The 244,553-nt window shown below is 39.2% G+C and overlaps 5 protein-coding genes across 11 annotated transcripts in view; 4 read left to right on the top strand and 1 right to left on the bottom strand.

Moving 5' to 3' along the window:
- The first annotated feature begins 28,110 nt into the window (after positions 1 to 28,110).
- LOC110153485 (G-protein coupled receptor-associated protein LMBRD2B-like) lies at positions 28,111 to 47,703 on the top strand. Of its 4 annotated transcripts, XM_055161569.1 has the most exons (19): positions 28,154 to 28,238; positions 29,224 to 29,423; positions 30,796 to 31,018; positions 32,673 to 32,713; positions 33,127 to 33,219; positions 33,792 to 33,959; positions 34,256 to 34,466; positions 35,150 to 35,224; positions 35,976 to 36,077; positions 37,699 to 37,882; positions 39,333 to 39,514; positions 39,599 to 39,732; positions 40,482 to 40,584; positions 40,875 to 40,972; positions 41,052 to 41,155; positions 41,857 to 41,900; positions 41,975 to 42,041; positions 44,189 to 44,276; positions 44,355 to 47,703. In XM_055161569.1, exons 3-19 carry the CDS (start codon positions 30,845 to 30,847, stop codon positions 44,416 to 44,418), a joined length of 1,932 nt encoding a protein of 643 aa, XP_055017544.1. In that variant the 5' UTR covers positions 28,154 to 28,238; positions 29,224 to 29,423; positions 30,796 to 30,844; the 3' UTR covers positions 44,419 to 47,703. The 4 variants fall into 4 exon arrangements, with proteins under 4 accessions (XP_055017542.1, XP_055017543.1, XP_055017541.1 ...); XM_055161568.1 differs by having other exon boundaries at positions 28,148 to 28,238; positions 29,263 to 29,423; positions 39,333 to 39,732; XM_055161566.1 differs by having other exon boundaries at positions 28,153 to 28,238; positions 39,333 to 39,732.
- Positions 47,704 to 49,409: 1,706 nt separating this feature from the next.
- On the top strand, positions 49,410 to 73,753 carry golm1 (golgi membrane protein 1). The gene is made up of 10 exons (XM_020917391.2): positions 49,410 to 49,472; positions 54,140 to 54,281; positions 55,473 to 55,652; positions 56,692 to 56,746; positions 58,010 to 58,112; positions 59,963 to 60,074; positions 61,055 to 61,199; positions 63,315 to 63,503; positions 65,271 to 65,414; positions 67,809 to 73,753. Exons 2-10 carry the CDS (start codon positions 54,153 to 54,155, stop codon positions 67,901 to 67,903), a joined length of 1,152 nt encoding a protein of 383 aa, XP_020773050.2. The 5' UTR covers positions 49,410 to 49,472; positions 54,140 to 54,152; the 3' UTR covers positions 67,904 to 73,753.
- Positions 73,754 to 74,695: 942 nt separating this feature from the next.
- Positions 74,696 to 99,380, bottom strand: naa35 (N-alpha-acetyltransferase 35, NatC auxiliary subunit). Of its 2 annotated transcripts, none has more exons than XM_020917385.2 (23): positions 99,246 to 99,380; positions 95,812 to 95,940; positions 94,540 to 94,573; positions 94,345 to 94,459; positions 94,191 to 94,265; positions 92,602 to 92,769; positions 91,788 to 91,854; positions 91,672 to 91,715; positions 91,538 to 91,588; positions 90,412 to 90,495; positions 90,218 to 90,332; positions 87,070 to 87,248; positions 86,904 to 86,963; positions 86,710 to 86,816; positions 84,043 to 84,109; positions 83,851 to 83,949; positions 82,217 to 82,395; positions 80,581 to 80,717; positions 80,073 to 80,140; positions 78,651 to 78,791; positions 76,987 to 77,109; positions 76,675 to 76,755; positions 74,696 to 75,029 (listed from the first exon to the last, which is right to left on the bottom strand). In XM_020917385.2, exons 2-23 carry the CDS (start codon positions 95,930 to 95,932, stop codon positions 74,970 to 74,972), a joined length of 2,175 nt encoding a protein of 724 aa, XP_020773044.1. In that variant the 5' UTR covers positions 95,933 to 95,940; positions 99,246 to 99,380; the 3' UTR covers positions 74,696 to 74,969. The 2 variants fall into 2 exon arrangements, with proteins under 2 accessions (XP_020773044.1, XP_055017692.1); XM_055161717.1 differs by lacking the exon at positions 99,246 to 99,380 and adding an exon at positions 98,966 to 99,182.
- A 103-nt stretch (positions 99,381 to 99,483) lies between these two features.
- agtpbp1 (ATP/GTP binding carboxypeptidase 1) lies at positions 99,484 to 224,504 on the top strand. 3 transcript variants are annotated; one of them, XM_055161332.1, is made up of 27 exons: positions 99,484 to 99,773; positions 103,591 to 103,644; positions 110,978 to 111,105; positions 124,333 to 124,400; positions 125,709 to 125,772; positions 128,760 to 128,906; positions 135,618 to 135,749; positions 135,837 to 135,930; positions 137,844 to 137,881; positions 138,779 to 138,987; positions 139,764 to 139,935; positions 140,136 to 140,228; positions 153,491 to 153,585; positions 155,672 to 155,788; positions 158,500 to 159,275; positions 161,620 to 161,703; positions 164,610 to 164,699; positions 167,224 to 167,372; positions 169,021 to 169,108; positions 171,328 to 171,472; positions 174,524 to 174,674; positions 176,269 to 176,449; positions 177,699 to 177,828; positions 182,249 to 182,380; positions 186,986 to 187,162; positions 195,161 to 195,312; positions 214,478 to 224,504. In XM_055161332.1, the coding sequence occupies exons 2-27, from the start codon at positions 103,613 to 103,615 to the stop codon at positions 214,650 to 214,652; spliced, it is 3,819 nt and encodes a 1,272-aa protein (XP_055017307.1). In that variant the 5' UTR covers positions 99,484 to 99,773; positions 103,591 to 103,612; the 3' UTR covers positions 214,653 to 224,504. The 3 variants fall into 3 exon arrangements, with proteins under 3 accessions (XP_055017307.1, XP_055017309.1, XP_055017308.1); XM_055161334.1 differs by lacking the exon at positions 140,136 to 140,228 and having other exon boundaries at positions 214,481 to 224,504; XM_055161333.1 differs by lacking the exon at positions 140,136 to 140,228.
- Positions 224,505 to 240,393: 15,889 nt separating this feature from the next.
- The window catches only part of ntrk2a (neurotrophic tyrosine kinase, receptor, type 2a), a 337,581-nt gene continuing 333,421 nt past the window's right edge, over positions 240,394 to 244,553 (top strand). The window contains exon 1 of the mRNA XM_055161959.1: positions 240,394 to 240,629. Coding sequence (XP_055017934.1) covers positions 240,394 to 240,629 — 236 coding nt within the window. The remainder of the gene's footprint in view (positions 240,630 to 244,553) is intronic.

Raw genomic sequence — 244,553 nt, 5'->3', positions numbered from 1 at the left:
ACTCATCACTCCACGCCGACGAGGAACGGAACGGAGGAACAAACCGAAAAAGTGAGTGCAACTTGCCACTTCTAGACACGACTGAACAACTGAGTCACTGCGAACACGCCGACAATCCAGCAATCCCAGACAGCACCCTCCTACTACACGCCACAACTGAACAAAGCCCAGAGTCACCGTGAACGCGCACAAACAAAGTCCCACTGACCCATCCAACTGTTGTGTTTTGTTTAAAGTCCGGTGAGGTTTATTTGTGAAAAAAATTTAAAAATTAGATTTATTTAATGACAGTGCGTCTTATAATCCAGAGCACATAATAGTGCAGAAAATACAGTAATTGAACTCTTTAAAGGATCCATAAGTCGCCTATTTGGACATTGAATGTAGCCCATTTCTTTGTCTTTTGAACATTGAAATTGAACCAGCAATATTGGACCAAAATAGTCAATAAAATAAGTACAGAAAGATTACAAATTATACAAAACATGTCTTAACATTTCAGCATTACTAATGAGATAGGTGGGCCTGTCTGTGTTCCAGTCCGAGGTGCAGGAGGACAGCACAACACACATATCAGGCGCATGTCAGGTGACCCAAGAAAAATCTCTTGTGACCCACCTGAGTGTCACAACCCAGTCTTTGCAAAACAATAAGACAGACTCAAGTAAAGTGTTACTCAAACATGTGTGAATGAAACAAAACACAACTCCAGGTCTGTTTAAGATGAGGAACAACATATTAAATTGGCTTAAAGTTCGTAAGAGTCAGTTTTGTGTAATATACAACCTTTAAAACCACAGTATGTAACTTTAGCTTAAAATGTAATGAAATAAAAACATTTGGTTCTTTTGGTTGCGTTTACTGCACTGAAAAATGTGTTCGTACTGTGAGCAGGCTTGCATCTCCACAAACCTGACACTTACTTGGAGATAGGGTTGTCGCAGTTAATGAATTTCTCTTTGGTTTTCACGCAGATATAGTGTGTGTAGCGTGGGAGAATTAACATTTGGCTTTGGAACAAGTGCTGCTGCATCTCTCCAGCTCACTGTGGCAGCTCCGGTCAGAGTCCTGCACCAAGTCGGGTCAGAGTCCTGCACCAGGTCGGGTCAGAGTCCTGCACCAGGTCGGGTCAGCGTCCTGCACCAGGTCGGGTCAGAGTCCTACACCAGGTCGGGTCAGAGTCCTGCACCAGGTCGGGTCAGAGTCCTGCACCAGGGTCAGAGTCCTGCACCAGGTCGGGTCAGAGTCCTGCACCAGGTCGGGTCAGAGTCCTGCACCAGGTCGGGTCAGAGTCCTACACCAGGTCGGGTCAGAGTCCTGCACCAGGTCGGGTCAGAGTCCTGCACCAAGTTGGGTCAGAGTCCTGCACCAGGTCGGGTCAGAGTCCTGCACCAGGTCGGGTCAGAGTCCTGCACCAGGTCGGGTCAGAGTCCTGCATCAGGTCGGTTACCCTCGGACATAAAGAGAAAAAAAAACCACAGCCTGTAGAGCAGGTGTCTGCGAAGCGAGATCTGGCGACGGCTGCACTTACCTCTGTGGGGCGCGGAGCTCTGCACCGGTCCTTTCGACTTCAGTTTCATGATTTTAATTCTTGAAGTTGCAACTTTTCAATTCATAATCTGATGGAATCTTCAGTTAGAATACTTTTAATTTGTATGTGATTTATCACAGGCACGGGAGGTAACTGGTGGAATGTTAACAGGTGGGTGTGGGCAGTACCCGTGCAGGACTCTGGGTCAGGTCACATTGCTCATGTGCGGGGATCGTGGTGAGTCAACATGCACCGCAGTGAGCCTGCGGTGTAAGTACTCAAAGTAAGTACCCAAAGTACTATTAGCTAAGTACAGTGACTAAAAATGTTTATTTATTGTGGGTGTTGTGGGTGTTGCTTTATGTTTTTGTGTTTATGTTGATTATTCTGTTGTCTGTAATAAAACAAAAAGTACTAGTACTAACAGTACTAACAGTTAATACGTCTGACTGACGCACGTCTGATCTCATGTCTTCAGTGTGTTACAATAAACTAAAGCAGCAAATACAAATATTGACCAAAGGTTATGTAACACTGTGAACTTCACTATTTTCCGACCAAATGACCCCAAAATGTACCAAGTTTAATCGCTACACTAATCATTAAAAAGATTGGAAAGTTCCACAGCAGTTCAAGTTGTGGTGGATGTTTTATACAGATTTATGTTGATAATATATCCCTCTGGTAATGAAAGAAAAACAACATTTTTTATAACTTGAAACTAAGAAAAGCAATAATAAATACAAATTTCCTGAAAAATAACCAATGAAAATCAGACACTGTTTTTGAATTGTTGTTCAACAGAATTATTGAAAAAAACAAACTAATGAAACTGGCCTAGACAAAAATGACGGTACCACTAGAAAAGATTGTAAGCAACTGAACAATAGGGGCATGTTAAACTTCAGTGTATCTCTAATCTGCATCACAGGTTCTTCAAACTTGTCCTCAGTCAGTCTGCCTGCTTAAAGGGACATGTGTCACTGTGCTGTTTGGAGACATGATGGAGACAACACTGTATATGGATCAGAGAAAGAGAAGAAGAGAACTGTGTCAGGAGACTAGAAAGAAAATGATGGACAAGCAGGTTAAAGATAAAGACAACAAGACCGTCTCCAAGCAGCTTGATGTTCCTGTGATTACAGTTGCACGTTCTTCAGAAGTTTAAGATCCACAGGACTGTAGCAAACCTCCCTGGACGCGGCTGCAAGAGGAAAATTGATGACAAATTGAAGAGATGGATCACACGATTGGAACCAAAGAGCAAAGAGCCAAGAACAACCTCCAAAACAAATTAAATGTAACTTGAAGGGCAAGGTACATGAATCTCAGATTGCACCATCCATCACTGTTTGAGCCAAAGTGGACTTCATGTGAGGACATCACTGTTGAAAGTAAATCATAAAAAAGTGAGACTGGAATTTGTCACAATGCATATGGACAAGCCACACAGTTTCTGGGAGAATGTCCTTTGAACAGATGAGACAAAACTGAAGCTCTTTGGCAAGGCACATCAGCTCTATGTTCACAGACGCAAAAATGAAGCAGACCAAGAAAAGAACACTGTCCCTACTGTGAAGCACGGAGGAGGTTTGGTTTTGTTCTGGGGCTGTTTTGCTGCATCTGGCACAGGGTGTCTTGAATCTGTGCAAGGTACAACGAAATCTCAAAACTACCAAGGTATTTTGGACCGAAATGTGTCACCTAGTGCCAGAAAGCTTGGTCTCGGTTGTAGGTCATGGGTCTTCAAACAGGATAATGACCCAAAACACACAGCTAAAACACACAAGAATGACTAAGAACAGAACATTGGACTGGAGTGTTCTTCTGTGAGCCAAGATCTCAATTCTACTGAACATCTGCGAAAGGAGCTGAAACATGCGTCTGGAGAAGGAACCCTTCAAACCCGAGACAACAAGACCAGTTTGCTCACAAGAACTGGGTCAAAATACCAGCTGATCAGTGCAGAAGTCTCATTGACAGTTACAGAAATCATTTGTTTGCAATGTTTGCCTCAGAAGGTTGTGTAACAAATTATAAAGTTAAGGGTACCATCATTTTTGTCCAGGCCAGTTTCATTATTTGTTTTTTTTTTCTAATTATTCTTTTGAACCACTGGTGAAAAGCAATGTTTGATTCTTGTAGGACAATTTTCAGTAAATTTTTATTTATTATTGCTTTGATCATTTTTCTTTCATTGCCAGAGGGGTATCAACAAAAGTATAATATAGGCCCTTTAAAATAATGTGTGCCACCGTAGTCTTAAACAAATCTATGGGAAACTTTGGATCAGATTAGGCTGAGTTTTCTGGTCCATTTGGTGTGAACAGGAATGTGTGAGTGTCTCTGCAGGGGGACAAACAGCTCCACTGCTCAATCTCAGCTTTGACACTTGTGTTTCTGTGCTTCTGTTCAACCCCACAGAGTCACTAGTCTGCAGTGTTTGGAGTAAGTACAAATGTGAGTAATGTGCGTCACAGTGCATTTTTAACCTGGATTGAAGTGGTGGGTTTTTCGTTTTTCTTCATACAAATTCACTAAAATCACAGTGATACCAGCAGAGGTGAAACGCCAAAGTTACGGTTCCACACGGAGCTAATCGCAGCTGACGCCCGATCACGCTTTGCAGACTCCAAGCTCCACGGGTTCAGGGTTTCAAGTACTAGTCCAATTTTAGTCCTGGTTTGGTCCTTGTTTAGTCCTGGTTCAGTCCTGATTCACCTCTGGTTTAGTCCTGGTTTAGACCTAGTTTAGACCTGGTTTAGTCCTGGTTCAGTCCTGGTTTAGTTACCTGGTTTTAGTCCTGGTTTAGTCCTGGTTTCGGTTTAGTTCTGGTTAGTTTAGTCCTGGTTCAGTCCTGGTTTATACCTGGTTTTAGTCCTGGTTTAATCCTGGTTTAGTCCTGGTTCAGTCCTGGTTTAGTCCTGGTCCAGTCCTGGTTTAGACCAGGCTTAGTTCTGGTTTAGACCTCATTTAGACCTAGCTTAGTCCTGGTTTATTCCTGATTTAGTCCTAGTTTAGTCCTGGTTTAGTCCTGGTTTTTAGTCCTGGTTTCAGTCCTGGTTTAGTCCTGGTTCAGTCCTGGTTTAGACCTGGTTTAGTCCTGGTTCAGTTCTGGTTTCAGTCCTGGTTCAGTCCTCGGGTTTAGTCCTGGTTTAGACCTGGTTTAGTCCTGGTTTAGTTCTGGTTCAGTCCTGGTTTAGAGCTGGTTTAGTCCTGGTTTTGGTTTAGACCTTGTTTATTCTTTGTTCAGTCCTGATTCACCTCTGGTTTAGTCCTGGTTTAGTCCTGGTTCAGTGCTGATTTAGTCCTGGTTTAGTTAAGTGAATGTTTAAAGATCATATTACTCTATTTTCTGATGAGTTATAATGTTGTTTCCTCATAATAATCCTAATAATCAAGGATGTTTTTTCATGAGGTAACAACATTCTAACATGACTCAACGTGTCGAGTCCATTTTGTGAAATATAGGACCTCTAAACTGCCAGAAAAACGCCTTTCTTACAAAAAGAGCGATTCAGTTTTAGAACTCAGCGCTACTTCCTGTCCTGCTACTTTAACTGATGCAAAACTATGATAAATACTGACCACAGGAACGATCCCACCAAACCAAGTCAGAATTAGAAAAGCATGAAAACCTGTTTATATGGTTTATTGAAACCCTGGAGTTTTTCAGTTGATCAAAAATTTGGTGAGAAAAAATTATTTGAATGAGAACCTTAGTTTCCCCGTTGATAGTTTTATTAAGTATGACGTTTGTTTCAAGCACAGACTGTAAAGAAGTGGACTAAGGGAGTGTGACGGCACTCATCATCAAATGAAGCTCATCAAGGCCTGCAGTTATAGGGGCGTATTTGAAGCCGAGTCCGATATTAGGGATAGGAATTGAATTACGGATAAAATAGAGAAATAAAAACACCAGGATCGTGTAGAGCGGGTTAATACGAACATTTTAAGACCAAAATGATGAGGCTCACTGCAGCATTTACAGAGACAGGGGTGACAGTTTTTTTCAATACAAGGTCAGTTGAAGCCAGAGTCAGTGGAGTCCGACACGCCCCCATGTTCACTTTGTGTTTGGAATGCGGCAGTTAACTACGTCCATTCATATGTTCATTCACAGTCTGTAAATATATTTGGCTGTAGACTCCTTCAGTTCTTCCGTTGGTTTCTCTGACTCGTCTGCTGTCATTGGACTTCACCTGGATTGGACACAGAGCTTTAAAAACAATGTTGTTTATGGTGTAACCCTCCTCATGTGACAGCACATGAGCGCAGATTTACGCACATTTGTCACAGCGAAGGACTGAAGTGCAAAATGAATTGATAATCTCAGTTAAATGTATGTTTGCAGACTGATGGATCGTTTTAGGATACATTGTTTATAGGGCTGAAAATTACATTCTGAATCACAGCAACTGACTCATTTATGTGTAACATATACATTTTCAAATGCTCTTCTAAAGCTGTGCACATGCTTCAGGTAACTAGCCAGGTTGATGCCACCTAGTGCCTCTGTTCTATTTCATTTCTCTCCAGCGACTAGGTCAGGAATCAGAATACACTAGACCAGGCATGTCCAAACTATGGCACGTGGGCCAAATGCGGCCCTCAGACTAATTTTTCTTGCCCCTCAGGCTTCCAGCTGAATTGGCCCAAATTACCTTGTATGAATTAAAAAAATGACATTTTTGCTGCAAGTTTTTTGAAAATCTATCTTAATAAATTTAATATTTAATATTTAGTGTGTGGCTTTAAAGATCTTAGCTTGAATAAAGACCGATGGCTCATTCTAACGTGTTTAAAATGCACATATTTCAGTTATTCACTGTACTGAGCTCCAGTCTACGGCCCTCGATCGGCCCTCTGCTTCATCTGTGTTTAGAGATGTGGCCCTTGATGAAAGAAGTTTGGACACCCCTGCACTAGACGGTTTGCAAGACGTTGTAGACCACACACCGGCCAATCAGTGAAGAGCTGTGAAACCATGATGTCAAACTCAAGCGCCTGTCTGGGTCCCTCTTGTCTTTACAACACAACAGTAAACAAAGAGGTTGAGATGGATGTAAACAAAGTCAGACATTCTGTGTTGCCAACGATTCCCGAGACTGAGGATTTAAAGCAGGAACAAAGAGAATGTTTGGTGAATTTTATCAAGAGGACAAACGTTATTGTCCTTCTTCCTACAGAATTTGGCTCATTACATACGTCATGACCAAATAGCAGCAATTGGTTAAATAAAAAAGTACTCACCTACCGTCGAGCGAACGAATCTTTAAGCTGCGAGGTCAGACGGTTTCCATGAAGTGAAACCGGCTGATGAGTCAGGTTAACAGGTAAGAGACAAGTACCATCAAAGCCCAGTACGATTTTACTTGAGTAAAATGTGTCTTGCCCCAGAACAGATGTATTGTATAAGAAGCTCTTGAGGTCAGAGTAAGTGCTGTGAACTGTCTGTGTCTAACAAAAATCTTTTTATTGTCGGATATTCAGGAAGTGTGTATTAGCATGCAAATGTTGTTAGTATTATTGTGATGAAATGTTCTTATAAACTCACCGTTGTGAATAATTAGGATGCTCTGAGTGCAGAAGGTAATTGGGGAGTAACTGGACCACTGCAAACTGTTTCAAATCAACTACAGTAGTTTTGTATTTCACGTTTTGAAGTCAGTGCTGCGTTATTCCTCACACACAGACGTTTTCAAATACAGTAATATCGTCTGAATTTCTTCACACAGACAGACCCTAACCTCAACTCATCTGGAACCCTTTAAACCATTACCCCATCCTCTCTCTGCCCTTTCTCTCCCTCTCTCTGTCTGTCTTTTTCTTTCTCCCCCTTTCTCTGTCTCTCTTTGTCTGTCTCCCTCTATCTCTTTCTCTCTCCTCCCTTTCTCTCCTCTCTCTGTCTGTCTCTTTCTCTCTCTCCCCCGTTTCTCTGTCTCTCGCTCTGTCTCTCTCTCCCCCCTTTCTCTGTCTCTCTCTTTCTCTCCTTCCCCTTTCTCTCCCTCTCTCTATCTCTCTCTGTCTGTCTCTTTCTCTCTCCCCCGTTTCTCTGTCTCTCGCTCTGTCTCTCTCTCCCCCCTTTCTCTGTCTCTCTCTTTCTCTCCTTCCCCTTTCTCTCCCTCTCTCTGTCTGTCTCTCTCCGCCATTCTATCTCTCTCTCTCTGTCTGTCTCTCTCTCTCTCTCCTCTCTCTCCCTTTCTCTCCCTCTCTCTGTCTGTCTCTTTCTCTCTCCCCCTTTCTCTCCCTCTCTCTGTTTTTCTCTGTCTGTTTCTCTTTCTCATTTCACTCTTGCCCTCCCTCTCTCCTTCTCCTCTCCTTTTCTCCCTCTCTCTCTCTCCCCTTTTTCTCCATGTATCCTCACTCTATCTCTGTCTGTCCCCCTCTCTCTCACCCACCCCCTCGCCCTCTTCTTTCCCTCTCTCTTACTCCTTTCTCTCCCTCTCTCTGTCTGTCTCTTTCTCTCTCTCCCCTTTCTCTCCCTCTCCCCCTTTTCTCTCCCTCTCTCTGTCTGTCTCTCTCCCTCTGTCTCTCTCTCTCTGTCTCTTTCTCTCTACCCCCTTTCTCATCCTCTCTCTGTCTCTCTCTCTCTCTGTCTCTCTCTCTCCCCTGTCTGTCTCTCTCCCTCCCCCCTTTCTCTCCCTCTCTATGTATCTCTCTCTCTTTCTATCCCTCTCTCTTTGTCTCATCTCTCTCACCCTCCCTCCCTCTCTCCCTTTTCTCCATGTATCCTCACTCTATCTCTGTCTCTACCTCTTTCTCTCTCCCTCTCCTCTCCCTTTTTCTCTCGCTCTCTCCTTTCTCTCCATCTCTCCTCTTTCTATCTCTATCCCCCCTTCCCTCTCTCTCTCTCTCTCCATCATTCTTGAGCGTCACCGCGGCGACCCCCATGGTCCCGCGCTCAGAGCCGTCTCCACAGCACCCGAAGGACAACAGCACCCAAAGGACAACAGACCCTTTGTGTCCGCGCGAGAATCATCCCCGTGGAGCGTCCAGTGACTGAGGGCGACAAACGAGTGTCAACTTCAGTGAAATAAAGACAAAAAAACAGCAAAAAGAGAGATTAAGAACAGAGAGTTAAGGCGCAGACATGACAGAAGGCCTGTAACGAAAGTCAATAAATCAATTAATCGTACGGTGACTTTCAACGAGCTCGATAACTTTTCCGGTCATGATCACTTTTATTTGCATGCTTGTTTGTTTTCCTTGTCTCTCTCTTTCTCTCTCTCTACCAAAGAGTCTGAGGCTACGTCCACAAGACAACACTCCTGGATTTTTTTTTACGGCTGAAAAAATTTGCATCCACACTCGTGTTGGATCAATAAATATTCACTTCTAGACGACAACGGAGCATGGAGTGAAAACGATGTAATAAATTTGCCACACCTGTATGTGGCGCTGTTAACAATGATAATAATATTTAACAATGCAAATCTCTGCATCTGATACATCTGTAGATGTATCCCAGAAATACAGTCATTTGTTTTGCAAAAGTTAAACATAAGTTTTTGTCTTTAGCCATAAGATTTGGATGAGAATTACTAGAATAACTTGGTCTCAAGATCCAACAGTTTAATTACTTGTGCGTAATCTTTGTTATTGATCCGTGTCTGTAAGCTGTGGTGCATGTTGTTACCATTTAACCACCTTTAGCAGCGTGTCTCGGTTGCTGGGCGACAGGAGCGGCTCTGTAGGTTACACCTGTCCCATTTCAGCAACACCCTTGCAGTCTACGGATGCGAGTTCGAGGGATGCAGCCTTCTCTGGATCCTGGCGATGACGGTGTCATGACGTCATCGTTTTCCAAAAGCTGCCGTTTGCTCGTCCACACAACAACGCAAAGCTGGTGTTCTCAGATTTCTCCACTTTGGAACCCATTCTCAAAAAACACAGTTTTCGCCCACATGAAACGCAGGCTCCGTGTGTACGAAAGGCCAAAACGAATACAAACTTCACAGTTTTGACCAAAAATTGCTGTCATCTGGACAGGACCTGAATATCAAAAGGCTTCTATTGCTCTTTGACTCCTCTCATTTCCTTAGTGTAATGATGCTTGAACCAATGTGCATAGACCATGGATTATTTGTATATCAACTCATTGGATGCGTGCACAGCCTGAGTGCAGAAAGCGCCGCAGTCTGTACGGTTTACATGAAGCCACAAAGCTAGTGCCGCTGTCAGAGCATCAGAACAGTTCATCGGTGCATGAAACACGTCATGATGCCAAATCAACACTAATGAGTGACAGTGATAAATGCAGGAGAGCGCGCAAACGATGAGAAGAAATGGCCCAAGCAGTCGACATACACCCATACCCGATCCACACAACTAGCCCATGAGACAGCCCGAGATCCGGCACGATACCAGACAGGACCTGGGCTGGGTATCATTAAGAATTTGCTGATATGATACATACCTCGATACATAGGCCATGATACGATACATATCTCAATGCAGTGCACTTTCGATTTGATATGATATATTTCAAATGAATTCAATACAGTTCAATAAAAAATAAAGGCTAAATCATGGCTGTGATACTAAAAGTCTTTGTTAAACCACAGTTTAATCATCAAAACAGTGAAAATTTCAAATGTGTCACAAAAATGAGTTTCCTTCCTCTGATCAAGCAACAAAAAAAATAATCTTGGTGATATATTGATACAGCAGCCCCCGATATCGACACTGAATCAGCACATTAAATAATACAATATATTGATATTTTAATATTTTTGCACACCCTAAATGAGGGTCATACCGTGACGATATCATAACTTGAGACTTGGATATCGTTACGCCCCTAATCTGTAGGTGTCAGTGGCCCCATTCTCAACCAATCAGAGTCCAAAAAACCCAATTAAAAAGTTACGCACTGTGGCTTTAAGAGCAAAACCGCCTACGACATGCCCAATAACTGTTACACATCTCTTACACAACGGTTAACTCTAATTGCAGTCTTCACATTTCTTTCATTTTTACAGTCTGTGGATACAAGTGAAAAGCATTTTAGGCTGCCTCCAATTTGGGGCCAAACACTGGGCACAGCGGGGGGCAGAGACAAAGCTAACGATGGGATAACAGTCAGTATGTGGCGTTTACGGACTGTTCGTAAATCAAAAGACTTTACAAATGGTAATGCAGATGATAAACCCGGGTTTCCATAGCGACTGTCTTGTTTAGTGGCATGTGGATAAAGGATTAAGTGAGTTCACAGATTGTGGCCTCACGGTGCTTTTTTTTATTAGAATGTTGTTCCCTCATCAAAAACATGCCTGAAGAGGTTTTAGATGTCCTTCATGGATGTTTGAGTAATTTAGTGATCTCTTCCGGGCCCATACAATACATAAGGTAAGTGAGGAATAACTTCGGATATGGAAGATAATTCGTTGCTTTAGATTTTGAATTTTAAATGCCACTGAATTTCTGTCTTTGAATGGTTTAACTCTGATGTTTGAATTATTTTTATTCTGCATTTTAGTTGCTGAATTTTTAAGTACCGTATTTTTCAGACTATAAAGCGCACCAGATTATAAGGCACAATATCAATAATGTTGAATTCTCTTGTCTATTTTCATACGTAAATCGCACCGGATTATAAGGTGCATTAAGCGAAACAAACGGACGACACTTGAGACTGATCTCTTAGCCCAGGCGTCCACGATCCATCGGCAAATCGTGGCGTAATTCACCCGGCGTTGCCTTCGTGATTGTGTATTATGAATGTGAATGTGGAGGGATAAGTTAAGTTTGTTTTTTTATTTATACATTTATTTATACATTGAGGAATAATGTGTTTAATGCAGCTTTGCGCACATTTGTTTACGTTTTACAGAAGCGAAAGTTAAAACCACATGGCTAATTTACATAAACTATAAGCTCTGAAAAATGAAAATGATCTGAAGGTTGGGTGTTCGATTTGCAGCTCTCAACATAAACATCACAGGTTGAGCGGTCAGATCCACTGACCCACAGGTTGGCTGGTGTGATTCCAGCTCCCACTGATGAATGCTGTCGTTGTGTCCTTGAGCAAGACACTTAACCCACCTTGCCCACACTGTCTGTGTGACTGGGTGAGTGGTTCCCTGTTGTAAAGCGCTTTGAGTGCCTTGAAGGTGGAAAAGCGCTATAGAAAAATGTGACAGTTTTACAGAAGCGAAAGTTAAAACCACATGGCTCATTTACATAAATTATAAGCTCTGAAAATGCAGCAGTTTTTTTAGATTTTCGAGCGCCGTGTATCACACAAAATCGGTTCGAGGTCAGTAAGCACAAACAGAATTAATGCATAAGGTGCACCAGATTATAAGGCGCACTGTTGATTTTTCAGAAAATTAAAGGATTTTAAGTGCGCCTTATAGTCCGAAAAATACGGTATACTTTTTCAATATGTTTCAAATAAAAAATTAAAATGTCACCTTTTAAATATTCAGCACATATTTTCAAGCCCTCAAATTCAGGAGTCAAAATTCAAAGTGTAAAAATCGCTGTGAAAAATGTCACAGCAAAGATCAAGGATGCCAAGGCAGAAGCAATCGATCATGTGACTGGGTTTTGGCATTTTCTAATCGTTAGTGGTGCATTACATACATCACGACCAAATAGCAACAATTGGTTACATTTTTTAAAAAGTACCTGCCTACTGCTGAGCGAACAAATCCTACGAGCTATAACATCTCCATGAAGTAAAGGAGGTGGACCCCTAACAGTAAAGTTACATAACCCACCATAAATAATAACATTTTCTGAAGAGAGTTCAATATTATAACCTGGTGAAAGGCTTAAATCAGCCTTTTGGCAAAATGTAGTTTTTGTTAAACCACAGAAGCAGGTTTTGCGTTGACTTTTCCTTGTGGGAACTGGAAATGACAAAACCGTGAATGTGAATGAAACTTAATACACCAGGTCTGCAGTTGGAAACGATAAAAACAAGATTATAAAAGCCAGGTTTAATAATACATGAAAACAGAATAACCCGATACCCCGATGACTCACCCTTATGTAACAGATAATACTCCCTACAACAGTACAACAACGCATCCTTATGTATCCGATAATACTCCCTACAACTGCACAACAACACACCCTTATGTAACAGATAATACTCCCTACAACTGTACAACGACTCACCATTATGTAACAGATAATACTCCCTACAACTGCGCAACGACTTACCCTTATGTAACAGATAATACTCCCTACAACTGTACAACACTTACCCTTATGTAACAGTTAATACTCCCTACAACTGTACAAAAATTCACCCTTATGTAACAGATAATATTCCCTACAACTGTACAATAATTCACCCTTATGTAACAGATAATACTCCCTACAACTATACAATAATTCACCCTTATGTAACAGTTAATACTCCCTACAACTGTACAAAAATTCACCCTTATGTAACAGATAATACTCCCTACAACTATACAATAATTCACCCTTATGTAACAGATAATACTCCCTACAACTGTACAACAACTCAACGTTATATAACAGATAATACTCCCTACAACTGGTCAACAACACACCCTTATGTAACAGATAATACTCCCTACAACTGGTCAACAACACACCCTTATGTAACAGATAATACTCCCTACAACTGGTCAACAACACACCCTTATGTAGCAGATAATACTCCCTACAACTGGTCAACAACACACCCTTATGTACATATACTTTTATATAATTATGCCTTATTTGACACCAGTTTGTTGCTATTTTTGGCACGTATTTTGAATTTAATATTCCATTTATATTTTTCATCTTTGTTATTATATTATATTGTGATGTTTGAACCTCTGTGTCCAAATAATTTCCCTTTTAGATCAATAAAGTTTGTTTAAGTCTACGTATGAACTGGTCTCTCTCATCGCTCACAGCCAGTGCATGTCTGACTTCAATTCTGTAAAAAAGATTACAGAAGGAATGCAGAACGAAGAGGTTTAAGTTTTTTTATCCAAACGTTGTGTTCAAAGACACCATGTGCTTTTAATAGTCCCGCGGTCACATGATGCGTTCAGAGTTACTGTAAAAACCACAGTCTACAGCCAAATGTGCAAATACAAACAAACCAAAATATGAACAGACTGCCAGTGTAAAATACCGAGATTTTCTGCTGGAGGGTCCACTCTCTGCTTGTGACTTTGCCTGTGATGTTTCAAAATATTAAAGTTTATCTATCTCCAGGGAAACAAGCCGTGTTACAGGTCAGATCTGTGAAGAGGCGATCCCACTTACGGTAAGAACAGCTTTATTCAAGGTTGCAGGGACATAATCAACATAACATTGAAAGGTTGGTTGAAAGTGTTGAGAAGAAGATCTCCAATGCCACTTTGAGGAACATAGTTGGAAGGGCAGTAGCCGGTCCACTCATTCACTATTCCTCAACAACAAATCATCAATTTAAAATTTTATACAGGCAGCACAGAACACCAGTTTTTTTAAGCAAGATAGACTCTAGTAGCAAGGCTGGCGCCACCTAGTGCCTTCACTCAATTTCATTTCTCTCCAGTGACTAGGTCAGGAATCGGAATACACTAGATGGTTTGCAAAATCCCCGGAACGCAACGATTCCCGAGATCAAGGATTTAACGCCGGAACAAAGAGAATGTTTGGTGAAATTTATCAAGGGGAAAGACGTTATTGCAGCAATTGGTTAAATTTTAAAAAGTACCCGCCTACAGTCAAGCGATCAAATTCTAACGCTGCGAGGTCAGATGGTTTCTAAGAAGTGAAACCAGCTGATGAATCAGGCTAAGACCCTAGTACAGACATGTCAAACCAAATTTGGCCCACAGTATAATTATATTTGGCCCGTGAGATCATATCAAATAGGTATTAGAGCTGCCCGCTGGCTACAGATAGACTATAGAGGCATTATTTTATTTATTTATTTACATTTATTTAAAATTTTGTTATTATTTTATATTCCGCTTGTTCTGGATTCAGTGTTTAAGCAAAACTATTATTAAACATTTACTTTAATAAGAATAGGTTTAACATTACATATCTCAAAAGAATGTTGTGTTGAATGTTGTGTTGATGTTGTTGAAATTTTTCAGTAAATATTTAGCTTGTCCCACGACTTAGTCCCAGTTTTTAATTTCGGCCCTCTGTGTATTTGAGTTTGACACTTCTGCCCTAGTACATCACCTTTGTGTCTTAAATGTAAGACAACAAATGGGACTTATTTACACTGTCTGGAGACGTGCCCAAAAACCTCCAAATTCTGGTCATGCATAACTAAAGAAATAAGCAGCATAGTGAAATTTAAACTAGTGAAAGGTCCGGGTTGGTTTCTGTCAGGGCTGCCACCTTTAAACAAAGTGGCAGACAAAAGCAAATTATAAAAGAATGAGAACTTCGCACATCAATCACTTGAGGCAGATGCGTTGGAGGAAAGGGAGTAGCCCAAGAGCATTGAGAAAAATCCCGCACACCGTCTTACTTGCAAAACATAAGATTTATTAGGATGAACCGTGCAACGTTTCGGCACTAGGCCTAGTTATTATGATTTTTTAGATAAAAAAGAAGAAAATATCCTGTTTTTTTGATAGAAAAATCTTGTTGTACCTGTAGTTTAGACTTCTACAAACATGTTCTGTAATGCATGGAATTGTTGTATTAGTTCTTCTCTCAAATTTTAATGATTCTATACAATGTGCACTCTGGACAGAAAATTTAAAATTCTAAAGTCAAAAGGCAAATAGTTTTTGTTTGCCTGATGAAGGCCTAGTGCCGAAACATTGCACAGTTTGTTCTAATAAATCTCACAATACGATGTGCGGGATTTTTCTCTATGTTCTTGGTCTACTCCCTCTCCTCCAACGCACCCGTCTAAAGTGATTGATGTGCGAAGTTCTCATCCTTTTATAATTTACTTTTGTCTGCCACTTTGTTTAAAGGTGGCAGCCCCGACAGAAACCAACCTGGATCCTTCACTAAGTTTAAATTTCACTATGCTGCTTATTTCTTTAGTTAAACATAACCATAACATAAACATAATTTTTCTCTATGTTCTTAGACAAAAGCAAGTTAAAATTGGTTGCTAAATTACTATTTCTGGCAAGGAAGTGTGTGCTGTTTAACTGGATACATGAGAAGCCACCGACTGTCACCCAGTGGTATAAAGACATTTTTAGAGACTTATCCATGGAAAAAGTCAGTGCAAAATTCAAAGGTAATGTCGATTTGTTTATGAGTTGTGGCGGCCTCTGCTTGACTACTTGCCCGGTGATGTCAGCGTCACTACACAGAGAAGTACAGGCTCGGTGTCTTGGCGGGTTGTTGGTTTGGATGTTTGACCCGGTCGGTGTGTCTCGCTTAATTGGGTAATATTTATGTAACGAGGAAAACTCAAACATGTGATCAGATGGCTTTGTGTGTTGTGTTAAAGTGTTGAAAACTTAATAAAATGTTTAAAAAAGAATGCATGTTTTCAAGGTGCTTATTGAAAACACCTGTAGTTGAATATATGTATAGGCATATATTTTTTACTTATAGCAATACTACCAGAACTTTCTCAAATAAGAGGATTTGAACTACTGGTACAGCGAGCAACCTAAAGCCCCCTCGTCCCGGTTTACGGATTAAAGAAGCAATCGAAATACGGAAACGTGCCCACAGGACTGTAAACGAGGGGGCTTTTTTACTCTCACACACCTGGGATACTGTCCTGAGGAAGTCGGACTGCAGATGGCACTGTCATCCTGCCTCCACCGGTAGGAAGACAGCGCCAAAACCTGTTTAAATCAGCTGACCAGACACGTCACAGCAACATCACGTGACTCTGAGGAAGACGCTAGTGAGCAGTCGAAACTGTCAGGTATGAAATAACACTCTAGGTCTGAAAAAAAAGAACCTAATAACATAGAATATCTGAAGAACAAATGAATCTCATTGGACTATAAGCGGAGAACCTCCTACTAGAAAAGTTCCATAGTGCCACTTTAATAATAATAATTTCCAAAAGACTGTATGTACATTTTTCATATTTTCTTACTCACCAAAGCGTCCCATTGAAATGAGTTTGCAGAGGACCAGTGGTTAGAATGTGACATCTTAAGAATCTGTAAAAGAAAAAGAAAAACTCAATAGCAACGATCAAGACACTGAAGACCTTTATAACACCATTATTCCATCATTTCCCACACTCAGAACGGGCTGCACAACAAAGTCCAATATTGCAATAAAATCTAAATTACATCTGAAGTTGCCCAATCATCGAATCACAAACAATTAAAAATTTTTTGAAGAAAGGAGAAAATATCCTGTTTTTGATAGAAAAATCTTGTTGTACCTGTAGTTTAGACTTCTACAAACATGTTCTGTAACGCACAGAATTTATGTATAAGTTCTTCTCTCAAGTTTTAACGATTCTATACAATGTGCACTCTGGACAGAAAAAAAAAAAACATTATTAAGTCCTTGGTTGTTTCTTCGATTAATCGGTCTATGGAATTTCTAACAACCAAAACATGTATATCAGGCTACGTTTTCTGATGACGGCCTGAACAGAAGACGCAAAAGTGGCATTGCGTCTTCACTTTTTATTCCGCATTTAGACAAGCATTTTTGGGAGGAAATCTGCATGCATACAGTGATGCAAAAGTGTATGGAATTCGATTGGGTATGTGTGTCAGGCAGCACGGTGGTGACACTTGGTGGTGATGTATGTGATGTAAACTTGTACGCGACGTGAGCAGATCTGACCAGAGTTTTGCGTCTTGGGCAGTGTAGACGGAAACGTTACAGAGGAGCGTTTTCAACTTTTACACTCTGGAGGGTGGTTTCACATTTTTGAGTTTTTAAGCCCCAAAAACGCCGTCACCGTCTAAATGAAGGCACGTCCAAGAAAATATTTTGTCATTTTTACCCGCAAGCGTTCTCGTGTAAACAGGCCCTTATGGTATAAAAAAGGTTTCAGAAGAAGCGCTTCCTGGACCTCCAAAGGATAATACACAGTAGATCCAACTCAGTAGTGCTCTTTGGGAAGGGAAGTCAGTAAAAAGATGCAAAAAAAACCCAAGGCACTCACTGGTTAAAATAAAACAAACTTACAACTTACAAAGTCCCGACGTGTTTCAGCCTACGGCTTTCCTCAGAGGACAAACAGAATTGAGAGCAAACCATGTAAATTTTTTGTATTTAATTCACATGGTTTGCTCTCAATTCTGTTTGTCCCCTGAGGCCATAGGCTGAAACACGTCGGGACTTTGTAAGTTGTCCATTAAGACATGCTGTAAATTAATAAGGGCATTTGATTTTAATCAGTGAGACCCTTATGGTATGTTTTAGTTTAATCTGACTTTTTTAAATAAACACAGTTTCCTAGATTTTTCTTTATAAATGTGTATTTTTACAATTAACTCTTGTGCAGTTTCAGTCAGACACATGTGAGTGAGTCAAGCTCTGCACCCGCTACAGATCCTCATCAGCTCATCCAACCGCACAGTGTCCTTCTTTTTGAGGCTTCTTCTCCAACAGACCACAGCGTTGAAGAGGAAACTGGAGATGACTGTCTGGTAGAACCTCATCAGCAGCAGCTTCTGGCAGATGTTAAAGGACTTCAGCCTTCAGAGAAAGTCCAGCCTGCTCTGTCCCTTTCTGTAGAGCAGGTCTGTGTTCTCAGACCAGTCTAGTCTGTGGTCGAGATGTAGGCCCAAAGATCTGGAGATGGGTCCCAGTGCTCCTGACAGGTTGCCCCAACATCACATCAGGATGGGTCAAACGCAAGCATAATAAAGTGTACCTCAGCACCCCCTTGTTAATTCACTAATCGATTAGCACAGCATGTTGACTTTTATTCTATAGTCAACTAAAGCCCTACTTCTCAGCTCAAAAGGTCATTACAATATTTTAGCTTTGGTGCATTATAAAATCTGACAAAACTTTACAAAACAACTTTTCGAGCAGCTCCACCAAGCCCTTAGCCTTTCGCCTTTGCCTCTACAACAGCGGCGTTTTCAGATGGGAGTGGTCCTCTCAGGGGGGTGATGTATCCAGGACAGGTTATCAGATCTGCAGTCTACGGTGGCCCTCCAGGGACACACAGAACTGGGAGCGCATTGTCCGACGGCGTCATTGTGCAGGAGGGTTTCCCATGGATCGGGTGTTACGGGCTTCAGACCCTGGTCTCTGCGCGCTCATAGCCGTTTGTGTGATGGGCGCACTGGGAGAGCAGCTTGGTTCACACACACAAGAGCTCAATGATTATGGAAAAATATCTCATTGCATTTTTTATTTTGCAAATAAAGGGCTGAGAGAGAGTTTTGAGAGCGGCTTTTTCAAAACCTCCAGCCGTTCCAAGAGCTGTAAGATTTGAGAGGAGACTGGAATATGAACTGATGAACTAATACAAGAATTTACTTACGATCTTCTGTATATTACTATATTTTTTACACTTAGACTTAGATTTAGACAAACTTTATTAATCCAAAAGTGAAATTATTTGGATACAGTAGCTCACACATGACAATAAATATGATAAGAAAGAGCAAAAATATAAATGGTAAATAATAAATTCTAAATAAGTAGCACAAATAGCTGGTGTCAAATAAGGCATCATTATATAAAATTATATGTACAAGTAAAAATAAAATACTGAAATAGTAAGTAATACAATGTTCTATATGATGTTATATGACACGCAAGATGTATTATTAATGCAAATAGTTTTTATGGTAAAATTTCATAGTTTAAACTGTTTTCAATGTGTATATAACAATACATTTCTCTGAATCTTTGGATCGAAAAAAAAAACATACAAACTTGATGGAGATTTTTTTTTTTCATATGTACTAAGTAACAAGTCTGAATGCACATTTTGCAAGCCAAATAAATACCTGTAATTGTAATAATAAACACAATTGGCTGCGCAACACTGTTGAATCCAAGCCTGATTCATCAACCGGTTTCACTTCGTGGAAACCGTCTGACCTCACAGCATTAGGATTTGTCCGCTCGACGGTAAACAGGTACTTTTTTTTATTAAACTAATCGCTCCTATTTGGTCATGACATATGTAAAGCGCCTCTAACGGGGATAACCGGTATATTAAACTTTTCCCAAGTCCCGTAGGAAGAAGCGCAATAACGTCTTTCCCCTTGATAAAATTCACCAAACATTCTCTTTGTTTCAGCTTTAAATCCTTGATCTCGGGAATCGTTGCCAACACAGAATGTCTGTCTTCGTCTACATCAGGGGTCTCCAACCTGTAGTTCGGGAGCCACTAGTATCTCTCCACCCCCTTACAAGTAGCTTGCCAAAGGATTTCTGAATTATACGTACTGTACTGAACAACTCAAATGTGATTAATTACCACCGTAATTATTGTAAATGTGTTATTTTGAACTTTGTGTTCTAATAAATAGATAATGGTTTTAGGTTTTATAGACATCCAGTGTTGGGGAGTAACAGATTACATGTACCAGAGTTACGTAAATGTTACTGTTTTAATGATTAGTAACTGGATTACAGTAACTATGTTGAAATAAATGGATTAGACGGCTTTATTTTTCTTTATTTTCCTTTTCACATTTCGGGCTACATCCCTTTTTTTTTTTTTTTTTTTTTTTTTTTTTAATTCCGGTAATTCCACTCATTGCCGGACACTAAACCAGGACTAAACCAGGACTAAACCAGGTCTAAACCAAGACTAAACCAGGACTAAAACCAGGACTAAACCAAGACTAAACCAAGTCCAAACCAGGTCTAAACCAGGACTAAAACCAGGTCTAAACCAGGACTAAACCAGGACTAAAACCAGGTCTACTAAACCAGGTCTAAAAGACTAAAACAGGACTAAAACCAGGACTAAACCAAGACTAAACCAAGTCCAAACCAGGTCTAAACAGGACTAAAAACCAGGTCTAAACCAGGACTAAACAGGACTAAAACCAGGTCTAAACCAGGACTAAACCAGGACTAAAACCAGGTCTAAACCAGGACTAAACCAGGTCAAAACCAGGTCCAAACCAGCTCTAAACCAGGACTAAACCAGGTCTAAACCAGGACTAAAACCAGGACTAAACTGGGACTAAACCAGGACTAAAACCAGGTCTAAAACAGGATTTAAGGACTAAACCATGCTGTGTGGCCCATGTACAGACTACATAATCTGTAGGGGAATACATTTTAAAACTTTCCCAACACTGTAGGTATCTGACTGCACTACACTAAGGCTTGCCCTCTTATATCGACTCAGTTTGTTGCGACCTCTAAAATGAGCGGCTCTCTGGCATTTTCATTTTGTAAAGGCAGCTCACCGGACACACAAGGCTGGAGATCCCTGGTCTACATCCATCTCGACCGCTACTGTTGTGCTGTACCACAAAAGGGACCCAGTCATGGCTTCAAAGCTCTTCGCTGACCTGCAATACAATTTCTAGGGTTTTTGCAAACCATTTAGTGTATTCCGATACCTGACCTTGTCTCTAGCGAGATGAAATTGAGCGTAAGCATGTATCACCCATTAAGAAAATATAACTGGAGAAGAAAATAAGTACAGAGCAGTGGGAGTGGACCAGTGGCAGTGAAAACAGAGTTCACTCGACAAAATGGCTTATTGAAAATAAACAAAACATGTACGAATCACTCCAAATACAACTTTGGGTGAGTAAATGGTGAGGGGAAACAACTACAACATGGTTTAAAACCTCAGAGAAAAGACTAAAATATGAACTGATGTCTAATAACACAGGCAAATCTGGCACCTACTCAGTTTCGATTAGATTACGAGATATTGTGCTGCCCTAATTTGAACAGAGAGGGGGTGGTTATGAGGAAGATGAAGATGATGATGAAGAAGACGCTGTACCAGACTGAATAACTCTGTACGAAACACAATGAGCCAGAACAGACGGAGGCTTCGGGGACAAGGAAGAGAAAGAGGAAGTCTCGTCTCTTGGAAGCTCAGACAGGAAAAAATGCGCTTCCCTTTAAACTCTCTTTCCTGTTTCAAAGACAGCGACACATCAAAAACGCTCTGCTAGGTATGCACAATGTCTGAAAATAGAACGGGATTCAAATTAAAGGCACACTGTGTAATTTTTCTGGTGCTTGTCTCCATGGAGCAACTGGCCCCACCAGGTCAAGTTACGAGTCTGATCAGTGGAGAGGCCGTCAGTTTTTCAAGTTTTTCAAGCCATGAATATACCTGTAATTGAATGAACGCAAGAAACTGTACAGCAATTCACTCTGATAATACTCCCTACAACTGCACAACAACTCACCCTTATGTAACAGATAATACTCCCTACAACTATACAACAACTCACCCTTATGTAATGGATAATACTCCCTACAACTGTACAACAACTCACACCTGTCCTGTTTATCATTATTTCATCTTTGTATTACTATATTTCTAGACATTTTTACTTGTATGTATACATTTACATAATTATTTTGCCATATTTGACCTCAGCCTCTTGTTATTTTGCTACTTATTTTGAATTTATTATAACTATTTATTATAATTTTGCTCTTTGTTATGTTGTATACTGTGAGCTAATTTACCTTGTGGATCAATAATGTTTGTGTAAGTTTAATTTGTTAAGGTAAAATACAGAAAACCGTGCTTGAAAATGAACATAAGGCAAAAAAATAAATAAAAATGCAGCAACAAAAAACCCTGTCATCAGCTGTACCTTTAATAAATGTAAAATAGATAAGTTAAATCACAATTTATTAAAAATTAGAAAGAAAAAAAAAAAATTTTAAATGTAAAATTCATTAGCGATGCAGTTTTGGAATTTGTGCCGAGGTTCTGCGAATGACACCAATTTTTAATCAAAGTAGGCTATTTATTTCAGAAACCTCTCTTTATTGCAGTTAATCGATTATGCTGTCCCTCTGTGCAATGGGAAAAAAAAAATCTGCATCCCCCTGTTTTTATAAATATAAGAAAATAAATACAAGAATGGACTAAACAAGGAGAGCAAAACTAAGCTAGCTACGAGTAAAACTTTTTTTTTAAAATTATTATTATTATTGTTTTCTCCATTATGCTCGATGCACTATTTTTTATTATTTTATCATTTATTTTGTTTTAAGAAGCTTTATTAATGTTTTATTTACCTTTTCCTAAACTTACCGCGCGCGTTCGTCCTCTCGTGATGTCCACGTGCGATGACGTGTTCACCGGCTCCATCTTGTGGACAAAACCGAGCAGTGCAATTGTGGTTTATTATTATTATTATTAGTTATAAAAATAAAAAAAAACGTTTAATTCATAATCTGTTTTACTTTATTTTCTGCTCTTAAATTCTTCAACTTCGAAGGTAATAATTCAATCTTTTGTGTCCCCTTCAACAAATACAGTACATACAATGAATCCTGTAATTAAAGTTGTACTACGTTTTTTTGTTTTTGTTTGTTTGTTTGTTTGTTTGTTTTTGCTTTGTTTGGAATGGCATTACATTCAACTTTCTTTCTCAAAAACACCTTGAAAAACATGCATTCTGGTCATGTGAGCTTGACTTGATAGATTTGACCTGTCATTGGTCTGGTGTAGTGACCTTGTGCTTATCTCCATCTTGTTATTTGTTTATTTTATTTTATTGTAAAAGTTAAACTAAAAAGGATTAAAAGAATAATAATTATTAAGACTTTTAATTGCCAGATTTTTTGCATTTTATCCCGTTTTAGGCTCTACCCCCTACGTGACTGTATCCTCTTTTTTTTTTTTTTTTTTTTTTTTTTTTATTCAATATATTTAAATACATAAAAGCACATAGACAACTAAGTATACTTAATCAATAAAGATTATATCAAAATGTAGAGGAGAGTGATATTGTTATAGTATTTCTTATAGATATTATATGTTTTAATAGCTTTGTTTTGGACCTGTTTTCCTGTTTGGAAGTATTGTTGTATTTCGTTATTATCATGATGACCATTTGGTTTATTTTGAGTCCATTTTGTTTTGTGTATATGATACTTTGCCAGCATGATGCGAGTGTGAATGAGGAAACAGAGATCTCTGAGGATGGACTGGTTGTTGAAGAAGAGCAGGACGTCAGTTTCCTGGAGCCCGACCACGTGTCTGGTTTTGGTTTGGATGAGTTGTTGTACGTCGGTCCAGATGTTTCTACTGTACGTACCAAAGTTCGTGACTTGGACTTGAGTCAGACTTGAGTAGGGATGTGCAAAAATATCGAAATATCAATATATTGTATCTTTAAATGTGATGATACAGTGTCAATATCATGGACTGCTGTATCGATATATCGCCAAGAGTATTTTTTTGTATAATTTACTAAATAATTTTCTTACATTTTCACTATTTTGGTGATTAAAATGTTTGTGTTTCATATTCACTTTGCACAAGAAGTGGTTTAACAAAGACTTAGTATCACAGCCATGATTTAGCTTTTATTTTTTATCGAACTGCATCGAATCGATTTGAAATATATTGTACTGAATCGAGCGCTCACTGTATGAAGATATGTATCGTATCGTGGCTTATGTATTGAGGTACATATCGTATCGGCAACTTCTTAATGATACCCAGCCCTGGACTTGAGTCACTATTTTTTAGGACTTGAGACTTGACTTGATAAAATGGACTAAGACTTGGGACTTGATTTGGACTTGAGGCCTGCGACTTGAGAAGACTTGCGAAGCACTTTTAAACCTGAATTCTTTCTATTCTGACTAATGATTCACACTAAGATCTTGTCGAAACATTTAAAAACTAAAAATGTACATTTCTACAACTCTTACATACTTGTATATTTTTAAGTACAATTTAATTTAATTCAAAATTCATATAAATTGCAAAAATCTAAGATATTAAGGTTTTGCGTCTACGTCACGAAACCACATGACCTGGTGTTTATGCCGCCATATTGGAGGTCAAACTATCCATCTGGACGAACATGTGGTATTTATGTGCGATAAAGTTTGAACTGAATAACAATGGTTTTGACCTGTTTTGCTGTTGGATGTTCTGGCCGGAGTCAATCTGCTAAAGAAGGAGGCCAAAGTATCTTTCTATCGGATCCTGGATGATAAAGATCGCAGACAGAGGTGGATAGTGGTGATAAAAAAAGAGGGATAGAGCCCACTGAGTACAGTCGTCAGTGCAGTCAACATATCATTTATGGTGAGGGACCATCTCCACACAAACGAAGAAGGGATTTACAGTAAATGAAATGATATATATCCACCCCCAAACACCCTCCACCCTCACTTTCACCGGCAAGGAATCCCCCCCCACCTCGGCCCTCTATTTCCACCATCCCGGGGCAGCTCCGGATCTGATTTTGACCCCCATTCTACTTCCCCTGGCTGTTATCAGGAACAGATGTGATGTTTGGTGATCAACAAAGATCTCACGCATCCCGCCACAAAATATTTATCTGCTATTTATCTGCTTCTAACCTCGTGTAGCTTTTTAGTTTTTGGTTGATGTAGGATGATGTCGAATGAATGAAGTAGTTGTAAATATCTGGATACTGAAGGTTGTGCACAGAGCGAGCCTTGATTAGACTGACAAAGCTCCATCGGAATTAGATCGGGATCTATTCCACAACCCAGGAGGACGACTTTAGCTTTATACTTTTCTAATGACGCTGATCTAACGAGCTGGTGATTTTATGTCATTTGCGCTGTTTAAAGTCGCCATGATTATATTGAAATAAACTAAATAATTCCAATCTTGACCTCCAGTATGGCCGCCAAAACATTAAATCACACTCCATATTTGGTATTTTGGTTTAAAGATTTGAAATGACTTGAAGCTCAAAGCAGACGACTTGGACTTAACTTGGACTTACGGGCCAGTGACTTGAGACTCGACTTGGACTTTCCTGTATTTGACTTGGGACTTGACTCGGACTTGAGGTCAAAGACTTGAGACTTGCAAAACAACGACTTGGTCCCACCTCTGGTAAGTACAATAGTAGAACAGGTGAGTGCTCCGTCTTTGTTTTGTCAGATTAAAGGTCCTACACTACACAAAATGGATTCTTGTGACAGATACAATGAATCCTATAATTAAAGTTGCACTACATTTTTTTGTTTGTTTGTTTTTGCTTTGTTTGGAATGGCATTACATTCAACTTTCTTTCTCAAAAATACCTTGAAAAACATGCATTCTTGCCATGTGAGCTTGACTGGTCTGGTGTAGTGACCTTGTTTGTTTGTTTTAGTTGTAAAAGTAAAAAGGAGTAAAAGGATAAGTATTATTAACGATTTTGCATTTTATCCCTCTTTAGGCTTTGATTATACAGGAGACAGAAGAAAGAAAACAAAACAAAACAATAAACCTGGTAAGTCCACAAACTAAGTATACTTAATCAAATAAAGAATTATATCAAAATGTACTGGACAGTGATATTTTCGAAGATTTGAAATGACTTGAAGCTCAAAGAAGATGACTTGGATTTAACTTGGACTTATGGGCCAGTGACTCGAGACTCAACTTGGACTTGCCTGTATTTGACTTGGGACTTGACTCGGACTTGAGGTCAAAGACTTGGACTTACTTGAGACTTGCAAAACAAAGACTTGGTCCCACCTCTGCTAAGTATAATAGTAGAACAGGTGAGTGATGTGCTGTCTTGTTTTGACAGAGGTCCTGTGTTACACAAAATGGATTGTTGTGACAGATAAAGTTAAGTAGCCTTTAACTGGGCCTGCTCTGACACTAATCTGAGAGAGGGAGGGGTCAGAAAACAGGCTGACAGATGGCTAAGCACCTGGAAACCTCCTGATATCTGCACTGCAAATGCTCCAACTTTACAAACAATCAGACCAGAGTTCGCTGAGATTTTAGGTTTCCACGCCAGATGGACGTTGTGGACGATCTCTTGGAGGACTGGCAGGAGTCGCTGGCGCTCTTCGGGTCGGTGTGGTCGGAGTCCCTGGGTGAGCGGAGGAGAGGGGTCCCGGGGTGGTCCATGTGGCTGGATTGCCTGGGCGAGCAGAGGAGGGTGGTCCCAGGGTGGTCCTTATGTCTGGAGGCGTTGGAGCATTTGCGTCTGGATTTAATGATTCATACGGAGCTGTTGTTGGAGCAGAGCGATGTCTGTCTGAATCTGCTGGCCCCACTGTGCACGGACGACCCAAATGTGTGGCTATTCCTGCAACACTAACAGAACTTTTATATTGTTTTTAAGTTTTATTAATGTAGCTAACGATATTTTTGATCTTATGTCTAAATGTTATTAAAGCATGTTACTGTTCACGTATGATGTTTTTTGTGAAACATAAGGGTAAAAAAGGTAGGAGAACCCTTATTTGTTCATTTACAGTGTTGCAATAGAAAAGTACAGAGATACATTCAAGATATACAACCAAACATAAGAAAATGAAAAAATATATTTTTTCTTCATTATTTGTCTCCAAAATCAAAATGAAAAAACAGAAAAACAGAGTTTTTTCAGTTTTCGATTTTATGTTTAAATGAATTTACAGTGCGACTGGGGATGTTGTTGGGTGGTGGAAAGAATACTTTTAGGATCTCCTCAATCCCACCGTCACGTCTTCCGAGGAGGAAGCTGAGACTGGGGACTCGGAGGCGGATTCATCCATCACCCTGGCCGAAGTCACTGAGGTGGTTGGCAAGCTCCTTGGTGGCTCCGGGGGTGAATGAGATCTGTCCTGAGTATCTTAAGTCTCTGGATATTGTGGGGCTGTCTTGGCTGACACGTCTCTTCAGCAGGTAAGGTCTATTCCAGGGTACTGGAGAGGAGAATCCGGCCGAAAGTCGAACATCGGATCCGGGAGGAGCAGTGTGGTTTTTGTACGAGTCCGAGTGTGAAGCAACTGGGATGAGGATCAGTTCTTCCAAGTCTGAGGCCACGGTTCTCGACCAGAAAAAGGTGTCTTCCCTCTCCAGGGTGGTGGAGAATTCCTGCCTCAAGTGGAGGAGTTCAAGTATCTTGGGGTCTTGTTCATGAGTGAGGGGAGGATGGAGCATGAGATTGACAGGTGGATCGGTGCAGCTTCGGCAGTGATGCGGTCGCTGTATCGGACCGATGTGGTGAAGAGGGAGCTGAGCCGAAAGGCAAAGCTCTTGATTTACCGCTTAATCTACGTTCCTTCCCTCACCTATGGTCATGAGCTCTGAGTAGTGACTGAAAGGACGAGATCGTGGATACAAGTGGTCGAAATGAGTTTTCTCCGCAGGGTGGCTGGGCGCTCCCTTAGAGATAGGGTGAGGAGCTCAGTCACACGGGAGGAGCTCGGAGTAGAGCCACTGCTCCTCCACGTCGAGAGGAGCCAGATGAGGTGGCTCGGGCATCTGTTCCAGATGTCTCCTGGGCGCCTTCCTCAGGAGGTGTTCTGGGCATATCCCACCGGGAGGAGGCCCTGGGGAAGACCCAGGACACGCTGGAGGGACTATGTCTCTCGGCTGCCCCGTATAAGTGGAAGAAAATGGATGGATGTTTAATTTTGTTAATATATTTTTGTGAATGTGTAAAAAATAATTCTCGAGTCTGTTTTTGTTGAATCTTTTACAAATAAACTAATAATTATACAGTAAACTACAAATCTACTGTCGGAACACTATGTGAACTACAATACCCACAATCCCGCGCGGCATAAAACAAACAAGGAGACACCATGGAAGACACGCTGGCATTACGTCATCACGTTTCAAAGGTTGTTGTGTACAGTTTTCTGTGAGCAGCATGGGAACACCGTGTAACCGTACACTCTCTTATGAAAGAAAATACCGAGAATAAAGGTATGACAATGCAAATTAATACAAGTTTTATTTTATTTTTTACATTTAACTGAGGATAATCTCATTCAGAACAAGAGTAGTGTTAAACCGATAGAAAGGGAGCAACGTGTTAGCCTGCAACGAAAAACAAACCCAAGTGACATTATCTTATCTGTCAAACTTTGAACATGTATTATAAGTAATCTAATATTTCTAAGTGATTTCAACAAAGTAAAACGTCTTTTGTTATTTCATTAAACCACAGCAAACGCGCTCTACCTTACCTATGTTTCATCATCGCATTCTTGGAGTAATAAACAGATGTTAGGAAATGTTAAGCAATGAATGAACCGCTTGTTTTTGATATATGACTTGTAGTAAGACATTTATGGTACAAATAGCAGCAATCAGCGCATAAAAAGACCGTAAAATGTGTTGTCAAGGCAGTGTACCCACGAAATCTTATGTATTATGTAATTTTAGCTGTTTTCGTTTCCCCATTTTCACAGTACATAAACTTCCAATTCTGCAGTAGTACTAAATGTACAATTCTGACAAAGAAGATTTAATTGTGGTCATGTACTGGTAGGCTGGTATTGACCGTGACAACAAAAACTTTTATTTAAAGGTTCTATATTACACAAAATGCACTCTTGTTAGCTTTAAGCCATGTTATAATGTTGTTACCTCCTCATAAAACATACCTGGAGTTGTGTTTTGTTACATTCACACATTTTGAGTAACCCTTTATTATTAGTTTGTCTGAATCTCCAAAGCTCAAAATGCTCTGTTCCACCTTGTGATGTCATGAAGTGGTAGTTTGTCAATATAACAGCTACCGTTTACTTTTAGTTCAATAGAAATTGTCTGTTTTCTGTTTGTGAGAAGAACTAAAGAACCTAAATATGCAGGGTTTCTGTGTTAAACATGTGTGAATAAAAGAAAACACAACTTCAGGCGTGTTTGTGATGAGGAAACAACATTTTAACTTCCATCCATTCATCAGTTTTCTTCTGCTTTATCTGGGGCCGGGTCACGGAGGCAGCAGTCTGAGCGGGGAGGCCCAGATTTCCCTCTCCACGCACACTCCCTCCCTCCAGCTCTTCCGGGGGTATCCCAAGACATCCCCAGAGACGTAGTCCTTCCAGCGTGTCCTGGGTCTTCCCCGGGACCTCCTAACATTTTAAGATAGATCAGAAAATAGTGGTAATATGGGCCCTTTTCCAATTTTACTTTTTATTGAGAAAGCAGATTACACCTTGCCATGTATAAATTGAAATCACACGTTCCTGCTTTTACATTTTTAGAAAACATACACAAACTCGGAACAGGTTGAGGAGCCAGGGAACCTCTTTCACAGTTTAACAGAATATTGCAGCTATGAAGTAGTTTTATATGACGCCTGATCTCACCGGCTTTACGTGCTCTGCCCATTTAGACCACATCTTGTAAAATAAGTCCAGCTGCACTTTCAATAAAAATAAAACCTTTTCCATCGTGTAGATCTCTTGCACAATGTCTGTCCAGTTCTGAATTGTCGGTCGTTCAGGTTTAAGCCACTTCCTTGTTATTGCCTTTTTACTTGCTGCCAATAGAATATAGAGTAATCTCTTGTTTGTGTTGTTAAGACCAGTATGTACGGAAGCCGAGAGGGGTCACAACAAACGCAAACGCCGCAACAAATACAAATGTGACAACACAACAAAAAGCCACAACAAACCAAAAAAAGCCACAACGGAAATGACCGCGGGACTCTATTTTAATGCAAACGCCACAACACAAACGCAAATGCACATTAAAAAGCCACAACACATTAAAATGCCACAACGGAAATGACCGCAGGACTCTATTTTCTGACGGACCGATCAAGCAGCAAGTGAAGAAGAAGAACTACAACGTGAAACAAATAATGATAAAACAATAAATTACTTTTACTTATGTTTCCAACTTCTCCGTTCCTTTACTTTTCACGTTGTAGTTCTTCTTCTTCACTTGCCGCTTGATCGGTCAGTCGGAAAATAGAGTCCCGCGGTCACTTCCGTTGTGGCTTTTTGATGTGTTGTGGCTTTTTAATGTGTTGCGGCATTTGCATTTGTGTTGTGGCGTTTGTATTTGTTGCGGCGTTTGCATTAAAATAGAGTCCCGCGGTCATTTCCTTTGTGGCTTTTTTTTGGTGTGTTGTGGCTTTTTGTTGTGTTGTCGCATTTGTATTTGTTGCGGCGTTTGCGTTTGTTGTGACCCCTCTCGGCTTCCGTAAATATGGGCCCTTTTAATCTCCTAAAACAATTTCCCTTTGAATAAGTCACCTTTTTAGCCCAGCGAATAATTAAGTGATTAATAAGTGTGTTACAAATTTATAATAAATGTTTGTAGTTTAAAAGATACACATTTCTGTATCAATACCTGTAATGCAAGAATTCTGTAAAGATTTATTGCAGATATTTTAAGTACAGCCCTCTTCTGCTGTTCTCTAATTGCTGTCATGTGATAATAGCTTTGTATTCAATTATACAAATCATTTTACCCATTCCGCTCATACTCTGGTAATTTTCTGTCTCTGTCTCTGTCTGTCGCCTAGGCCTCCTCTTCGTCATGAGACCTTAACATAGTTTCATTCATCGGGCGTTATGAGTGGTGCGGTGCTCGCGGTTGTGGTTGTTCTGGTTTTCTTCTTGGCCCTGTTCCTCCTGCACAGATATGGAGACCTGAAGAGGCAGCAGCGACTCGTGCTTTTGGGGACTCTGCTGGCCTGGTACCTCTGCTTCCTCATCGTATTCATCCTCCCCTTTGACGTCAGCACGGTACTTATTACACTTATTTATTTTATTTATTTTATTTGTATGCTGAGCAATCCAGTCAAGTTAGTTAGGTATAAGGAATTTTGTAACAGTACTACAATTTCAGACTTGATTTCAATACAGATTCTGATACCACAATGATAATAATTAAAAAAAACATTAAATAGTACTTTCTTTTCTATTCGCATGTGGTCTTATATATAGCTGTGTAATCCCTCAGTGGTCCATGGGCGTATACTAGTCTATGTGCTCTAATACTTGTTCTGATACAGCTCAAAATGATTCTAAAGCTATTCAGGAAAGGCTAATTTCTGTTTGTGAATGTGACTTTTTTTTTGCGTGCTCATATTACTTATTTCTTAATTATTTATTTGTAAAGGGACAGCACATATTAATGAACATAAAAATGTTAATATGTAAAGATTATAGCTAGTGTGGTTAATTTCCATCTTCAGTCCCTCGGCAGGTTGATGTAAAATCATCTACAGGTCAAGGAAAAGTACAACAACAATCACACAAAAGTACATAACGCCAGCACACTCACTATACGTACAACACACTCACTGTACATACAATTAATTTCAAACAGTTCATTTAAAGTTCAAAGTCAAGAGTTTAAGAGTTAAACCAAGAGTTAAACCAACCATCCCTCAAAATAAAAGAAAATGTAATTTGGTTAAACATGGCAACATATTTGACCATTGAACAACCACTGTTTTAAAGCTTTAGAAAATGCTGCCAGTGTTGAAAGTTCTCATATATATGCAGGCACTGTTTTCCATGTTTGATCTGCTCGATAAGCAAAAGAGAGCTGTCCAAAAGCACTTTTCCTAAACGGCACAGAGCAGTCTCCTCTAGAGTCTGCTCTGGTTTTGTGATTTGAATTGCTTTTCACAAACTTCTTCATTGGAGGTGCAGCAAGATTAATAAAACCTTTGTATACTAAAATTAAATCAGCATATTTAATTGTGTTGTCCCAATTTAGGAATTTGTATTTGTCAAGTATTTAGCAATTTTTATGGGCTTTTTATCTAATACCTTAAGTGTTTTTTTTAAAAAGACAGTTTCAGCTAATTTAAGAGTAGTTTTGCTTGTCAGAGTCCAACTAGTTATGCAATAATTTATGTGCAGCAAAATAACTGAATTCCAACACATATTTGCCAAGTTTGTTGTTAGATTATTTCTCATATGACGAAAATAACTAGACATGACTGTCTAGATTCAATACCAGTTTTAGTATGAAGTAGTCGATCAATACTTTTAACAACCCTAGGCTGTATTTACCTAAAGAAATTTGTGGTAGTATAAAGACTTGCTCTAGGCATTTGTCAACTTAAAGGAGGATATAAGCTATAAACTATGTAAACAGAGAAATATGAGTAACTAGAATGATGACAATGATGATATTACAACCTTTGGAACCTTATCAGTCAGTGATAATGATGAGTAATAACATGTTCTACTGTAAGCTCCCAAAATACATTTTAAATATGAAGGAGCTGCTATGGTTTCATAACACACACAAAAGTCTACAGCTCTGCTCAATATTTAGTTTGTACCTGTTTTTCCACTTTCATAGCATTTATTCCATTTAGTAGAAATACCTTTTTATTTTAAATTGTTGTTGGCTCATCTGCTGCTTATTTTGTTGTTTCAGACCATCTATAAACGATGCCTTGCCAACAGTGCCGCTGCAAGGTAAGACACTCTACTGACCCCATGTGGCAATCTTTAGAAATGCAATACTTGCCTCTTTTGAACGATGGATGAAAAATGATTAAAGGAAATAAGTGTAGCCTTACTTTTGTTTTTAAAAAGCTACAACAATCACATCTGAATCTGGGCTGCCAGTAAATTAACCTTCAGATAGAGGACAAAGTTTGCCTCATTCTCAGTGTATGGGCATGTCTCACGTGAAAGATCAGAACCTCCAGAATTCCCTCACTGAGCTGCAGAGGCTGCACTAGCACTGACTCATGACTGGCTGCAGGTGCTGGGCTTTAGGTAGTGAATGAGATTCAGATCAGAGACAGTTTTGCTCCATGCCCAGTTCATTCATAATAATGTGACCATGTTGTGTTTTAACGTGTTGTGTTTATGTAACTGTGCAGTGAAGAGTGTGAGCAGCCGTGGAGTTACATCCCTGAGGGGGTCCTGCCCGTGTTCTGGAGAGTCGTGTACTGGACCTCACAGTTTCTAACATGGTGGGCCCCTTTTACATACATGTTACTAAAAAACTTTTTTAAAACAATTTTTTATAATAAGTCAAATCAGAACAGCCCATATTTTTTTGCATCCCATCGGAAAGGTGCTTGGTTGAGGTTCAGCGATTGCACAAAATAGTATTTTATTGTAAAATTTAAACAATTGCAGAAATTACAATTTAAAACATTTTCTTTTATCTAATCAGGTGTTACAGTGGAGCACCAGTGGTTTTGCGTCACATTTCCTGGTATGAATGTGGTGTGGGCAGCTGTGACTGCAATAGTGTGTGTGTGTGGAGTGAATGAATAATCCACCATAAGTGCTTTGGGTTTCTTGAAAGGCACTATATAAATCCACTTATTAATTAATTAAATGATCAAAATTGTTCTCCTTTTTATATGTACCAGATATTTTAAATTACCATGATGTCCAAAACAATTTTTTTGATATAATGCCCACCTCTACTGCAAGACTTATTTTTGAGATTTTCTGAATGTTTTTATTAATGTGTGTTGTATATATGTATAGTGTATATTTAAATGTTTACTTTAAATATTGTGTTTTGGTTCAGGCTTTTGCTGCCCTTCATGCAGTCCTACGCTCAGTCAGGAGCTTTCTCCAGAATGGGGAAAATAAAAACAGCTCTAATCAAGAATGCAATCTACTACGGGACCTACCTCGTCATCTTTGTCTCTCTCCTCATATATGTGGTCATACATCTCAAGTGGAAATTCAAATTGTGAGTTTTTGGAAAGAGTTTAAATATATCTATGTGTCTTTAAAAACTGTAACTTTTCTTGTAGATTATCATCTATCTGTTGAGATGTTATTGCTTTGCCTAGAATATTCCATACTAGACATTAATCTGTTTCCATAGAGACATGAGTCATGTTAAGCCACCAGGCCAAATGAAAATTCCCCTTCATTTTACCCTATAGACCTTTTCAAAAACAAACTTTGAAAGCTTGCTTAGGGCTAATTAGGATGTTTAAACACATGATCCTAATGATCCTAAAGCTTTATTTGTGTTTTCAGTCGGGAGCTCCAGACGGTCTGTATCACGGCAGCCAACACGTGGGGTCTGTTCCTCCTGGTTCTGCTGTTGGGCTATGGGCTGGTCGAAATCCCACGCTCCTGTTGGCTCTCGTCAAACCCGACCTACCTCCTCAACAAGACCTATTTTAAAGTGGCTAAAATGGCGATAGAAAAGGCAGCTGCAGAGGAGGATCTCGCCGATGTTATGGAGGTGAGAGAGTGTCACCTGTTACCTGTAATTTAAAGGTTCTATATTACACAAAATTTACTCTTGTGAGCTTTAAACCATGTTGGTATGTCATCAGAACATACCTGGAGTCACGAAGGACTGATGCAGAGCTCCGCTCCCCACAGGGCTAAGAGCAGCCATTGCCCAATCACGCTTTGCAGACAACCTGTTTTGCAGGCTCAGGGTTCTCCCTCTCTCTCTCATGTCCAAGATTAGTCCTGGTTTAGACCTGGTTTAGTCCTGGTTTAGTTCTGGTTAAGTCTTGGTTTAAACCTGGTTTAGTCCTGGTTTAGTCTTCGTGTCCTACTGATGTTCAGTAATGTTAAAAGTCGCCTCAATTAGTCCTGCATGAAGTTGGACTTTATTTGCTGTTACAAAAATGGTTTATGAATGCACTTTAAAAAAAAAAAAAGAAAATGCAATCTTAAAAAATATAAGATGCATTTACTTCAAAGTCCTGTGTGGGGGAGGACAGGTGGAGGGGAGTTTGGGCGGGGGGGTGGGGGGTGGGGGCAGCTGTCTTTATGTACTCTAAGGGGAGGCTCACACACCCAATTTGAAAATGCCTGGTCTAATTGGATTTTGATTTATTGATTTGTTATATTAAATGAAAATCCTAGATACTATTTTTTGTAATTACATGATGTATTTTTCTTGTTTTCCAGGAGGTTGCTGCTGTGCATCAGTCTGTAAACAGCAACAATTCTTTAAGGAAACGTGTGGATACCATCATATCAAAGGTAAAAACAAGAGCTACTTCAGCTGTTCTTATTACAGTTTCAGTTTCAAATAATATCACAGGATCAGTCAGTAATGTTTAACTCAAATGTGAGCTGCTCAGATGAATTATGAGGTTCAACATTTGTGCCTTTACCTTTTTGAATTCTCATGGCAAAGTAGAATGTAATCAATAGAAACATTTGACCATTGTCCCCATCTTTTTCCAGTGTTCAGTGAGTAACAAATAACTTAACACGTTTTAATTAAGACTCAGCTGGTCTAGGGTGACCAGATTTTCAGAATTCTAAACTGGGACACACTGGGGTTAGGATGGTTGGTATGAATAAAATTGGGAAAAGAACGTGTAAGATTGTGCATTTTTGTGTCATTCTTGTGATCATTCGCCAACACAGATTTCTATATTTTGGCTAAATGACATTTTATGCTCCTCTTTACTGTTGGTGGGGATCAAATTAGACAAAAATTGTGATAGTCCTGTTTTAGACCTGTTATAGTCCTGGTTTAGTCTTAGTTTAGTCCTGGTTTAGATCAAATTGGTCAAAAATAGGGACACCTGGGACATTTCTTGTATAAAACTGAGACAAGTCACTGGTTTTGAATAACTCTACTGGGACGGGGGACACAGGGCTCATAACTGGGACTATCCCAGTTAAAAATTGACATCTGGTCAGCCTGAACTGGTCAGACGATGTCCTGCTCTCATTCTAAGATCCAGAGCAGTATTCATGTTTTTTTTTCATCTGATTCCAGTGTCCGGCTGTGTACCAGGAGGAAATGACCAGAGAAATAGACGGTTCACCTGTTTCACACGTTACTCCCAGCGTTGGAGGACTAGTTACACTCCACAAAAAGGTACTTGCAGTTTGGATTCTTTTAGTCAGACAACTTCATTCACACCTCTTTTGTTGAAAATCAAACACGTAAACCGGATGAACACTTGTATTGATCCCAGACTCTGGAAAATGCGTTGTTTAAATCCATCTTAAAACTTTTGTTGGCTTTGTTTGCTGTGTTTGTCCACTGTGGCCCCATAGCAACAGCTGAACATCCCTCCATAGACATACATGTAGAACACACTCACTACAAAGTACCAGTTGTGTTTCTTTGTTACGACCCAAAATAAACCAAAACATATGTAATAACGGACATGGAAAACAAAGTTAAGGATTAAATATTTTTTATTTTTTTTATTTTAAGAACCTTTAACTCGTGTCCAACAAAAAAACAACGTACCAAAGGAAAAGACCCAGGTGAGCTGGTCAACATAAAATAAGGACGGTGTGTTGGACAGGCCATCAGAGCTGCCAGTGCACACACAACGAAAACACAACCCCAAAAACTATCCCTATATAAACTACTATATAAACTAACAAACGAAAACAGGACGTCTGGACTCACCAGGGCAAACAAAAAAGGCGAGGCTAACAAAAACAACTAACAAATCGGCACTGGATCCAGCAGGAGGCAGCTCCCCAGTGCGAGGACGAGAGCGAGCACGCTGGACTTGTGCTATTTAAAGACTCCTAGGCAGAAATTAGGAGCAAACAAAAAAAACAGGGTTCCCACAGTCATGGCAATCCTGGAAAAGTCATGGAAACTGAAACTGTCATTTTCCAGGCCTGAAAAAGTCATGGAATTTTAGTATCTCTTTAACACAACTACAGTGTCCTGTTAAATTATCATTAGGCTGTTATGATTATTTCTGAGCATATGTACCTTTTGTTTAGCCTGATTCATCAGCCGGTTTCACTTCGTTTCACTTCATACAAACCGTCTGACCTCGCAGTGTTAGAATTCATTCGCTCGACAGTAGGTGGGTACTTGTATTATTTAACCAGTCGCTGCTATTTGGTTGTCACGTATGTAATGCGCAGCTACATGGGCTAACTGGTATATTAAGCTTTTCCCAAATCCCGTAAGAAGAAGGGCAATAACGTCTAATCGTTGACAACACAGAATGTCTGGCTCTTCGCTGATTGGCTGGTGCCCGAACTTGCACTTCCGGGGTTCTTGCAAACCGTCTAGTGTTTTCCGATTCCTGACCTAGTTGCTGGAGAAAACTGAAATTGAGCGGAGGCACTAGGTGGCGCCAGCCTGGCTACCTTTTGTTTAAAAGAGACGACAATAAAAGCACTGACAATATTTTGAATGTTAAAAAATTTTAATACCAAACCATTAGGTGAGTGGAACGGGTTAACATTTCATATTTAGTCCTAAAAGTCTGATCAATTCTACACATGTGATGCTGTAAAGTCATGGAAAATTCACTTTAGATCATGAAAAAGACATGGAAAAGTTTTGAAATTTGAATGAAAAAGAGCTGGAATCCTGAAAAAAAAAACTTTAAACGTTCAAAAATAGGAATAACTTGCAAAAAACAAAACTGTGAAAAATACTGCAAAAAATAGACAACAATAAAAATACAGGGGAAAACAGAAGGTGCCCAAACGTCACATTCTGACTTGCCTCGTAGGTGATCCTTTGTGTGCAGAGGAGCAACCGTGTCCTGGTGCAGTGGCCCCTCCTCTTAAACCAGGCGTTTCATTTAGAAGATGTGTCTAAGAGTAAGGCCTCTCCGGTCAGGTACTTCATGCACAGCTTCGACTCAGATCAACCTGCGGGATGGGTCCAAAAGTTCCTCTATACGCCCTCTGTTGGTGAGTTTTATACAGCAGACACATTGTTCACCTATACTGTGTTTTGGAAATGCAATTATGTAATTTTAGCTGAAAAGAAAATTATTAAAGGCCTTATACCAAATTTCTTTCCCATGTATATGAGAAAAATGTGTCTTGCCGCAGAACAGATAAATATTTTGTAAGTAATAAGTAATATACATTTCTTGTCCAGTAATTAGGAAAACTACTGTATTTTTCGGACTATAAGTCACACTTTTTTCATGGTTTGGGTGTTTCCTGCGACTTATACTCCAGTGCGATTTATATATTAAAATTTTCACACTGAAGTCGTGAGAGGCTCTAGTCTTGTGTGTCAGTATCTGCTGCTCCTGTTCCTCCTGTACCACTGTCACTTGGCTCTACTGCACATGTCTCCGGCAGAAAGAGCCTCTGTCCTGCTGCAAGTCGTGAAATATTCAGCCCGAAAACGGTAATCGAGCAGCAGAAAGAAAGTTTGGAGTGAGTGAGAAACTTGTGAGGGACTGGAGAAAGCGGGGATGGAGAACACAGCTACACGGTAACCAGGAGGATGCACCATGAAACTTTCCTGGAAGTCACTGGATGGACGGACAAAGCCTGGACTTCAGTGACACCGAAACCATCCTGTCAGGATTCAGAAAGGCCAGAATAATTCTAACTGGAACTGATGCTGAGTCTGAAGACAGCGACACAGAAGAGGAAGCGGCGCTCTGTTTACCTCCAGAGGTCGTGGAGTTGTTCAGAAGTGACACCGAGGATGAAGAATTGAATGGATTTAGTGATTTGGAGTGAGATGGAGAGTTTGTTAAACTTGTTCTGCTCTGTTGTTTATGTTATAATTTATCTGAAGAACTGTTCATATGTGACGTTAACAGTCTGTTGTTCTCTCTTCTATTGTTTTTACTAGAACTTGACTTTCAAGATGAAATATCGGTTCCTGGTCTCTGATGTTATAAAATAAATTTCCCCAAAAAAGTTCGACTTATATATGTTTTTTTTTCTTCTTCATTACACATTTTTTGGCTGGTGCGATACTCCGGAGCAACTTCTTAGTCCAAAAAATATAGCACCTTAAAAACGTGAAAAATACAACTAGTACATTTTAAAGGCTTTGTAGTCGTCCAAAGTTATTCCTCACGAGTTAATAAATGCTTTTCAGAACAGCCAGAAACCAGTTTTGTCGTCACATTGAAGCTAACAACGACTAGCAGGCTAACACGTACTTCCTGATTATCAATAAAAATTTGAAACGTTTTATAATTTGATGCAGACTTAGACTTATTTTGACCTCCAGAGCTGCTTATATAATATATCTGTACTGGGGCAAGACACATTTTGATCAAACGTGAAAAAAGTAAAGGTACAGGCCCTTGAATTGCTCAGCCGTAATTCATGCTGTTGTAATTTTAGTATTTATAGCTAAAAAATAATCATCTCGTGTCTTTCACAGAGTGGTACTGGGAGTGTGTTCTGAAGCAGGTGTTCTATAAGATGGTGGCCGTGCTCCTGTGCCTCCTCTCCGTCACCGTGGTCTGGTCCGAGTGCACGTTTTTCAGCACCAAGCCAGTGCTCTCCCTCTTCGCCGTCTTTGTACAAACGGCAGAAAAACATTACAACTACATCTGTATTGAGGCAGGTGCAGCGTTCAGCTTAAAAGATCCCGAAACAAACGTAGAGATTCGTGTGTATAATGTTTTTTTTTTTTGTTCTCTGCAGATGGTGTGCTTTGTTGGCATCCTCTTCCTCTGTGTCTGTGTTTACTCCACCGTCTTCAGCATCAGATTTTTTAACTACTATTACCTGGTCCCGCACCATCAGACCGACTCCTACAGCCTGCTGTTCAGTGGCATGTAAGTACCACTGTCGATTTCAATACAGTACAATATTTTATCTGAGACAAAAGGCAAAGCTCGTGATTTATGTTCCTGCTCTCGCCTATGGTCCCTGGTTCAGTCTGGTTCAGTCCTGGTTCAGTCCTGGTTCAGTCCTGGTTCAGTCCTGGTTTAGTCCTGGTTTAGTCCTGGTTCAGTCCTGGTTCAGTCCTGGTTTTATTCCTGGTTTAGTCCTGTTCACTTCTGGCTCAGTCCTGGTTTAGTCCTGGTTTAGTCCTGGTTCAGTCCTGGTTTTATTCCTGGTTTAGTCCTGTTCACTTCTGGCTCAGTCCTGGTTTAGTCCTGGTTTAGATTGCTGGTCCTTCTCTCACCTGTGGTCCCAGGTTCACTCCTGGTTCAGTGCTGGTTCAGTCCTGGTTCAGTCCTGGTCATGAGCTTTGGTTAAAGGCTGAAAGGACAGGAAGTCAGACACTTGCTGTTAACTGAGTTTCCTCCTCAGAGTGACTGTCTCCCTTAGAGACGGGGTGAGGAGCATAGTCACGCAGGAGGAGCTCGGAGTAGAGCCGCTGCACCTCCATGTCGAGAGGAGCAGCTGAGGTTGCTCTGGGGAGGACAGGACACACTGGAGGGACTGTCTCTCTTGGCTGGCCTGGGAACGACTCGAAGAGCCGGCGGAAGTGTCTGGGGTGGTGGAAGTCTGGGCATCTCTGCTCAGCCCCAGATAAATCAGACGAAGATGGATTTTAATCTAAATCTTGTTCTTTCAGGTTGTTTTGCCGTTTGACGCCTCCTTTGTGCCTTAACTTCCTCGGCCTTATTCACATGGATTCATCGGTTTCACAGCAGATCATTCCAACATCCTACACGTCTGTGAGTTACGCTGAAGAATTTAAGAAAGCTTTTTATTTACATTTTCTGTCAAATATTGAGCTCAAGATGTTTTAAAATTTGGATTCAGTTGAGATTTTAGACACGCCCAGACTCAAATATGAACTGCTAAACTAATACAAGAATCACAGGCATTTCTGAACATATTAGAGATTTAAATGACTGGATTATACAAACATGAACCAGGTCTTATTCAGTTTTTCAGGAGGACATTGTGTTATTTCAATAATCCAATAAGCATTACATTTTTAATTGTATTTATTTATCCCTAGGTCATGGGTTCGATGAGTCTGCTGTCCTTCATTTCTAACGGGTTCTACATTTACTACCCCATGCTCATTCTGTTACTCTGCTTTGCCACGTATTACAAGTAAGTCATTCATCTTTGAAAACCTCAGCGGCAACCAAGCAAAAACCACAAACACGATATCATGTTTCTATGTCTGTAGTTTCGGTTCTCGCTGTTTGAATCTCCTGGGCTTCCATCAGTACATTTCAGACGATGAAATTACGTCTGATCTTGTGGATGAAGGAAAAGACCTTATAAGAAGAGGTAAACACTTGATGATTATAGTTTAATAATTTAAAGGTCCCATATTACAATATTTTCTGATCTATGTTAAAATGCTTTAATACCTGGAGTTTAAATGTTTCATTCACACAAGTTTAACTCACAAATCCTGCACTTTTAGGCTGAATTCTTCTCTCAAACATCTTATGTTAACTTGAAAACTACCACTTCATGACATCACAAGGTGGAACAGAGCATTTTGAGCTTTGGAGATGTACACAGATTAAAACGTGTAATGTGCATGAAACAAACCACAACTCCACGTCTGTTTTTGAGGAGGCAACAGCATTATAACATGGCTTAAAACTCACAAGAATCAATTTTGTGTAATATAGGACCTTTAATTAATTTAATGACTGTAAATGGAAACAACTTTTTATTATTTTAATGTCTCTGTACAATGTCCCTTCACATAAAGACTAAACTAAAAATATTTTCTTTCAGTTGGGTGACGATTTCTGTCTATCTCGTGATATAGAATATACTTAATATTATTCACAAATAAGAGTTTGTTTCCTTTTTTTATTATGGTAATGCAGTTTTTTCTTGGTCAGTTTATATTAGTATTTAGTGCATATACAAGAAAACAAATCGTTTTTTATTAATCGAATATCCATGACCCAAACAGAGAGGGCACAAGTTCCTGATGTGACATGCAAACTTTTGAGTGTTTTCTTTTGCAGAGAGAAGAAAAAAACAGAAAATGGAGGGAGACAATCGTGGAGCGGTGAGACTTTTAACAAACTTTCTTTTACTGATGCTGAAAACATGTTACAAATGAGTTTTATTTCTGTGTTTTAGACGTGGAGGGAGCGTTACGCAGAGGACAGAAACGGAGCCACTACAGCTGGAAAGATTAAAAACTCTGGTATGGATTATAATGAAGATCACAATTTGTATTTGTTTCTGGTTGTACAAAAAAGAAAATAGCTGAAGTATTTTTTACATTTGAGCAGACATAGGTACAATAGCCAAGGATTTTCTTCAAGTTAGAGTACTGTTACTTTAAAATAATATTATTCAAGTACAATTACAAAGTAGTAGTCCAAGAAATTACTTAAATAAGAGTAAAAAACTTCATCTGATGTATAATTTGTATGAGTTAATGCAACTGGAAGAACAAAAAACATTAAATAATGAACAAAATCTTTTTTTTTTTTCAAAGTATGCGACAAACTAAATCAGGAGACATCAAACTAAGGCCACACCCCTTTGACCGGCCCGCAGCCCCTCGGCCCCCCACCAGTTGAATATATTGAACATACATATTTAAATTATTATATGATGTATTTACATTTGCTGCCAAATTTTCATCACCTGACAAACTCGAGATCAAACAGTGACAGTCAACGCACACGCAGAGTTCTGTAGTGCAGTTTAGGACAGCAAAATGGCGAGTGTTAAAAGTACGAAAACTTCACAGAGAGTGCCGAGTTTTCAAAGAACAGTGGACGACCAGTTATTTTTTTGTTGTGAGGAGTGTGCAGTTTGTCTGATATGTAATGTGGCCGCCGTTTTCAAAGAATATAATCTGCGCTGTCAGGGTCAAACAATTCTGTTATACCGCCGACCTGACTCCGTCCCTGATCACAGTCAGGAGCTATAAAGTTTGGTGACCCCTGAACAAAATCATGGCCTATTGGCATCACCTACTTGTCTTCACTTAGACAGTTCAGTTTAATGCCATATGGTGGGAGACATCAGGCAAAGTACCGTATTTTCCGCACTATTAGGCGCTCTGGATTATAAGACGCACTGTCATTAAATGGTCTATTTTCGAACTTTTTTCACAAATAAACCGCACCGGACTTTAAACGAAACACAACAGTTGGATGGGTCAGTGGGACTTTGTTTGTTGCTTTGTTCACGGTGGGACTCGGCGTGTTGCAGTGACTCAGTTGTTCAGTTGTGTCTAGAAGTGGCACATTGCACTCGCTTTTTCGCTTCGTTCCTCCGTTCCGTTCCTCGTTGGCGTGGAGTGATGAGTGTGTCTGTGGGTGTGTTTGGCTGTGCGGTCGCTGTCTGCTCCGTGTGTGTTTGCGTGCGCTGCGGGTGGTGCGGCTTTGTAGTTTACTGAAGTCGTGCTGGGACACCTGAATGGATTCGTGTATGGGGCGCTCTGGATTGCGAGGCGAGCGGTCGTTTTTTGATGGGCTTAGAGCAGGCATGTCCAAACTATGGCCCGGGGGCCAAATGTGGCCCTCAGACAATTTTTTCTTGGCCCTCAGACTTCCAGGTGAATTGGCCCAAATGAACTTGCATCAATTAAAAAATATTTTTTTACTTTTACTTAAAGTTTTTTGAAAATCTACCTTATATTTCATGTTTAGTGTGTGGTTTTAAGGATTTTAGCATGAATAAAGACTGATGGTTCATTCTAACGTGTTAAACATGCACATATTTCAATTATTCACTGTATTTAGCACCAGTCTACGGCCGTCGATCGGCCCTCTGCTTCGTCTGTGTTTAGATATGTGGCCCTTGATGAAAAAAGTTTGGACACCCCGGCTTAGAGGCTTAAGAGTGCGTCTAATAGCCTGGAAAATATGGTGGTAACATTTCCATGGAAACAGGATGGTTGCGGATCTTCCTCCAGAAAAGTTACACCATGCACCTTTAATCAGTTAGTTGTTTAGAGTGTGCAAGGCCCACGAATATGCTATTATTTTATTTATTTTTTTTACTAAATGTTACTCAGTGCTTTAGGACATCCTGGTAGAGTGTATTTACTTACAAAAGATTTTGCTTTTTAATGCCATACAGTGAAACATTCCAGACAACGTAGTAACATCACCATGGAGAAAAGCGTTTCACAGACCCTCCACCAGAAAAGTTACACAATGCGCAAAAATCAGATAATGAACAGATTTGAGTGCGTTTGTAAACACACCGATGGCTAAAATTTCTTTTTCAGCCAAACTTTTCAACTTTCTCACCTTCAGTATAATTTGGAACAGTTAAATATCCTCCATTCACACATATAACGTAACCTCTTCTTTGGTTTTCTATTTTCAGTTGTTCAGTTCACCAAGAGAGATCCTGTGTTAGAAGAGCAGTCTGTGGGTTTATTACAGGATTGCATTGAGGATTCACCAGACACAAGGTATGACGTTATAATTTTACAGCTAAATATTATAATGTCCATTCATTATTAAAAGCTTTTCTCTAATTGTCATTTCAGATCCTCACCAGGAAGTTACCGGTCCATTTCCCATTCCAGAGTAAACATCTTTGACGATATTTAACTGGATTTAAAGGGCCGTATTGTGCTGTTTTTAGTTCAGTGTCATAATGTTGTTTCCTTCTCCAAAACATACCTGACGTCAGAGTCCTGCACCGGGTCGGGTACTCACAGGTACGGGCAAATAGTCGCTGAAAAGGGCGGGTTTTAACGTTCTGGAATTTTTCGAGCGGGTAGGCGGGCGGGTAGTAATTACATACAGGCAGGTCAGGACTAAACCAGGACTACACCAGGACTAAACCAGGTCTAAACGAGGACTGAACCAGGTCTAAACCAGGATTAAATTAGGACTAAACCAGGACTAAACCAAGTCTAAACCAGGTCTAAACCAGCATTAAACTTGGAATAAACCAGGTCTAAACCAGGACTGAATGAGGTCTAAACCAGGATTAAACTAGGTCTAAACCAGGTCTAAACAAGGACTGAACCAGGTCTAAATCAGGATTAAACTAGGACAAAACCAGGACTAAACCAGGTCTAAACCAAAAATGGACCCGTGCAGGACAGAGTTACTCAAACATGTGAATGAAACAAAACACAACTCCCGGTGTGTTTTTGAGGAGAAAACAACATTATAACATGACTCAAAGCTCACAAGAGTCAGACCTTTAATGCTTTACCGCATGTTCTCTGGATATCATGACATTTCATCCAACCAGGAATTTCTTGGGACATTGTCAAAATATTTATAGTAGAATGTTTTTGTTTGTAATGTTTTTGAAAATGTTAAATTATGAATACACAAAAACAGACACGACAACTCCAACCGTTTACTCCAGTATCCTTAATCATTTCTTTAAGTTAATATGTTGTAGTTTTGTTAATCATCTGTACTGTAATGACTGTGATAGTGAATGTACTGGTAACCCCTTAATAATAACTACAACTTATTTTGCCTTAAAGCTGCACTGCGTAACATTCCGAGTGGAAGTTCCGCTGTCTGATGTCTCCATGGAGATGTTATTGTTTTGTCTAGAATGTTCAACAGCATAGATTATAGAAAAAACAAAAAGGTAGAATGTTCTCTTGGAAATTGGATCAAAACTTTGGACACAACGAAATCCAGGCGCTCCAGAAAAGTAAAAGTTGCATACGGAAAAGTATCGTTAAAAGGCTTTTATTTAAATGGCCAAAAAAAATAAACAGAGGCCTATTAACGATACTTTTCCTTGTGCGACTTTTACTTCTTTGGAGTGCTTGGTTTTCATTGTGTTTAAAGCAGGATTGTCCAAACTTTTTTCATCAAGAGCCACATATTTAAACACAGACGAAGCAGATGGCTGATCAAGGGCTGTAGACTGGTGCTCAATACATTGAATAATTTAAATATGTGCATGTTTAACACGTTAGAACATTATTCACGCTAGCATCCTTAAAACCTCACACTAAAAATTAAATATCGGCTTTATCCAGGTAGATTTTCAAAAATCTTGCAATAAAAATTACATTTTTCATTGATGCAAGGTAATTTGGGCCAATTCTCCTGGAAGCCTGAGGGCCAAAAAATTTGTCTAAAGGCCGCATTTGGCCCACGGGCCATAGTTTGGACATGCCTGGTCTAAAGCATAGATTACATGAAACAGAAAAAGCACACCAAAGTTCTTAGTTCTTAGAGGTGCAAATGCAATAGCCTGATTCATCAGCCGGTTTCACTTCGTAAAAACCGTGTGACCTCGCAGCGTTAGAATTTGTTTGCTTGACAGTAGGCGGGTACTTTTTTCTTTAACCAATTACTGCTATTTGGTCGTGACGTATGTAATGCACTGCTAACGGGGCTAACTGGTATATTAAGCTTTTCCCAAATCCCATAGGAAGAAGGGAAATAACGTTTTTCCCCAGCTCTCGACATAAACATCTCAGGTTGAGCGGTCAGATCCACTGACCCACAGGTTGGCTGGTGTGATTCCAGCTCCCACAGATGAATGCTGTCGTTGTGTCCTTGGGCAAGACACTTAACCCACCTTGCCCACAGTGTCTGTGTACACTGGTGTGTGAATGGGTGAGTGGTTCCTTGTTGTAAAGCGCTTTGAGTGCCTTGAAGGTGGAAAAGCGCTATAGAAAAATGTGACCATTTACCATAAAATTCACCAAACATTCTCTTTGTTCCGGCTTTAAATCCTCGATCTCGGGAATCTTTGCCAACACAAAATGTATGGCTCTTCACTGATTGGAACTCGTTCTTCCGGGTTTTTGCAAACCGTCTAGTGTATTCCGATTCCTGACCTAGTCGCTGGAGAGAAATAAAATTGAGCAAAGGCACTAGGTGGTGCCAGCCTGACTTCAAATGCAAGGAACAGCAAAATAAAAGTGAAAAAATGCATAGCACACAAAATGGTCACCAGGCCAGGTGCTCATATATGCTCTGTCTTATATGAGCACCTGCGCTGGGAACCATTTTATGTACTGTGATCCAAAGTAAGAATAAAAGCTTTTGGACATTGGCCATCTGAGTGTGCTATGCATTTTTCACTATTATAAAGCACAGATTACACCTCTGTATCACAAGGGATACAAGCAGGCTACAGCACTACACTACATTACAGGTCAGATCTGTGGAGAGTCGCCCCTGTTCACAGAAGGAATTATTATTATATTTTTGAGCAACAGAAACACTCGTAATAAATAAATGCTAGATGGAAATGTTTAAAGTCATACCATGTAACATTCCGGGCTAAGCCATAACATCTCCATGGTGACAAGTGGTTGCGGACTCTCCACCAGAAAAAAGTCCCACAGTGCATCTTTAATAAAGTACAAGACATATTTCATAATGTACAAATAGTTTAGGAATGATTCAGGCTTTATAACTTCTGGGTTAGGTTAGGAGTTACAGGATTCAGTAGTTGTTAAACTTGAGTCATATAATTAACTATTTGTTCTTTATTAAAGGTGCATTGTGTAACTTTTCTATGTCTTTTCATGGAGACCAACCCAGACCAAGATCTGTGCAGAGGCGACGCCGCTCACAGTCAGAATGTCTGTTTTTCGATGTATTTTCGAGCTGTAAAACAACCTGTAATTGAATAAAAGTAAGGTAGAACCGTTTAAAGTCACACTGTGGAACATTCCAGGCAGAGCAATGATTTCTCCAGCAGGTGAAATGTTATACAGTGCACCTTTAAGACTGTAAATAGTTATCGAAATGTTACCGATGCATTGAAATCGTGTGTAGTTTTTTTTTTCTCCACCTTCCAATTGTGCCTAAAATTCATAAATTGCAAACATTTTGACTCGTACTTTGTGAACATCTTTGTATGTAATTTATTATTAAAATGCAGGACAATTTCAAGCACTTGTTGTCATTTAATTACTGTGCATCATGTAATATTCTCCACTGTTAAAATCAAACTTCTGTATTTGCAATTTCATTATCAATATAAAATAATCAGTGGAACATTTAGCACTTCTTTTTACACTTGCATTCATCAAAAGTACATATTTTAGTCAATTAAAATGTATTAATTATCAGACTTACCGTGCGTAAAGTAACTCTAACTATTAATATCAAGCATCTATATTTGTATTTCTATTATAACATAATAATTATCAGTTTTTTTTACACTTGCACATGTAAAAAAGTTTAAGTTTCAAACATGTTTAGACCTTCATTTTGTTGAAATTGTGTTTAAAGTATCCAATAATGTGCTTATTTTGTGTAAATTGTAACTTTTGGGTAGAATTCTTCCCGGTGCATTTAGAACAGGGGTGGGAAATTATTTTTTCATTGAGGCCACATGAGAAACAGAAAATATTGTGGAGAGCCAAAATGTTTAACTCAGTTCTGCATAATATTAATTGTATTTATTTATTTAAAAAATAATAATAATGAATAAATATCATTGTTTTGACAAGCTTGTAAGAGTTTATGTTATGACTAAGCACTGAAAAAGTGAAGTTGTCTTACAAAAAATGTTATTTAAAAAACACCTGTAAAATAAAAGCCATGCATTTTTTGTCCATGCATGAGGTAAAATTATAAAATATGTTTATTTTGTAATTCCAAATGAGCTTAAACAGGACAGTCAGATTCAATCAAATGGCCCGGGAGCTGTCGAATGCCCAGGTCTGGTTTAGAACTCTACTGCCTGTAATTTTACGACATATTTTTTTACACTTTTCTTCGCAAACTCCTTCTTGATTTGTGTAAAACTATAATTTATAAAGTTAAATTAAAAAGAAAGTAAAGAGAAACATAGAGAAGCACACAAACCTTTCAATATATGTTCATTAATTTAACTCTTTACCATGGACTGTATAAAAAAGTACATACATATACATTCATACCATACTCCCTACAACTGTACAACAACTCACCCTTATGTAACAGATAAAACTCCCTACAACTGTACAACAACTCATCCTTATATAACAGATAATACTCCCTACAACTGTACAACAACTCACCCTTATGTAACAGATAATACTCCTTACAACAGTACAATAACTCACCCTTATGTAACAGATAATACTCCCTACAACTGTACAACAACTCACCCTTGTATAACAGATAATACTCCCTACAACTGTACAACAACTCACCCTTATGTAACAGATAATACTCCCTACAACAGTACAATAACTCACCCTTATGTAACGGATAATACTCCCTACAACTGTACAATAACTCACCCTTATGTAACGGATAACCCTATGTCCTGTCAATCATCATGTCATTGTTGCACTGTCTTCTTATGACCTCTTGTATAAATTATTATTATTATTATTATTGTTGTTGTTGTTGTAGTTGTTATTATTTCTTGCTACTTATTTAGAATCTATTATTATCATTTTATATTTTTACTTTTGTTATATTATATTGTGACGTGTGAACTACTGTTTCTAATCAATAAAGTTTGCCTAATAATGATACACACATAGATTATAATACAAAGACTGTATTTAAAAAAAAAATAATAATAATAATAAAAAATAAAATCATTACTGTCTACTCTCTTTACACGGTTTATCAATTGGAGTGTCTTTTTTCCTACCGCACGTAAAGGCAACACCCGTAGAAGAGAACTGCCACAACACAAGAGACCGCGGCTGCACCTCGGGGTAATAATCCATTTAAAACCTTTTATCACTCTCTTATATTTACTTTCAACGCTCTAAATACTACACCTTTTATTGTTAACCATGTGCACGACTTTTGCCCTGCTAGCCCACCGATTTGGTGCAAAACGTACGTAAAATATAACACGTAAAAGCCTCTTTTTGCTAACCATTAACATCTTAGCATTAGCTTCAAACGTAGCGTCGTTGTTAGCATATTGAACCAAAATGGACAATAACAAACTACCAAATGTGCTTGAGTAGTTTAAAAATCTTCGAGTTATACGTGTATATCCGTAGATTTTGTTGGATTAGTTTCAAGGCATTATTTACAGGATTAATTCATTGTTTTCTTGAGGTGATTTTCATTCAGTGCAAATCTACAAGGCAAAATACTAGAGTTAAATATAAAAAAAAATGTAACAATATGAGGGCTTTTCAGAGATTATAACACTTGAATGGGCTCTTGTATTTCCCAAAACCTTTTATTATGGTTGAGTGCGATAACGCAGTAGTCTGTGGTCAGTAGGGTTTGCGATGTGAGGCATGCAAATGTGTCAATATATAAATTTTGCGGTGAAACTGAGATTATACAAGACTGACAGGGTTTATACAGCATGATTTAAGACTGTAATTTATTAAAGACTAACAAATGTAATTACTATAGCATTACAATTTCAATAAGGTTGTCAAAAGCATGGGAAATCAGATGTTAATTAATACTTAAACTGGTTTCGAAACTGATATTGATTTGAGCAAATATAGTAAAAAAAAAAATCCAATGAACCTTTCCTGAAGAGTTTTAGAATGATCTTAACCTACCTGGATGAATTTTGGTATTGTGATTCATGACAAGAACACTATAGAAATGATCAGCTTCAACATTTGTGTATTTTTGGTTTTGGGACAATTCTTATGGAAATACTAATTAATCATTAAACTGTCCATGTGGTGCTGCTTTCTGATCGGTTATAATGTTGTGTCCTATTCAAAAACACACCTGGAGTTGTGTTTTGTATATTTAACCCATAAATTCTGGCTATAGGAGGTGCTTCACTGTGTTTTTAAACTCTATACACCTTCACTAGAATAATTTAGATAATTTCAGACCTGGAATTGCCAATCTCTAGTGAACAAAAGGTAGCAGGTAACTTGAAAACTACTTCTTCATTACATCACAAGGTGGAATGGAGCATTTTGAGCTTTGGAGATGTAGGTCACATTTATATGATGACTGTCTGAACAGAAGATGCAAAAGGGGCGTCTTCACTTTTTATTTCACGTTTAGACGAGTGTAAAATCTGCGTGCATACGGTGACGCAAAAGTGTGTGAAATTTGATTGGGTATGCATGCCATCTGACATGTTTGTTTCTGTGTACTGTATGTATGTGACGTAAATGTGTACTCGACCTGAGCAGATCTGACCAGAGTTTTGCATCTTGGGCAGTGTAAACGGAAATGTTACAGCGGAGCATTTTCAACTTTTCCACTCTGGAGGGTGGTTTCAGATTTTTGCATTTTTCAGCCTCAAAAACGCCGTCACCATTTAAGCGAATATTTGTTGTTTTTACCTGCAGGCGTTCTCATGTAAACAGGACTTTAGACAGACTAATAATAAAGTAATAAAGGATTACTCAAACATGTTAATGAAACAAAACTCCACTATATTTTTGAGGAGGTAACAACATTTTAAGGCAAGGCAAGGCAAGGCAAGTTTATTTGTATAGCACAATTCGTACACAAAGTAATTCAAAGTGCTTTACAGAATAAGAAATACATTAAAATCATAATAAAAACAAATCAAAACATAAATAATCATGAAGATTAAAATTTAAAAAGAGAGACATAAATTGGAGAGAAGAGTGCGGAATGAAAACCTTTCAGTTATATGCACAGTTAAACAGAAATGTTTTGAGCCTGGATTTAAACAGCGTCACAGAAGAGTCTGTCTCACATGTTCAGGAAGACTATTCCAGGTTTTAGCTGCATGAACCTGAAACACTGACTCCCCTTGTTTAGTCCTGACTCTGGGCACCAGCAGGAGGCCGGTCCCTGAGCTCCTCAGAGTGCGAGATGGTTCATATGACACTAACATGTCACAGATGTACTTTGGTGCTCGGCCATGGAGAGACTTGTACACAAGCAGAGCTGCTTTAAAGTCTATTCTCTGAGGCACAGGAAGCCAGTGCAGAGACCTGAGCACAGTACTTATGTGCTCGTACTTCCTAGTTCGAGTAAGGACCCGAGCTGCAGCATTCTGGATGTTCTGCAGCTGTCTCACAGCTCGTTTGGAGAGACCAGTGAGCAGACCATTACAGTAGTCTAACCTACTGGAGATAAACGCATGGATAAGTTTCTCCAAGTCTGATTTAGACAGTAAACCTTTGATTTTTGCTATGTTTTTTAGATGGTAAAAGGCTGCAGATGTTATTGATTTGATGTGGCTGTTAAAGTTCAAGTCTGATTCCATTATTACCCCTAGATTTCTTGCCTGATTTGAAGGTTTTAGAGAGAGAGACTGGAGGTGACTGCTGACACTGTCCCTTTGTTTCTGTGGACCAAAGACTATGACTTCAGTCTTGTCAGAGTTTAGCTGGAGAAAGTTGTTTTGCATCCACACACTGATCTGTTGGATGCAGTGACCAAGTGAGTCCACTGGTCCATAGTCTCCTGCTGCCAGAGAGACATAGATCTGAGTGTCATCTGCATAATTGTGGTAGGACACATTATTGCTGCTTATTAACTGGCCTAATGGCAGCATGTAGAGATTGAACAACAGGGGGCCCAGGATTGACCCCTGAGGCACCCCACAGGTCAGGGCCATGTGATCTGAGACACAGTTTCCAATTTCAACAAAATACTTCCTGTCTTCTAGATAGGACTTGAACCAGTTTAGTACAGTACCAGAGATGCCCACCCAGTCCTCTAGTCTCTGTAAGAGGATCCCATGATCGACAGTGTCAAAAGCAGCACTCAGATCTAACAGGATCAAGACTGAGACTTTGCCTGCATCAGTGTTCAGGCGGATGTCATTTGTCACCTTGATAAGAGCAGTCTCAGTGCTGTGGTGGGCTCTAAAACCTGACTGGAAAACATCAAAGGAGTTGTTCATTTGGAGAAAGTTCGTAAGCTGTTGGTAAACAGCTTTTTCAAGGACAACGGCAGATTTGAGATGGGTCGGAAATTGTTCAGTACTGTGGCATCAAGACTGCTCTTCTTTAGGAGAGGCTTAATGACCGCAGTTTTCAACGCGTTTGGGAATGTTCCAGATTGAAGTGACATGTTCACTTTGTGAATGAGTGGTGAAAGTAAACTGTTGAGGACGGACTTTAGAAATCTAGTGGGTAACATGTCCAGGCAGCAAGTAGATGAACTCAGACAGGTAACGATCTCTTAAACAGTTTTGTCAGTTACAGGTGCAAAGTGATTCAGCTCTAAGTGTCTCTGTGGCTGCAGCTTGTTATTTGTGTTGTGGAATTGATGGCATTTTTGATGCCCTGAACTTTGTCATTAAAGAAAACTGCAAACTCATTACATTTAGATGTGGAAATTAGTTCCATTAGTTGGCAGTGGAGCTGGAGGGTTTGTTAATCTGTTCACTGTTGCAAACAGGACACGAGAGTTGTTACTGCAATTACCAATAATGTCCGAAAAATACTTCTCTCTTGTTTTACTCAAAGTGTAGTTGTACGTATGCATTGTTCCTCTGTAAATCTCATAATGAACCTGGAGGTTTTAACCTTTATCGGGGTGATGGCATGCAGAACATTCAAAACACTCAAAGTCACAGAGTTCAACACATCATCAACATTAGAACATGAGGCAATTTCAAAAGGTTAAAATGGTTAAAGATAAGCAAAAAGCTCCGTGGAGGAATGATGAATGAGAAAAGGGAGTGCCGGAAGGCTGAGCGGAAATGGCGCAAGTCAAACCTCCAGGTTCATTATGAGATTTACAGAAGATTTATGTGTCTTCTTCGAACAACTGTAACATGTTTAACAGCTCACAAGAGTCAGTTTTTTAATATAGGACCTTTTAAAGAAAACTGACTGTATGTTCCCATCAGATAAGATTATGAATATTTGTCCCACAAAGGTAAATTGCAGTGTTTCAACAGTAGCCAAACAAGACAAGTGGTAAAATAAAATTAAAAATATGAGTAATACACGCTTTATGACTAAATAAAAATGTTTATAGACGATGGACTTTGAAATCAAACTTAATAAACTGTCATTGTTCCCTTATCACATTGTCATTTATGAGAACCACTTTGACTTTTTAAGACTGGATAAAGTATAAAAAGTGTACATGTTAAAACTCATATCGAAACTAGATACTCATTCAGAAAAGTTACATTGACAGGAAGGCTTGAGGCTTTCCTGAATAGATTTAGAATGATTTTGAGCTGTATCAGAGAAAGTATAAGAGCACATAGACAAGTATACGCACATGGACCACTGAGGGATTACACAGATATAATCTACACGGTAATACAAAAAAGTACTATTATTTAATGTAAAAAATCGCATTCTATTGTATAAAGAAAGGGTGTTTTGTTTTTTTTTGTAAACATTGTGGTATTGGTATCGAGTATTGTGTCTCTTCCTTAGTACTGAAATCAAGTTTGAAATTTTACGATCATGACGACAGCGCTGCTTTTTCGTTTCAGTTAGTGGAGAGCCATGGGAGGCCTTGGGAACGGTCGTCGTGGGGGCAGGTCCCCCCCTTTGTTGATCGCTGCTCTCATCGCCTGCATTTTGGTCTTGGGTTTTAACTACTGGGTCTCCAGCTCCCGGAACCTGGAGCTACAGGTCAGTAAATCCACACATGAAAACTACCATAACACTGGTTTAATGTGCTTGTTTATGGGCCCGGTCAAGCAGAAGTAAACAGCAAGGCCAAAAATTCAAGTTAATGCATCTGATATAAAAATGTATTGAACAGATACATATGTACTCTAGTTTATGAAACTGTTTACCTTTTTTCTGTACCATTTTTGGTTCTAAAGTTACATACGTTTTAAACAGACCATGTATGAACATGGAACAAAAATTATTTCCCAAATTTCAAAGACCTGCAAATCATGTAAATAAATGGATGTATTTCATCATATCTTGTGTTATTCGATCTTTGAACTGTTGATGAAGGTACAGGATTTAAAAAAAAAAATTATGTAAAATGATAAAAAAATTGCTTGGAAGGACTGACATATTTTATAGAAATAGTTTCCTTTCATTTTGAAGTAATATTAAAGTATTTGGAAGAAAAAAAGCTGACAAATTATGTAAAATCATGCACCTTCTACTTGCTTGCACAATTTTCCCTCTGTTACTTTTCCCTCCGTTACCATGACATTTCTTAATAAAAAAAATCTCATTACTCAAAAAGTAAGAGGTTTTTCAACCTAATCTTGTACCATATGGTAGAAAACTATATGAAGCAAATATTCAAACCAGTTTGTTAAGGATATGTAAGTGAGAACCAAGAGTTATCACTGTTTGTATTTATTGTCCAAAAAGTGCTGCATATTTCATTCCCTCCGTTACCGACATGAGTTTTAAAATTTTTGGTCAACAACTTGAAAGAATATCACAGGTTTAACTTTACCCTGTTGGAGTGTTAACTCTTTCCTACATTCTGATACATTACTTATTTCAATAGTCCCTCTAGTTTCTGAATAAGAGCTATTTGAGTATAAAAATCTGCCCGTTTCCCTCCATTACCGCTTGACCGGACCCTTATACCAACTTGAAACTTTTAATGCAGATTACTGATTAAATAAACAATTGAAAGTGTAAGATAGTGGGGGACGGACAGTATATTACTATTATTTACAATGCAATATTTTGGATTGGATTCTTGGTTCTTTTTGGTGACTTTTGTTGATCTTAATTAGAATCTAAGTACACAAAATATTACTGATTAAGATATACAGTAGTTTTGTTTACATTTTGTTGTATATTTTAAATCTTGACTGAGTCCCTTCACTTTGTGCTCACCAGACAAAGTTATACGAGCTGGAGGGGCAGGTGCGGCGTGGGGCAGCGGAGCGAGGAGTGGTGGAAATGAAGAAAACAGAATTCCAAGAAGAAATCCAACGACAGAAAGAGCAGATCAGTCACATCGAAAACCTGTACAAGAAACAGCTAGAAGGAGCCCAAAGCACCTGCAGCCGAGAGAAGGTACTTAAGGCTGTGTGCAGCTTTGTCCTGGTTTAGACCTGGTGTGGTTCTGCTGTGGTTCTGCTGTGGCCCCGGTGTGGTCCTGGTTTTACTGGGTGTAGACCCTAGTCTTTGTTTGGTTGTGGTGTAGGCCTGGTTTGTTCCTGGTTTGGTCGTGGTGTAGTCCTGGTGTACTTTTTGTATAGTTGTGATGTGGTCCTGGTGTGGTCATGGCTTTACTTGGTGTAATCTTGTTGTAGTCCTGGTTTAGTCCTGGAGTAGCCCTGGAGTAGCCCTGGAGTAGTCTTTGCTTCGTCGTGGTGTAGTCCTGCTGTAGTCCTGGACTAGTCTTTGCTTGGTTGTCGTGTAGTCCAGGAGTAGTTTGGGAGTAGTCCTGGTGTAGTCCTGATGTAGTCCTGATGTAGTCCTGGTGTAGTCTTGTTTGGTCTTGGTGTAGTCCGGGTGTAGTCCAGGAGTAGTTTGGGAGTAGTCCTGGTGTAGTCCTGATGTAGTCCTGGTGTAGTCTTGTTTGGTCTTGGTGTAGTCCGGGTGTAGTCCAGGAGTAGTTTGGGAGTAGTCCTGGTGTAGTCCTGATGTAGTCCTGGTGTAGTCTTGTTTGGTCTTGGTGTAGTCCGGGTGTAGTCCAGGAGTAGTTTGGGAGTACTTTGGGAGTAGTCCTGGAGTAGTCTTTGGTCCTGGTGTAGTCCTGGTGTAGTCTTTGTGGTCCGGGTGTAGTCCGGTGTAGTCCGGGTGTAGTCCGGGTGTAGTCTGGGTGTAGTCTTTGTTTGGTCCTCGTGTAGCCCTGGTGTAGCCCTGCTCTTACTTGGTTTAGACCTGATGTAGACCTGGTTTGGTCCTGGTTTAGTCCTGTTTTATCCCTGGTATGCACTCTGAAACAAAAGGACTATTCTGGATTGGGTTGCATATGAACTGAAGCCAACTGAAAAAAAGTACTTCCTTCTTTTTTCGTTGAAGTGCAGCTTGAATCTGCTCACACCAACAACACACAACAGTAAAGGCCACATATTGTTTTATAACTGAAAATATATTTTGTTTTCAGGTTGTACTGCAACAAAACATTTCATCCAGTACAAAAACGATACAAGAACTCAAAGGTAAGAATTTTATCTAGATTTTTCTCATTGAAAGATACAATATTAATCATTGTAGTAGCATAATAATAATAAAGCACCTTCACCAAAGTGTATTAATACTACATTATTTATTTATTTATTTATTAGGTTCTACCACTAATCTTATAAGTGATACTTTGCAGCTGAGGTTATCAACATTTCTCTGCTCTGTCTGAGGCTCTGTTACTCAAATTAGACTTTAATCTGAGCTTTGTTTGGATACAATCTGACCATAAAGAACTAATAAGCAACCTCTGACATTAAATTAAATTACAGTTACATTACAGAAGCTTTAACCAACAGTTTTTCAGGTGTTTACTCATTTAATCAGACTAAAACCATAAACTCTCGTACTGATCACAGGCCCCTGAAAGTGTGTTGTTTATAGGGATGTAAAAATAACCAAAATATCGTGATATCGTATCGTCAAAAGTCTCGCAATAACATCGTGGGCTGTCACAATATATCAAAATTACAAGTTCCTTCGGTTAAATACATGGTTTTATAGTAGCAACAACTTATAAACATCGGGAACTACATATCCCATGATTCATTTCACTGCAGAAAACATTAAGAAATATGTTTTTTACTTGAATTCTTGGGATTATGACGGAAATAATTCACACCAAAATCTTGTCAAAGTATTTTAAAAGCGAAAAAGTGTCCCATCTACAATTATATTAGCCTCTCCAAAATATCGCAATAAATATCGTACACTTAAGTAATAAAATGTAATGCTTTATTTCTAAAACATTATATTATATTTATTTTACAGTTATTTAAGAAATGACTGTAAAATAAATAAGTAACAGAATATAACATAAAAAAAAAAATACAACAATCAACATTTAACAATTAGATAGACAGATTATTTATTGTCATTGTATGAAATACAACGAAACTTCGACAGAGCAAATCTGTAGCAGTAAAAATGAATAAATATCGACACATCCTCACATCCATACCAATAAAAAAACATTACAATAATCAGCATAAAACAAAAGACAAAAACATAAAGTAACACCCACAATAAACACAAAAACAACAAAAAACAGAAACAAAAACAAAACAGTTAGTTTTTCACTTCAGATTTCAGTCTAATTTCTAATCTTCAGAAAATGAGCATTTGGATCTGAATACTGATTTGATTCGGAGTTACCTTTCAGAAATAAAACAAGCAGAACATTTTCCAATATTGTTATGCTCTTGCCCTGTTTTTGCTGTGAACTTTTCTGTGTATTTTAGGTCAGTTAAATCAGCTGAATGATAACGTGGGGCAGTTACAGAAGGAGCTGGAGAGCTGTCGGGGCACCATCCAAACTCTCAACAACAAACTCACCTACGACATGTAAGTTTCACTGTGGATAAGACTCAACTGCACACGAGAAGTTTTCATGTTTTTCTAAGTATTTTGATTTATGTATTTATTTTGGGCAAGTAAGAAATGTACATTGAAACACATAACCTTAATGAAATCATAGCAGAAATAACAACAACAACAAAATTCATAAAAATAAACAGTTGGCCCAAAAAGGAGTGGGAAGAAGAAAACTTATTTAATCACACCTCCCTCTTCTAATCTAACACAATGAGCTTTCTTTTGAATTTTTCAGACGTTTTACAGTAAACTACCGTATTTTCTGGGCTATTAGACGCGCTCTTAAGCCTCCAACCCCATCAAAAAACGACAGCCACAATTCAGAGCGCCCTATACACGAATGCACTCGGGTGTCTCAGCACGACATCGTTAAACTACAAAGCCGCAGCGCACACAAACACACACGGAGCAGACAGCGACCGCACAGCGAAAAACACCCACAGACACACTCATCACTCCACGCCGACGAGGAACGGAACGGAGGAACGGAACGGAGGAACGAAACGGAGGAACGAACCGAAAAAGCGAGTGCAATGTGCCGCTTCTAGACACAACTTAACAACTGAGTCACTGTGAACACGCCAACAATCCAGCGGTCCCAGACAGCACCCTCCCTACACGCCACAACTGAACAAAGCCCAGAGTCACTGTAAACGCCACAAACAAAGTCCCACTGACCCATCCAACTGTTGTGTTTCGTTTGAAGTCCGGTGCGGTTTATTTGTGAAAAAAGTTCGAAAATAGACCATTTAATGACAGTGCGCCTTATAATCCAGAGCGCCTAATAGCCCGGAAAATACGGTATATGAACTATTTACAAGTGCGGACAAAGAGTCACTGTTATAGCTTGCAATAATACATAAGAATACCAACAATGTTAAGGAAAATTAAGATACTAACAATGGTAACAGACAGTATTACTTGGTTTGGTGAGATAGAACTCTGTCTGTAATAAAGATGAATCATGGTTTTCCATTTACAAGTGGCAGTTGGTGGTGAAAATAAGTTGAGAAGTAAAGTTCAAAAAAAAGGAAGGAAGTAGCTGTGAGTCCTAAAACAGTATCAACACTGAAAATCCCATCCAAAATGCAGACAATTTATGCACAAAGAGGGCAATTTTGTCAGTTTAAAATGGCATTAATTGTATGTATCGATATATCGTATTGTTTAAGATTTTGAACAAAATTAAAAAAATAAACACAAACTCACTTATTAGGACCCAAGATAATATGAAAAAATGACCCAAAGATGTAAAATCGACCATGTTTTAATGTGATGATACAGTGTCGATATTGCGAGCTGCTGTATATCTCCAAGAGTATTTTTTGGTATATTTTACACAATTTTACTGAAGTATTTTGTTACAGAGCTACAGTTTTGTTGCTTGTTTGGAGAAAAAGAAACTCGTTTATGCGACACATTTGACGTTTTCACAGTTTTGATGCTTAAAATGTTTGTGTTTCATCTGAACTTTGCACAAGAAGTAGTTTAACAAAGGCTTTAATATCACAGCCATGATTTAGCCTTTATTTTTTATTGAACCGTATCGAATTGTTTTGAAATATATCGTATCAATTCGAAAGTGCACTGTATCGAGATATGTATCGTATCGGCAACTTCTTAATGGTACCCAGCCCGAATTGTGTGGCATAACTTTGTTGTGGAAAAAAATGTGGCCTGCTCTGCTGCCAATATCCAACCAGAAAGTAAAAGGGAAGATTTTTAATATAACCTTAAATATCTTGATGTTATTTATGCTTTTGTGAAATAACTAGTCTAACCGACTTTTACATGAGCTGTATTTTTTGTTTTGTTTATAGGACTCACTGTAATGCACAAGTCCTGTCTCAGAAGGAGCTGTGTGACGAAAGAGTGGCAGCCGCGAAACTCGAGGCTCAGAAGAAAATAGAGAAACTGATTGCTTCATCACAGGTGAAGAAATTGTGCATTTAAACGGAAGTAGGCACGGAAATGTCACATGAGAGCAACAGTGAGAGGGGCTTTTGGTTGTGGAAGTAGATTTTACTCATGTCCTGCAGTAAAAATAGACATTTCACTTATTTTCTTTTAATCAGAGACCCATAAGTGAGATGTATTTACCTTCACATGTTTGAGCTGCTAACTGTGCACCATTGTAGCTCAGTATTCAGCTAAAATGTTTCACTAAAATGTCATGAGTTCAGATAAACAGTTTAAAACAGCTGAGTTGAGCTCTCAGTGGTTTAAAAAGGGAACTACTATCATAATTAAAAATAATTAAATCCTCATTCTCAGTTCATGGACAGACCATGCCTCACGTGAAAGTTCAGAATTAAGGTCAAAAGTATTGAATATCAGATACATATTAATATTAAAACTAGCAGATACTCATTTGAGCAGGTATAGATACTAGGGATGTAACAATAACTGAAATATTGTGATGTCGTATCGTCAAAGTTCTCACAATAATATCATGGACCATCACAATATATTAAATTACAAGTCTCTTTTGGTTAAATTAAGAGTTATGGTGCAGCAATAGCTATAAAAAAGAGGGGGAACTACATAGACCATGATCCTTTGCTCCATTTCAGTGCAGACTACAAGAAGAAATGACAATTCTAAGCACTTTTAAGTTCTTTGGATTAAGATGAAAAAGTAGCATATTCATATTTTTAGCTGTTTTGCCTCCACAAAATATCACAGTAAATATCGTACCGTGAGATGTATATCGTGAAAATCAAGACTATTCCTTAGTATTGTGATATTGCTTAGACTCTCCAGAATTCCCTCCCTGAGCTGCAGAGGCTGCACTAGCACTCATTCATGACTGTGGAGGGTTTATGTTGTAAACACAGAGGAGCTATTTTACTTTGAGGAACACTTTTGAGCTTATATAATTAGCGCTGACTGTCTTTTTTTTTTTCCTGCAGGCTAATAATGTTGATGCGGTTAAAGTGTCAAATGAAACTACGAAGATGTCTCCCGTGGAGCACACGCCGAGTCCCTCACAGCCCAAAGACCAGCCCAAAGACCAGCCCTCCGAACTGCTCAGCAACAACATCCTGGAGACTAACGGTACAACGCTGAATGAGACGTCAACTCAACATCTGTATTATCAAATAACCCAAATATTAAATGATATTAAGCTTGTGTATGTAGAATTCCTCTAGCCAGGCCTCTAGCCTCTAGCCTCGTGATTCCGCTCAATTTCATTTCTCTCCAGCGATTAGGTCAGGAATCAGAATACACTGGACAGTTTGCAAGAACCCCCAAAGTGCAAGTTTGGGCACCAGCCAATCAGCGAAGAGCCATATATTTTGAGTTGTCAACGATTCCAGAGATCGAGGATTTAAAGACAGAATAAAGAGAATGTTTGGTGAATTTTATCAAGGGGAAAGACATTAATGCCCTTCTTCCTTCGGGATTTGGAAAAAGCTTAATATACCAGTTAGCCCCGTTAGCGGTGCATTACATACGTCCTGACCAAATAACAGCGATTGGTTAAATGATAAAAAGTACCCGCCTACCGTCGAGCGAATGAATCCTAATGCTGCGAGGTCAGAGGGTTTGTACGAAGTGAAATGAAGTAAAACCGACTGATGAATCAGGCTAGAATTTCTCAGTCGCCCATTTAGAATCTAGAAACTGTAAACAAGTAGATGTGTTAGTTTCAGAATAGTTTCAGTGTAATTAGCTCCTCCCTGCTGACAGATATTAAGGCAGCTAGGATGAGCTGCGAAATGTTTTCGACCCAAATTGTTCAGTTGACAAATTGAATTTCTCCTTTGCTATTAAGTCCGTGCATATAATTTCATGTGAAGTATCTGTACTTAAAACAATATTTTGACATTTCCTAAATCATTTTAGAATGGTCTTGATCTATCGAGGAGGACAGACTTCAGTAAGTATTTCAGAACAAGCAAAAAACCTCATGGTTTTAACACAACAATTATTGTCTGTCCAACATGACGTTCTATTGTATAAAACAGGAAGGAGACGGTCACTCCTTATGTCCTGTTTTATGTGATGTCTGAAGATAAACAGGTCTTGGCCTTAGTACTAAGATGGGAGACCACTGGGAATACACAGTGGGACGTCAGTGGTCCTGGTTGCTGTGTCCTTAGACATGACACTTCACCCACCTTGCCTACTATGAAAGTGGTGTGTGAGTGATGGCTCAGATTGGCAGCCTCACTTTCGTCCCAGGGCAGCTGTGGCTACTGTAGTATCTTATCAAACCTTTGAGCAGGGATGTAACAATAACTGAAATATTGGGATATCGTATTGTCAAAATTTGCACAGTGATACCCTGGGGCTTTACAATATATCGAATCACAAGTTCCTTTGATTAAATGCATGGTTTTACAGCTGCAGTACTTAATAAACATGGGGAACTACAGATCCCATGATTCATTTCAGCACAGACAACGTGAAGAAATATGTTTTTTACTTGAATTCTTGAGATTATGATGGTAATAATTCACACCAAAATCTTGTCGAGGTATTTTAAAAGCAAAAAAGCGTCCTATCTACAATTATATCAGCCTCTCCAAAATATCGCAATAAATATTGTATCGTGATAATATCGTAACGTGAGATTTGGATATCGTTACATCTCTACCTCTGAGTGTGGAGTGAATGAATAATACAGAAAAATGTAAAGCGATTTTGAGTATCTGGAAAACACTACATAAGACTCATACAGTATAGGACTTTTTTTCTGGTACTGAAATTGAGTTTAAAATGTTTTTATTATGACTACTACAGCTTTGCGTGCATGTGTCACTCTTGTATCTAATCTATCTGACCCTCTGTAACGTTAGCGGGACATTCCGATCTCTAACTGTACTTTATTATCGTGAGTGTGGCTATTGTTAAAACCTGACCTTGTTTCATGCCTCTTCTCAAACTCCTGATAAAAACAACCGGAGAGACAAGTTGTTTATCTGCTTTGAGATAACACTGTGATATCTGTCAAGTTTTTGTCAAGATTATCAGGTTGGAATTGCGTTTATTCAGGTCACGATAAACATAAGCAACAAAAAAAAAAAAAATGTAACAGTTTTAGAAGCAAAGATAAGTCATTTCAGTTTGATCTATACTAAAATAAAGTGTTTTTTATTTGATGTCTGTCCCTAATTTTCACTCAAATCACGCAATAATAACTGTTCTCTGTTTTCTGTCTTTTAGAAGTAGCAGCGGGTAACTCATCAGACCAGGGCCTGTCCAAACAAGACCCTCTCGCTGTTCCGACCTCTTTAGCAGTGAAGCAGGACCTTCTTCCACCACCAGGGGGCGCTGAGAACATTAAACAACTGAACACGACAGACGACAAAGACATGGAGCTCATGGATACTAAAGATGAGTCTCACACAGAAGGTAAGGCTTTAAAAACATGTGACTGATCTTTAAATTGTCTCCATGGAAATGTAATTAGAGAGATGTTACTGCATTTCCTATATTTAATTACAAGTATTTTTACTGATCAGGGGCCTCATTTATAAACAACTGCACAGGAATTCTCCTAAGATAGTGCATACTGCTTGTTGCCACCAGAGGCATGTGCCACGCAAACTCCACATTTAAAATACCCTCCATGTGCACTCAAATGCACAGTCCAGGCTTTGTAGATCCCACCTGCATCTAGAATCTGCACACATGAACCCTCGTCACATCACGCCCTCTCCACATCTCCACCTCACCATAAAAAGAGCAAAGTGACTTGTGAATGAGATTTCCCTAAACATGAGCCGATAATCAGTGGGTTTGACCGAGACACGCCGGACAGAGAGGGAGGGGGACGCTCCACGCAGCACCACGTGGTCACGTCAAAGACTTAAACAAGGTTTAACAAATAAATGCAAAACTAAAAGTGACAACAACGACTCATCTTTAATAATTTTTCATAATATTTAGGCAGCACATCTTTAGCCAGGCTGGTACTACCTAGTGCCACTGCTCTATTTCATTTCTCTCCTGCGGCTAGGTCATGAATAAGAATGCACTAGACAGTTCGCAAAAAACCCAGAAGTGCGAGTTTGGGCACCAGCCAATCAGCGAAGAGCCATACATTTTGTGTTGGCATTGATTCCCGAGATCGAGGATTTAAAGCCAGAACAAAGAGAATGTTTGGTGAATTTTATCAAGGGGAAAGACGTTATTGCTCTTCTTCCTACGGGATTTGGGAAAAGCTTAATATACCAGTCAACTCCGTTAGCGGCGCATTACATACATCACGACCAAATAGCAGCGATTGGTTAAATTAAAAAAAGTACCTGCCTACTGTCGAGCAAACGAATTTTAACTCTGCAAGGTCAGACCTCACTTTGTGGAAACCGGTTGATGAATCAGGCTAGCATACCTTTGCAGATAAAGCCGAATAGTTTTTTTTTTTCGCAGTTTTCTTGAGTTTTATCACTATATTTTTAAGTCTGCTTGTGTGTATGTGGGTACTGGCCCTGTTTATGCATTTATACTAATAGATATGTGCATGTGGGGGTCTGAATGGTCAAAGCAGGCGGCTATGAGCATGTGCGAAAGATTCTGAAGCCCTCTACGCGAAAGTGAAAGGAGTGAGGGAGGGATATGTAGTCCAGCGGCCAGGGGACAAGCGCTTCAGCAGAAAGAATACAGATTTGGCATGTAACACATCAGACACAGCTCAGGCGCTGTTATTCTGCCAATAAAAGTCCACCCGAAATATCCAAACTCTGCCTACCTCTGTGAGTGCGCGGGCCTGGGTCAGGACGGGCACAGATATTATGTTTTTATGTCATTATTACCACCTGATCAAACATTTCCTCGAACTCTCTCCACTTGTGCTCTTCTCCACAAGTGTCGCTTTTTCCCCATGTCTCCAGACTTTGCGCAGAGCTTACAGCAGACCCGTAGAGATAAACAAAGCATGGCACTTAGAAGGAGTTTCATAAATCCCGTGGTTGCCATAAAGAGCGCCTACGCAATGATTTTTTGCGTAAGCGAGCTTTATAAATGAGGCCCCAGAGCCTAAAAACCTGCTGACATCTTACAGTGAGCACGCTTGCCTCTCCACACATCTGATCTGTAACTTAGTGTGTTTGCGTCTCCATCCAGTAAATTACATATTGCGTCTTTAACCCTCGTGTCTGTGTATTGTTTCTGGTTTAGATCCCGGGATGGAGGACCTGATGTTGTCAGAGGGAAAAGCAGAAGAAGACGTCGCTCAGAAAGTCGACCTGCAGGACGAGTACGACACTGAAGACCAGGAGGTGGTGCCAGAGAAACCGAAAGCCGACAAACGGGAAAACCTAGGTACGAGTCTGAAGTTAGGCCTGTCACCATCACACATTTTGAAGTGAATATAGATGATAAATAACCATGAAGCAGATTTAAACCACTAAACCAAACTATTCTAAATCTACAATATTGTACAAAAATCATGAGCCACAAAAGGTAAATTTGCAGAATGAAACTCTTTACTTCTTAGTTTGCATCTGTAATGAGTCATACAAGTTATTAATCCAACTTTTTATGGCTCAAAACTCATGATATAGCCAAAAAATAAATATTGACCCCAAAAATATGATTCCGGCTTTGATATATTGAACGATAAGTCAATTAAGTATCGTTACTTTATTTAAGTAGATTTTAAAGTGGATTTTTTTTTAACTTTTATTACTCTACATTTGAGAGCAGGTATGTGTACTTTCTACTGCACTACATTTTTGAACAGGACTGAACAGTAAAAGTATTTTTTATTATTGTTTTGAGACCTGCTGATTTTTCACACACTGATTTTTGGAGCTTATTTTTCACACATTCATAGTTTAAGCAAAGAAAAATTAACAAATAAAAAGATCGATTCAGTTGTTTCTGTTGAACAAAATTCAGCACAAATCTTTATTAAAATCACTGCAATTGATTTGACCACAAAATCTGCACAAAATACTTGGACTTTTTGCTCTAAGTTTATTTTCAACTCTTTCCCCCATGAAGACGACATTTAACTACCCCTGTTGTATCCTTAATGACGTGTTTTGACACCTCCGCTGTATCACTAGAGACGTAATTTGACGACGATTAGAAACGGTTCCTGTTTTTCACATGTAAACAGAGGCTGCGACAGGTGGGGGCCACTACAACCCACACTAGGCTGACCAAGAGGATTCAAGGATACGTTTTTGCAGATTTTTTCCGAAGTGTGACTATTGTAGCTGCCGGAAAAAACACAACACGAAACACACGCATTGGAAAAATTGCGGCGCACAGTTTTAAAAATTATGAGGAGCGGGCGTATTTTATGGATAAGTTTAGAGAAAGTGACTTTTATAGATTTCAAAGTGATGATGAAGTTGATTATAAAGTGGAAAACAGCGATAGCCACGGAATTTCGGAGAGTGAAACTTACGAAGGTGAGAATGCCGGTGATGCGTCTCTAGGGAGTCCTGCGATATCTGTACAAACGTTCGGAGACTTTTTACTCCATTATGAACCAAAATTGCCCTGAAATCTGGATGTTTCTCAGGCGAGTCCTTTGAAATATTTCAGTCTTTTTTTTCCCGAGGTGAGATGTATGACGGAATTGCTACAGAAACAAACGCTTATGCAGAAAGAAAGTATTCTCTTTTTCAGTGAGCTGTTATAAACCTGTAAATGAGTTGAATCACATTTAAACATCCATAAATGAAGAGTTCAGAGTCTAAGGCACAGGTGTCAAACATAGATCCGGCCCTCCAAGACCTTTAATCTGGCCCTCAGCTAATTTTCTACTAAAATATTTTAATTCTATTTTTTATTAAAATATTGTTAATTTTCTGTGGTGTTTATCACAGCAGTGTCTCCAGTGTCTCTGTACGTGGCCCCTCCCACCAGAGCAGCACAAATGAAGACTTGTCTCTTTCCAAACGCTCTTAAAGGACGATCGTTTTGACTGTTGACCATGACGCCCTCATCAGAAAAATGTCCAAAAATGAGAAAAGTGCAGCCGAGTCCAGGATTTTACAACAAAAATTTACTTACTCCTATTTCTACAAGTTAATTTTAAACAAGTTCATGTTAAAACATTGTGTTGAAATTGTATTTTTCTTAAAGTTTCAGGTTGTTCATAATATTATAATATTTTGTAAAAGAAAGAGTTCATCAATTAAAAAAGATTTTTGTAATAGATTTGTGTTTCTCTGCACAAATATTTGAACTTATTGCAATTTTTGGGATTTATATGACATTAGATTTCTGATCTGGCCCCTTTGGGATCAAAGTCGGTTGGTAGATTCCAAATATGTCTGTGTTTCACTATGGTTCATGAGTGTGAAAATCATTTAAAATCACTCGTGGAAGTCCGTTTTCTTTTGTGCAGTTATGCTCTATGGGTAGTCCTAGTCATGTATGTATGGGTTGTTTCTAGTAGGCGTTAAAGGGGTACTCTAATACTTTTACATTAGTATTCTTTGCTTTTGTTGTACTTTTTATTTAAATAACAAAATTCATTGTTCTTCCACCACTGTACATATGTAGTTTGGAGCAAATGGAAGACAAAAATTGATAGTTTTTTGTGTCAAATGTCACTGAATCTGAATCTGTCTTGTTCAGGTTCATGAAATCAACACTGAAAACCTTTTTTTTTTTGTTTTTTTTGTTTTTGTATTTAGGTCGATAAATATCTGTGCTATAAATGGCTTTAATGTGTCTTTAATTTGTGTGCGCTAGACCAAGAGGAGGAGGACCTGGCCGACTACAACGGAGACGATGAAAACGAAGGAGAATTTGAGGCCGACAAACAGGCGGCGCTTGCTCAGATGTAAGGTCACAACAAAAAGGTTTCTGTGTACGGCCTGTGTGCCCTGAACCCAGAGGACTCCTATGACTTGACTTTAGGATTTCAACTCAATACGGCTTCTTCAAAACAATCACTAAAGATCAAAATTTCCGCGCTATTTATTTATAAACCAGTGCTTGTCTGCGATCAGTGGAGAATTACAATCTGTTCTTGCTTATTTACTCCATTCAATAATGTTTACATGTGGGTAGATGTGAGATTTTTTTCATCTGCTGTAAATTAAAAGGTCTATATTACACTGTACGCGATTTCTGATCCATGTTATAATGTCGTTTCCTCATCGTAAACAGACCTGGAGTTGTATTTTGTTTCATTCACACGTGTTTAAATGAGTTCTTCTCTCAAACAGTTCCACCTTGTGATGTCATGTGGTAATAAAAGAAGTGCTCCACCGTGTTTTAAACGAATTCATACACCTTCACTGGAAAGATCTGGATTATTTCAGTAGGAGTGCCGATCTTTGCTGAACTAAACGTAAAAGCAAACTATTCATGACATCACAAGGTGGAAGGGAGCATTTTTTTGAGCTTTGGAGATGTAGACAAATATGTGTGAATGAAACAAAACACAGGTCTAAGTTTGATGAGGTAACTAAATCCATGTTTCATTCGTTGATTTGTTTTTCGATATAAAATCAAAAATACGAAAACGAAAAAATGACTATTTTCTTCATTATTTGTCTCCAAAACCAAAATGAAGAAAATTGGAAACGATTAGTTTTTTCGGTTTTTGATTTTGTGTTTCCGTTATATTTCGTGACTTAAACTGCGATGCAAGACTGAACCAAGGCTGAACCAAGGCTGAACCAAGGACTGAACCAGGACTGAACCAGGACTGAACCAGGACTGAACCAGGACTGAACCAGGACTGAGCCAGGACTGAACTAAGAGTATCGGAACAGGCCTGGAGGTGCACCCGCGTAGACTGTCGGGTGATCGGGACTGAGACCGGGACCAGGACCAGGACTGAGCCCAGTTTAGTCCTGGTTTAGTCCTGATTTAGACCTGGTTTAGACCTGGTTTAGACCTGGTTTAGTCCTGTTTCAGTCCTGATTTAGTCCTGGTTTAGTCCTGGTTCACTCCGCCATCGCAGTTTAAGTCACGTAAACAGAAAACAGTTGTTATCCGTTTTTTCATTTTGGTTTTGGAGACAAATAATGAAGAAAATCTTTTTTTTTTTAAGTTTTCTTTTTTTTTTGGTTTTATTTTGAAAAACGAATGAACGAACGACACACGGATTTAACTACTTTATAACATGGATATAATAAATTTTGTGTAATACAGGACCTTTTTAAATGTTCATAATATAAAAAAATGACAAAGAAATTAACAAAAAAAAAAAAAAATCATGTTTTTTTTTTTTACTTGTAAAATGGGTAGTTTCTTGACATTTTATTTCATATCGATTCTTTTAAAGGCGCCCTGTGTAACTTTACTGGTCGAGGCTACGCCCACCTTGTTTTCTCCATGGAGACGTCACTGCTTTGCCTCGAATGTTCCACAGTATTAAACTTTTCTGTCTCCATGAAAACGAATTGAACTTACAGGTCAAATCTGTGCAACCTCACTCATGTTTTTAACCAGTAAAACGTGTAATTGAATATGTGAAAAATCGATATATTTCATGCCGTACTGTGCAACAATTCGGGCAAAGCAACAACGTCTCCATGGAAACAAACAGTTGGCCAACCCTTCACGAGAAATGTTACACAGTGCACTTTTTATTTAATTATTTTATTCAGCTAATTTCGAGCCAGTACAGTTTTTGGTCTGATGTTTTTTAAAAGATGCCTTATAGGTTACGTAGTCGTGTAGGGGTGGGCAAATTAATGTTTTTATTGTAATTTAAATTTTTGCTTCTGCAGAAAATTATCTAAAAAAGTGTTAAAATGTGCCTCTGAAGGTCTCGCCTTAGGTTCAAATCTTGCGCACTGACTGGACTGTGAAATTAAAACACAAAAACACTGAAAATATAACAAAAAAAATTACAGGTTTCAAGTACTACAAGTTTCTTTTCTTCAACTCATTTCGCATCGTTTTAAAGGTTCACTATGTCATTTTCTGATGGGTGTCGACCACCTGCTCGTCTCCGTGGAGATGTTAATGCTTCAGGGTTCCCACAGTCATGGAAATCCTGGAAAAGTCCTAAAATTTTGTAAATTCAATGAAAGTTTTGGAAAAGCCATGGAATTTTAGTATCCCTTTCACGCAACTACAAGTTCTCATGAGACTATTACGATTATTTCCGAACGTCTGCGCTTTTTGTTCTAAAAGAGACGACAATAAATGCACTGACAGGATTTTGAATGTTAAAAAACTATAACACCAAACCATAAGGTGAGTGGAAAGAGTTAACACTACATTTTCAGCTCTAAAAGTCTGATGCAGGTGCTGTAAAGTCATGGAAAATTCACTTTAGGTCATGAAAAAGTCATGGAAAAGTTTTGAAGTTTTGTCAGCGAAAAAGAGTGGGAACCCTGATGCTTTGCCTGGCGTTTTCCACAGTGTGGCATTTAACTTGCATTTATTCATGTACAGCTGGTTTTGGCGCTGTCTTCCTACCGAAGGAGGCAGGACAACAGCGCCATCTGCAGTCCGACTTCCTCAGGACAATATCAAAGGTGTGTGAGAATAAAAAAGCCCCCTCGTCCCGGTTTATAGTCCCGTGGGCATGTTTCCGTACTTCACACACCTGGGATACTGTCCTGAAGAAGTCGGACTGCGGGATGGCGCTGTCGTTCTGCTTCCTCCGGTAGGAAGACGGCACCAAAACCTGTTTAAATCAGCTGAGCGACACGTCACAGCAACATCATGTGACTCTGAGGAAGACGGCGAGTGAGCAGTCGAAATTGTCAGATACGAAAACAAACTCTTGGTCTGAAAAAATAACCTAATAACATAAATGATCGGAAGACCAAATGAACCTCATTAGACTATTGCCCTTATTAGTTTATCACCTACCGTGTTTTCCGCACTATTAGGCGCTCTGGATTATAAGACGCACTGTCATTAAATGGTCTATTTTCGAACTTTTTTCACAAATAAACCACACCGGACTTTGAAGGAAACACAACAGTTGGATGGGTGAGTTTGTGGCGTTCACGGTGACTCTGGGCTTTGTTCAGTTGTGGCGTGTAGGGAGGGTGCTGTCTGGGACCAACGGATTGTCGGCGTGTTCGCAGTGACTCAGTTGTTCAGCGCAATAACATCTCCATGGAGACGAGCAGACCCTCACCACAAAAGTCGCATAGTGCCCTTTTAATATTAGACGTTTTTCATTTTCCTGATCATCAAAACAACAATCTGAAGTGAACTTGCTGTCGATATTTTGCCCATCTCTGTAAGACTGTACAAAACTACACAAGAATAACTGTTTTATGCTTAAAAATGTCATGTTAATTTTAGGAGACAGGTGGCGATGTCTGCCCTGCTGTTTTGTAAAGATACAGTTTGCAGGGAACGTGGCTCTGAGCTGTTTTTATGCTGTAAAATTATGAAGGATCTTTCCTGAAACGTGCAATGGCGTCCTGAGGTTTGTGAACCGCTTCGGGAATATTTAAACTTGACTTAGGCCTGTCACGATAATCACAAAATCTACTTATTATTCTGGACACCGGTGGATAGTACTCAGTTATGTTTACCTGTGTAACTTTTTCACAGTACGTTTTAGAAGCATACTTTTACTCCTACTTGGGTAATATTTTTATTGAAGTAACGGTTCTCTTACTTGAGTAAAAGTTGTGGTTCCTCTTCTCACTGTGAGTAAGTCTAAAGCAGGGGTCTCCAACCTGTAGTTCAGGAGCTACCAGTGTAAATCTATTATTTTTAGTCTAATTATGTGCACCAATTGATGGATATAATGGTTTATTTTTTAAAGGAATTTAACTTTACTTCATCTAAGGCTTAACATGGCTCAAAATTTCTTGTATTGAGATGCCAACATTTGTGGCTCTATCTCAATTTTGTTTTGTAAATGTTGCTCACCGGTGGAAAAAAGTTGGAGACCCCGGTCTAAAATGACAAAAGCTTCACGTTGAGAATATGAAATCATCTGAACATTTGTGTTTCATGTGTAAAATCTCTCAATCGTCCAGGTAGAATTCATGGCAAAGGAGAAAATCAATTTGATTTAGTTTATTTTAATCTTCAATTCAATTTGGTTTAGTTTATTTAAATTTTCAATTCAATTTGGTTTAGTTTATTTTCATTTTCATTTCAATTTGGTTTAGTTTATTTTCATTTTCATTTCAATTTGGTTTAGTTTATTTTCATTTTCATTTCAATTTGGTTTTGTTAATTTTAATCTTCAATTCAATTTGGTTTAGTTCATTTTAATCTTCAATTCAATTTGGTTTAGTTAATTTTAATTTTCAATTCAATTTGGTTTAGTTTAGTTTATTAAGTTTATTTGGTGAATACGTTTCGCAGCTGCTTCTTCAGTTCGGATTCAAACCAAATAAACTTTTGTCCAGTTGCCAAGTTGAATTTCGGGCGGCGGCAGTAGCTCAGTCGCCCATTCGCCCACTGATCTGACGGTCGGCGGTTTGAATCCCGCTCTCGACATAAAGCGGGCAGATCCACCGACCCACAGGTTGGCGGCGCGATTCCAGCTCCCACAGATGAATGCTGTCGTTGTGTCCTTGAGCAAGACACTTAACCCCACCTCGCCCCCAGTGTCTGCGTACGCTGGTGGGTGAATGTGTGAGCGGTTCCTTGTTGTAAAGCGCTTCGAGAAAAAATTGGAAAAGTGCTATAGAAAAATATGACCATTCACCATTCTCCGTTTGCGTTTCTTGCACCGTTCTTTGAGATATGATTTAGTTTCTCGTTTCTGAGTTAAAAAATGTATTTAAACAACACATTTTTAGGAGCCTGTGATTGATGCGAGTGTTCAAATTCCAAAAAGGTGAAAGCACTGAACTGAAAAACTGTTCTCTAAAGCCTGTTTGTGACTATGTTATTTGAGATGGACTTGTTTAACGGCACAAATCCTCTCTCTTGTTGTAGCTCCAACGAAGTCAGTTTTTTCTTTTTGACCGTGTTAAAACAAAACTCAGATTAAATTCTAACTTGAGTAACAGAGCTTCAGACCCCACACCCCCGGGGGAACGTCGATGCCATCAGCTGCAAAAGGCTCATTTATCGCAATGTATCGTTCTTTAAAATGTGTTATCGTGACGGGCCTAAACTTGACTGAAGTGTTTGTGGCCGGTGAGGAGCGAGGTATCGGGATTTTCAGTTCAAATGCTGCATCTGCCTTTTGTTTAGGGTCGTTTTGTCCTGATACGAGCTTTCACTGGACGGTTTTTGTGTTGGGAAGTGCATATGACAGGTTAGACTAATAATCTCACCGCTTATTTTGTTCAGTATATTTAACATTTTACTAGTCGTTGCCTTTTTTGTGTGTGTGTGAAGTTTATAAACGCCTGGTTGGACATATCGAGAAACCATAATGTTAACAAGGACCAAGGTTTTTAAATTGCACAATAGTTAGAATTAGATTAGAACAACTACATTTCAACACCTCTGTTTTGTTAGATCAATGTTTTCCTTGGATGTAACTTGTCTCTGCATTTTTGGATAGATTTTTAATTTAATTTTTTGTTTTTAACTCTTAACTCTTTCAAAGTAATAATTAGAAAAACCTGTCATATGCACTTTAAGCTGCCTTTAAATGTCCTCGAATATAATCTAGCTAGCTATGTTTTTTTTTTCTGTACATTTTGATAATTTAACTTGATTTGAAATTGTGTTTTCATCATGAGTTTGGTCTACAAAGCGACGTCTGAAACTGCAGCTTGTCATGTTCTGTGTAAACTTTAAAAGATTTGCATTTTTATGGAGAAAATAAACTTTTAACAAGACTAAACCTGTAATTGTGCATTTGTGTCGCAGCCTCTTCTCACATCTGAAAACCTAAGATGAACCAGGTCTGATTAGTATTGGTTACAAGGTTCCCACGGTCCTGGAAATCCTGGAAAAGTTATGGAAATTTAGTATCTCTTTCACGCAACTTAAGCGTTCTGTTAAGTTATCATTAGACTGTTAGGATTATTTCTGAACATCTTGTTTAAAAGAGACTACAATAAATGCAGTGACAGTATTTTGAATGTGATAAAAAGCATTACAACTAAATATCTGTCTTTCAAGTCCCACGGTATTTACTATTTATTGAAATGACTTTTAAAATACTGAAAATTATTATTTTATTCCTCATGTTCGGCGGGCCGGATTAAAAAGTACAATTTAGTTAAAAATTCATATAAATTGTCAAAATCTAAGCTTTAGTTTAAGAACTTGAAATGACTTGAAGCTCAAAGCAGACGACTTGGACTTGACTTGGACTTATGGGCCAGTGACTTGAGACCTGACTTGGACTTGCCTGTATTTGACTTGGGACTTGACTCGGACTTGAGGTCAAAGACTTGAGACTTACTTGAGAATTGCAAAACAAAGACTTGGTGTGTGGAATGAATGAATAATGCACTAAATCGTAAAAACCTTTGGATGAGAACAAGCAATTTACACGCAATTAACGAACATTTTTATCTCATCAGATGTATGTTGTATGAAAACGTCATGGAAACAACTTCTGGTCACATTCCTTTTTTAGTTTTTTCTGTCATAGTGCAACATCAGAATGAAGGAAAGTAAGGAATTATATTTAGTAAGTCTGGTCCTTGAAGAATAAATACCCAACATATATATATACATACATAATACATTAAAACAAAACCAAAAACACCACATTGTTGTTTGTTTTTTTCCATATTTTATTGACTCCCACCGTTCGCATTACAGCATCCATCTTGATAGTTTTTTGCTCGGATCAGGTTCCTAAACGTGGTCAAATACAAAAGGCAGTAACTTTGAACAAGAACATTATGCTTTTGGTGTGGGGCTCGTCAAGGCTGCATCACAGAGCACCTCATCTGTGATACGTTGTCGAACAGAAGATTTGGACCGGATCAGGACCAGGACCGGGACCGGGACCATTTCTCTGAGGTTGTCTGGTTTTGTCTTCTCAAAGTATCAGATGATCTTGACCACAGGAAAGTACTTATGAGCCGAGAAGTCGAATTCTGGCATCACCTGGAAAACACAAACTTATTAGGATCAACTATCTCATATCACACAGCTTCTTGCGAAGTATTTAGTAACTTTTAAAGCCACGGTATGTAACTTTTTAATCAAAAAAAGGGTAAAAAGTTGTTCCTCCTCCTGCTTGTTTCTGTGTAAATGCCATTCTTCCTGCTAAAATCTGCTACAGTATGTCATAAAACTTACTTATCTCTATAAAGAATGTTCCAAAGTATGGTTTTAACTTTGTTTCCGTGGAATCTTGCAGGTGATGTGGGACCTCCAAAAAGTTACTGTATCTTTAAGTGTTTTGAAAGCAACATGTCTCAATATTTTGGCTTTAAAAAATCCCAGATACGAACAATGTAACTATGCAAATCTCACAGAATGATATTATTACAACCACATCAAAATCTGGTCTAAACTGGACTAAACTCAGAACTAAACCTTTGAACTAGACCAGGATTAGACCAAGACTAAATCAGAACTAGACCAGGACTAAACCAGGACTAAACCAGGACATAACCAGGACTAGAATGGGACTAAACCAAGTGTGATCAAACCCTTAAAGAGCCATTAAACACTAGGTTTTAAGCAGTTCCTTAGTTTAGCCTCCACAAAATATCGGGAAAATATCGTACAGAGACATTTGGATATTGTTACATCCCTAATCGTGAGCCTCCCCAGCATATGGTGAGCTTTCCCAAGATATCGCAATAAATATCGATCCTAAAGAGGCTGTTAAAGACACGGCTTTGGACACAAAAGTCAGTTTTTGCCAAAATAAGGCCAGGGATAGGTACCGTATTTTTCTAAGTATAAGTCGCACTTTTTTTTTCATGATTTAGGTGTTTCCTGCGACTTAAACTCCTGGTGCGACTTATATATTAAAATTTGACAGTCACGAGAGGCTCTAGGCTTGTGTGTCAGTATCTGCTGCTCCTATTACTCCTGCACCACTGTCACTTCTCTCTCTAAATAGTGAAATATTCAGCTAAAAACGGTAATCGAGCAGCAGAAAGAAAGTCTGGAGTGAGCGAGAAACTTGTGAGGGACTGGCGGAAAGCGGGGATGGAGAACACAGCTTCACGGTAACCAGGAGGATGCACCATGTAACTTTCTGGAAGTCACTGGATGGATCGACAAAGCCTGGACTTCACTGACACCGAAACCATCCTGTCGGGATTCAGAAAGGCCGGAATAATTCTAACTGGAACTGATGCTGAGTCTGACGAGAGCGACACAGAAGAGGAAGCGACGCTCTGTTTACCTCCAGAGGTCGCGTAGAAGTGACACCGAGAATGAAGAATTCGATGGATTTAGTGATTTGGAGTGAGATCGTTCATATATTACGTTAACATATTAAAGCCTATTCAGCCTGTTGTTCTTTATTCTGTTGTTGTTACTAAAACTTGTCTTTCAAGATGAAATGTCAGTTCCTGGTCTCTGATTTTATCAAATACATTTCCCCAAAAAGTGCGACTTATACTCCGGAGCGACTTATAATCTGGAAAACACAGTATACACTTTCTATTTTAGCCCCTTTTACACGGCTAATCAGAAGAAAAAATGTGATTTTGTTGTTTAGTGGCCCTTTAATCTCCCTTTGCAAGTCAGACATTTTCATATAAGCAGTAATAATGTATAGTTTATTTACCTTTGTCTCCTTCTTATGCCCTCCAGCCAGCAGTTTCATCACCACAATATTAGGTTTAGCTACCTTTAGAATGCGATTTACCTGCAACACAGAAAAAGAATTACTCATACAGCTTCATAATAAGACTCTACAAGGTGCACGGTGTAACTTTTTGGTTGGATTTATTCAGTTACAGGTGGTTTTATAGCTCAAAAATACAAAGAAAAACAGACATTCTGACTGTGAGTTGGTCTGGTTTAGTCTCCGTGAGGATAGAAAAGTTACACAATGCGCCTTTAACTAAACACGCAGGTTAAGCACAGGGTTTTTCACCTCAGGATCGGGACTAGGGACGTTCTCCAGGATCAGTTTGGCCTGTTGGAAGTGTTTACTGGCCGCCATGTACAGGTCTGCGGAGCCCGGGGGAGGATTGTACTTTTTAAGATCTGACATCTCCTACAGTCAAGAACAAAACAAAACACACAAGTTAAAAATAGTGATAACGAATAGTAAAAATAGAACAGTTGCTGCGAGGGGTCGACAATATTGACCGAGCTCTGGGACACACTGCTTCCCCCACGTCCGAACAGCCCCCTCTAGTGGAGAGTTTTAAGTCTCGTCTTAAGACCCACTTTGATTCTCGGGCTTTTCGGTTTCGTATATTTTTATTCATGAGCACACAGATATAAATATGTCATTTAAAAAACACAAGTACACACACTTTTAAAAAATTTTTTTACTGATAAAAAGTTAACTAACAAAAAAAAATAAAAAATCACTCAAGAAATACGAGTAGTGTCATGCAATATCATTTAATAATAATATAATAAATAAATAAATAAATGAATAAATACATTAAAAAAAATAATACGCTATTATTAAAAATCTAATAAAAATAATAGTAATATAATAATAAGACTAAAAATAAATAAATACAAATAAATAAATAAATAAATGGGAGGTGGGTGGTTGATTTAGACTGTGTTTCAAAAAAGTCAATAAATGGTTGCCACTTTCTAAAAAATTTGTGTTACTTTTCTTGGAGTACCTAATCTTTTCTACGTTCAAAAAGGACATAACTTTATTTTTATAAAAAGGACATAACTCATTAAACCACTGAGTGTTAGATGGGCTAATTCTCTTCAACTTTTACACTCTGGAGGGCGGTTTCAGATTTTTGTGTTTTTAAACCCCAAAAATGTCATCACCGTCTAAACGAAAGACACTTCTAATAAAATATTTTGTCATTTTTACCCGCAAGTGTTCTCGTGTAAACAGGCCCTTAATCATTCATCTCAAAACACAGAATTCAGAAATCCCTTGATCGAGCTACTTTGAAAGGAGTACAGAGCTACAGGCAGGAGATAAAGCAATAACATCTCCATAAAGACAAGCAGGTAGCGCACCCTACTCTAGAAAGTTACATACTACACCTTTTAGCCATGCTAAATACTGAAAAATGATTTGTACCTGTGAAAACGAGTGATTTCTGAGGCTCAGTGTGAGACGAAACAACTGTGAATATCGAGTTTGTCCTTCATCACACTGTTAAAAACTAATTTTGCATAAACATGAGTCCTAATTTTCTCGTGGCTTCAAAACAACACCAGTAGCTGCAAAAAAAGTCTCACCTTAAACTAGGGATGTAACAAATAACCAAAATATTGTGATATTGTATCGTCAAAAGTCTCTCAGTAATATCGTGGACCATCACAATATATCGAATCACAAGTTTCTTTGCATAAATTAAGAGTTATGATGCAACAATAGTTAAAAAAACAGAGGGAACTACATCGATCATGATCCTTTGCTCCGTTTTGGTGCAAACTACAAGAAGAAATAACAGTTCTAAGCACTTTTAAGTCTTAGTTCTTTGGATTAAGTCTTGTCAAGGCATTTTAAGAGGAAAAAGTATCATATTCACAAATTTGTTAAGCTTCCACAAAATATCTTAATAAATATCGTACCGTGAGATTTGCACATCGTTACATCCCTACCTTAAACTGTATGTAGTGCACAGGAGGGGGCGTGACCACACTGTTGAACGGAGCAAACCGGTGCTCGTAGCGAACCTGCTCACTGTCCAACTCAAACTGAGGCTTTCGCACTTTACCGTCCATGTCCAGAGCCACCATGGTCTGAAACACAAACAACACAGGAGAATATTAACTTTAATCAGTCATGTTCATAACTTATACAGAGGTTTTTAGAGACGCAAAGAAGCTGTATATGGAAAGAAAAGACAAACAAACAATACAATATGAAAGAAAGGCCCGTTTGAACAGGTGAGTTTTGAGCAGTGACTTAAAGGTTTTTAAATATTCCATCCAGTCCTTGTATTTGCAGAGGTCGCTGGTGCTAGACTAGTGCATGTCAATGGTCATATTTATCCTGCCACTAAAAACAGTCTTACCCACTCCACAAAACACCCGAAACAAATCTATTATTACACCAGACTGTCCATGTAAATGTCTGTGTCGATAGAATAATTTTAGAAGTAAAACCAACGTTGCATTTGAAGGATTTATGTCTGAGCAGCAGTGAGTTGTACTTCCTGATAAGAAAAGCTCGGCAGCGGCGGACTGATATATGAGAAAATCCGATCAGCTGATGCCAACCTGCTGTCTCCCCCCCGCCAGGACTAAACATAAGACCTGGGGGGACCGGGCCTTCTCCGCCGCTGCCCCCACCCTCTGGAACTCCCTGCCCAAACACATCAGAGACTCATCCACACTCCCCATGTTTAAAAAAAGCCCTGAAAACCCATCTCTTTAAAAAAAAACTTTCATTAACTGTCTTTTCTCTTGTCTGTCATTGTTTGTCTTCCCATGTAAAGCGTCTTTGAGTATCTTGAAAAGCGCTATACAAGTGTTATGTATTATTATTATTATTATTATAAAATAGTCCCTCAACATGCAACGATTCATGCAATGCAAGGTTAGTTTTATTTCAAACATTAATCTATCAACACAGACATTTACATCGACAGTCTGGCGAAATAACAGACTTACTTTGGGTGTTTTGTGGAGTGGGTAAGACCAGTCCATTGACATGCACTAGTCTAGCACCAACGACCTCTGCAAATAAAAGGACTGGATGGAATATTTTAAAAAGTGTCTCCACACGTCTCCAACACTCTGGCTCACTAGGAAATGAGGTCCTATGTCCAAAATACCGGACTGTCCCTTTAAAAGTTTACCAAATACACAAATTAAAGTTTTGTCTGTATCTAGTATTTAAGTATAACATTACTGAACCTTCAGAGGTAACAATTTTTAGAGGCTAGAGTTTTACAAGTGTTAGAATTACAGTAGATACAGACCGTACACGGCTGACTTATTTCAACCTTAAGAACTGCTTTTACAATATATCTGTACTAGGGCAAGATAAAGCAAACCTTTAAAGTAGGTGATTCTTACCTTGTACATGCCTGCACACATGTTCTGATAGGCCTGGCTCATTGTGATCTCTTTACTCAGAGGTCGAACTATAGGAAAAAAAACAAAACAAAACATTAGACATGCAATTAAATTATAGACGGCCTTTTGGTTAACTCTGACTGGCCCGTTTAAGCTCATTTGGAATTACAAAATAAACATATTTTATGATTTTAACTAATGCACGGACTAAAGCTGCATAGCTGTTATTTTAGAGACGTTTTTTTAAATGACATTTTTTGTAAGGCAACCTCACTTTTTCATTGCTTAGTCATAACATAAACTCTTACCAGTCTTACCAGCTCATCAAAACAATATTATTTACTGCTTTTTATAAAGAAATACAATTAATATTATGCAGAATTGAGTTGAGCATTTTGGCCTCCATAATATTTTGATGTGGCCCCAATGAAAAAATAATTGACCACCCCTGTTACAGACCATACATGAGAGTATTATGTATTATTTAATCAGAGTATAATTTCAGTACCTTTCTTTTTCTTCTTGCTCTTCTTGCTGCTGCGTCCTTTCAGCTGCTCCTCCAGGATTCGCTCTTCGGCCATTTGTGACGAGTCGGCTCTGCTCAGAGTCGACATGAGCCACGCGTACAGGAACTCAGACAGGTACCTACAAACAACAGTAGAAAGGTTATTTTATTTTACAGAATAGACTCCCCTCCTCTTCTCTTCCCTCTCTGCTCCCTTTCCCTTGCCTCTCTGTCAAAAAGAAAGCTAAAACCCTTTTGAGTGGCAGGCAAAAGTTCAATCTCTCTATAGACGAAGTGACTAAAAATATTGTGAAGTGCTGTTTGGTGTGTACAAAAACACCCAATATACACTGCAAATTTCTCTGATCTGGCCAAGATTTTAAAACTCAAGTTATTCATCTTGTTTTCACATTTATTATCTACTTACTAGTTCTGAGACTGCTTCATTCCAGGAGTAGGAGTGTGCAAAAATATTGAAATATCAATATATCGTGTTGTTTAATGTGATGATACAGTATCGGTATCGTTGGCTGAGTATTTTTTGGTATATTAAATGTTTAAATGTTACAGAGCTACAGTTTTGCTGCTTGTTCAGAGGGAGGAAACTCATTTATGCAACACATTTGACATTTTCACCGTTTTGATGAATAAAATGGGTGTTTTTCATATTCACTTTGCACAAGACGTGGTTTAACAAAGACTTTTAGTATCACAGCCATGATTTAGCCATTATTTTAATTTAACCATATCAAACCTTTTTGAAGTATATCATATCGACTTGAGAGCAAACTGTGGCCCCGTGCACACTAGTATTTGAATCGTTTTCGTTGTGGATGCAGTGTTCGTTCACACTAATTCGATGGAAAACGGCTCCAGAAACGGAACAATCTGATTCCGCCAGCTCCCACGAATTCATCTGAGTACAGATCTGATCCGGCACTGTGTGGACGCCTGAAAACACTGATACTCTGACGTAGGAGGTCTAGTTGTGTCCTTATTGGACCACGTCACTGTGACTTTCACCTGATTCGCTGGGTTCATGACATCGGTCATGTGACACTATTGCAGAAAACAGTTTAAACAAACCAGAGACAAATGGGAAACAGTGGAGCTGGAAATACTTGCAAGTAGAAAAGTTTTCAAGCTTGCCATTTTTCTCGAAATTGGCTGCTGCAACTTCAGACACGGTGTTCCACTTCCTTGTTTTTACCACCCACGAGACGTCGTGACGCCAGCCTAGTCATGTGACTAGTGTTTCAGGTGGTTTTGCTTTACTGTGTGGATCATGTCTGGATGCAAATCGTTTCTGATACAGTGATACAGTGATACAGTGATTTGTTTCAGTGTAAATGTAACCTGTATTGAGATATATATTGCATCACAGCCAATGTCTCGAGGTATGTATCAGCAACTTCTTAATGATACCAGCCCTAGTCTAGAGGTAGTTTATTTTAAGATAACTTGTCATGTAAAATTATCTTGCTGCATGGACAGATAATTTCAATACATTTAAGTCATTTTCTGATAGATTTAAGTGTTTATATCTTAAATTTTGGCCAAGCTTTTTTACAGTTTATATTGTATCGGATATTGTAAAATATTGGTGTCTCTCAAGTGTGTGTACAGGTGTGTGTCTCACCAGTAGACGTAGTAGTACTCGTGCATGCTGTACAGCTCCAGCTCAAAGCCGCTCAGCAGATACTGGATCATGATGCGCAGGTTGTGGTAAAGGATCCAGGTCCCTAAACAGGCCAAGTGCTGCCGCTGAGGCTCCAGCTTCATCAGGAGACTGTGCAGGGCCGCGTCCACCTTCTCTGCCTGAGCACAGAGGACAGAGGACAGAATATGAAACTAAATAATCGGGTTGTTCCATAGATTTTTATGTCTCTATCACAGACGGTATACATAAAACGACATATCTATTCCACTAGCTATGCATTCCAAATCAGAAGTGCGCATTTGTGTGCTTCTGATTGCATTGACTTCAAATCATCTTGTAACTGCTGCCACCAGGCTCATAATTTTGGCTTTAAAATGTTCATATTAACCCACTCTCCTGGTATTTTTATTTAGCTATTTTGTCTGTAAATAAATTTGTATTCCTAGTGTGGAATTTGGCACAAAATTTGCCCTATAACTATTAGTACCATGAGCTGCATTTGACTGAAGCCGAACATAAAACAGACTTAGACCAACTTTCTTGATCCACAAGGGAAATTATTTGGACACAGTAGCTCACACATCACAATACAATATTATAACAAAGAGTAAAAAACAGGTTTAGGCGGCTCGGGCATCTGTTCCGGATGCCTCCTGGGTGCCTCCCTCGGGAGGTGTTCCGGGCATGTCCCACCGGGAGGAGGCCCCGGGGAAAACCCAGGACAATGTCTCTGGAGGAACAATGTCTCTGGGCTGGCCTGGGAACGCCTTGAGGTCCCCCGGGAAGAGCTGGAGGACGTGTGTGGGGTGAAGTCTGGGAGGCCCTGCTTAGACTGCTGCCCCCGTGACCCGGCCCCGGATAAGCAGAAGAAAATGGATGGATGGAGAGTAAAAAACATAAATGGTAATAATAAACTAAATATGTATAAGTCAGAAGAGCTTTGAAGCCATGACGTCAAACTCAAGCGCCTGTCCGGGTCCCTTTTGTGGAACAGCACAACAGTAAACAAAGCGGTCGAGATGGATGTAGACGAAGACAGACATCCAGGATTTAAATCCGGAACAAAGAGAATGTTTGGTGAATTTTATCAAGGAGGAAGATGTTATTGCCCTTCTTCCTATAAGATTTGGGAAAACCAGTTAGCCCCGCTAGCCCTGACTGGTGAAATAAAAAAAGTTGAGTGAACGAATCCTAATGCTACGAGGTCAGACGGTTTCCTCGAAGTGGCTGATGAATCAGGCTAAGATATTCTTGCTTCGTCTAGAATATTCCACAGTACAGCATTACATCTGTCTCCATGAAGACGACTGGGTGGCCCAATCTGACCAAGTTTAAGGTCAGATTTGTGGAGAACAGTTTTTCAAGGTATTTTTGAGCAATAAAACCACTTAAGCATTTACCAAAAGCCAGACAAAGAGAATATTTAAGCAAAGCAATAAGCAGGAAAATGTAAACAGTTACATTTGTCCAATAGTTTATCATGGCCATCGAAGTTCAAGGTAGTGCATGAATTACTGTTTGCATTTCATAAACACTGGCTCTCTATGTCTCCAGATATTGCAAATACATATTGAAAAGACAGAATTTATTACATTTATTCATACAAATTTTACCTCATCTTGTAGTGTAGCAAACTCTTCCAGGATGTGTCCCAGTTTGTCCCTTTGCCGGGCTCTGTTATGCCCATGGATCTGAATCAGACTGCAGAACGGCTATAGGCAACACAAAATTACACAAAAAATTATAATAGCAATGTATTTTTAAAACTCCACTTTAAATAATGAAAACTAATTATAAAATCGTACCCTCGAACAATGTGTAACAAAGGAGTCGATGTAGTCCTTGGCTTGGTGATTATTGAACAGGCAGCATCTGTAAAAACACACATGGGTAAAGTTTAAAGATGCATTGTGTAACTTTTCTTGTGAATGGTCTGCCATCTTAATCTGCGTATCATTCGTTCATTCGTTTTTCAAAATAAAACCAAAAATAAGAAAAAAAACAAAACAATTTTCTTCATTATTTGTTTCTAAAACCAAAATGAAAAAACGGATAACGTAAGGTAAATAAGGTAAAAGGAGCTGTTAACTTGAAAACTACCGCTTCATAACATCATAAGGTGGAACAGAGCATTTGAGTTTTGAAGATGTGTGCAAAAATATAAAAATATCGATGTATCCTCTTGGGGCCCAAAGAAAAAAGTGTATTGCAATGTACAATTTTTGTAATTTTCATTCTGTTTGCAGGTAAATGAACTAGGGCTGGGTATCATTAAGGAGTTGCCGATACGATACATACCTCGATACACAGGCCACGATACGATACATATCTCGATACAGTGCACTTTCGATTCGATATGATATATTTCAAATCGATTGGATACGGTTCAATAAAAATAAAGGCTAAATCGTGACTGTGATACTAAAAGTCTTTGTTAAATTACTTGTTGTACAGAGTTCATATGAAACACAAACATTTTAATCCTTAAAACAGTAAAAATGTCAAATGTGTCGCATAAATGAGTTTCCTTTCACTCCACAAGCAACAAAACTGTAGCGCTGTAACAAAATAATTTAGTAAAACACACCTAAAAATACTCCTGGTGAAATATCGATACAGTAGCCCGCGATATCGATACTGTATCATCACATTAAACGATACGATATATCGATATTCCGATATTTTTGCCCACCCCTAAAATGAACACCTTAGCTTTTAGGTTTTGTTCATTTTATTTTTATTTATAATTTTGTAACCTGTCCTCAGTAATGAACGCCGGGGACACGTGAAGTTAACAACCAAACAAAACCAACTTTTTTGATGACCAACATCTCTGACAAGCTTCTACAGTCGCCTCAAAACGTTTTTAGACTCCCTTTTAACTTTAGAGTTTAAGTTTAGTTTTTAGACTCCTATTGATTTTATACATTTTTTATCCTTATTTTTTTATCCTGAACTATAATCTCCCAGCCCTATTTAGGCAGAGGAACCTAGTCCCCCCGTTAAGAGTCTATCTCAAAACACTTAAAAGATTGATTGAAGACAGGTATAAAGGACACAAGTCAATGGGCCGTGTCTCAGGAGGATATTACACTGTTTAATGTGATGATACAGTATCGATATCGTGGGCTGCTGTATCGATATATCGCCAAGAGTATTTTTTGGTATATTTTACTAAATTATTTTGTTACAGCTACAGTTTTGTTGCTTGTTTGGAGAAAGGAAATTTGTTTATTCAACACATTTGACATTTTCACTGTTTTGAGGATTAAAATGTTTGTGTTTCATATGAACTTTGCACAAGAAGTGGTTTAACAAAGACTTCTAGCATCACAGCCATGATTTAGCCTTTATTTTTTATTTAATCATATTAAATCAAATTAAAATATATTGTATCGGACCATATTGAATCGAAAGTGCACTGTATCGAGGTATGTATCGTATCGGCAACTTCTTAAAGATACCGAGTCCTAATGTAGACAGACTAATAAAAAAGGATTACTCAAACACGTGTGAATGAAACAAAACTCAACTCCAGGTCTGTTTTTGAGGAGGTAACAACATTATAACTAGGGGTGTGCAAAAATATTGAAATATCGATATATCGTATCGCTTAATGTGATGATACAGTATTGATATCATGGGCTGCTGTATCGATATATCGCCAAGAGTATTTTTAGGTATATTTTACTCAATTATTTTATTACAGCACGTTTTTGTTGTTTTTTTAGTGGAAGGAAACACATTTATGTAACACATTTGACATTTTCACAGTTTTGAGAGTTAAAATGGGCATGTTTCTTATTCACTTTGCACACCAATGATTTATTAAAGATTTTTAGTATCACAGCCACGATTTAGCCTTTATTTTTATTGAACCGTATCGAATCGATTTGAAATATATCGTATCAAATTGAAAGTGCACTGTATCGTGATATGTATCGTATCATGGTCTATGTATCGAGGTAGGTATCGTATCGGCAACTTCTGAATGATACCCAGCCCTAATTATAACATGACTTAAAGCCAGGTGTGGGGACCTACGAGTCATGATTTGGACTCGAGTCAGACTTGAGTCACTAGTTTTAGGACTTGAGACTTGACTTGATAAAATGGACTCAGACTTGGGACTCGTCTTGGACTTGAAGGTCAGTGACTTGGGACTTGACTTGGACTTGAGAAGACTTGATGCTTCTCCTAAAAAAATCTATGTTTTTAGAAAATTATTATATTATATTTGGTACTTTGGTTTAAAGACTAAATCACTTGAAGCTCAAAGCAGACAACTTGGACTTGGACTTATGGGCCAGTGACTCGAGACTTGACTTGGGGCTTGACTTGGACTTGAGGTCAAAGACTAGAGACTTACTTGAGACTCGCAAAACAATGACTGGGTCCCACCTCTGCTTAAAGCTCACGAGAGTCAATTTAGTGGAATATAAAACTTTTAAATAGAGACACATGGGACTTACTTGTATGAGAGAACTGGAGGACTGACAAAGTATCTGAGCGCGTCCTTTATCATGTCCTGCATCAGGTGAGTGCCAAACACCTTTTTATTATCTATCAAAAAGGTCGTCTGCAAATACACAAAGAAAATAATAAGTCAACAATTATTATGGTTGTAAAATATCTGATATAATTTCAAATGTAAGACACGAATCACCTGTAGTAAAGATCTAGACAGTACGCAAGGAGACTGTTCACTGAATTCGCAAAAGAAATCCTGTGAAAAATAGATAAAACAAGAAACCATTATCAGACATTGAAATATTTGACAGTAATACAACATAATTAACATAAACGGGACATAAACGTGACCGTGGCCTCACCAGGATGCCGTGGAGGTTGGTGGTGTTGATGACGTCGCACACGGTCTTGATGCGTTCGATGAGTTTGCTGAAGTAGGACACCATGTCGTCCCTTTTGATGATTTTAGCGTAACGGGGAAACGTCGGGGGCAGCAGTCTCTGATTCACTAAAGGCTCAAATCCCATCATTATCGGGTGGTCTGGAAAGATACAGGATAAGAAGATGCTGGTTCAAGTGGCATCTGAAAAGCCTAAAATGCCAAATCGTTCAAAACTGAGCTGAAGGGCAGGTCAGACTTCTGTGGTAGAATTTATATAGAACACTCTTACACCGAGAAGACAGCTACACTTTTTACAATTTTATGTTACAATTAAATGTTTTTACCCAAAGTTCCCACCTTACTTAAAAGAGTTTCTGATTCCATTTAGATCAGTATATCATTTACGTCACACTGAATAACAATTTTTTAATGTTCGTGCTATAAAAAAAAGAAATTGGTCACAGAGTATTTAACTCCGAAGCCCCAAATGAACGAAACAATTTGCCCTCCTCAACCCTTAATTACATCGATCCATCAGTTTAAGGCGTCAATCTTCCGATACTTACAAACTTCCTGCTCCTGTTTTCGTTTCGTTCTGTTGTACATCAAGTTGCTTTTTTCTTCAGTAATTTACAAATATAGGTGTGGGGATTATAAAATCAGAGAGATGTTTATTTTAGGATCCTGTATTGTATAGTGAATTGTTTCCCTAAGACTGGGTCGCAGCAGATTTTTTTTGGGTCGCCTTGTCACGATCTGCACGTGGGTCTGCGATATACAGTCCTGACACATGTTGAAATGTTAAGACATGTTGGTCCAATCGAATATTGAAAAGAACAAGAAATAGGCTACATGTCATGTCCAAATAGGCGACTTATGGACCTTTTATTGCTGCTTCATTTACTGTTTTTCATTGTTTAAACCTGAGTAATACTATTTGTTTAGAGACACGATCGCTCAGTTAACAATAAAATATCCTCAATAATGTTCAAATCCAATGATTTACAAATAATATCTATTGACTTGGGTCGCGAAGGTTTTGTGACTTTTAAAAATGTGGTGGCCAGAAAAAACGTTTGGGAAACACTGGTATAGTGTGAATGTTGTTTTTGTGTTGTGTTGCGTTTTGTTTTGATTTGTTCTTTCTTTCTTTTCTATAAATCCTATTTTTGTTAGTTTATTTAAGACACCCTCACACATGAGATGTTACATTTCACAGGGCTTCCGTTATAAATAAATAAATACATAAATAAATAGATTTGCTGTTAATTATCAAAATGCTTTTTTTTTTTTTTTTTTTTTAAAACCTCATTTATGGTTAAAAAAAAATCTCTATCTACATGAAAGAACAAGTGCCAGGAAGTTGAATATCAATTTGCCCTCCTCAACCCTTAATTACATCGATCCATCAGTTTAAGGCGTCAATCTTCCGATACTTACAAACTTCCTGCTCCTGTTTTCGTTTCGTTTCGTTCTGTTGTACATCAAGTTGCTTTTTTCTTCAGTAATTTACAAATATAGGTGTGGGGATTATAAAATCAGAGAGATGTTTATTTTAGGATCCTGTATTGTATAGTGAATTGTTTCCCTAAGACTGGGTCGCAGCAGATTTTTTTTGGGTCGCCTTGTCACGATCTGCACGTGGGTCTGCGATATACAGTCCTGACACATGTTGAAATGTTAAGACATGTTGGTCCAATCGAATATTGAAAAGAACAAGAAATAGGCTACATGTCATGTCCAAATAGGCGACTTATGGATCCTTTTATTGCTGCTTCATTTACTGTTTTTCATTGTTTAAACCTGAGTAATACTATTTGTTTAGAGAGACACGATCGCTCAGTTAACAATAAAATATCCTCAATAATGTTCAAATCCAATGATTTACAAATAATATCTATTGACTTGGGTCGCGAAGGTTTGTGACTTTTAAAAATGTGGTGGCCAGAAAAAACGTTTGGGAAACACTGGTATAGTGTGAATGTTGTTTTTGTGTTGTGTTGCGTTTTGTTTTGATTTGTTCTTTCTTTCTTTTCTATAAATCCTATTTTTGTTAGTTTATTTAAGACACCCTCACACATGAGATGTTACATTTCACAGGGCTTCCGTTATAAATAAATAAATACATAAATAAATAGATTTGCTGTTAATTATCAAAATGCTTTTTTTTTTTTTTTTTTTTTAAAACCTCATTTATGGTTAAAAAAAAATCTCTATCTACATGAAAGAACAAGTGCCAGGAAGTTGAATATCTTTTTCGCACTAGCTTCTCAAAGTCATTGCATTTAATTAAAAACATGATAATTATCATTTAAAATGAATTCAAACAATTGGAAATTTTCTATGTTGTATTATATTCACCCATAAAGTTATATAAGCTGCTGCCCTCCATCTAAAAGTATGATTGGCCTTAGTTGTTGCTTGCTTCTGCTTGGTGCAAGGGAGAAATTTAAAAGAATATGAACAAAGGTAGCCATTTCTGTAAGCTGCTCAAGAGACATTTTAAACACAGACATGATCAGAACAAATGTGAGGAGTGTGGACTTTGTGGATCATGGGGCTGCCTATCCAGAACTACTGAAACATGTGTAAATAAAACAAAGCACAACTCCAGGTATGTTTTTAAAGAAGATCTGACATTACAGCATGGCCAAAAGCTAAATCTGTACATCTGTGACATGTTAGTGTCATACGAACCATCTCGCACTCTGAGGAGCTCAGGGACCGGCCTCCTGCTGGTGCCCAGAGTCACGACTAAACAAGAGGAGTCAGCGTTTCAGGTTCATGCAGCTAAAACCTGGAACAGTCTGAACATGTGAGACAGACTCTTCTGTGACGCTGTTTAAATCCAGACTCAAAACATTTCTGTTTAACTGTGCAAATAACTGAAAGGTTTTCATTCCGCACTCTTCTCTCCAATTTATGTCTCTCTTTTTTAATTTTAATCTTCATGATTATTTATGTTTTAATTTGTTTTTATGATGATTTTAATGTATTTCTTATTCTGTAAAGCACTTTGAATTACTTTGTGTAACGAATTGTGCTATACAAATAAACTTGCCTTGCCTTAAATCGTTCAGTGTATAAGACCTATAACAATGTATTAAACCTTTATAACTGTGCATTACCTCCTTTAGTGGTGTCATTCTGTGACTGGATCCCGTGCTGTATACTGCAGTGGATGGGTGAGAGGAGGTCAGCTGCCTGAGCCACAAGCTTCTGCGCTTCACTCACTGAACTGGTCTGGAAAATAAGAAATCTCCACTTTAAAATCGAAATCATTTAATATAAGGTTTGACCTCTGGGATTATTTTGACACTACCTCTTTTTTAGTGAACGCGATGAGTGCTGTGAGTAGAAGTCTTGTGAATTTGATTCTGTTGAAAAGAGCCAGACACTGCTGATGCTGCAAAAAGAAAAAAAATAAAGAACTGAAACTAAACAAATGTGGAAATGAGATAGCTACTATGGTCAACTATAAAAACAAATCTATATAAACAAAATAATAAGTTTTGACTTCATTTATTACACCAGCTCTGTATTTTTATAGATAATATTTAAAAGGAGGTTTAGGAAAGGCTCAGATGAACATATAATTTTTTTTCTCATTTTATAATTTTTCATATTTTGTAATTATGAATTAGATTTTTTTATATGATCTGATTATTTTAAAAAATCAGATCATATTTTTGTGACCAATCAAATATACACCGAAACATGTCCGTAAATGTCTTGGGTAAATTAACAGGAATTTACACACAGAAAATTGCCCCTTTTTTATGTTATGAGGTTCTTTTTTCAGACCAACAGTTTGTTTTCATACCTGACAGTTTCGACTGTTCACTGTGGTCTTTCTCAGAGTCATGTGATGTTGCTCTGACGTGTCGTTCAGCTGATTTAAACCGGTTTTGGCGCTGTTTTCCTACCGTTAGAGGCAGGACGACAGCGCCATCTGCAGTCAGACTTTCTCAGGACAGTATCCCAGATGTGTGAGAGTAAAAAAGCCCCCTCGTCCCGGTTTATCATCCCGTGGGCATGTTTATTTCACGCATCTGGGATACTGTCCTGAGGAAGTCAGACTGCAGATGGCGCTGTCATCCTGCCTCCACCAGCAGGAAGACAGCGCCAAAACCTGTTTAAATCAGCTGAGCGACACGTCACAGCAACATCATGTGACTCTGAGGAAGAGCGTGAATGAGCAATCGAAACTGTCAGATATGAAAACAAACTCTTGGTCTGAAAAAATAACCTAATAACATAAATTATCAGAAGACCAAATGAATCTCAATGGACGATTGCCCTTTTTTGTTGATAACCTATTTACAATATTCCAATTATGAATTACTTCAAAACAATCCAATCCAATATTATCATGGACTATCTGTTGCCGGATTTCCATGTTTAATACTGTAAATGTAATGGCTAAAAACTATGGATTCCCTCCTTACCTCCAGCTCCACCTCTGGGTCCCGCTGCTCTCCCTGTCGACTCCTCGTGCTCTGAGAGAAAACAGCCACAAAATTCAAACTGATAAAACAACACTCTTTAAAATTTAAAGTTGTCACTATAGCACTAATGTTACCTTTACTTTTCTCTGTAATTCGTCTTCAACGTCCTTGAGCATACCTAGAACAACAACACACAAGACTTTTATCAAATATTTCACCAGTCATTAAAAATGAAACTAAATAAATGTACCTGTAACTCGCAGGTCTGTTACATTATTTGCCATTTTGAAGCCGTACGTCATTGCCTGAAAGTCCTCCTGCAAACAGAACGCAAACAATGTGTAAAACTGCAAGCATAGATGTCCTTCATTGCATTTGCTCGAGTAATTATTTGGAAAAAAAAGTATATTGAATAAACTTATATTTCTTGACACTTTAGTACTGTATACCTTACCATACCATATATTTCTATTTAAGCAAAAGTAGAGTAAAAACTATTAAACATGTCAATACATTGGTTTTGGCTAATACAACGTTAACAATAAAAGGTACCATGGTGATCTAAATATGTTATATACCTCTATCTCTATCTTTATCTCTCTATCTCTCTCTCTTTATATCTCTCTCTCTCTCTCTCTCTCTCTCTCTCTTCTCTCTCTCTCTCTCTCTATATATATATATATATATATATCATATGTATATATATATATATATATATATATATCATATGTATATATATATATATATATATACACACATATATATACATATGTGTATATATATATATATATACACACATATATATACATATGTGTATATATATTATATATATATATATATATATATACATATGTATATATATATATATATATATATTATATATATATATATATATATATATATATATATATATATATATATATATATATATATATATATATACACACATATGTATATATATGTGTTAGCAGTTAATACCCCAAAGAAGTAAAATACCGCCTTTTATAAGTAATGGTACAACTGTACTGCTACTCCGCTTCTGACTCTAACAACTGAAGACTCACCTCTTCAAATACAGCTGCTTTGTTGACTTTCTCTCTGGCGATGTCGCACACTTTCAGGATCCCCAAGGCAAAAGCTTTTAGTGACGGTTCCTCGATCAGGTCCGGATTATGAACGTATAAACAGGTGAACACGGTCTGGGCCAAAGAGTGTCCCTCCAGCCACGTGATCTGCACACACACACACAGCATATGGTTACATCATCCTAAAATTATGGGTTTTGAATAGTGAAAACTCCTAAAAATGGCAACTGTAACAAGAAACTGAAACTTGTGCCACCTAGGCCTGTAACGATAAACAATAAATCAATGAATCGCATGATCACTTTTGACGAGCTCGATAACTTTTAAGGCCATTTTATTTGTTTTTGGTTGTCTAGTTCTTTTAGAAAGTAATGTTTATTGATCTTAGAAAGAGTGTATTTGCATTTTTATTCCATTGTCATTATAGTAGTTGAAAATAATCTCGAAATGTTAATATCGTTTATCGCAATAATTTCTTGGTCAATTAATCGTCCATCAAAATCTGTTATCGTTACAGGCTTAGTGCCACCACAATGGTTTTATAAACATAACGCAACATTTTTATTCATATTACTTTTCTTTCTAATACCATTATATACTATACTAATCTTAAAGTTAAGGTGATTTGTTTTTCGTTTGTCTCTTGTTTAATGCCACTGGGGCAATCTGTCAGGAGCAGCCGGACCCATCTCCAGATCCTGAGCTAGTCTTGGTCAGAACTACCTCAGCTGGAGCATTTTACCTCTGATGCATGTTTTGGGTTGATGGAGGGAAACTAGAGTGACCAGAGAGATTACATTTCTACCTTTAATTCTTACAAAAACTATTATAACATCCATTTTAGGATTAAACCTGTTAATTTTCGCAGTTGATTTTAAGATTTTATTGTTTGTTTTTAAAGCTTTGAATGGACTGGCCCTCGGACCTCCTCCAGATTAACTCCCCCGCATGTTTCTGAGGTCCGAGGTCCAGCTCCAGCTCATGGGGCCTAAAATGAGACTTAAAACCAGGGAGGACAGGGCCTTCTCTGTGGCCGAAACCAAACACTGGAACGTTCTGCACCTCCACGTCCCAACAGCCCCCACAGTGGAGAGTTTTAACACCACGTGAGTTTTGTGGTCCTTTGTGTTTTTTTTATTTTTATTAATTAATACATTTATTTATTATGTATTTTTATTTATTTATGAATAGTTTTTATTTATTGTTTTTTTATTTTTAATTCATTTATTTATTTATTGTTTTTATTTATTTTTTTATCTATTCAAATTTTTTTAGTACTGCTTTTATGTATTGATTTTATTATTTTTATTAATTTATTTTATTATTATTATTGTATTCATTTATTCTATTAGTTTTCTCTTGATTAGAACATAATTCTGCAGATTTTTTTTTAAGTAAAATGTTTTATATTGCTATGTAAAGCACTTTGGGAACTGTCTTGTTTATAAAATGGGCTATACAAATAAAGTTGGATTGGATTGGATTAAAATGTGCCATTGCCTCCATAGTTTCACCAGAATTCTACGAGCAAACAAACATTGTTTTGGTACATTTTGGTTTAAACTCACCAAACAGCAAAAACAGGTATCTATAATCCCAATGAGCTCTGGGTAACTAAGGTCCTTCACTTTGATGACGCCCTCCTGAATACACAAAGATTATTTTTAAAGTTATTGCAGTGAGAATCAGCATTGTTTTTACAGTTTAGTGACATGACTTTACCTTAATCGCTTGTTCAAAATTGAGAACTTTCCTGTTGACCTGGTTGCCGATCATTCCTGCGTCCATTTTAGGATCCATCATCTCTATGGCCGACATGGCTTCGAACAGACCAAACCTTCAACCGCAAAACAGCAACGATTCATGATTTATAAGAGAAGGGGTTAACAAAAGCTTTATGTATGATTTTATACATACAGTTTGTCATGGAGCAACTCCCCCAGGTTCAATTCTGTGTTTAAAAAAGAGAAAAATAAAGAGTAGGTACATGGTAACTCAGACAAATTATAATGACAGGGATGCAACGATATCCAAATCTCATGGTATGATATTTTTACAATATACATCTCACGGTACAACATTTATTGCGATATTATGTGGAACAAAATTGTGAATACTCTGCTACTTTTTCTTCTTAAAATGCCTTGACAAGACTTAATCCAAAGAACTAAGACTTAAAAGTGCTTCGAACTGTTATTTCTTCATGTAGTTTGCACCAAAACAGAGCAAAGGATCATGGTCGATGTAGTTCCCTCTGTTTTTTAGCTATTGCTGCACTATAACAATGAATTTAAGCAAAGAAACTTGTGATTCGATATTGTGATGGCCACCGATATTACTGAGATACTTTTGACGATGCAATATTGTTATATTTTTGTTACTGTTTCACCCCTAATAGTGACTGCACAATATGAGAAAAATATGATGTTCAATAACAACACTGAACAGATTGTTGACATGTCATTTGAATTCATAGTGAGTTAAATTAAATTAAAATATAAATGTCTTAATTTAGCTGTCAAATTTACAAAGAGATAAGGGCTACAAAAGTAAATTCTGTCAGATGAAGGATGCTACTGCGACTGCGATCTACTAAGTCTGTTGCAATTGTGATAGAAATTTTGATTGTGGAAAGATTTTTTTCAGTCTGTCTCTGTGTAAATGAATGTGATTTCTACCTGAAACCCAGACCAGTCATTAACATGTGTAAAGGTTCATCAGACACAACCTCCTTCAGGAAGCCCTTTGATACTAAATTAACATATAGTTGAGGACAGGTAAGACAACAAAGTCACTCTGCTTTGATATGTACGTATGTAACTTGTGTTTCTGTATAAATACTTTCAGAGTCTCTCCCCAGTATCTGCCCCAGAGCATTTGAGCTCTGGGGCAGATACTGGGGAGAGAAGTAGGGACACACTGCTGGTGATGAGAGGTTCTTGGGCTGTGGCCAGGGCAGGACTAGGCCCTGTCCATATCTGCTGTAACAAGAATAAACCTTGGTCTATATTCCAAAAACTCATCGGGCTTTGCAAATGGATTCATTATTTATCTTCAAGAGATGTATAATTTTTTCCACAACACAATAACAATGATATCACTATTTCTACATTTCTTCATTAACTTGTCAGGTTCCAGATCCCTCACAACAGAGTGTATTTATATCTTACTACAGTCTACGGCCCTCACCTTTGCAGGCGCCCTTAAACTCGTGCGTGATGTCCACCCAGTTGGCGTTGTTTTTCATCTTATCGGGGATGCCCAGCCCCCAGCCGGCATCATCATCGTCCACCGTGGACTTCATCACCATGGTGACAGCTAAAGCAACAAGAAGAAAAACGGTTTCATACATTTGAAGTACCATAGCAGACCACAAAGTAACATGTCAAATTACAAGGATGTTACAATATCCAAATGTCATGGTACGATATTTATTGCGATATTTGGTAGATGGGAAACTTTTTTACTTTTAAAATACCTTCACAAGATTTTGGTGTGAATTATTTCCATCGTAATCCCAAGAATTCAAGTAAAAAACATATTTCTTCATGTTGTCTGCGCTGAAATGAATCATATGATATGTAGTTCCCTATTTTTATAAGCTGTTGCTACTATAAAACCACATATTTAAGTAAAGGAACTTGTGATTCGATATATTGTGACAGCCCACGATATTATTATGAGACTTTTGACGATACCATATCACGATATTTCGGTTATTGTTACATCCCTACAAATTACTGATCAAATATTTGTTTTTAAATTAACGATAGTACAATCGTAGTAGAGCAGATTATCAAGTGATGACTACTTTTCAAACTCTTCCTATCACGGGCCACTCCAGGAACGATTACATAACATTACACAACAGTTAGTTTGAAGATGTCGGTCGATACTTCTGTTGAAAAAGCTAAAATTAGAAAGCCAAATCAATACTTAAACATTTAAATACGACAGGATTGGAAAGACCGCTATTATTGTTGCAACAGAAGTACATAACGTTTTTCAGATAACATGTCATTGTGTCATCCCGGGGTAACATTAACTGAACTCAACGTCCTCAACAGACTCGGAGCAAATCTGATCGTTCACACAGATCTGGCATGAACTTAAAGCTATTGGCATCAACACAGAAGCACCTTTTGAAAACCGTATAGTTAAGTCAACATGTCTGTGCAGGTCTGCCCAGTAAAGCGTTTAGTGTAGTGTGCATTTTTTATTTTTTATTTTATTTTACCAGGTAAGTCAGTTGAGAACACTTTCTCATTTACATACTTCACAAAACTGCTGTAAGGATCATATTTGTAGCCTATATTTATTTTCAATTTGAAGGTTTCACGTAAATTATCATAACAAAGTGTTAAGTTTTGTTTTTTCAAAGAGAAACGCTGAACAAATACATCATGTGACTAAAAAAATAATTGTTTGAACAATCGTGATAATGACTTTTTTCCATAATCGAGCAGCTCTATTGTGATGTTTGAGCTATTGTGTCCAAATAATTCCCCTTGTGGATCAATAAAGTTTGTCTAAGTCTAAGTCTTAAGAGCTGCTTTTACAATATATCTGCACTGGGGCAAAAAACAAAAACAAAAAAGTAGGTATAGCCCATTTAAAGCAGGTGGTTCTTACGCTTAAACTAATACAACTGGCATAATTTCACTGAGGCCTGGGTCAAGTTACATTGAATTGACATTTGTATCCATGAAGCTTATCAAGGTTTATTTTGGGATATTTCTTAATATAAATAAGTATAATTATTTTATTTTTTAAACATAGAGATTGTAGAGCAGCTGGATATATAGTTGATTTTGGATACATTTAATAATAATAATGCATCAGTTTTATATAGCACTTTTTGGACACTCAAAGACACTTTACAAAGAATTATTCCTTCACTCCACACCCGGTGGTGATACATTTATTTATGTTTTTCTTCCTTATTTCATGTTCAAAGTTTATTTTATTCATTTTATGTTTTATACATCACAAAACTGCTCTAAGGGTCATATTTGTTGCCTATATTTTTGTATAATTTTGTGTAAATTATCAATAACAAAGTGTATTTTTGAGAGAGAAATGCTGACTAAAAGCATCATGTAACTAAAAAATTATCGTTTCAGTAACTGTAATTACAATAATGACCAAAATAACTGTGATAATGATTTTCTGTTGTGATGTGTGAGCTATTGTGTCCAAATAATTTCCCTTTTGGATCAATAAATTTTATCTAAGTCCAAGTCTTGAGAGCTGCTTTTACAATATATATGTACTGGGGCAAAACAAAAAAAAAACAAAAAAGTGGGTATAGCTCCTTTAAAGCATCTTAAACTAATACAATTGACATAATTTCAGTGGGGCCTGGGCCAAGTTACAGATAAGCAATGTTGGGGAGTAACAGATTACATGTAGTGGAGTTACGTGATCAGAGTACAAATTATGAGTAACTGTATTCAGTTACAGTTACTGTTTTAATGAGTGGGAATTGGATTACAGTTACTTTGTTGAAATAAATGGGTTACACAGAGGTATTTTCCTGTTTTCACATTTTGGGCTATATCACTTTCTTTTTTCTCTCTGTAATTCCACTTATTGCCAGAAACTAAACCAGGTGTAAACCATGTCTAAACCAGGCCTAAACCAGGTCTAAACCAGGTCTAAACCAGGACGAAAACCAGGACTAAAACAGGATTTCACAGGAATAAACCAGGTCTAAACCAGGACTAAACCATGTCTAAACCAGGTCTAAACCAGGTCTAAACCAGGTCTAAACCAGGTCTAAACCAGAACGAAAACCAGGACTAAAACAGGATTTCACAGGACTAAACCAGGTCTAAACCAGGACTAAACCAGGTCTAAACCAGGACTAAAACAGGATTTCACAGGACTAAACCAGGTCTAAACCAGGACTAAACCAGGATTTAACCAGGATTTAACAGGACTAATCCATGCTGCGCGGATGTGTCTCCTCCTCTTCTATCAATAATATTTTTTAATACGGTTAAGTAAAGTCTGGGTTTTTCATTTTCTTTTAGCAGATAAAACATCTTATGTGAAGATTTCCTCGTCTTTGCTTCTCTACAGCAAATCAAGTAATCCAAAGTATTCAGATTACATTACTCACCTTAAGTAACTTAATGGATTCTGTTACAAACTACATTTTGGGGTATGTAATCTGTAATCTGTAGGGGAATACATTTTAAAAGTAAACTTCCCAACACTGCAGATAAGACATGTATTGAATTGACATTTGTACCCATGAAGCAATACTAGGTCAACCTCATTGATATAGGATTTGGCAGACTGTCAAAAAGCTTACACAATATAAAATAATAGCACATACTGGCTCAAATGCTGCCGTTTTCCAACAAGTTACCCCACGTATCATTACATTTAACTTTCACGATTACTCATAATTCACGTTAGATGAAGTCAGAAGGTTCGCTGTCTCGCATCTGTGCAATAAATGGGGATGCATGCTAAAAGCTAACATGCTAAAACACCAAATTACACGCAATCGACGGGGACACGCGAGACGCAAACACAACCGCGCTCCGCAAAACGATAGACACGGACGCAAGGAGTCACCAAAACGCCAATTTATACACCACAACGGAAGATACCTTGAAATATTTCACCATCCAAATCCCTTCGACGTCCGTGCAGCGCGGCGCATACTTGTGACGTCACGGGTCAGTTTCGCTGCATAGGTTTACAGATGACGGATTTTAATTATAATTATTTAATATTATTTTAAGGCTATTTCGTATTAATATTATAATGTGTGTTTAAAAATATTTCGCCGTCAAAATATTTTCGATATCATTGCGGTGCGGCGCGTAATTGTGACGTCGTCGTGGGGACGTTTGGCTGGATATGTTTACAGATTGCGGATTTTAATTGCGTTATTTTAAATTAATTTACGACTATTTATTCATATTACAATCTGTGCATTTATATGCCTCGCACGAGTTTATTTGCGTGTATTTATTCCGGTTAAAACGTGTTCTCGCGTTGTTTACAGTGGGCCCAGCTGATAGTTGGGGGCTGACCACAACATCACCAGGGCGTTTTAGGCAACGCTCAAATACACTTAGTTTTTGTCCAGAAACGGGCCAACCTGCATGGGACAAGTGCTCCTCATCGCGCAGGTACGTGGAACAATATTTACACCGTTGCATCACCTCTAGAATTATCGCTTTGGATGTTTTAAAGGCGTTATTTCTGCGCGCATTGTTGTTAGCATATTAACTACAGAGTATTAGCGGTCGGAGGCGCAGACTGGCGACCCTTGAGTCACTACCAAAGCAGGTGCAGCCAAGGCTAGGCTAGCTTCTTTTCTTAGCATCCAGAAAAAAAAAGAAAAAAAAAACCGCTTTGCACAGGTTTTACTCTTTACACGAGCGGATCATCCATGCACAGTAAAATATTTATCATAACTAGGAGCGATCAGACTTTTATCTTTATCTCTGTTGCCTGGGGATGGGGCTGCCTTGTCTTAAAATGTAGGTTAAATTCCAGCAGCTAAAACATATCCCTAAAGCAATTACATTAAGGTGACTAGACATTTCTATTTACCCGGGACAGTCCCAGTGTTGAGTCCTGTGTCCCTTGTCCCAGCAGATTTATCCAAAACCATAGTTTTGTCCCAATTCTATACAAGAAATGTCTCAGGTTGTCCCTATTTTTGACAAATTTGATACCTTCCAACAGTAAAGACTGGCATAAATTGTCATTTGTGTAGCTAAAATACAGAAAAACTGCTTAAAACTGACCAAAACACAAAGAAAATGTCACTATACTGACTCACATGTTAGTCATGAATGGGCCAAGTGCAGAACAATTCTCTGTAATTCGGCACTCGTTTCACAATTTTATTATTACCAACCACCACAAACCAGGGGTGCCTCAGTTTATTTTGATAATCTAGTCTTAAAATGTAGGTTAAATTACAGCAGCTGCAACCTAACCCTAAAGCAATTACATCAGGGTGACCAGACATTTTTATTTACCTGGGACAGTTCCAGTTTTGAACCCTGTGTCCCCTGTCCCAGCAGAATTATCCAAAACCAATGCTTTGTTGCAGTATTGCACAAGAAATGTCTCAGGTGTCTCTGTTTTTGACCAATTTGATCCCTGTCAACAGTAAAGAGAGGCATAAATTGTCATTTGTGTAGCTAAAATACAGAAAAACTGCTTAAAACTGACCAAAACACAAAGAAAATGTCACTATACTGACTCACATGTTAGTCATGAATGGGCCAAGTGCAGAACAATTCTCTGTAATTCGGCACTCGTTTCACAATTTTATTATTACCAACCACCACAAACCAGGGGTGCCTCAGTTTATTTTGATAATCTAGTCTTAAAATGTAGGTTAAATTACAGCAGCTGCAACCTAACCCTAAAGCAATTACATCAGGGTGACCAGACATTTTTATTTACCTGGGACAGTTCCAGTTTTGAACCCTGTGTCCCCTGTCCCAGCAGAATTATCCAAAACCATTGCTTTGTTGCAGTATTGCACAAGAAATGTCTCAGGTGTCCCTGTTTTTGACCAATTTGATCCCTGTCAACAGTAATGAGAGGCATAAATTGTCATTTGTGTAGCTAAAATACAGAAAAACTGCTTAAAACTGACCAAAACACAAAGAAAATGTGACTACACTGACTCACATGTTAGTCATAAATGGGACAAGTGCAGAGCAATTCTCTCTAATTACGTACTCGTTTCACATTTTTATTATTACCAACCACCACAAACCAGGGTATCTCAGTTTGTTATTTTGATAATCTAAAATGTAGGTTAAATTCCAGACGTCCCTATTTACCGGGGACAGTCCCAGTGTTGAACCCTCTTTCCCCTGTCCCAGCAGATTTATCTAAAACCATTGCTTTGTTGCAGTATTGCACAAGAAATGTCTCAGGTGTCCCTGTTTTTGACCAATTTGATCCCTGTCAACAGTAAAGAGAGGCATAAATTGTCATTTGTGTAGCTAAAATACAGAAAAGCTGCTTAAAACTGACTGACAGATTGATAAAATGTAGGTTAAATTCCAGCAGCTAAAACATATCCCTAAAGTAATTACATTAAGGTGACCAGACGTTTCTATTTACCCGGGACAGTCCCAGTTTTGAACTTTGTGTCCCTTGTCCCAGCAGATTTATCCAAAACCATTGTTTTGTCCCAGTTTTATACAAGAAATGTCTCAGGTGTCCCAAATTTGCTCCCTGCCAACAGCAAAGAGAGACATAAATTGTCATTTGTTTAGCTAAAATCCAGAAAAGCTACTTAAAACCGACCAAAACACAAATAAAATGTGACTATACTGACTCACATGTTAGTCACGAATGGGCTACATGCAGAACAATTCTCCTTAGTTACGCACTCGTTTCACAATTTTATCATTACCAACCACCACAATTCAGGGGTGTCTCAGTTTGTTATTTTAAAAACCCTAGTCTTGTGTTAAAATGTAGGTTAAATTTCAGCAGCTACAACCTAAATCCTAAAGCAACTGCATAAGATGTATTTGCGCACATTTGTAGTTCATTATTGATTGTGTCTCTCATTTGTAGTTTGCAGAATTGCCTGATCTGAACTTGAAAATGTCTGGCTTACCTGATGCCAGCAGTTGTTGAATAATGGATGAGCATAGTGTACTGTTTATGACTGATCTTATCTCAACACAAGCTTCTGTATTTGATGTCCAGGCCATTCGACACCCTCGGTCATAATGTTTTGTGGTGTAGCGAGGTTAATTAGTTCAATAAACGCAGCTTTAAACGTAGAGTGAATGTAGGTCATCTTTATTTATTACAGTTAATATAGTTGAAGTGTAACATGTTTATGTGCTTTGTCTCAAAATAACTCAGAACATGGTGTCCCTGAATTATGACAGCCAATCATCTCATATTAATATTAGTACTTTGGCCTGGGAGATATGGAAAAAAATGTAAATAAAAATATTATTCTTCATATTTTTGGATCACTATTTCGGTTTTAAACTATTTTGGCTTTAAGAATAAACACATACAGCTTTCAATAATAAGGTCCGTGAACAAAAACAAACTAAAATCCCATGCCATTTATCAAAAAAAAAATCTAATTTATTCTTCCAAAACTTACTGGACATAAATTCCAAATGGGAAGTGAACATGGGGTTGCTCTTGGGTCCATCGACTCTGGTTCCAATTGACTTTACATTGAAAAATTGTCATCCCTCTCTTTGTAACTGCTGCAGTGAATCTTGTCATTTTTAGTCTTAAATTGTTTGTTTTAACCCGCTCTACGTGATCCTGGTGTTTTTATTGAGCTATTTCCTCCATCAATAAATGCCTTTTCCTAATATGGGTCTGGCTCGAAATTCGCCCCATAACTGCCAGCCTCATGAGCTTCATTTGACTGGAGCCGAACGCTGTGGGTGACGTCACACCCCATTAGTCCACTTCTTTATACAGACTCTGACATGTCAAACTCAGGCTCAGGGGCCAAATTTGGCCTGCGATATAATTATATTTGGTCCATGAGATCATATCAAATATGTATCAGAGCTGGCCCGCCGGCTGCAGATAGACCATAGAGACATTATTTATTTAATTAAAATGTTCTTATTATTTTATATTTTGCTTGTTTTGGATTCCATATTTAAGCAAAATTATTATTAAACATTTATTTTAATAAGAAAAGATTTAACATTACATATCTCGAAAGCCCATGCTGTTGAAAGTTTTCAATAAATGTCTAGTTTGGCCACACCAGTTTTTAATTTTGGCCCTCTGTGATCACAATTTAATTAAAAAGTTTAATTCCACACTAACTGAACAACCTTATTATTAAACATTGACTGTATTGTCACTTTTCATACAGCAGTGTGGTCCAAAGACTCAATAAGAAACAAAGAGTTGTGGTTTTGGTGGCTTGTTTGTTCTTATCTGTTGCATTAAACTCTGCTGTTTTGGTTGCAGATGAAATGTTGATGTGGGGAAAATGAACAGACCCAAAATGGCCTCAGAGAAAGGGTAAGTGGAGCATTTAAAATTTTACAGAACGCACACGGCTGAGTGAACACGACTGTCACAAACACCTGTGTCCTCTCACTGTCCTCAAGTGATTCTGTTTACTGTTTAAGCGAGAGATGCGCCGATCCAGCTTTTTCTGTTTTGATGTCAATATTTTGGATTTGAGTATCGACAAACACCCAACCAGCCAGACAATAGTATTTAAGACAGATGGGGTTACGACTAAAATAAATACAGTGAGTTCTTGGGTCTAGTCACTAATAGAAACAATCAGCTTCAACATTTCAGCATTTACCTTTTGAATATTTCATAACGAAGTACAATGTAATGTACAGGGAAATCTGGCTCTTGCCCCCCATCTCAGAGTATGATATCGTCACAATATGAACTGATACTAGAGCAGAGACTGAAAACATAATTTATTTCATTTAAACACAAACAGAGTTTGGTAAAAAATTATCCAGATGTGTTTTGTAACTGTTATTTATCACGCAAAGTAACTAGAACAACGCTGGGGGTCAAAATTTTTCAGCAAAATCGTCAAATTTATAGACCAAATTAGGATATCGACTGAACAGACGTCTTGGAATTGATATCCAACCCATCAAAATGTTCAGTATCTGCACCGATATTCCAGTCTTGTATCGACACATCCCTACTTTAAGTCTTGTTAGTGGACTAAGAATCAGGTCTGAGGTGCGTGTTTTTCTATTTGTAGCTTGATGACCTTTTAAACTTTACTTGGAAGCGAGTAAATATTGTTTTGTTTTTTGTTTTTTACATAATGTACAAGTACAAAGTACAAATACATCGTAAAGTACTTTATCTCCATGCGCAAGTACTTTATCGCCGTGTTTCACAAACTTTTTTTCTGGGGACCCATATTTTAAACCTTCGCGACACAAGTCAACAGACATTATTTGTAAATCACAAAATAAAGGTGGATTTGACAATTATTGAACATTAATGTTTAAGGATATTTTATTGTTGACTGAGTGATCGTGTCTCAGTTAGTATTACTCAAGTTTTAAACAATGAAAAACGATAATTGAACCAGCGATAAAAGGGATCCCCCATTTCTTTTTCTTTTTAACATTCAATTGAACCAGCAATGTTGGAAGAAATCAATAAAATAACTAGAAAAAGATACAAAACATGTCTTAACATTTCAATATTTCTAATGTGATAGGTGGGTCTGTCTGTGTTTTTGTGACACGTTTCCAGTCCAGGTGCAGGAGGAGAGCGAACACACAGATCAGGCGCAGCATTCAGTCTGTTTCTGTGCTTTGTCTTCATTTTTGTGAGCCCAGAAAATCCCAATTCACACATATATGTAGTAGTGAAAAGAATAACCATAGAAATACTGGCCCTACTGAGGACAGGATATTCTGACCAAATATTGATCCAGAATGATGATAAGGTCACAGATCCATGTCTACAACTGTATATCGCAGAACTACATGCAGATCGTGACAAGACGACCCCAAAAAAAATCTCTTGCGACTAGGGATGGGCATTCGATAAAATTTTCTTAGTCAATCGTCGAGAGAATTAATGATCAATTATCAATTAATCATTAACATTTTTATATTAAAAGGATCATCATTATTATTACTATCTGCACTACTAATCTGCATAAATAAATTCAACTTTATGACATATAAACCGTAACCACTTTAGAGCCACATCAGCCTGTTTGACATTATAATGTGTTTAATGCAGCTTTCCACAAGTCTCACAGAAACAAAACTTAAAACCGCATGGCTAATTTGCATAAACTAAGCGAAGAAAAAAAAAAACAGCTCTTGTGTGCTGATGTGACACTACTCAGTGGAATACAGGTTAGTGTGACCATATTTGCGTTTGTCAAAACCAGGACACCGTACGGGGGGTGGGGACTCGTCATCGACATTGCGCTACTCTCACCTGGTAAAACTTTTTCATATTTTCGGTGTCCTGATGAGCTTTTTCCCACTGGACACCAAAATATATGTGCTGCTTTGTACACTGTGCACATGGCCTCACACTTGTCCTGACCGGAACATAAAGCGTGGAATTTCTTGTACAAATCATCGTTAAATACGCATTTTCGCTTCGGGATGTTGCAGGCTGACCGACTGTGTCTGCTCGATCCTTCTGGGTGCAGAGAGCTACATGTACGGACCCGTTTGTCCCCGAACACGGACATTTGGTGACCCTACGCCACGCACAGCAACCGACGTTCGGTTTATCGATTAAAATGAACGTAATCGATGAAATTCTTAATGATCAACTATCGATTAATCAACTAATCATGCCCATCCCTAATAGAAATACTGGCCCTATTGAGAACTGAATATTCTGAAGAAATGCTGATCCAGAATGATAATAAGGTCACAGATCCATGTCTACAACTGTATATCGCAGAACTACATGCAAATCGTGACAAGGGCTACGTTCAGACTGCAGGGCTTAACGCTCAATTCCGATTTTTTTGTGAAATCTGATATTTTTGCGAGGTCGTTCACATTTTCAATTAAATGTGACTTCCCCTATGTGAACGTTAAACGGCCCGAAAGTGTCCCACATGTGCACTGGAGACACGACGACGTCAACCGCAGCGAGCGTGCTCTGTGTTTACGGAAGTTGTCCAAACATGGATGCGAGAACAACTTACTTGTTTTAAGGAGGAGATTGAGAAGGAGAAGGATGAGGTTTTTTTGGTCGTGGTGTTTTGTGGGGCAGCGGCAGCGACGTCCGATAAAAGGAACGTGTGGATGTGGAGATGTAGCAAAAAGTGGTGAGTGGTGATGTGCTTTGCTTCAGTGACAGGGAGTTTATTAACAATTTTCACCTACTTCAGCGCAGAATAGTGATGTTTGTGGCTTGTTGATAACGTGTAGGTGGATGAATGCGCTTTGGCCATTTAGACTGAAGTCACATGTCAAAAGATCAGATATGTATCGGTTTCAGGACCACATATCCAAGTGGCCTGGGGCGCATTTGAAAAAATTGGATCTGTGTCGTTCAGACTGTCATTAAAAGATTGGATACAGGTATAGTAGAGTATAGGGACTAATTTAAAAAAAAAAAATTCTAATTAAAAAAGGAAGAGAGACAAAAGGAACTTTATTTATGAATTGGCCGCAGTGTGTCGATGTTGGGAGCCTGGTGGTGTGTTTGTGTTGCACTATCACATTTATATTATTTTGACTTTGTGTTGGTGTGGGTGGTTGGGGGAAATGGGGGGGCTTTTTGTATTTGTTGGGGTGTTGTGGTTGTTGTTTTATGTTTTTGTTTTTGTTTTGTGTTGAATATTGTAATTGTTAAACGTTGATGTTTGTTTTATTTTTTTTAAATGTTATATTCTGTTGTCTTTAATAAAAAAAAAAATAATTAAAAAAAAAAAAAGATCGGATACAGGTCACATAGGGGCCAAAAAATCGGATTTGGGTCACTTCAGGCTGCAGTTTGAACGCAGCCAAGGTGACCCTAAAAAAATCTCTTGCGACCCACCTGACGGTCACAACTCCGTCTTTAGGAAACAATCTGACGCAAACCTGGAAGTAAGAGCCATAAGCAGGGCTAGGATTTGAGGATTTCACTGTCTGGAAATAAACCTGTTTTAAAGCCGTGCACTCTTGAAAATCCATGCATGTGATGACTAGCAATGTGCCTAAGGGTTTGTGAGAGCCAGGAATAAGTTAGATGGCTTTAAATACATTATTTTACCATTTAAATCACAAATGTCAACAGCAAAAGAAGCTTTTATTTAGGAATTATACTGTTAAGTGTTTACACAACTGTTGAATCACAAAATAATACTTGATACCCCTTTTGTTTATACCTCTACGTACATGTAATTCTTGTATTAGTTTAGTTCATATTTCTGTCTTCTCTCAAATATTAATCCTCCTGGACATGTTCAAAACCTGCGCTCACACTCCACTGAATCTTTGTTTTAGAACATTCAAGCGCAGCGTTACTTGTCAGAAAAATTGCAAGTAGGTATATTTTCCAAAATGGTCCGGCCCTCCCCCTCGCGCCCTTTCCCTGCGGGCGATTGACTCTGTTGGACGAGCATTCAGCTGTGAAATCTTGGCTCCGTATGAGACATTCAGTAATGAGATCAGCGCGGCAGACAACAGTCCACCATCATCACCAGACCAACCAGACACTCTTACTTTCCATTTCAGCACAGGAGGACCTGGGATAAGACTGGCGATGAAATGACAAAAATGTGTCGGAATTATTATTTTTTCCTTGTATTGATTGATCGGAATTCAAATAAAAATTGTTTCAGTATTAATTTCTTGAACGTAAACAAAACAAGCTTATAATCAGTGACATTTAAAGGTCCTAAATTAAACTAAATTAACTTTTGTGAGCTTTAAGTCACGTTATAATGTTGTTACCTCCTCAAAAACAGACCCGGAGTTGTGTTTTGTTTACTTAATTTGAGTAATCCTTTATTATTATTATCTGTCTATGTCTCTAAATCTCAAAATGCTCAGTTCCACCTTGTGATGTGAAGTTGACAGCTATCGTCAAAGTTCTCACAGTAATATCGTGGACCATCACAATATATCGAATTACAAGTCTCTTTGCTTAAATTAAGAGTTATGGTGCAGCAATAGCTTAAAAAAGACAGAGGGAACTACATAGACCATGATCCTTTGCTCCATTTCAGTGCAGACTACAAAAAGAAATAACAGTTTTAAGCACTTTGAAGTCTTAGTTCTTTGGATTAAGTCTTGTCAATGCATTTTAAGAGGAAAAAGAGTGTTGGAGACGTGTGGAGACACTTTTTTAAATATTCTATCCAGTCCTTGTATTTGCAGAGGTCGCTGGTGCTAGACTAGTGCATGTCAATGGCCATAGTTCTCCTGCCACTAAAAACAGTCTTACCCACTCCACAAAACACCCAAAACAAATCTATTATTACTCCAGACTGTTGATGTAAATGTCTGTGTTGATATAATAATGTTTGAAATAAAACTAACCTTGCATCGCATGAGCCGTCGCATGTTGAGGGACTATTTTCTCATATATCAGTCCGCCGCTGCTAAGCTTTCTATCAGGAAATACAACTCGCTGCTGCTGCTCAGACATAAATCCTTCAAATGCAAGGCTGGTTTTACTTCTAAAATTATTCTATCGACACAGACATTCACATAGACAGTCTGGTGTAATAATAGATTTTTTTCAGGTGTTTTGTGGAGTGGGTAAGACTGGATAACCATGACCATTGACATGCACTAGTCTAGAACCAGCGACCTCTGCAAATACAAGGACTGGATGAAATATTTAAAAAAGTGTCTCCACACGTCTCCAACACTCTGGCTCACGAGGAAATGAGGCCCTATGTCCAAAATTCCGAACTGTCCCTTTAACAGTTTTGTTAGCCTTCACAAAATATCGCAATAAATATCGTATTGTGAGATATATATCGGGAAAATATCCTACCGAGAGATTTGGATATTGTTACATCCCTAATCGTGAGCCTCCCCGCCATATCGTGAGCTTTCCCACGATATCGCAATAAATATCGTAACCTGAGGCTCATACCGTGACAATATCGTATCGTGAGACTTGGATGTAGGAGTTTAAAAACCTGCGGACTTGCTGTAGACGTCTTTGTTAAAAAGGCCAAAGCTGATCATTTACTAGAACAAAATGTGTGAGTAATGAGTTTAACGCGTCACTCACTGATTTCGCAGATGTCCACAGAATTTTCTCTATTATGTGTTATTTTTTTATTTTATTTTTTTCATATGTCGCCATGTTTGCATTTCTATTTATTCCACAGTAAAGTTTAATAAGTGGAATTTTTTCGATGTCTTTACAAAGGTGAGGGCTACTGGCAAAAACGAAGCTAAATATTTTTTCTGTTCAGATGATAGCGTGGAAATTCATCAGAAAAGTGCTGAAACGTGTAAATGTCTCGGCTGAAATTTAAAATGCAAACAGAGTAATTATAGTGCTTGACAGATTAGGAGGACCATACAAGAAAGGCTGTAAATAAATGAACCATAAAATTGCAGAAATGGCACATTATATCCTTATTTAATGGGTCACACTGCAAGATTTTATTTTTTTTTCTAATCAGCTATTTATTTGCAAACTTTTTTATATTGATTTTTTTTATAGATTATAGACTAGATTAAGGCTGTGCAATTAATTGAATTTTCATCACGATTTCGATTTGTGTGTCAAATGATCTCCAAACTTTTATAATCAAGCTTTTTTAGTTTATTTAAGTGTATTTTTTTTAATATTTTTAGTGTGTTTATACATTTTTTTCAATATATAGATTGTAAAACAGCTGGATATATAGTTTATTTTGGATATAATTATGTTTTTCTGTGCTTTATTTCATGTTGAAACTATATTTTATTAATTTTATACATTGCAAAACTGCTCTAAAGTTCATATTTGTAGCCAATATTTATTTTCAATTTAAAAGTTTTGCGTAAATTATCAGTAACAAAGTGTTTTTTTGAGGGAGAAATGCTGAGTAAATGCATCGTGCAACTAAAAAATAATCGTTTGAATAATTGTGATTTCAGTATTGACCAAAATAATCGTGATAATGATTTTTTTTTCCCCCATAATCGAGCAGCTCTAGACTAGATGTTAATATTTTTTATATCTCCAAAGCAGGAACATTAACTGTCAGTTTTTAGCGATGACTCACACCTATAATTTAAATCATTATTTGCCGTGATTAAACTGTTCAAACCTCAATTATCAACAGTTTCAGCATTTTCTTCTATACTGCAAAATGTGAAGCACCACAGTTTAACCTCACTCCTTCATCCCGGCTGTCTATTTCTGCTGTCCGAACTGCATTTGCACCGCGGGTCTCACAGTCTATATCTCTATATAAGGACACATGAGAGGCTGTATTCCACTGGGTATAATCTCAGAGTTTTGGCTCGTCCGTGTTGCCGTTGATGTAACAGTTGACCTTTTGACCCTGTATTTCCATCGGAGCAACTCTGGGCTCAGATTATCACAGGAGAAATAAGGGACGAATATACGGTGGATTTCCATTACAGGAATAGAACGAATGCTGTTCGGGAATGCAAAGGATGTCTTTTAACCATGTTGTTCTCCCTTCTTATTTTCCCTCTGGACTTGTATTTGTAATTCGTGCATGTCTGAGTAATTTTTATTCTCTTATATTCAAGTTACCACTGCTCTGATCTACCCCAGTTTTCATCTCTCCGATTTATTTTATTATCGTAATCTGTGATATATGAAGGATTCGTCAGAAAGTCTTTAGTCTATTACACTACCTAAATGTGACCCGTTGTCTTGTGTTTTTGTGTTTTTCTTGCGTTTGTTGCAGTGTTCCGAGTAACTCCAGGGTGATGATGCTGCTGGCTCAGCTGGAGAGGATGAACGGAGATCTGGGCAGACAGGCGGAGACGGCCCGGCAGCTCACAGCGAAGATCCTGCACCTCATACAGACACAAGGTGAGAGACTGGGCTCGTGTTAAGGCTCTTCAATTATCGTCTTTTTCGGACTATAAGTCTCACTTTTTTCATGGTTTGGGTGGTCCTGCAACTTATACTCCGGTGTGAATTATATATTAAAATTTTCAGACTGACAGCCATGAAAAGGCGCTCTAGACAGAAAAAGCTGCTGTCCTGCTGCAAGTAGTGAAATATTCAGCCAAAAAGGGTAATCGAGCAGCAGAAAGAAAGTTTGGAGTGAGAGAGAAACTTGTGAAGGACTGGCGGAAAGCGGGGACGAAGAACACAGCTTCACGATAACTGGGAGGATGCACCATGAAACTTTCCTGAAGGTCACTGGATGGATGGAGAAAGTCTGGACTTCAGTGACACTGAAACCATCTTGTCGGGATTCAGAAAGACCGGAATAATTCTAACTGGAACTGATGCTGAGTCTGACAACAGCGACACAGAAGAGGAAGCGGTGCTCTGTTTACCTCCGGAGGTCGTGGAGTTGTTCAGAAGTGACACCGAGGATGAAGAATTGAATGGATTTAGTGATTTGGAGTGAGATGGAGAGTTTGGTAAACTTGTTCTGTTATATGTTTGTCTGAAGTTATAGTTTATCTGAAGAACTGTTCATATGTGACGTTAACAGTCTGTCGTTAACGTCTATTGTTATTATTATAACTTGACTTTCAAGATGAAATGTCGGTTCTTGGTCTCTGATTTGATAAAATAAATTTCCCCCAAAAAGTGCGACTTATAGTCCAGTGCAACTTATATGTGTTTTTTTCTTCTTCATTACATTTTTTGGCTGGTTTGACTTATACTCCGGAGTGACAGTCCAAAAAATATGGTAATTGAATTTTGATTGCGACTTTGATTTGTGTGTCAAATTATCTCCAAACTCATATCATCAACTCTGTGGTGTGAGTGCAGAACATAGAATCTACAACATCGTACTTAAGCTCAGCGCACTTCTAAAGTCCTATTGTGAGTGTGCCCTAAATCTTAGCAAAGTTCATTTTGGGATTTTTTTAATAGAAATAAGTATATATATTTATATTATTTTTTTAAATATAGAAATTGTAGAACAGCTGGATATATAGTTTATTTTGGATACATTTATGTTTTTTATGCTTTATTTCATGTTCAAAGTATGTTTTATTAATTTTATGTTTTATACATGGCAAAACTGCTCATAGTTCATAGTTGTAGCCTATATTTATTTTATTTATTTGAAATTTTTGCATCAATTATCAAGTTTGTTTGTTTTTTTTTGAGAGAGAGAGAAATGCTGAAAAAAAAAAAGAATCATGTAACTAAAACCATTCATTTGAATAAGCTTGATTTCAATATTGACCAAAATAATCATGATGATGATTTTTTTCCATAATTGAGCAGCCCTAGCTTATGTTTACTAAGTCTAGAGCAGGACTGAACCAGGACCAAACCACGATCAAACCATGATCAAACCAGGGCAGAGGAGAAAACTGTATTATTATGTTAATCTCTCAGTCTCTCAAGGTGGTGCTTGAGCTCTGTTATGAGCCATGCCCCTTTGGTTCAGAATCACTGCTTTACGCAATCTGTATTTTTGTAGGCCTGGAAAAATGATGACGTATTAATGCATTTGACACTCTTCCTCTATCGATTTCATTTTCCCCCGTCAGCAAAACATGTATTGCATTAGATGTTAGATTCAGTCCTCCAGCTGAGATAGTCCAGCTCCAGATCCAACCTCAAGAGGTTATTTATCCTATTATTACTGTCACAGTTAATCAACATGCTGTTTCATATTCATTTGATTTCAATGGAGAATTTGGGAAGAGTTTTGCCGCTACATAATGACATAAAGTTGGTTAATTTGTGGGAAATGTTCAGTTTTCATGTGCAGCAACAAGTCAACACTGCGCTTATTCTCTGGAGGCTTTAAAAAATGGCTTTATAGTCTGGATTTAATTTGTTTGCTGTCAAGATCGGCCAAATAATACAACCCAAATGATGACAACAACATCAACTTCTCATTGTGACCCTGTGGACCTGATCGCTGCAGATGGGATGTCTTTATCTCTTAAGTGTGGGCCCATAACTCCTCTGAAGTTTAAATGCGTGTCACCGAAGCCGCTGTTGTGAGGCGACGGTGCATGTCCGACCGTGCGACGCGTAAAGAGAGATGACTCCGGCTTCGGTAGTTAACGTGTCACACTTTAATCCACGCCGGGGCCTCGCGCGCTTTCTTTGGTTACTCTGGTGAAAGGGAAGCACGAGCAGATACGAGCCCAGAGGAGCACGAAACAGGAGAGGGCCACGGTGTGCAGCCATGATTAAAGGTTTCCTCATCACCGGCTCGTATTTAAAACCTCCCTAATTGCTCCTTTAGTGCTGCGGCCGGGGCCTGTCACGATAGCAAAGTTTAACGTGTGATTGCTGAAGAAAATGTCGACGTTAAACGATAATATTAACTAAATTATGACATTGACACTGTGAATATGAAGCCGGATTATCCCAGAAAACTATTCTATGACTCATTATAGATACTGTACATTTAGATGTTATTTATTCAGCCTTTTACAGCTCAAATTGTATTGACAAAAAATACAGAAAAGGTCATTTATAGAACAATAAGATGATTTCAAACAATACCACAGCTTGAAGTAAAATCACTCACTCTGCAACAACATTAGAAATAAATGAACTATGACAAGCTATAACAGTGACTCTTTGTCCTCACTTGTAAATAGTTTGTGTAGTTTAATACAAAATGTCTGAAAAATGCAAAAAAGAAAGCTCATTGTGTTACATTAGAAGAGTGGGGTGGGATTAAATAAGTCTTCCTACTCCTTTTTGGGCAAAGTTTTTGTTGTGTTGTGGTTATTTTCATTTTTATTATGATTTCACTTATGTTATATTTTCCAAAGAATGTAAATCTCTTCTTGCTCAAAATAAATACATGAATACAAAAACAAATACAAAACTATTATGAGATGCATTCATTTACCAGCTCTTAAAGATGTAACTTTTTTTTTTTGTTTTTCTACTACCTGCTTGTGTCCGTTTAATGCCACCATGACCAGTGTTGGGAGTAATGCATTATAAAAGTAACAAGTTACTGTACTGTGTTGCTTTTTGCCGTAACGCAGTAATGTTCAGCATTACAGGGGAAAAAAATGTAATATTTTACTCGGTTCAAATGTCAGTAATGCGCGTTACAATGCATTTTTAACTTGGATTGAAATGGTGGGTTTTTCTTCATACAAATTCACTAAAATCACCGCGATAACAGCAGCGGCCCGCGTAGACCGTCAGGTGACCACGGGCGAAAGGACCGGCGCAGAACTCCGCGCTCCGCGGGGATAATCGCAGCTGACGCCCGATCGCGCATTGTGGAAACCCTGTCTGCAAAGCGCTTCCAAGTTCTAGTCCAAGATTAGTTCTAGTTTAGTCCTGGTTTAAACCTGGTTATAGACCTGGGTCAGTTCTGGTTTAGACCTGGTTTAGTCCTGGTTCAGTTCTGGTTTAGACGTGGTTTAGTCCTGGTTCAGTTCTGGTTTAGACCTGGTTTAGTCCTCGGTTCATCCTGGGTTAGACCTAGATTAGTCCTGGTTCAGCTCTGGTTTAGTCCTGGTTTAGATGTGGTTTAGTCCTGGTTCAGTTCTGGTTTAGACCTGGTTTAGTGATGGTTCAACTCTGGTTCAGTTCTGGTTTAGACCTGGTTTAGTCCTCAGTTCGTCCTGGTTTAGTCCTCGGTTCGTCCTGGTTTAGACGCGGTTTAGTCCTGGTTCAGTCCTGGTTTAATCCTGGTTCAGTCTATATACGGTGCAAAAGTTCAGCATCTTCGCAGTTATTTTGGTGAGAGTGACTTAAAGTAATGCAATAGTAATGTAATGCCTTACATTTTAAATGCAGTAATATTGTAATGTAACGAATTACTTTGAAGTGACAGTAATGAGTAATAATAAATAACGCATTACAGTTTTAAAGTAACTTGCCCAAGAGTGACCATGACAAGCAGGTGGTGGACCCTCCGCCAGACAAAAATGTTCCCTAGTGAAGCTTGGGTTAGTTTGTGTTGTTAGTCCATAGTTTAACTTCAGCTGACCAAAGTACTTCACATAACAAAACAAGACCTCCACTAAATACTAGTATATGAAACCTGGCTGGAACAACACATTCTGGGGCTCAGTATTTATCATGTACATATTTTCTTTGTAAAAGTTCTGAGATTTGTTGTGTTTTTGTTGTAATACTAATCAGATTTGGGTTGAAAAAGTAATTTTCATGGCTGATTACTGCATCATTCTACTATTTATTTGTTGCAGCTCAGGCCTTTTAATGATACTGTCTATTTAAAAACGATTTACACAGATTATCTTGTCTTGCTTTATTGTTATTGTGTCAGTGGCATAAAGTAGTTTGTGTATGAATTGTGCTATACAAATAAAGTCATTCAAAGTGCTTTACAGAATAAGAAAGACATTGAAATCACCAAGAAAGACATTAGAATCATTATAACTATTAATTTAAGCAAAGAGACTTGTAATTTTAGATATTGTGAGGGCCTCCAATGTTATTGTGAGACTTTTGACGATACGATTTCACCATATTTCAGTTATTGTTACATTCCCAAATGCAAGCACCAGTCGCTCCAGGCAAAAAATGCATAATGAAGAAGAAAAAACATATATAAGTCGTACCGGACTATAAGTTAGGAAATTTATTTTATAAAATCAGAGACCAGGAACCGACATTTCATCTTGAAAGTCAAGTTCTAGTAACAACAATAGAAGAGAGAACAACAGACTGTTAATGTCACATATGAACAGTTCTTCAGATAAACTATAACATAAACAACAGAATAGAACAAGTTTAACAAACTCTCCATCTCACTCCAAATCACTAAATCCATTCAATTCTTCATCCTCGGTGTCACTTCTGAGCAACTCCACGACCTCCGGAGGTAAACAGAGCGCCGCTTCCTCTTCTGTGTCGCTGTCGTCAGACTCAGCATCAGCTCCAGTTAGAATTATTCCGGCCTTTCTGAATCCCGACAGGATGGTTTCAGTGTCACTGAAGTCCAGGCTTTGTCCATCCACCCAGTGACTTCAGGAAAGTTTCATGGTGCACTGTCTCGGTGTCACAAGTTTCTCTCTCACTCCAATTTTTTTTTTCTGCTGCTCAATTACTGTTTTCTGCTGCAGATTTCACTACTTGCTTCTTGTAATCTGCAAAATATTATTTTCTTTCTGGGGGCATTTGTGTTCAGTCTTCTCAGTCGTCTTTATAAGTTTGTTTAAATTTTCAGTGGTTCAGAAGTAATGGTGCGATCGATTGACATGATACAGACAGGACAGAGGCTCTTTCTGCAGGAGACATGCACAGTAGAGCCAAGTGACAGTGGTACAGGAGGAACAGGAGCAGCAGATACTCACACACAAGACTAGAGCCTCTCACGGCTTCAGTGTGAAAATTTTAATATATAATTTGCACCCAAGTATAAGTCAGGAAACACCCAAACCATGAAAAAAGTGTGACTTAAAGTCCGAAAAATACAGTACATTCCACACAAAAACGAGATGCTCCGAATCACTCTGTGCTGTTAAAGGGACGTGTCTGCAGAGATGACGACATTTGGCCGTACAGGCTTTTTATATTTTTCATAGTTTTGCAGAATTTGCGCTATGTTTATGTCTTGATTCCGTTAGATAAGAATAGCGTGAGAAAAAGCTCTCAGTCTCCACCAGTCTTCATTATGACCATCAGCTGTTGGTCACTTTTCAGTTCTGCTTCCTCTGACGTCCCACGGAAACCACAGGGGCTTAAGTTTAAATGTGTATGACTCTGAGAAGACGAGAGGAGAGAGGTAGGAGGAGGAGGAGAGAGAAGGAGGAGAGGAAGAGGAGGAGAGAAGGAGTAGAGAAGAGGGAAGAGGAGGAGGGAGGAAAAGAGGAGGAGAAAAGAGGGAGGAGGGGGGAGTCAGGAGGAATAGAGGAGACAAGAGGAGGAAAGAGAGAACCAGACAAGGAGAAGCGAGAAAGGGTGATGAAGGGTGAAGGAGAGGAGGATATGGTAAGTGGAAGAGATGAGTTGAGGATAGATAAGAGGGGCAAAAGGAGAGGAGGAGAGCAGGGCAAAGGAGAGAGAGAGGGAGGGGAGAAAGAGAAGCAGGAGGAAAGGAAGAGAAATACGAGGAGATGGATGGGAGGAGAGAGAGATTAAGGGTGACAGAGGAGAAGAAGAAAAGTAGGGGAAGAGGGGAGTGTGGAGAGGAGGGACGGAGAGAGAGAAAGAGGAGGTAAGAATAAAAATGGATGACCAGTAGATGAGAGGAGGGGAGTGAGGGAGAAGAAGACGGAAAAGAAGGAGAAGAAGGAGGAGGAGAAGGAGAAGTAGAAGTAGGAAAAGAAGGGAAAGAAGGAGGAGAAGGAGAAGAATGAGGAGGAGTAGAAGGAGAACAAGAATGAGAATGAGAAGAGGAGGAGAAGGAGAAGAAGGAGGAGGAAAACGAGAAGAAGCAGAAAGAGAAAAGGAAGGAGGAGGAGGAGAAGGAGGAAAAGGAGGAGAAGGACGGAAGGAGGATTAGAAGGAGAAGGAGGAGAAGAGGGAGGATAAGGAGAACAAGGAGGAGAAGGAGGAGGATTAGACGAAGGAGGAGAAGAGGGAGAAGGAGGAGAAGAAGGAGAAGAAGAAGCGAGGAAATGAAAGGGTGATTAGAAAAGAACGGGGAGAAGGAAAGGCGTTTAGAGAAAAGACGGGCGACACGAGGAGGGGCGAGAGTGTGAAGAATGGAAAAAAAGCGAGTGGAAAAGCCGGGGGTAGGTGAGGTGAAGCGGGGGGAAGGAGGAAAGAAAGGAGAGTAGGTGAGAATAAAGATGGGCGACAGGTGGATGGGAAGAGAGGAGGGGGTGAGAGAGAAGCAGAAGAGCGACGAAGGAGGGAGGAGGAGGGAGGAGTGGAGTGAGTTGTCCAAAGTAACAGTACACCAGAGTGGGCTTTGCTGTGCTCTTGTCTCATGTTCAGAAGCGTATGATCTGTGGGCGCTCAACACATGCCAAAATACTGATAAAGTTTGTACATTTTGTGGTCAAGAGTCACGGTTAAGAGAAATTCGACTCTTCTGGGGGAAAAAAAATCGAATAGCCATTTTTTTGTGTATGTTTTGTGTACTTATTGTTCAAAATGAGCATTCAGGTCATCGTGTACACTTCAATCTAGTCCAAAAGCACAAACATTGGACAGAACATTGAAATACGAACTGTTAAACTAATACAAGAATCTCATGCATTCCAGAACATGTTTGCAGACGTCTAAATTACAGGCGTAGAAACTTTTATACAGAATAAGACCCCATGGAGACGCGGGGAGGGCATCTGACACACAGGGACATTTCAGAACATGTTTGCAGAGGTCTTAATTACAGGGTTAGAAGCTTTAAAACCACATTGGAAACATAGGGACATTTTTAGTTTTTGTAGAGCACATTATGTAACCTAAATATGCTCATTTTCTAATTGAGATCAGTCAGATTAAAGCTGCGCTGTTCATCACTGCGACATAGTGCACCAACTCCTATGATTAAGAATGCAAGTTTTTCAAGGTTATTTTCCTTGCAATAAAAGCTTTTTTTAACCGAATATATGCAAAATAGATCCTCACGCTACTGGAACAGAAAACTTTAAATGTCGTATATCGCACAAAATAGACTCCTGTGACCTTTAAACCATGTTAGAATGTTGTTACCTGCTCAAAAACAGACCTGGAGCTGTGTTTTGTTTTGTTTCATTCACACATGTTTGAGTAACTCTTTATTATCAGTCTGCCTACATCTCCAAAGCTCAGTGTTCTGTTTCACCTTGTGATATCATGAAGTGGTAGTTACTTTTACTGTTTGTTTAATATAGATTAGAAATCACAGGGCTGAAATTATCCAAATGATTCTAGTGAAGGTGTATGAAGTTTAAAAACACAGGTTTGTTTATTTTTTTAATGTGATAATATAGAGAACACATTTCATGACAGATAGGATGCCAGGGGGAGGCATGTATGGAAAAATAAAACTTAAACAGTGCCACTGTTACATTGTACAAAGATATTCATAGATGTACAACTTTCAAATGTCAATATGGCTTTTTTGTTTATACTTTCAGAACTAGTAGATAAGTAGAATTCTAATTGCTTAGTTAAAACAGGAAAAAACTAAGAGGTATAAGAAAATTGACTTTTGTACATTTACATTTATATTAAAATTTGCCAAATATAATAATTAAGTTAATTACCTTTTTTTAAATTTGAGTCTAAATTATTTTCATGTAAACCAAAAATAATATGTTCGAATTTTAATGAAAAGCTAGGTTCAATTAGCTAGGCTGGCGTTACCTAGTGCCTCCTCTCAGATTCATCCAGCGACTAGATCAGGAATCAGAAAACACTAGACGGTTTGCAAGACCCCCGGAAGTTGTAGACCACACACCGGCCAATCAGAGAAGAGCTGTGAAGCCTGCAACTACTTGGACACCACTGAGTGTTCCGGCACATTACATACGTCATGTCCAAAGCAGCGATTGGTTAAATAAAAAAGTACCTGCCTACCGTCGAGTGAACGAATCCTAATGCTGCGAGGTCAGACGGTTTCCACAAAGTGAAACCGGCTGATGAATCAGGCTAAGGGACAATATGATCTTTAATAAATTTTAATCAGTCTTTCCAAAAAGTTTTGCTAATAGTGCATTTCCCTAAAAGATGACTTATTGTTTTGGGATACTCTTTACAAAAAATGCAGTTGGGGTCAATTGTTTTAATATTTTTTAGCATAAATGTATTAATAGGGTAGTTTAAAAACACAGTAGCGCACTTCCTGTATTACCACATGACATCATTTAGGTTCAGCCTAAATATGGAGGATTTGTGTGTTAAACATGTGAATGAAACAAAACACAACTCCAGGTCTGTTTTTAATACAAACACAGATCAGAAAACAGCGTAATATGAGCCATTTAAGTTAAACGATATTTTAAAATCCATGGGTTTAAGAGTGATTAGAAATAGCTGTGTTGTCATAGAAAAATAATTATCAGTTCATATCTAAAATTTTAATCTTTTGAATGATGAAAAAACGTCCTCAAAATGTCACCTAGAACCAGGACGCTGAACCCCAAGAATAGCCCAGTCATGACCTTGCACTTCTACTGTAAATTAAGTTAAATTTGTCCCATGCATTTGCTAAAACCGATCTGTGCAGAGGTTACATTACAAACTATACGCTCCGGTCTCGTGCCCCCCGCTTGCTTTGGGGAAAAAAAAAACACAGCTAGCATGGGAAGTCGAAGTATCATATGTAGTTGTCATTTCCATAGGACCAGGTGCCGGCTTCAGTTTTCACGGGGAGGCACTGATAGCGCTTCATTCCACTTTGCCCTTAGTTCCACACATTGTACAGTAAGCCCTGGAAACACTCGCAAAGCTGTGCCGGACAGTCCCTTCAACCATTTTTTTTCTACAAGAGATTTTTGAATAAATATTACGCTTTTAATTGATTTGATAAGTGATTTTTGCGTAAATTTTTGGGTTAAACTTGGGATTTTTTGGTCATTTATTTATTTTTGGATAATTCTGAAGTTTCGCAAATGGTTTTAAGCGATGGATTATTACAGCAGAAAGCACCGGCGGTCTATGTTGTGCTTGGATGTGGAAGGTAGGCGCTGTGTTCACGTCTTAAATCTTTAATGTAATTTTACAAGACATCCAATAGGGGCCATAGATACAGCAGAAACCTATAAATACGTAATGGCCGTCATCTTTTATATTTTGTCTAAGTGACTGGTATGCATAGCTACTAACATTTAACTGGATAGCTAATTGAAACAGATGTCAAACTTCAGTCAATCAAACTTTATTTATAGAGCTTTCTACAGCACTCAAGGTGACGAAAGAGCTTAACACGAAAGTCAACACAAAATAAAACATGCAAAAACTCAACAGAATTCATTCATAACTAAAGTAGGATGGCAATGTAATGTTGAAACCTATAAAAATACCTATAAAATATATATATATAATGTTATATCTCTATTGGATCGAGTTTTAGCAGGTTTTAAATAAGATAACCCTGTAGTGTAGATCTCTACACACTTGTTCTGAAATGATTCTGTGTGTCAGATGCCCTCCCCGTACGAATTCTTATACAAGTTTAGCACATCGTATTTCAGTCTTCTCGCTTTTGTTAACGTTCCTTGGCGAGTGATGTGCGTTTTTATTCTCGATCCAAACCATTTTTATTCATTTCTCTGATTTGCATTTTCAGTTTTCAAATCTAAATAAAGTTCACAGCTCGCAATTTAAACACAGGAGCGTTAACATTGGAGAGAAGACTGAAATCTGAACCTGCTAAACTAACAGGAGGTTCGTAGAGGTCAAAACGACAGGGTTAGCAGCTTTTATACAGAATAAGAGCCCAGTGGAGATAAGATATATTTGCTGGCAGAGAATATTATGTTTGACCTAACTAAATCATGGCATACAATGTGATTTGCACTTTGGGACTTGTCAAATTTGAACATATCTTGCAGCCCGACTGTGCACATCGAATATTAAAGGTCCTATATTACTCAGAATGGACTCTTATGAGCTTTAAGCCATGTTATAATGTTGTTATCTCATCAAAAACAGACCTGGAGTTGTGCTTTGTTTCAGTCACACATGTTGGAGTCATTCTTTATTATTAGTCTGTCTACATCTCCAAAACCCAAAACATGCCACATAGATCTCCAAGAACAGTTGATAGTTAAGCCGATGATGTTCATTTTGTCGTCTTATATACTTTAACTTCTTGGGTTCTTTTTAAAGACAATGCAGTAAAGTGTATTTACCTTGTTGACATGTTTCGGCTGCTGCTGCTGTCATCTTCAGAACTGTCCCGGTGTTGGTGGTGACGTGTCGTATATCAGCTGTTGTTACTTCTTGTAGGTGTGGACAGCCTGATGGACCTGGTAGATCGCTCAGACTCAGTAATAACAGTTATTTCTTCACGTAATCTGCACTGAAACTGAGCAAAGGATCGTGTAGTTCCCTCTGTTTTTTAGTGATTGCTGCACTATAACAATTAATTTAAGCTCATCGACTTCTTATTTGATATATTGTGATGATATTATTGTGAGAACTTTGACGATACGATACCACGATATTTCACTTATTGTTACATCCTTATAGAGCACATTATGTAACCTAAATATGCTAATTTGATCACTGGGACCGAACAAATTAAAGCTGCCCTATGTTACTTTTCTGGTGAAAGGTCCTCCACCTGCTCAGATGAAGAATGCATGTTTTTCAAGCTATTTTCCTTGCAATAAAAACATTCATAACTGAGGTCCTGCTAGTATATTACACAGGATTGATTCTTCTGAGCATTACGTCATGTTAGAATGTTGCTCAAAACAGACCTGGAGTTGTGTTTTGTTTCATTCACACATGTTGGAGTAATCCTTTATTATTAGTCTGTCTACATCTTGTCTTGAACAGTAGAGAGAAGAAGAAATTCCAGGGCTAAAATTATCTAAATGATTCTTGTGAAGGTGTATGGAGGTTAAAACACAGTGGAGCACTTCCTGTATTAGTTTCTATATTATGTTACAGTGATTTAGAGTGTGGTGAAAAGACAGAGGACAGGAGCACACTGTTTCTGTCTCACTGACTATGACCTGTCTGTGTAACTACTGTGTGTTGTGGAAATATCAGAGCTCTCAAAATAAAACGGTTGACTCGTCCCTAGAATGATTTTTTTCTACATCTTATTTTTATATAAATATTGCACCTTTAATCATAAAGTTTTGGTGATTTTTGTCAAAATTTTGGGGTTAAACTTGAGATTTTTTTGTAATCTATTTATTACGGATGTAATGAATCTGTGTATCATTCATTCATTCAATATGAAACCAAAAATAAGAAAACGAAAAAAATGCACTTCTGCACCAGACTGAGACTGAGACCAGAACTGAGACCGGGACCAGACCGGGACCAGGCCGGAGGCTCGGAGTCAAAGCTCGGAGTCCGCTCTGGTCCCGCTCTGGTCCCGCTCTGGTCCCGGACCTGGATTAGTCCTGGTTCAGTCTGTATGTGGTGCAAAAGTCTTACATCACAGTCACGGAAGTCACGTACACAGGAAACGGCTGTTATTCGTTTTTTCCATTCTTCATTTAAACACAAAATCGAAAACTGAAAAAACTAATTGTTATCCATTTTTTTCATTTTGGTTTTGGAGACAAATAATGAAGAAAACAGTAGTTTTTTCATTTTTTTTCATTGGTTTTATATTGAAAAACGAATGAACGAATGATACATGGATTGTAATTATATGTAATTATATCCAAATCTCAGGATGCAATATAATCACGATATGCATCTCACGGTACGATACTTATTGGGATATTTTGAAGAGGCTGATATAATTGTAGATGGGACACTTTTTTGCTTTTAAAATACCTTGACAAGATTTTGGTGTGAATTATTTCCATCATAATCCCAAGAATTCAAGTAAAAACATCTCTCTTCATGTTGTTTGCACTGAAATGAATCATGGGATATGTAGTTTCCTATGTTCATAAGTTGTTGCGACTATAAAACCTGCATTTAAGCAAAGAAACTTGTGATTCAATATATTGTGACAGCCCACGATATTATTGTGAGACTTTGGACGATACGATATCACGACATTTCACTTATCGTTGCATCCCTACTATTTATTTTTGGATAATTTTGTAGTTTTGCAAATGTTTTTAAAAGATGAATTACTACAGCAGAAAGTACCGGCCGTCTGTGTTGTGCTTGGATGTGGAAGGTACGCCATGTGCTCTAGTCTTGAATCTTTAATGTAATTTTAAAAGACATCCAACAGGGGCCCTAGATCAAAATAAAATGGTTGACTTGTTCTCACTCAGTTAATCACTTAATATTGTTTTGAAGTAGAGGAGGCTGATGCTGTAATAAAAGTTGAATCGTGATCTTATTCCTATGACAACCTGGTCATATTTTGATCTCTATAGTGTATTAGTCGACTAAAATTTGCATTAATTTGACTTAATCCTTTTATTTAGATGAGAAGGATTTATATGAGACAACAGCGGAAAGGAGAAGTTTTGGTATTTTGTGGTACTTCTATATAAAATGTCAGATTAAAGAGGAAAGTTGCACAATGCACCTTTAATACCTCGTCTAGATGAAAACTATTTTGTTGTGTTTGTTGTGTTGCAGAGAAGAGCGGGAAGGAGGTGATGTCCAAAGGGTCGAGCGGCATGGAGGTGATCCTGGCGTCTCTGGAGGTCTGTTGTTAAATCTCCTTAAATAGCAGCTCATGTTTTTCCTCTCCTGACGCTCCCGAGTTATCCCGAGTTTGCAGCGAACATTTTGTATGTGGAGCGCCAACAAAGCAAAATCCCGATCCCTCGCTCAACCTTGGTTACGAATTTAAAAAATCAGCGCCAAAGCGAAAGGCACCAGCTGTTCACCAAGAAACACCTTCCACTGCAAAGAGACCAAGACGTGATGTTGCTGTAAAGCCAGAAGAACAAGAAAGTGCAGCTCAGTCTGTTTGTCTTTCTGCTCCTCTCGCTTAACAAACGGGATTTTGCTTTGTTGGCGCTCCACATACAAAATGTTCGCTGCAAGCTCGGGATGATTTCTTACCTTTTTTGGTCCTTCCTGTGGATCAATCCTGCCCATCGCCTTCACCTTTCACTATTTTTCAATTCCGTTGGGAACGGAAACATTTTGGAACAGAGGTTTGCAGTCACACAGCTCTGATTCCCTTTTGCATTTATGGAGTTTGCAAACAAATTTCTCAAGCCGTTTTCCACTGTTAGTACATCCAACAACCACACAATTAACGATGTCCGAATCCCAAAACTAAAATATGACAATATCAGAACCAGAAACAAAAATGATATGGTTCAAAAGACTAGAAAAGTTTCGGCTTTGACAATAGACCCATCTCCCTGGGAAATCAAACATGGCGATTTGATGCTCACTTTTTCGGAGGGCCTTACCCAGTATGCATTGCACAATGACCAGAAATCCGAAATTCAGGAAGCATGTATTAAACTTCCTATATTACACAAAACTGACTCTTGTGAGCTTTAAGCCATGTTTAAGTGTTGCTACCTCCTCAAAAACCTATCCGGAGTTTTGTTTTGCTTCATTCACATTACGTTTGCGTAACCTTTTATTATTCGTCTGTCTGTATCTCCAAAGCTCCAAATGCTCTGTTCCACATTTTGATGTCACGAAGCTGTAATTTTCAAGTTGACACCTACTTTTTTACCTTTAGTTCAGTCGAGATTGGCACTTCCAGAGCTGAAATCATCCAAATAATTTTAGTGAAAATGTGTGAAGTTTAAGAACACATGGGAGCTCTTCCTGTATTACAGCATGACATCACAAGGTGGAACAGAGTGTTTTCTGTCTGATAGAAGACCACAGCCTAAATATGCAGGTTTGTGTGTTAAACATGTATGAATGAAACAAAACACAACTCCAGGTCTGTTTATGAGCAAACAACATGATAACATAGATTAGAAAACAGCGTAATATGGGCCCTTTAAATGTGATTTTTTAATTTTTATTTTTAACAGAACACTCGTGATGTCCAGACCATCCTGAACATTCTGAGCATTCTCACCGAGCTGCTCACTCTTGGTAAGTTATGTGTGGCTATCTTTAAAGAGGACCTTGTGTCTGCTGTACAGTTATATACAGTTATAATCTATCACATGTGTTATAATTAGCACATTTTAAACTGCAACATGCATCTAAAACAACTTAATAAAAGAAACAAATCCACTGACCTCTGTGTTGGAAAGCTGCATTGCCCAACAGAAGCTGACGTCGCTGTAAACTTGATCACAACAAAGCGCCATAGAGTTGTCCGCTCCTCCGATGGATAGCTGCAGATCACACTAGCGAGTAGTGATTTTCTTTTTTTTTTTTCGCTTGTACCAAAATGACTACATGACACTGCCGAACCTTGTGTGTATCACTGATTAAGAAAATAAAAAAAGGGAAAGAGGGGCAGATAACATAAGATTTCTCTTCTTTCTGCTCCTTCTTTCTGCTCTTGTCAATGTCTTTTTGTACTTTATGAATGAAATAAATAAACAAATACAAAATACAAATACAAAATTGAAGAATGACAGTGGAAGTGGACAGGGAATAAGGTTTAATCGGCAATATGGCATCTTGAAAATAAGCGATTCAATCACACTAATTAAAGATTGCTCAAACATGGACAAATCACTCCAAATACAACTTTAAAAAAGCTCTAAAAAGTCAATTTTGGAGAATAAGTCTGCTTTTTTTTATTGCCATAAATCAGTTCACATCAACAGTGTCCTGAGACTGGGCCCTAACATAATTTATATATTTATTTATTTTTTTCTCTCTCAAAAGAAAAAATAAGGCATGTTAGGGCGTAAGTGTCTTGTTTGAAAAAGTCAGTAATTGTACCCCACCTCTTTTCAAAAGTTGGCACCTTAAGCTGTACTTGAGCTGTTAACAGTTAATTTGTATAAACATGTCTGATTTTTTTATATCCATATCGGTGTTTCAGGTTTCAGCCAGTAGATTGTGATAATTTTTCTTGCAGTCATTAAAAGAATATGCAACAGTAAACACTGATCATGAAACCATCAGGAAATGTATCAAGCAAAAAATATCTTTGAGTCCATCAGCAGGTCCAATATGTTTTGTAGAACATCTTTAACATCAGTCCAGAAACGTTGTATGTTGGGGCAGTCCCAAAGTATGCAGTGTTTGGGGAGTAACAGATTACATGTACCGGAGTTACGTAATCAGAGTACAAATTATGAGTAACTGTATTCAGTTACAGTTACTGTTTCAGTGAGTGGTAATTGGATTACAGTTACTTTGTTGAAATAAATGGATTACACTGTGGTATTTTCCAGTTTTTGCATTTGGGGCTATATCCCCCTTTTTTTTTTTTTTTTCTCGGTAATTCCACTCATTGCCGGACACTAAACCAGGTCTAAATAAGGACTAAACTAGGACTAAACCAGGACTAAAACCACAGGTCTAAACCCAGATCTAAACCAGGACTAAACTAGGACTAAAGCAGGACTAAAACCAGGTCTAAACCAGGTCTAAACCAGGTCTAAACCAGGTCTAAACCAGGTCTAAACCAGGTCTAAACCAGGTCTAAACCAGGTCTAAACCAGGTCTAAACCCAGGTCTAAACCCAGATCTAAACCAGGACTAAACTAGGATAAAAAACGGCCGCACGCCCCACAATCCAGAGCGCCCTATACACAAATCCACTCGGTGTCCCAGCACGACTTCAGTAAACTATAAAGCCGCACCACCACCACAGAACACACGAACACACACACGGAGCAGACAGCGACCGCACAGCCAAAACACACCACAGACACACTCATCACTCCACCACGCCGACGAGGAACGGAACGGAGGAACGAACCGAAAAAGCGAGTGCAATGTGCCACTCTGAGTCACAACTGAACAACTGAGTCACTGCGAACACGCCGACAATCCAGCGATCCCAGACAGCACCCTCCCTACACGCCACAACTGAACAAAGACCAAGAGTCACCGTGAACGAACAAACAAAGTCCCACTGACCCATCCAACTGTTGTGTTTCCTTTAAAGTCCAGTGCGGTTTATTTGTGAAAAAAAGTTCCAAAAAAAAAAACACATTTAATGACAGTTGGTCTTATAATCGAGAGCGCCTAATAGCCCAGAAAATTGTACCCACCTCTTTTCAAAAGTTGGCACCTTGAGCTGTAGTTGAGCGATTAACAGCTCCATTTGTATAAACATGTCTGATTTTTGATATCCACTGATCAATGGTCAGTGTCTCAGTTTTCAGCCAGTAGATTGTGATCATTTTTCTTGCAGTCATTAAAAGAATATGCAACAGAAAGCACTGATCATGAGAGACACCATCAGGAAATGTGTCAAGCAAAAAGATCAGTGGGTCCAACGAGAGGTCAACAGCCAATATATTCTGTAGAACATCTGTAACATCGCCTCACTTAGATTGGAAGGTCATAAATTAAAGAAAATTTGGAAAGGATGGTTACATTATATTAAACAACATAGATCTGACTTTGTGTAGAACCTGTATGAGTGTCTGGATAACAAAGACTGAACTTACAACCCGGTTTAAAGCTACAATGTTTTATTTTCTTTCTTTTAAATTACTTGTTCTTAAGAAAATTACATTACAGTTTGTGTAAGTAGGAATGAGAAATGTGGAAATGCTTAACTATGGACATTGGACATTCAGATTTGACTTAATATGGACAATCTGTAAATTACTTTGATTGTCCTAATTATCATGTAAATCCACATTGTGAAAAGACAATAAAATACAAATGAAACAAAAAGAACATCTGTAACATCAATCCAGAAACGTTGTATGTGGGGGCAGTCCCAAAATATGTGAGATTGGTCCCCCACAAGTCCACAATTCCTCCAACATTTGTCACTAAGACTACATATAAGTCTGCTTTAAAAGGTACCAGTACTAGAAGTTAACATACTACTATCCAAACATGTTTAAATGTAATAATATGATAGTGTGTTATCCTCTTTTGTTCATAATAAGCTTGTTAGCTGTGGTATTCTCAGTCTGTGTTTGTTTGTCCAGGCCGCGGTCGCAGAGTGGGGGTGTTTGTGTCTAAAGGAGGAACAGGAATACTGTTTCAGACTCTTCTCTCTGTGAGTAAAGAGATGCCCCCCAGTGAAGAGCTCATGCTGCAGCTGCACTCACTGCTGGCAAAGGTCGGCCCCAAAGGTAAGGCACACCACCACGTCCAATCGCTGGCAAAACAGTCAATACACCGAGGTTCAAATCTGTTATTTAGGTCAGTGGGTCCCAAAATGTGGTACCCTCAGAGGTAGTGAAGAGAAAATTGTCTTTATTGCATCATATATTTCATCATTTGGAGGTTTGCCCGAAATGTTTTTTGTTTGTTATAGACCTTTTATACCCCTTTTCCTCCAAGGTGCTGGTTCTGGGTGATTTGTTTTTCCACTAAATAAGAAGAGCTTTGTTTACCAGATAGCAGTTAGTGTTTCTCTTGTTGCTCACTGCTCCTTAGTTTTGCTGTAGTTCAGGTAAGAATGATTTTGTTTTGCCTTCTTCATTATTCACTTTTAGTAAGTGGATGCTTATGACATGTAACTTTATGGCTGCGTTCAGACTGCAGCCTGAAGTGACCCAAATCCGATTTTTTGGCTTCTATGTGACCTGTATCCGATCTTTTAATGACAGTCTGAACGGCACAGATCCGATTTTTTCAAATGCGACCCAGGACACTTGGATATGTGCTCCTGAAACCGATACATATCTGATCTTTTGACATGCGACTTCAGTGTGAACGGCCAAAGCGCATTCATCCAACCTACACGTTATCAACAAGACACAAACGTCACTATTCTGCGCTGAAGTAGGCGAAAGTTGTTAATGAACTCCAGTGTTGTGCATGAACGAGTTCAAAAGAACGCGTGAACAGATTTTTCAGTGAACTTTTCTTTTGTAAATTTCGTGAATTTGTTCAAATTATGTGTGATGAACGACGTACGTCACTGTTGGGGTTCAGTTAAACGTCGGAATTTTGTTTTCACCTGACGAGTGACGATCTGCTCGCACTTTACCCCGCGAAACCACAGCCGCGTGTCAACGCGAAGGCAGCTCCACCGGCAGCTTTAGCGGAACGTACGGGCTCTTGTGTCTCTCAATGGGAAGTCAGTCAAACTTGACTGGGCGCGTTTAGCTGCTTGTATTTACCTTCTGTACAGGCTGACCACGGCAAACGCAAGGATTTCAAAAGTAAATTTCAAAGCACTAATTAACAGTGTATGTGGATCTGGGCTCTTTCACATGATACACAACTGCCCAGGGAGCACAATGTGCTGATGGTAAATGCACAAATACTACAATAGATTCATGCTCTCTGTGTATTTTGACGGGGATACGCGCCTACGCTCGTGTAGAGCGTCAAAAAACAGAATGGATCCTATTTTCTGAAATCTACACGCACAGGACGTGCTGCTCCGCGCGCGTATTATTTTACTTGGTACATATTCAGTAACGCGCGTCACAATGCTTTTTTAACCTGGATTGAAATGGTGGGTTTTTCGTTTTTCTTCATACAAATTTGCTAAAATCACCGCGATATCAGCAGCGGTGAAACGCCGGAGGTGCGCCCGCGTAGACCGTGATCCTGAGCGAAAGGACCGACGCAGAAGTCCGCGCTCCACCGAGTTAAACGCAGCTGACGCCCGATCGCACTCGGGGTTCTCTCAGGGGCGGTCCTAGATTCCAAGTTCTAGTCCAGGATTAGTCCTGGTTTGGTCCTGGTTTAGTCTTGGTTTAGTCCTGGTTTAGTCCTGGTTCAGTTCTGGTTTAGACCTGGTTCAGTCCTGGTTCATCCTGTTTAGACCTGGTTCAATTCTGGTTCAGTCCTGTTTAGTCTTGTTTATTCCTGGTTTAGACCTGTTCAGTCCTGGGTCAGTCCTGGTTTAGACCTGGTTCAATTCTGGTTCAGTCCTGGTTTAGTCTTGGTTTTTCTGGTTTAACCTGGTTCAGTCCTGGTTCAGTTCTGGTTTAGTTCTGGTTTAGTCTTGGTTTAGACCTGGTTTAGACCTAGTTTAGTCCTGGTTTAGACCTGGTTCAGTTCTGGTTTAGTCCTGGTTTAGACCTGGTTCAGTTCTGGTTTAGTCTGGTTTAGACCTGGTTTAGTCCTGGTTTGGACCTGGTTCAGTTCTGGTTTAGTCCTGACCTGGTTTAGACCTAGTTTAGTCCTGGTTCAGTCCATATACGGCGCAAAAGTTCAGCATCTTAACAGTTCTTTTGGTGAGAGTAAATTAAAAGTGCTGCAATAGTCGTGTAATGTTTTACATTTTTAATACAGTAATACTGTAATGTAACAAATGACTTTGAAATGACAGTAACAAGTCATAAATAACACATTACAGTTTTAAAGTCACTTGTCCAACAGTGTATCTTGTAAAGCTTGTAAACTAGAAGTCAGTTTGAAAAAATAAATGCAGCTTTCATTTACAGATCTCATCTAATATAAAATGAACTGAACTTTCTGTTCAAAATTAAAATTGTGAACTGAACGTGAACTATTCACTTTGAGCAAGTGTGAACTGAACTTTGAACTAGTTCATGAAAAGTGTGAACTTGCACAACACTGATGAACTCCATGTCACTGAAGCGAATCACCACTCACCACTCTTGGCTACGTATCCGCCTCCACACGTTCCTTTCAACGGACGTCACTGCCGCTGTCCTACAAAACGCCACGACCAAAAAACCTCTTCCTTCTCCTTCTCAATCTCCTCCTTAAAACAAGTAAGTTGTTCATGTTCTGGCTCCGGTACGAGAGGAACTCAGGTGCTCAATGCTCGCGTCCATGTTTGGACAACTTCCGTAAACACAGAGCACGCTCACTGTGGTTGACGTCATCGTGTCTCCAGTGCACATGCGGGACACTTTCGGGCCGTTTACTGTTCACACTGAGGATCGAATACAAGTCGCATTTAATTGGAAATGTGAACGACCTCGCAAAAACATCGGATTTCACAAAAAAATTGGAATTGAGCGTTAAGCCCTGCAGTCTGAACGTAGCCTATGTTTACTACTTCACCGGAACTGGATCTCAGTTCTAGTCCAGCTCTTAACTGGTGCAGAGAGAGAGGGGTCTGAGTAAGAGAGAAACATGACAGTGTGAGTTTGTGATATTGTCATACTGTTTATTCTCTATGCAATTGTAGTTTTAGTGAACTGTTTAAAAGCCTCTCTGGGGACTGGTGTTTTGAAGTCTAGACTGTAATCACTGTGATACCTGCAGCAGATTACTGAATTTGTTGTATTTGTCTTTTATTTAAATATTTAAATAAACAATAAATAAACTTGGTCTCAGCACCAGGAGCATTTTCAGAATGAGTTGTTCTGAAATGGGAACTGCCCCAGAACTGGTAGCAGTTTGGTGGAAAAGGGGCGTTATAGACTTGGCTTAGACATGATTTAGACCTTGTTAGAGCTGATTCAGAACTGGTGTAGACCTGGTTTAGAGCAGATTTAGACCTGGTTTAGATCTGTTATAGAACTAGTTTAGACCTGGTTTAGACCTGGTTTAGAGCAGATTTAGACCTAGTTTAGACCTGGTTTAGACCTGGTTAAGACTTGGTTTAGACCTGGTTTAGACCTGGTTTAGATCTGGTTTAGAGCAGATTCAAACCTGATTTAGATCTGGTTTAGAGCAGATTTAGACCTGGTTTAGACCTGTTTTAGAGCTGATTTAGAACTGGTTTAGGCCTGGTGCAGACCTGGTGTAGACCTGGTTTAGAGCAGATTTAGACCTGGTTTAGAACTGGTTTACACCTGGTTGGTACTTGGAAACCTATTTTCTTGGTACTAGGTGTGAAAAGTTTGAGAGCTGCTGTGTAAATTAAAATGTGAAGGAAACAAAAAATGAAAGCCTTGTACAAAAGATCCATCAGGACGAACGAATCCCGACTGTATTCAGTATGAAATAGCTGGAAGAGAGGTTCTGTTTGACAGGCCTAATCAGCAGGCACCGTTCCGCTCACACAGTCCTGCGTTCCAAAATTGGCCATATTTTCGTATCAGAGTTTCCACAAACCCTCTGGCCTCTGTCCTCGCTGCAGTGAAATGCTCAGTGCCTTCCAAGAGTAACAGTCCCATGTTCTTTTAAAGCCCTGAACCCAATGGCCTTTAAAGGACACGTCTGGGACACTGCCACCGGCTATGGGCCTGACCACGATTAGGGACACACTGTACATCTGATTAGTTTTGACATTGCATTGTGTTAATGTACACTGCACTGCTTTTTCTGTGGAAGAAATTTGTCAGCGGAGTTAAACGTTTCCAAATAATAAGTTAAAAATCCAAGTTAATGGAACTGTACGTATGTCTTACAGTTTACAGTTCAACATACAGGTTTTTTCATTCTCTCTATATGGAGGCGGCACATACGACTACGGCAGAGGCACTGATTAATGACTGGCTGCAGGCGCTGGGGTTTAGGTGGTGATGATTCAGGTCAGAGAGGCATTTTAGGCTTAAACCAACTGGATTTCAGCCTTGAAACTGGCAACACCAAACTATGACACCAACTTGTCCATCATGTCCAGTGTTTTTGTAATTAAGTGTAAATCAGGAATAGAATTGTTATTAGTAAAAACTACATTTGATTTTAACCTCATACCAGGGGACACAGACAGTTTGTGTGCTTATGAAATTTAAAATAAATCTCACATACAGTTCCTTTTAATATACAAATCAAATCTAACTTTATTTAAAGAGCGCTTTTCATACAAAAACGCAGCTTATACTTATACTTATACTATACTGTACTATACTATACTTATACTTATACTTAACTATACTATACTTATACTGTACTATACTATACTATACTATACTTATACTTAAATATACTATACTTATACTTAAATATACTTATACTATACTATACTATACTATACTACACTACACTATACTTATACTATACTGTACTGTACTGTACTGTACTGTACTATACTGTACTATACTTATACTTAACTATACTATACTTAACTATACTATACTTATACTGTACTATACTATACTATACTTATAATTAATACTTAAATATACTATACTTATACTTAACTATACTTATACTATACTATACTATACTACGCTATACTTATACTATACTATACTGTACTATACTGTACTGTACTATACTGTACTATACTGTACTATACTGTACTATACTATACTATACTTATACTATACTTATACTATACTGTACTGTACTGTACTGTACTATACTGTACTATACTGTACTATACTTATACCTTTACTTAACTATGCTATACTTATATACTATACTATACTATACTTATTATTAATACTTAAATATACTATACTTATACTTAACTATACTTTATACTATACTATACTATACTATACTATACTATGCTATACTATGCTATACTACGCTATACTTATACTATAGTATACTGTACTATACTGTACTATACTATACTATACTTATAATTAATACTTAAATATACTATACTTATACTTAACTATACTTATACTATACTATACTATACTATACTATGCTATACTTATACTATACTATACTGTACTATACTGTACTATACTGTACTATACTATACTATACTGTACTATACTGTACTATACTATACTATACTATACTACACTGTACTATACTGTACTTGTACTTGTACTAGTACCAGTACCAGTACTTGTACCTGTACTTGTACCTGTACTTGTACCTGTACTTGTAACTGTACTTGTACTGTACTGTACTGTACTGTACTATACTGTACTGTACTGTACTGTACTGTACTATACTATACTATACTATACTATACTATACTATACTATACTATACTATACTATACTATACTATACTATTACTATTACTATTACTATTACTATTACTACTATACTATACTATACTATACTATACTATACTATACTATACTATACTATACTATACTATACTATACTATACTATACTATACTTTAAATAAAAAGGAAAATACCAGAATTGGCTTGAAATTACTAACAAAGCCAGACTAAGAAACCAAACACAATTAAATGTAAATAATATACAACAGAAGACTTTGTGAATTTAAGCAATTTTAACAGCAATATAGATCCCCAGGTAGGGCTGGGTATCATTAAGAAGTTGCCGATACGATACATACGTTGATACATAGGCCATGATATGATGCATATCTCGATACAGTGAGCTTTCAATGTGATACGATATATTTCAAATCGATTCAATATGGTTCAAATAAAAAATAAAGGTTAAATAATGGCTGTGATACTAAAAGTCTTTGTTAAACCACTTCTTGTGCAAAGTGAATATGAAACGCAAACATTTTAATCATCAAAACAGAGAGAAAAATCCAACACACTGTCTTACTTGCAAAATGTGAGATTTATTAGGACAAACTGTGCAACGTTTCGAAACATTGCACCTTTGTCCTAATAAATCTCACATTTTGCAAGTAAGACGGTGTGCTGGATTTTTCTCTATATTTCTGGGCTCCTCCCTCTCCTCCAATGCACCCGTCTCAAGTAATTGATGTGCAAAGTTCTCATTCTTTTAAATCTTCAGAACAGTGAAAATGTCAAATGTGTTGCATAAACGACTTTCCTTCCTCCGAACAAGCAACAAAACTGTAGCTCTGTAACAAAATAATTTAGTAAAATATCCCAAAAAATACTCTTAGTGATATATAAATACAGCAGCCCATGATATCGATACTGTATCATCACATTAAACAATAAGATATATCGATATTTTGGTGTTTTGGCACACTCCTATCCCCAGGGATGTTACAGGTTTTATTTATCTTCGGCAAAAGAATGAAGTTTCCTCAGACGTATAGATCTGATGTTATTGAGTTTTTAAGTAATGAGGTACAAATGTGTGTTCAGACAGGAAGTTCGGTGTGGCGGCGCGTCTCACCGGAGCTTTAAACGTCACCGTCAACTTGATCAAACAGAATCTGCAGAACCCCAAACTGCTGCTGCCCTGTCTCCAAGTGCTCAGGGTCTACTCCACCAACTGTGAGTAACTACAGCCTCTGCACCACCTTTTCCAGCTCTCTATATCGCTCAGAGTGCACTAAATGAATTCACGTTGGTCTATTCTAGCCGTCAATGCGATTTCAATGGGAAAGAATGGCGTGGTGGAGCTCATGTTCAAGATTCTGTCGCCCTACACTAAAAAAAACACCAGTCTGCTTAAGTAAGTGTTTGCAGTTTAAAGGTCTTATATTATACAAACTTATTCACTCTTTAAGCCATGTTATAATGTTGTTACCTCATCAAAACAGACCTGGAATTGTGTTTTGTTTCATTCACACATGCTTGAGTAACACTTTATTATTAGTCTGTCTATATCTCCAAAGCTTAAAATACTCGGTTCCACCTTGTGATGTCACGAAGCATTATTTTAAGCATTTGTTTTCAAGTTAACAGCTACGGTTTACCTTTTGCTCAGTAGAGATTGGCAATTCAAGGGCAGAAATCATCCACACTTGCGTCACAAACCAGGACGACGTTTGGAAACACGCGATGACAACTTCCGGTGTTGTTCCTGACACTGGGCTCGCTGACCGACTGTGATCGACTTGTTTTGAGCTGCCCGTACAGAACTAATATAATCTTAATGCACAATGCGTTGACCTGGCTGACTGTAAAATACAAACTCAAGTATCATTTATTAACTTTTATTAGAAATATAATTTTAACTAAAATCCCAGAAATAATTTATAACAAATTAGTGTTTTTCTCAGATACCCACAATTACGAAACTCGTCAAAGTCAAAATATAAGTGGTGTACTTCCTGTGTGCAGAACCAATCAAATGCAGCGGACTGTTGGTTATCGAGCCGTGGCTGCATGGAACGCACTGCCAGTATTTTTGTTGTTTGAAAATAACAAAAATAAATACATTTTATTTATTACTTTTCCTATACATTGAGCTTTCATGTCTTGTTATTGTGTGTGTGTGTGTGTGTGTGTCTGTCTGTGTCTATCTGTGTCTGTGTGTCTGTGTCTTTGTGTCTCTGTGTGTGAAGTTTATGTGTTGCATGCCAATTTCTATGTAATGAATTTGAGGAGACCCCAGGAAGAATAGCTACTGATGTTTCAGTAGTTAATGGGGATCTTAATAAACTAAACTAAACTAAACTAAACCCACTGAAGTAAACGTGATCAGCGGTAAAATGAAGACTGTGTGCGTATGTGCTGAATCATCTTGAATTCGGTGCCCTCATCTCTTCTAATCGCATGTACCCAGCGCGCTCTGAGTTGTGCGTCAGTGGGGGAAATGATGAATTATGATTAGCCGAACATAACTGGGCTCTGCAATGACATGGAGATGAACAAAACTGGGACATTTTCTAATTTTTCCTAGATTTTGTCAGACTTATTACCGTGAACAGAGCTCGCTGAAAGTTGTCATCGCGTGTCTTTCCAAGCGCCTTCCTGGTTTGTGACGTAAGCGTGAACAGAGCCTATTAAAGCTGGGTATCATTAAGAAGTTGTCGATACGATACATACCTCGATACAGTGAGCTTTCGATTCAGTACGATTCAAAATGATATATTTCAAAACGATTCATACGGTTCAATATAAAATAAAGGAAATATCATGACTGTGCTACTAAAAGTCTTTGTTAAACCACTTCTTGTGCCAAGTTAATATGAAAAACACCCATTTTACTCATCAGAATTGTGAAAATGTCAAATGTGTTGCATAAACGAGTTTCCTTCCACTGAACAAGCAACAAAACTGTAGCGCTGTAACAAAATAATTTAGTAAAATATACCAAAAAATACTAGCCCACGATATCAATACAGTATTATCACATTAAACAATACGATATACTGATATTTTGATATTTTTGCACACCTCTAGAGCCTATTGTTTGATGATTGTTTTCTGTTTGAGAAGAACTCAGACTTCATATGCAGGGTTTGTGTGTTAAACATTGTCTGAGTGAATCAAAACACAACTGCAGGTCTGTTTTTGATGAGGATACAACATTATAACTTAGATTAAAATTACCGTAATATAGATCTTTCGAGAAAGTAATTCAGTGATCGATCAAAGTTAAAGCTCATTACTGTGACTGTGTATGTGTGTTCTTAACAGGGTGGCGTTGGATGCACTGGGAGCCCTGCTGAAATCAAGTAAGTAATTTAAAGGTTCCCTCTATAATCTTTTTTTGACGCAGGCTATTACTAACCATTTGCAGTAAGATGGATTCTCACGATACTTCACAAACTCATGAGAATCTGCAGTATCTTGCCAGGCAGCCACTGTTTCTAGTGGTCGTGTGGGCAGGGCCATAACATTTAACTTTCTGAACAACCCTGAAAGATATTTCCTTTCACAGCAATATAATGCTTAATAATGTTTTTTATTATATTATATTATGATGTGTGAGCTACTGTGTCCAAGTCATTTCTCTTGTGGATTAATAATAAAGTTTAAGTTCTGAATTTAGTGGCTCAAATTATTAGGGATGTAACAATAACCATGGACCATCACAATATAACGAATTACAAGTCTCTTTGCTTAAATTAAGAGTTATGGTGCAGCAATAAACAGAGAACTACATAGACCATGATCCTTTGCTCCATTTCAGTGCAGCCCACAAGAAGAAATAACAGTTATAATCACTTTTAAGTGTTAGTTCTTTGGGTTAAGACTTGTTGAGGCATTGTAAGAAGAAAAAGTAGTATATTAAAGGTTTTAGCTGTTTAGCCCCCACATAATATCGCAATAAATATCGTACTGTGAGATGTATATCGTGAAAATATCGTAGCGAGAGATTTGGATATTGTTACATCCCTAATCGTGAACCTCCCCAGCATATCGTGAGCTTTCCCACGATATTGCAATAAATATCGTACAGTGAGGTTCATACCATGATGAAATTGTATCGTGAGACTTTGACATCGTTACACCCCTACAAATTATTAAAAATGTGTTTACTTATGCCACTATAGTCTCAATTAAATCTATGAAGTCATTACATGCAACAAAATCTGACAGTTTTTTTTTGGTTTTTTTTCATCTCTTAGAGACCAATGCCCGGCGTGCAGTGGACGGTGGGTACATGCCCATTTTGCTGGCGCTGTACGCGGACTGGCACCGTAACGACACCCGGCATCGCCACATGCTGATCCGAAAAGGGCTCCTGGTCTGCCTCAGAAACATCACCAACATAAAGCTCGGCAGGAAGGCGTTTATCGAGGCCGACGGGATGAGGGTCCTGTACAACACCTCCACAGTGAGTACAGACGGGTTTATGTATATATATTTATATCAGTTACAAGTCTAATATCTAATTGGGAAGTTCACATTTTAATCACATACAAAGGAATTAACAAAAAGACTTTAATATGAACTGACATATTAATGCAAATACCACATTTCCGAACATGCTTGTACAGATCTAAATTACACAGATAGCACGTTTTATCTCGAATAAGACAGGTTGTGTTGATTGTGGATAAAATTATGGTGCTTAATAATTACAGCCTTTAGAATTAGCTAATTCCATGCAAATGTTGATATAATTGCAGTTAGTATTGCAGCCCTACTTAAAATGTTTGAGTTTAAGTAGCGAGTAAATGACTGTGGAGGTTCATTATAATAATTTATCATTATTATAATTTTAAATGAGCTCGTTGAATCTCTCATAGAGTTATATTTATGGGCTTCTTGTTACATGCAACATTTTAAAAAATTTTAGCATTTAGTTTTAGATGATTTCCTTTAGCAAAGATCCTGATGTTTTGCAATTCTAAAACCCATGGCCTGTGCCCTCCATCTGAAATGAGAACAACAAATCCTAGAACATCGTGAACAGAACGTTCTCAACACTTTCCTGATAAGTCATTCAGAAATGGCATCATCCTTCACACTTGGGCTCTACATAATTCATTGGTAATACTTTGGTTTTCTATAGCAGTTTTCAGCTCAAAAACACTTCACAAAGTTTGAGACGACATCAAACAAAGACAAGTAAACTAACAAAGTCATGTATTGTGCTGTGTCTCTCAGGAGTGTCTCCCTGTTCGGACATTGGATCCTCTCATAAACACCTCCAGTCTCATCATGAGGAAGTGTTTCCCCAAGAACCGCCTCCCTCTCCCCACCATCCAATCAGCTTTCAGCTTCCAGCTGCCCCATGTCCCCGGGTCAGGACCAGGAGTGTACAGCCACGCCCCGGGCGGTGAGACCTTTACAATAAACATGCACTGTACCAGGGACTGTGTTGTGTTCACTACATTAACATACAAACAAAGAGGTTCATTTGGTCTTTTGATAAATTATGTTATTAGGCTCTTTTGTCAGACCAAGAGTTTATTTTCATACCTGACAGTTTCGACTGCTCAGAGTGATCGCGTGATGTTGCTTTGACGTGTCTCTCAGCTGATTTAAACAGGTTTTGGAGCTGTCTTCCTACCAGTGGAGGCAGGACGACAGCGCCATCTGCAGTTCGACTTCCTCAGGACAGAATCCCAGGTGTGTGAGAGTAAAAAAACCCCCTCGTCTAAGTTTATAGTCCTGTGGGCACGTTTCCATATTTCAACTGTCTCTTTAATCCTCTGTCCCAGTGATGTTTACGCCATCCCAGTCCATAATGTGGTTCTCCTTTTACAGTCGTCAGAAACGGACGATTTGAGTTGTTCTTGTTCTGCTTTGTGTTTTGTTGCTCGTGTTTCCTTCTCACATTCTGTCCTATGTTTCTTTTTTTCGTGTACTGAACACCCTCCCCGTTTCCCCGATGTATATTTTATTGCAGGACATGCAGGATATTTCGTATATGACATTACATTTATGCTCTGGTTCTATTTTATCTTTTGGGTGGACAGAGGAAAACAAACACTGTCTCTGGTTTAAAGAGGCCATCGAAATACAGAAACATGCCCGCGGGACTATAAATGGGGCTGAGGGGGCTTTTTTACTCTCACACACCTGGGATACTGTCCTGAGGAAGTCGGACTGCAGATGGCGCTGTCGTCCTGCCTCCTCCGGTAGGAAGACAGCACCAAAACCTGTTTAAATCAGCTGAGCAGACACGTGACCACTCTCAGGAAGACCACAGTGAGAATTTGAAACTGTCAGATATGATAATAAACTCTTGGGCTGAAAAAAGAACCTAATAACACTACATTAACAGTTGGAAAATGCTTAATAGTGGGTCAAACGAATAAACAAATCTTAAATTGGTCATTTTAAAGCAACACTGTGTGACTTCTGGAGATGGTACGTCTCCTGTGTGATTCCTAAGAATGTGAAACCATATTTTAGAACATTCCCCATGGAGATAAATACGTTTTATACCATACTTTAGAATAGCATTTCTGTAGGAACAAACAGGAGGAGACCAGAGCAGAAGTAAGAGTTAGGTTTGTGGAGATACGAGGCCGCTACAGTGAGGACACACAGTTTTCTATGATCCAAGAAGTTACGCAGTCGGGCTTTGGACAGGATTGAGGCAGAGTTGCACAAACCGTAGCACCAGGCTTCATTTTGTTTGGTTTGAATTAGGCAGATTGACCACTGACTTTCAGGCAAATTTCATGAGTGAAGAATCTGACTGGTCAGTAAACGGAAATGGTGGGACAAGATGCTGTGAATGAGTAACTCCCCAAACAAGACAGTGAATCTGGCTAAGCAGGCGAACATAGTACAGCTACCAAGAGATGTTCTAAATTTGAAAACACCAACATACAAAATTTGTGTTTATTTAGGTGTTTACCGTAAATTCCGGACTAGAAGCTGCTACTTTTTTAGCTTGCGATATTGTCAGCGCACTCAAATAGTTTATCTCCATGTAATAAAATAAATTATGATGCTAAATTAACATTAGTGAGGGGGATATGTCTTACCCGTATGTGTAAATGGCGAGAAGAACCGTCTCAAACTTCAGTAGCCAGACATACCTGACTGATAGAACTATCCCCGCCCCCGAGAGAGTCTGAAATCTTCTGAAATCCTCCAGTCGATGGTGAGACATTGGCGACGGAGCGTGACGAACTGAAAATTTCAGAGCTGATAAAAGCAGACGGCCTGAACGTGAAAACATTCTTAAAGACGTGGACACCTGCGACTTATATTCAGGTGCGGCCTATATATGCAGTTTTAAAATTTAGTTTCAGGTGCTCTCAATAGTCCAGAATGTATGGTAGTTTTCCATCAAATTTAAAATCACTAGTTGGAATTGGGGATATTAGATCTTAAGTTGAACACATATTTATTTTTCATACTTTTGTTTGTCAAAATACAATTTGAACTACTGCTAAAGATGCTTAAAAGTCTTATAATACGCCAAAAAAAACAGTACGTTATTTGACTCTGCAGTCTCGCTTATATTTACGATCACAGGGGTATTCGTGAACGCCCAGAAGATGTCGTGATATGATTCCGCCCATAACTCAATGTAATATGATTGGCTAAGACAACTGTCAAACTCAAACTCATCCCCACATTGACTTGTATTACGTGAGCCTTCTTTACAGCCATCGAAGGTCCTGCAGGTGTTTCTTTAGTTCAGTGCCTGCAGGGGGAGTCACTGATTTACCCAGATACTATTGGAAGAAGAATTGCAATTGGTCCATTTCCAATCCATTATATTAACCCTTTGTTTCCCAAGAAATATTAGTCAAAGTTTATAACAATGATCTACAAATTATTACTAGTGTAGTGTTTATTACTCACTGAATAAAAAATATTGAAAAAATATATTAGTAGTACAAAAACTGCCAATGATGCTTAAAAGTCTTATATTATGCAAAATTGACTCTTTAAGCCATGTTAGAATGTTGATACCTCCTCAAAACATATCCGGAGTTGTGTTTTGTTTCAGTCACACTTGTTTAAGTAATCCTGTGTTAGTCTGTCCACATCTCCAAAGCTCAAAATGCTCTGTTCCACCTTGTGATGTCACGAAGCAGTAGTTTTCAAGTTAACGGCTACCTCTTACCTTTAGGTTACGTTTACACTGAAACGAATCACCGTATCATCGTATCAGAAACGATTTGCGTCCAGACCCGTTGTTTCTGTGTCCGCAATCCTTCCCTAACCACACAGCTTTGAGCATATTTGTTTACGTTTTACAGAAACAAAACTTAAAACCACATGACTAATTTGCATAAACTGAGCGCTCAAAAAACAGCTCGCTCCTTGTGCTGATGCGGTTCAGCTTCTGTCGGACTAAAGGACACGACTCAATGGAATATGAGTGTTCTTTCTGTGACAGAGGGGTGTTCTGCTGATGGTGAGTCTGTTCTGTGTTTCTATCGCGTTGGAGATGGTTCATGTTAAACTTTTCAGAGATTATACATCTGCAGGTCGAAGACACAGATCGTATATATAAATGGACATATATTCTAGCCTCTTAGTGTTTTTGCGGTGAATTACTTTGCGGCGCATAGAACTACGTCAGTGTATCAGCGTTTTCAGGCGTCCACACGGTGCCGGATCAGATCTGTACTTAGATGAATTCGTGGGAACTGGCGGCACCAGATCGTTCCGTCTCTGGATTCGTTTTCAATCGGATTAGTGTGGACGAACACTGCATCCACAACGACAACGACTCGAATACGTACGAATACAGATAGTGTGGATGGGCCTTTGTTCAGTAGAAAATGGCAATTGCAAGGCGTGTGTTTTCTGTTTGAGAGAAACTAAATATGCAGGGTTTGTGAGTTAAACATGTGTGAATGAAACAAAACACAACTCCAGGTCTGTGATGAGGAAACAACATTATAACATAAATCAGAAAATAGTGTAATACAGGCCCTTTAACAGACTGCTGAATTTAAATTGGACTTCCATATGACAGTTGTTTGTGCTGGCAGCGACAGAGAGTTTTTGAAAGATAATTATCCTTATTCTCCAGCCCAAGCCCTTATCAGCAGCGCCACACACACTGTCACTGAACACAACTCAGTACACCCAGTTTGCCTAAAGACAGCTCTATTTTTCTCATCGCAAACCAAATGAAAATATTGTGCGTTGTTATTAGATCCGCTTGAAAATGATCACCCTTTATTCAAACCACTGCGCACAATGTTCCCCACAGGACGAACTGAGCCTCCCCGTTACAACCAAACCTCACAGACGGGTAAGACGTACGTAAAACCAGCCTCCTGTTCAACTCCGGACGCACTCATCACTGCTTTAAGGCACTTCACACTCACTTTAAAGGTCCTATATTACACAAACTTGCCTCTTGTGAGCTTTATGCCGTGTTATAATGTTGTTACCTCCTCAAACACAGACCTGGAGTTTTAGTCGAATGAGGTTCATTTGGTCTTCTGATATTTTATGTTGTTAGGTTCTTTTTTCAGACCAAGAGTTTTGTTTTCATACCTGACAGTTTCGACTGCTCACTCGCCGTCTTCCTCAGAGTCACGTGATGTTGCTGTGACATGTCCGGTCAGCTGATTTATACAGGTTTTGGCGCCGTCTTCCTACCGGTGAAGGCAGGACGACAGCACCGTTTGCAGTCCAACTTCCTCAGGACAGTATCCCAGGTGAAACCGTACAGAAAACTCAGGCAATTACTTGTCCACCCGAAAAACAAAATAGAGCCGGAGCATAAATGTAATGTCATAAATGAAATATCCTCCATGTCCCGCAATAAGATATACATCGGGGATACAGGGAGGGCGTTTAGGACACGAAAAAAGGAACATAGAGCAGAATGTGAGAAGGAAACCGCAAAGGCAAAACACGAGCAACAAAACATAAAGCAGAACAAGAACAACTTAAATCGGTCGTTTTTTGACACTGTAAAAGAGAGAACCACATTATGGACTGGGATGGAGCAAACATCACTGGGGACAGAGAAAAACAAACACCGTCACTGGATTAAAGAGGCAGTCGAAATATGGAAACATGCCTGTTATGGGGAAATTAGTTGTGTGGCTTATAATTGTTGTGACCACCAGGGGGCATCGGTAAGAATGGACGATGAGAGATGATGAAGTTTATGACTTTTACTAAAAACGTTGAACTTGTGTGTGTGGGTGTGTATGTGTGTGTGTGTGTGTGTGTGTGTGGTCCTGAAACAAACAAACAGAAGAAAAAGATATATTATAATATACTCTATAAAATAGCTAAACAAACACGTTGGAAACAAGCAGTAATAGCTCTGTAATGGCGGGCCGGTAGTTAGCACTTAGAATCTAGCACTTAGCATTTTCTTGAAACATATAATTGGCCCTTGAACACACATTTTCTACAATCTTCTACTGCTAAAAACTTCAAAACACTCTGTAATCAGCTTGATGTATATGTGCCTTTCTTTAGACCACAGGTGTCAAACATACGGCCCGGGGGCCAGATCCGGCCCTCCATGACCTTTAATCTGGCCCTCAGCTGACTTTCTACTAAAATATTGTAATTATATTTTCTATTAAAATATTGTTAATTTTCTGTGGTGTTTATCACAGCAGCGTCTCCAGCGTCTCTGTACGTGGCCCCTCCCACCAGAGCAGCACAAATGAAGACTTGTCTCTTTCCAAACGCTCTTAAAGGACGATCGTTTTGACTGTTGAATGTGACACCCTCATCAACAAAATGTCACAAATGAGAAAAGTGGAGACGAGTGCAGGATTTTACAAGAAAAATTGACTTATTCCTGTTTACATACAAGTTGATGTTAAAACTTTGTGTTTTTCTTAAAGTTTCAGTTTGTCCATAATATTATAATATTTTGTAAAAGAGTTCATCAATTAAAAAAGATTTCTGTAATAGATTTATGTTTCTCTGCACAAATATTTAAACTTATTGTTATTTTTGGGGTTTATATGACATGAGTTTTCTGATCCATCCCCTTTGAGATCAAAGTAGGTTGGATACGGCCCCCGAAATGAGTTTGACACCACCGCTTTAAACCATTACTCACTTCTTTTATACGCACACGAGACTTCGCACCCATGAGCTCCGCACGATGCACTGAAAACAACTTAAACACGTAGCGCCGTCAACCAAACTTAAAACACGATAGCATCTGATTGGTTACAATATCTGTCAATCATACATCCGGCAGAAATATATTATGTCCTTCGACACAATGCCCACGGGACTATAAACTGGGACAAGGGGGCTTTTTTACTCTCACACACCTGGGATACTGTCCTGAGGAAGTCGGACTGCAGGTGGCGCTGTCGTCCTGCCTCCTCCGGTAGGAAGACGGCGCCAAAACCTGTTCAAATCAGCTGAACGACACGTCACAGCAACATCACGTGACTCTGAGGAAGAGCGCAGGGAGCAGTCGAAACTGTCAGATATGAAAACAAACTCTTGGTCTGAAAAAAGAACCTAATAATATAAAATACCTGGAGTTTTGCTTTGTTTCATTCACATATGTTTGAGTATTTCTTTATTATTTGTTTGTCTACATCTCCCAAGCTCAAAATGCTCTCCACTTTCTGATGTCATGAAGTTTCAAGAGTTTTCAGGTTAACAGCTACCGTTTACCTTTAGTTCTGTAGAGACTGTCAATTCCAGGCCTCCAAAAGATTCTAGTGAAGGGGTGTGGAGTTTAAAAACACAGTGGAGCTCTTCCTGTATTACCACATGACATCACAAGGTGGAACAGAGTGTTTTCTCAAGAACTCACTTTGCAGGATTTGTGCGTTAAACATGTGTGAATGAAACAAAACATAACTCCAGGTCTGTTTGTGATGAGGAAACAACATTATAACTGAAAATAGAGTAATCTGGGCCCTTTAAACACTGGACTAACCTCACACATTTTTCAGTACAGTTTAGTCTTGTCACAGTACTAAAATTTCAAGCTCGATTTCAATACTAAGTAATAGGCTCAATACTCAGTACCAACTCTATTGCCAAAAGAAACTCTTTATTTAGACAGTAGAATGTGATTTTCCACATTAAATCGTAGTACTTTCTTTTCTCTTCCCATGTGGTTTTATTTCTGTGTAATCCCTCAGTGGTCCAGGTGGTTCCACAGTGGTCCATGGGCTTATACTAGTCTATGTGCTCTTATGTTTGTTCTGATACAGCTCAACATCATTCTAAAGCTTCATTTCTGTTCTGTCAATGGGACTTTTTAGTATTGATTCCTGCTCAAATGAGTACCGTATTTTTCGGACTATAAGTTGCTCCAGAGTATAAGTCGCACCAGCCAAAAAATGCATAATGAAGAAGAAAAAAACATATATAAGTCACACTTTTGGGGGGAAATTAAATTTTTAGACCTGGAACCGACATTTCATCTTGAAAGGCAAGTTATAGTAAAAACAGTAGACAGACTGTTAACGTCACATATGAACAGTTCTTCAGATAACTATAGCATAAACAACAGAACAGAACAAGTTTAACAAGTTCTCCATCTCACTGCAAATCACTAAATCCATTCGATTCTTCATCCTCATCTCGTCGTCAGACTCAGCATCAGTTCCAGTTAGAATTATTCCGGCCTTTCTGAATCCCGACAGGATGGTTTCGGTGTCACTTAAGTCCAGGTTTTGTCCATCCATCCAGTGACTTCAGGAAAGTTTCATGGTGCATCCTCCTGGTTGTCATGAAGCTGTGTTCTCCATCCCCGTTTTCCTTCCCTCACAAGTTTCTCGCTCACTCCAAACTTTCTTTTTGCTGCTCGATTACCATTTTTGGCTCAATATTTCACTACTTGCAGCAGAATAGAGTTTTTTTTTGCCGTAGACATGTGCAGTATTAGTGAAGTGACAGTGGTACAGGAGGAACAGGAGCAGCAGATACTGACACACAAGACTAGAGCCTCTTGTGCTTGTCAGTCTGAAAATTTTAATTAACACCAGAGTCTAAGTCACAGGACACACCCAAACCATGAAAAAAAGTGTGACTTATAGTCCAAAAAATACGGCACATACTTTCAATGCTAGTTTTAGTATCGATTAGTATCTGATTTTCAACTATTTTGACAACTGTAACACAGTCTGTTCAGTCAGTGTAGATAATCCCTGTTCACCAAACTCTACTTGACTTTAAAGGGAAACTCATTGTGCTATTTTGGAAAATGTCACAGTCCAAAAGTGAGCTTTATTCACGGGGAAGCAGTGGAATTGGTGGACTCCTGTAAGTACTTGGGGACTGTGTTTGATTCCTCTCTAAGGTTTGATAAAAACGCTGAGCAAATTGTCAAATGGAAACTTAACTCTTTTAATGTGTCATCCAGCATTTTAAATACTTTCTAGCATTCCTTTATTGAGAGTTTGTTGGCATTTTCCTTTATTAGTTGGTTTTATGGGTTACCTGTGAAAGATAAGAACAGTTTGAGCCATGTAGTGAAAGTGTGTGGCAAAATCAATGGTGTTCTTGACCTCTGTGTGGAGACAAACAGAGCTGCAAAAGACTAAGACCAAAGTGAGCCAGCCTAACCCTGTGCTGCACTTGCAGTTTGTGCAAATGCCCTCTGGGAGGCGATATCTCACTCCACAACAAAACACCAACCTCTGTGTTTAATCTTTTATTCCTTCTGCCATAAAACTTGTAAATGGAAAGTAAATTTGCTAATGTGTCCCCTGATGCGCTGAGGTTTGAATGTGTGGTGTGTGTTTATTTATGGTTTATGCACAGACAGAGATCAACGAACGGAATTACCCTTTGGGATTTGTTGATTGACTGATTGATTTTGTATTTGTTTATTCCTGTAAAAGTGTTTGTCCTTAGAAAGCTGTTACTAGATCAAACAGTGACTAGTGAGAAATGAGGAGGAAGAGTGGAGAGTGACATTCAGACTCATCACTGGACTAACCTCACACATGTTTAATACTGTTCACTCACTGAAGATAATCCCTGCTCACCAGCTCTTTCTTCCGCTTGACTTTTTTTCATTCGCTGTGCTCTTTTCAGTCTTGAGAAGTAACTGAATGTGCCAAAAATACATATTCTGATTACACATTTTGAGTAACCGTATTCAGGTACAGTTACTTTTTCATTAGGTGGTATTCAGAATATAGTTTCTTTTCTAAAATCAAAGGAATAAATGACAGTACTTGCACAATTCAGGCTTCAAGCTGCACATAATCAATTAGAAAAATGTGAAACTCCATTCTTGTGGTGAGTGCAGATGTGATTTTTCCTTCTCCAGTTAGTGATAGGAAACGCTTTTAAAACAGTGAATCCTATGTCGCTTCTTTTACACTTTTTAACTCGATGTAAAAGTATTCTACGTTTTCAGAATACTCTGCTCTGTTTGGACCATGTGTCTGAATACGAATACAAATTCTGGTATTCGGTATTCTGTAACTAAATACGTTTTCAAAGTATTTTTCCCATCACTGTCTATTTCATGTGTTTATTTTAGGGCTGGGCAAAAATAAAAATCTTAATTGCATGAGTTCCTGTGATTAGTCATGATTATTTTATGTATTTATTTATTTGAGACAGGGACAGCGCACAGTGTTTGCATTAACCTTAACAGGAGAGATGCATTGTACGTCAGGTTGTAGCATCAGTGCGAATTTCCACCTGTAGTATTAATCGCATGTTATACACAAAACTAATTAATGAATTCAAAAGTAACGCATAGCACACTTTTATTGGAAATGTAAACAAAAGTGCCACATTTGTTGTGCAAACAGCATTTCTTCATACAGGAGCAGGACACTAGTCTGTAAAGTCCATTTATACTTCTTCCTTTGGAGAATCTTACTTAAAAAAAGAAAAAGTTTCAGTGCAGTTTGTCAGTTCCTAGAATTTGACTTAATGATGTGATGAGTGTAAATCTCAACTGAAAAAATCAAATCAAACCAAAACTGAAATGTATTTCCAGTGCCAGGGCTTTAATGTTTCCTGTTTGATATAAAAATGAGAATCTCAATCAAAAACAGAAACAGAAAACAGAAGACACAACCAGAAAACACATTCAGTGCAGTTTGTCAATAACTAGTAGGGCTGGGTATCATTAAGGAGTTGCTGATACGATACACACCTCGATACACAGGCCACGATACGATACATACCTCGATACAGTGCACTTTCGATTTGATATGATATATTTCAAATCGATTCGATACGGTTCAATAAAAATAAAGGCTAAATCGTGGATGTGATACTAAAAGGCTTTGTTAAGGGGCGTTCACACCAAACGTCAAAAACGCCTTGACGCCTCATTTGGACGCGTTTCATATGAACACCCCCACAAACATTTAAATCCTCAAAACGGTGAAAATGTTGAACGCGTGTCACATAAATGCCCTGGAAAACAAGAGCCCGGTCCCGGTCTTTCCCGAAACAATACAGACCAACTGATAAGTGTTTTTAGACATAAAACATCACCGGAAAATACTCGATTGACTGGGGCGTAAAATTTATACTCGCTAATACAGATCAGTCCCGGTCTAGTCCTGGTCTAATATCGATACTGTCTATCACGGTCAGTCCATTAAGTCTCGTCTACTCCCGGTATATCTTGATATCCGGTCGATCCGTTTAGTTTCCGGTCCTTTAGTCCTGCATCCCTGATTGTGGCTAATATTTACTCCGCTCATTTGTGGTTCTTTTTTTTCTACTTTTCTGATGAATAAAGTCAAGCTGACAGACACTGAATATTATTGTTATGCGGGCGCGCTGACGCGAAAAGTTCAGCTTTTCAACTTCTTGACGCTGAAAAGCTTTGAGACCGGGGGTGACACCAAAAGTCAAGACGGGGTGGGGTGTGGGGGTGGGTTGCGCCGACGCAGGCGCCGAAGAGCGATGGACGGCGCTGTGGTGCCCCCGAAAGCTCTTGGTGCTGTGTGAGATGGTGCCGGCTCTGACCCTAGTTTATTTTTGTCTAGCTGTTATTGGACTGGACAGTGAGTAGTCTGAAATGGGAACGAAGAGTGGGGAGAGACATTCAGCGAAGGGCCATACAGCACAGAGCCTCCATGTGTCCTGTCACCTGGCCCTTTAGTAACTCTGTAGGGCTTTTTTCCCCCTTTCAAACACTGCATACAGTTGCTTTTTATTCAGAAATTTAACACCGGGTGGTCTTTTTTTCTGAGCAGAAATCATTGCTCTCTCTTTATCATTAAATTATCCCAAGTATTACGTAAAGTCCTCTCCCAGTCCTTTGATAAATTCTGATCATTTTATAATACAAAACATGACAGAAAACAACTATGCTGTTAAATTTATCCTTTTTATTTAAGCCTCCACTTGTGACTCACGGCAAGAACATCTCCAGATCTTGTGCACAGAAGAGATTATGTAACTGAATAAAATGTTTTCTGTTAATCAAATCAAATAAGCCATTACGTAATTAATTGAGGAAAGATTTGTTTTTGTTCATTCAAGCCTCTACTTTGTGACTCGTGTATCAAGAAAAAAATTGCATTGTTACATCTCTACTCGGCACTAGATGTTTGGGGGTTTTTTTGGGTTGATGTGGGAAACCGAGCACTTAGAAGATTTTGGTTGCCGGGTGATGCGAGTTTCCTCTAACTGTGAAAAAGAGTCCTCGCCCTTGAGCCTTTGTGCTGCAAAAACTTTCATTTAAAGAGCCCATATTACGCTGTTTTCGTTCTTATAATGTTGTTTCCTCATCACAAACAGACTTGGAGTTGTGTTTTGTTTTATTCACACATGTTTAACACGTAAACCCGCATATTTAGGCTGAAGTCTTCTCTCAAACACCTTGCAATGTCATGTAGTAATTTTTTCTATTTGATTGTCTTCCATTTTATTAAAAACATAGACATTTGGACTTCAGACATAAAGGGCAGGGAGTCAGGATCACTACAGTTTTTTGTTTTGTTTTTTTCTTGTGTTGATAGGACTAATACTGCCTGAGAAATTCACATTTAAAAGTTGGAATGAGTTGGACAATATATTAAATCTAATACATGCCCCTTCTTTTCTTCTTTCTTTGTCTCTTCTTTTTATTTATTTATTGTTCTCTTGCTGTTGTTGTTGTTGTTGTTGTGTTTTGTTTTTGGTATTTTTGTATGTGTGTTAGACTTGTATTTAGAGTTTTTTGTTATTATTGTGCCAGGTATCCATTCCCTCAAAAATGACAAATCATAAATAAAAAACAAAAAACGAATGCGTGTGTTACCGTTGGCAACAGAAAGACGTGCACGCAATCTTACTGCCACACGACTGGCTGTTGACCTCTCGATTAAAATGCGCTTGCCTTATTGTCAATATCGACCAAAGTTGAGATCGTGCTCTGTTGAATTTTCGATTTTTGGCACAGCCCGACTTTCACTAGAATGGATAATTGTGGAACCTGGAATCTGCGAAACAAATGTTAAAAGATTAGCCAGGCTGGCACCACCTAGTGCCTCCACTCAACTTCATTTCTCTCCAGTGACTAGGTCAGGAATCAGAATACACTAGACCAGGGGTGTCCAAACTTTTTTCATCAAGGGCTACATATCTAAACCCAGACGAAGCAGAGAGCTGATCGAGGGCCGTAGACTGGTGCTCAATACAGTCAATAACTTAAATATGTGCATGTTTAACACATTAGAATGAGCCATCAGACTTTATTCATGATAAGATCCTTAAAACCACACACTACATATTAAATAGCCTTATCAAAATAGATTTTCAAAAAAAAAACTTGCAGTAAAAAGTACATTTTTAATTGATGCAAGGTAATTTGGGCCAATTCACCTGGAAACCTGTGGGCCAAGAAATATTTGTCTAAGGGCTGCATTTGGCCCACGCGCCATAGTTTGGACATGGCCTGCACTAGACGGCTTGCCAGAACCCCGGAAGTTTTAGACTGTACAAAGGCCAATGAAAGATCTGTGAAGCCATGACGTCAAACTCAAGCGTCTGTCTGGGTCCCTTTAATGGAACAGCACAACAGTAAACAAAGCGTCGAGATGGATGTAGACGAGGACAGACATTCTGTGTTGGCAACGATTCCCAAGTTTGAGGATTTAAGCCGGAACAAAGAGAATGTTTGGTGAATTTTATCAAGGGGAAAGACGTTATTGTCCTTCTTCCTACAGGATTTGGGAAAAGCTTAATATACCAGTTAGCCCCGTTAACGGTACATTACATGCGTCACGACCAAATAGCAGCGAGTGGTTAAATAAAAAAGTACCCACCTACCGTCAAGCGAACGAATCCTAATGCTGCGAGGTCAGACGGTTTCCACAAAGTAAAACGTAAAGTAAAAAGTAAAAGTAAATAATAAAAAGTAAGTAATAAAAAGTAAAAAGTAAAAGGTAAAGTGAAACCGACTGATGATGCAAGCGAGTAAAAGGTAGCTGTTAACTTGAAAACTACAATTTCATCACAAGTTGGAACAAAACGTTATGCAAACAGACTAATCTAATAATGTAGGATTACTCAAACATGTGTGACTGAAACAAAACATAACTCCACATATGTCTTTGAGAACGAAACTACATGGAGTAAAGTCATTTTTACATAATTTAGAACCTTTAAAGGCATAATGAAGCATTTTTCTTTAATCATAAATCCATTTTACAAGTTATCCTCGGTGTCACCTTTTACACAATATGAGACACGGCATTTCTGACAGTTCTAATTACCGGCACTACATAAAAGGATCACCCATCTCCTTCTCTGTCTGCTCGGCTGACAGCGTCTAGTCGACATGTTCTACCAGTATGGACTTTTCAATCAGCTCTGCTTTTAACTGCTCCAGCTCCTCCTAATCTTTGACACGTATTGATCATAGCAACAGCTCACATTTCTGTCTAACTGTCACACGCTGCTGAGGCCCAAACACCGAATCCATTTTTCTCTTTTTAATCTGCTTTTTCTTGCCACTGAAAATGTTTATTTCTCTGTCCTCGCAGTGGATGATGTGGTGGACGAAAGCGATGACAACGACGAGGCCGACACGGAGAACGACACGGAGAACGAAGAGGATGAGAAAGACCAGCCGTCTCCGGTCAGTGTGGGAAGTTGTGATGTGTGAGCTTCTGTGTCCAGATCATTTCCCTTGTGGATCAATAAAGTTCATCTAAGTCTATATTAGATTTAGTCCTTAAAGTTGCTGTACCTGTCTTAAAAACTAATCAAAAAAACAAAACTACCTTATTTTTTGGACTATAAGTTGCTCTGGAGTATAAGTTGCACCAGCCAAAAAATGCATAAAGAAGAAGAAAAAGCATATATAAGTTGCACTTCCTGATGGAAATTTGTTTTATAAAATCAGAGACCAAGAACCGACATTTCATCTTGAAAGTCAAGTTCTAGTAAAAACAATAGAACAGAGAAGAACAGACTGTTAACGTCACATATGAACAGTTCTTCAGATAAACTATAACATAAACAACAGAACAAGTTTAACAAACTCTCCATCTCACTCCAAATCACTAAATCCATTCAATTCTTCGTCCTCGGTGTCACTTCTGAGCAACTCCATGACCTTTGGAGGTAAAAAGAGCTGTCGTCAGACTCAGCATCAGTTCCAATTAGAATTATTCTGGCCTTTCTGAATCCTGACAGGATGGTTTCGGTGTCACTGAAGTTCAGGCTTTGTCCATCCATCCAGTGACTTCCAGGAAAGTTTCATGGTGCATCCTCCTTGTTACATGAAGTTGTTTTCTCCATCCCCGCTTTCTCCAGTCCCTCACAAGTTTCTCGCTCACTCCAAGCTTTCGTTTTGCTGCTCGATTTTCGTTTTCGGCTGAATATTTCACTATTTGCAGCAGAACAGAGGCTCTTTCTGCAGGAGACATGCGCAGTAGAGCCAAGTGACAGTGGTACAGGAGGAACAGAAGCAGCAGATACTGACACATAAGACTAGAACCTCTCGCGACTTCAGTTTAAAAAAATTAATATGTAAATCACACCAGTATATAAGTCACAGGAAACACCCAAACCATGAAAAAAGTGCAACTTGTAGACCGAAAAATACGGAAGTTTATTTGAAACGGTTTGCAGTGGTCCAAATGTATTCCTCAATCACCTTATGTATTCAGAGCATCCTAATTATTTACTGCAATGGGTTCATAAACACTTTTCACTTTTTGATTATAAATTGTTTTATTGCCTCAGATAATTAGATGCAGCCAGCACACAGTAGATTTATTTTGACCTCAAGAGCTGTGTATACAATATATCTTTACTGGGGCTAGACAAACTTTGCTCAAATATATGCAAAAATAAAATAAAAAATGGGTACAGCTTTGTCATGCAGTTATCAAAAATCTACCTGGTTGTGGCAGTTGTGTTGTTTGAATTTGTCCATGTTTCAGTAATTCTGCTGTTTACAATGTCTGCCTCAAATGTCTCCCAGATACTGAGCTCTACTTTATTAATCCGCTTAGTTGTTTAGTTAATATTAATGCTCATATTGTAATTAACATGACAAAGCAGTTTGCGCTCTCACCTCACAGCTAGAAGGTTCTGGGTTGGATTCTGGAGCAGTGTGGGTCCTTTCTGTGTGGAGTTTGCATGTGCCTGGTCCAGTTTTTCTCCATTAAACCATTAAAAGCATCAACAGTAGGGTTTCCTGTGGGGCCAGGACTCCCCAGAAAATATATCCTTAATCTCAGTGGGACTATTCTGGTCAATAAAAGGTCAACAAAGGTCAATAAAATAAAATAAATGAACCATAGTTGAGTAGTAGTATAACTTTGGCACGTCTACAGTTTGAGCTTTGTCTTTTGAACTCTCATTGTTCTTGTTTTTTGTTCTTTATTAGTTTAATATTTCAATGCCGGTTTTGTTTTGTCATTTGTTGAATTGTAAAAAATAACAAATATTCAAATGACGAACAAATATACAAACACACATGGCCGCATTTGTGGACATGATTTGTTTTTTGATTTCTTAAAAAGCGCCTAGTCCCGATTCTGATCAAGATTAAGGTTCCAAATGCATTTAGCGAGATCACCAGCAGGGGGCAGTAAGTGTCCTCTGTAACATAATGCATACAGCTTTCTCATGGCTTTTCTTTCATTTTTTTCTCTTTGTTTAAAACAATTACATTAACGGCTGTGATTTATTTCTGTGTTTTCTTTGTTTAGAACGATGACATAGAGACGGACCTGAACAAGCTGCACCCGAAAAAAGGCCCTGGGCGTCCGTACGAGGAGCTGAGGGTTTACGAGAGGTTCTTTGTGGAGCTCTCCGAGGACTTTCAGGTCAGATACCAGTAATAATCTATAATAATCTATATTTTTAAACAAACAACAAGATTTTTCATATTAAAGTGTTGACAAAAACACATAGAAACAAAAACATAGAAACAAAAAACATAAACAATAGCAACATTAATCTCACACGGACAATTGTCACTGATAATAATGAAGTGCAGGTTTGAAAATATTCATATAACCTTCAATATTGTACAAGTCACAATAAAAAATAAATACATAAAATAAAAAATGTAGTTATTTTTTAGAAACTCTACAAAGGGTCTCCAGATCCTCAAAGTCCTCAGCTTTTCTTCTCAAAATAAATGTAAGTCTTTCCCACGCAATACAAGACGCCATTTCCATAGGCCAAACTTTTTAAGGAGGCACATTTTTCTTTCTTTCTTTTTTTTTCTTTTATTCTTGGCAACAAAATCTTTAGGATACAAACCCAAAATACAGAGCGTTGCCTGATGAGGAACCTCTATACCAACTGTAGATCTATAAAAATCAATAATAATATTAGCATTTCTGTAAGACAGTGGCAAAATGATTCACAAATGCACTAACAACCACGTGTTCCTCTAAAGTAAATAAAGTTAAATAAAGGTGCACTGTGTAACTTTTCTGCTGGGGGAGGGGGTCTGCCAGCTGCTTGTGTCCTGCTTGTACAAAAAGTGTTTTATACTGTGAAGTTACAAAATGCAAATGTATTTCTGTTTTAGTTAAAGCTAATCCCTCCTAAAAGTAGTTCATTTGTTTACTTATTGCTATTATTATTATTTTATTTATTTAAAACAAGGACAGTGCACAGAAAACATTAATTTCAGAGAGATTTTTTCCATCTGCAGTCCTTGGGCGGCTGCAGAATACATTAAAGAAACTATTTACATTAAACCAAGTCTAACTACAACATTTTATCATTAACAGTTTCTCCTTAAAATAATCACAATCCAATTCATCATTAAACATTTAAAACTAAATTAAACCAAATTCATTCATTCTAATTTCCATAAATACAAGATTTCAAATTCATCATTATCTTTTAAAAATTCTCACTGACCATGGTACAAAATAAATATTAATAAATTATCTTACAGCGATTAATAATACTTTCAGTGCTTGTAATAAAGTTAAAGGTGGATTGTGTAACTTTATTTTACATTTACTGAATTACAGCTCAAAAATACCTAATAAAACAAACATTATGTCTGTGACCAGGGTTACTGCTCCACAGATCTGACCTGTAAAAGCCGTCACACACTACAGGATTTTTCGGTCTTAAACGATTTTTAAACGTGCGACAAAAAGCACACACCACAGACACGAGGAGAATCTTGTGAGACTTAAAATGTCCGATCACAAAGACTGCAGCGAGATTTGTCTGCGGACCACAGGATATAAAGCTGCGAGTGATCGCGTCTGCTGTTTCCCCTCGACAGTAAAACCACTTTGAGACTCTTAAGTGTTCAAAAGATCAGAGCACTGCACTTCTAGTTTAGATACAAATCAAAACTGTGCTATTATTATTTGTGAAATGTGGTGCAAAACTTCAGATACATGATTTTTAAAGCATAAAATACTGGCAATAAAGTCCACAGGAAGTACAGTCACTGTCACTAATCTGCAGCTTCACCTCGATCTGAGCACTGTGTCGATGTAAACAGACACACGTGAGGAACTACTCTTGCCTTTTTACTTTTAAAGAACTCCTCAGACTACGTTTATATGATGACGGTGCATCTTCACTTTTTATTCTGCGTTCAGACGAGTGTTTTCGGAAGGAAATCTGCGTTTATATGGTGACGCAAAAGTGTGTGGAATCCGATTGTGTATGCATGCCAGGCGGCTCGGTAGTGATGTATGTGACATGAACGTGTATGTGACGTGAGCAGATCTGACCAGAGTTTTGCATCTTGGGCAGTGTAGACGGAAACACTACAGCGGAGCGTGTTCAACTTTTCCACTCTGGAGGGTGGTTTCAGATTTTTGCATTTTTAGGCCCCCAGAAACGCAGTCACTGTGTAAACGATAAAATATTTTGTCGTTTTTACCCCCAAGCGTTCTTGTGTAAACAGGCCCTAAGTTCACAACCAAAACCAGTCTACGGTTGTCAAAAGTATCGAAAATCAGATATTAATCAATACTAAAACAAATATCGAAACTATATACTCATTTAAGCAAGGAAATAAAGTAAAAGCAGTATCGGATCATTATCATATGTAGAATAAATTGACGTATTAAATAAGAATAATTTGACGCGTCAACTAAGCTTGTAATACGCGTCAAATAAGGTGTTAAACGCGTTAAATATATGTGTAAATGTAAACAGTTTGGCTTGCCATAAAGGAGAAGGAAATCGCAGCCAAAATCGGGCAAATTCTCCTGTAGTGTGTGGCGGCCTTAAGTTGGTCTGGTTTGGTCTCCATGGAGATAGAAAGGTTTAATGCCGTATGGTGAAACATTCCAGATAAAGCAATAAATTTGACAGACCCTCTACCAGAAAAGTTACACAATGCACCTTTAAAACTGCAAATAAATCCAGTGAGATGAGGACAAGGCTGGTGAAAATTAATGTTTTCTCAGCTCAAGCAGGTTTACTCATATCTGCATGAATCAACTGAAAAATAACTCTAATTAAGTAAATGATGCTAAAATAAAAGTATATTTTTGCCAACAATGCCCACTTTAATTATAAATTCTATGTTTGTTTTTCGCAGGGATTTAACTTTGACTGCTCCAAGTCCTCCACCAGCACATCATCTCCATTCTCCTCATCAGTGACTCCTGCCAAATCTCCCCCTCGTCCAATCATCGTCCCCACTGCTCAGGCGCTCTCCCCCAAACACGCCCCTCTGTCCGGGCTACAGAAAGACCCACCCCTGCCTCCTTCCACTTCTACCTCCACCTCCACCTCCACCTCCACTCCTCCTCCTAATCCTCCTCTCCCCAACCTCACCCCGCTCGAACTGGAAAACATCCACGTATCCAAGGACCAAGACAAAACCGAAGATCCGCACATTCCAACCACAGACAGACACGAATGTACTCTTTCCTCTTTAAGCAAAACGACAACGGAAGTGGACGATATCGAAAAAGAACTCGCGCGCGTACTGGAGTGTGTATCTTTGGACACTATGGACGGCGTGGTGTCTCTAAATACCGAGCACAGGGGATTGAGGCAAGAAGATCTAAGCACAACCAGGCAGATTCAGTCCCCTCTGCTTCTGGGGGGGCTGTCCTCGCGGCGTTCAGGGGGAGGGGGGAGCGACTGCGGGTCGGAGGGGGCGGACGACGAGACGGCGGAGGGCGGCGTTCTGGAGGTACCGGACACGGCGCTGTTGCTTCCTCTGCACGATCCCGACCTCTACGTGGAGATGGTGAAAGGGACGCTGTCGGTGCCGCAGTACGCAGAGGTGGCGTATCCGGACTACTTTGGTCACGTGGCTCCAACGTTCAGAGAGCCGCTTCTGGAGAGGATATACGGGGTGCAGAGGTGAGGGAGAAATCTGATTTGATTCTAGTTTTTGGTATGAATTTGTGTTGTAACGATACTAAAATTTCTAACTCGATTTTGACGCTAAGGAATAGACTTGATACTCAATACCAATTCTAATACCATGATAATAACAAAAAAAGACTCTATTTAAATAATATAATGCAATTTTGAACATTAAATAATAGTTTTTAGGGGAGTAACGGTACACAAAAATCACGGTTCGGTACGTACCTCAGTTTTGAGGTCACGGCTCAGATCAGTTTCGGTACAGTTTGGGAACAAAATCTAAAACCAGTTGCTTGTTTATTTCTTTGTTTTTTGAACCAGCCATTTGTTTTAACATTATACAAATGGTAAAATAAAATAAATGCAAAGTGCTGCTTGGCAATACTGATAAGTTAAATTAAATATTCTCAAATAAGAAACAAATGTATGAAATATTATAAAAATAAAGTAAACTAAACTTTTCAAAAAGTAAAGTGCAGCACTAACAGTTCTAGCACGCAATCAGTTTTACGCAATCTTCATATTTATGGCCAGAAAAAAGTACTTGACCACATTGTTTGCCGAAAGTGCAGATCTGCAGGCACAATGGCCCCAGCGGTTGAAAATACACTTTGGCGAGGAACAGAGGTCGCAGGTGTGGGAGTGTGGGGCAGAGATTCCATGCTGGCAAAAGACAAAAGTGAAAACCGCGGCGTGATGACTGTAGTTTTGTGAGGATTCACGTGGTTTGAAGGGACGTTGTCAAGGCGGGGGTCAATTGTTGTCAAGGCGGCCGCTCTAACTATAAAGAACCGTGGGAAACACTGCCACCCCAATCACGGACAAGTTCCCTCGTGAATTTTAAAGAGTCGAGCCTTCCGTGTAGCTGCACATGTAGTGGCAGAATGTAAACACACACAAATTGCGCAAATTTACTTGTGCACAGCCCTGCACTGAACCAAACTGCCCTTATGAAATGGTTTGGCACTGTAGTGGACCAAACAGAAAGGCAAAGACAAGGTAAAAAAATAAGTTTAAATTTAATAAAGTCAAAAAAGATATAATTTAACAAAGGCTCAAATTAGGCAAATTATTAACAAAAAAAGCTGGGCCCAACTGGGGTAACTCAAAATCAAACTGAACAGAACAAAAAAGAACAGAGGTGTTTAAATACCTAAGGACCAACTAAAGCTAAACACAAGAGGGAGGAATTACACTAATTAACTAACTAAACCAATAAATTAATCAAAGTAACAAAAAGGCAAATAATTATAACACTAAGTGAAAAAACTAAAACAAACTAAATAGTGTTGCTGAGTCCTCCCAGGGTCCTCCGTCCGGTGCTCAAAAAAACAAAAAGAACAAGTGTAAGTAAATTAGACTTATATTAACTAAAATGTGTGCACTCAAATTAGAACATAAGTCTAAATAAAGGAATTCAATTATGTATAATGTAATTAACTTAATGTAAATAATAATTAAAATTAAATAATACTGACACTATGGAGTGGTGGCAGAGGTATCCACCACAGGCACAAATACATGAACCGTTACACCCCTGTTAGTTATGTTAGTTATTGTTAGTTATAATATGTTTACCTCAGTGGTGCAGGTAGGATCCACAATGGTCCCTTTGACGTATACTAGTCTGTGTGCTCTTGTACTTGTTCTGATACAGCTCAAGATCATTCTAAGGCTATTCAGGAAAGCTTAATTTCTGTCCCACGAATGTGACTAGTGACTAGATCTAGTTTCAGTACCAGTTTTAGTATCGATTAGTGTCTGATTTTTGATACTTTTGACAGCCAAATACAGTCAAATTTAACCATAATATGTAAAAATTCATAGCCATATTCTGACTCTGTTTCCGTGTTAAATTCTTGGCTTCTGTGCTTTAGCGGTTTGAGCATGCTCCTGTCTGTGCGTACTGTTGTTGTGTCCTTGGGCAAGAGATAGTGGTCGGTAGTTAGGCCTGTCACTGTAATAAATGTTGAAGCACGACATATCACTACAGACGAATATAAAGATAAAGGATAATATAATAAAAGACACAAGCTGCAACAAATAAATAGCAGAATGAAGCAATAATTACCCCTAGAAGTTACTTATTCTACTGTCTACAGCACAAATCTTATTATCTTACAACAAAACTAACAAAGATTTCCCCATTATTGCAAAGAAAAACTACACCCAATAAGCCCAGAAATCTATTGTTCTCATATACTGAACCATAAGTCGATATAGCCTTTATTGTGACAGGCCTGTTGGTGGTACTTGGAGAGGCTGTAGATTCATATTGGCAGCCACACTTCTGCCCAGCTTAGTGTGGTAATAAAAAATGCATGTTTGATTCCAGGGCCAAGATCTTCCAGGACATCGAGAGGCTGATTCATCCCAACGATATCCTGGATAAAGTAGTTTATGACCTCGACATTCCCAGGTGAGCTGTTACCTGTTTCTGTCCGTGCTTTTATTTCACCTTTAGCGTAACGTCCATTTATTCTTCTTCTTATATGTACCCGGAATATGACATAACACTGCTGTCCTTACTCTAATTGCACAGTTTGACTCCAAAATAAATTGACTTGTTGACTTGTTTTTGGACATTGGGTTTGTTTTGCTATGTTTGTTATAGAGGGAGTCAAAGTGTTCATTATGATAAGAGAAAACAGCAACAATGACAACAACAATAACCACAACAACAATAACAACACACAACAACAACAACCGCAACAACCACAATAACCACAACAATAACAACCGCAACCACCACAATAACAACAACAGCGCAACAACTGAAACAACCACCACAACAACAACCACAACAACAACCACAACAACAACCATAACACCAACCACCACAACAACAACCACCACAACAACAACAACAACCACAACAACAACCATAACAACAACCACCACAACAACAACAACCACAACCACAACAACAACCATAACAACAACCACCACAACAACAACCACAACAACAACAACAACCACAACCACAACAACAACCATAACAACAACCACCGCAACAACAACAACCACAACAACACAACAACAACAACAACAACCACAACAACCACCACAATAACAACAACAACGCAACAACTGCAACAACCACCACAACAACAACAACCACAACAACCACAACCACAACAACCACAACAACAACCACAACAACCACAACCACCACCACAACTGCAACAACAACAACCACAACAACAATAACCACAACAATAACAACAACAACAACAACAACAACAACCACAATAACAACAACACAACAACTGCAACCACAACAACAGCAACCACAACAACTGCAACCACAACAATAACAACAACTGCAACAACAACAACAACAACAATAACCACAACATCCACAACAACAACCGCAACAACTACAATAACAACAACACAACAACTGCAACCACAACAACAACTGCAACAACAACAACAAGCACAACAGCAACAACCACAATAACCACAACGACAACCACAACAACCACAACAACAACAACCACCACCACCACCACAACAACAACTACACCAACTGCACCAACCACCACAACAACAACAAAGACCACAACAACAACAACAACAGCAACAGCAGCAACAAGAAAAAGGACAACAACAACCACCACCAGAACAATCACCACCACACATTAAAACACGCCACAAAAAGGCCTGATGATAAAAGTGGGTTTTAAGAAGTCATATTAAAGATGATACTGATGGTGCAAGACTTATCAACTCAGGTCATTCCAAAGCTGAAGCATCTGGACTGAAAAGGCTCGATTATGGAAGATAATTTGTTCCATCAGATTTTGAATGTGTAATACCGCTGAATTTCTCACTTTGAATTTTTTTAAACTGAAAAAAGAACTGAATTATTTTTATGCTGAATTTTAATTTCTGAAAGTATACTTTTTCAATATGTTTCAAATTCAAAATAAAAACTTCACCTTTTAAATACTCAGCACAGATATTTTATGCCCTCAAATTCAAAAGTTCAAATTCAGAGTGTAAAATTCGCAGTGAAACATTTAACGACACAGTTTCAAGATGCCAAGGCGGAAGCAATCGATCATAAGTGAGTGAGGAGGACAGAGGTTATTTCCTGTTGGCTGTTTTCATCTGTGGACAGGTTTAGACTTAAGAAATAAAAGAGATAAGGTTTTGATGAGACCAATTCTGACCAATCAGACTAGTTCACGACACCATTTCCTGCTTGTTACTAAGTTAGATTGGATGACTTTGGATCGATTGCTTTGACCTTGGCATCTTGGAACTTTCCTGCGAATTTTATACTCTAAAATTCTAAATAAAAAATCACTTTTTAAATATTCAGCAGAAGTCCTCATATACCACAGTCAAAATTCAAACACTTTGAAAATGTAAACTTAAAATCTCAGTAACAAAATTCAAAATAGAAATAATTCAGACATGTTTTTTCAGAGTTAAAACATTCAAAGGGACAAATTCAACATTTAAAATTCAAAATCTGATCAAACAAATTATCTTCCATACTCGATCACCCTTCATCCGGAGCCTCGAGTTTGGAACAGCTAACAGGATCTTCGACCGTGGGGGAGCTTGTACGAGGTTAAAAGTTCTGAAACGTAACTTGGTGCAAGACCTAAATGAGTTTTAAAAGTGATAATTGAAATCTTAAAATCGAAGTGAAGGGAAGCTGAAATAGTAGTGATGTGTTGTCGTCTATTAAAACTGGTGACGAGCCGAACTGCTGCATCTGAACCAGTTGGAGGTGCGAAAGAGTTTTATTGTCAATGCCAAGAAGGAAGTTGCAGTAGTCGAGTCTGGAAAAAATTTGAGAGTCAACAACTTCATCGGGGGGTACGAATATTTTGTTATTTTGGATGGTCTGAAAGTGGAGGAAGCAAGAATGCATAGTTTTGTTTTGTTTTTTAACACAAGTTTGGAAAGTGAGATGGGAGTCAAAAAAAAATACACTGAGATTTCCAGAAGAGGGAGTTATTTTCGTGGAGAAGGGTCCGAGGTGGTTCTGAAGCCTCCAGATGTTATGAATCTTCACAATCCACAATCCTTTTATTTCATTCATATTGTCTAAGAGTTCACACCATTCCTCTAGTATGTGCTCGGTTTTATGAAATTAAACATTCTAATAAAAAAGTAAAGCCAATGTGTCGTAAACAGACATCAACATTTACGTAGTAGATTGAAATGACATTTTGGTACTAAAATATTCTTGTTAGTTGCAAATTAATAAATTACATGAAACCTATTTGCTTTTGTTTTTTCATTAGACATTCTTTTGTATTTTCGTGCACAGTCAGTTGAAGTTCTTTTATTCTTGTGTTTCAGCTGCCCTGTGATCGAAGACGACGGCGAATCGCTTAAATTCAACTCTCAGTTTGAGTCTGGAAATCTGAGAAAGGCCGTCCAAGTCAGAAAGTAAGAGCTCAAGTCATTTATTTACCTTCATTTTGACCACATTAAATGATACTATAGGGTCAGTCCACCTCAGTTCACCCAATGAGTTAAACCCTACTTTGTCACATTTTGTTGAAACTTGGTATATAGGTATTCCTTACGATTTCCCCTTTCCAGAGATATCTTGGTTTTTGATATTGGACCAGTAGTTGCTGAGTAAATGCAATTTGAAATTCAGCGACCATGGAAAAAATGTAAAAATAAAATTGCGATATCTCTGCAACCTTTATTCCAATCATGCAAAAATTTGAAAATTTGGCTTTCTTGGTTATGACCAGTGTTGGGAAGGTTACTTTTGAAATGTATTCCCCTACAGATTACAGATTACATACCCCAACATGTAGTTTGTAATGTAATCCATTAAGTTACTTAAGGTGAGTAATGTAATCTGAATACTTTGGATTACTTGATATTGTCATGCTTTTTAAAACAACATGAATGTAGCGACCACATCCTGAAAATTCTTGTTCTCTTCAAATTGTCTGTTGAGCCCAAATCTCCATGAATAAGCAACTGTTTGCTGTAGAGAAACAAAGACCAGGAAATCTTAACATAAGATGTTTTGTCTGCTTAAAGTAAAAAAAAAAAGCCCAGTCTTTCCTTAACCGTATTAAAAATATTATTGATAGAGAAATGCTTTCTATATGAGATCACTGGTTTTAGTCCTAGTTTTACACCTGGTTTAGTCCTGGTTTAGTCCTGGTTTAGTCCTGGGTTAGTCCCGGTTTCAATCCTGGTGTTAGTTCTGGTTTAGAGGCGCACAGGAGGAAGCGCGGCCTAGGCAGCACATGGGAGGACGGTGGTGTCTGCACAGTAGCTACAGGAGACGTGGTCCTCGTGTTCTCAGGTTGATGACGATGATGCAGGTGTGTGTTTGTGTGTGTTTGTGTGTGTTTGTGTGCGTGTCCCCTCATGTCGCAGGTCACTGTAGGACATGACATATGCAGGTTGTTTTCACCAGTGCCAGTAGCTCCGGTTTGATATTTAAGTAGGCGATTTTATATTTGTTATTTTCTTTTATATCTCACATCGGGAGAAAAATTTCCAAGACACAAATGCGTTTTTACCTGTGCACTGCTGACTCTTTTCTACCTGCTCTTCGATGAGCTCTTACTGCACGCGTACTGTGTGGGTTTCCGGCAATGAGTGGAATTACTGAAATAAAAAATAATAATAAAAGAGATGTAGCACAAAATGTGAAATCAGGAAAATAGTGCCATGTAATCCATTTATTTCAGCAGAGTAACTGTAATCCAAATACCACTCATTGAAACAGTAACTGTAACTGAATACAGTTACTCTTAATTTGTACTCTGATTATGTAACTCCGGTACATGTAATCTGTTACTCCCCAACATTGGTTATGACTTACTCATACACCAATTTTCCTTGCAATTGGACAATGTGAGGGTTCAAATTGCAATTTTTTGGGTGAACTGAGGTGGAATGACCCTGTAACACCTAATAATAATCATAATAATTCATCTTAATTAGTCTTAAAGGTGGAGGGTCCTTCAAATGCTTTTCTCCAAGGAGATGTTATAGCTTTGTCTGAAATGTTTCACCGTATGGTCTTAAACCTTTCTATCTTCATGGAGATCAAACCTGACCAAGTTACGGGTCAGATTTGTGGAGAGGCGACCCCGCTCAAAATAATAAAACCTGATTTTCTTGGTATTTTTGAGCTATGAAACCACCTGTAATTGAATAAATGTAAGGTAGAGCTGTTTAAAGGTTGTATAGAGGATTTTTTTAAGGGAAGAGAAATACAGCGAGAGTCCTTGTGCGCGTTCAGAATCACTGTTGAAGTTTCCTGTCTAGAGGTAATTTATTGACCGACGCGTCAGTTTTTAGACCCTTCGTCTGCTTCAGTCGCACCATCGGTGGAAGGAATCTCCAAGAATCACCTCAGTTTGTCTTCGCTCCTTTTCCCCTTCTCTTTTTCTTTTAGCGACCTCAAAAACGGACTTTCTTTTGCGGCGAACTGGTCGTGGATTCTCATCCGCCGTCTCAACAAGCTTTGCGCGAAATGCGAGGAAGCGACAGTTTAAAAAAGCCTCTAAGAACCGCTACATAAACCACATAATCCCCAAGCGCCGGCGAGTCACTTACACTAGGGAATTTGATTGACAACCTAACAGCCAATAGAAAATGAGGGAGTCTCGTTTTCTATTGGCTGATGTTTATCTGGCCTCAACACGTCCACAGTTGATGGATTTTCTTTCTTTTTTTTTTTATCATCATAATTACAAAGCTGCTGCATCTCTGTAATGGTATTTTAAACTTTCATTGACAATTTGAAACAAACAAACAAACAAAACAAAAAATCCTCCATACAACCTTTAATGTCACACTGTGGAACATTCCAGGCAGGGCAATGATATATATCCATAGAAAAAAAGCAGGTGACGGACCCAATGCACCTTTAAATAGTGTAGTTATTATAAAGTGTCACCTGTAACCCCATAGTAATTTCCTCCCTTAGGTTTGAGTACGACCTGGTTCTGAACTCGGACATCAACAGTAACCACTATCACCAGTGGTTTTACTTCGAGGTGAGCGGCATGAAGGTCGGCGCCACCTACCGCTTCAACATCATCAACTCTGAGAAGTCCAACAGCCAGTTCAACTACGGTGAGGAACAAGGAACGAGTGCGCAATAAAAGCACATGACCTCACAGCAAGAAGGTTCTGAGTTTCTGTGTGGAGTTGTGGAGTACTGCAGTTTCCCCCATCAAACCAAAACACGCACAACTGATACTCGCGCTGGGGGTGTTTTACATGTACCTTTATTAGTGGAATGTTTATCAGTCATAAATTGGTCCAAAGTAAGAAAAATAATCTGATGAAGGCTTTTTATTTTTTTACATGATTTAAAAATAGAAAAAAATCTGAGTAGGCGTAGGTATCATTCAGAAGTTGTTGATACGATACATACCTCGATACAGTGAGCTTTTGATTCAATGTGATTCAATATATTTCAAACTGATTCGATATACTTCAATAAAAATAATGGCTGTGATACTAAAAGTCTTTATTAAACCACTTCTTGTGCAAATTTAATATGAAACACGTTCATTTTAAACATCAAAACAGTGAAAATGTCAAATGTATCACATAAACGAGTTTCCTTTCTCTAAACAAACAACAAAACTGTAGATGTAAAATAATTTAGTAAAATATACCAAAAAATACTCTTGGTGATATATTCGATACAGCAGCCCACGATATCGATACTGTATCATCACACTAAACGATACGATATATCGATATTTCAATATTTTTGCACTCCCCTAGATCTGAGTGTGCTATGCATTTTTTCATTGTTAAAGAATGTTTATCAGTTAACATGGTGACACAGTGCACACTTTAACAATAACTATCAAAATTATTTTAAAACAGTCTGAAAACTCACGAAAAAAATACAAAATGCATAATCAATATGAGTTTCATGGTCCTGTTTAGGAGTTTGATTTTCAACAAAAAGGTGAGAGTGACAAACTGAAAAACTGTTTTCTAATGCTTCCCAGCTTGTGACTGTAATTTTAAGTGTGTGAGACCTGTTGTAGTTCCAACTAAACTCTTTGATTGTGTTAAAATAAAACTCAGATTAAAGTCTGACTTGAGAAACACAACTTCAGACAGAATAATGTTTAACTTCAGCTGCAAAATATCAATAAGTCAAATCCTCTAGGTCAGGGGTGTCAAACTCAAATTCACAGAGGCCAAAAGTAAAAACTGGGACTAAGTCGTGGGACAAACTAAATATTTATTGAAAATTTTCAGCATTTGTATTTTTCTCTTCTTTGGAGATATGCAATGTGAAACCTTTTCTTCTTAAAATAAATGTTTAATAATAATTTTGCTTAAACATTGAATCCAAAACAAACACAATATAAGATAATAACACAATTTTAATTAAATAATGTCTCTATAGTCTATCTGTAGCCGACGGGCCAGCTCTAATACATATTTGATATGATTTCGCAGGCCAAATGTAATGCCCAATTTGGCCCACGGGCCTGAGTTTGAGTTGTCTGGTCTAGGTAGTTCTGACCAAGACTATCTCAAGATCTGAAGAGGGGTCCCTGGACGAGACACTGGTTGAAGGATGGGTCAATGCAAAGAATGAATTTTCCTCATGAGGGATCATTGATGAGTACCTGTGTGGGCAGATTCTTGAAAAATAGATTGTGAATGTTGTTCAGATGATATGCAAAATCTGAAAACCGGCTGTATCGTTAATGATAAAGAAAGCTGTTTTGTGTCTTCTCTCTTGCAGGGATGCAGGTTCTCATGTACTCGGTCCAGGAGGCCATCAGTGGAAGTCCTCGCTGGGTCCGAACAGGAACCGACATCTGTTACTACAAGTGAGTTCTCCACACCTCAGGAGACAGATGATGCATTTAACACTGGAATTTTTGTTTTACAGAAAGGGCTGGGTGATTAATCAAGTTTTAACAGAGGTTGAGATTCTGTCATGTCTAATGGTCAGCGATCAGCTTCAGTCCACAGCCAATATTTCTGTTAAATGGCTGTTGTGTTTACGTTGAAAATCAATACCGAGTGCCATTTTTATGTTTTTGAAAAGACAAAGTGAAATAAATCTTTTGCACTGAGCACTTGGTTCCAGAAATAAATTCCCCATTCATTTTTCTCAGAGCCTTTCAAAAAATACATATTATTAAAAGTTTAAAAGCTTGTTGCTCAGGGCTAATCAGCTTTGTGGTAACTAATGACCACAACATCTACAGTTTTTTAAAAGTCTATTTCTAAGTTATGCTGAGTTTAAGGTTTTAACTAAGTTCCTTGGACTGAAAACAACCACATTAGAGACATTAGTTACTTACCACACAGCTGGTTAGACTCTGTTATGCTTTTAAAGGGCCCATATTACACTGTTTTATGATCTGTTATAATATTGTTTCCTCACCAAAAACATATCTGGAGTTTTGTTTTGTTTCATTCGCACATTTTTTAAACACAAAATTCTGCAAATTTAGGCTCAGTTCTCCTTTCAAACAGAAAACACACTTTTTTTTGGTAATACAGGAAGTGCTCCACTGTGTTTTTAAACACCATACACCTTCACTAGAATCATTTGGATAATTTCAGCACCTGGAATTAGCTGTTAACTTGAAAACTACCACTACATGACCTTACAAGGTGGAATAGAGCATTATGGGCTTTAGAGATGTCGACAGACTGATAATACAGGATTACTCATACATGTCAGTGAAACAAAACACAACTCTAGGTATGTTTTTGAATAGATAACATAATAACATGACAAAACTCAGAGTCAATTTTGTGTAATATAGGACCTTTAAGAGTGTGATTTTTCAAAGTGTATAGCAAAAATGTATGTAAAATGTACTTCCTGAACTCCAGAACTCCATTGCACAGCCATAGACTGTATAAAAGAAGTGGACTAAGCGAGTGTGAAATCACCCAAAGCATTCAGCGCCGCTCAAATGAGGCTCGTGGTGCTCACGGTTATAGGAGCGAATCTGGAGCCAGGCTCTATGAAATAAAGAGGATTTTTTTGATGGACAAAATGGCAAAAAATAAAATTCAGGATCATGTACACTGGGTCAATACGAACATTTTAAGACCAAAATGACGAGGCTGACAGCAGCAGGTACAGAGGGAGGAGCCACAAGAACCTAATGTAAGTCAAATGGAGTCAGGGTCAGAAGGAGTCGAAAGAGCCTCCTGGAGAACTTCCTATTTGGCATGCAGCTTCTAGCTCGTTAGGTATGTCCACTCATATATACAGTCTACGGCCCTAGCCTATAAACTGTATAAAGAAGTGTACACAGGGAGTGTGACGTGAGGGTGCATTTGGAGTTTTTACAATAGGAATTTATTTACTGACAAAATAGCAAAATAAAAACACCAGTATCTTGTAGAGCAGGGGTCCCCAACCCCCTGGCCATGGACCAGTACCGGACCGTGGGTCGTTTGGTACTGGGCCATGAAAGCGCGAACCCCCAATCCCATACGCCGCATGGACCGTGCCTCCTCCAGTGCGCTGCATGCACTGCATCTTCTCACAGATGCCGCATCTTCCGTGCTTCTAAACCAGAACTAAAACCAGGACTAAAACAGAACTAAAACTAGGATTAAAATCAGGTCTAAACCAGGTCTAAAACAGGTCTAAAACTGGGACTAAAACCGGGACTAAAACAGGACTCAAGCAGGATTTAACCAGGACTAAACCTCTCCTTCTGTACGCCACCGGTCCGTGAAAAAGAGTGCTCTCCCTCGATCCCTGAAATATCCCCCCGATCCATGAAATATCCTCCCAATCCATGAAATATCCCCCCGGTCCATGAAGCAAAAAAGGTTGGGGACCACTCATGTATGGGGAGTTAATACGGACATTTTAAGACCAAAATAACGCGGCTCACAGCAGCAGTTACGGAGAGAGAGAGGTGACAATTTTCGTGGGTTAGTTATGTCCATTTATCTACAGTCTATACCCTAGCCAGAAGAACTTTTTTTTTTTTACTTCCATAATAAATGATAAAATATTTAAAGAACTAATTGTGGTAAGGTTCTGATGATGTTAATTCTTGTTCCACAGAAATCATTTTGCCAGAAGTTCTATAGCCGCCGGGGGCCAGAAAGGAAAGTCCTATTACACGCTGACCTTCAGTATCAACTTCAAACACAAGGACGACGTGTGTTATTTCGCCTATCACTACCCGTACACGTACTCCACTCTCAAGGTAATTCTCTCCGCGCTTTATTATTCTGTTATCGTTCAAAACAGCCAATTCTGTGAAATTAGCTCAAATGAACGCTCCATTGAATCTACTGCAGTGATTAGCTCTCATTTACAGTCCCATATTCCCCCGCCGCAGTACAGATGCAGGTGTCTCGTGAAATGATTTGAAGTTTTGTCAAATTGTTTTTCACACTGAGTCGTCATAATTACAGTGGTGTTCAACAAGAGATCTGGGCCATCGTACTGAGCCATAGAAGAACGAAATGTATTTTGGTTTATTTTGGTAATTGAAAAGCGAGGAAGGCTGAACACTTTTGGAAAACTATCGAAAAAGCAATTGTTCTGTCACGTATTACAATTACAGTTGGTTAAATTGTTATTTTTAATACAAAATCTCGCAGCGCTCTACTCGAACGCTGTTTATAATTTTTTAAAAAGCTGCAAAATTAGCTGATTAAAAATAAAAGAAGAAATAAGGGTACAAAGTAATCATTTTTTGGGTAATGATTCAGACATTTCACATTCGTCTGGTATATTTAAGCTTTTACATTTAACGTTATATAATTTTATAACATTGTTCACTCATCAAAAACATGCTTTAAGAGGTTTTAGATGTCATTCCATGCATGTTTCAGTAATTTATCAATCTCAAAAATCCTCCGTAAATATACAAAAACATGATGCAAAACTGTACACTACGACTTCACAAACCTGATGCGATGTGCAGTAGCTTTGTCAGTGGGATTAGACTTAGAGCATTAAAAAATTAAACTGACACTTATATAAAACATGTTAAAGGTTGTATGGGAGGATTTTTTTTAGTTTCAAACTGTCAGTGAAAGATTAAAATACCATTACAGAGACGCAGCAGCTTTGTAATTATGATGACCAAAAAAAAAGAACGAAAATCTATCAACTGTGGACGTGTTGAGGCCAGATAAACATCAGCCAATAGAAAACGAGGCTCCCTCATTTTCTATTGGCTGTTAGGTTGTCAATCAAACTCCCTAGTATAACTGACTCGTCGGAGCGCGGGGATTACGTGGTTTACGCAGCGGTTCTTAGAGGCTTTTTCGAACTGTCGCTTCCTCGCATTTCGCACAAAGTTTGTCGCGACGGCGGATGAGAATCCACGACCAGTTTCGCCGCAAAAGAAAGTTCAGTTTTTGAGGTCGCTGAAAGAAGAAGAGAAGAGGAAAAGGAGCAAAGCCAAACTGAGGTGATTCTTGGAGATCTCGTCCAGCGATGGCGCGACCGAAGCAGACGAAGGGTCTAAAAACTGACGCGTCGGTCGCTGAATTACTTCTAGACAGGTCACTTCAACAGTAATTTTGAACTGCGCACAAGGACTGTCGCTGTATTTCTCTTCCCTTAAAAAAATCCTCTATACAACCTTTAATGTGTTGTTTTTGGCGAGTATAGCATTTTCAAAACAATAAAAGGTAACATAAACAAAATATATTATGGGATCCCAGTTAATACCCCACAGAAGTGTAATACTCCCTTTTTAAGATTAAATTGTGGCATTGTATAGTTATGACTATCAATTACCTGATTACTTCCCTCACGATGTGATACTCGATACACGGCTCACAATACGATATCACGATATTTGTCACGTGGAAACAGAGGAAGGACCCAAAACGCAGGACTGCTTCAAAATATTTAATGACAAAACAAAAAAATCCAGAACTCAAGACTAAATTGCCATGATAAGAGACACAGAGAAACTCAGACAGAGACAATGGACCAACAAAGGGCAGAGGAGAACACTGGGTATAAATGCACACACATAGACACAGGTGAAACACATTAGGGCGGGGCAAACAATCAAGACAGGAAGTAAAACTCAAAAATACAAAGTGACAGGACAAATGTCAAAATAAAACACAAACTACAACCACTACAAAACATGAACCATGACAATATTGTTGATAATCGCTGCTGTTTTTTAAGAACCAAATACATCTGAACAACAGTATTTCACTAGCTGCAAAGTTAAAATGAAATACACCTTTTAGTCATCAAAACAGTGACATTATACTATATGTTGGTGCAGGGATACTTATTGCGCAGCTCGCAAACCACATGCGGCTCAACAAACTTTAATTTGTAGTTTGCAAGCTTAAACTAAAAACAGTAACACAGCCAATATATTTTTCAAATGTGAAGATAAACATATAGTGAACGTTGCAACACAAACATCTGCATTACACTAAGTATAAATAAAGGCTTAATTCATGGTGTTTCCTAAAGGGGGCGCCGTGACACCAGCAACCAGTGATAAGCGCGGGTCCATGTATAAATGACCCGAACCCGACCGACGTTTTCAACTAATCCATCCGCAACTCCAACCGCAAAAAAATACTTGAAATTATTGTACCCGACCTGCTGCCTGACCCACATTTTAAAAAGTGGCCCATACTCTTGATTAATATCACTGAAATAAAGTGAGCAACATAAATAAAGTGAGTGAAATTAAGTAAAGAGCTCCTCTAAACCTGCACACGTTTGATCTCTGAAAACATGAACCATCTCCAACACGACAAACACAGAACACACTCACCATCATCATCATCAAAACACCTCTATCACAGAAAGAACACTCATATTCCACTGAGTCGTGTCCTTTAGTCCAACAGAAGCTGAACCACATCATTGCACACGGGAAGCTGTTTTTTTTTCAGGCTTACAGTTTTTTTAATTTTATACAAATTAGTCAAGTTTCGTTTCTGTAAGACATAAACAAATGTGTCAAAGCTGCATTAATTTGGGTATAAGTGTCTCTCCTCTTGATTTTGCTCTTCCAATGTGGCTCTTGTGAATAAATTGGTGAGTATCACTGTGTTTGTGTACTGAATAAACAAGTTTCCTTCCACTAAATAAGCAACACAATTGTAGTGCGGTCACACAAATAAAAAAAAGCTAAAATATGGTGATATATTGATTCAGCAGCCCATGGAAACAATACTGTATCACCAAATTTAGCATCATGATATATTGATAATTGAATGTTTTTGCACAGCCCTCAGTCCCTGTGTTTGTCCCTCAGATGCACCTGTCTAAGCTGGAGGCCCTCAGGACTCCTCAGATTTACCTGAGGCAGGACGTCCTGTGTCAGAGTCTGGGAGGAAACAGCTGCCCCCTCCTCACCATCACTGCCATGCCCGAGTCCAACTCCAACGACCACATCTGCCAATTCAGTAAGAGCCAGGAGGGATTTACATGAAAAATATTTGAATGAAAACTTACTGTCGGGGTTTGTATTTTTGAGAGCGGGGCTCCCTTTTCTGGAGACTTTAAAGGCACACTGCGTAATATTTCCACTTGAGGTTCCACCATCTTTACTTAGACTTAGACTTAGACAAGCTTTACTGATCCACAAGGGAATTTATTTGGACCTCGGAAAATGAAGGCATCTGATTGGTCCATTATTTATGTTCATATCTTGATTTAGGGATAAAATAGTGAAATGAAAAATGCAGGATCTTGTAGAGCAGGTTAATACGAACATTTTAAGACCAAAGAGCCAGGGTCAGAACTGCTTATTTGGAACGCAGCAGCGAGAGCATTAGCTAAGGCCATTCATAGATACGGTCTATGGAGCAAACCAAATAGATAATCAGTAAGGACAAATATGAATTCACTGAACTTAGATAACTCTATGTGACTGCAATAGTTTTGGAAATAGTTTGACCACTGACAAATATTTGCACTTGTATAATATATCATTAATTTCAAAATACAAGAAAAATTTGTAGCAGCCTTAAAATTGGCCAAAATGATGTACTGCTCATTAAAGGTGTATTGTGTAATTTTTCTGTTGGGGGTACTTTTTGTGATGGAGGGTCCATCAAAAGTGTTACTCCATGGAAATGTTATTGCTTTGTCTGGAACATTTTGAGCGCAGAATGAGGCTACGTTTACATGACTGTCTGAACAGAAGACGCAAAAGTGGCGTCGCATCTTCACTTTTTATTCTGCGTTTAGACAAGTGTTTTCAGGAGGAAATCCGCGTGCATACGGTGACGCAAAAGTGTGTGGAATTCGATCTAGGTGGTGATGTATGTGACGTTAAACGTGTATGTGACCTGAGCAGATCTGACCAGAGTTTTGCGTCTTGGGCAGTGTAGACGAAAACGCTACGGCGGAGCATATTCAACTTTTCCACTCTGGAGGGTGGTTTCAGATTTTTGCGTTTTTAAGCCCCAAAAACGCCATCTAAACGATCAAATATTTTGTTGTTTTTACCCGCAAGCGTTCTTGTGTAAACAAGCCCTGAGTTCACAACCAAAACCAGTCTAGGGGTGTCAAAAAGTATCAAAAATCAGATATTAATCGATACTAAAACAAATATCGAAACTATATACTCATTTAAGCAAGTACCGACACTGAAAAAAAATCACATAACTGTTGAAAAGTCCAATATTATCTCAAAATTGGTATTGAGAAACGCACTTCCGATAAAATATTTTGTCGTTTTTACCCGCAAGTGTTCTTGTGTAAACAGGCCCTGATATTAAATCTTTCTATCTTCATGGAGACCAAACCAGACGAAGTTACAAGTCAGATCTGTGGAAAGGCGACCCCGCTCACAGTCAGAATACCTGTTTTTCTAGGTATTTTTGAGCCGTAAAACCACCTATAATTGAATAAATGTAAAGTAAATCTGTTTAATATCATACTGAGGAACATTCCAGGCAGAGCAATGGCACCTCCAACCAAAAAGTTCCATAGCGCACCTTTAAATGAAATCTTCACGTGTCTGTAACCTGCCCCCTTCTTGTGTTTGTTCAGGAAACCGGCCTCTGATCTTCCTGTCTGCCCGGGTGCACCCAGGGGAGACCAATGCCAGCTGGGTGATGAAGGGCAGCCTGGAGTTCCTCATGAGCTCCAGTCCTTTGGCCAACAGCCTCCGGGAGTCCTACATCTTTAAGATCGTGCCCATGCTCAACCCCGACGGAGTGGTCAACGGGAAGTGAGTGACCGATGCCAGATTTAATATGTGTGTGTGTGTGTGTGTGTGTGTGTGTGCGTGTGTGCGTGTGTGTGTGTGTGTGCGTGTGTGTGTGTGTGTGTGTGTGCGTGTGTGCGTGTGTGTGTGTGTGTGTGTGTGTGTGCGTGTGTGTGTGTACTAGGAGATCTGCAAATGAGGAACAGTGTGATTGATCTAACAGGTATCCACACTCCGATGTTATTGCTTTGTCTGGAATGTTTCACAATATGGCATTAAACCTTTCTATAATCATAGAGGCTAAACAGGGTCAAGTTACAGGTCAGATCTGTGGAGAGGCAACCCCGCTCACATGGCAAAAGGAGAAATTTAATTTGTCGATTGGACAAAAGTATGTTTCGCAGCTCATCCAAGCTGTTTCTTTAGTTCTGGTCAGGATGGATGAGCTGCAAAACGTATTCAACCAAAATAAACTTTTGTCCTGTTGACATATTGAATTTCTCCTTTTGCCATGAATACCAACTAGTCTGATTCATCAGCCGGTTTCACTTTGTGGAAATCGTCTGATCTCGCAACGTTAGGATTCATTCGATCGACAGTAGGCCGGTACTTTTTTTATTTAACCAGTCGCTGCTATTTGGTCGTGACGTATGTAATGCTCCAAATCCTGTAGGAAGAAGGGCAATAACCCTTGTTAAAATTCACCAAACATTCTCTTTGTTCCGGCTTTAAATCCTCGATCTCAGGAATCGTTGCCAACACAGAATGTCTGTCTTTGTCTACATCCATCTCGACGCTTTGTTTACTGTTGTGCTGTAACACAAAAGGGACACAGACAAGCACTTGAGTTTGAAGTCATGGCTTCACACCTCTTCGCTGATTGGCCGGTGTGCGGTCTACAACTTCCAAGCTTCTTGTAAACCGTCAAGTGTATTCCGATTCCTGACCTAGTTGCTGAAAAGGAATTAAATTGAGCAGAGGCACTATGTGGCGCCAGCCTGACTAGGTACCACCTGAACGACTGAGGGATTTTACACACAACCCCCCTCACAGTTAGAATGTCTTGTTTTCTTGATATTTTTGTGCTATAAAACCACCTGTAATTGAATAAATGTAACATAGAGCTGTTTAATGTCATACTGTGGAACATTCCAGGCAGAGCAGTGACATTTCCATAGAATCAGGAAGGTGACAAACCACCAACCGAAAAGTTACATATTACACCTTTAAGCTAATAGTCCCTTCTTCATTCTGCTTGTATTTTCTGTTTTAGCCACCGCTGTTCTTTGAGTGGAGAAGATCTGAACCGCCAGTGGCAAAACCCCAACCCCGACCTCCACCCCACCATCTACCACACCAAGAGCCTGCTGCAGTACCTGGCTCACATACAGAGGGCGCCAATGGTACGAGCGATTACACAGCTTTTCCTTGCACGGTTTATGGCCTCTTCACTCTGTTTGGCTACACTACACTAAACAGCGATCAATACCTCCCCAGTAGTTTTAGGCATAATGCAGTTCTCATCAGCGGCGGTCTCAGTAGGGCTCTACAGTCTATAATGGGACTATAGGCTTTATTGTTTGGGAGGTTTTAACCAGGCAGTGCATCGGAGGAGTGCGCAGCTATTTTCTGTATATGTTTCCCACAAGGAGCGACCATATGCACTGTTTAGACTATTATCCTAATGATATTATGGATAAAATGGTGAATGTTGTTTTGGAGATATGCAAAACATTTACCGTATTTTTCGGATTATAAGTCACAATTTTTTCATGGTTTGGGTGTTTCCTGTGACTTATACTCTGGTGTGACTTATATATTAAAAATGTTCACACTGAAAGCTGTGAGAGGCTCTAGTCTTGTGTGTCAGTATCTGCTGCTCCCACTGTCACTTGGCTCTACTGCACATGTCTCCTGCAGAAAGAGCCTCTGTCCTGTCTGTATCGTGTCAGTCGATCGCAACATTACTTCTGAACCACTGAAAACTTAAAATTTAAACAAACTTATAAAGACGACTGAGAAGACTGAACACAAATGCCCTCAAAAAGAAAATCATATTTTGCAGTTTACAAACTGCAAGTAGCGAAATATACAGCCAAAAACGGTAATCGAGTCCACTCAAACATCTGGAGTGCAGTCAATATTTAATTGCTATCAGCTGCGTTTTACTGTGCCTCCAAAACCATCACAAGCAATGTACCTCAAATAATCTCCAACTGTCTTCCCTTATAACAAGCAATTAGTGTTTAAGTCTATTAAACATAATTACATTTTTCTAGCAGGTGAGAAAAATTTTGTTAAGAAAGAGGATCCTTCTCTAAACAGAAATGGAGGCTTCAGACACCATTTATCTCCTGTTTACAACTCCATCCTCAAACCTAAATTAAAACAAACAATAGAACAACAGGTGTAGCCAGGTCAGGTCCAGAGGTGTGGAAGCCCCATTATGGCCATGAATTGTTCTGCTAATTAGACCCCACACCCTGTACAGGTCAACAGGCCGAACTAACAAACAGAAACTGTAAACAAGTAGGTGTGTTAGTTTCAGTGTAGTTAACTCCTCCCTGCAGATATAAGGAAGTGTCCACCAGCGTCTGACCAGAACTGAAGAAGCAGCTTGGATGAGCTGCGAAACGTCTTCAACCAAACTAACTTTTGTCCAGTCGACAAACTGAATTTTCTCTTCATGGATTCTACCTGGACGACTGAGGGATTCCTCACACATTTCTAGCAGGTGGAAAAGTACCTAAGCTCCTCCAGAAATGACCTGTGAGAGCTCATTCTCAAAAATTCAGTTTGAAATGAAGGAAGTTAATAGTAGATGTTTTTATTACTTTAAACTAATCAGAATATGCCAAAGTTTCTCTGGTAAAAACTTGATCAATTTCTAACTGTGCCCACGTCCCATATTTGGGGCTCTACACCGTCCACATGAAAACTCAGAAAAGTGTGAGGTTGTTGTCAGAAATAATCATTCTCTCAAATATTCAGGTTCAACAGTTAATTTGTAAATATCTGCTTGGAGTAAATAGATCTTGGACCTCAAAAAAAATTGAGCAGCAACCAAATGTGAGAGTTTGGGGTCCCACAGTGCTCCCCTTAATAAAGATACCCAATATTTGACGACAGATTCAGAATCTATGACCAAGAATCTACAATAATACAAATGTTTAGCTTCCTAGCTCAATTTTGTATGAAGTTATGGTCTCTCAAAAATGCTTATAAATTAAGGCTTCCGAAAAAGTGGGCATAGCTCCAAAATTTCAACGGGCGACTCAGGAACGACTGAAGGGATTGAGGTAAATTTTTTGATTCTTTCATTTGGTAATTTTAGAATTTTTTTGGAATTTTTTTTCAGCCAAATCTGAGATGGCTCATAGGGGAGATTCCTTGAAAACTCCTTATTTCATATTGACTGACCCTGTTTATCCTCCGAAGGATCTGAATATATTGCTGGTTCGAATCCCCCCTCTCGACATAGACATTGGTAGATTGTTTGGATCCAGCTCCCACAGATAAATGCTGTCATTGTGTCCTTGGGCAAGACACTTAACCTCCCTGGCCCCCTTGTCTGTGTACACTGGTGTGTGACTGTGTGTGAATGAATGAGCGGTTCCTTGATGTAAAGAGCTTTGAATCTTGAAGGTGGAAAAGCGCTGTATAAAATTGTGACCATTTAGTAGTCCATGATGCAGAATTTTACTTTTTAAATGTGGTTTCAGTACCAAAAAAAAACACATTTTAAACTTCAAATCCTGCAAAATGTTTAATAACAGAAACAGATTTTAATACAATTCTAGGTATTGTGGTCATTAGTTACCACAGAGCTCTGAGCCCTGAGCAAATCAAAGTAAAGCAAAGCATTTTTTTCCCTGAATCATTATCTGTATCCGAGGAACACAAGCCTTATTTCACTTCTCCAATGAAAAGGTTTGTCTGATGAACTGCTACATCTAATCAAATAAGCCCGGGTGTTCTGATCTGCCACCTCACTTAACATTTTATCCTGAGAACATATTTAACCCGACCTTATCTGCTCTCTGTAATTCTCTTGGCTTTTAAAAAGCTGAAATTGTGATCTAGGCCCTAAAAAAAATCTCCTTTTAATATAGGTGTTTGCCATAATATGCATCACAATAGCTACACACGATTTAAAGACACAATATGTAACTTTTCTAACAGGGTGTCCATTGCCTTCTTGTCTCCATGGAGATTGTTCTACACTATGACATTACACTTTTACTTGCATTTATCCAATTCCACGATAAATACCATAGTAAAGTACCGTAATTTCCGGACTATAAGATGCTACTTTTTTCTCACACTTTGAACTCTGCGGTTTATACAACGATACGGTGAATATATGGACAGATTATTTGTTTGGCACATTGTCCATTCATATATACGGTCTACGGTTTGACAACACAGCAGATACACGCAGCCTGAGTGTAGAAAAAAGTTATGATGCTAAATGAACATTAGTGAGTGCGATACTTCTTGCCCGGATGCGTTAAATGCAGGTGGGAGCACTAATGACAAGAAAGAAACGTCTCAAACTTCAGTAGCCGGACATCCACTTATACCTGATTGATACAACTAACCCCGCTCCCGAGAGAGTCTGAAATCTGCTGAAATCCTACGAGACACTGACATGATACAGACAGAACAGAGACTCTTTCTGCAGGAGACATGCGCAGGGGTGATGCACCAAGGAAGATGCTCGTTTGACTGTGTTTTGAACAGTTATTTTGCGCTTCATACACACACCCTCCTCATGGAAAACACGCGAAGAAATGCAAATGATGCAGCTTTTAAGTTAACAGCGATTGATGTGACTGTGGAAGAAGGAAACAGAGCTGCTGCACGTGAGCTCGGCGTCACTGAGTCGAATGTGAGACGTTGGCGGCGGCATGATGAACCGACTCAATGCAAAAAGACGACAAAAGCTTTCAGAGGCGATAAAAGCAGACGGCCTGAACATGAAAACGTTCTTGAAGACGTGGACACTTGCGGCTTATGTATTCAGGTGCGGCCTATATATGTACAAGTTTAAAATTTTGTTGATGCGTCTTATATTCAGGTGCGCTCAATAGTCCGGAAATTACGGTAAGACTGTCAGTAGGCTCACCTCTCCACAGATCTGACCTGCATGTCATCTTGTAGAAAAGTTTTATGTCATACTGTGGAACTTTCCAGCCAAACATGTCTCCATGGTGACAAGCGGCTGACAGGAAAGTTACTTATGTCATCTTTAAAGGGTCTATATTACATGTGAGCTCTGTCATAATGTAGTTTCTTCATCACAAACAGACCTGGAGTTGTGTTTTGTTTCATTCCCACATGTTGAACACACAAACTCTGCTTATTTAGTCTGAGTTCTTCTCCCAAACTGAAAACACTCCAGCACCTTGTAATGTCATGTGGTAATACAAGTGCCCCATTGTGTTTTTAAACTCTGTACACCTTCACTGGAATCATTTGGATGACTTCAGCCCTAGAGCTGCCAATCTCTACTGAACAAAAAAATAAAAGCATCTGAGCTTTACAGATGTAGGCAGACTTTTAATAAAGAGCTACTCAAACATGTGTGAAAGAAAGAAAACACAACTGCAGGTACAAGAACATTGTAACAAGGCTTAAAGGTCACAAGATTTTTCCATTTTGTGTAATATGGGACCTTTAAAAGAGACTTACGATGCAACTTGAACCCAAGAAACCTTACAGTGTACAGATCTGCTCCCACATTTCAACTTTACATTTTAACCCGACCTTGTGTGCTTTCTGCAAATCTATTTCTCTGTCATGTCCTTCTTTTGTGTTCAGGTCTTTTGTGACTATCACGGCCATTCGAGGAAGAAGAATGTTTTTATGTACGGCTGCAGTGTGAAGGAGACCGTGTGGCAGTCCAACATCAGCGCTACGTCCAGTGATCTACAGGAGGACATCGCGTACAGGGTGAGCTCCAAACACCTTCATTTATTTGATTTATACAGTGCATATTAATGAACATCTGTAACTGCAGTGTAAATATAAATATAAATATGAGATTATAGCAGAAAAGCAAATTTCCATCTGTTGTCCCTATAGACAGATGATGCAGAGAACAAATACAAAATACAAAACAGTTACACAAGCATAACGCCGAACAATAAAAGGCTCGTTTAAAAGTGTTCACAGACTTGGTTTTCCTTCATTCACAGTTTAAGGTGCAGTTTGAATGTAGAGATGGACTTTATATTATTGTCAGAGGAAGTCCCTTTGACTGACAGCACAGTTTGTCCAAATGTGGTGCGTCTGCAGGTGTCACAAACCAAGTAACACAAACAAGATGTGATGTAAAGTAAAGTAAGTGGCTTTTATAAAGTAAGTACAATAACTAGGGATGTAACAATAACCCAAATAACGTGATATCTTATCGTCAGAGTTCTCATAATAATATCGTGGACCATCACATTATATTGAATTACAAGTGTCTTTGGTTAAATTAAGAGTTATGGTGCAGCAATAGCTAAAAAAAAGACAGAGGGAACTACATAGACCATGATCCTTTGCTCCATTTCAGTGCAGACTACAAGAAGAAATAACAGTTCTAAGCACTTTTAAGTCTTAGTTCTTTGGATTAAGTCTTGTCAAGGCATTTTAAGAGGAAAAAGTCACATATTAACAATTTTGTTAACCTCCACAAAATATTGCAATAAATATTGTACCGTGAGATGTATATCGTGAAAATATCGTATCGAGAGATTTGGATATTGTTACATAATTGTGAGCCTCCTCACTATATCGTGAGTTTTCCCACAATATTGCAATAAATATTGTACCGTGAGGTTCATACCTTGACAATATCGTATCGTGAGACTTGGAGATCGTTACACCTCTAACAATAACACAAAAAATGAAGGTTTTACATAAAATTAATAAATCAGGATTCTCAATACAGCTAAACAGTATTCTAAATAGATAAGGCTAAATAAATAAAAATACAAATGCCCAAGGGCTGAGTCAGTTACAAAAGCGATAACAACCAATAACAATTTCTAGTGTCACAAATACACAAGTCAATCTTGGCAAACAGGAGCCAACAAGAGACACGTCAATCACGGAGTGTGGTGAGCTGATACTGAAATCTAGCCGCCAGGAGGAACAGGCGCACCGGACTTTTATTGGATAGAGGTTGACGGATCAGGAAGGGGATTGGAGGAACAGGACATCAATCCTCCAACCACGGCACGATGAACATCGAAGCCAGCCCAACAGAGAAGGGACCACACCCCACCAATCAGGTGACAGGTACCACACAGGACATGCAAATATGGAAGGCACAAGCGGTGAAACAAACGGGGAGCACCAGGTGAGGCGGAGCCATGCCGTGACCCGTAACAGTGGATTACCTCACAGTCTCCTCGAGCTGTAGCTCTCATGCTCATCCTACTCGCAGTCTTCTAACGCTCAACATGTCCTCTAATATGTTTCATCATAGTTTGGTCAATAATTATTTTAGAGGCTAGTTTTCATCTGCATCTTTCATCATCATTTCACTTGCTCAACGGTAGGAGGATACTTTTTATCATTTAACCAATTGCTGCTATTTGGCCGTGATGTATGTAATGTGCGCCACTAATTAGGCTGGTATACTGGTATATTAAGCTTTTCCCAAATCCCATAGGAAGAAGGGCAATAACGTCTTTCCCCTTGATGAAATTCACCAAACATTCTCTTTGTTCCGGCTTTAAATCCTCGATCTCGGGAATCGTTAACAACACTGAATATATCACTCTTTGCTGATTGGCTGGTGCCCGAACTTGGACTTCCGGGGTTTTTGCGAACCGTCTATTGTATTCCTATTCCTGACTTAGTCGAGCGGAGGCACTAGGTGGCGCCAGCCCGACTACCATATCTCTTAATTTAAGCAAAGAGACCTGTAATCCGATATATCGTGATGGTACACGATATTATTGTGAGAACTCTGACGATACGATATCACGATATTTCAGTTACTGTTACATCCCTACTCGTGAGTTATCTATGTCCATTTATATAAACAGTCTACGGTCCTGACCAAGACCAACTGAGGATCTGGTGATGGGTCCACACTGCTCCTGACAGGTTTAACTTTAACAGCATTGATGGATGGGTCAAATGCAGAGGACCGTAAAGTATACTTAAAACTAAATTAAAATAAGTTGTATAAACACCGCCCCGCTCCCTATTAAGTCAGCGCAATTAAAAAACGCTTTATCAAACCTCTCCATTACACAGGGTCTGCTTTCCTCTTATCTTCCACCTCCTATCCTCCATCAGCGAGGTCGATATTATTTAAAAAATGTCATCAAAGCCGCTAATTAAGACTCTGGTGAACACGTCAGTCCTGGATTCATTAAAATATTTGAAATGGCTTCCTCGGTCGCCAATTAAAATTCACTTCACTAGTTGTATTTTGGTTGCATAGCTGTAATTACACGCCAGAGAGAGGCTGTCTATCTAATCTTCCTCTATAATTTGCCTTATTCACAATCTTCTGACACGTCGAAAACATGTCCTTTTTTGCGGTATTTTTGTAACTTACCTTGAATTTGAGGCTTCATTGGAATTGGATTTTACTCATTTGTATCTCGTACCACTCCACGAAGGTCACAGTTTTATTTCAGAGTTAAAAAAAATCAGAAGAGAAAGCACAGGCGCCTAGTTAAAATAGTATAGCTTCAGGCGACAGAACTTTTGAGAGGTAATAGAACTGCAAGCTTAATCGCAATTAATTAGAATATTTCAAAGAGCGAAATGTAAAAGCTATAGTTTAGACGTCTACAAATATGTTCTGAAATGCCTGCAGTTCTTCTGTTAGTTTAGCAGTTCATATTTTTGTCCTTTTTACAGTGTGAAGTCAAGTTATTATTTTTATTTTTTTTGCCTTATGAACAATAAAAACAGATATATAGGGATTTAACATTATTGAAAGTAATACATAAATGTTCTATATTAGGGGTTTTCAAATTAACCCGTGTGGCATGATGGTTTAGTCCTTTCTAAATCCTGGTTTTAGTTCTGGTTTTAGTTCTGGTTTAGTCCTGGTTTTAGTTCTGGTTTAGTCCTGGTTTAGACCTGGTTTAGTCCTGGTTTTAGTTCTGCTTTAGTCCTGATTTTAGTCCTGCTTTTAGTTCTGGTTTAGTCCTGGTTTAGACCTGGTTTTAGTTCTGGTTTAGTCCTGGTTTAGTCCTGGTTTATACCTGGTTTATACCTGGTTTAGACCTGGTTTTAGTCCTGATTTTAGCCCTGATTTAGACCTGACTTAGACCTGGTTTTAGTTCTGGTTTAATCCTTTTAGTCCTGGTTTAGACCTGGTTTTAGTCCTGATTTTAGTTCTGGTTTAGTTCTGGTTTAGACCTGGTTTAGACCTGGTTTTATTCCTGGTTTTAGTTCTGGTTTAATCCGTTTAGTCCTGGTTTAGACCTGGTTTTAGTCCTGATTTTAGTCCTGGTTTAGACCTGGTTTTAGTCCTGATTTTAGTTCTGGTTTACACCTGGTTTAGACCTGGTTTTATTCCTGGTTTTAGTTCTGGTTTAGACCTGGTTTTATTCCTGGTTTTAGTTCTGGTTTAATCCTTTTAGTCCTGGTTTAGACCTGGTTTTAGTCCTGATTTTAGTCCTGGTTTAGACCTGGTTTTATTCCTGGTTTTAGTTCTGGTTTAATCCTTTTAGTCCTGGTTTAGACCTGGTTTTAGTCCTGATTTTAGTCCTGGTTTAGACCTGGTTTTAGTCCTGATTTTAGTTCTGGTTTAGACCTGGTTTAGACCTGGTTTTATTCCTGGTTTTAGTTCTGGTTTAATCCTTTTAGTCCTGGTTTAGACCTGGTTTTAGTCCTGATTTTAGTCCTGGTTTAGACCTGGTTTTAGTCCTGATTTTAGTTCTGGTTTAGACCTGGTTTAGACCTGGTTTTATTCCTGGTTTTAGTTCTGGTTTAGACCTGGTTTTAGTCCTGATTTTAGTTCTGGTTTAATCCTTTTAGTCCTGGTTTAGACCTGGTTTTAGTCCTGATTTTAGTCCTGGTTTAGACCTGGTTTTAGTCCTGATTTTAGTTCTGGTTTAGTTCTGGTTTAGACCTGGTTTAGTTCCTCAAAAACATATCAGTAGTTGTGTTTTGTTTCATTTCTACATTCTTCTGTAACCTTGCTTTGTTAGTTTCTTTTTCGCTCAAGAATTGTAATTGAAATTTTTGGCCTCATTATTTTTATTTATTTAATTATTTATTTATTTTTGCGGTCATTATAGCTCCACTCTTTTAAACTACAGCTACGCCGTCTCAAAATATAACTTACCAGCGCTTAACCCATTCATTTTCCTGTCACATCTTTTCTCTTGACAGTCGATGTAATCTGCGCTCCATGTTTTAAATAAATACATTTTTATTATTAATCTTGTGGCATTTTTTTCTTGCCAAATCTTATTCCCTCCCCAAGTGTTGTTTAAATATTTAGCTTCTTTTGTTTTGTTCATTTATAGCAACACTGTGTTTCTGTTTTTCTATTATATTTCTGAGCTGATTGGTTTGCGTTTGCATTTCCAGGCCCTCCCCAAGATCCTGTCTCAGATCGCTCCGGCCTTCAGCATGAGCAGCTGCAGTTTTGTGGTGGAGCGCTCCAAAGAGTCCACGGCTCGAGTGGTGGTGTGGAGGGAGATCGGCGTCCAGCGCAGCTACACCATGGAGAGCACGCTGTGTGGATGTGACCAGGGCAAGTACAAGGTAAGAGCAGGACCGAGACTAGGACAGATTAACCTTTCCACACGGGTTTATACTACAGAGAGACTACAGAGGCACAAGTGGTCCATACTGGAGTCACTTTAGTCAAAGGGCTCATGTTACGATATTTTCTGATCTACTTTATAAGTCGCTCCGGAGTATAAGTCGCACCATAATAAAAACAATAGAACAGAGAACAACAGACTGTTAATGTCACATATGAACAGTTCTTCAGATAAACTATAACATAAACAACAGAACAGAACAAGTTTAACAAACTCTCCATCTCACTCCAAATCACTAAATCCATTCAATTCTCCATCCTGTCATGAAAAAGTGATGAAAACGTTTTGAAATTTTGTTAGTGAAAAAGAGTGGGAACCCTGCAGTTTTCAAGTTTGCAGCTCCTTTTTACCTTTAGTTCAGTAGAGATTGTGAATTCCAGGTCTGAGATCATCCGAGTGATTCTAGTGACGGCGTAAACACAGTGAAGCACTTCCTGTATTACCACATGACATCACAAGATGAGTGTTGATGGTGAAGCGATCACCTCTACCACAAAAGTTACTCAGTTCACCTTTAGCATAGTTGATAATACGAGAACTGTAATTGCAGTTTTCATTTATGAGCAACTCCGCGACCTCCGGAGGCAAACAGAGCACCGCTTCGTCTTCTGTGTCGCTGTCATCAGACTCAGCATCAGTTCCAGGTAGAATTATTCCGGCCTTTCTGAATCCCGACAGGACGGTCTGTCGTCCTTATAAGTTTGTTTAAAGGGATAGTTCGGATTTTTTGACATGAATCAGTATGTCATCCCCGTGAGCAGTGTCGTGCATCAACACTGACTTACCCCCGAAAGCGTCCGGTGAACCGAGATACTGGCCGTTTTCGGTGCTGACGAAAGTTGTCCGGCAAGTTGGCTGGGGACAGTAAAATAAAGCGTTTTTCTTCTCAAAACAATTTCTGTTCAGAAGAGTGATACATTTGCATCACAAAACCATCGTCGCCTAAAAAGTCAGACCTCATAATCGCTTGGCGCTATTTTCTCTCCGTTCGTACCACTGGGCGCTGCCGCCAGGTGAGGTCTGACTTTTTAGGCGACGATGGTTTTGTCATGCAAACATATCACTCTTTTGAACACAGATTGTTTTGAGAAGAAAAACGGTTTATTATACAGTCCCCAGCCAACTTGCCGGACTACTTTCGTCAGCACCAAAAACGGCCAGTATCTCGGCTCACCGGACGCTGTCGGGCGTAAGTCAGTGTGGATGCACGACACTGCTCACGGGGATGCCATACAGATTCATGTCAAAAAATCCAAACTATCCCTTCAAATTTTAAGTTTCAGTGGTACAGAAGTAATGGTGCGATCGACTGACACGATACAGAAAAGGACAGAGGCTCTTTCTGCAGGAGACATGCACAGTAGAGTGAAGTGACAGTGATACAGGAGGAACAGGAGCAGCAGATACTGACACACAAGACTAGAGCCTCTCACAGCTTCAGTGTGAAAGTTTTAATATATAAGTCATAGGAAACACCCAAACCATGAAAAACAGTGCTACTTATCGTCCAAAAAATACGGTATGTTATAATGTTGTTTCCTCATTAATAACAGACCTGGAGTTGGGGTTTTTTGTTTTTTTTTTCATACACAGTTTAACACACAAATCCTGCATATTTAAGCTGAGTTCTTCTCTCAAGCTGAAAGCCCCTCGTAATGTCAGTGTTGTGTTTTTAAACTCTGCACACCTTCACTAGAATCATTTGGATAACTTCAGCCCTGAAATTTCCAGTCTCTACTAAACAAAAGTTAAAAAGAAGCTGTTAACATCCGCTTCATGACACCACAAGTTGGAACAGAGCGTCTGGAGATGTAGACAGATCAATAAAAAAACATTAGTCAAACATGTGTGAATGAAACAAAACTACAACTCCAGGTCTGTTTTTGAGGAGGCAACAGCATTCGAACATGGCTTAACTCTTTCTCCCATGAAGACGACATTTGACGACCCCCCTGTTCCCTTAATGACGACTTTTGACACCTCCGCTGTATCACTAAAGACGTGATTTGACGACCTTTAGAAATGGCTCGGTTTTTCACATTTAAACAGAGGCTGCGATAGGTCGGGGCCACTACAACCCACACTAGACTGACCAATAGGATTCAAGGATATGTTTTCGCAGATTTTTTCTGAAGTTAATCGAAGTAGTGACGATGGTAGCTTCCGGAAAAAACACAACAGGAAACACGTGCAATGGAAAGATCGCGACGCTGCGGCGCACAGTTTTAGAAATAATGAGGAGCGGATGTATTTTATGGATAAGTTTAGAGAAAGTGACTTTTATTGATTTCAAAGTGATGATGAAGTTGATTATAAAGTGGAAAACAGCGATAGCGACGGACTTTCAAAGAGTGAAACTTCCTTTTTTTTTTATTACACACAACTGGGTGCATAAACTTGATATAACAAACATGGCTGTGTGTCGTCAGCAGTTACATGTTGGCATGAGGGAACATAAACACAACATATCATATAGAAACAATACAATATAATACAACAACAAAAAAAGTGCATTTAAGAATAGAAAATGATAATAGCAAGGGAAGTAGAGTTCATTCAGCCAGAGTTCATAAAGTCCAGGGGTATTTCACACATGTAGGAATACACTTTTTGAGGTTTAGGTCTCAGAGAGTGAAACTTACGAAGGTGAGAATGCGTCTGTGTGGAGTCCTGCGATATCCGAACAAACTATCCGGGCTTTATACTCGATTATGAACCAAAATTGCCCTGAAATCTGGATGTTGCCCAGGCGAGTCCTTTAAAATATTTCAGTCTTTTTTTTCCAAGATGCGATGTATAACAGAATCGCTACAGAAAAAACGCTTATGCAGAGCTCTGCGCACGAGAAAATAGCCAAGATGACAAATACTGGACACCCACTGACGGGGAAGAGTTTTATTATGATATTATTATATTATAATAAGCTGAATTAGTTGAATAAGCTAAATGAGTTGAATAAATTAAATAAGTTGAATAAGCTAAATGGAAAAAAATTAATTAGGTTTACACAGGTGTGCAACAGGTAAAAACAGGTGCACACTTGGCTATACTGTATCTGGTGATATGAAATCTGTTTAAATACTTTGACAAAGTATATTTTTAATTTTTTTATGAATATAGTACTCAGAACATGCAGATATCAAATGCTGAATGTAGTTTTTTGTTTTCGATTTTGCACCTGACCAGGTAAACTCTCATTTTCAGTGAGCTGTTATACACCTATAAATGAGTTGAATCACATTTAAACATCCATAAATGAAGAGTTCAGAGTCTAAGGTTTCCAGAGATACTAAATATGTCTGTGTTACAATTAAGTTCATGAGTGTAAAATTAATTTATAATCACTCGTGGAAGTCTGTTTTCTTTTATGCAATTATGCTCTATGGGTAGCCCTAGTAACATATGTATGGGTTGTTCCTAGTCGGCGTCCAGGGGGGAAAGAGTTAAAGCTCGCAAGAATCAATTTTGTGTAATGTGGGCCTTTTAAACGAGAGTAAACTGCAGAGACTAACACAGACTACAGTGTAATATGATCGCGTTTCATTTGTATAAACACAGACAATAACGCAGACAGCATTTTCGGTAAATGCTTCTATCACAAACAAAATTAAGTTTAGTATTCGCAATGACACTGTATTTTTCCCTCTTGTTTTTGTTTTTAATATTTGATAATTGTTTGTGGACATATAATAAATTCACACATTCTTAATCTGTATTCAGTCCAAATCTTTGTAACACGATTTTCATTTTTGCCTTGTCATTGTGCCGGTGTTTATTACAATATTTGTTTTTTTCCTGCTTAAAAATGGTCACATGTTACATCCGTCCAGCAGGTGGAGCTATAAGCCTTGTTTTTTTTCTTCATTTTATGCCTGGGTTTGCCCTTTGACCCCCTCACTCTCCTGTTTCTTTCCTGGTTTCTGTTTATGTATGCAGTTTCAGTTTAAAAAGCTCACATTTCCTCTTGAGACTCGGCCCGTTCCTTTGTGTCCATTGTAGTGGACATTGAGTTAACCAGTCGATCTTTAAAGCGTTTTGAGATAAACTCTTAACGGGGTTGGACTAGGTTTCTCTGCCTAAATCGGGCTGGGATATTACAGGGTGTAATCATGTCCAGGATACAAAATGAACTCAATAGGACTTAGTTTGTGGCTTCACTATGATTAAAAAATAAAAAAGGAATTAAAAGGGAGTCTAAAAACTTTTTACACCAAAATGTCCCCAGCGTCCATTACAGAGGACAGGTTACAAAATTATAAATAAATATAAAAATGAACAAAATCTAAATGCTAAGGTGTTCATTTACCTCCAAATAGATAGAAAATTACAAAAAATAAATATCGCAATACACTTTTTTTGTTCGGGTCCCAGGAGGAGTTTGGACACACCTGCTCATTCAAGGTTGTTTTTCTTAATTTTTACTACTTTATACATTTTAGATACAGATAGAAGACATCAAATATATGAAACAAGATATATGAAAATCTGTAGTAAAGGGAAAAAAGTTAATAAGTCAACTAAATATTTGTGTATCTTATATTCAAATCCTCACAGTCGTCACTACACAGCGCTGCAAACCCTTGGTCTTCTCTCAGTAAGCTTCAAGATGAAGTCTCCTGAAATGGTTTTCACTTCGCAGCTGTGACTTGACTTAGACTTAGATAAACTTTATTGATCCAGAAGGGAAATTATTTGGACACAGAAGGGTACACGTCATAACATAATATATAACAAAAAGCAAAAATGTAAATGATTAAAATAAATTCTAAATAAGTTGCAAAAAAGATAGCAAGAGACAGGTGTCAAATAAAATAATTATATGTCAATATAAAAGTCAAAATAAAATAGAGAAATAAGTAATAAAATATAAGATCACAGCTTTATACAAGAGGTCATACGAAGACAGTGCAACAATATATGATGATTGACAGGACATAGGGTTATCTGTTACATAAGGGTGAGTTGTTCTGCAGTTGTAGGGAGTATTATCTGTCCCTCTATAGTCTAGTGCAGTGGGTGAGTTGTTGTGCAGTTGTAGGGAGTATTATCTGTCCCTCTGTAGTCTGGTGCAGTGGGTGAGTTGTTGTGCAGTTGTAGGGAGTATTATCTGTCCCTCTGTAGTCTAGTGCAGTGGGTGAGTTGTTGTACAGTTGTAGGGAGTATTATCTGTCCCTCTATAGTCTGGTGCAGTGGGTGAGTTGTTGTACAGTTGTAGGGAGTATTATCTGTCCCTCTGTAGTCTGGTGCAGTGGGTGAGTTGTTGTGCAGTTGTAGGGAGTATTATCTGTCCCTCTATAGTCTGGTGCAGTGGGTGAGTTGTTGTGCAGTTGTAGGGAGTATTATCTGTCCCTCTATAGTCTGGTGCAGTGGGTGAGTTGTTGTACAGTTGTAGGGAGTATTATCTGTCCCTCTATAGTCTAGTGCAGTGGGTGAGTTGTTGTACAGTTGTAGGGAGTATTATCTGTCCCTCTGTAGTCTGGTGCAGTGGGTGAGTTGTTGTGCAGTTGTAGGGAGTATTATCTGTCCCTCTGTAGTCTGGTGCAGTGGGTGAGTTGTTGTACAGTTGTAGGGAGTATTATCTGTCCCTCTATAGTCTGGTGCAGTGGGTGAGTTGTTGTACAGTTGTAGGGAGTATTATCTGTCCCTCTGTAGTCTAGTGCAGTGGGTGAGTTGTTGTACAGTTGTAGGGAGTATTATCTGTCCCTCTGTAGTCTGGTGCAGTGGGTGAGTTGTTGTGCAGTTGTAGGGAGTATTATCTGTCCCTCTGTAGTCTAGTGCAGTGGGTGAGTTGTTGTACAGTTGTAGGGAGTATTATCTGTCCCTCTGTAGTCTAGTGCAGTGGGTGAGTTGTTGTACAGTTGTAGGGAGTATTATCTGTCCCTCTGTAGTCTAGTGCAGTGGGTGAGTTGTTGTACAGTTGTAGGGAGTATTATCTGTCCCTCTGTAGTCTAGTGCAGTGGGTGAGTTGTTGTACAGTTGTAGGGAGTATTATCTGTCCCTCTATAGTCTAGTGCAGTGGGTGAGTTGTACAGTTGTAGGGAGTATTATCTGTCCCTCTGTAGTCTAGTGCAGTGGGTGAGTTGTTGTACAGTTGTAGGGAGTATTATCTGTCCCTCCATAGTCTAGTGCAGTGGGTGAGTTGTTGTACAGTTGTAGGGAGTATTATCTGTCCCTCTATAGTCTAGTGCAGTGGGTGAGTTGTACAGTTGTAGGGAGTATTATCTGTCCCTCTATAGTCTAGTGCAGTGGGTGAGTTGTTGTACAGTTGTAGGGAGTATTATCTGTCCCTCTATAGTCTAGTGCAGTGGGTGAGTTGTTGTACAGTTGTAGGGAGTATTATCTGTCCCTCTGTAGTCTGGTGCAGTGGGTGAGTTGTTGTACAGTTGTAGGGAGTATTATCTGTCCCTCCATAGTCTAGTGCAGTGGGTGAGTTGTTGTACAGTTGTAGGGAGTATTATCTGTCCCTCTATAGTCTAGTGCAGTGGGTGAGTTGTACAGTTGTAGGGAGTATTATCTGTCCCTCTATAGTCTAGTGCAGTGGGTGAGTTGTACAGTTGTAGGGAGTATTATCTGTCCCTCTATAGTCTAGTGCAGTGGGTGAGTTGTACAGTTGTAGGGAGTATTATCTGTCCCTCTATAGTCTAGTGCAGTGGGTGAGTTGTACAGTTGTAGGGAGTATTATCTGTCCCTCTGTAGTCTGGTGCAGTGGGTGAGTTGTTGTACAGTTGTAGGGAGTATTATCTGTCCCTCTGTAGTCTAGTGCAGTGGGTGAGTTGTTGTACAGTTGTAGGGAGTATTATCTGTCCCTCTGTAGTCTGGTGCAGTGGGTGAGTTGTTGTGCAGTTGTAGGGAGTATTATCTGTCCCTCTGTAGTCTGGTGCAGTGGGTGAGTTGTTGTGCAGTTGTAGGGAGTATTATCTGTCCCTCTGTAGTCTAGTGCAGTGGGTGAGTTGTTGTACAGTTGTAGGGAGTATTATCTGTCCCTCTGTAGTCTAGTGCAAGTGGGTGAGCAGGAATGTCCATGATGGAGAGCAGTTTGTCCGGTGTCGTCTTGTCCCTCATTGTGACAAATGTGTCCAGCTCACAGACTGATCACATGACCAGCTTTACAGATCAGTCTGTCAATCCACTAAGTGTCTCTTTTACTGGTGCTGCTCCCCCAGCAGACCACAGCCAAGTACAGGGCACTGGCCTCCACAGACTGGTAGAAGATCCCCAGTAACTTGCTGCACACTTTGAAAGGCCTGAGCTTTCTCAGGAAGTAGAGTCTACTCATGCTCTTCTTGTGCACAGCGTCACAGTTGTCCCTCCAGTCCAGCCTGTTGTTCACCTGGACGCCAAGGTACTTGTAGTAGTCACTATTTCCACCTCATGGCCCTAGATGGTGATGGACTTGTCTCAGTCAAGAAATGCCAAGAGTGCAAACCAGGGTTCAGAGCGAACATGTTTTAATCTAAAGCAAGTTTTGAGTTTTTTTTGTTTATTACATTCCATATGAGTCATTGAACCTACAATGTAAAATGGTAAAGTGGAAATAAACAAGAAAAATAAATGGAAAAGTGTGTCCAAACTTTTACTGGTAATGTGTCTATGGGACTACGCCTCTGATGAAAATAAAATAACTGGATTTTCTTGTTGCTGGGCAGAGTTTTGTGTATTAAGTGCATTAAGTACACTCTTTATGACCCGTCTGTACTTATATTTGAGTGATATAATGGATTTAAGTGCGTGGTTTGCTTTCAGGTCACATATCAGGTATTTAGGTCTGTAATTTTTACTAGAGACAGGAGCAGGTAAACATACCGGATAATCAATAGGGGAAAATGGCATCATCTTGTAAAACATCAAATCCAACCATGATACTCCTTCACATTACATCAGATTAGCTGGATTAGTCATTCTTTTTTTAGTACAGTATTTGCTTGTTGTGTTCCAGGGCCTCCAGATCGGGACCAGGGAGCTGGAGGAGATGGGAGCCCAGTTCTGTGTGGCTCTGCTCAGGCTGAAGAGGCTCACGGGGCTCCGCAACCACCAGCCCCTCCTCGACCTGGAGAGCGACATCATCGGCAGCCACGCCAAAGTCGCCAGGTTAGAGCAGACTTTATATTTAAGATTGAATAGGCCTGTTTCAGTTATGCTCATCATATACAGCAGTGTTTGCCAAACTTTTTTTCTGGGGACCGATGACTGAGTGATCGTGTCTCTTCGAACAATTAGTTTTACTCATGTTTTAAACCTGAAAAACAGTAATTGAAGCAGCAATAAAAGGATCCATTCAATCGCATATTTGGGCATTAAATGTAGAACAGTTCCTTTTCTTTTCAACATTCAACTGAACCAGCAATATTGGAACAAAATAGTCAATAACATAATTACAAAAAGATTAGAAAGTATACAAACTATGTCTTTCATAAACATTTCAGACCTACATGCAGATCATGACTAGGCGGCCCAAAAAAAAATCTTTTGCGACCCACCTGAGGGTCGTGACCCAGTTCTGACAGTCCTGGAAAAGTCAAGGAAATTGAAAATGTCATTTTCCAGGCCTGGAAAAGTCATGGGATTTTGTATATTCAATGAAAGTTTTGGAAGAGTCAAGGAATTTTATTATCTCTTTCACGCAACTACATCGTTCTGTTAAGTTCTCATGAGGCTATTACGATTATTTCTGAAACTCTGCACCTTTTGTTTAAAAGAGACGACAGTAAATGCACTGACAGTATTTTGAATGTTTAAAAACTATAATAACAAACCATAAGGTGAGTGTAAAGGATTAACATTTCATATCCAGCCCTAAAAGTCTGATCAACTGTACACATGTAGGTGCTGTAAAGTCATGGAAAATTCACTTTAGGTTATGAAAAAATCATGGAAAAGTTTTGAAATTTTGTCAAAGAAAAAGAGTGGTAACCCTGCGTATAGAAAAACGTAAAACAAGATATAGAGTTGACAACATGAACACTGAAAGTAATATTTTATTGTACTATCTTATACAAAATTGACTTGTGAGCTTTAAGGCATGTTATAAAACATGTTGTTTGCCCTTCAAAAACATACCTGGAGTTGTGTTTTTGTTTCATTCAATAACGCAGCTTTATTAGTCTGTCCACATCTCAAAACGCTCTCTTCCACTTTGTGATGTCATGAAGTGGTAGTTTCAGGCTTCCCACAGTCATGGAAATCCTGGAAAAGTCACGGAAATTGAAAATGTTAGTTAACATGTTGAAAAGTTAACAGCTACTTTTCCCCTTTAGTTCAATAGCGATCGGCAATTCCTGGTCTGAAAATCATCCAAGCGATTCTAGTAAAGATGTAAACACAGTGGAGCACTTCCTGTATTACCACATGACATCACAAGGTGGATTAGAGTGTTTTCCTTTTGAGAGAAGAACTCAGCCTAAATATGCTGGGATTTTTGATGAGACAAAGTATGTGACCATGGAACCTAAAAAAAAAAAAAATTAAATCCATAGAAATTCTGCTCTATTTTAGCAAACACAAATATTGTAATAGTCTGTTGAATTTGAGTAATGATTCCCCTTAAGGTCGTTTCAGGGGTATAATTTTAAACGAAAATAATCCATCATTTTGAGCCGCTCTCCAATTTTTTACCACGTCGTCAGCTCTGTGTTAGGACTGTGGACGTGAGATTTGGATGTTGTCAGATCCCCGAGCCGTACGTACTTGTCCTGTCATAACTTTTAATCGAGAGCTAAATATAGAAACAATAACTATAAATGGGATTGTAATCGACCCACACATTACTGGTGAACGAACGGGCCTCTTCCTGGAGCAGCCTGAGCTCGTCTTGTTACGACGTCCAGGAAAAAGAGGAGGGGGCGGTCAGAGATGTGTAGCCCGAGATCCAGAAAACTCGCTTCTTCAATACTTTATGAAGATGTGAGTTAAAATAGAAATGATTTTTAAGTTTCTATTTGAATTTCTTTTATGTTCTGGTGAGATTGTGTTAAAATAAAGCTCAAATTAAAGGTGCACTGTGCGACTTTTTAGTTCGGGCGTCCCTCACCTGCTTGTTTCTATGGATTGGATGTCATTTCTTTGCCTGGAATGTTCCACAGTGTGACTTTAAACAGCTCTACTTTACATTTATTTGATTACAAGTGGTGTTATAGCTCAAAAATACTTAGAAAAACAGACATTCTGACCGTGAGCGGCGTCGCCTCTCCGCAGATCTGACCTGTAACTTGGTCTGGTTTGGTCTCCACGGAGATAGAAAGGTTTAAAGCCACACTGTGAAACATTCCGGACAACGCAGTAACTTTAATAATCTTCATGGGGAAAAGCGTTTGACGGACCCTCCATCAGAAAATTTACACAATGCACCTTTAAAGTCTAACTTGAGTGAAATAAAATTAAATATCGAAGAGGACAGTTCACAAATGTTGGACTTTATCATTTTGATTAGTGACCAAAACCAAGAACTCAGTGCACTAAACAAAAAACTGCATAAATATTCATTTTACCCACCCCCTTGTCTGTATTAAATATTTTTGGCCTGTAGAATCTCTTGTGATCTCATCTGAAACCCAGAAATCATATGAACAAAAAAGTACCTGAGGTTAATCCGAAATTTGAGAGCTTTAATTCCGAATAAAAATATTAAAATTCTGAATAAAAATTAATTCCGCTTTTAAAAGACCACGTAAACACTTCCTAATTCAATTCCTAATTAGGGCTGGGTATCATTAAGAAGTTACTGATACGATACATACTTCAATACAGTGAGCTTTCAATTCGATACGATATATTTCAAATCGATTCAGTATGACTCATTATAAAATATTGGATAAATCATAACTGTGATACAAAAAGTTTTTTTTTAAACCGCTTCTTGTGCAAAGTTCATATGAAACACAAACATTTTACTCATCAAAACAGTGAAAATGTCAAATGTGTCGCATGAACAAGTTTCCTTCCACTAAACAAGCAACAAAACTGTAGCTGTAACAAAATAATTTTGTAAAATATACCAAGAAATATCAATACAGCAGCCCACAATATCAATACTGTGTCATCACAATAAGCAATACGCTTTTTTGATATTTTGATATTTTTGCACACTCCTATTCCTAATGAAAATGATTATTTGGACTTAAACTTGATTCCAAAGTAAGTCGGTGGTTTATTCCGATTTTAAAGCTGAATTAATTTATTTCTCGATCATGTAAACGTTTCTTCTTCGTAAAAATAATTCCGGTCGTTCAGCACATGCTTGTTGGGTCGCCCTTCTAACGTGATCCGGACGATCCAGCTCCACCAGTCGTGGCTTCAGACTTTCATCCACGTCTCTTTGGATTTGCGAGAGGGATGCAGGAGTGGGCTGAGGCAGAGCAGCCGTCGACTCAGTTTGTCTTCTTCCTCCTTCTCCGACACTCTTCCCTTCTCCTCCTCAGCCGACTGACGTAAAGCGTGATGACAGAATTCTCGAACAGCTGCTGCTTCATTATCATTGAAACGACAGCGGAAAAAGTTTGGATCGTGTTTGTGTCCGTGGCGTAACGACAAACCGAGGTGACAGAAAAGTCGGTAGCAGCTGAAGTGTGCGTTTTCTTCTGGTCGACGTAAATACTTTCATGTCTCTGTCCAATCAGAGCCCTTCCCCACCCCCAGACGTTAAGCAGAATTAAATAAAAGCGATTTAACGTGTTTTCCATGTAAACTTGAATTAGAATATTTTCATTCAGAACTATTTCATTCAGAACAATCAATTCGGAATAAAAAAATCATCATGTGAACGTGGCCATTGAGATGATTTTGTTTGTAAACGACGATTGACCAATGAGCTCCTTCGTCTCTCACGCGTCTTTACATTTCTTGGTTTTTGTACGTCTAAATATCAATATAATCTAACTGGCAATGCCATCTACGAAATCCAATGCAAATCATGCAATAAATCATACATAGGGGAAACAGGCCGGGCATTTCACATCCGAAAAAAGGAACACCAAAAGGAATGCGAAAAGGAAACGTCAGGGAGACTCACCAGAACACAAAAAGACAAAGCAGAACAGGAAAACCTAAAATCTAAAATCCGCCATATCAGACACTGTAAAAGGAACAACCACATTATGGATTGGGACGGGGCTCGGATCATTGGATCGGAAAACAACAAGTTCAAACGCTGGATCAAGGAGGACAGTGAAATCAGAAAGCGAGGCACGGACAGCATGACCCGTGATGACGGAGCGTTCCTCCTTTCACACACCTGGGACACCCTCCTCCAGAGACACCGGGCGACGGGAGGCGTGGTCAGTCTGAGCGACCTGCAGGTCCGTCAGGCTGACCACGCCTACAGGAAGTAACAACAACTGATATACGACACGTCAACACCAACACCGGGGACAGTTCTGAAGATGCAGCAGCCAAAACATGTCAACAAGGTAAACACACTTTACTGCATTGTCTTTAAAAAGAACCCAAGAAGTTAAAGTATATAAGAAGACATAATGAACATCATTGGCCTATCAATATAATCTGCTTAGCTTTTTCTTAGATATTAAGTTTTTGTAGTTATTGCCCCTCCTCTGGTCCGTAGAGTGAAAGTCGCGGTTGTTAAGTGTTGTTTACAGGAGGAGGAGGTTCAGAGGAGGTGTGGTTCTGCTTCCTTAATTATAGATGGAGAGTGGTGACAGAAGATCATCTCGTCAATCAGATGTTGTAATTACAGCACGCGTTTGGATACGAAGGAAATGTAGTGATATTTATATTTAGAGGTACACTAAGTAACTGCAATTTGCTCGTCTCCATGTAGATGTAATTTACCTGGAATGTTCCACAATATCACGTTAAACCCATATATCCTGCGTTTATTCAATTGCAGGTATTTTTATTGGGGAAAGAAAGTAATCTCTCCACAGATCCGACCTATAATTTAGCCTGGTGGCATCTCCTGCTTGTCTCCATGGAGATGACAATGTGGAGCATTCCAGGCAAAACAATAATATTTTCATGGAGACAATTCTGAAGGACGTGTATCAGAAAAATAGATTACAATACAATAGTAACAGTAATAACTTCCGTAACAACGCATAGAAAAACATTGCAGATTTCTCCTCAAATCTTTAGGTCTACAGTGTTGTCACAATACTGAACTACTTCTACTACTAGACTACTACTCTGTTACTATTATTTCAAAACTAGTACTTTCTTTTATATCATCCTGTGGTCTTATATCTGTGTGATCCCTCAGTGGTCCATGGGCGTAGACTAGTTATTATCATTCTTTATTTCAGACACAAATATTATTCAATCCATAGTTTAAAAAAAAAAACAACAAAAAAACACACAAAGCACCCAAATTAGTCTATAAAGCTCATTAAAAAGTGTGGAGTTTCTCAGAGCAGAGGCGGGACGTATTAGCCAGGTTGGTGTAACCTAGTGCCTCCGTGCAGTTTTATTCCTTTCTAGCGACTAGATCAGGAATTGGAATACACTAGACGGATTGCAAGAACACCGGAAGTTGTAGACCGCGCACCAGCCAATCAGTGAAGAACTGTGAAGCCATGATGTCAAACTCAAGCGTCTGTCTGGGTCCCTTTTGTGGTACATCACAACAGTAAACAAAGCGGTCGAGGTGGATGTAGACGAAGACAGACATTCTGTGTTGGCAACAATTCTTGAGATCGAGGATTTAAAGCCGGAACAAAGAGAATGTTTGGTGAATTTTATCAAAAGGAAAGATATTATTGCCCTTCTTCCTACGGGATTTGGTGCATTACATACTTCACGACCAAATATTAGCGATTGGTTAAATAAAAAAGTACCCGCCTACTGTCGAGTGAACAAATCCTAATGTTGCTACTTCGTGGAAACCGGCTGATGAATCAGACTAGGTCTGCATGAGCTCATTTGAGGATTGCTCAATGTCATTATGATGGAGTTTTCAAACACCTCCAGTCGCTGCATAAATGTGTACATTAAATGTCTAAGCAGTGCCTCACACGTGGGAGTGTGAGCGTCCACAAACAGCTGACTGGCGCTGTGCCACCTGGGCACCTGCAGCAGAAACCTAAAGGCGTCATTGTCGGCCACAGTGAGCATGCAGAAGGTCCCACGTCCATAATTCCACCACAGAGGGGCTGTGTACAGTGGAGTGCAATAGGTTCTGAGCAGAGAACATTTAACATCATGAGAACACGTACTATATTTCCTCAGCAGCATATTTGCCCGGGCATACAGTTTACAACACTGTCTCTTGATGTCTCTGTCTGGTCTATGTGCTCTTAAACTTGTTCTGATTCTCATTCTAAAACTATTTAGGAAATGTTAATTTCTGTCCTGTGAATGTGACTTTTTTAATATCGATACCTGCGCAAACGAGTTTCTAGTTTCAATAGTAGTTTAAGATAATCAGAGGTGGGGACTTGCAAATCATGACTTGGACTCGAGTCAGACTTGAGCCACAATTTTTAGGACTTAAAACTTGACTTGATAAAATAGACTAAGACTTGGGACTCGACTTGGGCTTGAAGGTCAATGACTTGGGCCTTGACTCGGACTTTGGGCCTGTGACTTGAGAAAACTTGATGCCTCTGCTACAAAAATATATGTTTTCAGAAAATACTTTTCTCTTTACAGTTGATACATGTTGTCCTTAATTTTACAGGAACAGGAAGTACTGTGATGTAGTATCCTCAAATGTACTACAGTAATATACAGTACAATTTGGATTTCTACAACTCTCATATAATTATACCATGATTTCTTAAGTACAATTTAGTTTAAAAGTCATATAAATATCAAAAATCGAAGCTATATTTAGTACTTTGGTTTAAAAACTTGAAATGACTAAAAGCTCAAAGCAGACGACTTCGAGTTGACTTGGAAGTATGGGCCAGTGACTCGAGACTCTACTTAGACTTGCCTGTATTTGACTTGGGACTTGACTTGGACTTGAGGTCACATACTTGAGACTTACTTGAGACTTGCCAAACAACGACTTGGTCCCAACTCTGTCGATCAGTATCTGATTTTCGATGCTTTTGACAACCTTTAAAAGATAAGTCGACACAAGTAAATGGCGGACCCTCTACCAGAAAAGTTACACAGTGCAACTTTAAAGAGCTTGTACCTGACCTGAACATGTGAACATCAGCTCTCAGGAGTCTAAATAAGTCCACCGTGTACTGTCGTCATCTATTTATAACAAGTTTTTATTGTCCGATAATCAGTAGTTTCACAATAGCATGGTTCATTTCTGTCCTGTGAATGTGACTTTTTTAGTATCGGTACCTGCGCAAACAAGTATCTAGCTTCAATTCTAGTTTAAGCATCGATTAGTATCTGACTATCGATACTTTTGCCAACCGTTCGTACTTTAACTTGCTGCCTCTGCTTCACAGCTCCTCCATCTAATTAATGTCGTTCAAACTCCCTAGTCAAATGAGGTCAGGACAGATTAGACGAATATTAATTATTTAAGTCCGATCCGACCACGATTCTATCTTAATTTTGTTTTGAAATTGTCAGCCATTTTCTTCGCTTGATTTAGCAGACTGGGTTCACTCTCCAAAAACCACTTAATGTCTCCACTCTTTGTCTCTGCTGCTGGCCCCATATTGATATATTCATTTATCATTCATGTGTTAAGGGAGTTGGCGAGCTCTGTGTGCGTGTGTGTGTGTGTGTGTGTGCGTGTGTGTGTTTATGGTTTTATGCCTCCTACCACTTAGCATTTAATAGGTCATCAAAACAATAATTGGAGCGACCGCTGGGAGAGGAACAGACCATCAGAACATTTGGAAAAGGTGGCCCATGTGTTTGAACAGAAGCAAAACCTAATGACATCATTTTTTTTTTTTTTTGTTTGTTTTTCAAAATTACCGGGATTTTTAACATGAATCTTTTGACGAGTTGGATCAGGGGAAACCAAACTTTTTTTCTCTGGGGGCCACATTTTCGCTCCTGACTGTGGGCCGGTCGTATAAGAGAATTGTTTGACCCTGACAGCGTAGATTATATTCTTTAAAAACCTCCACACTTTCTTTACATATCAGACAAACTGCACGGTCCTCACACTGAACAAAAAAATAATCGGTCGTCCACTGTTCTTTGAAAACTTGGCACTCTCTGTCAACTTTTTCTACTTTAACACTCGCCGTTTTGTGATCCTTAACTGCACTACAGAACTAAAAGTAACGAAAATTCGGCAGCAAATGTAAATACCACATATAATTCTTTAAATAGAAATATAAATACTTCATATAAATGTCATTTTTTATTGAAAATCTACAAAATACAAGATGCAGACGTGTTATTATTTGCCAAAAAGTAATAAAAAAATAAATAAATTGGCTATGACACTTTTGAGGATTGACTCAAGTTCAAGTGGTGGGGGTCAGTGGGGCTGGGGGGCCGGTCAAAGGGGCGTGGAGGCCTGGAGTTGGTCTGTAATCCTTTGTTTGATGACCCCTGGGTTAGATTCATATAAATAATTGGTAGGATTTTTTTTATTACAGTTTCAAAGGCAGTTGGACAGGTTTTCTTTTTTTTTTTTTTACAGAAAAAAAAAACTGTTAAATAGTACTTCGAGGTGCACTGTGTAACTTCAGGTTCTGCTACCACTATTGCTTTGTGTGTAATGTTCCACAGTATGGTTTTAAACTTATAAAAGATGCATTTATTCAGACCGGTTTAGTCCTGTTTTAGTCCTGGGATCCGTCCTGGTTCAGTCCGTATGCGGCGCAAAAGTCCGGCATCGCAGTTTAAGTCACATAAACGGTAAACAGACGCTATCCGTTTTTTCCGTTATTCATTTAAACACAAAATCAAAAACTGAAGGAAAAAAAAAGAATCATTATACATTTTTTCATTGATTTTGTATTGAAAAATGAATGATACTTGGATTCAAATAACTAATGTAAGTTTTTTACAGTGTTTTTGCAGTCTTTAAGAGTTATTGGGTGACAGTAACTCAATAGATAGAGTGTTTGTCCCTTAATCCAAAGGTCGCTGGTGCAATTCCAGCTCCCACAGATGAATGCTGTTGTTTTTGAAGTCCTTTGGCAAGACACTTAACCCTCTGAGACCCAAGCATTCATTTCCTGGATGAAAAAAAATTTAACCTTGTTTAACATGTTTGTACTAAGCCTCTAATACAGAAAATAATTAGTTTTTTTCTTTTTTTCTTTTTTTTGAGGAATCTGTGGAAATGTTGCAAAATTGCAACATTGGGCTTTAGTGGTAACAAATATTACAAACTTCACATTTAATAAAAGCCAACTTTGTATTAGTTATTGCTCACTCAATAAAATTAAAACATATTTTAAAATGAATAAATTTAATTGAAAAAAACAAAACAAAACAAAAAACATCTTTTTTTTATACAGAACAGCACTAAGTACATGGTATGGCCCCATAGCTGATGTGATGCCTTGTAACCTTTTCCAGTGCTTTGCTTTCATCCATCCACTTTGTGGACAACCTCAGTGTTAGGGATGAACAGAAGCAAGACAAAGTTTGGAAGATTAGGCCATGGTCTGGTGCTAGACCTAGCAGGGTTACCCTGCACACTACCTTGGTTCACATCGAAGTCACAGAGTATGCCGGAGATTCCTGTTCTTGCCCAGACCTTAAAGCCCCAGGAATGGGGTTTACCATGCATATATTGCCTGATTCCACTGAACCTTCCCTTGAAAGGAATCATCATTTCATCAATGGAGTTAGTTTTGGCCATCCTGACTTGTCAAAGCCTGATCTCGTCAGATCTCAGAAGCTAAGAATGGCCGGGCCTGATTAGTACTTGGATGGGAGACACTGTGAATTCCAGGTGCCACAGTGGGGCGCCAGTTGCAAAAACCCATCGTTGTGTCCTTAGGCAAGACACTTCACCCACAAAGTGGTGTGTGCAGTGGAGGTCAGACGGGCAGGTGGCGCCGATTGGCAGCCTCCAGGGCAGCTGTGGCTACAGTAGTAGTTTACCACCGCTGAGTATGGAGTGAATGAATAATGAACTGTAAAACACTTTGGGGATCTTGAAAGGTGCTATATAAATGCAATGCAATGATTAATTAATTAATAAATAATAGTAAATAAATAAAAATGTATTAATTATGCTTTTCTAGCACTATCTTTAGAAACTTCTCCCTGAAGGACTTCAACCATAGCCAAATCTTCCAAAGTTTGTCTTGTTTCTGTAACACTGTGGTTATCCACAATGTGGAAGGATGAAAGCACAGGAAACAGTTCTCACTAACACTGTCCTCTGATTCTATTTCAAAATTATACAATTTTATATAGTACACAACTATAAACACACACACATTCTATTGGCTCAACACTCAGGGGTGAGGGATTCTCTGTGTAAAAAGGGCACCCTTTGTAACCCCAGTGTTGCGTTTTTGCAACATTTACTTAAATCACTCTAACTCATATGTAGTATATACTTTTTTAAAAATATATTTAACTTTTCTAACACTAAACATGTTAAGAATGAAAGAAAAAAATATCACAGATTTTTTTTACTTACTTATACAATTGTTAAAATGTATCCAGAAAAGAGAGCTGGGTGGTCAGTAGAAGGCAGCCATGTCGTTTGACTTTGGAATGTCATATTCACTCCAATATTCATATTTTCCTCCAAAGTGTAATATAATGTAATACAGAGTGTTGGGTGCTGGTATATTGTTTTTGTCAATTAGTTTGTTACTATTCACTTAAAGTCAATGTCAGTGGGGCACAATTGTCTACTAACCCTGGAGCGACTGAAGTGTCTTTTTGCCTCCTGTGTTTCAACTTGGAAGGGTTGAAAGTCAGTCCCAGCCAGTGATTTCTGTTGAGACCTGATCGGATCCGGTTAACAAGTGACTGACATGAAATTCAATATTGTTTCTTGTGATTCAAATTGAAAGTTAACTTTTAATTCAACTTTAAAATAAGTCTTCAAATCAAGTGACTGTGAGTCTTCTGGTTCAGTGAATGAGTTTGAGTCTTGCTGGTTATGATTCGTTGATGTGTGGGTCTCTGTGTGTGTGAGTTCCTCAGGTTAACTGTCAGTTTCCATTGATATAAGTCTCATTAACCAAGGTTTAAACCACCTGTCTTAACACTGAAGTATTCATGTTCAACAGTGAGTGAATTGAGTCCTTGTTCAATTTAGTTCTATTTGTTCATTCAGGTTCTTCAAATAATCCTGAAGAGTCATCTGAGTTTTGAAGTCGTACCTTTGTAATTTCCTGTCGGTGTAACTTTTCAATTCGTTTCTGATGGATGCTTCGGTAGAATGTTTTGAGTTTGTGTGTGATTTATCACGGCACTGGTGGATGTTAACAGGTCGAGCGGTGCGGGTTTAACTTTGTCTCAGATTAACTGCTAGGCTTCATTACAGAATAAATTAATCTTCGGCTTGTGAGGACGACAGCAGCAAATAAGAAGGATGTAAAAGGTTTTTTCCCTGAAAAAGTGTATAAAGTTTGTGCTGAGGGGTTTTAGTCTTAAAACAGATATAATTGTAAAATATAAAGCTGATATAAAGCTGATTACTTTGCGGATTTCACTGATTGCAGGTTATTTTTGAAACGTAACCCCTTCAATAAACAAAGGACCACTGTATAAAAATGTGACTGTTTACTATTGTGAGGTTTTAACTGTCAGATTTTTTCCAGTCAAAATCATCTCTGGCGTAGTGTTGTCAATCAATGAGTCAGTCAATCAAGCAATTTTGATTTAATTGCCTACTTTAAGCCGAGTGAACTTTGACTTCCCGTGACGCCTCCCTCTCCCTGGAGCCGTGTCTGGAGTGAATAAGTAATATTGGCGTTTTCCATCGACAAAGAGGCTCCCGTCAATGCTGTCTGCACCTGCTACAAAAGGTGTCTGTTTGATCAGATCAACACACACAACTGCAAATGTGACAATCAGAAAGAGTGAGAGAAACAGAACTGTTCGTGGTGATTTATTGTGACATTTTAATTGAATTCTACTGCTGGCTTGTGCTTTTCCTTTACTTTATTAAGATGAGGCGATAAGAAGTGAAGGAGCCGCGTTGTCGAGGCAGAAATATGAATCGGCAATACAAAAACACAGGAATAAATGTGCTTCTAATTAAAATATGAAGAAGTAATATTCATAACAATAAATAAAAAAAAAGATCAGATTCTGAAGTGATTAAACACTGTCTGACTGCAGATACCTTCTCTAGTGTAACATTACTTAAAGTACATAAACTCTTTAAAGGTGCATTGTGTAACTTTTCTGGCGGAGGGTTTGACAAACGCCAAACCAGACCAAGTTAAAGGTCAGATCTGTGGAGACGCGACCCCGCTCACAGTCAGAACGCCTTTTTTTCTAGGTATTTTTGAGCTATAAAACCACCTGTAATTGAATAAATGTAAGGTTTAATGTCATACTGTGGAACATTCCGGGCAGAGCATTGACATTTCCATAGAAACAAGCAGGTCAAGCGCTCAATTTCATTTCTCTCCAGCGACTAGGTCAGGAACCGGAATTCACGAGACTGTTGAAGAAGTTGAGAAGTTGGAGAGTGAAGAGCTGTGAAGCCATGACGTCAAACTGAAGCGTCTGTCTGGGTCCCTTTTGTGGTTCAGCACAACAGTAAATAAAGCGTCGAGATGGATGTAGACGAAGATTCTGTGTTGGCGATGATTCTCGAATCGAGATCGAGGAAATTTGGTGAATTTTATCAAGGGGAAAGACGTTATTGTCCTTCTTCCTACGGGATTTGACGCATTACATACGTCACGAACAAACAGCAGCAACTGGTTAAATTTAAAAATCACCCGCCTACTGTTGAGCGAACGAATCCTAATGCTGCGAGGTCAGACGGTTTCCACAAAGTGATGAATCAGGCTAGGTGATGGGACCCTCAAAAAAAAAAGTTTACACGGTGCACCTTTAAAACAGTGACTCATGTTCATCTGTTTGGTTCTGGTCTGGGCTTAAAAACCTTAACTCATTTATATTTTGGTCACTTTTATATTACTAATACTAAAGAACTAATACCAGTATGTGTTAACAGTAACTACATGGCAGTTACACCCACACAGTAGAATTAAAAACATTTATTATTCAAACTAAAATATAGGTCCAGTTATTACTTAATGCCACAGTATATAACTTTTTAGCCAAAAATTTGACAAAATAATAGCTTTTATCATGATTATTGCAATAAAAAAACAACAACTTTAAAACGTGATTTTTAATGCGGTCCAATAATTATTTTTACAGTATGTAACATTTAGCAAAAAATAAATAAAAAATTGTCAAAATAAAAGCTTTTTTTGGTGATTATTGCAATAAAAAAATCCTGAAAATATGTGATCTTAGTGTGCATCTCCACAAAACTGACTTAATTGCTCTACTTGTTTCCATGGAAATGTTTCTTTAGCTATAATTTTCCACAGTATAGTATAAAACATTTCTATCTTCATGGAGATTGGATCGTGGTTTTTACTTTTCCGTGGAATCAAACAGGTGACGTTTCCAGAAAGTTACATTATTCTACTTTAAAATAATCTAATAAATACTTAATTACTGTGATTAAAGAAAATACTATTGTACTACTTGGACAAAATACCAATATTCTGTTTCAGTTTCTTTCTCTAGTTCAGAAATCTCTTTTGTGAATGGTAAAACCCTCGTGTCCGAATGGCCGGTGTAGTTTTTTGCCGTGGTTTTGCAGCGGTGCACTCCAGCCTTCAGCAGCAGATGATTGTGTGAAGTTTGTCAAGTCGATTTACTAAAACTACACAAATTTAAAGGTGCACTATGTAACTTTTTGGTTGGGGGTTTCCATGGATATGCCTTCTGCTGTATATTTATTAAATGACAGATGCTAGAAAAAAACATGTAAAAAACTGGTAACTTGGTCTGGTTTGATTTCAATGACATTTGACGGACCCTCCACCAGAAAAGTTACACAATGCACCTTTAAACTCTATCATATCTATAAAAACTGAAATGTGGAAGATAATTTGATTCATCCGATTTTGAATTTTACTTACTTTGGATTTTTTAACTCTGAAAAAACATGTTGAATTATTTTTGTTCTGAATTTTAGTTGCTGAAATTTTAAGTTTACATTTTCAAAATGTTTAAAATTCAAATATTCAAATATTTTCTAGCGCTCAAATTCAACAGTGAAAAAAACGTTGCAGGAAAAATCCAAGATGTCAAGGCCTAAACAATCGATCCAAAGTGATTCAATCTAACTTTGAAACAAGCAGGAAATGTTCCTTTAACTATAATTTCCCACGGTATAATATAAAACGTTTCTATCTTCATGGAGATTGGATCATGGTTTTTACATTTACGTGGATTCAAACAGGTGACATTTCCAGAAAGTGACATTCTGTGCCTTTTAAATCATCTAATAAACCCTTAATAATTACTGTGAATAAAGAAAAAGCTCTTGTACTACTTGGACAAAACACTAATATTCTGTTTGAGTTTCTTGCTCTAGTTCAGAAATCTCTTTTGTGAATGGTAAAACCCTCGTGTCCGAACGGCCGGTGTAGTTTTTTTTGCCGTGGGTTTTGCAGCGGTGCACTCCGGCCTTCAGCAGCAGATGATTGTGTGAAGCCTGATGGACTGTCTCCCTGGGATTACATTACAGACCATTAACACCATTAAAAACCCACTAAAGCCACTAAAACCTCAAGAACCAGTAACCATTTAACCATTAGGACCCACAGGAAAAACTGCTTCACTGGAGAGAGCCTCTTATCTGCAGGACCCCAAATGGCATGTTAAGTGCTTATTTGTCTAATATATCGCCGAGACAAGTCCGTTCATACGTCTTCATGCTTTGTCTCTACATGTTCGGAATCACACAAAAGAAATGGCTCAAATGGGCGTGACTAATCAACAAAGAATTATATGAATTTTTGTTATATTTAAATTATCTAGACAATAAATTAATGCTTTCTGGGTGATTCATACACGCCATATGCTGTTGTACAAATTTAATAAGCACAAGAAGTACAGACAATTTGTGATTTTTAAATGTTTTTTATCAAGCTGACATATTTTTACCGCAATCTGACAAAAGAGGAGGTGAGTTTGTGCTTTTGGAGGAGCGCTACTGCTAAACGCTCTTATACTGTTGTGGCCACAGCTGCCCTGGGGCGGAAATGAGGCTGTAAATCTGCTTAATAGGTTCTATTCACGCTTACCGGAAGACGTTTGGAAACACGCGGATGATGACTTGGGGTGTTGTTACCGACACTGGACGTGTGATAAATCGTGGACTCAGCAGCAGCGTCTTCACAACCTGACAAAGCTGAACAAGGGGACGGGACTCAGATTTTAAAATTATAATACACAAATGAAGTCACGTGACCGTTTTTGTTTTGGCCGCCATTTTGTGCCCCCCCCCCACCGATTAACCCATCAGACCCTCTAAAAAGTCTCAAAAAAATTAAAAATAAATAGTCCAGATGACATCCCATTCAGACGTGCGCAGGGTCAGCCCGATGTTCCTCCAATTGTGAAAGGTTTCTATTAGGGCTGGGCATTCGATTAAATTTTCTTAATCGATCGTCGGGAGAATTAACGATCAATTATCGATTAATCATTAACGTTTTTATATTAAAATTATCATCATTATTTTTACTATCTGCACTACTAATCTGCATAAATAAATTCAACTTTACGACATATAAACCGTAACGACTCTAGAGCCACATCAATCTGTTTGAGATTATAATGTGTTTAATTCAGTTTTGCGCAACTCTCACAGAAACGAAACTTAAAACTGCATCGCTAATTTGCATAAACTAAGCGAAGAAAAAAACAGCTCTTGTGTCGCTGATGTGGTTCAACTTCTGTCGGATTAAAAGACATGACTCAGGTGAATACAGGTTAGTGTGACCAGATTTGCGTTTGTCAAAACCAGGACACCGTACGGGGGGAGGGAGGTGGGGACTCGTCATCGACATTGAGCGACTCTCACCTGGTAAAACTTTTTCCCACTGGACACAGAAACATATGTGCTGCTTTGTACACTGTGCACATGGACTCACACTTGTCCCAACCGGAACGGAAAGCGTAGAATTTCTTCTAAAAGTCATCGTTAAATACGCATTTGCTCTTCGGTGTGTTGCAGACTGACCGACTGTTTGTGTCTCGCTCCTTCTGATGCAGAGACACATGTAAGGACCCCTGTTTGGTCACGCTACGCACAGCAACCTACATTCGGATTGTCAATTAAAATGAACGTAATCGATTAAATTCTGAATGATCAATTATCAATTAATCGACTAATCATGCCCATCCCTAGTTTCTACGTTCCCCGTTAAAACCGCGGGCCGTCCTCATCTCAAGTCATCACCACGAACTCATAAAACAGCAGCATGTAGAACTTTGTACACAACTCACCGCACATCAGCCCGGAGCAGAAGGCACTGAGTTCAGATAACAGCAGCAGACTCTGGTTTGGATCTAGTCCGACTGTGGCATTTCTCACACGAGACTGAATGCAGTTCATTTTATAAGTTGAATTAGCTGAAGAGCCTATTCAGTTTAGGCTGTCTGTGTCTTTTTCACTTTTCACATTTGAGTCTGTATCTCTCAACAATTCGGAGAAGGGGACCCCCCCGAATATTGACGGGTATTTGGCAGACTGTCGGCAGCTCCACTTGTCTCGTCTGTCATCTTCAACCTGGATCCGATACAACTGAATCCTGTGTCTTTATCTCTCTGTGCGCAATTTTTCCACCATATTTCTTAATGTGAAAATTAAAGGATCGACTCAAAAATGTGCTGACTTTACAGTGGTGGTCTAGTGGCGGTCTGGCTTGCCGGACTTTGCCGCTGGAAGTGGATCAGAGCAAGGCCGTGGCGTCACATGCAGGTTCTCTATAGGCAGTTTATAAAAGGAATAAAGAAAGAATACAATAAGATCTAGATGACGAAAACCAGGCCATTTTGTCGCCAACAGAGCCCAAATGAAGTCCACACCAGCATGTCAAAGCCTGATCCCGTCAGATCTCGGAATGTATGCAAGGTTGGGCCTGGTTAGTACTTGGATGGAAGACCGCTGAGAAAATCAGGTGCCACACGGGGGCGCTAGTCGCAAAAAACTGTCATGTTCTTAGGCAAGGCACTTCACCCACATTGCCTAGTAGGTTAGGTTAGGTTGCTTCATTCTTACCTGTAGGTAAATTTGCTTTGCAGATTTGAGAGGCAGGTCCCACATTTCACATTTCACTCCTCCAAATTATGTAAAATAAACGCGTATAAAAACACAATTACAAAATAAAGTGTTACCGTGCTCCAGTGCAGAATGGTTTTGTTCCATAAACAATTAATTAATCCAGTTTATGAAATAGAATGAAAGTGGTGTTGTGTGCGTGAGTGATGGTGGTGGTGGAAGGGGCCGATGGTTCAGATTGGCAGCTTTTCAGTCTGTCCCAGGGCAGCTGTGGCTACAATAGTAGTTTACCACCATCGGGTATGGAGTGAATGAATAATAATCTGGAAAGTGTCCAGAAAAGTGCTACATAAAACTGATGCATTTATTAGTAGGAGTAGTAGGGGTAGTAGTAGTAGTAGTAGTAGTAGTAGTAGTAGTAGTAGGGGTAGTAGTAGTAGTAGTAGGGGTAGTAGTAGGAGTAGTAGGGGTAGTAGTAGTAGGAGTAATAGTAGTAGTAGGGTAGTAGTAGTAGTAGTAAGTAGTAGTAGTAGTAGTAGGGGTAGTAGTAGTAGTAGTAGGGGTAGTAGTAGGTAGTAGTAGGGTAGTAGTAGTAGGTAGTAGTAGTAGTAGTAGGTAGTAGTAGTAGTAGTAGGAGTAATAGTAGTAGTAGTAGGGGTAGCAGGGGTAATAGGGGTAGTAGTAGTAGGAGTAATAGTAGTAGGGGTAGGGGTAGTAGGAGTAGTGGGGTAGTAGTAGTAGTAGTAGGGGTAGTAGTAGGAGTAGTAGTAGTAGTAGCAGTAGTAGGGGTAGTAGGGGTAGGAGTAGCAGTAGTAGTAGAAAGGGTAGTAGTAGTAGTAGTAGTAGTAGTAGTAGTAGTAGTAGTAGTAGTAGTAGTAGTAGTAGTAGTAGTAGTAGTAGTAGTAGTAGTAGTAGTAGTAGTAGTAGTAGTAGGTAGTAGTAGTAGTAGTAGTAGTAGTAGTAGTAGTAGTAGTAGTAGTAGTAGTAGTAGTAGTAGTAGTAGTAGTAGTAGTAGTAGTAGTAGTAGTAGTAGTAGTAGTAGTAGTAGTAGTAGTAGTAGTAGTAGTAGTAGTAGTAGTAGTAGTGTAGTAGTAGTAGTAGTAGTAGTAGTAGTAGTAGTAGTAGTAGTAGTAGTAGTAGTAGTAGTAGTAGTAGTAGGAGTAGTAGTAGTAGTAGTAGTAGTAGTAGTAGTAGTAGTAGTAGTAGTAGTAGTAGTAGTAGTAGTAGTAGTAGTAGTAGTAGTAGTAGTAGTAGTAGTAGTAGTAGTAGTAGTAGTAGTAGTAGTAGTAGTAGTAGTAGTAGTAGTAGTAGTAGTAGTAGTAGTAGTAGTAGTAGTAGTAGTAGTAGTAGTAGTAGTAGTAGTAGTAGTAGTAGTAGTAGTAGTAGTAGTAGTAGTAGTAGTAGTAGTAGTAGTAGTAGTAGTAGTAGTAGTAGTAGTAGTAGTAGTAGTAGTAGTAGTAGTAGTAGTAGTAGTAGTAGTAGTAGTAGTAGTAGTAGTAGTAGTAGTAGTAGTAGTAGTAGTAGTAGTAGTAGTAGTAGTAGTAGTAGTAGTAGTAGTAGTAGTAGTAGTAGTAGTAGTAGTAGTAGTAGTAGTAGTAGTAGTAGTAGTAGTAGTAGTAGTAGTAGTAGTAGTAGTAGTAGTAGTAGTAGTAGTAGTAGTAGTAGTAGTAGTAGTAGTAGTAGTAGTAGTAGTAGTAGGAGTAGTAGTAGTAGTAGTAGTAGTAGTAGGAGTAGTAGGAGTAGTAGTCTCTCAATACGATATTTTCACGATATGCATCTCGTGTTTCAATATTTATTGCTGTATTTTGTGTAAAAGTGTGAAAATGCGACGTTTCGGTCATAATGCAAATAATTTTGATGTAAAACTGTTTAATTAATCAGTTACTCCATCTTGTAAATTGGACTAAAACAGAGCAAAGGATCATGGTCTATGTAGTTCTCTGTTTTTAGCTCATACTGTACAATAATAATGTAATTTGATATATTGTGATGGTGCATGGCATTATTTTTGGCAATTCTATCAAAATATTTCGGTTATTGTTACATCCCTAACTCACACAAACTCACACACCACATTCTTTCTCGTTAATGTGTGTTGCTAATTTCGATTCCTGTCTCTTTCAGCAGTTGCACGACCACGTACGTCCTGGACGAGGATGAGCCGTCTTTCCTGGAGGCCATCGACTACAGCGCCGAGAGCAACGAAGAGGAAGAGACCGAAGCGGAGACCGAAAACACGGCCGAAGTCCAAGAGGCCCTGGAGCAGCTGTCCGACTCAGACAACTATCACAAGGACTGAGACGACCCCAAACTATGCGCAATGAAACGTCACAGGGACTGAAAACATTATCAACCACAAACACAGGGGCTGAAACATCACAAACCATAGGGGCTGAGTTTTCATCAAAATACACTTTATTCATCTAGAAAAAGAAATGCTGTCAAGTCGATTACTAAAATAACAAACAATATGATTTTAAACAACACCAGGGGCTTAAACATTATAACTATAAAGACTGAAACGTCACAACCACAGGGGCTGAAACATTACAAACCATAGAGGCTGGAATTTTCATCAAAATACACTTTAATCATTCTCTATTTAGAAAAAGAAATGCTGTTTACTCGATTTCTAAAATAATAAACTATATGGATTTAAAAAACACTAGGGGCTTAAACATTATTACTATAAAGACTGAAACGTCACAACCACAAGGACTGAAATGTTATCAACCGTAGGGACTGAATCTTCCTCAAAATACACTTTATTCATTTGATATTTTGAAAAAAAGCTGTCTAGTCGATTTACTAAAATTACTTAAAAAACTACATAGACTTAAAGGTGAACTATGTAACTTTTTGGTTGGGGGTCCGTCGACTGCTTGTTTCCAGGGTTCATTGCTGTACCTGGAATGTTCCACAGTGTTACATTAAACAGCTCTGCCTTAGATTTATTAAATTATAGGTGGTTTTATAGCTCAGAAATACCTAGAAAAAACATGCAAAAAAGTGACCGGTATCTTCCATGACATTTGACGGTAGCCAGGTCGGCGCAACCTTGTGCCTCTGCTCAATTTCATTTCTCTCCAGCGACTCGGGCAGGAATTGGAATACACTAGACGATTTGCAAAAACCCGGAAGTTATAGACCGTCCACTGGCCAATCAGTGAAGAGCTGTGAAGCCATGACGTCAAACTCAAGCGTCTGTCTGGGTCCATTTTGTGGAAACAGCACAACAGTAAACAAAGCGTCGAGATGGATGTAGACAAATACATACATTCTGTGTTGGTAACGATTCCCGAGATAGAGGATTTAAAGTTGGAACAAAGACAATGTTTGGTGAATTTTATCAAGGGGAAAGACGTTATTGCCCTTCTTCCTGCAAGATTTGGTGCATTACATAAATCACGACCAAATAGCAGCGATTGGTTAAATAAAAAAAAAGTACCTGTCAACCATCGAGCGAATGAATTATAATGCTGCGAGGTCAGACGGTTTCCACAAAGTGAAACCGGCTGATGAATTAGGCTAATTTGACGGACCCTCCACCAGAAAAGTTACACAATTCACCTATGAACAAAATCATAACTTTAAAGACTGAAAACGTTACAATCACAGACTGAAACTAAAATAACTGCAAGTACAGAAATATTACAGACAGAAATACTATTTAATGTACACTGTCCCTGGCAAATAAATAAATAAATAAATACTCTCATTAGACGACTTCTAAAATAACCAACCATAGGGACTGAAACGTCACAAACAGAACGACTGCAATGTCACAATCACAAATGTTCACTAAAGTGCATTGTTCCCGTCACATAAATAAATACAATAAGGTAGGGACATTTCAATATTTTTGCACACCCCTAGAATAGAGGTACTGAAACATCACAAACAGAAGAGCTGAAACAACACTACAGCTGCAATGATTAGTCTAAATATTTGTGACCTGGAAATAATCATAAATGTTAACTGGACCACACAAACGCAACACCAACACATGGAAAAAACATCGAAAGGGACTGAAACCTCACCAACCACAGACTGAAACCTCACAATCAACAAAACGTGTTCTCCTCACACTGTTCTCAACGACGCACTGCAAAAATGTAATATCTTGATGAGTAAAAACACTTGAATTCAGTATATTCACGTTAGATTTTTGTAGTTTTGACTGGTTTACATTTATTTCTATCCTGCTTTGATCCTGGTTTAGGCCTGACGTAGACTTGGTTTGGTCCTGGTCTAGTCCAGATTTAGTTTTAGGTTTAGTCCCAGGTTAGTCCGAGTTTAGATTTGTCTAGAATTGTGGACTTGCCTTAAATTTGCACTGCGTAACTATCCTGATGGAGTGTGTGCCAACAGCTTTGCCTAGAATGTTCCACAGTATGGCATTGAACTTATGTATCGCCATGGAGACAAGCACGCGACGCTAACCTGAAATATCGTCAGAGTTCTCACAATAACATCGTGGACCATCACAATATATCGAATTACAAGTCTCTTTGATTAAATTAAGAGTTATGGTGCAGCAAAAGACAGAGGGAACTACATAGACCATGATCCTTTGCTCCATTTCAGTGTAGACTACAAGAGTTCTAAGCACTTTTAAGTCTTAGTTCTTTGGATTAAGTCTTGTCAAGGCATTTAAGAGGAAAAAGTCGCATATTAAAAGTTTTAGCTGTTTAGCCTCCACAAAATATCGCAATAAATATCGTAGCACCCGTTATGGCCCTGATTTGCTTTGCTCATTAGACCCCACACCCTGTGCAGTTCAATAGGCCGAACTAACAAACAGAAACTGTAAACAAGTGTGTGTGTTAGTTTTAGAGTAGTTTCAGTGTAGTTAGCTCCTCCCTGCAGACAGATATAAGGAAGTGTCCACCAGCGTCTGACCAGAACTGAAGAAGCAGCTTGGATGAGCCGCGAAACGTCTTCAACCAAACTAACTTTTGACCAGTCGACAAACTGAATTTTCTCCTCGTCCCGGAAGTGCAAGTTCGCTCACCAGCCAATCAGCGAAGAACAATATATTCAGTGTTGTCAGCGATTCACAAGATCAAGGATTTAAAGCCGGAATAAAGAGAATGTTTGGTGAATTTCATCAAGGGGAAAGACGTTATTGCCCTTCTTCCTACGGGATTTGGGAAAAGCTTAATATACCAGTTCGCCCCGTGAACATCGCATTACATACGTCACGACCAAATAGCAGCGATTGGTTAAATGATAAAAAGTACCCGCGTACCGTCGAGCGAACGAATCCTAACACTGCGAGGTCAGACGGTTTCTACGAAGTGAAACCAGTTGATGAATCAGACTCGTACGTCTGCATACTCTGGCTAAATCGTCAAGGTGCGACAAGGCCATTAGAATTCATGTTTTTCAAGGTATTTCTGAACATTTAAACCCTTCGTAATCAAACAAATGCCATATTGTGGAACATTCCAGCGCAAAGCAATCGTATCTCCAGGGAGACCTCCACCGGAAAAGTTACGCAGTGGATCTTTTAAAGCATTTCAGACAGGTTTCGGTATTATTACATGTTTTTCTTGTTCCGTGCAGAAGTTATTAGTCCGTTGAGGCTTTTTGACTTATTGCGTTGACAAATTTAAGTACAGTTCTCTTACTTCCTGTCTGAAAAACAAACACTATTACGCTCGCAGGAAATAAATCTTTACTCGTCGAAACTACTCGCAACAACATGAATATCGTGAATGTATCTTTTTAATACCTCGTAGATATGAGTTTTTACAGTGCGCGGACTCCAGCGTGTGAGTTTCCCGATAATCACATTTACTTCTCACCTCCCCGTGTTAATATGGAGCCATCTGTTCCTCTCAGACTCTACACAGCTGTATTCTTTGTCAGTCGCTCACTGAATGTCTCTGCACCTGCCACTCTTGACGGGCGCGGGCTAAAAATGGACTCTTCTTATACTGTGTCTCCATTCACGGCGCTGAGGAAATTTATGCTCACAAAAAACACTTATTTCAGGAGCGTTTTCTCACTGTTTTCATAGCTGCATCTTAATTATACGCTAAAATGACCTTAAAGCTACCATCCGGAATTAAACCTGTTGTATTCTCACGCTTCACCACGAGATGCCGCCTGTGTTACTGCTGTCACAGAGAGAAAGACCTCAATGCACAGGGAAAACGAACAAAGGCAAAGGCCGTGTCTCAGTTCTCTTTCCTTGATTTCTCTCCTCGATCCTGCGTTTTTCAGTCAATCAAATGTTTCCCAAAGAAAACCACGGAAGGAAGGAGTAAACATGCACTAAGGGAGCATTCGGGAGCAGACGTCAGAGAAAAGAATCAAACTTTATTGGTCTCAGTGTGCACCTACGGGACCCGACGCAAAACAGAGCGGCATGGGACTCATTTTGAAAGCTCATAGCAGGCGCAGGAGGGTGGGATGATAAACTGCAGTCCCGCAAACTAAATATGAGTGTAAATGAAAATATACAAATGATTAATGTTTGCCTATCATACATAATTTGTGCTGGATATTTTATTTGGCATTAATGAAAACATTTTAAGACGCCTAAACTTGCAGATGTGGTTTAATCTCGCACACATTTTAGACAATTCCTTTCCGCTTCTCTGTGTTTGATAGAGCTTAAAAAAGCAAACGTCCACGTCTTGCGGGACTTGCGGGTGGGAACAGAATATCGCCGATGCGGCCTTGAGCTAGTCAGGCTGGCGCCACCTAGTGCCTCCGCTCAGTTTCATTTCTCTCCAGCGACTAGGTCAGGAATCGGAATGCGCTAGACCACGGCTCTCCAACCTTTTTCTTCCCGTGAGCTACTTTCTGTTAAACGAAAATGTCAGAGAGCTTCTAATTTTAGGGGTTGCCAGAAATGGAGTAAATATAAGAGCCATGGCAAGCTTTAAATGAGGTACAGTTAGACGTCTATAAAAAAAATACCATTATCCAGTAATCAGTGCACAAAATTAGGCAACAAAATGATACATTTACAGTGGAAATAGGCACTTAATCAGTCAGATTTGACTTATTCAGGGCAATATGTATACTTCAGAAATCCCTTGATGAGCTCCTTGGAAGGGGGTGGAGAGCTACTGGAGCTACCACAGACGTTGTAGAGCGCACACCGGACAATCAGTGAAGCCATGACGTCAAACTCAAGCGTCTGTCTGGGTCCCTTTTGTGGAGCAGCACAACAGTAAACAAAGCGTCGAGATGCATGTAGACGAAGACAGACATTCTGTGTTGGCAACGATTCCCAAGATCGAGGATTTAAAACCAGAACAAAGAGAATGTTTGGTGAATTTTATCAAGGGGAAAGACGTTATTGCCCTTCTTCCTACGGGATTCGGCGCATTACATACGTCACGACCAAATAGCAGCGATTGGTTAAATAAAAAAAGTACCCGCCTACTGTCGAGCGAATGAATCCTAATGCAGCGAGGTCAGACGGTTTCCACGAAGTGAAACCGGCTGATGAACCAGTCTAGGCGGGAGCGGGAATGAAAATTACAATTCTTTGCGTGACCGGACAGGAGCGGGACTGAAAATTCTATCCTGCGCCGATGTCTAACGAGGAGTTTTTATCCTCTGTCGTTTCTTCATCTCTTCTGTAGTTTCCCTCCCATTTCCTGAAGAATCAAGGAGAAGAAAGCGAGGAAAGAGAAACGAGACGAACAAAGTCCAGGTGAGGTGAGGACCAGGTTTCACATCTGCCATCTACTGGTGAAAAAAAAAAAATCAAATAAGCTTCCAGATGGTAGCTTTAAGTTTATTATATTCACGTCCAGATACAAGATACTCAAAGCGCTTTATTGCATTATTTATTCATACACCCATACGGCATCTCAGACCACCACCGATACCATCTCACCAAGATGCGGCATTTATCCATATCAGGTGGGTGAAGTGTCTTGCTCAAGGACACGATACCTTCCGCTTGATGGGCATTGAGTAAACTGGCAACCTTAAAATGATTTATTCAAGTTATTATTATCAGTTGTGATGGAGCGACCCGTCTTTAACTGTGGACTTCTTACTGTATCTACTGCTACTTATACTACTTCTACGGCTGCGAATACTACCACTTTGAGTACTGTTACCACGACGATTACTCGTACTACCACCTGGCTTTGCGCTGAAATGTTTGTGCATCTACTGTCCATCTCGATCTAATCCTGGATTGTTAAAAGTGCACTATAAACCCTCACTACAGAAAAGGAAAGGCTCCGTACCCGATTTTCGCCGTCTTAAAAACGCGAAAAAATGGAAATACTTCGTTCGAAAGAGTTTGCGGTGGCGCTTTTTGCTCGAATACGCGGGAAAGTCGGGTACAAGGTCTTTAATTCACGACGTTATTTATTGTAAAGTGGGAAAATTTATCGACGTTTGTTGTTTTTTAGACGATACGTTTTGCTGCACTCCCTCAGACCTCAGACACCTAATAGCCTGGAATCCTCATCGCATTTACCTGATATTACTCGTGAGCTCTGTTTTCCTGCTTAAAATGTTTAGTTTTTTTCTCTGTAGATAATTCCTTTCTTAAATCCTAGGTCTTTCAAATTCATCCACTGAACCACAGATATTTGAAAAACTGCTGATTTAGAAAACTGGACCTATAAACAAATAACCAGCTCTGGAACGACTTGCCTTTCTCTGAACTTTCAAAATTTCGCCGTTTTTATTTCGTTTAGCTTCAGTGTTAGATTTAAAGGTGCACTGCGTAACTTTCCGGGCAGAAGGTTTGTTTCTACGGAGCTCGGAATGTCACGCAGTATGGCATTAAACTCCTCCATCTCGCGTTGAATCAATCGCGTTTGTTTTAATCGCCTTGAAAAAGCCTGCATTGTTACTGTGAGCGTTCTCGCCTCTCCACAGATCTGCTCGTCTCCACGGAGATAGAAAAGTTTAATAATCCGTGTATCATTCGTTTTTTCAAAATAAAACCGAATATAAGAAAATTAAAATGAAAAAAACAACTATTTACTTCAGTATTTGTCTCCAAAACCAAAATGAAAGAACAGAAATATACAAATAATGATTCATTTTTTCAGTTTCGATTTTGTGTTTAAATTAAAAATGGAAAAAAGGAAAAAACGGATAAACTGTAACGACATTTCCCCGTTTACATGACTTAAACTGTGATGCCGGACTGAACCAGGATTGAACCAGGACTGAACCGGGTCTAAACCAGAACTAAACCAAACCAGGTCTAAACTGGAACTAAACTGGAACTAAACCAGAACTAAACCGAACCAGGACTGAACCAGGATTCAACCAGGACTGAACCGGGTCTAAACCAGAACTAAACCAAACCAGGTCTAAACTGGAACTAAACCGAACCAGGACTGAACTGGGACTAAACCAGGACTAAACTGGAACTAAACTGAACCAGGATTGAACTGGGACTAAATCAGAACTAAACCAGAACTAAACTGAACCAGGACTGAACCAGATCTAAAGTAGGACTAAACCGTTGCAGTCCTGGTCTGGTCCGGTCTTGGTCTGATCCCGGCCTCAGTCTTGGTCTGGTCCTGGTCTGGTCCCGGTCTCACTTCTGGTCTGGTCTGGTCCTGGTCTGGTCCCGGTCTCAGTCCCAGTCTCAGTCCTGGTCTGGTCCCGGTCTCAGTCCTGGTCTGGTCCCGGTCTCAGTCCTGGTCTGGTCCCGGTCTCTGTTCTGATCAACAGTCTACGCGGGCACACCTCCGGGACTGTCCTGACACTTAGTCCTGGTTTAGAACTGGTTCAGTCCTGGTTCAGTCCATCATCACAGTTTAAGTCACGTAAACGGGGAAATGTCGTTATCCGTTTTTTCCATTATTCATTTAAACACAAAATCGAAAAATGACATTTTTTTCATTTTGCTTTTGGAGACAAATAATGAAGAAAATTGTTGTTATTTTGTTTTCTTCTTTTTGGTTTTATTTTGAGAAACAAATGAACGAACGATACACGGATTATTAACGCTGCCGTACTTTGGAACCTCCTGGAAAAATGACTTCTATCTCCATGGAGCAAAGAAATGTTACGCAGTGCAGCTTTAACCACGTCAGAAATTTGATTTTGCTTGTGATTTTTATAGATTTTTATTTTATTTTTTTCAAACACAACTTTAAGAATGTGCTTTTTTGGATTTAAACGAGACTTTGTACATACGATACGCACAACACACCTCCACTTGGGTTTTTACGCTGGTGCGGACTGAAAAAAAAGTGGAATGTTACGCTAAAACATTACTGTTGTCGTCTTAACTAAATCACAGTGTTAAATCATCAAAGTGTTCTATCTATAATCACATTTGCACTTTGGGTAAATACAATTCTATACACACACAAACTGTCACTTTACAAATCTGTACACAGGATGAAACTGGGATCGGACGTGTTGCCATTTTCGTATTTCTCGAGATTTTATTGACGTGAACGTTTAGAAACAAAACCAAACCACAGAGAGGTCCTTTATTTATGAAATGTACAAACTGAATTGAAATTAAAATTAAATTATAGCAGGTTTGAGTTTTTACAGTTGCTTTGGGTTTGATTTTCACTCACAAATGCTCTTTTTGCATTTTGCCGGGATTGTTATGTCATAGTTAAAACTCTTTGATTGTTTTGGGTTTCGTTTTTTTTTTTTTGGTAAGTCATGTCCAAAGTCGTAATCTTTGAGCACTCACAAAAACAAAACAAATCCCAAAGCAATCCAAAGTCTGAGTGCTCACAAATGCTCTTTTTGCGTTTTGCCAGAATTGTTATGTCATAGTTCAAACTCTGGACAAGATTTACCAAAAAACAAAACCCAAAGCAATCCAGAATTGTAATCTCTGAGCGCTCACAGATGCTCTCTTTGCTTTTTGCCTGGATTGTTACATCATAGTTAAAACTCTGTAAATGTATAAAATGAAATGAAAATGAAATTATAGCTTGTTTGGAGGTCAAAGGGCACTTATTATTACTCATAGTAGTAATTTTTTGGTAAATCGAATCCATGTTTTTTTGGTAAATCATTTCCAAAGTCGAAATCTCTGAGCGCTCACAAATGTTCTCTTCGCATTTTGCAAGGATTGTTATGTCATAGTTAAACTCTGGGTTGCTTTGGATTTTGTTTCTTGTAAAGCTCTGAGCTCTCACAAATGCTCTTTACGCATTTTGTTATGTGATAGTTAAAACTTTGGATTGGTTTGGGTTCTTTTTTTGGTAAATCTTGTCCAAAGCCATAATCTCTGGATTGTTTTCGGTTTCATTTTTGGGTAAATCTTGTCAAAAGTCGTCATCTCTGAGCGCTCGCAAATGCTCTTTTCGCATTTTTCCAGATGTTATGGTATAGTTAAAATGCTGAATTGTTTTTGGTTTCGTGGTTTGGTAAATCATGTCCAATGTCAAAATCTCTGAGTACTCACGAAAGCGCTTTTTTACATTTTGCCAGGATTGTTAAGTCATAGTTTAAACTCTGAACAAGATTTACCAAAAAAACAAAACCCAAAGCAATACAAAGTCATAATCTCTGAGCGCTCACAAATGCTCTCTTCGCATTTTGCTAGGATTGTTATGTCATAATTGAAATCCAAAGCAACCCAGAGTTTTAACTATGACATAACAAAATGGGAAGAGAGCATTTGTGAGCACTCAGAGATTATGACTTTGGACATGATTTACTAAAAAAAAACAAAATCCAAAGCAATCCAGAGTTTTTTTTTTGTTTTTTTTTAGTAAATCGTGTCCAAAGTTGTAATCTCTGAGCGCTCACAAATGCTCTCTTCGCATTCTGCCAGGATTTTTATGTCATAGATAAAACTCTGGATTTTTCCTGGCAAGTTTTTAAGACCATAAACCATCACCAGACCCATTCTATCGACAACAAACACATGGATCTTTTAGCGAAGCGGTCAAAAGAGATTTACTTTCTGATTTACTTTTGTTAATTCCCATTGCTGACAGCAGAGGGAGCTCTAACGCCTAAAGGCCTTATTGGAAATGAAGATGTAGTGTTTAAAGTGCGCTTTGTGTTGCATTTTTTGTATGAAAAGCGCTCTATACATAAAGTTTGATATATTGAAAGTGTATTTTCTCAAGGCAGACATGATTTTAAGTTAGAAAATGTGACATAACTATCCCAAAGCAGGACCCAGAGCATGTTTAAAGAGAATTAAAGCCACAAAAATTCATCATATGTTCTTCTTATTTGCCCATACTTCCGCAATTTACAGATTCATTAGTGTCTGGGGAAAATTTCATGTCAGTACCAACTTCAGAAAAAACGAAAAATGCCAACATGTCCGATCCCACGTTTAGCCCCGGTATCCTCTTCTGAACCTCCACTCCGAAGGCAACATGAACTTTTACTAAATGTTTTGAAAAGTACTGGAGTTATTTTGTTTTTTTTCAGATGGTGCTCTGTAAAAAGCTTTAAAGTGGGACTCTGCTGTTTTTTTTTTTTTGTATAGATATAGTGGCATGGCTACTGTGATTTTTAAGTTAATTTATTATTTATTTGTGACGCGACATTGGTGCGAAAGAGAAATCGCGTGCGTGTGGCGGGAGTTTTAAAGCCGCGCTGTGCAACTTTTCTGGTTGAGGAGCTGCTCGGCGCTTGCTTTGCCTGGAATGTCCCGCAGTGTGGCGTATAAACGTTTCTGTGTCCATGGAGACGGGCTCGAAGGCGTTTTGTTATTTAAGGTCAAATTTTAGCAATAACAACACCTGGAATTGTAAAGTTAAATGCCATACTGCGGGACATTCCGGCGTAGTAGAAACATCTCCATGGAAACGAGCAAATGTCATACACTCAATGAGAAAAGTTACACAGGTTTTTCATTTGATTCTCTCCTTTTAAACGCTTTTCCTCAGTATTTTCTTTTCTTTTTTTGGATCTGTCGTACTTTGTTTTCATGTTACACAAACATTATTTCGTCGCAGTCACGGGAGCTTTGTGAAAAGTAAAATCCATTCGTTCGCCGGAGGAAAGGAGCAGCGACCGTAGCGCTTCGAGAAATGTCACGTGAGGTTTATTTATCCGAAGAAAATATTGTTGTTTGTGGAGACGGGAGACACGAGAATTATGTGGTACAAATGTTTACTGTGTTCATTTCATATAGAACGATGGCGTAGACTGTACAGAGCTGGTGTAGGGGCTTTGTTGTTATTATTCTATCGTTTTCATTATTGTATAAATAAAGTTTGACACAGTGGAAAAGACTCTTGTGTTACTTTATAGAAAACGTTACACCTTCATCAGAGTTTAGAAGAACAACTATAAACTTAAAAGGTCCATATTACGTTATTTTTGGAGCTATTATAATGTTGTTTTTGTCGTAACAAACAGACCTGGAGTTGTGTTTTGTTTCATTCACACGTTTATTTTACAGATTTAGGCTGAGTTCTTTTCTCGAACTGAAAACGCTATTCCATCCATCCATTTTCTTCCTCTTATCCACGGGCAATAGTCTAAGCAGGGACTCCCAGACTTCCTTCACCCTGGACACTTCCTCCAGCTCCTCCGAGGGGACCCCAAGGTGTTCCCAGGCCAGCCCAGAGACATGGAGCAGGCTCAAGACCCACCTGTTTAGCTTGGCTTTTGAAAGAAATATCATATTTTTACTAGTTTCTACTGTACACATTTTATTATATTTATTTATTTTAGGCATATTTTTTAGGATTTCCAGTGTTTCCTCTGTAGGAGCCTCTGCATCAGGAGCGGAGGTCGGCTGTGGCTGTCGGGGTCTGTCCCGTGGGCTCCCTGAGCTCTGTGGTGGTTCCTGGTGGTGGTGGACGTCTCTCTGCTCCTGGTGTAGACGGTAGAGATGCGCGGATTGCGGTTACAACCGCGGTATCCGCGGTTAATACGCGGGTCGGGCGGATGACGTGACGAAAAATTATATTTTAATTAAATTCGGGCGGGTGGTGGTTTAACTAAAAAAAAAAAAAAAAGTTATTGTTAGTATTGTTACCTACATGTGAAAAGACGAGTGTCATTGTCTATGCTTGTATGAAGTGTACGTCATGTCCTTAATTAGCCCATTTGACCTCGTTTTTATGTTCTGAAGGTTAAGGTTGTGTCGGGTTATTGATGCCTAAGGTTTACGAGGCACATATTATATGCAGTTTATTTTATTATTTCTAATTTATTTCAGCTGTTTGCCAACACATAAGTGGCTATAGGGCCATATTTATTTAGTTATGCATATTTTTTCTTGTCTATTTCAATTGGAATATAAAGAGGGCATTGCCTGATTTCAATAAAGGTTCATCTGGATGAGATGATCTGTCTGTTTTGTTTCGATATCAGATATTTTAAAACACGCAGACATTATAGCGTAGACTGCCACTCGGGGTTTTTTAAAACTTAAAGAAAGACCGATGGAGTGAGGCTATGACTTTGAAATAACATCGGGTAATGGCAGAATGTTCAGAATGTAACAACATCCAACACGAAGGCAAGAAGGTTCAAAAATAGTCCTAGTCGGAAAACGTTGTCAATTAATTAGCTGCGCAAGAAAACCAGGTAAATTTGCGGTTGTTACGGACAATTCAGAATGCGAACAAACACGCTGAGCGAATTTTGGAATGAATGAGCTACAGAGTTTGCATTTTTCTCGAGGCTCCTTAGTTTGTTTGCTGTATGATTGTTCTAAAATCTAAAATCAATCGGCGGACGGCGGCGGGTGCGGTTTTGAAAACCTTCGGTGCAAAATGGACAGCGGGCGGATGATGAGTTTTGTGTCGCAGTTGCGGATGAAAAAATAGCCCATCCGCGCATCTCTAGTAGACGGCTCCTCTGAAGATGCTTTCTCAACTGGTTTGCCTGTATTCAGCCTCACATTTTACTATGTTTTATGTATTTTAGCATGTTAGTCTGTGTGTTTGTGTTGTCTGGTTGTGTGGAGTCGGGCAGCTGTGGGGTTTGGGTGGGTGGAAATGTGGGATTGTTTTTAATCTCTGTAAAGCACTTTGTGTTACATTTTTGTATGAAAAGTGCTTTATAAATAAAGTTTGAATTGATTTGATTTGATAGTTCCTCCAGCGTGTCCTGGGTCTTCCCTGGGGCCTCCTTTTCTTTTTCCCTCTCCTTAACCGTCACCTTAACGTGGTGGAAGGGGTTCATTCTTCCAATAGACTTTACAAATAATAATAATAATAATAATAATTTAAAAAAACTAATAAATAAATAATACAAGTTTGAAAGCTCAGATCCAATCAGCTCTTTGGTAACTGATGAACACAAAACCGTCATTTTTGGAAACGTTATAAGTTAGCTATGCATTTATTTATTTACTGCATAAATATATGAATAAAAATTAAATGCACAGCGAACTTGTAACGTTTCCAAAAATGACGGTTTTGTGTTCATCAGTTACCACAGAGCTGATTGTGCTGAATCCTGTGTTTTAAATTTGCTTTTTGGATTGAAGCTGGTGCCTTTGAGATGCCCTTCAACTCTTAAAATTTGAATTAAAAAAAAAAGTCTATGGGGAAAAATGTGTAGAAAATGTGCGTCCAGAACCAGATCAGGACGTGTCCATGAGCTCCAGTCTGTCCAGTCGTGTTTAGAGTCAAACTTTCACTTTGACTAAGAGGGTTTTTTCAGTCAGTGTCTCTCAGCCCGGGTTCAAATGTTGGATTTACAGCTCGCCTGGTGCTCAGCTTCGGGTCCTCAGGTCATCTTCGGGTCATCTTCGGGTCCTCAGGTCGTCTTTGGGTCATCTTCAGGTCGTCTTCGGGTCGTCTTCGGGTCCTCAGGTCGTCTTTGGGTCGTCTTTAGGTCATCTTTGGGTCGTCTTCGAGTCGTCTTCGGGTCATCTTCAGGTCGTCATCGGGTCGTCTTCGGGTCGTCTTTGGGTTGTCTTCGGGTTGTCTTCGAGTCATCTTCGAGTCGTCTTCGGGTTGTCTTCAGGTCGTCTTCGGGTCGTCTTCTGGTCCTCAGGTCGTCTTCGGGTTGTCTTCGGGTCGTCTTCGAGTCGTCTTCGAGTCGTCTTCGGGTCGTCTTCGAGTCGTCTTCGGGTCGTCTTCGAGTCGTCTTCGGGTCGTCTCCTCGGGTCGTCTTCGGGTTGTCTTCGAGTCGTCTTCGGGTCGTCTTCGGGTCGTCTCAGGTCGTCTTCGGGTTGTCTTCGGGTCGTCTTCGAGTCGTCTTCGAGTCGTCTTCGGGTTGTCTTCGGGTCGTCTTCGAGTCGTCTTCGGGTTGTCTTCGGGTCGTCTTCGAGTCGTCTTCGGGTTGTCTTCGGGTCGTCTTCGAGTTGTCTTCGGGTTGTCTTTGGGTCCTCAGGTCGTCCTCAGGTCGTCTTTGGGTTGTCTTCGAGTCATCTTCGGGTCGTCTTTGGGTCGTCCTCAGGTCGTCTTCGGGTCGTCCTGTGCTGCTCCTCTGACCTCTGCTTTTCCGAAACTCTCCAAACCTTCTGTAAGAAAATCATTTGACCCGGAGTTTGGTCAAAGGTTCTGAGTCGCCCCATGTATTATTCAGGAAAGAGAGGGAGGAGGAGGAGGGAGAGAAAGAGAGAGAGAGAGAGGGAGAGGGAAAGAGAAAGAGGGAGGGACAGAGAGAGAAGGGAGAGAGGAGGGGAGAAGGAGAGAAGAGGAGAATGGAGGTAGAGAGGGAAAAGCTGGGGTGAAGGGAGGCGGAGCGGGTGAAAAAGGAGGAGGATGGAGGGAGGGAGGGAGAGACTAGAGAGGGAAGAGATAGGGATGGGGGAGAGAGAAGATGGAGGAGGGAGGGAGAGAAGGAAAGAAAGAAAGAGAGTGAGGGGCATTGCAGGCAGAGGAAGATGGAGGGAGCGTAGAAGGGAGGGGGAAAGGGAAAGGAAGCGGGGGACAGAGGGAGGAGAGAGAGAGAAGGGAGGGAGAGGGAAAAGATGAGAGAGAGAGGGAGAGGGGGAGAGATGAGGAGGGAGAGACCAGAGAGGGAGAAAGGGAGAATAAGAGTGAGAGAGAAGATGGATGGAGAGAGAGAGAGAGAAAAGAGATTAGGAAAGGGTCGAGTAAAATTGAGAATAATGATGGGAAGAGAGGCGGAGGAGAGAGAGAAGAAGTTTAAGAGGAGAAGTAAGAGGGGAGAGAGAGAGGACACAGACAAATAGGAGAAGGAGGGGAGGGAGAGAGGGATAGGAAAGGAGAGAGAGAGGGAGGAAGGAGGTAGAGAGTGAGGAGTGAAGGATAGGAAAAGCAAGAGGGCAGAGAGAGGATACAGGCAAATAAGAGAAGGAGGGGAAGAGGTAGAGAGCATAGAGAGAGAGAGAGAGAGAGAATGAGGGGAGGAGAAGAGAGAGTGGAGAGAAAGGATACAGAGAAAGAGAGGGAGGGAGGGAGGAGAGAGGGAGGAAAGAAGGACAGACGTGAGAGGGGAGAGAGAGAAGATACAGACAAATAAGAGAAGGAGGGGAAGAGATAGAGAGACAGAGAGAGAGGGATAGGAGAGGATAGAGAGAGAGTCTGGGAGAGAGGGAGGAGAGAGGGATAGAAGTGAGGGGAGAGAGAGAGAAATGATATAGAGAAATAAGAGCAGGAGGCGAAGCGATGGAAAGGAGGGAGGGGTGGAGAGAGAGGAGAGGGAGGAGAGGACAGAGAGAGAGACGGAGAAGGGAGGGGTAGGAGCGGATAGAGAGAGTCAGGAAGCGAGGGAGGAGAGAGGGATAGGAGAAGAGAGAGAGAGGATACAGAGAAATAAGAGAAGGAAGGGAAGCGAGAGAGGAGAGAGAGGAGGAGAGGGATAGAAGAAGCGAGAGTGGAGAGAGAGAGAGGATATACAGAAATAAGAGGAGGGGGGAGCGATAGAGAGAGAGGGAGAGATGGAGGAAGGAGAGAGGGAGGAGAGAGTTACAGAAGAGGACAGTGAGAGAGAGAGAGAGAGAGACTGTCAGGGAGAAAGGGATAGGAGAAGCAAGAGGGGAGAGAGAGAAGATACAGACAAATAAGAGAAGGAGGGGAAGAGACAGAGAGGAGAGAGAGCGAGGAGAGAGAAAGAGAGAGAGGGGGAGGAGGTAGGGATAAGAGAAGGAAGAGAGAGAGGATACAGAGAAATAAGTGAAGGAGGGGAAGAGATACAGAGGAGAGAGAGAGAGGGGGATAGGAGAGGATAGAAAGAGGGGGGAGAGAGGGGATACAGAGAAATAAGAGAAGGAGAGGAAAAGATAGAGAGGAGAGAGAGGAGACAGAGACATAAAAGAAGGAGAGAAGGTGATATGAGAGAGAGAAGGAGGGAGAGAGAAGGATAGGAGAGGATCAGAGAGAGACAGTCAAGGAGAGAGGGATAGAACGGGAGAGAGAGAAGATAGAGAAACAAGAAGGAGGAGAGGCGAGAGAGAGAGAGACAGAGAGGAGGTAGGGATAGGAGAAGGAAGAGAGAGAGGATACAGAGAAATAAGAGAAGGAGGCGAAGCGATAGAGAGGAGCGAGGGAGGGAGGGAGACAGAGAGAGAGAGGAGGGATAGGAGAAGTGAGAGAGGAGAGAGAAAGGATACAGGGAAAGAGGGAGAGAGGGAGGGAGGAGAGAGGGATAGGAGAGGATAGAGAGAGAGTCTGGGAGAGAGGGAGGAAAGAAGGACAGACGTGAGAGGGGAGAGAGAGAAGATACAGACAATACAGAGAAGGAGGAAGAGATAGAGGAGAGAGAAGGATAGGAGAGGATAGAGAGAGACAGTCAAGGAGAGAGGGATAGAACGGGAGAGAGAGAAGATAGAGAAACAAGAAGGAGGAGAGGCGATAGAGAGAGAGAGAGAGAGAGACAGAGAGGAGGTAGGGATAGGAGAAGGAAGAGAGAGAGGATACAGAGAAATAAGAGAAGGAGGCGAAGCGATAGAGAGGAACGAGGGAGGGAGGGAGACAGAGAGAGAGAGGGAGAGGAGAGGATACAGAGAGAGTCGAGGAGGGAGGGAGGAGGGAGGGATAGGAGAAGCGAGAGAGGAGAGAGAAAGATACAGGGAAGAGGGAGAGAGGAGGGAGGAGAGAGGGATAGGAGAGGATAGAGAGAGAGTCTGGAGAGAGGGAGGAAAGAAGGACAGACGTGAGAGGGGAGAGAGAGAAGATACAGACAAATAAGAGAAGGAGAGGAAGAGATAGAGAGAGAGAGGGATAGGAGAGGATAGAGAGGAGACAGAGACATAAAAGAAGGAGAGAAGGTGATATGAAAGAGAGAGAGAGAGAGAGGGGAGAGGGGGATAGGAGAGGACAGACAGTCAGTCAGGGAGAGAGGGATGATATAGAGAAATAAGAGTAGGAGGCGAAGCGATAGAGAGGAGGGAGGGATAGAGAGAGACAGTCAGGAAGAGAGGGAGGAGAGGGATAGAGGAGAGAGAGAGAGAGGATACAGAGAAGCAAAGGATAAGTGAAGGAGGTGAAGAGATAGAGAGGAGGGAAAAAGAGAGATAGAGGAGAGGATAGAGAGAAAGAAAGAGACATTTAGGGAGAAAGAGAGGAGGAGGGAGGGATGCAGAGAAATAACAGCAGGAGGGGAGGAGACAGAGAGGAGGGAGAGAGAGATAGAGGAGAAGTGAGAGTGAAGGAGAAGGTAAAGAGAAATAAGAAAAGGGAGGAAAGAAGGAGAGAGAGTTTGAGTGAGGTCACGGTCAGTTCACACAACATCTGTTCAAATCTATAAATGTAACATAGCAACAATTTGTACTGATCTGAGTTCAGTCAGGTTCATTTGGTTTTCCGATAATTTATTTTACTAGATCCTTTTTTTTTTTAAAGATAAAGTTCAGTTTGTTTTCATTCCTGACAGTTTAAATTAGGGCATTAAATTTTCTTAAACAATCGTCGGGAGAATTAACGATGGATTATCGATTAATCATTAACGTTTTTATATTAAAATGATCATCGTTCGTCGGCAAACAATTTCAATAAACTTGTAAACTACGAACCCCACAACATCCACATTTAGAGCCTCCGTACAGATTCATACAAACCGGGCCGTGTGTGGAGAGAAGATCACAACCCGAAATTCAAAGGTCAGGTTTTTTTTCTATGGACTGATTGAACTCCAGCCTCGCCGAAATTCTCAACTCAACTAGAAACCGACTGATGGCGAGTTTACCCAGAACCTGAACTAAGATTAACTTGAATCAATATACCGATTAACTGGACTGTTTTTTATTTTCTATTTTTGTTTGTTGTTGTTTTGTTCTGTTAGACTATTTTAATATACTTCACCCAAACTTCAAATTTCTGTCTCTTCAGAATCAGAATCAGAATCAAAATTTATTTGTCATTTCAGTATAAAAAATACACAGAAACGAAACAATGCACTCAGGTCCAGGTCGACAGCAGCACAGATATAAATAAGAATAAATAGTTAAAAATATTGTATGTCAAGTACAGGCTTAAAAAAAGTCAGTGCTGTTTTGTAGTGTTTTTTCTGACAGAATTAATCAGTCTCACGGCATCAGGATAAAAACTGTTCCATAGTCTCGTGGTCCTGGCCTGTAGGTGGCGCAATCTTCTGCCTGATGGGAGAGCTGTAAAAAGTCCATGTGCTGGATGGGTGGAGTCTTCCATGATGCTGTGGGCTTTTGTCCTGCACCTGCTGATGTAAATATCTTCAATGCAGAGCAGAATACGGCCGCAGATGTGCTCCGCAGCTCTAACTCCCCTCTGCAGAACTTTCCTCTCTGCCGCACACCTGTAAAAGGCCTTCAGGACAGAGGGGCCCACACCTGCTTTTTTGAGGCGCCTACGGAAGTATAAGCGTTGGTGTCCCTTTTTCACAATGCAACTGGTGTTATTAGACCAGCTGAGACTGTTCATGATTTGGACTCCCACGTATTTAAAGGTTGTATGGAGGATTTTTTTTTGTTTCAAATTGTCAGTGAAAGATTAAAATACCATTACAGAGACGCAGCAGCTTTATAATTATGATGACCAAAAAAAAAAAAAAGAACGAAAATCTATCAACTGTGGACGTGTTGAGGCCAGATAAACATCAGCCAATAGAAAACGAGGCTCCCTCATTTTCTGTTGGCTGTTGGGTTGTCAATCAAACTCCCTAGTGTAACTGACTCGTCGGAGCGCGGGGATTACGTGGTTTACGCAGCGGTTCTTCGAGGCTTTTTCGAACTGTCGCTTCCTCGCATTTCGCACAAAGTTTGTCGCGACGGCGGACGAGAATCCACGACCGGTTCGCCGCAAAAGAAAGTCGGTTTTTGAGGTCGCTGAAAGAAGAAGAGACGGGGAAAAGGAGCAAAGCCAAACTGAGGTGATTCTTGGAGATCTCGTCCAGCGATGGCGCGACCGAAGCAAACGAAGGGTCTAAAAACTGACGCGTCGGTCGCTGAATTACTTCTAGACAGGAAACTTCAACAGTAATTCTGAATGTGCACAAGGACTGTCGCTGTATTTCTCTTCCCTTAAAAAAATCCTCTATACAACCTTTAAGACAGGAAACAATCTCCACTGCATCTCCATTGATGTACAGAGGAGAGGGGGCATTAGGTTTCCTGCAGAAATCCACAATCATCTCCTTTGTTTTCTTTATATTGATGCCCAGATTGTTGGTTTTGCACCAAGCCTCCAGCTGACAGACCTGATGAGCCCCACCACTTCCTTCACACTCAGGCTCCTAACAGAACAATCTTCTGACGCAGCCTTTGTGGCCGTAGTCTGCCCCTAGTCTGACACATTTACGTTACAGAAAGCGTGAAATTTCTTGTACAAGTCATCGTTAAATACGCATTTTCGCTTCGGCACGTTGCAGACTGACCGACTGTTTGTGTCTCGCTCCTTCTGAGTGCAGAGAGACACATGTATGGACCCCCGTTTGGTCACGCTACTCTACGCACAGCAACCTACATTCTGTTTGTCGATTAAAAATGAACGTAATCGATGAAATTCTTAATGATCAATTTACCGATTCATCAAGTAATCATGCCCATCCCTAGTTTAAACCAGACTTTAAACCGGGACAAGGGGCCTTTTTTACTCTCACACACCTGACACGGTCCTGAAGACGTCGGGCTGCAGATGGCGCCGTCGTCCTGCCTCCACTGACGCGAAAACTGCACCGAAAACTGTTTAAATCACGGGACCACTGTGAGGAAGACCACGAGTGTCAGGTATGAAAACAAACTAAACTAAAACTGAAAAATTGATTAATTCTGACGCTCCCGACCAGTGTTGTAAAGCAAAAAGATGGAACTGGTCTTGAGGTAAACGCTGAAGTGTAAATTTGAAGTCAGACCTGAAAAAATGAACATGTTTAAATCAATGGTCCTGTTTTCTAATCCTGCATTTTTAGTCTGTCTACGTCTCCAAATCTCAAAATCCTCTGTTCATAAAGTTTTAAAGTGAACATCTCCTTTTACCTTTTGTTCAATAGACAGTAGCAGATTCCAGGGCTGAAATGATCTAAATGATTCTAGTGAAGGTGTGTGGAGTTTAAAAACACAGTGGAGCGCTTCCTGTATCACCACATGACATCACAAGTTGAGAGAAAAAGAACTCAGGCTAAATCTGCACGGTTTGTGTCTTAAACATGAGTCAAAACAAACAAAAACAAAACACAACTCCAGGTCTGTTTTCAATCCGTGTGTCATTTGTTCATTTGTTTTTAATGTAAAACCAGAAATAAGGAAATTAAAAAACTATTTTCTTTATTATTTGTCTCCAAAACCGAAATGAAAAAATGATTAATTTTTTTTTCAGTTTTTGATTTTGTGTTTAAATGAAGAATGGAAAAAACAGATAATGACCTTGTTTTCATGACCAGGACTAAACCAGGTCTAAACCAGGACTGAACCAGGTCTAAACCAAGAATAAACCAGGAATAAACCAGGTCTAAACCAGGACTAAACCAAGAATAAACCAGGACTAAACCAGGACTGAACCAGGACCAAACCAAGAATAAACCAGGAATAAACCAGGTCTAAACCAGGTCTAAACCAGGTCTAAACCAGGTCTAAACCAAGAATAAACCAGGACTAAACCAGGACTGAACCAGGACTAAACCAAGAATAAACCAGGACTGAACCAGGACTAAACCAGGACTGAACCAGGACTAAACCAGGACTGAACCAGGACTGAACCAGGACTGAACCAGGACTAAACCAGGTCTAAACCAGGTCTAAACCAAGTCTAAACCGGTCTCAGTCTTGATCTCAGTCCTGATCTCAGTCCTGGTCTCAGTCCCAGTCTGGTGCTGGTCTCAGTCCTGGTCTTGATCCCGGTCTCGGTCCCCGTCTCAGTCCCGGTCTAGGTCCCGGTCTAGGTCCTGGTCCCGGTCTCTGTCCCAGTCCCGGTCTCAGTCCTGGTCTGATCCCAGTCTCGGTCCTGGTCCGATCCCGGTCTAGGTCCTGGTCTCGGTCTCAGTCCCGGTCTTAGTCCTGGTCTGATCCTGGTCCCGGTCCCGGTCTCAGTCTCGGTCTCAGTCCTGGTCTGATCCCGGTCCCGTCCCGGTCCTGGTCTTGGTCCCAGTCCGGTCCTGGTCTCAATTCTGGTCTCAGTCCTAATCACCCATCCCAACACTCAGTCCTGGTTCAGTCCTGGTTCAGTCCTGGTTCAGTCCTGGTTCAGTCCTGGTTCAGTCCTGGTTCAGTCCTGGTTCAGTCCGGCATCGCAGTTTAAGTTTTCTTATTTTTGATTTTATTTTGAAAAACAGCGATTATTTGTGACGAGGAAACAACATTATAACACAGATCAGAAAATAGTGTGACACAGGCTCTTTAACTAATGTTCTTTCTTCTGGTACATGAGGCGATTTTAACCCAATTCTGTTTTCTCCACTTATAAAAAAAACCTCCTCCTTGCAAATTACAAAACAGATTCATGTTGAGTGATGGAAAACATTCGATAAAACCATGTACTTCCGTGATAAACCTGCTCCAACCTTCACCGAACACAAATGAACTGAGTACGGAACATTTCTCTGCGGGAAACTGGACCTGGATCTGATCTGTCGTGTTTTTGTCCTGGTTTTGTGGAAGGTGAGGCTCCAGTGTTTTACAGCGTCAGACGGAAGGAGACCGGAGCTCAGAGAAAGGTTTACGACGACTTTAACAACAACGTATATCTCTGAGATCCTCCCGACCCGGCTCCGGTTAACGGGACTGTATTTTGTTTATATTGTCCGAAGCGTTTATGAAAGAAATCGGTCTAAAATATTGAACAATAAACAAAACAAACGCATTTTAAATTATTATGACGGACAACTGCACGTAGTTTACACTTTAAAACGGCTTTGGTTAAGAAAAAAAGTGTATTTTTGGACTTATAATGTTGTTTCCTTAAAATATAAATCCACAAAACACAAAAATCCTCCTGCGTATTTAAAATATACTAGTGTCGTAGTCTCGAGACCGGCCTTGGTCTTGAGACGGGCCCTGAGACCTCGTTTTTTTTGCAGTCTTGGTCTCATCTTGGACTCAACCGCGTTTGGACTTGGTCTTGTCTCGGTCTTGTCTCAGTCTTGAAGGCGCTTGGACTCAGTCTCTCGTCTCGGTCTTGAAGGCGCTTGGTCTCTTGTCTCGGTCTTGAAGGCGCTTGGACTCGGTCTTGTCTCGGTCTCGTCTCAGTCTTGAAGGCGCTTGGATTCGGTCTTGTCTCGGGCTTGAAGGTGCTTGGACTTGGTCTTGAAGGCGCTTGGACTCGGTCTTGTCTCGGTCTTCAAGGCGCTTGGACTCGGTTTTGTCTTGTTCTTGTCTTGGTCTTGTCTCGGTCTAGAAAGCGCTTGGACTTGGTCTTGTCTCGGTCTTGTCTCAGTCTTGAAGGCACTTGGACTCGGTCTTGTCTCGGTCTTGAAGGCGCTTGGACTCGGTCTTGTCTCGGTCTTGAAGGCTCATGGACTCGATCTTGGTCTTGGTCTTGTCTCAGTCTTGAAGGCGCTTGGACTCTGTCTTTTCTCGGTCTTGAGGGCACTTGGACTCTGTCTTTTCTCGGTCTTGAAGGTGCTTGGACTCGGTCTTGTCTCGGTCTTATTTCTGTCTTGAAGGCGCTTGGACTTGGTTTTGTCTCGGTCTTGTCTTGGTCTTGAAAGAGCTTAGATTCAGACTTGTCTCAGTTTTGAAGGTCTTGCTTGGACTTCGGTCGGTCTATCTTCTTCGGTCTTCTTGAAGAAGCTTCGGATCTTGTTTCGGTCTTGGACTCGGTCTCGGTCTCGGTCTTCGGTCTTGTTTCGGTCTTGAAGACGCTTGGACTCGGTCTTATCTCGGTCTTGTTTCGGTCTTGAAGGCGCTTGGACTCGGTCTTATCTCGGTCTTGGTTTCTCGTCTTGTCGGTCTTGAAGGACGCTTTGGACTCGGTCTCTTGTCTCGGTTTTGAAGGCGCTTGGACTCGATCTCGTCTCGGTCTCGAGGTCTGACACTCGACAAGTGATAAAATGGAGATAGATTCATAAAAACATTGATATAAATGTGACAAAATAACAGTAAAATACAAATAAATGTTACAAAGATGGTCTTGATTTGATCTCGATGGGCCGTGGTCTCAGTCTTGTCTCGGTCTCGACCCTCGGAGGTCTTGGTCTTGTCCTGGTCTCGGGGTCTTGGTCTCGTTTATTGTGGTCTTGACTACAACACTGTCATGTGGTAATACAGGATGTGCTCCACTCTGTTTTTAAACTCCACACACCTTCTCTAGAATAATTGAGATCATTTTAGCCCTGGAGTCTGTCCATCTCGACTGAACTAAAGGTAAACGGAGCTGTTAAACTGAAAACTACCACTTCATGACATCACAAAGTGGAGCAGAGCATTTTGGGCTTTGGAGATGTAGACAAACTAATAAACCAGAATGACTCAAATATGTGTGAATGAAACAAAACACAACTGTGGGTTTATTTTCAAAGAGGAAACAAACATTATAACACGACTTAAAACTCACAAGGGTCAATGTTGTGTAATATCAGACCTTTAACGCCGCACTGTCCTAAAACAACATAAAAATGGAAATCATGAGCTAAACTTCAGTGTTGGGGAGTAACAGATTACATGTACCAGAGTTAAGTAATCAGAGTACAAATGATGAGTAACTGTATTCAGTTACAGTTACTGTTTCAGTGAGTGGTAATTGGATTACAGTTACTTTGTTGAAATAAATAAACCAGGACTAAACCAGGTCTAAAACCAAGTCTAAAATCAGGTCTAAACTAGGTCTGAACCAGGTCTAACCCAGGATTAAACCAGGACTAAACTAGAAAAGCACTCAGAGAGCGCAGACAAGGACTACCCCCATTTTTTATATAAATTGCGATAAAATCAGTCTTCTGGATCAGATCTGGATCAGCCTTTGGAATATGAAAGAGGATCCCATTGTCCATCCCTGAGTCAAATTTCATGGGGTTTGGTCAATAATTAACCCAGATATTGAGAAACTAAATTTTTGGCCCCATTTACCACAATGTTAACTAAAATTTCAAAGTGATCCAGAATCCAGGATTTCTTCCGGATCACCCCCAAAATGAAATCAGTTCTTCCTTTTCACATTTCCAACAAATCCTGAAAATTTCATCAAAATCGGTCCATAACTTTTTGAGTTATGTTGCTAACAGACAAACAAACAAACAAAACAAACAACAAACAAACAGACAAACAAACAACAAACAACAAAACAAACAAACAGACAAACAGACAAACAACAAACAAACAAACAAACAAACAAACAAACAAACAAACAAACAAACAAACAAACAAACAAACAGACAAACGCCGGCAAAAACATAACCTCCTTGGCAGAGGTAACTATGTCTTAACCAAGTCTAAAACAGGATTTAACAGGACTAAACCAGGTCTAAAACAGGACTAAAGCAGGACTAAAACCAGAACTAAACCAGGCCTAAACAAGGACCAAACCAGGACTAAACCAGGTCTAAAACAGAACTAAACCAGAACTAAACCAGGTCTAAAACAGGATTTAACAGGACTAAACCAGGTCTAAAACAGGACTAAAGCAGGACTAAAACCAGAACTAAACCAGGCCTAAACAAGGACCAAACCAGGACTAAACCAGGTCTAAAACAGAACTAAACCAGAACTAAACCAGGTCTAAAACAGGATTTAACAGGACTAAACCAGGTCTAAAACAGGACTAAAGCAGGACTAAAACCAGAACTAAACCAGGCCTAAACAAGGACCAAACCAGGACTAAACCAGAACTAAACCAGAACTAAACCATGTCTTAAACAGGAATGAACAGGACTAAACCAGGACTAAAACCAGGTCTAAACCAGGTCTAAAACAGGATTTAACAGGACTAAATCCTGCTGTGTGGACATGTCTCCTCTTCTTCTATCAATAATATTTTTAATGTGGTTAAGTAAAAACTCGGACTTTTCATTTTCTTTCATCTTATGTGAAGATTTCCTCGTCTTTGCTTCTCTACAGCAAATCGAGTAATCCAGAGTATTCAGATTACGTTACTCACCTTAAGTAACTTCATGGATTTCGTTACAAACTACATTTTGAGGTATGAGTCTGTAATCTGTAGGGGATTACATTTTAAAAGTAACCTTCCCAACACTGCTAAATTTGAATATGAATTACCTCTGATTAAAGATTTTTGGAAAGTCGGTAGGAAAATAAGTATTAAAATAAATAGCTGCGATAATTAAAAGGACATGAGGAAACATCCAATCACACTGCGTAAAACTGCGCGTTTTAATTTCCAAATTTTCGAGGACAAACAGACTCCCGAGGCTCCGCTCCTTTTTCAGTGTTCCTGTCGTATTTGCATATCCACATCACGCTGACAGCGGCGGTGACAGGAGGAGTGTGAGGAGAGAGAAAGAGAGAGAGGGAAAGAGAGAGAGGGAAAGAGAGAGGGAAAGAGAGGAAGAGGCGAGCGGCACATGCAACACACACGGAGACAGCGGCTCTGAGCAGCGGACACACGGAGGACTGTGGAGCGCGCACCGGACAGGAATTACAGCCAAAACCGACGCGTTGTGGTTTCGATCTTTTCTTTCTGGAAACTAGTACCGAGTTCTTTCCGCGTGTCCGTGATTTCCCCCCGCGGCTCATGGTTTTCTAGCCCCCACCGCTTTGGCATCATCAGCACCGGGAGAGAGCTGTGTTATCGCGCGCGGAGGGTCTGCGGGGCTCTGGAGCGGTACCGAGCCGAAGCCGAAGCCGAAGCCGAGTTGAGATGCGATCGTGGGGGGCCCCTTCGTGGTACTGGCGCCGCTGGAGGTACTGCTGGTGCTGGGTCTTGCTCGTGGCTTTGGCCGTGGGCTCCGGGGGGACGGCGTGGAGCTTCGCGGAGGCTTGCCCGTCCTCCTGCTCGTGTAGCGGCTCGCGGATCTCCTGCGTGGACCCGGAGCGAGGCATCAGCGGCTTCCCCGCGCTGCAGAGCGAGGCGGAGATGGAGAACATCACCGACATGTGAGTGTGACGGTTTCCCCCCGGACACACGCGCACCCCGCCGCGCTCTCCATTCATTGTGTTATTCGAGCGAAATCACGGCAGAACGCGACGCAAGGTGCTTCGAAATAACGGCACGCGAGCTCTCAATCTGCTTCTCCCTCAACCCAAACGATGAAATTGTGAAAACTAACTATGCCCCTTGAGATTTCCAACGACCCCAATGTCTTGCAAACATACTGGGACGTGCTTGTATTTATTTTATTTTATTTTTAATCATTGCACATCAGCTGTTGGAAAACATGTAAACAAACCGGATACAGTCTAAATTTATTAACATTTCTTCCCTATTTGTTCATGTACCTGTCGTAATTTGGACATGTTAAGCGTGAATGTTGCTCCGTTAGGCGATCGCAATTCGGAACCGCCAAAAATATTGCGCGTAACAGCGAAAATAAACCATCATTGCCTAATTTACGGCACGACGCGCTCGCTTACGGAATATAAAGTAACGCGAAGGTGTGCTGGACGGGTAGGCAGCGTTCGGCTCAGTCAAGGAGACCCTCGGAGCCGTGCGCAGTGGGCTGTACGCTGCGTAATGTCAGTCTCAGCTACTGTAAATCCGTCGCGTGTCAATCGTGCGTGCATTTCAAATCGATCACAACGCGATTTGGATCCAGCGGTTCGGTTCCGGACGCTTTGACACGAACGCGTCTCCGTCCCTCCTGTTGTCTCCGACGCACACGCACGCACACACATAAGCACGCACACGCACGCTCACGCACGCACGCAGGAAAAGAAGGCACCGATTTGTGATGCGATGATTCATCCGCCTGGCTCGGGACGTGTCACCTATACGCCGATTGCATAACGGGGCGACGCAGCACGATTTCCAAAACAAACGCTGTGATAAAGAGACCCCCTGACTCTGCGGGCGCGCGCGTGCTACGTGCGCGCGTGGATGGGTATATATCGCGCTGTGGGGGCTCAAGTCTGCACACACACACACACACGGACACACACACACCCCCACACACGGACACACACTCACAGACACAGATCATGGGGGACCTGCTTGCGTTTACGCTGACCGATCAGGCGACGTCGATATTTTTTAGGTTCTTTAGAGCGACGACTGTTAGGCAAAGTTAGGCAGTTTACTCGGTTATATATCGTATTTTGGAGACTAAAATCGACATATGCACACTTACACACTCATACACGTCATGGGAGACCTGCTTGTGTTTACGATGACCGATCACATGACGTCAATATTTTTTAGCTTAATTAACGACTGTTTAATATGTAGGTTAGGTTAAAGTTTGGCAATTTGGTCAGTTATTTATTGAATTGTGGAGACTAAAATCGACGTACACACATCATGGGAGACCTGCTTGCGTTTACGATGACCGATCAGGTGACGTCGATATTTTTTAGGTTAATTAACGATTGTTTAGTATTCCGATGTAGGTTAGGTTAAAGTTAGGCAATTTGGTCTGTTATTTATCGAACTGTGGAGACTAAAATCGACACACACACACTCACACACACTCGTACACACATCATGAGAGACCTGCTTTCCTTCACGGATGACCGATCAGGCGACGTCGATATTTTTTAGGTTAATTTGGTCGATGACTTTAAATATTCTGACCTGGGTTAGGGTAAAGTTAGGCAATTTGCTCCGTTATTTATTGAATTGCGGAGACTAAAACCGACACACACACACACACACACACACACGGACGCACGTCATGGGAGACCTGCTTTCCTTTACGATGACCGATCAGGCAAAGTCGATATTTTTTTTAGCTTAATTAACGACTGATGTGGGTTAGGTTAAAGTTAGACAATTTGGTCGGTTATTTATCGAATAGTGGAGACTAAAATCGAGACACACACTCACACAAACACATCATGGGAGACCTGCTTGCGTTTACGATGACCGATTTGGTGACGTCGATATTTTTTAGGTTAATTAGATCGACGACTTTAATATCCCGATGTGGGTTAGGTTAAAGTTTGGCAATTTGCTCGGTTATTTATCGAACTGTGGAGACTAAAATCGACACACAAACGCACTCACACACATCATGGGAGACCTGCTTTCTTTACGCTGACCGATTAGGCGGTGTCGATATTTTTTAGGTCTTTAGACTGTTAGGCAAAGTTAGGCAGTTTACTCGGTTATATATCGTATTTTGGAGACTAAAATCGACATATGCACACTTACACACACTCGTACACGTCATGGGAGACCTGCTTGTGTTTACGATGACCGATCACATGACGTCAATATTTTTTAGCTTAATTAACGACTGTTTAATATTCTGATGTAGGTTAGGTTAAAGTTTGGCAATTTGGTCAGTTATTTATCGAATTGTGGAGACTAAAATCGACACACACACACTCGTACACATCATGGAAGACCTGCTTTCGTTTACGATGACCAATTACGTGACGTCGATATTTTTTAGGTTATTAATTAGATCGACTTCTGTTTAATTATTATTCAGATGTGGGTTAGGTTAAGGTTTTGGCGAATTTGTTAGGCTATAAATCGCATTGTGGAGACTAAAATCGGCGCACACACACTCGCACACACTCGCACACACTCGCACACACACTCGCACACACTCGCACACGTCATGGGAGACCTACTTTCCTTATGATGACCCATCAAGTGACGCGGACCTTTTAGAATCAGAAATGGTTCAAAGTTGAGATGTAGGTTAAACAGGTTTACGTTAGACAATTTGGCATCTATAGTTTTCTGATTTTATTTCGTTTTGGGAGTATTTGAGCACTTCTTTATCATTTGGATAAATATTGTGAGGCAATTTTATGATTTTAACAAGAGAATAAAAGGGTACGACAACCTTGACATCCTAAAACATGCAAGAAACCACGGCAGAACGGCGTTATTTTTCTCAGTTTCACATTCTGGCGAGTTCAGGTCTTTTTGTAGCCTTTGTAGGGACTAAAATCTGCACACACACACAAAAACACACACACAAAAACACACACACACAAACAAACACACACACATGATGGGAGACCTGCTTTCCTTATGATGACAGATCAAGTGACGCAAATCTTGTATAACTAGATCAAGAACATGGTTTAAAGTTCAAATATGGGTTAAACAGGTTCAGATTAAGGTTAAAGGATGTATGGAGGATTTTTTTTTTTAGTTTCAAATTGTCATTGAAAGTTTAAAATACCATTACAGAGACGCAGCAGCCTCGTAATTATGATAACCGGAAAAAAAAAAGAAAAAAAAGAATGAAAATCTATCAACTGTGGACATAGTGAGGCCAGATAAACATCAGCCAATAGAAAACGAGGCTCCCTCTTTATCTATTGGCTGTTAGGTTGTCAATCAAACTCCTTATGTTTTTTGTGTAACTGACTCGCCGGCGCTCGGGGATTACGTGGTTTTATGCGGCGGTTCTTAGAGGCTTTTTCAAGCTGTAGCTTCCTCGCAATTCGCACAAAGTTTGTTGCGATGGCGGACGAGAATCCACGACAAGTTCGCCGCAAAAGAAAGTCCGAAGGGTCTAAAAACTGACACGTCGGTCGCTGAAATATTTCTAGGCAGGTCACTTCAACTGTAATTCTGAACACGCACTGGATGTAAACAAATGTAGAGTAAAGAGGCGGGAGGAGATGTTTCTACTGAGGAAGGTGGAGTCACACATGCACAACATTTGAAAAAGAACTGTCGCTGTATTTCATCTCCCTTAAAAAATCCTCTATACAACCTTTAATGTTAGAGTATTTGGCATCTATAGTATTTTGGAGACTAAAATCTGCACACAAACACACACATACACACAATGGGAGACCTGCTTTCCTTAAGATGACAGATCAAGTGACGCAAATCTTGTATAATTAGATCAACAACAGATTAAAGCTGAGACATGGGTTAAACAGATCAAGGTT

Source organism: Boleophthalmus pectinirostris, unplaced genomic scaffold, assembly GCF_026225935.1.
Source record: "Boleophthalmus pectinirostris isolate CB_2022bp ecotype Guang Dong unplaced genomic scaffold, ASM2622593v1 HiC_scaffold_4, whole genome shotgun sequence".
Classification (NCBI taxonomy): domain Eukaryota; kingdom Metazoa; phylum Chordata; class Actinopteri; order Gobiiformes; family Gobiidae; genus Boleophthalmus; species Boleophthalmus pectinirostris.
This window is presented reverse-complemented; position numbering and strand designations above follow the sequence as displayed.

Excerpts from the sequence above, each read along its gene's own strand:
- agtpbp1 (XM_055161332.1), top strand. The coding sequence starts at position 103,613 with ATGAACAGACCCAAAATGGCCTCAGAGAAAGG. Across the intron at positions 111,106-124,332 it reads GCACCTCATACAGACACAAG|AGAAGAGCGGGAAGGAGGTG; the intron begins GTGAGAGACTGG and ends GTTGTGTTGCAG. Across the intron at positions 176,450-177,698 it reads GACGGAGTGGTCAACGGGAA|CCACCGCTGTTCTTTGAGTG; the intron begins GTGAGTGACCGA and ends TTTCTGTTTTAG.
- LOC110153485 (XM_055161567.1), top strand. The coding sequence starts at position 30,845 with ATGAGTGGTGCGGTGCTCGCGGTTGTGGTTGTTCTGGTTTTCTTCTTG. Across the intron at positions 31,019-32,672 it reads TCCCCTTTGACGTCAGCACG|ACCATCTATAAACGATGCCT; the intron begins GTACTTATTACA and ends TTGTTGTTTCAG. Across the intron at positions 35,225-35,975 it reads TGGATACCATCATATCAAAG|TGTCCGGCTGTGTACCAGGA; the intron begins GTAAAAACAAGA and ends ATCTGATTCCAG.
- naa35 (XM_020917385.2), bottom strand. The coding sequence starts at position 95,932 with ATGGTGATGAAGTCCACGGTGGACGATGATGATGCCGGCTGGGGGCTG. Across the intron at positions 91,589-91,671 it reads AATTACAGAGAAAAGTAAAG|AGCACGAGGAGTCGACAGGG; the intron begins GTAACATTAGTG and ends GTTTTCTCTCAG. Across the intron at positions 76,756-76,986 it reads TCCCTAGTCCCGATCCTGAG|GTAAATCGCATTCTAAAGGT; the intron begins GTGAAAAACCCT and ends TCTGTGTTGCAG.
- golm1 (XM_020917391.2), top strand. The coding sequence starts at position 54,153 with ATGGGAGGCCTTGGGAACGGTCGTCGTGGGGGCAGGTCCCCCCCTTTG. Across the intron at positions 61,200-63,314 it reads CAACATCCTGGAGACTAACG|AAGTAGCAGCGGGTAACTCA; the intron begins GTACAACGCTGA and ends TCTGTCTTTTAG. Across the intron at positions 65,415-67,808 it reads CGACAAACGGGAAAACCTAG|ACCAAGAGGAGGAGGACCTG; the intron begins GTACGAGTCTGA and ends TGTGTGCGCTAG.